The sequence below is a fragment of the Peromyscus leucopus genome, chromosome 12, assembly GCF_004664715.2.
Source record: "Peromyscus leucopus breed LL Stock chromosome 12, UCI_PerLeu_2.1, whole genome shotgun sequence".
Classification (NCBI taxonomy): Eukaryota; Metazoa; Chordata; class Mammalia; order Rodentia; family Cricetidae; genus Peromyscus; species Peromyscus leucopus.
The window spans coordinates 51,643,245-51,889,864 of record NC_051073.1 but is presented as its reverse complement, the minus strand read 5'-3'; the positions used below and the strand labels follow the sequence as shown (position 1 = coordinate 51,889,864).

Here is a 246,620-nt window from a genome sequence, read left to right as displayed (position 1 = left end):
GGTGGCGCACGCCTTTAATCCCAGCACTCGGGAGGCAGAGCCAGGCGGATCTCTGTGAGTTTGAGGCCAGACTGGTCTACAGAGCGAGACCCAGGACAGGCACCAAAACAACACAGAGAAACCCTGTCTCAAACAAACAACAAACAAACAAACAAACAAAAAAAGAATATTTATTTCAAATTAATTTAGGTGGTCTGTATACTAGAAAATGGAGTTGTAGATGACATATGATTCTGTACTATGATTAATCCGGAGTCTAGCCTTAATCTGCTGAGTCAGCTAGCTAATCATCATCTCAGAATCACAAGTTGTCATAAGGATAAGGGGAACGAATGCACTTAACTACCGCATATTTAAAAATTGAAAGGTTTATGCGCAAATATTATTCTGTGAATATTATTGTACGAGGGCCAGCTCAGTAGCTACAAAATGTATCCTAGCAGGCAGTTGTTTACAATTTTTATTTATTTACCTTTCTGTGTATGGGTGCTTTGCCTGCATATATGTCTGCGCACCATATGCTTTCCTGGTGCCTGATCCCCTGGGAGTGGAGTTCTAGACAGTTACGAGCTGCCAGGTGGGTGCTGGGACTCAAATCCAGGTCCTCTGGGACAGTAGTCCATGCTCTCAACTTCTGAGCCATCTCTCCAGCCCCATCACTTTTCCTATTACCAATGCCTCACGGTGAAGACGGAATACACAAACAGCCATGGGCAATGAAACCTGGCGAGCACCTGCTTTAGCAGTCAACTCGGGAAGCCAGCCTGTGCTCTGAACGGCCAACAGCCCAGGACGCCAAACCATAACCTTGGCAGCAAGTGGTGCAGACGCTAGGCACTGGTACAGTGAGTCAGTTGGCTTTTGTCCTGATTTCAACATAGGCTGGTCAGAGGAGGCCAGGTAAGCTCCCCAACATGCTGTACATTGGTGCTAGCCTGCTCTCGGTGTCTCTGTACTAGGATCCAATCAGAGACTATCCAAAGCCTTCCTTTATTTTCACCATAAAACTTTCTCACGTCCCTCCCTGCCTTTAAGCCCCTGCCTTCATTTTTAGTAGATGAATCCCTTGGTGTAGCAAGCTTGGATAAGTTCTGTTTTCATGTGTGGAAACAAATTTTATTTATTCCCATGCTTTTCTGAAGATCTCACAGAAATATGATTTGTACCATCCATCACCGGGGGCTCTAGTCATCTACCAGGAACAGTCTCGCCAAAGTCCCTCGGTACTGCTCACAACTCTCTGTGTCTGCACTGAGGTGTGCGAGGTCAGCGTTACTCCTGAGCTCTGCTGTATTCGTCTTTGAGTTATTTGGCTATCAGCGTACCTAGGCTTCGTTACCAGTTCCCATTGTTTAGTGTCTTTGTGAGAGCCATACCGATCGTTTCTTTTCCTCTTTTGTTCTTTGTTTGGCTTCTGTTCTGGGATGTGATGTCTGAAAGTGTTGTCGTGGCGTAGAGCGCAGAAGGGCTCCGCAAGCCCTTCGCTTGAGTGGCCTTCACAGATCGGCATGGTTCCCACCCCACCATAATCATTTGGACAAACCAGATAAAGTCACCCTTCCATCTGGAATTTGATTTCGAGCCACAGAGCATTCTCTCTGGTACTCTACCTGCATGGGAAGCACAGATTTCTGGGCTTCGTGAGGAAGCAGCCAAGCACCCAGTCAGGGCTAGAACACGCACAAATCACTTTTTAGAAAGGGTTATAGGACTTATCTTATGAGTGTTTTGACTGTGTGTATGTGTGTGTACCACATCTGTGTCTGGTGCCCATGGAGGTCAGAAGAAGGCACCAGATGCCCTGGAACTGGAGTTGGTTGGTTGTGAGTCACCAAGTGGTTGCTGGGAATGGAATCCAGGTCTCCATAAGATCAGCAGGTGATCTTAGCAGCCAAGCTATTCCTCCACCCCAAGCTTTCCTTTTGGCCACCTTCTGTCAGCTCTTATAAGACCATCCAAGTCTGGTTTTCCTCCTTCTTATGTGCACACTCAATACAATCCGAATCCTCGTGACTACCTTGCTAAATGGTACAAATTTATTAAGTACGATTTGGGTTTTCAGTGACCACCCTAGGGAATATTGTACTTCAACAAAATTGTTTGAGAGGCACCTTAGAAACTAAATGGAATATAATCTGTCAGACCCTGCGGGGAACATTTTTTGATTAGCATATATGTAAGGGTCATGTGAGAATCCAGCAGCTGCTCAAACCACAGTGCTTTGCTGTTGTTGGTTGTTTTTGCTCTTTTGCTCTTTTGGGGGGCCCGCCACTCTAGCTCCCAAAGAAATCACACACAGAAGTTTATTCTTACTTATAAATGCCTGGGCTTAGCTTGGCTTGTTTCTAGCCAGCTTCCCTTAACTTTAAATTATCCTGTCTACCTTTTGCCTCTGGGCTTTTCCCATTCTCTTACTTCTATAAATCTTACTCTTACTCTGTGGCTTGCTGTGTAGTTGGGTGGCTGGCCCCTGGAGTCCTCCTCCTTCTCTGGCTCCTTCCTCTCTCTTGCTCCTCCTTCTTCCAAATTTCTCCTTTTATTTATCCTCTCTGTCTGCCAGCCCTGCCTATTTCTCTCTCCTGCCTCACAGCTCTTTATTGGACCATCAGGTGTTTTAGACAGGCATAGGAACACAGCTTTGCTGTGGGATGGTCTGTATGTCAAATTGCTCTGATTGGTCAATAAATAAAACACCGATTGGCCAGTGGCCAGGCAGGAAGTAGGTGGGACAAGGAGAGAGGAGAATTCTGGGAAGCAGAAGGCTGAGGCAGAGAGACACTGCCAGCTGCCTCCATGACCAGCAGCATGTGAAGACGCTGGTAAGCCACCAGCCATGTGGCAAGGTATAGATTTATAGAAATGGATTAATTTAAGCTATAAGAACAGTTAGCAAGAAGCCTGCCACGGCCATACAGTTTGTAAGCAGTATAAGTCTCTGTGTTTACTTGGTTGGGTCTGAGCAGCTGTGGGACTGGTGGGTGACAAAGATTTGTCCTGACTGTGGGCAAGGCAGGAAAACTCTAGCTACACAGCTTCACAGCGTTAAACAAATGCAACATAAACAAAAGTAACACACTTTAAAATGCTGTTCTACAACACTGAAGTTGCTCTTCCTCTTTTGTAGGTACTAACAGGCACCTGCCAGGAAACTGTCCACAGCCCCCAGCTAACAGACTTCCAGAAGCCAGGGCCTCTTACCTGGAAAGTGTGTTTACATCAAAGCAGGGGTATAGGTCCCCACCGCCTTCCTGGTCTCCTTCTTTGGGAATCAGAGAACTTGGATACAGGTTTGTGTTGTGAAATACCCCCATCCTCAGCTAGATACAAGAAAAGATTCCCACTTCTGTCCCACGGGTCCTGCGTTCTGTTCTTCTTTTCAGAGTCCCCACCACACTGTCTCTGGTGCTCAGAGCCCCCAACATGCTGTTGAATTATCTATCTGTTCATGCTATTGAATACATCTGTGGTCTCAATGAACAATCTCTGTCTCAGTGTCCTCTGTCATATCTGAGACCATCCAACAGAGAGGCCTCCAGGTGAAAACCATATACACAAACTGCTTCACTAAAAGATTCTTTGGATAAATAGCCAATGATCAGCCTGACCAAATTAATGTTCAGTTGGAAGCTCTGCCTCAGCCCCACCCCACCCCCCATTCCAAACCCTCCCCTTTCAGAAAGCCCACCAAGCGGCATCTCCTCCCTCGGAGATGCTCAAGACTGCGCCTACAGGGTTTTCAAGCTCTCTTCTCTAGACCTACCATGTGATTTCTCCTCCTCCCTCCACCGCCTCACTTCTGGGGGGGCTTGAGAGTCATTCAGGGGCGCTTTTGATCTTTAAACCTGGTCTTCTTGATCCAGCTTGATCTGGCTTACGTATTGTGTCTGCAGAGAAACCTATTACCAGGGATCCACAAATGCTTACCAGTTAACACCGAAGCAGAGCCATGGCACAGTCAATTCCACCCCTCTTGTTCTCCACTTGACTCCACATCCATGTCTTCCTTCCTCCCTTTATCTTCTTGGTTATGTTCTTCCCTCCTTCATTTCTTTTCTCCCCCGTCTCCAGACTTCTTGCCTTTCCCGACAACTCTCTTAAGATGGTAAATGTCGTCTGCTTCGGAGAAGCCATCGCTTTCATAAGTCAGGCATGCTGGCACCTGTAGAATTTAAACCTCGGACCCAAGGCCAATTCAGAGTTGTAATTAAAGAGCCCCCAAAGCCCCCCAACAGACAAGCAAGTATGCCTAGAAAAACTTGAAATTCTTTGACCTGGGAGCATCTCTGTGTGATGGTTTGTGCTAATTGTTAACTCAAATTAGGGTCACCAAAGAGACTGGCCACGGGGCATGCCTGTGGGGAATTATCTTGATTACGTTAATTGACTGTGAGATCTTTAGGGTGTGCAAGACCGTTCTCTGAATGTGAGTTCTGAAATGTTTGAAGGAAAGAGAGTGCTGAGCACTAGCATGCATTCATCTTTGCCTGTTTACTGATTGTGAATGTGGTGTGACCAGCTGCTTCAAGCACCTGCTGCCTTGACTGCCCTGATGGACTGCGCCTTTGAACTGTGAGCCAGAATAAGCCCTTTCTCCCTTAAGTTGCTTTCGTCTGAGTGTTTTATGACAGTAACGGAAAGAAACTAAGACGCTGACCTTTATCAACTTGTACATGTGTTGCTTAGAACCCCAGATACTAATTCTGGGTGGCAAGAGTTCATTGGACTGATCCAGAGAGGAATCTACAGGATTTTTCATTCCATGGTTCAACCAAAATTAAGTCAAATAAAACATACAAAAACAAAAATTGGCTAAAGTCTGAGCAAAGACATGCTGTACACATTTCCACTAAGAATTATTTGGATTTGGGGTTAAGAGACAGTTCAGTGGTTGAGAGCACTTGCTGCTCTTGCAGAGGATACTGGTTCTGTCCCCAGCATCCACGTGGTGGGTGGCCCACACCCATCCGTAACTCTAGTCCCAGGGGATTTGATGCTCTCTTCTGACCTCTGTGGGCACCGGGCACACATACTGTACAAACACATACACAGAAGCAAAAACACATACACACATAAAATAAAGATTAAAAAAAACTGGGGCTGGAGAGATGCCTTAGCAGTTAAAGGCACTCACACTGGCTGTTCTTCAGAGGACTCAGGTTCAATTCCCAATACTGACGTGGCATCTTAACAATGTCTATAACTCCAATTCCAGGGGATCTGACACTCTCTTCTGGCTGCTTCAGGCACCAGGCATGCACCTGGTACAGAGACATCCATCCAGGCAAAACACATATGCATAAAATTAACAAATAAAGCAAAAACTCTAAAAAATAATTTAAAGAATTATTTGAGCAAAGACTCAAACCAACGAACTAGATAGAATTAAAATACATTTATATTCTTGGAGTATTTTATAAAGAGCCTCTAACAGCCCTACTCTTTCTACATTAAACCTTCCCATGCTCATTCTGCTTTTTCCTTGGGCTAGTTAGAGCCCAAAGGGGATAACTGCTTCAAATAACCACAAATCTTTATTATATCTCAGCTTGAAAACTTTGCGCTCTTTGCTGGAAAGCATTCCCAATGGCTCTGTAATCTCATGTCTGTAAATTTTACACACAGAGAGTTAGGCTTTGCAGATGGAATTCCAGTATTACACATACACCAGGGGCCCCTTTGTAAAGGTTTCAGAGCATTCTTTCTATAACAGTTTTTCTTCTGCACTCTGTGCATACTTGCTTCACACACACACACACACACACACACACACACACTCAGTTGTATTATTTTATGTGTATAGATATTTTGTCTGAATGTGTGTCTGTGCACCACATATGTGCCTGGTGCCATTGGGGGCCAGAGAGTATCAGATTCCCTAGGACTGGAGTTACAGATAGCTGTGGGCCACCGTGTGGGTGTTGGAAATCAAACCCAGATCCTCAGCCAGTGCTCTTAACTCTGCACCATGTCTCCAGCCCCATTCTACCCATATTTGACGCATACTCTAGATAAAGATCTTGACACTGCCTGACTCTCTAGAGGCTAAAAATTACACTGATATGGGAAAAACTGGAGTACATGGGAAACCGGACCAGCATAAGATTTTCTCTAAGGCCCTAATGAAAGGACAAAGGGAACTTTAGATCTGTGTCCTTGTGCAGGAGTTGACTTGGCAAGGCCTGTCTAGGGTCTAGGGCCAGTGCCTCAAAGGAGTCAAGGTGGCAGTTTCTGAGGACCTGAATCTCCCCCCAGGCAGTGGTTATCAGCCCTTAGGCAGCTGTGTTTGAAGTACCCTGTGATCTCTTTGCCAACATTATCTGATGTCGCTCTCTGCTAATGTTGGCCATTTCCCTCGCCTTGCAAATACTATATAAGATGCTGTATTTCTTAGTAAACTTGCTTGGCATAAGTCATCAGCTTATGCAAGACCTCCTGGTCCCAGCTATTGCTTTTGTCTTCTTTATTTTTTATTCCTGGTCCTTCTATTTAGCCACCTTGCTGTTCCAGATCCTTGTCCCTGCAGGTTTGAGTCAGGAGCAGAATCTATGAAAGTTCAGATAGATCCTATCAAACTGTTACCCAAACTTCCTTGATATCTCTCAAAGCTAAGATCAAAGTAAAGCCCCAGACTTGTAGTTGGCTGTGCTTTATATACAACAATGTGATGTGATGTTTTGTTTGGGGATATGTAAAACATGCCCCTTTGCCCCGGACAGAGAGGGCAAGACCAACAGACCAAGAAACGATTCAGTCCGAGCCCAGCTTGCTGAACTGAGTTTGGTGGGGTTACTTACAGCATGGGTGACTGAAAGGCAGCTCTATCATCAGGAAGACTCTCAAGTAATAGACCTGTTAATAGCCACACCACTAAATAATCCTGTAATGTGGATAAAGCATGAGAAATCGTAGCATTGGAAATACCCCTGGGTGAGGATAGGCAGCTACACTACATTCCAGTCAAGTGTTTGCCTCCTATATAGCCTTGAAGAAGGGAAGGACCTTGTGAGTATCCTTTGAAAGCTTCCAACAGAAGGGGAACCACATGAATGTTTTTGCTTCATAGAGAACCTTAATTCAGGTTTCTTACTAACTTCCATTGAGAATCCTTTTATCACTTGCTGATGAATCATACTTCACAGTTGAAATTGGAGATAGATGAGCTATCAAAAATGCTGTCACTCCATGAGCTTTTGTTAAAATATATTCCTCTAAATGAGGCAAAATCCAGCTCAGATTGCAGAATTTATCACATTTTTAAAGTCCCCACCCTCCACCCGTGAAGACCAGGGAATTAATACATAGCAGATAGCAGGTTTACTTCTGGTATAGTAGGGAAAGAAAAGTTTTTCTCCTCTCTGCTAGGACTCCCACCAGAAATAAGCAAGAAAGTGGGTGTGATGACTCACACCTGTAATCCAAGCACTGTGAAGACTGAGTCATGAGAACCAAAAACTTGAGGGCAGCCTGGGCTACATAACAAGATTATGTCACAAACCAGCCAGCTACAAATACAGATAAATGAACACACTGAGAATTTTTTTCATTAAAATTTTTATTTTTCATTACAGGTATGCTTATGTGTGTGGAGGGGTATGATCTCATGACTGTGGGTGCCCGTGGAGGCCAGAAGAGGGCATCAGATCCCCTGGAGTTGGATTACAGGGATTTGTGAGCTTTCTGGACACGGTGCTGGTGGACAACATTAAAAAAGATTATTTTGGGGGCATGACTTACTTGTGAATACAATAATCCTAGAAAACTTGTAAAAATGAAGCATGTTCAAGAACTAAATTCTTGTGGAATCCTTTACCTCCTTTGGATTGGATTTACCTATTTTTAGGAAGGGTATGTTGAATGATTGAAGGCTGAAACTCTCCCTCTGCTTGAATTTGTGCCTCTAATCTGGGGTGTATATTGTTGTATGAGTGATTCAGGGGCATAATTTACTAGGACTGCTATGGAAGAACTTTGTAAGGTGTTACTCCTTTCTGATAAGTGCAAACATCCAAAGGCTGGTTCTTATGGCTGTATGGTCCATCTCCTTGACAGTACTCTGGCTATCCTTATATGACTTGGTATGTCTGTGCATTTAGCCATTTCTCCCCTAATATTAGACTCTGCTGCACACAGATTAGGTAACTTCATAATTAACAGAGATATCAGATAAAAAAAACTCCTCTTGTCAGGAGAGCTGACCCTGCCACCCCCTCATATGGTATTCCCTCTGCAGCAATCAGGAAAGAGGGCCCTGCACCTTGTCTGGGCAAAACAGTAGAGCTGGCCCTGGTGATGTGAGTGAGGAGGACCTGGATCTGAGGTCCTGAGAGTGGGAGAACTGGCCCTGCTCCTTGCTGTAAGCTGCACACGGTGAGCCAGCTGAGGCAGTGCTGGAGAGCTCACCCTGGTAGTGATGATGGGGGGAAGCTAGAGAGCTGACCACCCCAGCTACCACCCAGGCCCGGAACCAGAGATATGAGTAAATCCACCCCAACGTCCACAGAATCTATGAACTGTTGGAGCATGTGAAGGGGACGAACTACAGATCCAAAACAGCAGGATCTCCATGACACAAGACAACAACAGGACATCCAAGAGGAGCCCCAGTGAGGGACCACTACTGGTGGTATAGCAGAAACCAGAGGCCTCGAGCCAGACCAATGAGTCAAGGCACTGAAAACTTGCAAGTAAAGATGAAAGGACTCCATGGCCCACATTACAACCTCCACGACCAGATTCTTCTTTTTTAAATTTTATTTTTGTTTTTGTTTGGTTTGGTTTTGGTTTTTCTCTTAAATTTGATTTTGATTTGGGCAGGGGGAGGTTGCAAGGGCAGAGGGCAAATGTAAGGACATGGGGAGATAAATGGGATCAGAATGCATGATGAGAAATCTACAAAGAATCAATAAAAGTTAAAAAGAAAAAGAAAATTGGTAAGCTATGCCCTGTAGCTAGAGTTTTCTCTTCAGGTTCCGCCAAGCCCCGGCAGTCCCTTAGCCCACTTATAAAATAAACATACAGACACTTATATTATTTAAACTGCTTGGCCATTAGCTCAGGCCTATCATTGTCTAGCTCTTACATTCAGCCCATTTCTATTAATCTATACTTTGCCACGTGGCTAGTGGCTTAATGGTATCTTACATCTTCCTTGTCTTGGCGGCGTCCCATAACAATACCCAGTTTAAAACAACAAAGCAAATGAACAAACAAAACACAACATCCCAAACTGCTCTTGTGCCTCATTGGAAGGACTCTTACTAGGTACAATCATCAAGAAATGTAGCAGTGAAACTCCAGAAAGCCATCGTTCACTTTATGTTTCACAACTGCAATTAGCTTTTTCTTTAATGAAATACCTGTGGTAACGTACACATATTGGTTTTTGCTCATGGTTTTAGAGGCTCCAGTTCAAGATCTGGCAGATTCATTGTTTTGGGGCTTTGGTGGCCATAGTGGATGGTTATACCTGCAGCAAAGAGAACAGCATACCTTGTGACCAGGAAGAAAAAAAGATGTTAAACATCACAATACCCTCAAGTGTGTGTTCTTAGTGACCCTAGAACTTCTTTTTTGCTCTTTTTTTGAGAGAGGGTCTCACTTTGTAGCTCTGGCTGTCCACAAACTCACTATGTAGACCAGGTTGGCCTTGAACTCACAGAGATCTGCTCTGTCTCCCAAGTGCTGGGGTTAAAATTGTGCACAAGCATGCCCAGCTACTAAAGGTTCTACCACCCTGAAGATCAATCAACTGTTAAACACGTGGACGTTTGGGTGACACTCAGATTTAGCCTACACAACCACTAAGGGAAAGAAATCTGAAATTCCACACTACTGGAGAGTTGCTTCAAGAGAAGACTTCACCATGAAAATTCTCTCAAGTAGCAGCCTATTATTGAAAATAGGCTAAGATCCTTCAAACAAGCAGCTATCTTGATGGACAGTTTCTATTCAAGATGGTGGACAAAGACAGGGTCTACTACCTGCTTTGTTTGTAGCCAGCTCAATGAGGACCATTATTATCATTTATTACAAGCCATTGGTTATTGTAATTGGCACTCTCCTTTCACCTACTATAACTGTCAAATTAAAATGTACTGTTCTATCTCGGTTATCAATATTATCCCAAACAGGAAGGTCACTACCATCAATCTTACTATCTGTAGGCTATGTAATCTATTCCTGGACCCCCAGGATAAAAGCCAGTGGATTATTCCAGTTCTATTAATGAGATCATAGGGACTTACAGACAAGGTCAGTTACATGTGTTTGTCTCTTTGCTAGTTCCCATTCTCCTAAGAAAATTATTAGAACTCAAGTAAGTCTAAAATTGAATTCAACACCACTCAAGAGTTGATGGGCCAAATATTTGCCATCTGCAGAAGACTAATAGGGATCTTCTTTTTTCAGACTGTTTGTTGCTGTAATATACCCGAGAGAAACAGTTAAAATGAAGAAAAGATTTACTTGGCTCACTTTTAAGAGGTTGCAGTCCAAACCAGGTCTTTCCATATTTTCATAAAAATTTCATAATCAGTTTGTTATTTTTCTAAAGAAGATGTATTTTTTCTTTAATATGTATAAAATACATAAACAAGAAAAAAAATATATAAAATAGTAAAACTAAGGCAGAAATAAATGGAACAACATATATGTTGTTGTCCTGTCTAGTTTTGTTTCTAAAAAGAAATTATTTTAATTTTTGTTCTTGTGCACGTCTAATTTTTAGATTTTTTTCTGTATCAACGCTTTTGATCAATTTGATTATTATGAACTTTGTAGTTTTCTTGTGTGGGGTGTGTGTGTGTGTGTGTGTGTGTGTGTGTGTGTGTGCTTATGTTTCATCGAGCTTCCGAAGCTGAAGGAAAAGATGACGTCTGTAGGTAAATATGTCGATCAGAGGACTGAAGCCGTGATGGAAGCTGATAGAGGTTTTCTTAAAATGAGTTCAGTGTTATCAATGAAATAACAAGTAAGGCCATAGGCTGGCATGAGGTTAGATAAGGAGCTAAATAAGAAAGTATACCACTGTCACCTAGGGGATTGAGAGAATCAATGGAGCAGGGACCAGTAACAAAACATCCAATCACCTGTAGGGGCCTACCTAAGATTACTGGGCGCGAATTTAAAGTAAGCATGGGCGTTTGTCTTACATGTGCAGCTGCAACACTTAGGAAAGTCAGTGCTGGAAACTTGCCAGATGACTAACACATCCGCATCAAATCAGTGGAGACTCCCAGAAGGCAGTTCCTTGCACCTAGATGACTCTGAATATATATCTGTTGATCCATGTGTAGCTCTTTCTTTACAGTAGAAGGCCAGGGCCTACAAAGGAGGTTATCAAGAATAAGAAGTTCACTGTTATGTCCTTAACATGATCAGCGAAGTTATGCACACCTTGGCTCCAATCCAAGCACAACCACCAAATTTCTCTCAACTTCTACTCATCCACTGCCATTTGACATACATCCTTGCGCAGGCAATTCCCTCTGTAGAAATGCTTTTGATGGTCTGCCCCTCCTTGAATTTCAGCTTTCCCGAGAAATTAAAACATTCCTGTAACGGCACTCTCAAGTTTGTACGATTCTTTCTAAGATCTGCCACTATTTTCACCGTGCCCGTTTCTGTCACCCACAGCTTTCTGCTACGGTGCTGTAAACTTCTTGAGGGCAGGGTCTGTTTTTAGTTCCTAGTGAACCTAGCGTGTTTGACACACAGGTAGGTGGTAAGAAATATTTTTAAGTAAGTGAAAAAAAGTGAAGGCAAATAAGTGCGATATGCGGAGCCTGGCGTGCAGAGAAACGTTTCTTTTGGAGACTTCTCGAGGCTTATGACGAGCGCGCCCTTCAGCCCTCTGCAGTGCGCTCTCTGGATGGAAACAGAACAAGAGAAAACACGGCCCCAGCCATCCACTGGGCGCGGGTTCTGGGACGCGGCCGAGGGGCTCGCCGGATGTACGCAAAGGCGTGGGGGCGGGGCTCTGGTAACCCTGGCAACATCCCGGAAGTCACTTTCCGCGTTCCCCGGTGGCGGGCTCTGCGGTTCTGGAGGCTGAAGTTTTAGTCGGGGTGGAGGCGGCAGTCGGCCAGCGGCAAGGCAGGTTGGGTGTAGCGGGGGCGGCAGGTCTGACGCCCGCGCATTAGGGGGAGAGATGCGGCCGGCGCCTCCATCTTCCGGGCATCCCGGGCGGGCGACCCCTCCGCTCGGGGCCGCACGGCTGCTCTCCTCGCTGAGCCCGGAGTGCGTTTCCGGGTAGTGCCTGCGGCTCCCACTGCGGGAAGCCCGACCGTGCGCATGCGCCACTCGTCCAGTCGCCCGGCTGGCGGTAGAAACCCCTAGGCTGCCCGGTGTTCCGGGTGTTTATTGTCCAGCAAAGGCGTGGCAAAGTACTCGGGGTGTTGGGACAGGGCGTGTCCTTGAAGTTGAGCGCGGTTAGGACGGAGTCTCTTAGAAAGGGCCTCTTGAGAGTTTCAGGCAGGCTTGGGATTGGGAGTCAAAAGTATGAAGTTGTTCCAAACGGTGCTGGGGCATTGCATGAGAAAGGTCGGGAGGGAAAACTGGAAAGAAAAGTCAGTCGGGCCACACGAATGAAGGCCTTAAGGTTGAATTCTTCTCTATTGAAATCTTAGGAGGAAGGAAAATGAGACCTGGATCCCTGTAGCTGGGTAAGATTGATGGCAGGACAGGGTTCTTGTAGCCCTTCAGTTTGTGTTCATACTAGTTAAAATAAATCTGGTAGAATTCCCCCCTTAAAAGCTTGCAAGGGCTTCTTGTGGTCTTGATTAGCGCTCACATTGCTGTGGCCCTCAGCTTTCTTCCTCGACTCTTTCAAGTCGTTGCTATTCAGACTGAACACAAGTTCTGCAAATGCGCTCTTTCCCTTGCACAGAGCATTTTCTTTGCGCTCCTCTTTTATTCATGCTTAATCTTCAGCCACAACTTTGCGGAGGGAATTGAGGAGAGGAGGTAGCTTTCCTTCATGTGTATTGTAGGTTAGTTACTTCCTTGACATAAAGAATCGACTTTCCGGGCCTGCCTCTTCGATTTTTTAAACGGTCCTTTGAGAAACCCACCTCTGTGAGGGCATAGGCTGTTTCTCTCTTTTGTTTTATTTGGTGCCTGGCTCTTAGCAGGCACTTTCAGAGTTATTCGATGAGTGGAGTGGATGGATGAGTGAAGAAGAAACCTTGCAGGAAGATTAATAACAAAATCGTTCTTGGTAGAGATGGAGGAAGAGTAGGCAGTTTGAGCTTAGGAATAAATGTAATATTTTAAATATAATTTGAAATAAAAGTTCCCTCCCGTTTAGAGAGTCGCATGTTCTGAACCAAGCAGAGTTAATCTATTTTTAGTTATTTCCCAGATCTCTGCTCTCTTCATTATTATTTACGTTACTTTAAGCAATGTGATTACATTCTCTAAGCCTTAGTTAGCTCATTTGAGAAAATTAATAATTGTCACTGATGTCATCAACAGTTCGATGAGACTTAGTATGTGTCAGGCAGGGGGTTCCAAGCAGCTCACAGTTTCATTTTAGAGTCAGTGGTAAAGCTGAAGGGTGAATCCATACAGTCTGATTCCAGGCTGTACTCTCAGCCACTGTACCGTGTTGTCTTTCAAGATAATGTTATATCTCATGGAGTTGTGGGATTAGTGGTGGAGGCTCTTTATTAATGGTGCATATGGATTAACATCAGTGAGGCCATGCATGCACTTCTGTATATCACCTTTTCACATTGAACTTTTTTGGCAAATGTGTATGGCATATATGGAAGTGTATATATGTGTGTGGAGGTCAGAGGTTGATATCGGTTGATGTCTTTGTCCATTTTTCTTTGCCTTATATAATGAAGTAGTTTCTTTCCCTTGAATCTAGAATTTGCTGATTTGGTAATGTAGCTAGCCAGTTTGGGGATTGCCTATGTATTCCTCCTGTGCCCTGAGACAGGTGGCCATGCCTTCTGGTGTTTATGTGGGTACTGTGGGTTTGAACTCAGGATCTGTGCTTTTAAGGCAAGAACTTCACCTACCGACCCATCTTCTCAGCCCTACACTTAACTTTTTTTCCCCCCGTTATGGAATTTTCTTAAAATAATTTTTAGGGATGTATAATTTGTCCACAGATTTCCTCCACTTTGTGTTTCTGCATAGTATATGGAAGATCTGTGAGTGGTTAAAATATACCAGACTTCCTTCCTTTGAACAGTATTGTATTTTCTATATTTTAAAATACAACGGCTTTGAGATATAATTCATGTGCCATAAAATCCATCCTTTAGATAAGCTCATTCACAGTTGTAGAGCCATCCATCATCTGCTAATTCCAGAACATTTTCATCTCCCCCACCCCCACCCCAGAAGAGAAACAAGCTCTACTCCTCTCTTCTCCCAGGAACACTAGCATACATATTTCTGTGTATATGTCTATTGTGGACTTAGATGAAATGGTATCATGTGATACGTGGCTTCTGTGCTTATTTTTCTCATAGTTAATATACTCAAACTTTACCCACACTGTAGCATACATCAGTACTTCATTCCTTATTGCCAAATACTATCCCATTGTATAGCTACATCACATATATTTATACACTCATCAGTTAGTGGGCATTTTGAGATGTTTCCACTTCTTTCTACTAAATATAATATTGTTATGGACATTCACTTACAAAGTTTTTCTGTAGACTAATGTTCTTAATCTCTTGAGTGTTTATGTAGGATAATTGCTAGGTCATGTGGTAATGGTGTTTTTTTGAGTAACTTCTCACTGGTTTTCCAGAGTGTTTATATAAATTACATTCTGATCAACAAGTACATGAAGATTCCAGTTTCTCCATAGTTTTGTCAATACTGGTCTGTTCCTTTTTTATTTTTATTTTTTTTAAATCACCCTAGAGTGATTTTTGTGTCGTATTTCATTATATTGATCTTTTTTCCTTTTAAAGGTCTCTTGTATTTTATGTGTGAATGTCTTGCCTGCATGTCTGTATGTGCACCACATGCTGCCTAGTGCCTTTGGAGGTTAGGAGATGGAGTTAGATGCCCTGGAACTGGAATTATAGGTGGTTGTGAGCTGTCATGTAGGTGGTGGGAATTGAACTACTATTCTCTGGAAGAGCGACAAGGATTCTTAACCACTGAGCCATCTCACCAGCCCCTATCTGGATGATCTTCCTATGTGCTTATTGACCACCTGCAGTATCTTACAGATGTCTATTCAAGACTGTGCTCATTTTTAAACTGGATTGTTTGAATAGTCCAGTTTTGAAGTTTCTGTATATAGTCTAGATACAAGGTAAATAATTTGCAAGTACCTCTTGCCACTTCATTAGTTATCTTCTCATTTTATTGATTGTGCCTTTGAGTACAGTGTTTAAAACTTTTGACGAGCCACACCATCCTCCCCACATCTTGGTTTCTTGTGCTTTTGGCTTTATATGCCAGCAACTGTTGCTTGATCTGAGGTTCACAGTATTTATACTCATGTTTTATTCTAAGAGGTCTATAATGTTAGCTCTAACATTTTAATATGTGACTAATTTTAAGCTAATTTTTATACCCTGCATGATGTAGGAGTCTGACTTTTTCATAGGAGTATTGAAAATGATAATCTTTGAGTTGAATTGTTTTGACTCCCTGTTGGAAAATAACTGTCTGTAATTGCAGTGGTTCATTTAGACTTTTGCCTTTTCCATGTTGGGTTAAATGCTGGTTATGTCTACTACAATGAATGTCACAGTTGGTTAACTCTTTGCCCCTTAGTTTTCTCATCTATAAAATGAGTCAAAGAATTAATCACTTTCTGGAATTCTTGGGGTTTTTGTTTTGTTTTGTTTCTTTGTTGTTGTTTTGAGACAGGCTATCCTGGAACTAGTTCTGTAGACCAGACTGGCTTCGAACTCACAGAGAGCTACCTACCTGCCTCTGCCTCTTGAGTGCTGGGATTAAAGGTGTGCGCCACCACTGTCTGGCTGAGCCTCTTGTATTAAAGAAACTAAGACCTACAAAAAGAGCTTAGAGCAGTTGCTAGCATATAGCAAGTGGCTGTCTTAACTGATGATCTCATTACCTCCTCTACAGTTGTTATTGCCATCACCATCATAAAACTTAATTGTTGGTGACAGATGGTGCTGAGAAGATTGTGTTCATAAGTAGAAGACTGAAACCATATCCCTTTTTTCATTTTGTAAAACTTCAATTCAAAATTGATCAGAGACCTTAATGAAAGGCATGAACCTCCTAGGGGAAACACAAGATACAGGCACAGGCAGACTTTCTGTATAAGACTGTTGATAAATGTGGGCTGATGAGATGGCTCAGCAGGTTAGAGCCAGACTTAACACCTGAGTATCTCCGAGGCCCATATAATGGAAGGAGGAAGCCAACGCCTGCAAGTTGTTCTCTGGCCCTCATCCAGGTACTGGGGCATGTGCTCCTTCCTCTCCCCCAGGGATCAACAAATAAATGCAGTAAAAGAATTGACAAATGGTGTTCCGCCCTACTAAAAAGTTGCACAGTTGGAACTGAGAGAGGGAAGAAACAGCCTGCACTATGGGTAGAAGCCTTTTTCCCTAGTGTATTTCAGTTCTTTGACAGGGCATTTATATCCAGAACATAGAACTTGAAAAATCCAAACACCCAAAGAAGACATTGACTAACCCTTGGTCAAATGAACTGAACAGTTTTCAAAACAAGTACAAATGACCAGTAAATATATGAGAAAAATGTCCAGGAGCTGGAGAGATGGCTCAGTCATTGAGAGTGTGTACTGTTCTTCTAGAGGACTGAGTTCGGGTCCCAGCACCATGTGGGGTGGTTCATGATCACCCATAACTCCAGCTTTAGGGACCTCTACACACACACTCACACACACACACACACACTCACACACACACACACACACACACACACACACACACACACACACACACTCACACACACTCACAACTCTTTAAAAAAAGGTTAAACATCTCCAGCCATCAGTGAAATGCAAATCAAAACAACCTTGAGATTCTATCTCACCAGAATGGCTATTGTTATCAAGAAAATAAGAACAAATAATAATGTGGATATTAGGAGCTGGAGAGGAGCTCATTTATGTTGTTGTTGGGAATGTAATTAGTATAGCCAGTGTGGAAATTCTTCAGAATTAAAAAACAGGAAGAGCCACCTTGCGTTCCAGTTGTACCACTCCTGGGCATCCACCGAAGGGACCCACGGATACCACAGCATAGCTGTGCATCCATGTTCATTGTGCCACTCTTCTCAGTAGTCAAGTTATGGATCCAGCCTAGATGCCCATCAACAGATAACTGGATAAAGATATATGCAAGGGAGTATTATTCAGCCACAAAAAAGAATGGGATCAAATCATATGTGCAGGAAAATAGAACTAGAAATTATGTTAAGTGGAAATAAGCCGGACCCAGAAAGGTAAATGTTGCATGTTTTTCTCTGGATATAAAGAAAAAGATGTGAAAGTAGACAGGAGGTTGTGTGTAAAGAGGCCTGGGACCAGTTGGAGGGGGAGAAGAGAGCGCAGTTGGGAAGTGGGAGAATCAAATACATTGTGTACATGAATGAAACCATTACAAAACTCTTATTGTAAATATATTTGTGTTAATAAAACTCGAAATAGAAATAGGTAAATACAAAGGGCCTAGTCATGGGAAGACAAGTGCTAATTGTTGGACTGGGGATAGAGCTCAGTGTAAGGGAACTTGCCTGGCATATGGTGCGCCTGGACATCCTTCTGAGCTCAGCACCACAGGAAAGGACAAAATAGCGTGCTGTTTTCTAACGGTTTGTGAGTCACCTCCTTTGCTGGATTGTAAGCTCTGAAATTAGACAACGTGTTTAACGAGTAAACTGTAAGAAAGACAGACAATACAGAGAGCAAGGGAGATTGTTTTAGAGACACACTGGAGTTTAGCTGTCTTTATTACAGTAGATTGTGTGAGTAAAAGTACTTAATGAGAGGGGAAGTTTGCGTAGCTTAAGGGTAGAACACTTACCTAGCGTGTGCAAGGCCCTGTGTTTAATCTCCATTGTGGGGTGGGGCGGGGGAGGATAAACACTGAAGGCTGGTTGGAAATACGAGGATCAGCCCCAAAGTTCTGTCATTATTTTGGTAGGTTGTGTGGATTACATGCATTTTTGATGGACTTCGAATCACCAATAATGAATTCATAATCATATTAGGGATAGAAAGCATTTCTCCTTGGGATCATTTAACAAAGAGCAAGTCTAAATTTGAATTCTCTACTCATGCTCCCTAGGTCTTCTGTCCTCTGCTAGTTATATGAGTCTGAATTTGTGCCTGCTGAAGGCTGTCTTGTAAATCTGTCCTTGTGTTTGCGTGTGTGTCTTGTGTCCTTGCTTGTGTCTCTGTGTCTATAACAAAAGGCATTTACTGAGCAGCACGGAAAACATCAAATGTGGCAAGAATAGGACACTTTATAGAAATCTTTAACAGATTTTTACAAGGGATTATGTCACTGGCTCCAAATGATCTTAACTGACCTAGGCAACAAACCACTACAAACACTATTGTTTATCAGCCAGTATCCCTAAATAGATGCTCATTTTATTTATTTTATTTTTTTAAGATTTATTTATTTATTATGTATACTGTGTTCTGCCTGCACATATCCCTGCAGGCAGAAGAGGGCACCAGATCTCATTACAGATGGTTGTGAGCCACCATGTGGTTGCTGGGAATTGAACTTTGGAAGAACAAGCAGTGCTCTTAACCTCTGAGCCATCTCTCCAGCCCTAGATGCTCATTTTAGAAGGTTGCTTTCAACCTCTGATTTGTTGCTTTCAGCAAAGGGTACACATGCATTGTTCTGGTTCAGGGGCGTGGAAGAGTACGTAGTTTAAGATCATAGCTATGCTATTAGCTTAGGTTGCAAAAGTTGATTACATGGGAAATCCCAGGCAAGTAAGGTTGATTGTTCCATTGTTCTCTTAAAGACAGTTTAAACAATCAGGGTAAGTACACCCTAAGATAGCAATCTTTTAAGTGACTTTCACTTTGACTGTGAGTGAAAGTTCCAGTCTCTTAGAATGTAAGAGATTTTCATAATGCATTGCCATGGTGGGTAAAGAGGCTGTGAAATAGAAGTCATGCATATTTTTGTTTTTTCAGTCATATGTATTGATTGTAAAAACCTTGGTTTTCAAGGACTGTGCACTGTGAGTTTTTCCCTAACTTTTCATAATGTTTAGTCCTACATGGTGATTTTGATTGCCAGGCTAGTGCTGGTAATTTACAAAATGGCCTCCATTCAGTGCTGTGTGAAGATTTGTTAGAGGTGGAATCAGATGTTCTCTAAAATCTATACCCCTCTGAGATGAACACGTGTGCCTGGTAGGGATGAGTCTTAGCATGCTTAGAGCTGCACTTTGCTTCCTCATGTTACCTAGGTATTGGCATTTTCTCTATTAATTGTGAATTTTATATCTGATGACAGATGTAACATTGAAGTTTTCTATTTTAGGTCATAATTTCTATATTTCTAAAGTTCCTTATTAAGCAAAAAAAAATTTTGTTATTTAAAACCTTTTTATTGTGGTTATTGGTTTCACTTTACTATTAATTGTGAAATGAGGAAACCAAGTATTTAGATAGCCTTTTCCTTTAATCATGATTAACTTCCTCTGATATTTTGAGAGTGATTTTGTTTGTCCTACATGTCCCCTTCCCCATGATGCACAATTATTTCTTTGCCTGTATTTTAAAAAAATGTCATCATTCCTAGATGTCACTGATCAGAGTGAATCGCTTTGGTCCCCGGGGAGGTGGAAGAAAAACTCTGAAAGTGAAGAAGAAAGCCACAGTGAGGCAAGAATGGGATGTAAGTCTTGGGATAGTAAGTAACGTGTTCTGGGGAATGGACGTCCTGACTTTCATCATGTGGTGTGATGGAGCTCAGCTGTAATAGGGTCGGGTGGGTTTTTAGGCATGATCTTAGTCTTGGAAGGGAGAGCAGAATATTTGTGTCCCTCCACCTTAAGAGTATGTATATTAAGGGCAATAACTTCTAGTTCCTTCCAAGAATTAGAGTTTTAGTGAGATAGAAGCTATGTCCTCAAAAAAGGTTCCTTCTGCAGCTTGCTGTAGTCACACTTTCTTTGCTAAAAAACTTTACTTCAGTTAAGTTTACTTGTTTTGAATATATGCTACCCTGTTTTAAAATAGTAGAGTGCTTCATTTCCTGTATAACACTTCAAAATAGGCTATTTTCTAGAGAATATTTAAAAGTAATCTGTTTTAATGTTGTATTGACAATATTGGTTCCTAAAAAAAAGGATTCATAGTCTTAGGACTTTGAATCAATTTTCAGCTAGTAAAACTCAATAACTATTAATAATTTATAAGGAAACATTTTAAAAGCTCATTCTTTTTCTTTTTTTCTTTTTTTTAAAAGAATACTGTGAATGATCTAACCGTTCACCGGGCAACTCCTGAAGATCTGGTAAGTTTAACCCTGAAAGTTAAGTCCTGGACTCTATGTTTTAGTTGGTGTCTGGTTTCTAGCCTTCCAAACAGAGGCCACCATTCCTTCTGGAAGTTGTCTAGCTTTACTTAGTCTGTTCACATCTGTGTAAAAACTAAAAGTGTATCTTAAGAAATTTCTGATTTTACTGAGGCTTATTAGCTACTGTTAGAATTTTACTAAACATTTTTGGTTTACAGTCTTATCACTTACCTAGAATTGACCTACAGATCTCTGGTTGTCTTTTCTGTCTAAAAATATCTTCAGCATTTTATTATTATTGTCGTTGCTATTTTCAAGGCAGGTGTGTGCTGTGTAGCTCTGGCTAGCCTGTCCATGGCAGTGACTAATCTACTTTCTGTCTCTCTGAATTTGCCTTGCCTTGACTTCTCTTACGTATGGGATGCAGTATGTGGTCTCTTATGTGGAGCCTCTTTTTCTAGCATGTTTTAAAGATTCATCCATGTTATAGTATGTATCGCTACTTCTTTCCTTCCTTTTGTGAAATAATGTTCCTTTGAATGGAAATTTTAGATTTGATTTTTCTGTTAGTTGTACATCTGCTTTATGCTTCTTGTCTATTATGAGTAACACCATTGTGGACGTTTATGTACAAGTCTCTGTGAACACATGCATATGTAGGCAGTTGTGTATATCTGGAACAGAATGGCTAGGTATTGCATCTTTATACTGGACTTTATGAATACCTGTCAAACTGTTTTCCAAAGTGCTTACATGATTTAAATTCCACCAGAATGTGTGGAGCTTCTGGTTTATACACACTATTATTGTCACCTTTAAAAATTTTAATTCTTCTGGTGAGTATAAAGTACTGTGTCATTGTGATTCTGATTTGTATGTTCACAATTCTTGATTGCTAGTCTTTTTGGTAGTTTGCATGATTAAAACTTCCTTAGATGACCCAAGTTTTGTTCATATTTGCAATTCTGAGCACTAGAGTACTTGTAAAGGCAAATATCTACTTTTATTCCTCAGTCACCCCAGTGGACTCTTTCCTTCCAACCTTTTAGGAGCTCTGGCTCCTACCTCCTCTGCCTCAGGAACTCTCCTTTTCTGGATATCTACATCATCTGTGACCTTACTTCCACATGAAGCCGCTTCAGAGCTATACAAACAGTACATCATTGACTTGAAGTAATGCAGTGATCATGAAAGGGGTGTGCTTTGCCAAAGATGACTTTGGTGGATCTGGGACCCTTTACATCATGTGCAAAGTGTCAGTGTTGACCGCTAATTAATATCCTAGCATTCGTTGAATGAGTTTTAACCTGTGAATTGAAGAACAGGAGGGTTTTGGTAGTCTGTACAACTGAAGTAGAAGTTAATATTTTTGTGTGTCTTAGGCTAGACCTCCATGTTCTAGATACTTCTCTTTTAGATCATTTTTGAAAACGTAGATGTGACTATGAAAGTTTTCGCTATGAATGTACATACATGCCTGCACGCATGCACGCGTGCGAACCAGAAAGGAATAAGAAGTGGTGAGCTAGTACATAGGAGCAGGCAACTTTTTGTTACTGAAAACATTTCTTTACAGTTTCTCCTTCTGTATAGGTACGCCGTCATGAGATACACAAGTCAAAGAACAGAGCATTGGTGCACTGGGAACTTCAAGAAAAAGCTTTGAAGAGAAAATGGAAGAAGCAGAAACCAGAAACTTCCAGTCTTGAAAAAAGAAGATTATCTATCATGAAGGAGGTAGTGCAAAAATTCATTGTCTGTAGAGATCTTTTTCCCTTGGGTTGACTTCATTGGAGAGAGACTAGTACTTACTGCAAGTGCATGCAGTGAGCTACTTAGGGGCTTTGTAGAGAGCAGCAGGATGATGGGCGGAGTCTAGTGCAGAGAGCAGCAGGATGATGGGTGGAGTCTGGTGCAGAGAGCAGCAGGATGATGGGTGGAGTCTGGTACAGAGAGCAGCAGGATGGTGGGCGGAGTCTGGTGCAGAGAGCAGCAGGATGATGGGCGGAGTCTGGTGCAGAGAGCAGCAAGATGATGGGTGGAGTCTGGTGCAGAGAGCAGCAGGATGATGGGCGGAGTCTGGTGCAGAGAGAAGCAGGATGATGGGCGGAGTCTAGTACAGAGAGCAGCAGGATGATGGGCGGAGTCTGGTGCAGAGAGCAGCAGGGTGATGGGCGGAGTCTGGTACAGAGAGCAGCAGGATGGTGGGCGGAGTCTGGTGCAGAGAGCAGCAGGGTGATGGGCGGAGTCTGGTACAGAGAGCAGCAGGATGGTGGGCGGAGTCTGGTGCAGAGAGCAGCAGGATGGTGGGCGGAGTCTGGTGCAGAGAGCAGCAGGATGATGGGCGGAGTCTGGTGCAGAGAGCAGCAGGGTGGGCGGAGTCGTTTGCTGCTTTAAATGTTTTTTCCACAACTCATTTAGCTCCGTAGCCTTAGATTATAGTACCTCTTGGCCAGGAATTTTCTTTTTCCCCTTTTCTCTTTCTCCCTTTAAAAAACTAGTGTACAAAGCAGCATGTTCTTTCTGCCTTTGTCATACTTAGTGGTGGATGGTTGACGCCCACCCCATCTCCCCCACCCCCACCCTTCCTCCTGTCCCGCTGAACTTTCCACCTCCAGCATTCCCCATTTCATTTTCATATCACATATAATCTTCTCACCGTTCTTTCCAGTGTCATGGTCCTGGAAGAAAGTTTTCTGGCCTCCATACACTTATTCCCACGTAAATACACGTGCTTAACAATTAGAAGCTAGGACCCACACGTGAGAGGACAGGTAGATCTCGTCTATCCGGGTGTGGATCACCTAACTTAATAGAGTATTTCCCAGGCCTATTCATTTGTTTTTACAAATTTTGTGGTTTCATTTTCCTTGCATTCGCTTGATTTTTTTTTTTTTTTTTAAATCTTTAAAGTTCTCAGCTGTGTTGCTGGGCAGTGGTGGCCCAGGCCTTTAATCCCACACTTGGGAGGCAGAGGCAGGTGGATCTCTGTGACTTCAAGGCCAGCCTGGGCTACAGAGTGAGTTCCAGGACAGCCAAAACAGTTTCTCTGTTTTTACAGAGAAACCCTGTCTCAATAATCATCGTCGTCGTCGTCATCATCATCATATCATTACCATCATCATCATCTTGGCTTTGCTGTTATGAGATTTTTTTTTCATTTTTCTTTATTAAGAAATTTTCTACTCACTCCACATACTATCTACAACCCCCCCTCCTCCCACCCTGTTATGAGATTTTGTATGGCATAATACTTAAATTTTTTTGAAAAAATTTTATGTGTGTGATGTTTTGCCTTCATGTATGTCTGTGTACCATGTGCATGCCTGGTGCCTGTGGAGGCTGGAAGAAGGTGTCAGATCCCCTAGAACTGGAGTCACAGACAGTTGTGAGCTGCTATGTAGGCGCTGGAAACTGAACCCAAGTCCTCTGGAAGAGCATCCAGGGCTCTTAGCCACTGAGCCATCTTTCCAGGCCTGGCATGATGCTTTTAAAGAGATTACCACAGTCTTTGCCAAATGGTACTCTGTATCCATAAACTGCTGTAATTATGTCTCCGTTCAGCAGTATAGTAGGATTACCTAGCAAAAGTGGAATAACATCAAAGAATTTCGTGTGCCTGTTGATGTAGGTCATCAGCCGTTTACCTCTGACTTAGCCTTTCGCCTGCCCACATGTTTGAAGAAGTAATCAGATCTGTAGGGAGGACAGGCTGGGAAGTAAGAGAACTACAGCAGAGCAGTGTTTTTATTTGAGCTGAAGTCACAGGGAAGGAATGTGCTGTGTGGCTTTTTGACCAGGCCAAGCTTCCAGTGTGTGCTCTCTGCATGACCTTTCATGGTGGCTTTAAGTCACAGGCTGCCTTTGGAGACATTCCCTAGAGTTCTTAGAGCAGGGCTTCTCAACCCGTGGGACGCAAACCCCCTGGGTCAAATGACCCTTTCACAGAGGTCACTTAAGACCATCACAAAACACAGATATTTGTAATTTATAACAGCAGCAAAATTACAGTTATGAAGTAGCAATGAGAATAATTGTATGGTTGAGGTCATGACATGTTAAAGGACCGTAGATTTAGAAGGGTTGAGAACACTGGCTTTGAGAAATCTTATGCATCAGGAAGAACGGCATCTCCCAAATACATGTTTCCATGACTTGAACAATGATTCAGAGAATGCGACTTTACGCTTTGTCACCTTGGACCCGTCACATATTTGGTATGCGCCAGTTCTCACTGAAAGGCCCCAAACCACAGATCTGACCTGGAAACCAGCAACCTCTGGGGGGGGGGGTGTCCTGACTCGGGGCTTTGGTTTTCTTTCTCTAATTAATTAATTTAATTTCCTTTTCTTTTTTATTTTTTGAAGATTTATTTTTGTTTTTTCTATCTATGAGTGTGTGTGTGTCTGGTGCCAGTGGAGGTCAGAAGAGGGTCAGATCCCCCAGAACTGAGTCACAAAGAGTTATGGGTCACCATGTGAGTGCCGGGACTCCAGCCTGGTCTCTCGCCAAGAGCCATGAGCACTCTTAGTCCGTCTCTCCAGCCCTCCTGGCTGTTCATAGTAGAAGCAGGAGAGAGAAGAGTCAGGAGAGGACCGGTACAGGGCCTCTGAACTCTTTCTTCCTCCACCTGTAGTGTGGTGGTTCTCGGTCCTGACTGCACATGAGAATTCACTGTGGCTGACGTGCTCCTGAGGAGGGTGGGAGGCACTGTACCTCCACTCAGCTTAAATGTTCAGATTTAGTGAAGCTCGTTGTGGACAGGCTCCTCAGTTTCCCAGCCTTTTTTTCTGGTACTGCAGGGCTTCAGAACCATGGCTTTTGATGAGACTTAGAGGTTTCCTTTTGATAACAGAGCTCACTGAGTAAGGCTAGTACAGTGATCATTGGCCGCACGAACAAGCTGCTCCAAGAAGTGTGATAGAGAGTTAGCAGAAGAGGACAGAGCAGTGGCTTCCCTTGAGGTCGTAACTGATACCCGGTATCAACGTGATGAGTAGGATTATCCCTGTACGTTCTGCCTGTGCCAATGCCTGCTGTAGCCACGGCTGTGCTGGTCCATTATGTAGGGTAGCTAACATAAGTTCTACTTCCCAAGCTCTTAATTGTGTGGACTTGGAAGATAGTTCACCAAAGATGGAAATTTGGTTCATAAGATAATTTGTATCGTAATAACATTCCAAACACTGCTAGTGCATACAGGTTTTCAGTGTACACACGCTTTTCTGCCACCCCTGTAGGGTCGAGGAGGTGCCTAGATCTCTGTTGACGCACCAGTATATTTCAGAAGTCAATACGTAGAAATAAATTTACCTTTAAAAAAAAAATCTAGGCTGGGTATAGATTTGCCATAATTTATTGATTGATTGTTTTATGTGTGGACACTGATGTCTATTAGAGTGCAGTTTAAGCTTCTGGGAAGAACAGGACTCAAAATACAGTATTTTAAAACACAGATTTGTTCTGTGGGAGAGCTCAGCAGTAGAGGTCCTTACAGGTCTTCAGCACATGACTTAGTACAGGATGGCTGTTCCAGCATCCGCCAGCTGTGTTGCGAGCAAGTGGAAATAATGTCTACTACTCTTTTTACACCAGCCGGAGATTTTGGCAGTACGTCTTGTTCCCCAGAACATTATTGCATGGCCGTCCCCATATTCAAAGAGAGGTGGGCAATTAGCTGCATCCTTGACTAAAACTTAGGAGTTCTGCTATTAAAGGGCAATGTTGGGGGTAAATCGTGGTGTATGCCACTCACAATTTGCTTCTTACCTTGTCACTATAAATAATGCAGTGAATATTGAGTATGTTTTGGGGTGTAGGCTTGGTTGTTGATGAATTATTGAAAGAAGTGTTGAGTTGAGGCTGGGCTTTAGCTCAGTGTTAGAGCGCTTCCTTAGGATGTTTCGGGGTTTAATCCCAAACATTGGGGTCAGAAGAAAAGAAAAAGTAAGAGTCAGAGAATACATCCATCGTTGGTTTCAGTCACTAAGTTTTTCTGTGTTTATGGTGTCTGTATTTAAGGGTGTGGTAGGACCATAGGCATATGTATGATACAGTGGGACAGTATGGTTGTCACCATGCTAGAAAAGTCACGCAGCCCATTTCCTACTGGTAATTTGGAGAGTTTATGACTTTTTATTTTTAAGGCATTGTCCTCTGTCAGAAGAAAGACATGGAGCTGACAGAAAGTGGAGGGATGATCTTAGTAACAGCCACTGGAGCTGGAGAGATGGATGGCTCAGCCATTAAAGGCTAGACTCACAACCCAAAATAACCACGTTGATGCCCAGTGTTAATTATAATGAGATCTCAAATAAAAACCCATGCTGTACCATTGACACCGTAGGAAACTAAGTTTAAAGAGATTGGAGTTTGTTTTCTATTTCTGGTGTGGACTTGAAATCTAGTATCCTGCACCATGTGTGTTCTTGGCCTTACGAAGTTCTAAGGTTTGCTCTGGGAGGAGCAAATTCAGGACTTACTCTCAGTAACTGACCTAGCTGACCCACTTGGCCATAGCAGAAAGGATAACATAAGAATGTGACTCACTTTCCTCTTTGTATCTTAGAGTAGTAATTGATGTCATCGTTTCCATGTTATAGAGAAGTTCTAGGCAGAGTGTTTGTTATTAGATGCTTTATTGATTTGAGTCAGTGCTAGAAATGGAGTTGTCTTGATTTTAACATTCTTTTTGGTTTAAGACTGCCATCTGGTGGTGGTGGATAGAACTGACTCATCTTTAGCCTATGGCTTTGCTTATATGTATATTAAAATCCTTCAATAGAAAGTACATGATCAGAGGCACGCTGTAATGGTGCTTTTGTGTAACCACCTCTCCATGATAAAAACCCAACTTGTTTATAAATGCCTAAGCATAGCATTTTTTTGTTTAATCCTAAAACCTATACCTTGTTTTTTAAGTCGCAGACCATGCACAACCAGTTAGTGGATTATCAGAATACTTCAGTGATGGGAACACCTTTGAGTGTATGGCTCAAAGATCCTTATCGTTAATCTGTTTTTTAAAATGTATATTATTATTTACTAATGGGTTATGAAATCAAGTAAGTGGGCTACAGCCATCACTTAAAACTAGAATGGAATAAAAAATAGTCATTCTCATGTGGAAATCCTATGTAAAAGTCCTACTTTAAAAAGTGTGTGCATCTCGGGAGAGCAGGCCCTGCACCTCGCCTGGACAGCACAGTAGAGCCGACCCTGTTGGTGGAGGTGTGGGTGAGCCTCCCCCAAAGCTATGAGAGTGGGAGAGCCGTCCTTACTACTCATCTGTCACTCAGCGGTGTGGGAGAGATGCCCCCTCCCCTGCTGCCTGCAACAGACAAGGGAGCTGACCGTTCCCCCCTTCCAGCTGCAGCACTCAGGAAGGCAGGCCCTGCTCCTCACCTGGGCAGCACAGTAGAGCTGACCCTCTTGACCGGAGATCTGGCCCCATCCCTCATCTGCCGTAGGGTGGTGTGGATGGGGGAGAGATCCCCCTTCCTCTGCTGCCTACGGCAGGTGGGAAGACTGGCCCTGTGGTCATAAGAGTGGGAGAGCTGTCACTGCTTCTCACCGGCTGCAGCACTCGGGAGAGTGGCCCCTCACCTCACCTGGGCAGCACAGCAGAGCCGGCCCTGATGGTCCAGGTGTGGGAGAGCTGCCCCTGAGGTTGTGGAAGCAGGAGAACCGGCCCCTCCCCTTGCTGCAAGGGATGAACTAGCCAGGGCAATGCTGGAGAGCTCACCCTGGTGATAAGGATGGGGGAGAGCTAGCCAGCTGACCAGCTCTGCAACTACCCAGGCCCAGAACTAGGGTTATGAATGTTGACCCACCCAAATATCCACCCCATCTATGAAATGCTGGAGCACATGAAGGGATCGATCCTGCAGACCCAAAGCTGCAGGATCTGCATGAATGACACAGGGCAACAACAGGATGTCCAAGAGGAGTCCCAGTGAGGGCCCAGCATTGACAGGATAGCAGAAACTAGAGTCCTTACACCAGACCAACAACTCTGCAGTGAACACTTGCAAGTAAAGATATATGGATAAAAGGGTTTACTGTGTGACCTACTGTCACACTACAGATTCCATGACAAGATTTTCCCCTTAAATTTTATTTTATTTTTTTGGAGAGGTGTTTCAAGGGTAGAGGTCGGATACAAAGGGATGGGGAAATTGATAGGATTGAGATTCATGATGTGAAAGACACAAAGAATGAAAGAAAGTTAAAAGAGTGTGTTCTGTGTGACATGAGTGTGTGCATGTGAGTGTATATGTGTGTGTTTGTGTGCCATGTGTATACCAGATCACAATCAATACAATATATTTTCTTTGAAGCTACCGATTACTGTAATAGCCCTATTGACTGTTGTCTAAGGATATTACCATTGGAGGGTTTTAGGATGTCACGGCCATGGTTAAGAGCAAATCTAGCAACCACAACCAATAAAGGTTGCTATTTAAGCTTTGAAAACATGGTGTAAATGTATGTTTCTCTAAACAGTATTTTTTCTTAACGTGTGTAGATTCTTTCTGATCAGTACCAGATGCAGGATGTGCTGGAGAAGTCGGATAATTTGATGGCCGCAGCCAAAGGTCTGTTTGCTGATGTTCCTCGTAAGCGCACAGGTAAGTGTTCAGTTCACACAAAACCTGCTCTTCTTTCTTAAACCCACTGATTAGGGGGATCCAGTCTGTTTCAGGAATCGTGAAATCAGGTTTCTACTACGTGTTCTAGCTGGCTGGTATATGAAGATTATTAGGGCTAAGAGTCTAATTTGTTTGCTCTTTACTAGGAATATGAAGTATTACAAATTATTTACCTAAGGGAATATATATATCTACCAACATATGGTGTAAAGTACAGTATTTTATAACTATAAAATGTGGCTTAATTTTCAGTTTATTAAATCACCACATAATTAAACCATGTGCATTTGCATGTAGTTTGAATAAGCTTAACTTAAAATCTAAAGCAACTTCAGTTTCTTGCTAAAAGAAACTTTGCTTCTCTTTAGTTACGTAGGATTATCCCTGCCCCCAACCCCCAGGGTTCATGTAGCCAAGACTGGCCTTGAACTCCTGATTTTCCTGCCTCTTAACTCCTGAGTGCTGGCATTCTAGACATGTACCACCATTCTCGGCTTCAACGTTATTAATCATAATCTGCTTATAACTTGTTTAATCTTTCAGAAACGTGATTTATTTTTAGTAGGAAATTTGAATCCCAGGTCAGTCATTTATTAGAGTGACTCTGGGCTAGTTACTTAATTCTTCTAAGTTTCGGTTTACTGAGCTGTAAAATAATAGACTATATCTCATGGAGTTTTGTGAAGGTAAGAACGAGTTTAGATATGTTTGGTCCATATACATAACATGTAAGTGGAGCTGCCGTTGGAGATTTCCCTGAAGTGAAGGGAGCCTGTGGCAGTGTAGAACTTGGGAAGTCTGATAAGCAGATGAAAGAAATCATAGTGACTTGTGTTCCTTCGGCAGGGTTTCCAAATGTAACCATGGCTCCAGATTCCTCTCAGAGTCCCATTGGAGTGAATCAAGACCCTGGCACCCAGTCTGCCCTTAATGAATCTCTCATAGAGCCTCAGGTAATGCATTGTGCTCAGAACCAAGTGCCCATGCTAAAATGAAGTTCAGCTTTGATATAGGAATCATGGTAAACATTTTAAATGTCAACCATTGTCCTGTCAGCTATAAAGAGATAGTGGGGTGTGTGTGTGTGTGTGTGTGTGTGTGTGTGTGTGTGTGTGTGTGTGTATGTGTGTATGTGTGTGTATGTGTGTGTGCATGCATGTGGAAGTTTTAGGACAACTTTGGTGTCATCCTGAGGAATACTGTCCACCTCCATTGGTCTGGAATTCACCAACTATGCCTGGACTGGCTGGCAAGAAGCCCTGGGACCTCTCTGTCTGCCTTCACAGTGCTGAAATTAAAGCATGCGCTGCCATGTGTGTGTGTGTGGGGGGGTGTTGGATAAATTCCTCATGCACACACAATCCTTACCGACTGTGGAGGAAGGGAGCTTGTGATGTCATGAGTCAGTGAAGGAAAGGGAGAGACGGAATTGTCTGTTCAGCAATCAGCAAGCAGACACTGGCCTTGTAGAAAGCACTGGGGTGGAGCGGAGGGCAGAAGCCGAGTTGCAGAGCATCGATGTACAAAGTGGGAAATGATTCTTTAAAGAGTTTGGTGGGGCCAGTGTGGTTGCTCAAGCGTGCAGGACTAGCACTAGAAAGCTGAGACACAAGCAATTGTGATTTGCGGCCAGCCTCAGGTACGTAACAAATTGAGTTAGCCTGGGCTAAACAAAAACAAAAGATGAACAGGAGATAGTGTCTCAGGGTGGGCACAGGTTTAGTGTAAGGGGGAAAGGTTTCCTTACATTTAAATACTGACAGCTAAAGGGAGCAAGGGGGCTCTAAAGCTGTTAGAAGGACAGGAGAGGAAGAGGTGAGAAGTTTCGGTGTTGAGCACACATAGGAAGGGGCTAGCCTTAGGAGGAGAAATTTCTGTTAGGACAGGAAGAAAGGATGAGGGAGCATATAATCAGGTTGTGCTGCTGGTTTTATTTTGAGCTAGGCTCTTAATGAAGTAGATGGGGAAGGAGAAGAGAGCACGGTTCACAGCCAGTCAGAAGACAGCGAGAGTGAACTGCCCACCTCCCTCAGCTCGCAGTCTAACAGGAACACAGAGAGGTATGTGTCTGTGGCGAGAACCTGACATTTGACCGTCCCAGAGGAAGCTGACCATGCCATGAAAAATCACTCCAAGCATGCCAGGATGTATTATTGTTGTTGGTTTTTTGAGACAGGTTCTCTCTATGTAGTCCTAACTGTCCTGGAACCCACTCTGTAGTCCAGGCTGGCCTTGAACTCTCAGAGATCTGCCTACCTCTGCTTCCCAAGTACTGGGATTAAAAGTGTGCGCTACCACCGCCCGACTGTTCTACAATGTTTTACAAGTTATAGGAGTGTAAAAAGCTCTTTATTCCTCCTTTACTCTTTTCTATAAATACAAGCAGATATATAGATATATATCTCATTTCATCTTGTTTCACTGTTGCACAAATCCTAATTGGTCTTAATTAAAACCGGGAGCCAGATATCAGGGTGAGAGCTGAAAGATGGGAGAAGCAGAGCAAGCCACAGCCACCACCTCTTACCTCACCAACTCCTCAGCCTGAGAAAGCAAGTTCCTGTCTCTTTCCACCTTATATTCCTTTCTCTGCCCAGCCATATCATTTCCTGTTTCAGCCTTCCTAGCGCTGGGATTAAAGGTGTGTGCTACCACTGCCTGGCTCTGTTTCTTTATCAGACTAGATTAATCAAATGTAGCCCTGTGTGGCCTTGAACTCACAGAAATCCAGAGGATCTCTGCCTCTGCCTCCCAAGTGCTAGGATTAAAGGTTTGTGCCACCACTGCCTGACCTCTGTGGCTAACTCGATGGCTGGCCTGTCCTCTGATCTTTAGGCAAGCTTGCTTGCTTTCTTCCTTTCTTTCTTTCTTTCTTTCTTTCTTCCTTTCTTCCTTTCTTCCTTTCTTCCTTTCTTTCTTTTTTTGTCTAAAATAATAGAAGGTTATAACTAATATAAGAAAAACTAGCCAGGCAGTGATGGCGCACGCCTTTAATCCCAGCACTCGTGAGGCAGAGCCAGGTGGATCTCTGTGAGTTTGAGGCCAGCCTGGGCTACTAAATGAGTCCCAGGAAAGGCGCAAAGCTACACAGAGAAATCCTGTCTCGAAAAACCAAAAAAAAAAAAAAAAAAAAAAAAGAAAAGAAAAACTATATATAAGTACAATAACTATATACAATATATAGTCAAGAATTACATTAATAATGTCCAGTCCATTAACATTTGACAAATTCAGAGAAAATACTTCATTATTTATCCTGCTTTGGTGAGTCCAAAATGTTGTACCTAATTCACTTTCTATCCTAACTTGTCTTACCAGCCCAATACTATCTTTTGATATCTTTCAAACTTATACACTTTATATTTCTTTAGTGAGTTTCTTTTCTGAATTTGTTAACAAGGAAAACTATAACTATCCAGTCTCCAACTCCATCAGAGACCCAAGAAGGAAATAATATTACTTAAGTAAACAGGAAGTGCAGGCAAGCGACTTCCTAAAAATGTGAGAAATGACAGAAACAGCTGGCTGCCTGGACAGTCACCCAAGGTTCCTCTGCAACGTTGGGGCATCCATCTTTGGCCTTCAGGCCTAACATATCTGACAGACTTATCTGTGAAGCGGGGGTTTTCTGAAGGACTGTACCACCTTGTCTTGGCAAGGATCGGGGGTCACTTTTCCTTGTGTCTGCTTGTCCATTTGGACAGCATACTGTCAGCAGTTGAGGCAAGGGCACTTTCTTGCTTAGTGGCTAACTTGCCACAAAGAAAGTAAACTCCATGTGGAATTTCTTCAGTGCCCATCATCTTCTCTGAAGTAATCCCTGTCTGAAAAAACCAAAAAGAGAAAAAAAAATTAGGGTGTTCTCAATTATTTTAATTTATTTTTATATGAAAAATAGTATCAACTTATTTAACTTCATAAAACAAAGCTCACTGATATTTTGTGTTAGGACTGTGTTTCCCCTTTGTTAATAAGTATGGTTTGTTTGTTTGTTTGTTTGTTTTTTGAGGAATGTTTTAATTTTTCCTATGTAGGAAAATATTTCTTGCTGAGTTTATCCTTTTGTTTCTTTTAAGTAAAGTTTTTTTTCCTCCTATTACATCTTGTTTTTCCCTGTGTGGTTGGGAAATTGGGGACTTTGTGGGAGGTGGGTAACCACCCTTTCCTGTACCCTCCAGCCTTTATCATTCGTGAGTTCTGCTTCTTACCTCAGGGTCCAGCTGTGTCACTGACTCTTGGTTAAGTGAGGTTTGGAAGCAGTTCTCCAGCTTCTGGGTTTAACATGTCGTCTCCAAAGGACAGTTTTTCTTTCCTGTGTCTTATACCTTCTCCCTTCAGTAGATTACTTATAGGGCTGTGAAAAATAACAGTGAAGTAGTAGGCGCCTCTTGTGTCCTTTATCTTATAAAATATGCTTTGGTAGGGCATGTGGGCTCCTGCTCCAGATCCCCCCATCATTTCTTTTGGTTGTCCTCTCCTAAGATTGGTTAATAGTCCAGTTTCTTCACTTTTCAAAGGATTGGGCTCCTGGTTTATTAACCTGAGCTGATAGTTCTCTCTCTCCTGCCTCACTTTTTCCTTTACCTTTGTGCTTTCTTTGGTTGCTGCTTGACTTAGGATTGTAGTATATTTTTTTTCAGTTGACAAAAATAAATGGATTATTTAAGAAATGAGGCCATTTCAGTTTATTTTTCTGCCTTCCACTGAGACTTGCCTGTACATATATAATTAAAGATAAAACAAAGCAAAACTGCAGACTCCCCTTGTCATTTCTAGTTTAACCACACTGTGTGCAGGCTGTGGCCTGTCATCTCTCTCCTTGTGGAACCTGGTGATGCTTTCTTTATGAGCTGTCTATGATCACATGCCTGTGAGTATTCCATGTACGTGCTTGAGAAGTGCCTGTGATTCTATTGGAAGGTATAACGTTCTGTGTGTACATCATAACACCTACCTTGCTGACTATGTTGTATTTCTTGTGTCTCTTAGGTTAATTTTGCCATATTATATACCAAGAGTGATGTATTAAAGACTCCTAGTTTTAGTGTACTTCTGTTTTTCTTCATATTTCTTGTTTGAATATACTTAGTTGAAGTTTAATACATCCTTTTTTTGTGACGGTGACTGCTATACTTATAGAACATGTTTGTTTATCTATAAATGCTGTATCTTTATTTTGATCAATGGCTTTTAGCATCATTATCTCTATTGCCGTATTAAATGCCTTTTGGTCCAGTCTGTTTTGTCTGAGATCAGGATAAAACCTCTACTTCTTGTTTCTGAGTATCTGCAGTATCTTTGCTTTTTATATATAGTCTCTTATACTTAGCCTTTTGCAGTTACTTTATATTACTTGTGTTCCTCGTATTGCGTGGAGGGTGAGTATGGCAGTTCTAATTGGTGGAGTAGGCTTCAACACCGGTTGATACAGTTGGTGTGTTGGCTGTCGGATTTGCCGCATTCACTGATCGTACTGTGCCTTGCACTGTAGTTACCATTTTTCCTTTCTGTTGTTGATTTGGTCTCACTGAACCTCAGGCTGGCCTCAAACTGTCAGCTTCAGCCTAGCCTCCTGCGTGCTGGCTTGCAGGCTTGCACACTGTGTCTTTTTCTATATATTCAGTGTTGTCCTTTAAAAAGTCTAAGTGTTTAGGGAGATTGTAGTTCTGGTGTGATGGCTACCTTTGTGTATGGACCTTGTTATAGGGCTATTAGTCTTGTTCTTAATCTCTGCTGTTAGCCAGAGTTTTCTTGATTTTCCTTTGCACGTTGATGGTTCAACTGATGTGTTCTGCGTTTCTCCGATTATTGTAGTTGCGTCCTTAGTTTTGAACCGACAGAACATAAAGCATTTACACACTGTGCTTTCCTGTATACCATGATTTCTTTATCTTACAGCCATGAAATAATTATTAAATGCTCATCCAGTCCTTTCTTGTTTCCTTGATTGTTTTGTAGTTGAATCTTGCTTAGTTAAAGCCCATGCTATTGGGCCTGTGAATAGAATGTTCTTTGAATTCTTTAGACATTTTGTTTTTTCCCCCCTTTTATTGAAAATAGATATTTTTTCCCCTCATAGAATACATCCTGATTATGGATTCTTCTCCTCTGCTCCTCCCAGTTCCTCCCAACCTCCCTTCCCAACTGGATCCACTCTCTTTCTGTCTCTCATTAGAAAACAAACAGGCTTCTCTTATGTCTTCTAAGAGATAATAATAAAATTATTATAAATTATAGTATGCTATATTATATGTAATATCTTATATATAATTTAAATGTAGAATATATACTATATAAAATATAATAAGATTTTAAAAAGCTGGCACATCTGAATTGGACAAAGCAAACAGAAAGAAAAGAACCCAAGAGAAGGTACAAGAATCAGAGACCCACTTGTTCCCACACTCAAAAAATCCCATAAAAACACTGAACTGGGAGCCATGCTGTCTGTGCAGAGGCCCTGGAGCCGACCGTGCAGGCCCCGTGCCTGCTGCGCCGTCTGTGAGTTCATAGGAGCTGTGCTCGTGTGATCGAGAGGGTCGTGTTTCCTTGGTGCCCTCCGTCTCCTCTGACTCTTACACCCTCCCCACCTCCTCTTTTACAGGTCCCCTGGCCCCCCAGGGGAGGGATTTGGTGGAGACATCCTGTTTAGGTTTGAGTGTTCTAAGATCTCTCGTTCTCTGCATAATACGGAGACATTTCTCTGTAGCTTTTGCATGTGAAGTACTGCTGGGTTTTTGGCAGTGCTCTTCACTCGTGGGTAACCTTGCATGTTGCTTTTCTGAAGTCTGACGCTATAGTACTTTTCTTGCTTTTGTAGGAAATTTGGTGTTTTTGTCTAACGACTCGGTTACCTTCAACATTTATTTTTCTGGCTTTAGACTTAGGTGCTGCTGAGATGTGTCTCATGGTTGAGGGCCCAGGACAGTTTCCCCTTATCCTACACGCACACACACACACACACTCACACACAACCTTTTGCTATCGGAAGTGTTTTAAATTTTGTTTATTGTGCTGAAATTTGAACTCGGACTTGCGTATGTTCAAATGCTGTACTACTGAGCTCTGTCTCTAGCCCTTAGTTTTTGAGACACAGTTTTACCCTATAGCCCAGCTGGGTCTCTAGTCTATGATCCTTTTGTCTTAGCTTCCCAAGGGCTGGGATTACCAGCATGCACAGCTACCATGTCCTGCTTTTATGTTTTTTAACTTCTGCTGTGAAATAGGTATGTACAGTTCAGTGCGCGCGCGCGTGCGCGCGCGCGCGCGCACACACACACACACACATGCTTATGTCTGTTTATTTCCATCTTGTGTGTTGTTGCAGCTTTATTCTGACTTCCTCCTTGGTGTAATCAGAGCGGGTTCTTCATTAGCCAAAGCATTCAAATTTACATTTTGTTTGTCATGTCACTATTGTATGTATGGATTTTGTGGATATGGTTGAGCACTTCCTGTCTAAGAGCATACCTTTCTGTCAGCTCTAGTGAAGAAGTCCCTAATCCTATCATTAAATAAAGTGTGGAAAGACTCTGGATATGGTCCATGCTACCATGGAATTCTTTTTTCTATGTAGTTCTATGAAATTAGAAAACAAGTGATCTGCTTTCAGAATACAGTGATGGGACATGTCTGGCATAAGAGTTTTAGACATTCCCATTTTAAAAGAGGAAGAATAATGAAAAGAAGAATGTACTCAGTAGTTACAAGCAACAGTGAAATCCAGACAGACATATTCCATTAGGTTTCATGGCCTGGAAATAACCATGTTTGGCCTGAATTTTCATCCTCATGGTCCATAGCTCTGCCCAGTGGTTCTGAGTTTCCCCTTGGCCTCTGTGGATTTAATATGTATATCTGTAGCTCTGGTCTTGGGGTCATTCATCCTTTTGCCTGAAGGATAGACAGCTCATGTTTATAGTTGAGTAGCTTTAGCAGCTTTTTCCTCTCTGTAGAATTTTAGGGGTCTGGCACCAATTCTTTACTCCATCCTATCAATCCAAGCTGGGGGATATTTCTGCTGTTAAAACGTTCTCAAGAGCTCTTGTAGAGAGCCGTGTTTTTACCTGACAGACAAGAGGTCCTCATAGATCTTTGATGGATAATCTTTTTTCACCCTGGCTTCTGCTGGGATCCCTGAGGCAATCCAGAAGTTGTATCTTGCCCTTCAGAACTAGCTTGCTTTCTAAGCAGCCGTCCTGCTAATTTGAACATCTTTTGAGATCTGCAGGTCCAAGCACATCTCAGAATTTCAAGTTCTAATTCCTGATTCTTCTTTTCAGGGCTAGGGATTGAACTTGGAGCCTCAAGCATACTAGGCGAGCACTCTGTCACTGAGCTGAAGCTGAAGCCGGAGTCCTGTTTGCTGGACAGGCTGCCCTCAGCTTTTCTCTTCCTTACGTTGTATCCTTAGCACTTTGCTTTGCATGTCCTCAGTGAGACTCCTTGATTCATCACTTACAACGTTCTGCTTTGTATACAGCTGCACTAAGATTTCACCACCCCAAGCACTGGCTGGTCTCCAGTTACTAACAGCATATGTTTTATGTCCTTTGCAACTTTGGAAGGTCCACTGACAGTCATATGTCTGCCAACTTTCTATTTACAATGTAGGAATTCTCTAAGTCAGTCTGGGGTTTCTCTACAATGCACCTCACCTGTGTCTTCATTGGAGGAATTGCTAACATCCACATTTCTACCAGTAGTTCATTGAGACAATGTGGGCTACTTCTGTCATTCACCTAAAAATTCTTCTAGGCTTCCCCAAGCCACTGCTTCTAAGCTATGTCTACACTAGCACTCCACTTAGGTCCATAGTCTGTATTAGTTTTCTGATGATGCTGTAACAAATTAACAAACACTTGACAGCTTAAGACGATATAAATTCATTACGTCTGTAGGTTTGAAATCTGAAATCTATTTCGGTAGGCTGAAATCAGAGCCGGGCGGTGGTGGTGCATGCCTTTACTCCCAGCAATCGGGAGGCAGAGGCAGGCGGATCTCTAAATTCAAGGCCAGCCTGGTCTACAAAGTGAGTTGCAGGACATGCTTCAAAGCTACGCAGAGAAACCCTGTCTCAAAAAAACTAAAAAAAGAAAAGAAAAGAAAAGAAATCAGGTATGTTTGGGGCCATTCCACCCCTGGGAGAGCCCCAGTAGAGAATCTATTGCTTCCCCTTTTCCCCTTTGGTGGCTGTTGGCAGTCCCTGACTTGTGACTACATCACTCCAGTCTGCCTCTGTCTTCACCCTGTGGATCTGACTCTCTATGGATGCCCACGTTTTACAATGAGGGCACTCCTCAGTAATCTAGGAAATGTCCCTGTTTCATGATCTTTGACTTGACCACATCTGCAGAGTCCCCTTTTTTAGTGTGGTAAGATAGCACTCATAGACTCTAGGGATTGGGTTGTGGGTGTCTTTGGCAGGCCAGCTTTTAGCCTACCCTGATGATCCTGCTTTTTTTTTTTTTCTTTTGTGGTTACTATGTAGATTGACTCTTGGAAGCATGAACGTTAGAAATGGTAATGCAAGTGTGAGATTGTGGTGTTTATTTGTCCATGTTGAGCATTCTTCTTGAGATTTAGCCTAAAGGTTGAGCTTAAAGCTGGTGTCGTCTTACAGGGGGCTTTTTCTTGTCACTCGTCCCCTTTGTAAGGCTTACGTCATGGCTCTTTTTGCTAGATACACTTTTAGCAAATGGTGTTCTGATGTGCTACTTATAGTTTGCTTAAAATTGAGATTTATGGAATGGCTTAATTAGATTATTTACTTCCTCTTTAATTTTGTAAGAGTTGATTTATAGTTCATAGATGTATAACCTGTCCATTTATAATTGTTCAGGATTTTTTTTTAAATACATTAACAGCTATTTGGTCCTCACTGCAATCAATCTTAAGATATTTTTTATCACTTCAGAAAGAAAGCACATTTCCTCCCAACTCTTTCAGCACTGGATAACCACTGTTATATTTTCTGCTCTGTAGATTTGCCTGTTCACACATGTCACATACAGATCGTGCAATGTACCGTCTTTTGTGTCTGGTGTCTTTCATGTTGCGGTATAGAGCAATGTTTCATTCCTTTCTCTGGCTGAGTAGTATCCATTGAATGGCCCCACCACATTTTACACATTCATTCATTAGCCAGTAGATATTTGTTTCTGTTTTCTATCTTCCCACTTCTTACGTCTCAGTTCAAGTGAGAAATAAAATATCAGCATTGTCCGAGAATGTTTGTGGAAAGGGCTGAGGTCTGTCATGAAAGGGCTAAGTCCCTACGCTCCCCTTCTGACTCCTGCCCCATCTCTACAAAGCGTTTTCTTCAATATGAGCAGACTGTCTGCCGTGTAGACTGGCCCTTTTGAAGGGGAGAGAAACCGCATGGTGCAGAACCACGTATGCATAATTACTCTAGAGGAAGGAGGAAGGGCGAGACTATACGACAGAACTACAGAGCAAACACTCCTGTGTAAGGGACCAGGGGACATAGAAACCGGAAGGTAGATGGATGGATTTCTTTCCTTAGATGAGGGGCCTTTTGGCTTCCTTCCTGTCTGGGTTAGCTTTGTTCTGTTGCTATGATAAAATACCCAGACAAAAGCAGCCTAAGGAAGAAAGAATTTTGGCTCAAAGTTGCAGAGAAGATACAGTCTAGTTCGGCAGGAAGGCGTGGCGACGGGAGGGGGCAGCCTGTCCCATGGCACTGGCCGTCGGGAAGCGGAAAGTGAGAGGAAGGAGTGGGGCTGGCTATAAAAGCTTCACTAAGCCTCCCCCCCAGTGACAGACCTCCTCCAGCAAGGCTACCACTCCTGAAGGTTCCAGAACCTTCCCAAACAGCACCGCCGGGGCCAGAGTGTTTGAATGTGTAAGCCTGTGTGGGGTACATTTCTCATCAGTCACAAGATTGCCTTGTCGGCTAAAGTCAGTAAAATTGTTTCTTTCGTTGTGATTTGATAAAAACGTTCAAAGCGAGCACATAAAACAGCTGAACAGTTGAAATGATAGCACCTATTAATCCTAATTGTCCTATAACTTCCAGGTTTCTTCACCAACTAAAGGAAGAGAACTCTGAGTTAATCAATCAATTGTGGACTGATATTCAGCAGAAACTAGCTACCCAGTCACAGGGAACCCCTCTGGGAACCCCGTCCCTGGCGCTCTCAGCGGAGGAACAGAAAGGCTAGTTGCGCTTTTGTATTATTTCTAGTAGCAAACTTTCTTAGGTTTTGTTTGTTTGTTTGTTTTGAACACAGTAATTTTCAAATGCTGCTTAACTCTTGGAGTCTTTATGCATCACTAAATCCTGATGAACCATTAGTGGAAATGTTTTTAGAGAAAGCGTACTCCCTTGCAATGCATTCTGCTCTGTTCTTCCTTTGCAGATGCTCTGAATGCGACCGACGCCATCAAGAGACTCCAGGCTGGGCTTCAGCCCGAGGAGTCCACTGAGACTGCAGACTCCAGCTATGTGGTGGGACAAGTGCTGAACTCAAGGAAGCAGAAGCAGCTGCTAAATAAAGGTGCACATCGTCTGTCTCACTTCACAAAGATGATGTGTTAGCGCACATCTGTCATAGCTGTGTTAATCACAGTAATTGGTCCGTCCCCCGTCCCCCACCCAAGCCCATCCAGTTGGATATGTTTAAGTATGAGTTTGCTGAGGGAAAGCTGAGAAATCCTTTTTTTCCCACATCATGTGTGAGAGAGTTATAATATGTTAGTTATAGATAATGTAAGCTTTGTTTCAACGTTGTAGGTTTTTATTATAAAAACTATGGTAACTTCTAACTTTTGAATGGTGAACAATTAAACATTTTCTTGATAATTTAGTAGTTGTGGTTTTCCTGGTTTTGAAATAGAATGACTTTTGTCGTTCTCAGCGAAAAGCAAACCAGATATCCGTGCTCCTTCTAAGCAGAAGAAAAACATGTTATCCTCCAGCACAACCTCCACAGACTTACCAAGTAGCAACAACTCGAGCTTGGATATCCTCAAACACATGATCCACGAAGTGGAACATGAAATGGAAGAGTATGAGCGGTGGACGGGGCGTGAGGTCAAGGGGCTGCAGGGTGGCCAGGGACTCACAGGCTTCACTCTGTCGCTGGTGAGCTCCCTCTGCCGCCTGGTGCGGTACCTTAAAGAGGTAAGAGTACAAGGTTATGTGGATCTTCCCCTCAGGCATGAATATATGTGGATTGTTTTCTCCTTGCTTAATTTATTGCAACCTCCAAATAAGTACAGTGAAATTTGAATCGCTTTATTTTACTCAGTTTTAGTTTATTTGCAGTAAAATTTATGCTTGTAGTCCCCCTCTGTCATTTGACACACCTAAATAATTCTGATGTTACTGTAAGCCTTAGAAAAATGTGATTAGTAAGAAAAGTCTGCTATAAATAAAGTAATATCATATGCTAGTTGCAAGTGTTACTCTTAGGGTGTTTTGTTTAGATACCACTGTTAACTGTAGCTCTGTTATGTTGCTCAGACGTGGTACACTCTGATTTCTGTCACCCCATCCTCTCTTATCTCCCTCCCACTCCAGTTATCCTCCCAGCTCTCACCATTCCTCTCCCTTAAGCCTATAGTCCTGAAAAGTATGCCAGTGCTGAGAAAACAGTGCAGGGCTGTAACATGTGCCTTTTAGCTCTTCACTTCCTTTCACTTGTTTTCATTCCTAACTTGTATCTAACCTGTTTGTTTCCTTGTAGCCTACTATTATGACCAGAAACAATATGCCTTTTTAGAGATGGTCTGGGTATTCAAGCAGTATTTATGCACAGCCCTTCACTTTTTAAATGAAAAAATGTAGTTCTTTAATTCTATATACCATTTATAAAAAGCATTACATCTTTTTAAAGATGGGACAAGGACAAAAATGTGCATTTTTATTAATTAAATATAGCCTTCTAATGAAGTTTTAAGTCTCATCATTGTCATGGTTCATGCTTCTCTTTGTAGAAATGCAGTTTTCAGTATGTGATCCTCCTGGTGTGAGTTTATTTTTGTTTTTGTGTTTTGTAGAGTGAGATTCAACTGCGGAAAGAAGTAGAGACAAGGCAGCATCTGGAACAGATGTTAGGTGATCACCGAGAGCTCATCGATGCTCTGACCGCAGAAATTCTTCTCCTCAGAGAAGAAAATAGTACCACACAGGTATTCACATGCTCTCCCAATGATGCCATGTTTAGTAGTGGAGCTTGTCTGTATGTATGCAGGGTTCTTAGAGAACATAGGACCATGCAGGTATTCACATGCTCTCCCAAAGGCTCCATGTTCAGTAGTGGAGCATGTCTGTATGTATGCAGGGTTCTTAGAGAACATAGGACCATGCAGGTATTCACATGCTCTTTCAATGATGCCATGTTTAGTAGTGAAGCGATGTTGCTGGATCCTAATGGCTGCCTTGGGGGAGGGGGTGAGAAGGCACAGTGTCAACAACACAAACACCAGGAGTCAGTTGAAGGCAAACAGCAGACTGGGTGCTGGTTATTCCTCCCAGCACCCAGGCTGTGTCCCAATCTGGTGGCATTGTGTGGTCATCCCTCATTGGCTGGGCACAATCAGGAACTCTGACAGCGCCTGTTGCTAGGCCCTCAGGCAGACTCCAGGTTGGCTTATAAGGAAGTACGTTATGTGCGTGCCTTGGTAACTGGTTTGAGCCAATTTCCTGTGGGCTTGTCTTACTACAAAGCATGTCTTTATGTACATGCAGGGTTCTTGGAGGAGAACATAGTACCATGCAGGTATTCATGTGCTTTCCTAAAGGCTCCATGTGTAGTAATGGAGCATGTCTGTATGCATGCAGGTTTCTCCTGGAGCTGTGGATGGCTTAGCTGTGCTGATGTCATTACCTGTCAGGCTCAGCAGCAGGAGTGGGTGTTAATGACAGTGGGTGTTAATGACATTTGTTATGCCGGGATCCTGCATTCAAAACTTAAATTGCACATAATATATAGGATAAGTTTGCTGTTTCTAAGAAATATGCCATGGAGTAGAGATAACAGGATCTACATTTAAATAACTACCAACACTGTGGCCATTTATACAAAGTGTGAAGGAGCGTTCTGGTAGTCAGTTGTCATTTTAGAACAGAGGATAGCCTAGCCTTTCAGCCCTCCTGCGATGACATCAGATGCTACCATGACTGTTCTCAGCGACTTTGTATTTGACTTGCTGCTTGACTAATTGCTCCACAAAAAGGCATATAATATCTTTTCTAGAAAACTGACAGCTTACAAGCTTCTTTAAGGAGTGTGTGTGTGTGTGTGTGTGTGTGTGTGTGTGTGTGTATGTGTGTTATGTGATGATACGTTCATGTGTGTCTGCAAGTGTGTGTGGAGCACAGAGGTTGAGGTTGGGGCCATCCTCAGTCCCTCTTTACCTTGGCTTTTGAGGTAGGTTTCTCAGTGAAGATGGAGACGGGCCAGTGAGCTCCAAGAATCTCCCCACCTCTGTGCCCCAGCACTGAGGTTATAAGCATATGCTGCCATGCCTGGCATTTTACATTGGTTTTGGGGATTTGAACTCAGATCCTCATGTGTGTGTGGCAAGCACTTTACTGACTGAGCCATCTCCCTAGCCCCCTGAACAGTCCTCCTCTGCATACTTCTGAGCATTTGGACGTTGTCATTGAAGTTACTTGCTTATGTCATTTCTGTCAGTCATCATCACGGACTTCATGCTGCTTGAGAGCCCAGAATGTTTTGTTCATCCTTTTGTTGTTGTGGGTAACTAATACTTGTAGATTGCCAGAAGAGCAGTGTAGACAGGAAAAGTAAGAGCACAGGTCTTGAGGTGGAAGTGTAACTGGGGCTTCACAGTCCTCAAGGGTACAGTGTGGAGGAAGTGAAGTGGAAAGAGAGCAGTCAGAGATAGGATTGGTAAGTGCCTCGCATAGGGCTCCACATGCTGGTTAGGGAAGTAGGCAAATGAATGAGAAGAGTTGTGGTGAGGCTGAAGTCTTTGGAGGCTCCTCTGGGCTGGCTCCTGTGCTGCGTGCACCGTGCTAATGACCACGCCAGACTAAGACTCCACTCCCTGGGCTGGGTGTGACTACGGCAGGGAGTGCTGCCTTTGTTGGGTAACTGGTTGAGTGTCTCTTGACTCAGGTCTAACAACTGTTGGAATGATTTTACCTATAACATACTTAGTACTGATAAATACTTAATATATGGAGAGAAATAGAGTCATACATTTACTTTGTTCATCAATGACTACAATTATTTATCAGTGAGATATGTGTACCTTTCTGATACTGTACAACTATCATAAGCTTAGAGTTATATTGGACATCATTATCCTTATTTCTTATTCCACAGTGTGTTTCTACCCAGAACTTATATTTTTAACATAGCAGCTTCCAGAAACCCAGCCATGAGCAGATTTGATTATTTTTGGGTTGGCTTTCTTGTTAATATTTGAAAGTGGGTCTCACTATGTGGCGTAATGTGGCCCTGACCTTGTGATCCTCCTGTCTCAGCTTCTGATGTACTAGAATTGCAGGTGTGTGCCGCCATGCTTGGCTAAGCAGATTTGATATTATCAAAAATAATATAATGAAATCCCATTTTCAAACCCTGAGCTGCTGTCAGCTATGGTTGCATAGACTTGCTCTGCATAGATGGCGTCTTTACTGGTGTCTCCTGAGAGTTGAAGCTGTCCTCCGGTGCCCTGTGAAATCACTGTTGTCTCACACTGCAGGTGAGGGCAGAAGTAGGGAAGCCAGCAGGCTGATAAAACAGCATTGCATCTTGGAGTTGTTAGGTTGGTTCAGGTGGGGCATAGCGGCCTGCTCTAGAGTTGAAATGGGAAACGGTGAAGATTGAGCAAATTCACAGTGTATTTTGAAGGTCAGCCAGTCCCGTTGGAAATGGAGTGAAGGACAGGATGTGAGAGAAAAAGAGCCAGAGGTAACTGGGCAGTTTAGGATTAGGCTGGAAAAGATGAGCTGCTGTTTATGCTGTAGACAGCTTCAAGAGGAGTCCTAGATGGGGGTACTCCAAAGACCACTGAATATGTGAGTGTGAAATTTGGGGGGAACATGGCTGGTGACAGAAAGTTGTCTCGCGCTTTATTCATCCACACTCTTGCTAATATTTCTGCTGTCTGGACCTCACCCACTTTCATTAGTTGTCTGTGTTCCTAAGCACCCAGGACGTGCCACTAACGGTCACCCCTGGTTTCTCCTACTTTGTCTTTGTGACAAGGTCTCGGCACCCATACAACTCCTCCTCCTCCTTCCTTTCACCTGCCATCGCCTGTGCTTCGACGATCCAGATGCCAGTATTTACAAAACACCTGCTGCATTTTGTGGTTTGAATCAGCTTTATTGATTTCACGTGACCTATCTACATCTATTTACAGTATGGAAAAGAAAGAAAAAACAAATCCATTTAAACCTCTGGACAGTAAGCTGACTTTTAACGTAAGAATGGAATTCTAAACATGTCCAGCTATACGACAGAAAGTAAACCTTTGGTGTTATTTTATTTATTTAAAATTTTAAAATTACATAATATTAGTAGATATCTACACACATGTTGACAAATCTGAGTATACATAAAATATAGTTATTGCTCCCATAAAGATAAAATATAAAATTGTAATAATACTACATATAAAATGCTGTGCTTCTCTTTCGCCCATAACACTATTTCATCTATATAATGTATGTCTTTAGTTTATTCACTTAAATGCCCATGAATGTTCTATTGAGTTTCCCCTACCTAATGTATCACTCTTGTAGTTTGTCAGTAGAGGCAATCTATATGAAAAGATTTTGTTAAATTAAACGCTCTATAAAAAAAGATTAGTTTTATAACAGAGTACTTAGGAACTTGTAGTTTGTGATTTATTTAATCATTTCACCATCATGATACCTTTAGAGTATTTGTAACTATGAATAACATGGCTTTAGGGTGAGTATTTAAAATAATGATCTCTCTCTCTCTCTCTCTCTCTGTCTCTCTGTCTCTGTCTCTGTCTCTGTCTCTCTCTCTCTCTCTCTCTCTCTCTCACACACACACACACACACACACACACACACACACACACACCTCTGGATGGCTTACTCGTTAGATAATGGTTTGATGTCTCTTATACCAGTGATGTGTGCTTTTCTGTAGGCGAGACTTCAGCAGTACATGGTCTCTACAGACGAGCAGCTTATATCGCTCACACATATCATTAAGAACTGTCCTGTGATAAATAACTCCAGACAAGAAAGTCAAGCATCAGAAAGGGCAACTCTGGGTAGAAGACTTATGGATAATGTAGGTAGGTGGACTCTTATTATTCCCAGACTGTCATTAAATAACAAAGAAGCTAGAGCTGATGGATTTGAGGAAGTGGCAGACTAAAATATAGCTTATACATGGTCACTGTCTTCTTGTGGGCTTTGCTATTATTATTTCATTAATATAATGTTGGTGAGTTAAGTTTTGCTTCTGAGAAACCTTTAGTTACTGAATGGTGAGAAATTCAGGGGTTATGGTACCTTATAAGGTTCTTATGAAATCTCATCTTTGCCTGTGGGAAAGTCATAAACGCCATGTAGGTGAAACCTGGTTCACATCTTTCTATGTCTCAATCTTACAACTCTGTTAGAATAGCATAGAATGCACCACACTGTTAATGATGACCTACCAAGTTACCTGGTAACTTTCACACTACTTAAATGCATTTAAAAATAAATATCTGAGGGCTGGAGAGATGGCTTAGTGGTTAAGAGCACTTACTGCTTTTGCGGAAGACCCAGGTTCAGTTCCCAGCACCCCTGTGGTGGCTCACAACTGCCTGTAACTCCAATTCCAGAGGGATCTTCTGGCCTCTTTGAGCTCCTGAAAGCATATGGTGTACATTTGAATAGACACACACACACACACACACACACACACACACACACACACACACACACACACTCTTATATGTAAATAAAAAACAAATAGATAAAAATTTTAAAATAGACCAAATACCTAAAAGGTGTTCATAAAGCCTTTTTGTTCCTTTCAAATTAATGTCCTCTTACCTTTCTCAGAGGGTCCTGTTGTAAGCAGTAATGTCTCCATGCCATTGATGTTCAGAGGGGAAGAAGCCGTTGACTTCCCACAGGAAGAGCTGCCTGTTAAACTCTCTCAGGGGCCGACCCCCACAGAGAACTTGAATCTGGCCAGTAATTTCCCAGCACATATTTTCGAGCCAGCTGTGATGTTAACACCACCCCGGCAGAAGAGCAACTCGGAATTCTCTCCTCTGCAGGATGGTAAGCATGGCTCTTCTACATTTCCACGGAAGCTGTGAGTTTTAACCCTCATTCATATGATGTATTATATATGTGTGTGTGTGTGTGTGTATAATGTGTTGAATACACACACACACACACACACACACACACACACACACACACACTTGTATTTTAGGGTAGTGTCGTCTGTGTCATGTGTGTCCCTGTCCCCCTCCTTCCCCCCCATCACTGTGAAAATCACTGAATAACTTACTTTCATTCATGGGTTCAGTGGTCCATGGTCAGCCAGCTCTGTTCTTTCTGAGCAGCGGTAGAACAAGACACAGTGGAGGAAAACCCCTCACTTCATGATATCCCAGAGACAGAAGGAGAAGGAGATGGAAAAAATACACTCCTCAAAGGCATGCAGCTGGTGACCAACTATGTATGTGTATACACATGTGTACCCCGACACACAGAGGAAACGTGGTAGTGGAGCCTTGCCTTCCACCACGTGGGTCCTGCATATCACATTCCGGTCATCAGGCTTGGTGGCAAGTGCTTTTACCCACTGAGCTGTGCGTTACTGGTCCTTGAAAAAAACATTTTTAATTCTTTTTCTTTGTTTATTTTGTGTGTATTGGGTACTTCACTCACCCATGTGTGCCTGTGTGGAGGCCAACAGTCAACAACGTTAAGTATATTCCTTTATCACTCTCCACCTCCTTTGTAAATTTTATTAACTAATTTTTAGAGGGAGAGGAAGAGAGAGAGAGAGAAAGAGAGAATGTGTGTGTGTGTGTGTGTGTGTGTGTGTGTGTAGACCTGTGGATGCCATGGCTTGTATGTGGCGCTCAGAGGCCAGCCTTGGGGAGTTGTTATCTCCTGTGCAGTCTCAGAGTGGGACTGCAGCCTGTGTGCTGTGACCCTAACTGCTGAGACAGCTTCCCAGCTCCCTTTTGGGAGGAGCTGCTTTTCCATCCCTATTTTGCATGGGTTTTTATTTCTTTAAGAGTTACTACTATTTTCTCGCAGAGCAGTAGAACCTGACTTGGATTGTTGGGACTCAGAGTTTCACACATTGTCTGTACTTTGATGAGTTTTCGGTAAAGGAACTGAAGAGGGTCCAGAGGCTGAAGAACATGGCAAATCCTGGCGACTGGATTTGTGCCTTGCTGTTTGTGATAAAATAGGGTGTTGTCTAATGGAATCAGCGCTGGGCTGAGAGTCGGGTGCTGGTGGCTTGACCACCCCTTGTTGACTCGGGGGGAAGTTTGGGCTAAGATTCCTCTTCTGGACCCCAGCTTTCTTATTCTAGCATATGAGAATTTTTTTACTTTAATGCTAATTATGTAGTTTAATATTTCTTTCTCGGGGGCCTGAGGAGCTATTAATTATGTCTAGAATGAGGAAATATGCTTTGAGCTATGATTTCTGTTCAGATTAGATTTTTATTTCTTATAGTAATTATTTAATTTTTTTCCTCCCCCACTCCACCCAGTGTCTCACTGTGTAGTTCAGGCTGGCCTCTAACTCAAGATCATTCCTCCTCATTTGTGACTACAGGCATGCATCACTATTCCTGGATAGGAGTTATATGTGTCAAAGTGCATGGTCTCAGGAATGTGAAAGTTTCTGGACTTGATTATACATACTCCTTTATGAAAATAACTTAGGCACTCAGAAGCCAAACCTGTCTACTGAAGTATTTCCCTGACTACCATGACAGACTGACGTGCTGATTTTTAGTACAGTTTATGGAGAACAGGATGCTTATGACTGTCTTAAATTCTCGTCCGCAGTATTGAGGAGAACGGTTCAGACCCGCCCTGCTCCACGAATCCCCCCTACTGTGGAAGTCATAGAGAAAGGACAGAACTGGGAAAAGAAGACCTTGCCTGTTGATCCAGACATTCAGAACTCAAGTGAGGAAAATCGCCTCTTCACTCAGAGGTGGAGGGTTTCTCACATGGGGGAAGATGTGGAGAACAAAACTCAGGCACCGTTTGTTAGCCTGTCCCAGCCCCCTTGCGGTTCCCTTCCCACCACTCAGCAGTCGAGAAATCCTGCGTTCCCCGAAGAGCCCCCAGTGCTCGGAGACGGGCAGCAGCTTAGAACAAACGAGGCGCTGGCACAGAGGAAGGACATAATGGCACGGATTGCCGAGTTGACGCTGCAGAATTCAGCCATCAAGGCACACCTGAATAATATTACCCGGTCGGTGGGAGAGCAAGGGGATGGACTTCGGGAGCCGAGCAAACAGGGAAGTGCCGGTGACCTGCCTGCTGTAAGTACCAGCAAAGACTAAGGACACTGTTAGACCTCTCACTGCTGGGACAGATTAAGCAGAGGGATGAGGGACTGTTTTCGCTCATGGTTTCAGAGGGTTTACTCCAGGTGGCAGAATCTACTGCTCTGGACTTGAAGTTAGACAGAGTATCACGGTAGCAGGAACACATGGCAGAGGCTACTATCTCATGGTGGCCCAGAGGGTCAGAGGACAAGGCACATCTCTTTAAGATGTGTCCCAGGTGACCAAATTCTTCCAGCTAAGCCCTACCTTCTCCTTTTCATCACCTCCCATAATATTATGGATCCTTCAGGGGCTCAATCCATTCATTAAAGCCCACCAACTGGCAAGCAGGCCTCCGTGTGTGAGCTGGTGGTGCATTGCATATTCAGGCTGTAACAGGCATCCAAAGAGATTTCTTTCCAGAAGCGACTATAGCTTTGCCATGTCTTCCTCACAAGAGAGATAAAGCTTATCTGTTAGTTTGTGTTGCACTAAATAAGACAATGTGAAAGAAAAAGCATGTGACTGCAGCAAGTAGAATTAAGGTAGACTGTGTTAAGGTAGACTGTGTTAAGGTAGACTGTATTAAGGTAGACTGTGTAGGAGGCTAAGGACAAGCCAGAAATGAATGATACGGAATGCGGAGGACATAGAATGCTTGCTGCACAGCTAGATTGTAATTGAAAGTAACTTTACTCTTCATGTGGCCTATGAAAAAGTAGTTGGCCCTTACCTGATGAATAACTCTTTTCTAGGACACAGAATGGGTTTTCCTATAGAAATTATGTTTAAAGAATCAGTTAAACTTTAATGTGCATGTGAACCATCTGAGGAGCTTGCTGGAATGTGGTGCATGAGTAGGTCTGGGTGGGACCTGGTGCCTCTCTAGTAGTCCCTCAGTGATGCTAGGACTGCTGGTCTGGTCACATCCTGAGGAGCATTGTTCTTATTTACCGTAGAGCGGGATTTTTTTTTCCTGTGTAACTGTAGTGCCAAGCATGGGGTTCAACGCTTGTAATCCTCAAGAGACTGAGGCAGGGTTGCCATGGATTTGCAGACAGCCAGGGCTACTTTAGTGAATTCTGGGCTATAGTATGAGCTCTGTCTTAAGAACAACAACAAGAAAATCCAGCCAATACTGTCTAACTGTTCTTGGCAAGCTTCCCCCAGCTCCAATAACCACGAATCAATTCTCAGCTTCTATGAGATCAACTTTTGTAAATTCTCTACATGAGTAAGATCGTGTGGCTCTGTCTTCCTGTCAGTGGAGAAATTTTATAAGTAAAATAAACTCTGTAGACTAATCTGATAACTTAAACCTTTATTCATTGTTTGTGGAGAGAAAAGCGAATCTAAGTCCCAGGTGGGAGTGTCCATGGCACATCCTGGTTGTGGGCATATTTTATTTGATCCTTTCTGAGCAAAGGTGACTGCTCTGGATCTGACAGTGGGTGGTAACAGCTCGAGCAGTCTGAAGGAGTGGGCAGCCTGGGGACCAGGGGCTTCTGAGGTAGCTGAGTTCCTAAGGGCTCTGAGATCCCGATTGAAGGCTTTGGTGTGGACAGTGTTGGGGGCGGGAGGGGAGGAGCTGCCTCTGTTATCACTGGCTCAAGAGGGCAAGCCAGGAGCAAGTGTCCCCGGCAGGCGGCAGCATGCACAGTGCCTTAGATGTTTGTGGAGTTTTGAAGATCATTTGAAACAGACCACTGTTGCTTTTAAAAAGGTAACAACAGTTAAATGCTGAGTCTTTGCCCTTTCTAAATAGTACATATACTACCCTGGAAAGGGAAGTCTAATACTGCTGCCCTGACTAGCCCTTTTCTTTTTTAATTGGAAATACAAAATGGACTTTGATCCTCACTGGTTTACTTACTTTTTTCAAAACAAACAAACAAAAACTCCACAACCTAATAGGTATTAGTTTCAAATTAGTCATTTCTATCAGGGATTGGTTTTTTTCCCACAAAAGGATATATTTAGCTAAATGAAATTATTATGAATGATGAAAGTACATTTCTCTTGAGGCTTTCAAACTAAACTTACATTATATCCCTGGAGTAACCTTTTGCTTTGTTTTGTACTGTTTGATTTGACTCTCTGTATCTTAGGCTCCGTCTAATCACAGATCTTCTTACATCAGATCTCTGAGGCTAGAAGCAGCCTGGAGAGGCTGTCACGTGGGCAGGACTGGGAGGATTTTTAGAGTCTTTGCCAGATAATTTTGCCAAATTCATGAAGCATGTTTGAAGATTAAAATGATAAAAAACAAAAACATCCTTTTCAAATTCAGAGATATTCCTGGGTAGTCTGCCCGGCTCAGACCTGCCATCAGTAGGAGTGTGGCATTTGGCTCCCTGGCAGACATCTTTCCTTGTGTTATCTTTAATTTCTAGTTCAGCTGAGGCAGGTAGGAGGAGATGCAGGGAAGCCTTGTCCCCTTAGACTGTGCTCATACGGCAGTAGCAGTCGCAGAATGTGTGTGTGCCTTCATTTTGATTTATAAACTCTGTTACCCCATCGTTCGTCTGTGTTTACAGCAAGGCTATGAATATCGAATTTCTGGTACTTTGAATAAAATCAGAACTGGATTTTATTTTTTAATAATGAATTCATGTCCTTTTTCCCCTGAAGAATTTCCCAGTAGTTCAATCTCTAGTGCCAAGCAGCATGGAGGAGCGGATTGCGGAGTTGAACCGGCAGAGCATGGAGGCCCGCAGCAAACTGCTCCAGCTCATAGAGCAGCAGAAGCTCGTTGGTTTGAACCTTTCCTCGTCGCCCGCATCACCCATTCAGTCGCCTCTCAGAGCCTGGGCCGGTGGGTCACCGACTCCTGACTTCCAGATAGAAACACTTTCCCCTCTCAGAGCCTGGGCCGGTGGGTCACCGACTCCTGACTTCCAGATAGAAACGTTTTTCCCTCTCAATTTTGAGAGTTCATATCGACTCATACTATGTTCCAGTACCCCCAGCTTAGTACCAGAAGAAACAGCTTGGGTCGGGGAGACAGAAATAGTGGTAGAAAGCTGTCTCTTGTTCTGTAGCCAGTCTTTGGCATCCCGGGCGACACCATCCAGGTGAAATATGCATTACAGTGTGTCTCACTTAGGATATATGCTGCAAAAAATGTAAATGTCAAAATTAGACTACACATTTTATTAGCATCAGATTACAAATTATTGTTCTCTTAAAACCAGAAAAGCATTTCTCCCCAGTTTCTTTTTTCCATCATTTTGTTATGTTTAGGAGTATGAAAAACTAGAGGGGCCTCCTAAGTAACTTACCTGTGACTGAAAAGTGTGGTCTGTGGCAGTGCTGTTCAGAGAGTGCTGGTTAAACGAAGTGGCTCTGAGTTGACTTGAGCCAGAAATGAATTTGCGCCCTCAAGGATGGCGCTACCTCTGAGGTATTGATGGAGCCCCGTCTAAGGCCCGGATTGTGAGGGACCGAAGGGCTCTGTCAGTGGGGTCCCTGGGATGCTCGAGCCTTGGTGCTTACAGGGATCCTTGTGTCCTGTGCGGCGGGGTGAAGGCGGGTACCTGAAAGGCACCAGGAAGAGTTTTCACTTCTGCTGGAAATGATTTAGTTTTTGAAATTACAAACAAGAAAGCAGACTTGTCATTTTTGTTATCCCATCTAGTACTCAACACACCCAAAATAGAATTCTTGGTTTATAGGAACCCCTGTGGGGGATAATAAAAACAAGAATCAGTTATATGTCATGGATAAAAACTTGTGTTTTGTAGGATAACTGAGTAATTAAAAATTGGTCGGCTCTGTTCTTTGACAGTTTCATACACGTACATAATACATTCGGTTTGCCTCATCCTCCACTCTCTGTCACGTCCGTCAGCCCCTGCCTGCGGGTCCCTCTCCCTGTTTTTGTCACCCACTGATTTTAAGGGTAGTCTGAATGGCCATGGATGTGAAACTATCCTACAGGGCCTGGGAGAGTGTACGTAACTAAAGATAGTGAACCCCCAACCCCACCCCCAGAATCCAGCCTTAGCCAGTCGTTCAACAGAGAGGAGTATGGTTCCCCCAGCCCCTTCCCACTCCATGGCAGACTCTTGACCAGTCCACCCTTGTGCAGGCCCAGTACAGGCCGTGGGCCCCAGCTGCTGCGAGTTCATGATGTCAGAAGACAACCCTGCTCCCTGTCTTCCTGCTGTTAGAGTCCTTCTGCCCCCTTTTCATGTTTTTCCCTGAGCCTTAAAGGAGCAGCTAAGAGTCTGCATTCACCATCGCTCACTGCAGAGCCCAGCTGCTCTGAAGAAGGCGAGAGTAGCATCTCTCTGTGTGAGTACAGATATTTACAGGCAGCTTGACTTAACAGCTGAGCCAGACAACAGTAGAAAGTCTCTTCTACTCATTGCCTGTGACCTTCCCAGCCATGGGGCTTTGATCAGATTTATAGTACCAGGCATGGATTCTCATAGGGCCAGAGCAAAGTCTAATTATGTGAAATCTCAGGGTTTCATAAGTAGGCAAACAGTCGACAAACACTTAGTAGTGAAATACTTTATATCTGTCCTATTCATAGAGGATCCTGTAAATCCTCCTTAAAATTCAGATATTTCCTGGCTATAAGGGGAAATGAAATCCTACTTAATTTAATCAGATTGAAAAATCAAACTTTTGAGTAGCTTTTTTTTTAGTTTTTAAATTTAATGTTTTTTATTCTTTGATGGTTTCACAAATATATGCATCTTAATCATGTTCACCCCACTCATTCCTTCCCTCCACCCACCCTCCTGCTCCCCAGTATACCTTGGTCTCACCGTTTTTCACTTCTTGCTCTGTTGTTACTTGTCAGAAGATTCTGGCATTCTATGGACTGGAGTGCCGCCAAATGAACAGAAACAGCTGAAGTTTTCTTGTCTTAACAGTTCACTTTTAAAAATCATCTCTCAAGTGTTTCTGTGAACCATCGTGATATAAAAACACCTCAATTTGTAATGTATCATTTCCAATAATAGTGAAACTGAGCAAAGTTGTTGCTTTTAGTAGTGAAAAGTAACGACACTAACACTTACTTTTGTGTGTTTTAGAAGAAGGAAAGCGAACCATAGAGGTGTCTGTTCCAGGAGTGGAGGCTCCAGAGAGTTCGAAATGCAACACCGGGTCTCCTGTCAGTGTGATCAGTTCAAGAAGGTAGGGCTGCAGCATCGGCAGTGTCTGGGTGCCGCCCTCTCTGTGCCCAGCGTCTGTCTAACAGGTTCAGGCACACTCACTTACTCAGAGAAAGGAAGCAACTTAACCAAGTAGGGGCACCTGCTTAGAACAAAAGTGAGCTAATCTTTATGTATTCCTGGCTGCAAAATTAGGAGAAGCTGTGTCCCAGGGTAGACACACTGACTAGCAGCACTTTCACCAGCTGCAGTGAGTCAGCACTGTGGGAGTCCGACGCCCACCTTTTGAAGAGCTCTTAGGTGGAGGAGAGAGGAATTAAGGAATGATAGATAGAGAGACCTAGCTGATGAGAAGAAAAACAAAAACACGGGATAGCTTTGGTCAATACCCACCAGCCTCGTCCTTATTGAGAAGGGCTTTTTATAGCCAGGCGGTGGTGGCGCACGCCTTTAATCCCAGCACTCGGGAGGCAGAGCCAGGCCTGTGAGTTTGAGGCCAGCCTGGGCTACCAAGTGAGTTCCAGGAAAAGGCACAAAGCTACACAGAGAAACCCTGTCTCGAAAAACCAAAAAAAAGAAAGAAAGAAAAGGGCTTTTTATAACATACCAAGGGATGGGGCAAAAGACCTCCCCCTTGCAAGATCAAAGCACACTGTACAGCCAAGTGTAGAGCCTTCCAAACACCTGGTAACCACGCCAGTGGTCAAATCATCCCCTTAGGCAGCCCTGCTTGGTAAAGCAAGCCCAGATTCTCTGACCTTGAGTAATCTGGGCTCCCACAGAACACAAAACTGATTGGCCTAGATGAGCCACATGAGGTAAGTGGGTCGGGAAGGAGTCCCCGGGCTTTTCTGTCTCCACCCAGAATCCTCATGTTGTACCACACATGTAGCTGGAATTTTCTTTGGTCTGTCAACCAGCCAACCAGCTCCCTAATAAAGACACGGAGACTTACCATTAATTATGAATGCTCGGCCTTAGCTTTGGCTTGTCCCACGAGCTCTTTTAACTTAATTTAACCCGTTTCTATTCATCTATGTTTTGCCTTTTTTTTTTTTAACCTTTCTTTCGTTCTGTATGTCCTGCTTTCCTGCTTCTTCCATGTCTGTCTGTCTGGCCCCTGGCATCTCCCTGGTGTCTCTCTTTTTCTTCCCCACTCCCGAGCCTAAATTCCTCCTCCTCCTCCTCCTAACTCACTCTCCCTGCCTGGAAGTTCTGTCTTGCTTCCTTGCTGTTGCTGTTCAGCCTTTTATTAGACCAGTCAAGTGCCTTAGGCAGGCAAGGTAAACCAGCAAGACATCTTTACATAGTTAGAGAACTATTCCTCAACATAAACACATGCAGCACGTCTTTACATAGTTAAACAAAGGCAACACATGTATGCATAATTAAATGTTCCACATGTCCCCCTTCTTGTCTAAGTAAAAAGAAAGCTTTCGGTTTAACATAGTAAGACTATATACAATAAGTACAATTACCAAGTAAGAATTACATTTATAATACCCAGCCCATTTGTATTTGGCAAATTCAGAGAAAATACTCCATTATCAATATGTGAGGCTGGACCATCTCAACTAGCAGCTTTGAAGTTGTTCTGGATGTAGACTTTTGAGGAAACTGCAACAGAGGCATTCTGAGAGGCTGGGTCACCTGGGCTACTTGTCTTTATTGGTGTCTGGTCCTTTTCTTTTCTGAACATACATAAACTTTTAAAGGTAACATATATCTGCATTAACCCAAGTATGTAATGTGCAGTGTGCACAAGTCATTTAAAGATGTTAGTAATAGAAGAAACTGAGATGGAGGTGAGGTACACAAGAACGCTGTACTTCCACTCGTCTGTAAAGCTAAACTACTCTAAGTGGTAAACTACTAGTTATAAGTTTTAGGCCGATGGAGTTGCGAGTGCTTTACCTCATTTGGACCTGTCTCCAAACCTTTCTCCAATATTGAGAACTGTTCCCATAATTGTTGATGGCTAGTGGTAATACCTCACTCTCTGTTCATTTCTCATGGATAGATCTTCAGGGGCTACTAGTAATTCTTGTTCTCCGCTAAATGCCACCTCAGGAAGTGGGCGATTCACACCTGTTAATCCAAGAACAAAGGTACGTTATAAAATACGATCACTGTGTAGGGTCAAGAGTGTGAGGGTGGAGGTGACTAACTTCCACTCTTAGTTATTATTCCTGTTGTCTTTAACATGATAGAAAATTCCACGGAGAAAAGAAATACTATAATTTGTCTCTATTTAAAAAGCGATATATTCATTTTGTCTTCTAGGGTAATTAAGAAATAAGTTAAAATTTGATAGGATTCCAAGTGTCTTCCAAGACTAGGAATTATTGGTGTCAGGCCTGCCTCCCAAGTGCCATGGTCTTGAGGGGCTCATAGGTATGAGGTATTGGTCCTGCTGCTGTTGGTGTGACTGGGTGGAATTCGGGGTAGCCAGAGACCTGTGGCTGGTTCTTTATCCCAGTCTGCCATGTCTGAGGGTCTCTGTTAGACAGGTAACAACACAGGGTAAATGAATGCCTTGGACATTTTCATATGTTCTGGTTTGCTCCAGAACTGTCTGGAAGCTAAACATTTACAGTTTATTCAGATTTTTTCACAGAAGGCATTTTTATATGTGTTGATAATATAGAAGAATATAGTTTCTCTGTGTTTATCTTAGGAAATTATAAGAATATCTTTAGAATTGTAAAAGTTGTTTTTTTCCAGAGATAAGCCAGTAACAGATATGGGAAAATCATTAGATCACAGAGTGGAGGCACACAGCTCAAACGAACTAACTGCCTTAGTTAGCTACCCCAGCTGCCTAGAATGAAAAATTTGTCCTTTCTGATTCTTAAATTCTGAGAAGCTGGAAGTTATCTTTTGATATAGTTACAGTTCATGGAACTTAGTATCATTTAATTTACTAAGCTCCAATAACCTTCTTTTCATCATGTTTAAAATCGTACCTATGGTTTGAATAAATGTTGGATTTCTCCTTTTGAAAGGTAGGGCTCTTTTTAGGGCGCCCGCTGAGCAGGCAGCCAGCTGCTTGTTTATCTCCGTGGGGCAGAAGCTTTGCCAGGAGAGGTGACGCTCCAGTGCCACCCAAGGCACATGGTGACTTCGTTGAATGTGCTTGGTGGAAATGTCTGTGACTCCGTGGGCTTGAGTCTAACTCCTCTCCGTGTCTCTGTCCGACAGACGGAAAAACAACATGAAGAAGGCTGGTTCGCTCTCTCCGCCCACATGTCCTAGAGAAGATGAATTGGGGCATGCCTCAGTGACTCATCCCTCCTTCCCTTTCCTCTTCGGGGATCCTCTTTTCAAGTTGTGACATTTTCTTTAGATAAAACCTGCAGAGATATCCTGTATTAATGGAAACAAGGAAAAGAACAATTATTTTTTAATATTTTACCTTTTCAAATAGGTTTTTCACAAAGGATCTAACCTATGAATTTCCTGTGAATAAAACTTTGACTGTAAGAAAATTTAAGTTTTATATTTGATTGACCTTGTTAAACTTTTTAGTAATACATTGTTACCCTTGTCATTGCTGTTGAAGGTTTTGTTTTTGTTATTGTTCAGTACATCTTAAATGTGGATCATCTTCCCAGAAGAACTAAATTGCTTTATGTATAACTTATAATAAATTTTTTCTGGCTTTCAGAAAAATGTGATAAGTTCTTTTCTACTATCCATCATTCCAAATTGAATGTACAACTTTAAAAAAACAAAAGGCTGAGGCTGTGGGTATACCTATAATCCCAACATTCAGAAACTTGGGGCAGGAGGCTCTCTAGTATACAATGTGTTCCATGCCAGCCTGAGCTATGTAGAGAACCCTGTTTCAACAAAAGAACAGGAGGTGGGCATATGAATGTTTGTTTATTTCTCTTAAGGAACAGTGGCTGTGTGTTTAATGATATCGGCCATAATGTTCAAATATCTAAATGCAGTACATTGATTTAATGATAATGTTAGGAAAAGAAATATAAAAACTATTAGCAATTTTCCTTGCCCTAAATCACCCAAAATGGGTTTTCTGTCATGAACTGACTGGTTCTCGGTGTTGGCTTCTATTTCCGGTTTATTTCAGTGATGTCTGCCATACTGTGATGGGAATTTCCAACTTCAGTGAGATGGGAGGGGGAGAGCATCACACTGAGGCGACCCTGAGTCCCCAGACTTCCCCTTCCTCCCTCTGCAGTTGAGAACCATGTTCTAGGAATCTCCCTGTGTAGCTCTCTCCTGGGCTTCTCAGTTGCAGCCAAAAGTGAAATTATTTTCTTCTAGCACTGACGAATCTGTGTGAAGTCTGTATTTCTTCTGTTTTTCGCAGATTTTTTTTCTACTGGTTTTGTACCGTTTGCAACTTACTTAAATCCTGTCTTTGCCCGAGATAAGACCATTTTGGTGCTACCCCCCCCCCCCGAAAATTTAACTCACCTGCTTGCTTTGCAAAGGTGGACTTTTTTTTCATGTGGGTGTGGCATCTGTGTGGGGATGTTCCTGTCTGTGTGAGCTTGCATGCATGTGCACATGTTCATGTTCCTGTGAAAGCCCAGAGGTTGAAGTCGGACGTCTTTCTGGATTGCTCTTCACCATAGATACTGATGCCGAGCTTGGCACTCACCAGTTCGGCTAGTACAGCCAGTCATCTTAGAGAGCCAACATGTTACCTGGAAACTGTGTGGGGGCTGGGGATCTGAACTCTGCTCCTCATGCTTGCGTGGCAAAGGCTTCAGCCACTTAACAATCTCCCTAACCCCATGAATCATTATATATATACATATACATATATAATTGCTGTGGGATGTTAATGTATGTCCTGTGGGAACCCTTCTTGGGTTCTTTGTGGCGTTACCCAGCAGGTCCGTATAGAGGATGATTAGGACCATGGGCCTGAGTGCAGGTGTCTGAGATGGTCTGCACTTGGCTGTGCTGGGGGATGGTCTGTATGTCAAGTTGTTCTGATTGATCAATAAATAAAACCTGATCGGCTGTGGCTAGGCAGGAAGGATAGGCGGGACTAACAGAGAGGAGAAATAAAAGGACAGGAAAGCAGAAGGTTGGGCGGAGAGACACTGCAGCCGCCGCCATGACCAGCAGCATGTGAAGTCGCCGGTAGGCCACCAGCCACGTGGCAAGGAATAGATTTATGGAAATGGTTAATTTAAGATAAAAGGAAATGGTTAATTTAAGATAAAAGGAAATGGTTAATTTAAGATAAAAGAACAGTTAGCGGGAAGCCTGCCACAGCCATACAGTTTGCAAGCAAAATAAGTCTCTGTGTTTACTTGGTTGGGTCTGAGCGGCTGTGGGACTGGCGGGTGACAGAGATTTTTCCTAACTGTGGGCAAGGCAGAAAAACTCAAGCTACATATAATATATATTATATATATGTATATATATAATATATATATATATTCTTAGCAATTTTATCCATTTATACAATGTGTTTTGATCTTGTCCATCCATCACTATCTTCCTTCAGCTCTCCCTAGTGTCTTTTTCATCCTGTCTTTCTCCCTGCTTCATGTTTATTTTGTGTCGTCACTAACCCAAGCCAATTAATGCTGCCCAGATGCATGTGAGTGGGGGACATGGGCATGGGCAACTTACCACTGGCCGAGTTCCCCGAAGGAGAGTTAGTCTTTTCCTCAGGAGCAGCAACTGCCCACAGCTCCTCCACCAAGAGTGGAGCCTCAGGGCCTCTTCCTGGTCTGCTGGGATTTTGTCTGGCTTGATCTTGTAGCCACAGCTGCCGGGAACTGATGTGTGCATCAGCATGTAATGTCTAGAGGTGGACAGTTCACTGCTTTCCTCCCTACCCAGTACTCTTTCTGCCCCTCTTCTGTGATGCTCCCTGAGCCTTGGATGGAGAGGTGTGGTTGATACAGATGGTTCTACTGCAGCTGAGCACTCACACTTAAATACTAGTCTTCAGCAATGTGGTCTCGCCATCTAGTTAGGGTGTGCAAACAATGGCATAGAAATAGCCTGTTACCTCCCTGACCTGTCTTGTAGAGGTTATCCTGGGCTAGCACTGAGATTTGCATTTAATAACCTGTGCCTTCTGGGAACAGCGTTGTTCACCCATGAGTACATTCTTTGATACATATTTTTCTTTATGTTTTTCTAGTTTTAGTCCCCCCCCTTAAAAGCCATTATTCTCAATTTGAATACTTTAGATTTTTATTCCTCTTAATGTTGTGTGTGTGTGTGTGTGTGTGTGTGTGTGTGTGTAGGAAACAGTCATTAACAAATTAAACCATGAAAAAATAATTCTGTCAATATTTTCAACCTCTTTGTTTTCATCTAACTTTGAGCTGGAATTATACACAGGACTCGCCTTAGAGTTCATCCTGGAGTTACCCGCTCCCTGTTTGTACTTTCCTATATGCTTTGAGGACAATCTTTCTGGGTATCTAGGTCCCCCCTGGAAGCTTGCTATACTGTGGAATGCTCCTAACTAGCACTCTTATTCATTAGAACAAATATTCTGGAAACAAACTTTCCAAATAGGGTAGAGTGCCTTGTCTGTACTGTCAAGAGGACAGTACAGACAAGGACCGGCCACAGTTTGGGCTGACTGGGCTCATTGCCCCGTGGTTGCAGTCCAGCTCGTACAGTTCCAAAGGTCTCATCCACATTGGAAACAGTATTGTCAGCAGTGGCTATTTCCTTTTCATCACTGAAGAAAAACCTTCCTAGAAGTCTCTAGACTACAAGGAAGTTGGGTGTGGGGCGTGGGGGTGGGACTTAGTAAAACTGGAATCCTAGAAACAAAGGAGAGAATAGATTGGTGCCTCAATGAGCTAGATGATGACTGGTAACGACCTTGAGTCATGGATGGGAACCATTCCCTCATGGAAGCAAGTGAGGCATCCTGCACCGCCAAGAGTGGTGGGCTGTGAACTTGAAGGCGCGCTTCGGAGGGATGTGCATCCTCTGAGGTCAGACCTTGTCAACCGCTACATGTGGGATTGCCGCTGGCTGCCTGGCTTCACGTTCTGTGAACTTTACACATAATCGGAGACCCCTGTTCTGGGCCACTGGGGACACTGATCACTGAGTAAGGGTAGGGGCGAGATGTCTGACCTCAGAGCATTGTCTCTATGCCACAGGGGAGGATAATAGAGAATAATATTTGCTCTTAAGTAGAGGCCAAGCAATTAATACTTTATCAAAAGATGTCAAAAGAGTATATGTTGGAATACAAATTAAAATATTGCCCTGTTAGAATCCTGGCGCCCCTTTCTCATGGGTTAATAGTCCCTCTTCAATCTTAGGGCTCAAGTTAGCATTATCTATTTGAAAACTGTATCTGGCTTTTAAAATTACATGGGTCACTTCCAACCTTTAAACGCTGTAATTAACATACAGTTTACGTACAGTGGAATGTGTAGACGTTAATCAATCTTAGGATGTGTATGAAGGCACAGGACAGTTGTACCAATCCAGGTGCCCCTTTGTGACCCTCTCTGTTAGTTGTGCCCCCCCCTGTACACCAGTAGAAAACACTACAGGCGTGGCTCTTACCACCATATGTTATTTTAGAATTTCATATAAATGGAGTCATTCAGAACATACCTTTATTTTGGCTGCTCACATTCAGCGTGATTTTGAGATTGATCCATGCTGTGTGTGTGTCAACAGATAAACCTTGTATTGCCTGTTCGTGTTTGATTGTATGACCGTGTGGTAGTTTCTGCACTTGGTGTCCCCACACCAAATGCCTGACTTTGTTCCCAGCTTTAAGCTGTTACAAATAAGCCAACCATGCAGGAAGAGGAGCAAATATTTTATTTGTCTTGGACACAAAACTAGAAATGGAATTGCTGCTTTACATGATAGTGTGTTTGACTTGAAGAAACTTTCTGACATTCCATTTTTACACTTTCCCTAGCAACATGTGCGTGCTCTTGTTACTCCTAATCTTACTCAATATTTGACCAGCCTTTTTACCTTTTCCATGGCTGAGTTATGACATCTTAATTTGTGTTTTCATCCGTGATAGTGATGCCTCATTTACTCTGTTCATTGGTATTTGTAGACATTCTTTCATAAAGGAACTTCAAAAGTTTTTGTTGGGTTATTTGCCTTTTTATTAAAGGCGGGAGCTCTTTATTTATTTTATATACAACTCCTTTGTCTGATACATGCGTTGCAGATTTTGAAAAAAAAAAAAAAAAATCCCCGAGGGTTGAACCTCACAACACAAAACCTTATTTACTCTTTAAAAGCTGACAGAGATGTAGCTTTAGTTTATCTGTCTTCGATGTTGATGTAGCTGGCAAGCTGCCTTCCCTCACTAAGACCACCCCCACTTTAAAAGTTTTGTTTTTAGTTGGCAAGTAACTGGCTCGGGACCCTTTGGTCGCTTTGGAAAGCTGGGCAAGTACCTTTGAAAGTGCTCAGTCATTTGGATCATAAACTGTTAGAATGCTAGTCTTGTTTCCTAGAGAGAGGTAGGTCGCAATAGCATCCCCAGGGAAGACGGGACTCTGCCCCAACACCCCAGCTCAGTTTAGGAAAAGTCCTGGGGCATGCTGCGCATGCGCCCAATAGCTTGTTGGTCCCCTCCCCCCAGAGCACCAGCCAGACTGAGTGGCGTTGCTGTGGCAACCGCAGTAAACGGAGTCCTTGGGCAGGTGTGGCTAGAAACCAGCTGCGGTGGTGAACACCTCTGGTAAGTGAGCTCCAGCAGCTGGGCTGTCCACATGAGTCCCAGTTAAATCTGGTAGCGACCCAGAGAGTAGTGAACCCGGCTTGAACTTTTAGGTGGAACTAGTGTGGTCCAGTTTCCCTGGAGCACTTTCCTGGTCCTCCTACGGCAGGCAGTTCAACGCGAACATTTAAGGCAACCAGTGCATGCTAGACAAGGGCACAGCTCCTGCCTGCAAGGAGCTGGCAATGCGGGGCAAGAGGCAGCCAGGCAGCCGGAGAGGAGTTAGATCGCCACGGAGGGAGGAAGAGAGACTGCTGGGAATGTGCCCGGGGTCAACAAAGCCACCCCTACCCTCTCTTAGCTGTGAGTCTTGTCAAGGAGACCCATCTGCACTAGCTTCCTTATCACTAAAAAAATGGCGTGCTTACCTTCTGGGGTTCGTGTTAGGGGTGGAGGCCAAGGCTGGCCAAGTGCTTAGTATCTAGGGAGTGCTCCTAAATGCTGATAACAGGCAGAGGCGGTACGAAGCGAGTGTGCAGTGTATGTGTATGCGCTTAGCCATGGGTTGTCTTACTTGCCTACTTAGTAAGGCACTGGAGGAAGGGGCTGAAGAGGGAGTGGGAACAGAGGGGGTGAGACGGATGGTCTAGAATCCCACAGTGAAGGGCTTTTATGCCATGCTGAGTGTATGTACAAGAACTCAGAGTTCTTGCATTCTCTTGTGATGGAAACAGAATCCCTCGATGCTTTAAACAAGAGTGGCACACTGAGAGCTCTTTCAGGAATCCAAAGGGCAAGACAGAAAACAGATTAGAAGGCTAGCAAGAAGGCACTTGTCCCCAGGCCTGACCTGTGTCCCATCCCTGGCATCCTCACGGTAGAAGGAGAGAACCAACTTCCACAAAGTTGTCTTGTGACCGCCATACATGCACCACCCCCACACAAATAAAATATAAATAAATGTAACAAAAAGTTCAATTTAAAAGGTTTTATTTATTTTTATTTTATGGGTTAGAGTCTTTGAATGTATGTCTGTGTACCACCTGGGCTCATGGAGAGTATAAGAAGGTCTTGGATGCCCTGGGACTGGTGTACAGACAGTTGTGAGCTGCCATGTGGGTGCTGGGAATTGAACCCTGGCACTCTGGAATAACAGCCAGTGCTCTTAACTGCTGAGCCATCTCTCCATTCCAACCCCCATGAGAAAAAAAAATTAAAGATAAAATGGATTAGAAAACAAAGAAGCTTTTGAGGCCATCCATGGTGATGAGCAGTCAGCTAGAGCAGGCATGGGGTGAGGGGAGGGTGGATTCAAAAGTCTTCCGAGCTGGACAACTGGTAACAGGTCTTGGAAATGGATTGTGTGAGATGGGGAGCAGGAAGGCATTCAGTGACTAACTGCTCTTCTGTCTCACGTACACAACCATGATCATGGTATCTGCCTCATGTTTTAAAAACAGGTGAGAGAAAGTGTGTAGAAATTTTTAGAACTGTCCTTGGCATCAAATAAGCACCAAAGCAATAAGCAAGCAAGCAAACAAACAAACAAACAAAAAACCACCACAAACTATTATTATATTTCACAAGGTAAAGTCAAAATTGAGTTGGTTTTCTACATCCGTTACTGGTCATTTAATATGACCAGCTCCAGCACACTGCAGAGATAGTGTTTGAGATTGGGGATCTGACCCTCGGCTCTGGTGACTGAATCTGAGCAATGTTACCTTGTGGAGTCCTGTGTCTGGCTTCCAGCCAATCTTTTAGGAACACAGCACCATTGAGAACTGTTACTTTCCTTACATTTTCTTAGGGTTAACTCAAAACTCGACAGTCTAATTAATGAGTTGGTCAAAAGAATTGGCTATAGGCTGAATATAATAAAGGGAGACTTAACAATAATTCTGCAAATAGATTTCCAAGCCTAGTTAGTCTCTACTGGTTTATTAAGTAGGATGTGGTAGAGAACACACACATAAGGACTGGTCATTCTCATTGTTATATACTGGCTTAGATGAGTCAACATATGGTAATTCTGTCTGCCCCGCCAAAGATAAAACCTTAGGTTGTCTTAGAGGAATGATGTGAATGTCTCCAGCCAGGGAGGTGATGAGGTAAACTGATGACTTCTCACTTATGGCATGTGTCCAGAAGGGAAGATGGAAAAAAAATCTAGGAAGGTAAAAATTTTGAGGGAATATCTAAAACATTGGCAATGTATTTATCTAATTTTTTTCCAAGACAGGGTTTCTCTGTGTAACAACGCTCTGGCTATCTTGGAACTCACTCTGTAGATGAGGCTGGCCTCAAACTCACAAAGATCTGTCTGCCTCTGCTCCCTGAGTGCTGGGATTAAAGGCATGTGCCACCACCAGGCTATTTATTTAATTATTATAACTTTGAAAAAAGTTCAAATTATGTCATTGAGCAATAATTGAAAGATAATTCAGTTATTGAATAATTGAAAAATTGGGGTGCTTCCTCTGAGAAAGGGGAATATCTGATGGAAAGCTAGAGCAGCCTCTAATTTTAAGAAAGAACAAAGGTCAAACGGATCCACGCTGGAGAGAGAGATTTGAGCTTAATTTAAAGTGTACTAAGATCTAGAGCTGAACTCTTACAGAACAGGCCATAATCTTAGCTGAACTGTTGACTGGAAGATGATTGGCCATATCTTAAAATATCCCTTATCAGCCGGGCGGTGGTGGTGCACGCCTTTAATCCCAGCACTCGGGAGGCAGAGCCAGGCGGATCGCTGTGAGTTCAAGGCCAGCCTGGGCTACCAAGTGAGTTATAGGAAAGGCACAAAGCTATGCAGAGAAACCCTGTCTCGAAAAACAAAAACAAAACAAAACAAAAAAAATGTCCCTTATCTTCACTTATTTGAAATCATATTTATTATTAATAATCTCCTCCACTATTTACATACCCCATGGCCATGTGCCACTTACCATTCATTTTTATTCTTTCGGAGTTCATCAATACAAAATTCATAAAATGTATTTTGAGCATCTTCACCCCTCCCCCAACTCTTCCCAGATCCATCTCTACCTCCCTACCTCCCATCTCTTTGTTCTCTTCTTATTTTATTTTTAAACCCACTGGGTCCGAGTGGTGCTGCTCCTACACTCTTAGATGTGTGGCCTTCTGCTGGAGCCACACACGGTTCTCCAAGCTTAGCTGCTGGACTCACTACATGTACTCTACTGCCCTCAGGTCTGTGATGTAGGCACCACATTTTGAGAAGAGAATACTGAGTACAGAGATGCTGAATACTTAACATTTCCTGTTTAAACCCAGTTAGACTGAATCAGAAGCCAATATTCCCAGCCTGGCCAACACCGTAGACTGCTTTTCTAATATTGCTGGACCGGATGTGAATGTGTCCCCTTTACTGGATAAAATGCTGCACTAGGTAAAACTTCTTTCTGGACCAGTGAGATGGCTCAGCAGGTAAAAGCACTGGCCCCCAGATGGACAATGCAAGCCAGATGACCTGGGCTCCATCCCTGTAACCCAAAAAGGGTGAGAACTGACAATGCTAAGTTGTCCTTTGATCTTATTTAGAGACGGCTCTCACTGTGTTGCAGAGGCTGGCCTTGAATTCTTGGGCTCAGAAAATAGTCCTCCCTCAGGCTGTTGAATTGCTGGGACTATGGGGCATGGAAGCATGGCTACCTTCTGATCATAGTTACTGAGTTCCACCTGTGTTAAAGAAGCGCCATTAGTTCTTAGCATTAGTTCTTATACCTGGCTGCACAAAAGTTTGCCTGGCAAATGAGAGTCTGCTAATTCTATGTTTTTTCCAGGTTACTCTGCAGTGCAGTCAGAGTTGAGAACTATAGACATCATACGCCATATACACACACATACATATATATGGACAAATAGTAACTATAGACATTATACACTATATATACACACACATACATACATACATACATATATATGAACAAATACTAGCTATAGACATTATACACTATATACACACACACACACATACACACACATATGGACAAAGAGTAACTATAGATGTTATACATCTACATATACATGTACATACACAAGGACAAAAAGATTAAGGACCATGCTTGTTGCCCAAGCTGGGATGTGAACCCAATTCTCTTTGGCTTCAAAGAGGTGAAAGTGTAATCTCCCAATCTGTTTGTCCTAAAAAACACAAAGCAAAATAAACCCTAAATAACACTCTGCTCCACATCAGCAGTCGGGCTAATGGATTCCAGAAGTCTGTTATACCTGGTCTGTTTACAGGCTTCTTACAAACCCTCCATCATCCTATATTACTCAGGAAAGATAAGAATGGTTCTGGGGCTGGGCAGTGGTGGTGCACCCCTTTAATCCCAGCACTTGGGAGGCAGAGCCAGGCTGATCTCTGTGAGTTCGAGGCCAACCTAGTCTACAGAGCAAGATCCAGGACAGGGACCAAAACAACATAGAGAAACCCTGTCTGGATAAAAAAAAAGTGATCCTGGGTTGTTGTTTTTTTCCCCCTCTCACTATTGCTAGTTGAGATTACTGCGTGAAGTCCCTGGGTTCTAGAATTTTCTTCTATACTCTACACAACCTGACACTGACTGGATTTGTGATGCTAATCTTTATTTCGAGGTAGTGTTGGCCATGTGAGTTGTTGGCCATTGGAATACATTATTCATGACAGCACAGAACGCCATGTGATGCTTTTGTCCTTGTATCTGGTTACTTTTTCATTGTGGGTCCAATGAACTTACTCATAATTATTAGGTTTTTTTTTCTACCTAATAATTATGAGTAAGTTCATTAGGTCTATGGGCTATTTTTTTTTTAAAGAGTTATCTAGTTTATATTCAATTATAGCAGTGTTTCTCAACCTGTGGGTCGTGATCCCATTAGGTGTTGAATACCCCTCTCACAGGGGTCATCTATGACCATCAGAAAAAACACAGACACTTACATTATAATCCACAACAGTAGCAAAATCACAGTTATGAAGAAGCAACGAAAATAACTTTATGGTTGGGGGTCACCACCACACGAGGAACTGTGTGAAAGGGTCGCAGCATTAGGAAGGTTGAGAACCACTGAGTTATAGCATATTCAAAATTTATGTAGGCAAAGAAAGGCAGCAGGTAGAGAGTGACCTCATGAACCTTCCGGTTATTAGGGAGCAGAACAGAAAGCTATGCTTCAAGTCACTGGGAGGCACACGCGATGCCCAACTTCTGGAGTTCCAGAAAGCCTGGGGCCCTGGAATACAAGTGGCCCCTGGAAGCAAAGTATCTTGTTTCACCACTTAGAGATGACATCACGACAGCCTAGAGAATAGGTTCACTTTCCTTCCAACACCTTGAATGTTGATTTTTTTTTTTAAAAGAAATTATTACTGTCTCTTCCCAGTTAGAAAGACTGTTAGAAAAAAATCAAAACGAAAGAGCTGGCAAAGATATGGAGGAAGGGGGACTGCTTCTGTGTAGTGGATTGGAATGTGTATTCCTAGAGCCATCGGAGAGAACAGTATGGATATCCCTAGAGAGTGTCTGAAACTCCCATAAGTGACCCAGCAATCTGCCTCCCTGTCGTATGCATCCCCCTCTGGTGATGGTTAATCTTGACACTTGACAGCATTTAGAATCTGCAGGAAACAAACTTCTGGGCATGTCTGCGAGGGATTTTCTGTATCAGGCTTGCTGAGGTGGGAAGACCCACCCTCAGTGTGGATGGCACTATTCCAGGGGATGGGACCATAGACTACATAAAAAAAAAAAACTCAAGCCCTCTGCCTCAATGTGATCAGCTGTTCCGAGTTTCTGCTGCCATGACTTCCTGCCATGATGGACTGTACCCTTGAGCTGTGAGCCAGAATCAAGCCATCATTCCCTAACTTGCTTTTGCTAGGTATTTAGTCCCAGCAGTGCGTAAACTAATACATGACTCCTGCTCTTATCAGTGGGCCAGCTTCAGCCCTTCAGAGGTATTCTCTGCCTAACATGTTTTTATCCCCAGCCTGTGCCAAGTCAGAATCATCATTTCTGTCTCAAACCCCCCTTCCCTAAGCCTCACACATAGTTTAACTTTCTCATTACACATTTCCAGAGTACGCCAATCTTTCACTTTCACTTCTGGTAGCACCCACTGTATTTTCACTGCTTGCTTAAAACCTGTGTTCCTAAGCAATAAGCTCCCTGAATTTCAAGACTTACCCACATTTCCCCCCCGCCCTGCACCTAGGTAATTTAGTGCCTTGTTTAAGACTTAAGACATAGCAGGTGTGCTCGGAAACTATATTTGAAATGCAACTGATCAGTAATCCGAGAGGAATCGATAACAGGAAGAGGGAAAGGAGTTGAAGGACAGACCAAAAGAAGGGTGGCAGCGTGTTAGTTTTAGTGGGGATGGGTTTGGAGGAAAGGTGGGCTTGGGTGATAGTGTTTCACTATGGAAAACAAGAGTGCACCAGAATGCCAAGTGTGCCTGGAGAAAGGAAACCTGTGTCCCCATCTCCACTTGAAGGGGCCAGGAATGTAGAAATATAAAGCTGTAATCCTACAAAGTTAAAAGCTGACCGTCATCAGCTCTAAAGGTTAACTGCTAACAATGGCTCTCTGCTTGCAGCCAGCTCCTCTGTCAGCAGCCAGGGGTTACCTGGTAACCTCCTTGCCCCCTCCAGCCACAACTCGCCTGGACCAAAGTTAACTGTTAATAGTTGTTTCTACGTCACGTTAGCACGCACCCCATGCCTGATGCTTGCTTTTGCTATTAAAAAAAAGCTTGAAACCCACCCTCTTCGCCACAGCCTCAGAATCCTGAACCCTGGCTGTGGTCTTAGCTAGCTGATAGGCTTTTGTGCCCTGCAGTGATTTTCTTTTCTCCTTTCTTTCTTTCTTTCTTTCTTTCTTTCTTTCTTTCTTTCTTTCTTTCTTTCTTTCTTTCTTTCTTTCTTTCTTTCTTTCTTTCTTTCTTTCTTTCCTTCCTTCCTTCCTTCCTTCCTTCCTTCCTTCCTTCCTTCCTTCCTTCCTTCCTTCCTTCTCTCTCTCTCTCTCTCTCTCTCTCTCTCTCTCTCTCTCTCTTTCTGGAATAAAATCTACTTCTGGTTTAACAGACTTTGGTGGTCTGCCCTCCATTACTGTGTGAGCCTGGACCCAACACGCTCTCATCAAGGTGTCTGATGTTGGTCACAGACTCCCGCTGTATGGCATCTTGGGTGCAATGCACACATAAGAGTGCCAGCACACACACGGGCTTTGGTACTTGTGGCATTCACTTGGGGAAAGATCTGTTGACCTCTGTGTTCTGGCATTACGTCATTCTCTGATTTTGCACTTACAGAAGGCATGAAGGACCCGGATGACCAGGACACTGATGGGGGAAGATCAGGGTCAAGGAGTGAAGGCAGACGGTCTCTCAGATCCAATTCGAGACGTAAGTAGGGGTGCTCATATATGCTTTTTTGTTATCAAATTTAGGTAAGATCATTTTGAAAGAGTGTCATCTGGATTTATAGACAGAAATGGTTTGCCTGTTTAATTCCCTTACAAACTCAACTGTTCCTTCAAAGTAGTATCTATGCTTTAACTTTATTTATTTATTTATTTATTTATTTATTTATTTATTTATTTATTTATGTGTGTGTGTATGTATGTATGCACATATGTATGTATGTATTTTACCTCCAGCTCCTATCATGTCTCTCTGGATTTAGCTCAGTGGATAGAGGGCTGGCCTGGTATACCAGAGGCTTTGGGTTTGATTCTCACCACGGACTAAAATGGAAGAGCAATCCCATCCAGTCCAGCGGTGGGAGCTGGAGGATTGGGACTTCAGGCTCATTCTCAGCCTTAGCAGCTGCCACCCTGAGACCTGCTGGGCTACATTAGTGCCTGGCTCAGAACAGTGAAAGAAATGTCGACTGTCTACATTAATAGCAACCTGCCTGAACACCTGCTCTCAATTTCTTCCATGAGATCTGCGTCTTTAGTGGACTTTGGGGTACAGCATAGTGGAAAGAGAGTGGGAGTTCGATTTTAAGCCCTGAGTCCACTGCTTGAAGATGCTTGACATTGGAAAGAGAAAAAAAATTACACCTTTCAGAGCCTCCCTTTTCTAGCCCAATTATTTATTTATTTTTATTTTATGTGTGTGACTCTTTGCCTGCATGTATGTCTGCACCAAACATGTACAGTGCCTGTATAGGCCAGAAGAGGGTATTGAATCCCTTGGAACTAGAGTTGCAGACAGTTGTTAGCTACTATGTGGGCGCTGGGAATCAAACTCTGGTCCTCCAGAAGTGCAGCCAGTGTTCTCAACTGCGAAGCCATCTCTTTGTTCTTCTGGTCCATTTAAATGAGTTATTTGGGCATTAAATGGGGTGAGAAATGGAGGATTTCATAGGCTTCAGATGAGAGAGGTAAGGAAGTAGCCTTTGGTTGGCTTAGTCACAGGAAAGAGCTCAGATATGTATAGGGAGTAGCTCTCCAGAACCTCCATGAGTAGAGCTGAGTCTTTGGCCCGCTCAGGTACCTTCTTTCCATCCAAATGCATCCATCCTATGGAATTCTGTCTTGGGGCCCGGCCAGTTGACATAGCTCAGACTTTTGCTCTCTTTATCTCAGTTTTGGACCTTGTCTCTGGTCTTTCAGCTTCATCTCAGCTCTACTAGGTACTTTTGAGTACACTTGCTGTTTCTTCCATGTTCTTCTGAAAGTCCTTCAGTCCAGGCTTTCATGGGATCGACATTGTGGATTTTAAGCATGTCCATGTTTGGACTTGAACTGAATGTTGCCTTATACTTGAAGTCATTTCTATTCTTGATTCTCATTCTTCATTAGTTTACTCTGAAGCCAGTATTTTTGTTGTGCCAAAAACACCCCCAGAGAGAGAACATCAAAGACCAACGATGTCCAGAATGCAAAAGCAAGGTTTATTTCCATTACAAGTCCAGTGACAGAGAACTCATCTCAAGCACTCACTCGGCTTAGCGCTGTGAGGCAGGGAGGAGTTGCTTTTTCTTTGTGAGGCCGGCTTTTAAAGGAGAAAAACCACAGGTCCCTCCAGGTTGTGGGGGAGTTAGTACAGGTACAATTTTAATTGGCTAAATCTTCCCGGGCCTCTGTGTTATCTTATTTTAGTTTGTCCGTTTGTTCTGTTAGAACTTTTACAGCCCCTCTCCGGAGTTAAGAAGTGCCATCTCCAGCATTGGGACATCCTGTGGTTAATCAGTCACTGCCAAATGTCCTGGCTTTTGTCTGGCATTTGGGGCACTCTTTTGTTAATTAGTTGCTACCAGATGGTTGTACTTTTAAGTTCCTGGGGCTGACGCCATCATTTCTGGGAGCTTGAAACTGGCCTGGGTCTATCTATATTAAGATATCTTTGTCTAAGTTGTCTAAGTCTCCTTCTTCGTCTTAGAGAATAGAGTGAGGGTCTCACAATTTTAACTTACTCCTTTTTTTAACTTTTACCTCAGAGAGAAATTATCATACTCAGAGGTTACTCTTAAATAACATTATGGCTCCTCAACCTAGCAGATCCTCTATAAATGTTAGTTCGAGTCTTGATAGCAGGATGCTAACATTCATGGCTGGCTCACTGTTTAGCCTTTCTTGTTAGTATATCTTAAGAGAAATTGACTGGAAATAAAGTGAAAATGGAGATGACCTTACAGAAAAGGCCTTTTGGCTTTTAGTACAAGTTTAACACTGATCAAATAAAGTAATTCTAGAAAGTTTTGGATATAAAAACTCGTTACATTTAAAGGATAAACAAATAAGAGGTTTTAGTTACTTTGGAAATAAGAACATTTAATTAAAATTTTATGAAATTACTGAAACCAATTGTCTTTAATATGTACAAAAAAAGCTCCAGAGGACATCACGGATGACCTCTTTACCGATGAGGAAGAGTCATATTTTGATGATGACTTCGATTTGGAAGACATAGAAGAAGATTCAATTTCATCTCAAGATTTTTTTCAGAGTGGCCGAAGTGAGTGTGATTAGCCTTCTCTCAGTAGTTGTTGCTGTGTTAAGGCAAGTTGCTGCTACATATTAAACAGCTCTTTATATATGCAGAATATATATATATATATATATATATATATATATATATATATGTAATGGAAAATCTGCAGGATGTGGACATGTGTTACCAACAGAAAGAAAAGAAATAAACGTATCATGATAGGGTAGTTTAGCTACATTCTATTTTTTGTACCATGTTGGGCAGTCTTGTACTTGATATGGGAATAAAGTGACCAAGGGAGTTAGGAGTTCTCCAAAGCTCCCTGGAGAAAGCATGAGCAGAACTCAGCATCTCCCAGACATGCACAACCTGCTGGCTCTTCCTCCTAAGTTTGGTAGCATGAAACACTGTTCGGGTTGCTCTTACTGTTAGTACAGCTTGCACAATTCCTCTGACTTGGTGAAATACAATTTTAGGGTTCAACTTATACTCGTCTTAGATAAAGTATTTCATGTTTTAGTATCCCAGGATATTGCTACTGAAGTTGAGAAAGAGCCAGAAGAGGTCATAAAGAAGATATCAGAGAACTTCTTCTACAATTACTCAGAGCTTGTTTCCACACCCTACGTGACTCCAGAAGCAGATATCCCACTGGATTTTCTCACCCTTGAGTATCCACTCCAGCTATACATTTATAATGTGGGAAGGTTTTATTTCAAACTACAAACTATAGCCCCTGGAGCAAATATGGCCTCTGGCCTGTTTGTGTAAATAAGGTTTTATGGCAGCACAGACACACTCAATTACACCCTGTCTATGGCTGCTTAATTAGTTGAGATTAGGTACCAAGATATTTACTTCTTGCCTTACAAAGAAAAAGTTTACCAACCTTTGTCTTAGGAAACTGTAAAAAAATGGGGCAGCAGTGGTGGTGGTGGTGGTGGGAGGTGGGGGTTCAGGGGAATCCTAATTTAAACTAAATTTTTTGTTTGATGAGAGCCATGGGGAGAAATGATGTTTTGAGGAAGCTCTTTGCATAGATGGACCAGGCAGTTCATGAGATGTGGGCTGAAGGAGTCTGTGGAGCATCTCACTGCCATTTTCTTCTTGTCCCAGGCTGGCTAGCCTTTCTTTGCCAATGCCTGTCTAGTGACATGATTGCTTTCTTTTCTCCGAGTGTTGATGGGGCCATTGTTAAGGCTGATACTTTCCCATCATGCATCAGAAGAGTTATCGGAGTCAAGTCTGGACAGATGGGCCGTGACGGCACGTTTTGATTGATTTGTGAGGACAAATGAAAGGGGAGGGAACTGACAAGAATGTTTGTGTTTGCTGTCAGCAGGCTGGGTCTGTGAGGAGGTCATCAGAGGACCATCTCCATGATGACTTCAGCTTGCCTTCCCGTGAATAGTGGCTGCCACCACGTGACCCACATTGTGTCCAGCCTGTTTGGAGATGGGGTGCATGCTTTCTGAAAATACCTATGAACTCTGGTTCAATCCTAGATGTGACTAAGCTAATTTGTCCCAGTTACCTTTTAATCTGGAATTTCCTCTTTTTAGTTTTTCTTTTCTGTCTTTTGGACACGATAAATTTTCTTACAAATAAGTGGATCCTCTAAAAGAAATTTTTTTACCTCCAAGCAAGGTCTCAAGCAATGGATGTTCTTCCCCTGATCTTATCAATCAATGTCCAACAACAAGTTTTTTTATAAAGAATCTATCTGCTTAAGCGGTGCTGTGATACTAAAGGATTTCACAGATTGCGCTCATTTAGTTTCTTTGTTATTTTGTGTCTTTGTTCTTTTAATTTGAGTTTAAATGTACTAATAATGTAAATTAAAAGGTCTTATGTAACCTAGATTTTTAAACTTCTATTTTGAATTAACGCAATTTTACTTTATTCCATAAACACACACACACACACACACACACACACACACACACATATATATATATACATACATACATACATATATTTGCTTATACAGCAATGTAATAAAAAACCCTGGAAAATTTGTATATTTTTTATGTATCCTATATTAGTTGATTGAAATAATTGGTTTATATTAAGTTTTAATTAGAACTTAGTATAGTCAGTATGTTATCAAAATTTGTATTAGATTTCCACAAATGTAAGAATTTTTAAAAATTTGCTTTTTACATTCCTTATGTAAGTGAGTGTGTGTGTGAATGTGTGTGTCTGTGTTCCCCTGTATGTCGGGACATGTGCACAGATGTCAGAGGACAGCTTCCAGGAGTCTGTCCTTTCCTCCCACTGTCTTAGTTCTGGGGATGAGAATCAGGTCCTCCGTCTTGGCAGCACACACCTCTCCCTAATAAACCACCCAGCTGCTCCAACATGCAAGAATTTTAAATTCCTTTCAGAGACATCATTGAAGGGGCCTGTAAAATGTTTTTAGTGGATGGACCAGTGAGTAAATACACTTGCCTACACTTGCCACACAAGCCTGAGGACCTGAGTTCAGTTCCTGGAGCCCAAGGTGGAAGAAGAGAAAACACACAGCCATGTACACACACACACACACACACACACACCACATAAATAATAATAAAAGTAATGTTTACTATGAATTTCACAAACTTGACTGGCCGATACAAAGGTGAGGGTGTGGACTTGGTCCCACACTGATGGTGTGGTTCTGTTTTGGGGGTGCAGAGGAAAATGATACCTGTTTAGAAAGACTAATCTGCTTATCCCCAAACCTCAGGATTTCTTCCACAAAAAAAAAAAAAGAATAAATAAATAAAATAAAGTAGGGACTAAATCGTAGTACAAGCATTTTCACTTGCTTGAAAAATAAAAATTGTGTTTGTGACCCATCAAAAAAATTCCGAGTTTCAGGGTAAAGTTCAGCTACATCGATTTCAAATCTTTATTATTTAAATAGAATATTGATTTTAAAAATAGACTCTGTTGTTTTAATCACGCATTCTGTCCCTAGATGGCTATTTCGTTTCATTTATTTTCCTTAGCAGCCTAACCTCAGACATTCTTTTGGCTATGACTGCAAAAAACGAGCCAACCTGCAGCTTCTGGACAACACCACCGTGATGTACATCGCCGGGAACCAGCTGATCCTGCTGAATTTCAAAACCAAGGAGCAGACGTACCTGCACAGCTGCAGTGGTGAAGGGATTGGCGCCATCGGGGTGCGCTAGCATTCAGTCACCTGGGGGTGGGCGAGGAGCCCCCATTTCAGTTTTTCTGTGGACGCCGCAGTGGCGCCCAGGGTGTTCTGGGGATCACGTGAGACGCACCGCCATCTTTATTCTAAACCTTTTTCTTTTCTTTTCCTTTCCTTTTCCTTTTCTTCCCTTCCCTTCCCCTCCCTTCCTCCCTCCCTCCCTCCTTCCCTCCTCCCTTCCTTCCTTTTTTTTTTAAAGATTTATTTATTATGTATACAGTATTCTATCCACATATACACCTGCAGGCCAGAAGAGGGCACCAGATCTCATTACAGATGGTTGTGAGCCACCATGTGGTTGCTGGGAATTGAACTCAGGACCTCTGGAAGAGCAGTCAGTGCTCTTAACCTCTGAGCCATCTCTCCAGCTCCCCCCTTTCCTTCCTTTTTATGATAGGGTTTTGATATGTAGCCCAAGCTGGCCTTGAAGTCAATACAAAGCCCAGACTGGCTTTAAACTTGGCATCCTCCCACCTTAGCTTCTTGAAGAGAAAGTAAGAGGGTTTTTTGTTTGTTTGTTTGTTTGTTTGTTTGTTTGTTTGTTTTTCAGTAGCTGCATGTAAATAATCATGATGTTGAATTAAGAAAATAATTCCAAAACTTCCTCTTGGAGTATTTAGACCAAGAGCAAGCCCAAATCTGAATTCTCCACTTCTCTCCCTGTATCTTCCCTTCTCTGCAGCTTATGGTCGCTGGTCTCTCTGTAACCTTTTGTGTGAGTCTGAAGCTTTGTCTCTGTGCCTGCCTGATGTCTTCTTTGTCTGTCCCTAACAAAGGGCTTTGCTCTCTTACTGAACAGAACAGGAAGTATCACATGAGGTCGGAATGAGGGATACTTTACAGAAATCTTTAACAGAGTTTTACAAGGGATGAAACCTTACTGACCCTCAAATAACCCAGACGCTCTGCAGACGCCACTGCACAGAAACTGTATCTCTCTATTCATGCTGCTTTCAACATTTATGGTGGATATTTATTGTAATGAGGTCACTTTAGACTTGTTTGCTGTTTTCAGTAAATTATAACTATAACACACACACACACACACACACACCACCTCTGTATATAAATTAAGACTACAGCTGTGTATCTGTATAGGTAAAGTAGGAAATCCAAGGCAAGTAAGGTTGGTTGCTACACTGTTCTCTCTTTTTGTTTTTTGAGACAGGGTTTCTCTGTGTAGATTTGTGCCTTTACTGGAACTCACTCTCTAGCCTAGGCTAGGCTGGCCTCGAACTCACAGAGATCCGCCTGCCTCTGCCTCCTGAGTGCTGGGATTAAAGGCGTGCGCCACCACCGCCCGGCTGCTGCGCTGTTCTCTTAACGACAGGTTAAACAAATGGGCTGACCACACAGCGGAATGTCAGTCTTAGGTGACCTTAATCTGTATTATTAATTAGGCTGCGAGGTCCAGCAAGTGTTCCAATCTCTTAGAAAGTAAGAGATATTTCCATAAAGAGGCATCATCACCATAGCTTCAGCAGGAAGTCAGTCTGTCTATCATAGGTCTTCCAACCCCAGGAATGGAAGAAAGAAAGGGAGCCGAAGTGTTATCTGGGAAGCAGAAGTTCAAGCTCTACCTCCTAAACGCTGCAGTCAGGAGCTGAAAGCAGCACCTGGAGACAGGCATTCACTAGCACAGGGTTTTAAATAGTTTCTTCTGACCAGAGCCTACTTTTATTTTATCTTTATTTCTGCATGTTTGGCTTACTGATTAGCAAAAGTAACAAAGGAATATAAAATTCTAGCCAATTTCCATGGCTATCAATATATAAACACGGACACAAATACTTCATCCACAGCATACTTTCTTACAGTTTCTTCTGTGTCTGGCTTGGAAATCTCTTTCTTATTTCTGTTACATTGGCAGTCATATCTGGTGAGGTTGTTCAAGGTATAGTTTATTATCTATCTATCTATCTATCTATCTATCTATCTATCTATCTATCTATCTATCATCTATCTATCTATTTAATTTGGATGGATAGAATGCCCCCTGGGAACACAAATTCCACACTGCTGAGGTCTGAACATGCTTCCTCCCCCAAGTAAGCTTAAACCCAATGCAACAGTGTTGGGAGGTACGGCCTGATAAGTGTGATTAGGGCACAAGTGGACTCATCCTATTGAGGAAGTGGGTTAGCTAATGATGGAATTTTATGAGAGCAGATCCATTGCGCGCGCGCGCGCACACACACACACACACACACACACACACACACACACACACACACACACAGACCTTAGCTCTCATGCTCTCTTGCCCTTCCAGCTTCTACCATGGGATCATGCACACAAAGGCCCTTGATCTATACTGTCCCTGGGTTTGGGATTTCCAACTTTTCAGAACAGCTAGGCAAATAACTTCTGTCCATAATGAGTCAGCCCGTCTTTCAGGTGGTAAATGGACTGAATCCCACACTCTGTGAATGCTGCTGTATACAGTTCAGAGTGACTTATATAGGGGGTTGGCATCCACCCTGTTTAGCTCTTCTCACACAGCCCCCCAGGCCAGCAGTAGCATAGCACTTGTGAAATATATAAATGTGAATTCAGAAACACTGTGAGGGGGACTTGAGATCCGTGTTTTTGACGAACCTTTCAAGAGATTCTCACACACACTGAATACTGAAGCCATCATCTCACCATGAATTTAGTACTTGTAGCATTAAAAATGATTGACCTTAATGAAAGTCTTATTTTTTAAATTTTCTTTTAGTTTTCAGTTCAAATCATATCCATCAAGTATTTATCAGACATGAATTTTAAAAAAAATTTTAGACTGAAGCGCAGTCTAATTAGCCAATTACATGATAATAGCCACTAAGTACTGCACAGATAGGATTATCAATGTGAAAATTTCCTTTTTTTTTTTTTTTTTTTTTTTTTGGTTTTTCGAGACAGGGTTTCTCTGTGTAGCTTTGCGCCTTTCCTGGAACTCGCTTTGGAGACCAGGCTGGCCTTGAACTCACAGAGATCCGCCTGGCTCTGCCTCCCGAGTGCTGGGATTAAAGGCGTGCGCCACCACCGCCCGGCTGAAAATTTCCTTTTAATATTTTAGTGAGATTCTGTTTTTCTAGGTTCATCCGGAAAAAACTTACTTCACAGTTGCTGAGAAAGGAAGTTTCCCAAAGATTATCATCTATGACTATCCCTCTCTGAGGCCCTACAGAATCTTGCGAGGTGAGTCCAGGGGATCTTTAGAACAGTCCACGTAAACGTTAACAACACCCAGAAGATGACTGAGACCGCGGAGTTAGCCAAGGGTCAGCAGAGAAACAAAGGCAAGAGAGGTAGGAAGGAAATTTATTGGGTGAAATTGGCTTATAATTGTCGAGGTTAGTAAGTCTGAAAATTGTGAGTCAGCCCCACAGGCCGGAGATTTCTGGGAAGGAGTTCATGGGCAGTCTCCAGGCAGAATGTCGTCTTCTTCGAGACCTTCCAACGGATTGGATAGAGCTCACTTAGATCTTCAAGGACACAATCCATAAAGTCACCTGATCAGAAGTACCAGTCATGTTGGTGTTGTCTACACAACAACATCTACACTGCTGTTTAACTGGATAACTGGCTGTTACAAACTAGTGAAGATGATGACTTGTAACATTGACCATCTATTATCTAACGGCTGGTTCTGTTTTCCGCGTAATTAATTAATCACGCATAATTAATTTCCAGAGTCAGTTTTCACTCTGGGAGTTTTTTCAGTGACAAACTGTGGATTGAGTTCTGTCTGTAGCAAGTCTTTGTCTGTACTGCCTGCTTCCAAATAATGACATGGAGACTTATTATTAATTATGAAAGCTTGGCCTTAGCTTGGGCTTGTCCCATTAGCTTTTATGATTTAAATTTACTCATTTATTTTAACCTACATTTTGTTGTGTGACTTGTTACGCCATACTGCTCATGATGCTTCTCTGCATCTGGCTGGTGACTATGGCTTTCTTCTTCCCAGAGTCCTCACTGTCCCTGGAAGTCCCGCCTAACCTCTTCCTGCTTAGCTATTGGCCATTCATCTCTTTATTAAACCCTTCAGAAGGTGCCTTGGCAAAGACACATCTTCACGCAGTGTTCAAGTCTCCCATAACATTTCCCCCTTTTGGTCTAAATAAATAGGAAAGGTTTTAACTCTAAAACAGTAAAACTAATATAAAATAATAACAATTATCAAGTAAGAATTGCACTTTTAATTTCCAGTCCATTTTTTTTTTTTTTTTTGGTTTTTCGAGACAGGGTTTTCTCTGTGTAGCACTGGCTGTCCTGGTACTCGCTCTGTAGAACAGGTTGGCCTCGAACTCAGAGATCTGCCTGCCTCTGCCTCCTGAGTGCTGGATTAAAAGCGTGTGCCACTACCTCCTGGCTCAGTTCATTAGTTTCTAAGATTTATTTATTTTATGTATGAGTGCGCTGTTTTGCATGCTCACCTGCATGCTAAAAGAGGGCACCAGATCTCATTATAGATGGTCGTGAGCCACCATATGGTTGCTGGGAATTGAACTCAGGACCTCTGGAAGAATAGCCAGTGCCCTTAACCTCTGAGCCATCTCTACAGCCTTCCAGTCCATTTGTATTTGGCAAATTTGGAGAACTTACTTTATTATCTATCCTATCTTGGTGAGTCAAAAGTTTTGTACCTAATTTACTATTGTAGATTGAGTTCTGTCTGCTCTCTGTGCTTGGCTCTCTTTCTTCCACAAGATGAAATATATGCAACGCGTTTTTCTTTGGGAAAATACGATGATGATTTCTTCACCCTCCTTTTATAATCTTATAATCTATTCTAAAGCCCAATGTCTTAGTTAGGTTTCTATTGCTGTGAAGAGACACCATGACCACGGCAACTCTTATAAAGGAAAACATTTAACTGAGGTGGTGGCTTACAGTTTCAGAGGTTCAGTCCATTATGATCATGAAGGGGACCATGGCAATGTGCAGGCAGATGTGGTGGTGGAGCTGAGAGTGCTACATCTTACAGGCAACAGGAAGTCGACTGACTGTCACACTGAGTGAAGCTTGAGTGAAGCTTTGAAGAGACCTCAAGGCCCATCCCCACAGTGACACACTTCCTCCAACAAGGCCACATCTCCTAACAGTGCCACTCCCTTTGGGGGCCGTTTTCTTTCAAACCACCACACCAAGTGTGATGAAATTTTTTTCTTAAGATTTATTTATTTATTATATATACAGCATGTATGACTGCAGGCCAGAAGAGGGCACCAGATCTCATTACAGATGGTTGTGAGCCACCATGTGGTTGCTGTGAATTGAACTCAGGAAGAACAGTCAGTGCTCTTAACCTCTGAGTCATCTCTCCAGCCCAATGAAATATTTTAGAATTACTCTTTCAGGAGATTTGTGTGTATGTACATACACCCCCACCCACACAGTATGTGTGAGGGGTGCGCTTGGCTGTGCATGCATTTGTGGAGGTCAGGAGCTGATGTCAAGCATTTTCCTCTGTTGCTCTCTATCTTATTTTTGAAGTGGAAGCTTTCAGTGGGCCAATGACTTGCCATTTCTGCTAGGCTGGCTGGCCGGGAAGCCCTTGGGACCCCTGCCTCTACCCCTCCTTCACCTTGGAATACCACTGGAATGACACCTGAACCTGGGTGCTGGGATCTGGACTCGGGTGCCCATGCTTGCACACTGGGTACTTCACCTGTTGGACCATCTCCCCAGCACTCTTAGATCCTTGACACTTTTACATTAACACAGATCACACGGGCACCCTCCTCTCCCTCCCCCTCCCCCTCCGTGTTTGCTTTGGGACAGAAGATTTGCAGCACAGGATGGGCTTGATCTTGCTCTTTTCCAGCCATTGCCTTCCAGTGTTAGGATGACAGGGGTGTCCCCTCTGGGCTCAGCTTTCTCTCTTGTTTATCAGACTCCCATTCACCCTTTCAGACGGGACAGAGAAGGCCTATGCTTACGTGGACTTTAACAGTGATGGGAACTTGCTGGCCTCTGTCGGGAGTCACCCTGACTACACCATAACCATCTGGAACTGGATGCAAGAGCAGCCCACACTGAGGACAAAAGCCTTTTCTCAGGACGTTTTCAAGGTCACTTTCAATCCCGAAGATGATGAGCAGCTAACCACATCAGGATTGGGCCACATCAAGTAAGTCTGGTGCCCAAACAAAGGAACCAACGAATATTGTAAGAGCATTTTTCTGAGAGGATTGAAGGCTTGGAGATTTTTTTTTTTTTTTTTTTTTTTTTTTTTTTTTTTTTTTTTTTTGCTATAGCCGAGGCTACACAGAGAAACCCTATCTTGAAAAACAAACAAACAAACAAAACCCCCAAAGAATTGTTTTTAAAATTAGGAGACTTCACATTTATTTTAAAAAATATTTATTTTTATTTTATGTTGTCTTAGTTAGGGTTTTTATTGCTGCAACAAACATCATGACCAAAAACCAAGTTGACGAGGAAAGGGTTTATCTGGCTAACACATCCAGATCACAGTCCATCCTTGGAGGAAGTCAGAATGGGATCTCAAGCAGGGCTGGAACCTGGAGGCAGGAGCTTATGCAGAGACGATGGAGAGGTGCTGCTTACTGGCCTGCTTCTTATGGCTTGCTCAGCCTGCTTTCTTATAGAACCCAGGACCTCCAGCCCAGGGATGGCATCACCCACATGGGCTGGGCTCTCCCCTCATTGATCACTAATTAAGAAAATGCCTTCCAGCTCTGTTTCATGGAGGCATTTCCTCAACTGAAGCTTTTTCCTCTCTGATGACTCTCTTGGGTCAAGTTGACACACAAAACCAGCCAGTACATGCGTTTATGAATGTTTTACCTGTGTGTATGTATGTGTACCACAGGCGTGTAGCACCTGTGGATGCCAGAAGAGGACCTTGTGTCCCCTGGAACCGGGGTTACAGGTGGTTGTGAGCTGCCACGTGTATCCTGGGAACCAAACCCAGGTCCTCTGGAAGAGCAGGGAGTGCTTTTAACTGCTGTGCCATCTCTTCAGATCCACACGTGTTCTTTTTCAAATTAACCGGCAGTTCACCTTTCCTCTCTCTCCCCCTCTCCCCTTTTCTTTTAGTGTACCTTTTAAATTTTGATATAGGGTATTGGTCCCCAAAAACAGCATAAAAGAAGGGCTTTTAAATTCAGAGCATGTTATGGAATATTATTTTAAGGTGTGTTACTTTTGTTTATGTTGTATTTGTTTAACACTGTGAAGCTGTGTTACTTTGCCTGTCTAAAACACATGATGTTCTAATAAAGAGCCGAATGGCCAATAGCAAGGTAGGAGAAAGGCCAGGCAGGGCTGGCAGGCAGAGAGAATGAATAGAAGGAGAAATCTGGGTGGGGGAAGAAGGAGCAAGAGAAAGAGGAGGATCCAGGGGTCAGCCACCCAGCTACACAGCAAGCCATGGAGAAAGAAACAAAGAAAGATATACAGGAATAGAGAAAGATAAAAGCCCAGAGGCAAAAGATAAACAGGATAATTTAAGATAAGGAAAGCTGGCTAGAAACAAGCCAAGCTAAGGACGGGCATTTGTAATTACTAATAAGCCTCCATGTGTGATTTATTTGGGAGGTGGGTGGCGGGCCCCCAAAGAGCCAAAAGTGCTGCCTTCTCATAGGCCCCACCTAAAGCAGGGGTCTCCGTGACTCACGGTGTAGGCTTCTACAAACCTGTTCTGAACTCTCACACTCCTGGGAAGTCTCTCACGTGTAGCAGCACCGCGGTCTTCATGGTGGAACAAGAATTCTCAGAGCCATTCCTGCCAAGCAGTGTCTACTCCTGATCTCAAGTCTGTGGCTCCAGACCCCACGCCCCTGTGTTCTGCTTCCTGGATGGAATCATGCAGACCGTCTCTACCTACCCTCCTCTCATTTAGCATCAAGTACTTTCCACCCAGTCGAAATTTTTCCTCAGTGCCTAGTACCTGCTGCAGCCAACAGCACAACCCAAAATTCAGGTCTTGCAAAGGCAGGGAACTTCCTCCTCTCGCGATGCCTGTGTTTGGTTGCCGGACAGGGAGTGGACACTACATGTTAGTCGGGTGACGTCAGTGAAGTCACAGGTGCTGATGAAATGTGAGTTAGGGTCAGATGGAAATAAAAAGGAAATCACCCGATGGGTACATCTGACCGTGTCCTCTCTCGCCGGCAGGTTCTGGGAGATGGCCTTCACGTTCACCGGGCTCAAGCTGCAAGGGTCACTGGGGCGATTTGGCAAAACATCCACTAGTGACATAGAGGGTTACATTGAGCTTCCGGATGGGAAGGTGGGTGTGGCCCTGTTCCTCCCCGGTTAGACCGTTTATGAATGAAAGCACGCCCGCCCGGAACTCGACCGACCACATAGTCTAAGACTGTCAATGATCACAGATATTGTAATTACCAATGTGGTGAAAACCTCATTTTACTTTTTCCCACCAACTGAAATAAAAACTTTTTCCCTAAAATTTTTGTAATCCATGTACACTCACCATTTCCCGGTTTTGCTAAATATTCTATGCAGATAAAGTATGAAGCGTTTTCCCGTATTAACGTAGTGACATGCTCGCTACTTTTCTGATGTCATGGAATGATGATGATTTATATTATCTTTCCTTTTTTGGGTCATGATGTTCCAAGGGACTTACAGGCTCAAGGTTTTATTCAATCTCATGTCTTTTGTTTTGGTGTCAGAGTGTCCTTCAGGAAGATGAATTGTTTTCCAGAGATATGTGCAACATTGTAGAAATGTACAACAATTTGTCAGTTGATTTTCTGACATTATTAGTTCACTTTTCTCTTGCTCTTACAGATCTTATGGGCTGTTTTGCCTAAAATGATCCATTCCCCTTTAATATCTTATTGGGCCTCCTGTTTGAATGAGTTACGCTGTGTTCCTTGTGATCACTTCTCTTATAAGAACATGCCAGCACACAGATACTACTTGAAGACACCAAATGACCTGGTCATTTAAGTGATGGAACAGTGTCAATTGAAGTACAGTGAATAGGAGGGAATGAACAGCCCGGGGCCAGCCAGTCTAGCAGAATTAGTGAGCCTCAGGCTCAGTGGGGGACTCGGGCAGAATCACAATAACAATAAGGGTGGGAAGGGAGACACTGGTGTTGACCTCTGACCTCCACGTGTACTTTCATGTATACAGGCACCTACATATGTAGCTAGAGTTTTCCTGCCTGGCCCACAGTCAGGACAAATCTCTCTCACCCGCCAGTCCCACAGCCGCTCAGACCCAACCAAGTAAACACAGAGACTTGTATTGCTTACAAACTGTATGGCTGTGGCAGGCTTCTTGCTAACTGTTCTTATATCTTAAATTAATCCATTTCTATAAATCTATACCTTGTCCCGTGGCTCATGGCTTACCAGCATCTTCACATGCTGCTTGTCATGGTGGCGGCTGGCAGTGTCTCCCTCCGCCTTCCTGTTCTCTCAATTCTCCTCTCTGTTAGTCCCGCCTATACTTCCTGCCCAGCCACTGGCCAATCAGTGTTTTATTTATTGACCAATCAGAGCAATTTGACATACAGACCATCCCACAGCATACATATGCATACACCACTCACCTCCCTCCCCTGACAAAAAGCCTCAGGTGCTGGTTAAACTGTAGTCCCAAATCTATACAGCAATCTCAAATGAGTCTGTCATCAAACTCTGAATACTTGTTAAGATAAACATCAGTCTAACTTTCCTTCCTCCTCCCTCCCTCCCTCCCTCCCTCCCTCCCTCCCTCCCTCCCTCTCTCCCTTCCTTCTTTCCTTCCTTCCTTTCTTCATAGCTAGGAAAACAAAGCACTCACATACTCAACTGCATATGATGTTGCTAAGTATACCTAGTGCATGTGGCTTTGGGCATTAAATACCAATGTGAAGAAAGTATTCAAGCAATGCTTGACACAAAGCCCTTACACCACAAGTATTACTTATTATTCCATTCATAAAGCGTTCTGAGAACCTATGTTTGATGGCATGCTCTTCGGGAACTGTTGAATTAGACTGATTGATTTGGGACAGTCACAAATATTTTCCTTATTTGAAACTGAGTTGTAATCTGCTCAGCTCACAACTTAGCAGACAGCACTACACTTAGGAATTAAAATCTCATCTGTGAAAAACTTTAAATATCCTGTTTTGACACAGTCATTCAATGCCTGAATCTTATCCTTAAGAGGTGTATAAAGAAATCTACTACAAGCATTTGTGAAGAAATTGCCATTAATGTGCATCCTAGTCACAGGATGCTAGAAGGAAACACATCAAAATGTAATCAGAGGTTGAATCTGTGGTGCTGGATTTTTATTTCTTTGTTTTCTTTATTTCCATACTCAAGCTTTCTATTTTCTTTTTTTTTTTTTAAAGATTTATTTATTTATTATGCATACAATGTTCTGCCTGCATGTCTACAGGCCAGAGGAGGCTACCAGATCTCATTACAGACGGTTGTAAGCCACCATGTGGTTGCTGGGAATTGAACTCAGGACCCCTGGAAGAACAGTCAGTGCTCTTAACCTCTGAGCCATCCCTCCAGCCAAGCTTTCTATTTTCACAGTTAAAAAAACAAACCTAAAATCTAAAAGCAACTGTTGCCTGTTTGAGGTCTGCATGAAGGTATTTCATTTTTATGCATGTTTCTTTCTTCACGCCTGTCAGGTGCTCTCAGGATCAGAGTGGGGTAACCTGCTGCTGTGGGAAGGCAGCCTCATCAAGGTGGAGCTCTGTCGAACTGGCATGAAGTCTTGTCACCAAGGTCCCATTAACCAGATAATGCTGGATGAGGGGGAAGTCATTACCGCTGGGTCGGATGGCTGTGTCAGGGTAAGGCACCAGCACTCCACTTAAGACTTGCCGATCACCTAGGAGGTTTTTGTCTTATAGGCTGCTTCGTGAAGGGGGTCAATGGCCACTTATTCCTAAGACCAGCTCATTTTCAATAATGCTTCTCACATGGTAAATATTTGTACTTCTGTCAACATTAATTGGAACACTATGAAGGGATCTCTTGTTCTTGTGCTTCAGGTGTTGACATAGGAGCTTCAGAAAATGAAAGCTCATATTACCACCAGATAAACAATGGGCACACATACTTTCAAAATACCCACGATTGGCGGGCATTTTCTAAGGAACGAAAATGCTGAACTTTCTGTTTGAAACAGCGTCTCACTGTGTAGCCCTTACTATCCTGGAACTCACTATATAAAGCAGACTGGCCTTGAACTCTCAGAGATCTGTCTGCCTCTGCTTCCTGAGGGCTGGGATTAAAGATGTGCATCACCGTGCTGCTGGTGAGGATGCCAATTGGAATACAGTCTTAGAGATGTATGGTTGGGGGTTGCTGTGCACAGCCCTTTCCCAAGTCCTTGTGCTAGGGAATTCATTGAGTTCACTGTGAACGCTGTCCTACCTAAAGCCTGGAGGAAGCTGGAATATTGCTTCAGAAACTAAGTCTCCCGAGTTGCTGCTCTGTCCTATGTTTCCCATTCACCCTGTCTGGCACCTTCTGTGAACACCACTGTTCTTAATGAACCTGTACTCTTGTGATTTGCCCTGTAGTCCTTTTGGTACATGGTCTTCTGGAGCCTTCTAGCTCTTAAATTCCTCGAGACCAATTTGCACTGTCCACATGTTCTTGAATGTATGGGTTTCCACTGGAGAGTAGTCAACTTACCAGGGGCTGTACTCTTAGAGAAAACTGTCCCCCTCTCCCAGAAGCTAACAACCGCCGATAGCTCCATGGCTTGGGGTAGACTTGTGTGCCTAACACCCCTCTTCATGTTGGGATTTGGTCTGGCTAGGGCTCGCATGGCTTCTGTACATGTTGTCACAGCTGTTGTGAATTCCTATGTGCAGCTGTCCTTCTGCCCAGAAGATAATGTTTCCTTCTAGTCATCCACCACCCCAGGCTCTCACTCTCTTTCTGCCTCATCTTCTGAAACGATCCCTGAACCTTTTTGGGAGGCAGGGGGCATACGGGTATAATATGTTCCATTTAGGGATGAGCATTGTTCAGTCTCTTACTCTCTCTCCCTTTGCCAGTTGTAGGTCACTGTGGTAATCAAAATAGAAAATAAAAACTTCTCAGATCTATGGATATAAGAATAAGACATTGGGAGTTGGTTTAATACTATGTCTATTTAACTGTATAATAGTAGCAGATTTTTTCTCTTAGAGCCTGTAACTTGTCTAGCCATAGATTCTTAACCAGATAATGGTGTCAGGTATGGGTTGCAACTTGTGGAGTGGGGCTGAACTCCAATATGAAAGTTGGTTACTCCCATGATGTGTGACACTTCTGCCCCAATGGACATGTCTTCCCAGACCAGCCATTACTAGAGCTCTCCAGGTTCATAGTTGGCTATGATCGACGATTGCTTTTCTCCCCCAATAGCATGGATAGCACTTTCCAGCACTGTGAAAGCTAGCCAGTCTGTGCTATGAAGCTCCCAGGTCTGTACCAACTTGATTTTGCCATGTTATGACTCAAGCGTATGGCATCTTCAGCAACAGGGTCTCACTGTCAAATTTTGGAGGGTCATCAAGAGCATTGTCCATAGCCTGTAATGTTTGGTGGTCTATGGGACCTCACTGGCCAACAACTCCAGAAGTCACTCATACCTGACACCTTTTATTGGTTAACCTTTGGTGTTTAGTAGGGGCATTGTTGTAGTGTTATAAAATACTTTCTTATTGATTTTGTCAGATATGGGACTTTGAGACAATAGACACGGCTGACATTATAGATGATACTGGATTGTTGGAGATAGAGCCTATTAATGAACTTCAAGTAGACAAGAATGTCAACCTCTTCTCAATGATAAAGATGGATGAAATTGGAAATAATTTTTGGCTGGCTCAGGTATGTTACATTCTTCTGTTTGGGCTTTTTAACTATACCAGGACATAAACTTAAAATAGAAATAGAATTGATTGTTTGGGCTAGAATGCTCTATGTTACAGCATTATGTGATTGCTTTGCTTATTATATGTGTATAGTCTTAAATATATAGAAGATATTTTAATATATTTCAATCATACTCTATAATATATGTAAGCACTAGATGTTATTGTTGGCCCTCATTTTAATAAATCACAGGAATAATGATTTTAATTTGGTGAAAATTAAAAATGATAAAATCTTATTAGCTATTTAATTTTTTAGGACGCCAGTGGAGCCATATGGAAGCTTGACCTTAGCTTTTCCAATATTGTAAGTGCCTATTTTCCTTATTTTCTCCTAAATGCTACAGTAAAAATTGTTTGGTATCTTTAAAACTCTGCTTCATCTTTCTCCACATTAGATCATTGTTTCTACCAAACGAAAACAGGATTGTCATTATGCATTGCACATTTCCTAAACATGTGGAGTCTTCCTTTATATTACCTCATGTGATCCTCACAGCTGCTCTGCTGAGCAGGCAGGAAGACCTGGGAAGTGGCATTTGATGGGATCTGTGTAAAATCAGTCATTAACCTCAGAGCCAAGACTCCATCTGGTTTTCCTAATTCCGAAGTCCAGCGCTCTTTCTAATCTGTCATACTTTTAAAAATCCTCTCTCAGAGTAACACCACACATTATGTTACAGGTTCTGTTTACATTTCTTTAAAGTTGACTTTAATTCTATATTGCTCTGTTTTCGCTATCTGTTGCTCTTTGTCTGTTCTCAGACCCAGGACCCAGAATGCCTCTTCTCTTTCCATTCTGGAGCCATCGAAGCCTTGGCTGTTTCTCCTCTCACTTATCTCATGGCTACAACTGCCTTGGACTGTAAGTATAAACTATCCCCCAACCATGTGTGTGTGTGTGTGTGTGTGTGTGTGTGTTGTGCACACATGCATGTTCATGTATAAGTACATGTGTCCTGGTGTGTGTGTGTGTATGTGTGTGTGTGTGTATGTGTGTGTGTGTGTGTTGTGCACACATGCATGTTCATGTATAAGTACATGTGTCCTGGTGTGTGTGTGTGTATGTGTGTGTGTGTGTATGTGTGTGTGTGTGTGTTGTGCACACATGCATGTTCATGTATAAGTACATGTGTTCTGGTGTGTGCGTGTATGTGGTAGCCATAAGGTGACATCAGTTGACTCCCTCTATTGCTTTCCAACCTATGCTTTGAGACAGGGTCTCTCACTGAACCTTGAGTTCACTAGCTGTTAGACTAGCCAGCCAAGAAACTGCAGGTGTTCTCTTGTTCCTTCCCCCCACCTCCAGTTCTGGGGTTACCAGCATGGTCCACCATGCCTGGCTTTTTCATGGATGATGGGGATCCCAGGTTGATTCCTCATGTTCGTGCGAAGTGCACAGACTGCAGCAGACACAATTAGGCATTAGACTAAAGACATAACTATAAATTATTTATGAAAATGCTACTCCTTTTTCAGTAACCACAGGTACGCCCTTTCTGTTCTCATCACGTTCCTTTTCTCTTGACTTTGGATATTTATAATTTTGTAGACTGTGCAAAGGGCCACTTTTTGTTGGTCAATCACAACTTTTGCCTCTTATCAAACTATCAGAGGGTCCAATGAGATGGAGAAAAAGAGGCTGTAAGGGAAGAGATGGAGAGGATCACAGAACACATGTGATGTGGAAGAGAAAGGAAGAATACTGGGGATAGGGGATGGAGGTGGGGCAGATGATGTCTGTATGTGGGCAAAATCAACTAAAACTAAGTATGTATGAATATGCCACAAGGAAATATTTTACTATGTGTGTTCATTAAAAACAATTAAGAAGAAAAAAATCAATACAAATTTAAAAGGCCATTAGGCTATCAGTTGATCTGAGTTACTGTATTTAATCCTGTAATATTTACTACATGAAAAGTGAGCCGAGGTTGTTTAAAGAAATAATATATTTATGATTTGTTTCTTTTAAAACTTTTTTTCCCTGTAGGTTTTGTTCGTTTCTATGATTTTGCTAGCAAGACTCCTTTGATTCAAATGAAATTCAAACAGGGAGGTACTTCCCTCACTTGGGTACCCCGAACAGTAAGTCTGTTCTTTTAATCAACTTCTACCAAAAACACTAGAAAATATACTGTATCATAGATATTTTTGTAGAGATATAGTTATTTTATAGCTGAGAATTTTAGAAGTATAAATATTTCAAGTTGGTTTATTTTACCTAGAACATTGCAGAAATCATCTCATGTCTTCACTGTTAAGGGTTCATTTTGTTTTGATGAAAATCTTTTTTTTTTTGGTTTTTCGAGATAGGGTTTCTCTGTGTACCTTTGGAGCCTGTCCTGGAACTCACTCTGTAGACCAGGCTGGCCTCAAACTCACACAGATCTGCCTGCTTTTGCCTCTGGAGTGCTGGAATTAAAGGCATGCGCCACCACTGCCCGGCGAAAATCTATTTTTATGCCACTTGTGGCATAGGAATAGCTTTGTTTTGCAAAGTAACCATGCAACTGAACTTGAGGCATCTCCTGTTCATGCAACCACACTTTTAAAACACCATGGGACTCTTTGGGGAGTCTTCTGTCTATGCAACCACACTTTTAAAACACCATAGGACTATTTGGAGAATGATTAATTCTTATTTGGGGATGAAATCACAGAGAAAATGGTTCAAGCGTGCCTCAGATCTGGCTTTCCGTTACTGTTTGGATGAGACTACATTCAATGTATCATGTAAGATGTTCTGTGTCCTGGTGGCTTCTGGTTTCTACCTCCAGTTCTTATGGTAACATGGCTTCTTCACTCCAGTCTGCCCTTCTCATAAGGCTGAATTCTCCTTGAATTCTGCTTTCTCCTGACGCTGGATCTTTGCACAGGCTCTGTCTGCTCTCACGGGTTCTAGTTCCACCTTCTTGTATCTAGTTAGTTCTGGACCAAGCACCCTCCGGTCTCAGCTTTACCATCTCGGCCTTAGAGGAGTCCTCAGTCTAGGTTGGCTTGATTTGCTAAATGCTCTGAATGGCTGTGTTTCTTTCCTTTGGCGCCTGTGTTAGCTCAGATTTTATACTCATTTACGTGTTAATGGGGGACATTCAGTCCATTTGTGTTCAACCTGAACTGCTGGTGACAGGTACCTCCTACACAGGAGGCAGGCATGCTGTTAGTATTGCTCACTGGAAACTTGAATTGCCTTAGATGACCCTGCTTGTGATCAAAAAGAGATAAATACCCTGGAATTGATGGAGGTTGCCATAACATGGAACCAAGACTTGAACAGGGAGGCCAGTGCTAAGTTATCCAAATTTGTATGTGTGTACCGAGAATTTCTTAACTAAATTCTGATCCCCTGCATTTCATTGTTTCCAAGGTAAGCTACTCTGGTGCACAGATTGTCATAGGATTCCAAGATGGTGTTGTTCGGATTCTTGAACTTTATGATCCAAAAGGAATTACACTTTTTGCAGGACGGAAGAAAATCTTAGACGCCGAGTTACATATGAAATATGTCTTCAAACCCCATACTGCTGAAGTCACGGCTTTAGCTTATGAACGTGATGGGGAGATTCTAGCCACCGGGGTAAGTGTGAGATTCTCTCTCATTTCCTATTGGAATTCCATGCCTAGCTTCCCTTTTCAGTCCACCTATTTCATTGTGCCTTCATACCCCCTAAATGCAAACCACAACAAAAGCCTGCCTCAGATACAGAAAACAACTCGATAAACTACAGGAAGAAGTCAGCAGATGTACTGTAGAATTATTTTATATTCTATTTGTATTTATATTATATATGTGTGTGTATGTGTGTAAACATACGTGTGTGTGTGTATGTGTGTGTGTGTGTGTGGTAATCACATTTCTAGAGCTATGTAATGAAACACTTGGGAAAAAGAATCAAAACATTTGAAATCATATATCTATATATATCTATATATATACACACATATAATATTAATCTGGAATACATGACCATTGCGTCTATAAGTGTAAATTGAATAGACTATGTGATACTAAATCTTTGTGCTCTATGGGCTTGATGTCATAGTAATATATATTGGGTGTGCATGTCTCTTTTTTTAATTTTCTAGAGTAAAGATAATACTGTCTTCTTATTTGAAGTGGAAAAAGATTACAAGCCAATAGGTTATTTTAACACTCCTGGGCCCGTTTGCCAGTTGATGTGGTCTCCGTCCAGTCATGTAAGTCCTGAATTTTTGTCTTCAAGAGTAAATCTCAGTGTCTGTAGCGAGAGGTGCACCCCCTCCACACACACTTGGGGCTGCATTTCTTTTATTCCTATTTGGCAAAAACCCATCCCTGAGTTACCCCAACTAATTTGCCTAATTTGCTACCAGTGCCAGCCAGAGACTGCAGGAGATAATCCTATGTCAAGGAGGATTCTTAGCTCCTGCAGAAATCAGTGATTTAAATGAGTTCTCCACAGCCCTCAACACTTCACTCCTCCTCTCTTTCTCCCAGCATCACTTCCCAGAGAGGCCGGGCCTCCTCCGCAATACCCCACGGAGTCTGTCCGACCTCCGTCTCCCTGCCGCTTTCTACTTAGCAGCCATCCATTCCGCCCCCTGTCCATGGACGGCCTCATGCTTTTTTTTCTTCACGATTTGACACTATCTCTCTCTCACTTTTAGGACATAGGCATTTAGCCTTCCCTGCTGCTCACTGGGTAATTTTCAACGGCAATCTTTACCACTTACGGAAAAATAAATTCGCCGATCCTGTGTTCTGCAGCTATTGCCCCCCCTCCCCTCCCCCACCACCCATCTCATATCTCGTCAGCTCTCGGGAGGACTGACTGTCCCAGGGACCCCATTGTTTCTATACCACTCCATCCCTCCATCCTCCCTCCTCTCCTGCCTGCCCTCTAGTTCCCCGATTCCGTACCGGGCAGCTCTTCTGAAGGCACCACTAATACCCACCTGGTGTTTGATTGTTACCTTACTTGATATGGTAGCATCGCTTGATCCCGTTGACCTTCCCTTCCCTTTTGAAATATCTTCCTCCTCTAATGTTAGTGCTTTTCTGCTCCCAGCTCTTGCATCTGGCCAGGCCTTTCAGCCAGTCAGCCAGTGTTAAATCCCTTAACGCCTTGCCCTGGCTCTCTTTCCTCCTGTGATTTTGCTCTGGGTGATGCCTTCTGAGGCCACCATTTCCCTAAAGCTCCAATGTGCCCCCAGGACACTTGCCGAAATGTCTCCTCTTTACAGAACAGTGCTCACACCTCGACTCATTTTGTAAGTATATTTTGTTCATCTGCGCCTTCAAGCTAGATGCCACTTTCTCAGGAAATCATGCACAATCTGGACGTTCTTGTGGTCTCTTGGAAGGACTTTTGCAATTATAATTTATATTAATCTGTGTGAAATGGACAGGCTCCCCCTTTGGAGTCAAATTCCATAATGGGAGTGAGGACAGCAGCCTTTCTCACAATTCCGTCTCTAGCATGTAACAAAATGCAGAGTATGTGGTAGATAAACAATAATTTGTACCAAGATGGGGATTTCCCAGATGTGGTTTGGGGCAGAAAAAACTTCTGTGCTGGACCAATCCATCTGGGATCCATTTTATGTGAGTGGAAGTCAAGGCTGAAGCTTTCTTGAAGCACACCCATGGAGAGAGAAGAGAATTGGAAAGAAGACAAAGACCTGGAGAGCATCCACGTTTAAATTAACTTAGGAAGACAGAAGCTGGGTTGTCCAGGGTGACAGAGCTGAGAAGTTACCCACAATTCCTCAACATTTCTAATGAGAACATTCTGCCCTTTAGGCTAACAGGTTTCACAACTGTATGTTTGGCTAAGGAAATAAGTTATGGTATCTTTAAAGGAAACAAATATAAATCTAACTTTAGCAACTAGGTTAGGGATTAATAGTTGAATGATAATAACTAATATTAATAACTAACACTAATAATCATTAGTAGCTAGGATTGTTACTAATAACTGCAGTGGTATATTATCTTTTAAAATGATCACTATATTTTTTCCCTGCCTTGTTATCTTTTCAAACTTGTAGAAATTTGCCTATGTGTAAATGATATGCATGTTTCCTTTTTAGCCTGAAAGCACCTTGATGACCTTCTGTGAGAATGGCTATATTCTTGAATCTCTAACTCCAACTATTAAGGATGTCGATGATCATGATGTCGTCTCCTATGAAATCCAAGACATCGTTCTCAGATGTTTTCATTTCTCAAGTGTCAAATCTAAGATTCTGGTAGGAGATAGTCTCGAAACATCACCTGCCTTCTTTTTCTTTCATTTGAATATGCAGTACCCTGTAAGAGATTCTGGTAGGACAGGAATAAAATAAAGTAAGACAGATCCTGGCCTGAAGGAGTCTACACACTGGTAGGAAGGTGACTAACTGTGGTAGGAGGCAGCTAACTGCAGGAGAAGACAGTAGTAGATAGATAACTAAAATCCAAGTACAAGGAAAGGAACTCGAGAGTGTGCAGGAGTGATGTGGCTGATGGACGGATGGGGGCGTTAAAAAATGCCTACCTGGAAGTGACCATTAACACTCAGAGGATGGAAGACGTTTGAGAGAATGAGAGGAAGAGAGAGGTAACAATGCTGGGAGAACCCTAGAGAGCCCGCCATTTAGAGTTTACAGCATTTTCAGGAGGTGAAGAATGACTGTTGAAATGGCAGAGGTAACGGGATCCGAGTAAAGCTCCCTTTTGATGCCAAGCAAGCCACACTAGTTGGAGGCACTGTGAGGCCTTGGGAAAAGAGGACAGGTGGGAAGAAATCATACAAATTGGGAAGCTAGTTCGCATGGGGTAACTAGGAGATGGGGCTGCCAGTACTGGGGGACTCTGCATTGGACAGTTGGTGATATTGAATGCCTACATCACAGGGTTACAGGAGCTGGGAACAAGTTTCCTCATTGCCTACTTTAGTGCACATGGTTCTTGGGTTTACAGTAACAGGCTATGAGGAAAAAAAAACAGCACGTTCTTTCTCTTACAGAAAGGATGGCAAAATGATTTCAATAAAATGGGTATCAAGGAGATTCAGCAGAAATGATGTTTATCAAAAGATTTGAATCTTAATGATAAAAGTATATTCCCAGAGGGTAGTTATGTGTAAATGGGGTTGTTATATTCACGTTCTGGGAGTTTCTAGAAACAGTCTTCCTTCTACAGCTTTTGTCACACTCAGCCAAAGAGTAACATGTTTCTAAAATGCCTATTGTTTTTTTTATAAAGAGATTAAAGGAAATTGAAAGGAGAGAAAAAATAAAGGAGTTGAAGGAGAAGGAAAAGGAAGCCAAAAGGAGGAAGCTAGCGGAACTAAGAGAAGCATTTGGAGAAGAGGAATTGGTGGAGGTGGAGAGCGATGAGGAGGAAGAGGAGGAAGAGGAGCCGCTGCCTCCCATCTTCATCCCACCAATCCCCTCTCCCATCCTCTGTGGCTTTTACTCAGAGCCCGGGAAGTTCTGGGTGTCATTAGTAAGTAAAAATTCCAAGACTTCCCCTCAGCCCTTGGCCAGTCCAGTTGACGGTCACTGTTTTTCACCACATTCGTTCTCGTGTGTGCTGAGAATTTAATTTTTAACTGTTGATGTAGCTGTGAGTTTTAATATCAGTTACAGGGTAGTTGTTTTTTTATATATCATCTTGACATCTATTTTAAATATGTCTACCTTTTGTATCTGCTGACACTTCATTCCAAACTCCCATGTTCAGGAATACCAAAGTTGGGAAAATTCAAGAGTCCTGATCAAAGAGCAAAGCAGTCCTCTACCCTCATCCATTTTACTGTTGTTGTTGTTGTTTGGTTTGGTTTTGAGCTCGAATTTGAAAACACCAGCTCTCGTGGCAGGACTGTAGAGTGTCAGTCTGCTAACGTCTGTGCCGTGTGGCCTACGAGAGAGTAGGAGTCTGTGTGTTTTCAAGTGCTGCATTCCACTCCAGTCAAAAGAAGGAAGATTAATGGACATTACAAAGACTGATACACGAAAGTGTCACACTGTGTGTGGGGAAGGTTTTATGTCCTCCGTTTATATACCATATAGTTTTATCATGAAACATTTTCTCAATATATTGCAAAGAAAGATTTTTCTTCATTATAGATCTTACAGTTTTCACTTCTGAGTGTACAAACACACACACACACACACACACTCATGCCCCCCCCAATGTAATTTATAATTATGTGGGAGCATTATTACTAATTCATACTTGGTCCTAGTCTTTTGAAACCAAGGCACAGAGCCCTTAATGGACACGGCCAAAGTCAGTTAAGCAATGCAAAGTAGAACTAGGATCTCTGACAATCTGGGTTTATAGTCCATGCTCTTAGGCATTACACTCCATCATGAGGTAAAGCACAGATCACAGAGGTAGCGCTCACCTTGCTTGATCCAGTCATGTACTTACTCTCCCTGTAGTCAAGCAGATGCCATAGAAAAGCTGGCTTCATTTTGAAGTCATGACTCCAGTCCTTGAATCAGGACTCACACTGCTGGTCAGTTCTACTGCCCAGTCATGTTTACTTTACAAATTATTATTTCAATTTCTTCTCCCCACAAACATTTTGTAACTTGCCTGTCTCTCCAGACACTCATAATTCATAGAGAAAATAAAGGAAGTCAGATGGAATCTCCCGATTTTTTCCATCTCTAGCACCCTGCAGAGATCTCTCTTGTGTTCTGCTTTGTCTGTTACAATTGGTGGGTGTTGCTTAGCAACTTGCCCAGGGCAGTGTTCCAGAAGGCCTCTTGGGTCTTTTGCTTTTCCCCTCCTACTCCACATGATTTTGCTTCTGAAACAAACTACTTGACGTGTATCATCAGCTCCTGTCCTTTCAATTTCAATCCTTACCACCAGCACAGGAAGTTCCTGTAATTTCTGACCCCTCCTCCACTGCTCCTTTAGAGGAAACCTGAAAACACTGTCTGGAGCCATCAACTCCTCTTCACCTCTTAGCTGATCTTCAACCAATTCCTTGGCGTTTTATCTCCATCTCCTTGTTTCTCCAATGATTTCTACGTTACCAGGCTTAGTGGTGACTTCTCTGTGCGTTTGACCTGTTCACCTGTTGACTCTTCCTCCTCCGTAAAATACTTTGCTTTCTCTTCTTGGCTTCCAACACCAGATCATAGCCATCGCTGTTATTTTGTGGTGCCGGGTGTTGAACCCAGGGCCTCATGCATGCTAGGCATGCACTCTACCACCAAGCTGTGTTGCCACCTCTTCTTGGCTTCCAGGATGTCACACACACAGTGAAAGAGTGTCAGGGAGGCAGTGGTGAATGGATATGAACAGAATGTGTTATAGGAGTGCATGAAGTTTTAAAGAATAAACTTAAAATTTTAAAAAAGAAATCCTGGAACGTTGGGTTCTCGGTGTGTGAGCAAACTGGTCTCCTTGTGTACCTGCACACATGGGGCATGCATTCTTGTAGACACTCACACATATACATCTAAATGATATAAATCACAATAACAACTTCAGAAAGTAAAACGAATCAAAAATTCAATAGAATCATTTATCAGAAACTAAACACAATGAGAATTAAAAGCTAGTAGCAACTCCTCCTAAAACCATTTCAAACAGAGGGGAAAGACTTTAATAGATTATTCTCCAAAGAAAAAAAATACAAATGTCCAAGGACCACATGAAAAGGCATTCCACATCACCAAAGGCCATAATGAGATGCCTCCCACCTCATCTCCCTTCCAGTGCCATGTCCTTTTTAAACAAATATTGCTATTAATAAACCCCTAAATCCATCTAGGGCTGCCTATATCCACATGGATATGTATCAGCAGCCTTTGGGAGAGTCTGCTCCAAGACCACACCCAGGGTGTGCAAAAAATCCATGAGTATGGCGAGGGCTAGACTTTTTCTATCTGAGGGGTATTAGGAAGAACACTCACACGTTCTGATGGTAACTTTCTTTATTACTGCATATTGAAAAAATCCATCTCCACACAGTTGCATATCTCTCCACACTGTTACATCTGTCTTCTACACAGACACATGTCTCTACATACAGTTACATCTCTTTTCTACATAGCTCCATATCTCTTTTCTACACACATCTCTCTTCTACACATCTCTCTCCTACATATCTCTTCTTACACTCATCTTCACACAGCTACTGCTCCATCTCTCTACTCAGCTCTCTCTCCTACATAGCTACTCATCTTCTACACAGCTCTCTCTGCATGCACCACCTTCTACATACAGCTCTACACAGTTCTCTCTACATAGCTCTTTCTACTCGTACCTCCTTCAACAGCCAAACTGTGCACAGTTATGAGTACATTTTCAGGATCCAACCCACTCTAATAATGCATGATGAGTCACACAGTTTCTCTCAGGCTAGGGAGGTCGAGCTGACTAGGCATGGTGAGTAAAGTAAGCAGGTAGCTCTAAGTGGTCAGGGTTCCCAGACAGTGAGTGACATTGAAATTCAGGACTTAAGCAATAAATAGTTAGTTGGCTGAAACTTGAGTCTTGTAACATAAACTGAGGTTGGGATTATGTACAGAGAGTCAATTGCTGAGAGAATTATGTCTACTGTAGTTGCTTTGTGCCTGACTTTGGTTCAACAAACAGACACTTGGGAATTTGTCCTTGTACAATTTGTCTTCAGGGGCAACTAGTGTATTTTGGATTTCCTCTGAAGTCTAAAATCAGCTAAATGTGTAAAAAAATTGTCTTTGTAGCTGAGAATACTGTTATTTTCCTATGTCAGTCTGAGTTAAGAAAAATATCCTAGTATTATTTCTATTCATCCAACTTATACAGCTTAAGTACAAATCATCTTCCTGACCATCCACAGCTATATGTGTACCTAGTAGGTGGAATATATCCATGAGACAAACACACAAACAGTGGGGGAAATACCCATAGTTGTTTTTAGGGAAGAAATATAGTGGCACAAGAGAAAATTACAGGCAGAAGCAGCCAGTTTTCAGAGTCTATGGTCCTGCAAGCCTTGCTTAACAAGATTCCTCCATCAGAGAGTTATTCATTTGGTATGTTGACACCTGAATTATTAATTGCTACCCATTGTATATTCTTAATGGCCACTGGCAGGTATGGGCAACCTACCACCAACCAAGTCCACAAGGAGAGTCAGTCTCCTTTCCTTAGCAGCCAGAAATTCCCAGTATCTCCTCTGCCAAAGGTGAGGCCTTGGGGACCCACCCTCCATCCATGTTGGAATTTTGACTGGCTTGGTTTCATGCTAGTTGTATGTAGATAACCTAACCACAGTTGCTGTGAACTGATGTCACATCCAGAAGTCAGCATTTCACAGCTCTCCTTCCTATCTACCAGCTGTTACATTCTGTCCCCTCTTCCTCAATATTCCCTGAGCCCTGGATGGAGAGGAGGTTGATATAGTTGAGTGAGCTCAACACACTTAATTACTTGAGCACGTTGACTGCCCACTTCCCATTGCAAAAACAGGCTTCTCTGAGCAAAGTAGAAGGGAGTTCAAATCTCTGGGTATAAACAAATATCTACAAAGCAGTTTTGACAACTTGGCCATGTAGCAAATTAACTGCAGCCTCCCTCTCCCTGCTTCCCCTCCCCGACACCCCATCCCTATCATCTCCCTAGCAATGGCACTCTAGGATTTCAACAGAGTCCAGTGGAAAGTATAGTTATAATGTCCCCTTCTCTTTGGAATATGCCCAAGAAACTGTAGGTAGATCTGTTCAGGTTCTTTGCCTCTGATCTCCCACTTGAACTGCTTCAGGCAGAAAAACAGTACTGCATGCCTGGCTTACTCCTGATTCTCCCTGTGTTTGGCCTTGTAACTTGGGTGGCTCCCAAATGCTTTCAAACACAGGTTGTGTTACTTTTTTCTGGTTATCCCCAGTGGGTAAGGTTAGCCAAAACAATCCAGTCTGCCACTGGCCAGAGCGAAAACTTAGTTTCCTGATTTTTCAGGTGGTTAATTTTGTTATTTTTGTTGTTGTTGTTGTTATTTACTCATTTATTTTGTATGTAGATGTCCAGGGCAATTAAGGGTCCCATCCATATAGAGAAAGAAAGCAACTTAGAACTATGTGATTGCTACAAATTCTTACTAGTCTTCCTTTTGTGTAGTGAGATGTATTTTTCCCCTAACTTACCTTTCCTGGAAAACTAATAGTATTTAAAGTTACCCCCAAATTGAAAAGTAATTGTGAAAACAATGATCTACAAAGCCTATTGTTATTAAATACTTGTGTATGCAGAATACCACTTCAAGTCATAGAATACAGTTCATTTTATACTCAGAGGTGAGTCTCTCTTGAACTGACTTCTGAGTAGAAACTCATCATCTTCATAATTACTTAATTGCATATTAATGGGCAATGGAGACACAGAAATAATATCTACCTTTAACTATCGAAATCATGTAGCAGAGGATGTTTTAAAGCATTGTTTTGTGTTTTAAATTTGAAGTGATCTAAAACCCCTCAGGGAATCAGGTGTGTATTATGTTCACAAACCAGCTTCTGCACTTTCTCTCTTCCAGGGCAACTATGATTCTGGTTTTCTGTATCACTGTCAGTTCCCCCCCTTTTTCAGTGACAGTGATTTCCAAAACCAGGCAGATGAACCATTCGATTTCCGCTTTCTTGAGGATACAGAGGACAACCCCATCCAAACATTCGCTTTCAGGTGAAGAGAACTTAAAAAAAAAAAAAAAAGGATTTTAGTGTCTGTCTTTGTGTATTCTGGATGCCTTGGTTTCTTTTCCTGTTGCTGGAATAGAACACCCAAACAAAACATCTCAAGAGAGAAAGGGTTTATTGGAGCTCATATCCCGGGTCCAGTCCATCATGGTCGGGGCGGCAAGGCAGCAGGATCACATGATGTCTGAAGTCAGAAGGAGAGAGCCATGGATACAAACAACTGTTCAGCCTACTTTCTTCATTTTATACACTCCAGAAATCCCTGCTCTAGGAATGGTCCCACCCACAATTAAGCTGAGTTTTCCCCTTAGCCATGAAAATAATTGAGATAATCCCTTACAGGCATTCCCTGAAGGCCATCTTCCCGGAGATATTAGATCCTTTCAGGTGGACAACAGAAACCATTGTAAACGGAATTGTCACTTTTTGAAGATCTATTTACGTGAAGGGAAACACACATGGTACCTGGTTAAATTAATCAAATGGGCAAATAGAATTAAAGTTAGGCCTAGGCTTGAAATAGTTTTTTAAACCCTGTGGGTTTTGTGCTGGGTGTTGTATCCCAGTTTCTGTTTATCACACTGATCTCTTTTCATTTACGTAGAAAGACGTGACTGCATGGTAAACTAACAAAGGGCCAGGCTCCCAGTGATTCCGAAGCAACGGTGAATTGAACTGCTCTCCATTTAGTAACTGAGAACTGAGCACAAATGCCAGCCATTGTTCTGAGGCCTGGGGACTAGCTCCAGTGTTAAAGCAGCTCTCCCTTCCTAACTTTTTGTGTTAGTTCACTACAGCTGCTGTGACAAAAACACCCCGTAATGTGTGACTTAGACAGCGCAGACTTAGATTCTCACGGTCTGGAGAAGAGAGCTCCAAGTTGAAGGTGTCGACAAATGCGCTTTCAAGTCAGTCTGTGGCTTTCTCATCTCCGCCTTGTTGGTGTGCCTTTCCCGTGGCCTTTCCCGTGTGCAAGGCATCTCTAGTGTCACTCTGTGACATCGTTCCCAAGGACACCAGCCAGACTGGATTAGGATTTACCCTTATGCTCTCATTTTAGCTTAATTACCTCTTTAGAAGTCCTTAACTTGCAATATAGTTACACTTTGGAGCACTGGATCTAAGACTCGAGTGTGTGCATTTTGGTGGTACACAACTTAGCTCTTAACACCATTTGCTATTTAAATTTAAACATTATTTCACTGGGGGTATGGCTCAGTGGGTAAAGGTCCCAGCGGCCAAGCTTGATGACCAGAGTTCAATCCCCAGGACCCACCTTTGTAAAGAGAAAACCAACTCCCACTAGTTGACCTATGATCTTCACAAACCAACTAACTAAATATGCCATGTCCTGCCTGGCTTGGGTCTTAGAACCCCAGCAGGGGATGATGATGAGGGAATGAAGAAAGGACAGACACATAGATACACATACAGTGAGGACGGGATCGGTGGGATTCTCTAATGCTACCACTACCCAGCCAACTTGGGATGTCAGCATGTTTGCTAGGTGTAACACAGAAAGGGGGCTCAGATTACCTTGGTAGGAGGTCTCTCTTGGCCAGCAGTCTCCAGCTGTAAACACCTGGGGGAGGAAGCCACAGCACTAGCTTTTGTACACACTGATCAGCCTTTCATATATACTCCTCCTCACTCCCTAAGGAAAGCTTGGCCATCTACCTTGAGCCTGGCCGGTGTGGATAAGGGCTTTGCCACTTTCCCATGGGTCAATTGGCCTTGCAGTCCTCACCAGGATGATGGCCATGTCAAGATACTCATCCTCTCAGAATGCTCATTCAGGGTTTCCTCAGCTCCCTACATGAATAGGGGGGAAAAAAAAAGAAAGGTTATATTCCAGCTTCTGAGAATAATACTTGACTCTTTTTGTCTCGTAGTTCTAACCAGACTATGATGTTCTGTGGAATGAGAAATGGAGGAATTCGGGTGTACATCTTAAGTGAGAATGACCCCTCACTGACTAGTCTGAAGGACTACTGGCATTTCAATGTGCACGACAACAATTACGGATGTGTAAAAGGCGTCTCTGCTAGTTTTGACGACCAGTACTTGGTGACTGCTGGGGCAGATGGCAATATCTTTGTCTTCAACGTGACATCTATAGTTGTGGCTGAGAAAGAAGCCAAAGCCAAAGTGCCATCCCCCAGGGTATGTAACAATTAGCCAATCAATTAACTAATAATGATAGCTGACTTTAAAAGAAAGTCTTAAAGTATTGAGAGTAATTTAGACATGTTAACTTTATAATATAATCCATAATATTTGTAACCTATACCTTATAATCTAGTATTACTGCAGTGTTATAATTCTGACTTTCTGTATCAAATATTAGTGGCACTGAATTCTTACTATTTATTAAAGTTATACAGCTCCCCACTGCATCAGATTTTCTTTATCAATCACTGTCTTAGCCAACATTTCTTTCTTTTCTTTTTTCTCTCTTCAAAATGGGCAATATTTTTCAGGTCTGTATTTTCTTTTTCCGTTATTTACTTCTTAATATACTCTGATAGACTTCTAAAAATTTCAATAGTGCCTTCAACTTTCTTTAACATATTAATCAGATTTGATCTGAGGTATATTTTGAAAACTATTGATATCTCTTGTCATTCTGTTTTATTGGTCTGTCTTCACATTTTTTTTTTCAATTAAATCTTATTCTTCTGGCACACCTAGTTTTTTTTTTTTTAATTGAGCCCTAGACATTTATGTGAAAAACTCAGGAGTTACCTTGATTCTTGGCATGTTACTATTACCTCCTAAAGATTTAGCGTTGCTTCTAGAAAGCAGGTAGCAAGCCTACACCACTCTAGTCCAGTCAGTAGTGAGGTGTGATCTGCAATCAGGTTCTCCTTTCTGAGAAGGCCATTTTATTTCCACTTTACTCACATGCCTAGAACATTTCATTTCAGGATTTCTTTTTTAAAAATTTAAGTTATTCTTTGAAAACTTCATGCACCTCTATAATGTATTCTATTCATATCCGCTCACTACTACCTCCCTGAAACTCCTCCTTTGTCCTCCACCCCACCTCACTTCCAACGTCATGTCCCCTTTAAACAAAAATTGTTATTAATAAACCCCTAAATCCATCCAGTGCTGCCGATATTCACATAGATGTGGAATCATCCACCAGGGTAGGGGCAACCTACCACCAACCGAGTCCACAAAGGGGAGTCTGTCTCCCTCGGTCAGCAGCCAGACATGTCCAGTAGCTCCTCTGCCAAGGATGAGGCCTTGGGGGCCCTTCCTCCATCCATGATGACATTTTGACTGGCTTGGCCTTGTGCAGGTTTTGTGTAGGTGACCTAACCATAGATGTTGCAAATTGTCTTTCCTATTCCTACAGTTTGGGATTGAATCAGAGCCCATTCCAGAAGACATTGAAGATCCCAAAGCCTACAGGTATGAAACATTTTAATAACTATTGATCAGGCCCAGGATTTTACCAAACTGCCTGAGACAAATGCATTTCCAAGTTATACAATACAATTTGTCTCTTATGTCATTTCTGTTGAGAAATGATTATCATTTTATATTTCTGCTTTCAGTATTGAGAATGCCAGGAGGAAAAGAGAATATGACAAGCTAATGAAGGAAGTAGAAGAAATAAAAGCTGGGAAGAGAGAGCATATCAAAGCTTTGAGGAATCAATTTTGGAAACTGTTAGCAATGAATAAAGAACTACCAGCGCATATGCAGTTTCAACGGACAGTGAGTCTGAACGATTGGCTGTTATTTTAACATGTTCATCCTGGATTAGGATTACTATTTTGTCAGCAACAATGAATGCAGAGAAATCATTTTCCCAGTTAGCTCTCGTTGTCAGCTTAACACAGCCTAGAGTCATCTGAGGGAGTTTCAACCGAGCGATTTCCCAGATCAGATTGGCCTGTGCTACACCAGTGGGGGCATCGTCTTGATGTAGATTAGTGTAAGGACCCAGCCCACTGTGGGCACGAATCGCCATCCCTAAGCAGGTGTCTTAGGATACCTAAGAAAGCTGGCTGAGTGTGAGGCAGAGAGCCAGCAGTAATCAACATTCCTCTATCATTCCTGCTTTGCTTCCTGCTTGGGTTCCTGTCCTGACTTCTGCCATTAATCAACTGTGACCTGGAAGTGTAAGCCAAATAATTCTGTTCCTCCCCCAAGTTGCTTTTGGTTGTGGTGTTTTTCAAAGAGACAGAAAAGGAATTAGGACGTGGTTATTAAATCTTCTTTTACCTGGCCAGTCAATGTATTTGCACCACCTCATGGGCTGTACAAGTTGGGATGGAAGCCAGTGAACCTATGCAACACAAAGTTGACTGCTGGATTTGGCTACCTCTATGACATTCTTTTTCTGTATTCAGTAAGATGATAAAATAGAAACACAGTTTGGGATCTAGCTTATATGTTGGGAAGGTACATGTAAAGTTTGATTCTGCCATTTCACTTTTAATATTAGCTCTATGGGTTGAGTCACAAAACTTCTAAAAGACAACAGTATAGCTGTGGCTATGAGGGCAATCACAGAAGTGTTTAAGCCAATTTTATATTCTTTATTTCTTTTGTGACTTTACTCTAAAACTCAATATACCTGCTAATCATTGGGCTATATTTTTTTTTCATTCTTCAAAAGTTTTATGTGCATGTCTAATGTCCATGGAAGCCCAAAAGAGGGTTTCAGTTCCCTGGAACTAGAGTTAGAGATGGTTGTGAGTCAAGATGTGGATGCTGGGAACCAAACCCAGGTTCTTTGCAAGAGCAGCAAGTGCTCTTACCCACTGAGCAATCCCTGCAGCCTCTTTATTTCATTTTCAACTATATCCTAAACAGAGTTATAGTTCAGAGTCTAATCCAGGAGCTAAAGAGATAGATTAGCCAATATGAGAACTTGAATTCCATCCCCGCTATTCTCATAAACAGGCGTGGTGGAGGATGCTTATAATACCAGCCCTTGGTAGACCGAGACCGACATACTTGAGGCTTGCTGGCTGCTCAGCCTATCCTCACTGGCAAGCTCCGGGTCCCAGTGAGAGACTGTCTCAAGAAACAAAGAGGATGACTTTTGCGGAATCACACCTGGCTTCCACAGGCACACATAGGCGTGTATACACACACACACACACACACACACACACACACACACACACACAATGTAATTTAAAAACAAAATAAGAACCTTTTGATAAGCAAATCAACTTATCTACAGGATTTCAACATTGATGCCATAATTCATGCGGAAATCAATAAGAAAACAATTTTCAAAATTCAGCAAGTGGAAAAGGAGTTAGCTTGGGAAAAACAGAAATATGAACTCGGCCTGAAGAAGCTCCAGAGCAGGTACATCTTCCCTGCAAGTTAAGATGTTTGAAAGCACACTTTTGAGTTGTGTGTTGTGATGCCTGCACAGAGCGCAGGTGAACCATCTCAAGAAGCGCCCAGTGAGCAAGTCCACACCTCAAGCAGCCCTCCTGGGCTTGCTGGGTCGTCCTGTGCTGTCTGCTCACTCCTAGTTTATGTTGGGGATTTGGGTGACAATTACATTGTTAAAATTTATGTAAGGACTATTTAGCTTCTATTTTGACAAAGTATTTGTTTTATGCCAAATTAAAAGATGAACATGAAGGCATACATACTTTTAAAATAAAAAAAAATCAAACATGATTAGAAGACTTAGAGGGAAAGATAGCAATCTCCTGAGCAATCACCTCTGCGTGTCAGTTCAGCTTCCCAGAAGAAACAGATGTTTTTACTCCTTATTTAGTTTTGATTTATAGACAGCAAAGTGCATACATCTTAATCAAACAGCTTAATACTTTCTTTAACATACACTAGTACATATATCTATGATTCCCATTAAGGTAGAGAACATTTATCTCACTCCAGGTCCCTCATGGCTCCTTCCAGCTAATACCTTTTCTCTGATAAGGAATCTTTATTGCCACACATCAGTTTTATCTGTGAACTTCATATAAATGCAGTGCTAAGTCTGATTTTTTTGCATCTAGCTTCCCTCATGCGATTATGTCTAAGATTATCCATAATGTTCATGGAGCTGTCTTTCTTCTTCTTACAGATTTATTTATTTTTTCTTATTCTTATAGATTAAGTGTGTGTGCGTGTGTGTGTGTGTGTGTGTGTGTGTGTGTGTGTGTGCATGTGCGCATGGAGACCAGGTGAGGGCATTGGATCCCGTGCAGTTGGTGGTTATGAGAGTTTACGAGCTGCCTAATGTGGGTGCTGAGACCTCAGCTCCAGTTCTCTGCAAAGGTAGCAAGTATTTTTAGACACTGAGTCATCTTTCCAGCCTCAAAATTCAGCCATTCTTTTGGTAGGCATTTGAGAACTACCCTTATATTCAGCTCCCCAGAGTCTGCTTACTTCATAGCGACTACGTACAAACAAATCTCATTAGCACGTGTGTATGAGCATACACAACATAGAATTTAAGAAAACAAAGTGTATCTTAAATATCTCAATGAAGTAAAAATTTCACACATCTTTGGTAAATAAATGTTAGTGAATCCCTTACTAGCACACAGATATTTACATTTTTATACAATTTATATGTTCTTATTCAATTAATTCCTACACAGTGCATATACATTGTTATCTAGAATGCATAGGGCAGTAGATTATATATATTCAGTTTGTTAGGATCTGCTTTCCAAAACGCTGGAATCTACCTACAAAATTTTATTTACCACATTTTAGCAAAATTTTATGTTGTATTAGTAATGGAATGTTTAGTACTTTCACTAGAAGTATTTTTTTTAATTATTATTTTTTAATCAAGTCTAGCCCAACTTTCACAGCACCCTCATGGCATAGGTATGGGTAAATTTTGAGCTGTGCATAAACATATTGGTGTAATATGTGATCATTGCAAAATGATCAAAATGGTAACTATTGCAAATACCGGTTTTATTTTATTTTATTTATTTTTTTCAGATTTCATGATCCTCTGGAAAGTGATACTGTTGTAGTTTATGCCATCCAGAGTGAACACCAGATAGCATCCTACAGACTGGTGAAGCCCTCTAAGTATTCCAAATTAAAACGACCAAGTCAGTCGGAGAGAAGAATGAGCAAAATGGAGAGGTTTGAAAAGGAAGGACCCGGAAAGAAGGAGAGCATAAAAGAAACAGGTGAGCTGACAAGAGGCTTTACATCCATATTGCGAAGATTTCAAAAAAGACTTGACTTTTCACAGGAAGGGACTTTGACTTCAGTGACTGGAGCCGCGTCTGTCTTTACTCTTTCTTAATCTTCTCCCTTGGCATAGATAATATCGCAAGTCAAGCAGGGTTCTGCGGCACTGCTAAGACTAGATACAAGAGCTCTCCGCCCATGCGCAGTGCCTGTTTTCTTATTGGATGCACGCTGCTAAGGCAAACCACCCTCATACCATGATTAAGAATGTGGGAAGCCACTGCTTTCTTGCTTCACATATCCAAGAAGCCTCAAAATTCCAAGTAGATTTTCCCTCAGAGTCTGTTCCTTCCCCCTCCCCATATTCCTGGCTCCCACCCCCAAAAATGTAGAGCTAAAACATTGTATTTCAAACTTTTCCAAAAAATATAGTTTAAACAGAATGCAGGTGTGAAAATAGTACGGGCTCATCCCCCGTTTCCAGGGCTGACCATTTGACTGACTTTTCTCCAGAAGGCTAGCGGGTGTGTCAGGGAAGATGTTTATCTGTCTGAGACTGACTTAATTCACTTAACATAATTACCTCTTTTTTTTTCAAACAGCATAATTTCATTCTTCTTTATAGCTGAAAAAATTCACTTGTGTATTTATAGCACTTTTTGTTTTGATTTCAATTTTGTAGCTTGGGCTAGCCTCAAACTCACTCGTAGCCGAGGCTAGCCTTGGACACCTGTTCCTTCTGCCTCCCTCTCCCAAGGGATTATAGATGTGTGTCATCACACCTATTATTTTAATGTATATCTAAGTATGTATCTATATGTGTTTTGAACATGGAGAGTAATTCTTCATTAGACATTCATTCATTGATAAGCCAATTGTTTTAAAGTTATAGTTGTCATTTTAAGTGCTTTCTGACTAGTTTTTTAATTTTTTCCCTTTATTCTTGAGAATTTCATATGTGAGTATAATGAAATGTGATCCCTCACCCAATCATGTTTTAAAAAATAACCTACTAAATCCATTTAGTGGTGCCCATATGTATTTGGATGTGGGGCTCTCTACAAGAGCATGAGAATTCTATAGTGGCCATGTCCTCCCCTCAAAAAGAGAACTTTTGTTTGTTTTTTAATTAGCCATAGACCATTTCACTTAGTTATACTGTTTCACAGTATATGTCCAATTAAGACTCACATTATATGCCAATTAATCCCCTGTCCCTAATGCAACATTACAAACACCACTCTTCAGTTTTTTCAATCTGCCAGTGGTCCATCATTACTTTTACCATCCTATAAGTAGTTAATATTGGTTTTATTTTAACAGTTTTTTAATATTCAACTGTGAAATTTACTCAGTTGACATTCAATCTTTTTAAAAATTAAAATCAGAGAACATTTTGTTGTAATCGTATTTTTACATTTCTTTTATTTTTTGAGATTATAATTGCATCATTTCTCCCTTTTCTTTCCTCTCGCCAAAGCCTCCCACATATCCCTCCTTGTTCACTTTCAAACTCATGGCCTCTTTTTTTTCCCATTAATTGTAACATACATATATGTATGTGTGTACATATATGTGTATGTGTTCATAAGCTAACCTTCTCAGTCTGTATAATGTTACTTGTATGTATGTTTCCGGAGCTGACTATTTGGTATTGGATAACCAATTGGTGTGTTCTTCTGTGGATAAGACGATTTCTCCCACTCTCAATGTTTCTTAGTTGCCTGTAGTTCTTTATGTAGGCTTGAGGGCTTGTGGTTTTTCTCCATTCACTTAGTATGTCTATTGTTGTCCTTGTTCACCCTGTTTAGGCAGTCATGACGGTGAGACTTTATGGGTGGAGCTTCTGACATTCTTAGGAGAAACAGCCTCATAGCAAACTTTCTAATCCTCTGACTCTCACGGTCTTTCCACCCCCTCTTGGGAACTGTGCTGTTATTTGCCAACTTTTTGAATACAAATGCTTGAGAGCAATATTTGTGATTTAGATCTCTATTCTGATTTTTCATAGTAGAAATAGTAGGCAACTTAATGATTGTTCAGCTTACATTTTTCAACTCTGTAATGGTGTGAAAGTACAGCCACCCAGCCATTCTGTTTTTCACTGTCAGCACAAAAACAACATGAGATACTCAACATCTTACTGTAGAATAGGCATTGACTATTGTGTAAGCTGATGTAGGTATTCTATGGGCTAGGTATAATACATGTATTTTCAAATCAGTCCTTTTCAATTTACAGTGGTTTTATCAGGATCTGACCTGGATCAAAGGTCAAGGAGCATCTGTGCTTGGGGGGTTGAATTCATGATAAGTAGCTTCCGTATTTTCTCTTGATCTTTTTTTTTTTTTTTTTTTTTGTGTGTGTGTGTGTGTGTGTGTGTGTGTGTGTGTGTGTGTATGTGTGTGTGTATAAATGGAAAACAACCTTCGGAGTTATTTTTCTGTCTTGAAAGTATTGAAAAAGTGATTCTTTGTACAGGTGGAAGTGTTTCCCTACAAGAAGAATCAATAATAGAAAAAGGGAAGAAATTTCGGCCTAGAACCCTAAGTGAAATCATGGTAGGAAATCAAATCGAGAAAATAAAGAATGTTATACAAAAAGCTGAACGGGCCCAAAACAAGATTCTGCAGCGGAAAAAGGAGTGGGATGAACTGTGAGTCACGTTTAACCTATAATCTTACACTTCTAATATGTGGTCCACAAATGTAACTTTATAAATTTTACCTTTGTTGACACGGTCATTACTTAGCATGAAGAAGTGAAAAAATACAAATAGGATGTCTGAGATGTGAAGGAACATCGGCATCACTCTGAAGTGGTTTGTGCTTCACTGGCATTCCTATAATCTTTAGTTTCTGCTTCCAAAAACCTATTTTGCTAATATCCTCAGAATGGCTTTTAAGGGTTAATAAACTATTTTCTGTCACACTATCATAGAGAATGTGATGCCAGTTGTACCCAGATATAAGATTGGCGGGTCATATAATAGTTTGTAGTTTTCATTTTCTTGCGGGACTTTTCTTCTGTGTTCTCTAATGGTGGTACTATTCTGCTGTGGGACTGTCTTTCTGGATGCTGTGAATATATGTTGTTCCCATCAGTTAATTAATAAAACTGCTTTGGCCTATGGTAAGGCAGGATAAGAGCCAGGTGGGAAATCCAAGCAGAGAGACAAGGAGAAGGGCGGAGTCAGGGCAGACACCATCCAGCCGCCCAAGGAACAAGATGCCAGCAGACCGGTAATGCCACGGCTCTGTGGCAATGCATAGATTAATTGAAATGAGTTGATTTCAGATGAAAGAGCTAGCTAGCAATAAGCCTAAGCCATTAGACCCAATAGTTTGTGATTACTATTAAGCCTCTGAATGATTATTTTGTAAAAACAGCTGCTGCCCTGGCAGGACCAGGCAGGACTGAGAAACTTCTGTGTACACTATTCTTTTATTAAACTAATACTGCGTAAGAGCTCTCATTTCTCTGCATGTCTCCAATGCTTTGCTCTTTGGTACTTTGCTCATAGTCACCCTTAAGGCTGTGAAGTGAACATTTTGCTGTGGTTTGGATTTATATTTTGCCAGTGGCTAGTAATGTTGAACTTTGTTGTTGTTTTTTGAGACTCTCTCTACATAGCCCTGGTTGTCTTGGAACTCACTACGTAGACCAAGCTAGCCTCAAACTCACAGGGATCCACTTGCCTCTGCTTCCTGAGTGCTAGGATTAAAGGCATGAACCTCTACACCTGGTGACTTCTTTGCTTTTTTTAAACATGCCCGTTGGGCATTTGCGTGTCTTCCGAGGAGAAGCGTCTCTTCAACTTCTTGCCCATTTTTGAACCGGCTTATTTAATCGATTTTAATATCACACCAAGTTAAGTTCAACTGCATATGAAAACTCTATTTTTAGGTTGTACTTGTTTAAGTGTGTACGTCTCTGTGTGTGCATGTATGTTTGTAGTGCACATGCCCGTGTGCTTGTGGAGGCTGGAAGAGAGTGTTGGATCCCTTGGGGCTAGAGTCACGGGCATTTGTGGGACACCTGCCTGGTCACATGGGTGCTGGGATATGAATTCTTCTGCTTGTGATGTGCAGCAGGTACTCATAACCATCTCTCCAGCCACCTATGATTTACTCTTAAAATTCCCCCATAGTTTATATTACTATTGTCACCATTTAAATTTACTTAAATATTATGTATCTTTAACATTCTAAGTTACTGTTATTTTTGAGAGTCATCTTTAAGTTTTACTTACTCCCCATTATTAGAGTGATTAGAGTACTAGTGCATATACTAATACATACATTCTATAACACTAAAATTCATATATATATATATATATATATATATATATATATATATATATATATACCATTACAAATGCGTCCCATACTTCTTTGTACCATTATGTTTCTTTTCATTGTTCTTTCATTTCAAATTGAAATACTCCATTTGGCATTTCTTATACAATAGGTTGCTGTAGTGAGGAATTCCCTTGAGCTCTCTCTCTCCTCTCTTCTCTCTGTCTCTGTCTCTCTCCTCTTTTTCATTCTGAGATCCAAAGCTGGCAAGAGAGGTACCAATTATTTAGGAGGCTCTGGCCAACACAGCTCACTCCCCTCCCCCTCCAACCCCCAAGGAGATTGTGGGAACTGGAATTTTTTCGCCTCTTGAGTATGTGCTAGACAAAGGAAAGACTCCAAAGCCTGGGTCTCCATGCTCGCTCTTCTGGCAGCTCCGGTTGTACGGTCTAGCCGCATCGGTTCTTCATGGCTCCGGGAAAGCGGCTCTCTGTGGAGCCCCTTAGCAAAGTAAGCGCAGACTAACCCCTTCTCTACCCTGGAAAGGGCTGGAAGCTGGGCCTTCAGTCACGGTCCTGGAGACTGACTCTGGTGAGGAGTCCACTGTCACTTTCTTCTCTTCACTGACGCCAGTTTCGCATTTGCCTGCAGTCCAGGAGCCTTGGCTTATCTGCAGGGTTTCTCACCGAGGGAAACTGAAGTATTACTTACACAGTGTTACTGGGCCAAGAACTTTATATTCTGCCGCCTTGCTGACATCACTCTGCAATTTGATTCCGCCTTTGTAATGCTTTTGCTTTTTATTTCTTACTTTTGTTCACTTTATTGTCTGGAACATGTTATACTATGTTGCTTAAAAATATGGAAATAGACATTCTTATTTATTTCCAGTATTAGGGAGAAGCACTTCGTGATTTTAAATGCAAATTTTCATTAATTTGAATAAATTCTTTTTCATTCATTCATTTATTCTTTAGATGTTGTTTTACCATGTGACCCAGGCTGGTCTTAAATTCATACTACCCTTTTATCTTGGGGTTGGGATTACAGGTTAGGGCCAGAACATCTGGCTTATTCTTAGCTTTAAAAATTAAGATTGGGTATTGACTTTTATACAATGTCATTTTTACAAACACTCTTTTAACATTTATTTATTTACTGCATGGCGGACATGACACAGTGCACATGTAGCGATCAGAGGAGGTTGGGGATTTGTCATCTCCTACTGCCATGTGGGATCGGAGCCTGACTCAGGCTGTCAGCCGTGGTGACAAGCACCTTTACCCACTTAGCCATCCCTCTGGCTTAGTAAAAAATGCCCTTTTTTAAGGTAGGAAAACTTTTCTTGTGGGAAAATGAAAATACCATAATAATTCTAGTGTCATTCAAAATGATTTTAATATGTAATTTGAGATGACCATGTCCTTCTTTTATTTGTTGATATTTGGATTAAATTGAATTGATTGATTAATTTCTTTCTTTCTTTCTTTCTTCTCTTTTCTTTCTTTCTTTCTTTTTTTTTTTTGAGACAGGGCTTTTCTGTGTAGTTTTAGTGTCTGTCCTGGATCTCACTCTGGCCTTGAACTCACAGAAATCCGCCTGGCTCTGCCTACCGAGTGCTGGGATTAAAAGCGTGCTCCACCACCGCCCCGCTAATTTCTAATGTTAAATTAAAATAGAATTCTTGGCTAAAGCTTCTGATCCTAGTATATTATGACATAAAATATACACGGTTTGATTTGCTAGTATTTTTGAGAACTTTTATGTCTATATTATTGAAAGTTTTGTGTGTGTGTGTGTGTGTGTGTGTGTGTATGTGTGTGTGATGTGTTTCCTGGGTTGCTGTGAAAGGAATATGGATTTCACAAAAGCCATTGAAAGACGTTTGCTCCTTTTCTGCTTTCTAAAGATGTTTGGGTAGGCTTACCATTCTATGCATTTGTTAGAAATCATGAGTAAACCACCTGATTTTGTAGTGTTCCTGGAAGATGACTTCAAATAGAAATTCAAACTATGTATTGTGATAGTTCTTTTTGGATTTTAAAATTTCTTTTTGGGTCAGTTTTTGCAATCTATGTCTTTCAAGGAATTGATGTATTTTACCTAGATTGTTGCTATGGGGTGGCTTCTTTGGTATTTGTTTAAGTCACTTTAGTTGAAGGAAATTTAGTTTAGTTGCTAATTTATTTTTCTTGGCCTTTCTAAGTTATCATTTACTAATCTTATTAACATTTTCAAAAAACTAGCTTTTTCTCATAGGTTTTAAAATAATTGCCCATTTCTGCATTGCTGATCTTAAAATGATTTCCTTCCTCATTTTAGCATTGATTGGTTTTTTCTTTCTTCTTACAATGTAAACTGAGTGTGTTAGTAATGAAAACTTTTTGCGTGTCTGCCCCAAAGAGCTTTCTCCCTGAGTCCATGGAAGAAATGACAACCAGTGAGGAAATCTACTTATCTGAGGGTATAAGAATAAATTTATGCACACTGCACCCTTTCAGTCCATCACTTTATTGTTCTAAGTAACTTCCTCATTTCTCTGCTGCTCTTTGTTCTACGGCTTCTCTAAGTCTACAGCTTCTTTTCAGCTCTCATTATCAGCTCCTCTTTTGCCAGACTATCCATACATTTCTAACAGGAGACTCCTTGTGGTCCTGAGAAAAGTTTCAAAACCCTCAAGGATAGCACATTCCTAGAAGAGGTGATAAGGAGCAGAGCTGTTACCATGGTGATACAAGGTCCCAAGGTTTCAGGACCATAAGGAGGGGGCACAAGTGAAGAATTGGCAGGCTTTCCTTAAGGTATTTTATGTTGGTAGGTAACCTGTGACTCTGACCTTGTGACCTTTTGAACACTGGTTGTCACCTGCTGTATATTTCCGTGGCCTTTTGCTACCAGCAGCTCTCAATATGTTAGCTTTGATTTCATACCTTTCTCCTTTTCTAGCACAAGCCTGTAAAGTATAAATTTCCTTCTAAGCATGACCTTCACCGTGTTTCATAAGTTTGCATATATGCTCATTGTCATTCAATATCAAATGTAGCTATGATCCCTTGAGATTTTTTTTCCCATTACTTCTGCTTCACTTTGATATTTGCTGCTTGGTTTTCAAAGGTGTGGGCTTTAAAAAATAGATTTTGGATTAAATTTTTTATTTAACCTCTTGCTGTCAATAGAAAGTAGTTGTGTTCAATCTGTTGAAAATTCAGCTGTGGTGCTACATTCTGCCTGAAAGTTCAAGTGTGCTTAATAAGTAATGTGCTTTCCTTCACCGTTGGATACAGCGCTCTGTGAGGGTGAGTAATCATGTTGTTCAGGTCTTCTAGGACAAGAGTGCTGTTAGCCATGCTCCATATTCCATAAAGTCTTTCAGCTAGTAAACAAAGTTGTCCTTAGATATCCATAGACTGTCAGCAGTATTTGTCTGCACCTTTCTGGTAACCATATCTTTCCAATGATCTGTTCTTTGCCAAGCTCTGTCATACTTCACACGACACATGTATTGATTAGGACTCATCCACAAAATTGAAGAGAGCCACATAGATTTCAGAGAGTATTATTTCACATAGCTCTATATTCTTTCCACCAAGGACAGAGCTACTTTGGTTCCTCTGTCTCCTCCACTATAGTGAGCTCACTGGGTTTTGTTTGGGTCAGTCGGATCCTGATCCTGCTTCTTCTGTAATCTAGTGATTTCTTCCATGCTGAAAGTCAGGGGCTAAACATACTTCATCTTATTTCTCGGAGGAACCGGTTTCATAATTACCTATATTCTGTGTCTCTTGATGATGTTCATATGTCTGAATGGAGCTGTTTCATAATTTTTTTTTTTGGTTCAAATTTCTAGTTGCTTACATCATGAGGATGGTCATGGCCATGTTTTCTGTTCTCTGCCCCTCCTATTCTTTTTTCCCCCTGTGACTGTTCCTTGCTATAAAAACAACATTGCTTTTTTTGATATATATATATATATATATATATATATATATATATATATATGTATATATATATGGTTGTTAATGAATACATGGATTGAACAGGCTTCCTCTGCTAGTTTAAACCATGTGTTCCCAAAGGGCTTTTCTCTTCAAAGAAAGTGCTGGCTGCAGGCCAAGAATGCACACCTGTACCAGCTGGCACACTTCACTTTCAAGGATTGTGGGGGGGAATGTTGAAAATTCCCAATTAAAGACCTTGCAAGGGGTACCCAATGATACCTTAAAGCTTCCTAAGCCAGGAGTTCAGTTTCTTTCAAGAGAATTCTTCATTTCAGTCTTGGTATGAAAACTGCCACTGATTAGTTTCTGTGGAGATGGGAAATCTGAGATGCATCCATTAACAGCCCATTAATGAATTTTACCAAATAGGTCTAACATTCCATTTCACTCTTCACACCTGTTCCCTGGGGACTCGACCAAGAAAATAATGTCTTAAAATTTTTATAGACTCCTCCAGAGGAGCACACCCCCCAGAATGAGGCATTCTGGGCTATAGATTTTTCTAGTCTTCTTTCCCTGCATTCCCAAACTGTATCAATATAACTGGTTTGCTAATAGTTTTTCTTTCTATTTTTATCTTCTCTGATGATTTGGCATTGCTTTTTGCACCTCTCTACAGTTGTGTGCATGGAATTCTGGGAGGAGGCAGCAAGTGCACATTTAGAGTTCGTTGTTACATTTTTGTCTAAGTTATCTATTTCTCCCATAGTTACAAGAGCAAGCCCGATGATGACTATGAAGACCCCAAAGATGTTCAAGCCATCAGAGAAGCCCAGATGTTCATGGGGGATTTCAATCTGAAGACAGCCCCAGACTACAAGATACCTGAGCACATGAGGATAAATGCTGCCAAGAAGGAAGAGGAACTGGGGTCCCTTGACGCAATGGTACTTAACCTTCAGACTCCATGCCGATGAAAAGCACCCTGGTGTTAACTCGAGTCTGCTCAACCACCCATGTATCTCGTTGATCCACAAATATATATAAACATAGAAATTTAGACCTGAAAATGACTTTTAAAGGAGTCTAGATTATATCCTCTTTTTAGAAATGGCGAGACAGGGACCCAGAGAGGACAAGAGATCTGTCTATGAATGTATCGGCTCATATGGCAGAACCAGCCTTCCCATTAATTATGTAGCTCAATAGCATTTTTATGGGGAAAAGTACTGTACTGTCTCATGTACGTTGAACTTCTGAAATTTAGTGAGATCCTCAGCAGATTTGTTTTCTGTCTGTCACAGACTACTAGCCAGTTAGGAAGACTGTCATCATTTAATACTTTCTTTACAATACTTCCATCTTTTGTCAGAAACTAAATATCAACCAAGTAACACATTCCTCTCTGAGTTTTCTGAAGTGTGGCTTATCACACTAGCTTTGATCCTCATGTTTCTTATTAAATGTTTCTTCTTCCTTGTTCATTCCTTAATTTCTGAGGGATTCTAATTCCTCCAGCACCATTTCAACCAACAGATGGTGGATTCTTCGCACTTATAGGCTCAGAAAGTATCTATTACTTTTTTTATTTTAAAGGAGGATTAGCTACTTGGCCACCTACTGTGTTTGTACATGCTACACAGTTCAAGGTGTCTACTGACAAAAATGCCCGATCTACATCCCTTCCATAGCATGTTGAATGTTTTAGTTATTTCTGAGAAATAGAAGTAAAGTATACTGAAGAAGGTATGTCTTTTGCTTTTTCACAAAAGATGTTATTTATGCCAGTGGTATACATATCTTGGCATGCTAGTTAATATCCACAAATGAAAGACCACAGATCAAAGCTTTATCCTTCTGGTCACAATCAACATTTCAGACATCCTATTAGTGTCTATTTAGATTATTTTTCTAGCTATTTCTTCTGCCTAAGATAACTTAGTATTATTTATTATTTATAGACATATATTCTATGAGCACATTATTTATTTTATGTGTAAGGGTGTTTTACCTGCATGTATGTCTGTGTACCATGTGCATGCATGGTGCCTACAGAAGCCAGATGAGGACACTGGATTTTCTAAAATCAGAGTTACAGATGGCTGTGAGGTGCTGTGTGGGTGCCAGAAATCAAACCTGAATCCTCTGTAGGAGCAGCTCATGCTCTTAACTCCTGAGCCATCTCTCCAGCCCTGACCAAACATTTTTTTTAAAGAGACCTTTGTATCTTCTTTTAAAAAATTTATTTATTTTTATTTTCTATGTATGAGAGTTTTCCCTGAATGTATGTATGTGCACCTCATGCATGCCCAGGGCTTGTGGAAGCCAGAAGAGGATGTCAGATCCCCTGGAACTGGGGTTAGTGATGTTTGTGAGCTCTGTGTAGGTGCCGGGAACCAAACCTGGGCCCTTTGCAAGAGCAGCAAATGATGTTTGCTGCTGACCCATTTTTCTAGCCTTCTGACCCCAATACTTTTTGAGAGAGTTTCTCAGTGTAACAGTCCTGGCTGTCCTGGAACTCACTCTATAGACCAGGCTGGTCTTAAACTCACAGAGATGAGATCCACCTCCCTCTACCTCGCAAGTGCTGGGATAAAAGGCATGTGCCACCACCACCTGGCTACAATTTTTATTCTAAGTCCATCTGAGGTTGTTTAGCTATTGCCTGTATTTTCATATCTCATAATCTATATTTTATGCCACTGTAACTTATTAGTCATCCAAGCCAGACTTCATCTCTCTCCTTCCTTCTTCCTTCCCTTCCCTCTTTATTTTGTTTTTTATTTTTTGCAGTGCTGGGAATCAAATTCGGTGCCTTATGTATGTCAGGCAACAACTTTGGCCCAGGCCGCTTGACCTGAAATTCAGTCTCCATAGAGATAGGCCAGCTGTGGCATCCAGAATAAACTTAAGCTATATCATACTGAAATGCACTGATTTAAAACAGCCCCCATACAGCATCTCAGCACACTGTTCTGCACACCAGCAGGATGGAGACTATTTCTGCATTGCTGGTACTTACTAGCAGTGTGGATCTTGCTGTTCGTATAAATCTCCTAAGTCTGAATGATCTCATCTGTTAAGGGGTATTAATATCAAGTAATACAATATGATAATAACCTTATAGAGTTAATGGGATGTTCAGAATCAGTGAGTAATTGTTGTCATGGTCAATGTAAGATCACTACAGTATTAAATGTTTTTATCACATATCTTCCATCCCTTCATTTATGTAATTGCATTGATTTTCAAGCTGATGAGATCTGGAACCAGTAGGAGACAAGCTTCTAGGTACATATTTCGAGATTATTTAGATTAGGTTGGCCTTGGGCCCGTGCTGTGATCATCTTGATGAACTGAGGTAAGAAAACCCATTCTAATAGTGGGCGGCACTATTCCCTCGGTTTGGGTTCCAGATTGACTGATCTCAAGCTTTCATTGTTTCCCCTTTTCCCGACAGTGGATACAACACGACTAACTACCCTAAGTTCCTGCTACCAAGACTTCCCAGCTATGAAACAATGCAAACCTTGAAACAATACACACCTTTTTTTTTCTCTTAAATTGCTTTTGTCAGATTATTTTATCCCAGCAACAAGAACAGTCAGTTACTAGTACAGTTTCAATTTGTTATTTGTAGAACCGGAAACAAAGAGGGCTTGTCTTTCACTTCTGTTGCTATGGTGATGACCTGACAAAAAGCAACTTGGGTGGCAAAGGGATCATTTCAGCCCATGATTCCATGTTATAGTCCATCAGAGCAGGGAAGTCAAGGCAGTGGGGACTCAAAACAGCAATCACAGCATGTCATCAGTCGAGAGCAACCCACGCCTGCTCACAACTCAGCTCATCTGTTCCATGCCTTCGCATTTGAAGGCCACAAACCAAGAAATGGTGTCACCCATTGGGCTGGTTCTCCTCACATCAATGAACATAAGCAAGACAAGCTCCCACAGACATGCCCACAGGCCAATGTGATCTAGATAGTCCAACACTGAGACTCTTTCCAGATGCTTCTAGAGTGAGTCGAGTTGACAATTAAGACTATCACAGGGCTCCCCAAAGAAATGGGCTGTGTAGCCATTAGAGCGGTTATGTTTGTTCATGTATGTCTAATCCTCAGCCTTCTAGGAAGTACTTCAAAGGTGGTTCCACACATAGCTGATGCTGACTTTTCATTCTAAGTCTCAATTCTTTGTTAAAGACTTAATCTCAAGTAGATTAACATCTTGATCTTGTCTTAATAATATGTAGGTTCTTTAAAGTAAATATATAGGTATGTTTTATAAGATTACCTGACTAAGTGCTTTTGATCTTTTATTAAAAAAACACTGTATTTCATGCAAAGCAATCCTTAGTCTGGCTAGCAGCCTCAGGAGGTGCTGTGCTCTCAGGTGCTGGGAGGTACTTTTAGGACAGAGGTAGTAATGAACAAGCCATGGATGTACGTAGTACATGTGCAGGTATGCTTTAACTCAGATAAATGGAGAAAGAACCACAGAAGGATCTCATGGGATGTTGTGATACTGATGTCTAGGATCATGACCACAAAGGAATCACAGGAAAGCATGTGGCCAAAATACAGAATGAAAACAGGATGACTTATAGTTAGGTCCTCGGTGGGTAGCTGTGGTGAATAAAAAAGATCCAAATTTTCCTCTAGGAAAGGGAGTTAGTTAATGCCCTTTCTCTCCCATAACGGAGTGTCCAGCTAGGCACAAGGCTTCCTGAGAGACCTCCCTGAAGAGGTGAAAGACAGGGAAGTCAACCTTGCAAACCAGGGGGAGGGGACAAATGGAAGAAGTGGATTCCTGAGGTCACATCCAGACTGGCCTCCAGTGGGAGCGGGTGACGCTCAAAAGCTAGAGAAAAACCACAGTGGAGCACTGAGCAGAGATGTTCACCATTCCCAGGGCCCACCAGTCTGAAGATCTTCGAAGGGTACACGACACCCAGACTGCCCTTTGTGACACAGTTGTGATTTGTTTCCTTTCTCTCCCTCGTTTCAGGCCCATGGAAAGAAGAAGTACATGAACAAGTGCATCCTTTCCCTTCGAGATCTTAAGTTGGCTGTCATCGAGGAAATCCAGTGTCTGGTACAAGAACTGAAGAACCTTCAGATGTCCATCCCCACATCCAAGCACATTTCCATCCCTCAGATCCCGCAGTTGTATCCAGAAGAAGTCCCAGAAAGGAGATTCCAATATGACGAGGAAACACTCTTGAGATTTAAGAGAAAGCAACAGAAACGCCAGGATGAAAAGACAGATAGCAAACAGACAGGATCGGGTAGCACAGGTGGAGGAGGGTTAGGGTTCCTCAAAATGTCGCCCGGAAAGGAAGGAGATGTGACAACACGAGACTCCCTGTCTAGGTCATCCAAGGCATCAACGTTCATCATGGAGCTTCCAAAGTCATCAGAGTTTGAAAAGGCGGAGCCGAGTGACGTGGAGGTGGAGATTATGAAGAGGGATGAGGTCAAACATTTGTATATGCAACAGTATTTGTGCAACAGGGTAAGAGACAGAGATGTTCCTCTGCTTAAAACCAAAAGGGTGAATAGTGGGAAAATTCTATCTGGTTTATGATTGATTGACTTCAAATTTCTCTACATTTACCTTTCCCCAAATGCTGACCAGCTCATTATTCACTGGTGGCTTGGTTTTCTTCCATCATTAGGTGGAGTTTTTCTGTCCCAACTGCTTGTTCCCAAATAACTGACATAGAGGCTTAATATGCTTAATATTGCTTATAAATGATTGGTCAGTAGCTCAGGCTTGTTAGTAGCTAAATCTTGTACTTAAATTAACCCATATTTCTTATTTATGCTTTGCCACATGGCTCATGGCTTGTTACCTCATTTTCTACATGTCCTGCTTTCATGGTGTCTGGCTGGCATCTCCTCTGACTCTGCTCTCCCTCTTCCCAGAGTCCTCTGTGTCTGACCCTATACTGCCTGCCTGGCTACTGATCTGTCAGCTTTTTATTAACCAACGAGAGTAATACATATTCACAGTGTACAGAAGGATTATTCCACAGCATGCTCTCCATAGAACGTTGGAGTTTTGCATCTTTTTCCTACAACACATCAGAATACACTTGGAACTGAGTGAAATCATGGCAAAAAGAACTGAAGAACTAGACTTAAGAAGATTAATAGAATGCATTTAAAAGGGGAATCTTCTGCTTTTCACACCATCCTCTGTCTGCCTGCCTGCCTGCCTGTCTGTCTGTCTGTCTCTTCTCTCCACCCCCCTCACTATTCTCATTTTGTAGCTCAGGTTAGCCTAAAACTCACTATGTGGCCCCAAACTGGCCTCAAAGTTGTGGCTAGTCCTCCTGCCACAGCCTCTCAGGTGCCGGGATTACAGATGTGAGCCTAGGGTTACAGATGTGAGCCTAGGGTTACAGATGTGATCCTGTAGCTATCATTTTTGCTTTAATGCCTGCTGTGCTGGCATAGGTGAGAGTGTTTGTGGCAATGGCAGCGTTCAAAACTGTTCCAGAAATGACAAGTACTGTTTCCGGGAAAACCAGAACCAGGCTTGGACCGGAAGTGTGGGACACAGTTGAACTGCAGAAGGAAGAGAACCTTTCTTGGGTAGATAGCACCCTGCTAACAGACCTATAGAAGGAGCCCCTTCCTCGGTAATTTTCAGCCCCACCCTGCAGTAGCGCTGCCTGCAGCATCCCAGCCTTACTCTTCATCATCATTTCCACTCCACCCAGGCTGACTCTCCCACTATCCCTGCCTCCCAGGCTCTCCCTCCACCACTATTTCATATCAGGGCTTTCTCCTTCACCTCTTCCTTGTAATTGCAATGACTGCCTTCCGGAACCAGGCCATTGTTCAAAGCGCAGAGCAGTCTACACCCTCTCCAGCATCTTCTGCACACACCCTCTCCTTGTCTGTGAACTCAGGCACGCCTGCGCACAGCACTGTACGACTTACACTTGTCTTTCCTGATGCTTTAGGTTAGTGTTAGTATGTGTTAGTTTTGTCTTCCAAAGTAGATTAAACAGTTCTTCAGATAAGGGCCACATCTCCTCTTCTGTTTCCATCAGGATGCCTAGACACAAGGCATGCCAGACATACAGTAGTAGATGCTCATTCTCAAGCTTTGCTATCATCACACTAATTTATTGATTTTTAGCAATTATACAAATGTCTGTTGGGCATACCACGTACATAGTAGCCGGCTAGTGGGAACACAGCAATGCTCAAGAAAAACACTCTCTATTATCACAAAACGTGCAAGCTATCAGCTATGACAGCCAACAGAATAGGTATAACCCTTAAAGACTTGGAAACCCATGGGGTCTTTTTTAAAAAAGAAAATGCCCTCCTGCCTCCAGAGAAATTAGGAAGAATTCAACTTTATTGAATAAGCATAAAGGGAAGCCCAAATGTGTATTCTATAACCATACTTACTTAAAAGCTTGAGTTTTCTTTCTTTTCTTTGGGTTGATTTCTGTATTTTAGTACTCTAAAATTCTCTAGCAATTTCACTACCACAAACCTGCAGGCCTCTTCCTGTCCATTATTCTCTAGTAGGGACTTCATATATGTTAAAAGTTTCTGACAGTCTAGATTTTCGGTAAGGTACAACTTAACAAATAACATTCAGTGGTTTTCTTCTTCCCACTGTGTGGGTTTCTTCAGGGGCATCAACCCTCAGGGCTCCCTCTTCTGCCCTTCCCAAACTCTGAGTATATAGAGCTGTGCCCAATCGAAGCACACATGAGGACATACAGTCACCTTGACCACAGTAGAATAAGGTCCAGATCAGGAACTGGGAGTTAGCTCTCTATCCTACCTCTGTAATAAGATAGCCTTCATTACAAGGAAGTCACCTTTAACCTTCACTTGTAAAATGTGATAACTGAACAGATTTTTGTGACTCTATGATTATATTTACCTATGTAAAAATATTTTCCATTCCATGTTTTTTTTAACTTTTATTCTTCTCTCATACATTGCATCCTGACTGCAGTTTCCCCTCCCTCCACTCCTCCCAGTTTCTCCCCCCCACCTCTCTTTTTCCCCAGATCAACTCCTCCTCTGTTTCCCTTTAAAAAATAAATAAATAAATAAATAAAAAAGAACAGGCCTCCCAGGGATGTTCACCGAGCATGGCCTAAAAAGATAAAATATGACTGGGCACAAACCTCCACATTATGGCTGGATGTGGTAACCCAGCAGGAGGAAAAGGGTCTCAAGCACAGGCAAAAGAGTCAGAGACAGCCCCCACTCCCATTGTTAGGAGTCCTACAAGAAGACAATCATAAGGTATATGCAGAGGACCTAGCTCAGACCCATACAGGGTCTGTGTTTGTCCTGACCTCTGAGTTTCTGTGAGCCCCTCTGAGTCCTGCTTAGTTGATTCTGTGGACTGTGTTCTCGTAGTGTCCTCAACACCTCTGGCTCCTACAATCCTTCCTCCCCTTCTTCTCCAGGGTTCTCCTGGCTCTGCCTGGTGTTAGGCTGTGCGTCTCTCCCTCTGTTTCCATCAGTTTCTGGATGACACCCCTCTGATGACAATCGGCTTAGGCACTGATCCTCCATTCTATATTCTTTAATTTTTTTCAGCATATATTAAGAGTTAAGGGTAATGTTTATTTGGACTTACTGTGAGAAAGCATTCAAAGTGTGGTAGATAATGAGGGTACAGCCATAAAGGATGTCACTGAACAACCACTTAGTCAATGATGAAGGGGCTTAAAGGACTAGAGTTATAGAATCCCCACCACTAATCTATACAGATTTAATGCCACTTATAAGTGAGTTTGTAACGAGCACATAATTTTATCTGTAGTCAAAATAATTGTATAATGAAAAATATTATAGTCACATTAGTACTGTTGAATAGTTTGAAAAAGAACATTTGCATTTTAACTTATACATCCTCAAATCTCTTTTCTATCTCAGATCAAGGAACTGATTGTCACTTTTGATGCAGAACTCCATCTTCTGAGACACCGGAAACTGAAGCTAGATACTAAGATGAAACTATCCGACCTACACCACGTCACGTTATTTCAAGAAATGCTTCTCCTCAAGAATTTTGAAAAACAGGAAAATATTCTTCAAGAGCGTGTTAATTCCTTAGACAAAGAGGAGCAAGACTTGCAGGTAAGAACAAGCTGAACCCTAGCTGACTGCTCCCCTTAAGTTAGGGAGGACTAATAAAGTCTTTACTACACAGACCTGGGGACATAAATTTGATACCCAGAACCCATGTAAAAACCTAGGTACAGCAGCCCATGTCTGTAATCCAAATCTAGGGAGGTAGAGAAAGGAGAGCTTCTGGATCTTATTGGTCAGCCAATCTAGCTAGACTGGCAAGCTTCAGGTTCAGCGAGACATGCTGTCTCCAAAAAGTAAGATAGAGAAGGCTAACATGATAGTTTGGTGGGTAAAGGCACTTGCCAATAAGCCTGGTGACCTGAGTTCAAGTCCTTCAACCCATATGCTAGAAGGAGAGAACCAACTCTCAAAGTTGGTTTCTGACCACGCATGCACTGTGGTAAACACACACACACACACACCCCTGATTTTGTACCATGCTGTGTTGTTGCTGTTTCAGAGTTTTGTTTGTTTGTTTGAACTATGGCTCTATGGTAGAACTTGAAATATGTCATGGTGATTTCTCCATCAGAATTATTTTTGTTTAGGATTGCTGTGATTGTCAGTATATTTTGTACTTCCCACAATTTGAAGATTTATTTTCCACCTCTATGAAGAATGTCATTAGAACTTTGTTTCGGATTGCATTGAATCTGTAGATTGCTTTTGGGGATCAAGGGTAGGAGTACTCATTGTTATCTACCTTGAAAGGAAAAAAAAAATCACACTGGGTAAAATAACTGGGAGGGGAAAGCTGGGATACTTTTAGTGTCTACAGATTTCAGAGATTACTAAATCTATGGAGGGTTATAATTATGAAGGAAAGTGAGAAGGGGAAAAGGATGAGAGAGAGAAGAAAAGATATAAGGGCAAGAGGGAAAGTGTGTGAGCTATGGGTGAAAATTCCAGGAAAGGATGTCTCTAACAGACATCTGGACAGAGAAACACGCACAGCAATCCTCAAACCTTACCGAGCCACATGCAAACAGAATAGTAAACAGGGTGGGGACATAACAGGGACAAGGGGTGGGACATGAGAAGAGAGAGGTCAAAATATGCTGTGAGATCATCTGAGAGTCCCAAGTCTCTGGAAGTGAAACCCTGCCAACCAGACTAGCCTATGATATGGGAGATAATGGAAAAAGACAAAAGAGGAGGAAAGGAGGAGAGGGAATGTGAGATGACCCTAGGCACTCAATACAGGAATAAACATGAAGGAGAGAGATGGATGTGGCCATAGGGTCTAATCGCGGGCTACAGCTTCCCTTCCTTGACAGTCCTCCTGGGAATTCCAGATGCCTGTCAGAGCCCTGGATGTGGTCAGGTCTCCAGTGCTGGTTTTAGTGCCAGATTTAGTTTCAAATGCTGTCTTCACTCTTAGCGATCCTTCTTGGGGGGGCACATCTGGTCATAGACACTGGGTAGTCCTTCAAGGAATGAGTCCTGGTCAAACTTCTGGGATGGCCCTTCAGGAATCCAGCTGTGAATGCTGGCCCTTTGTCTGTGTTTTTTCTGTAGGCACCATCTTATCTGAATGTCAGTAAAAATTCCTGTTTGGCCGGGCAATGTTGGCACACACCTTTAATCCCAACAACAAAACAAAACAAAAAACCCAAAGCAAACAAAACAAAATTTTAATTTGTTTAATTTGGATTTTTTTTTTCTTTGTTTTTTGAGACAGGGTTTCTCTGTATACAGTCCTGGCTGTCCTGGAACTTGCTCTGTAAACCAGGCTGGCCTCCAACTCACAGAGATACACCTGCCTCTGCCTTCCAAGTGCTAGGCTTGAAGGCATGCACCACCACCGCCTGGCTTAATTTGAATTATTTAAATGAACATTCCACAGATGCTGAACTTGAATGATGTTTTTAAAGAATGTAAATTTAATCAAATAAACAGTTCTACAAACATAAGAAATATAAATTTCTATTAAGAAGCTTAAAAATGTCTGTAGACTAGTTTTACATTGGAAAGTGCATTGCCCTCCGAAGCCAGCCCATTAGAAACATTACATATCCTATGTTTGTTGGCTTTAAATAATAAGCGGTGCTGTTACCATTTGAGAAAGGTCATGAGGCATGACAAAACCCAGTATCAGAGCTTCATTAGGAGGAGGGGGGCGACAGAAGAGAGTGACCAGGCCTGTGAAAGATGTGTGCAGGGAGAGGGAGGGGGGAAGAAGAGAGAGGAGTCTGTGTCCAGCTTTTTAAGGATTTCCCTGCACATGCGCATGTGGGCTTACGGAGCTATGCCACGCATGCGCTGATTGCGTGACGGCTCTGCGCACATTTGCACAATCACACAGCGCACGGATGACGTAAGACTCCTTGCTTAGCTGCTGAACTGCGCATGTGCGGTCCTATAGCTGGAGTGGCAGAATCCCAACCATGTTCTTCCCTTTCTTCCCTTAGTGGAAAATAAATGAAACTCTGAAAGAGATGGAAGAGAAAAAGAATGAAATCACCAAGCTCCAGGAGCAGGAAAAGGCTCTCTATGCCGGGTTCCAGTCAGCCCTTGGAGAAAACAATAAATTTGCAAACTTCCTCATGAAAGTCCTGAAGAAGAAGATTAAGCGGGCGAAGAAAAAGGAAGTTGAAGGCGACGCTGGTTTGTGCTCCTTCCTCGCGTGCTAGTCCCTTTCTTATCCTCATTAACACTAAGAAGAGAAAGACCAGAGAAAACACTGGTCTTTCTGGCTGGGTGCCATTCACCCACTACCACACAGGCAAGGTAGCTGTGCTGTAGGGATCAAAGAGCAGATGCTATACGGTGTTACAGTGTGTTTGAACACTTGGAGTGTGAGTGCATTCGTGTGTGTGTGTGTGTGTGTGTGTGTGTGTGTGTGTGTGTGTGTGTGTTATGAATTAATACAGGATAGTTTGCTATCTTGGGTGAAATGCCTCTCCTCATCTTTTGTACATGTTTGAGTAAGATTGTCTTGCTATTGAGTTTTGAGAGTTCTCCATATTCTAGAGGCTACTCCTTTGACATATTGCTCACAGTTTTTCCCCTCACAGGTAACATTTGCATCTGCAGCATTTGCTAAGAAGGTTGTCTCCTTCCTTTGAATTGTTTTTGACCTTCAAACTGTGTGTTACAGTTGTCTGGACCAATGTGCATGGATCTCTGGGTTTTCTATATTGTTACAGTGACCTACACCCTTTGTTATTGTAACTGCATACTAAGTCTTGAAGTCGGGTAGACCAGTTCCTCCCACTCCAGTCTTATTTTTCAAAATGACATTAGCTGTTCTAAGCCTTTAATATTTCCATATTTTAGAATAATCTTGTCTATATCTACAAAGAAATCTTGTTAGAATTTTTTACCACAGTTGCCCCAAACCTATTTAACAATTTAGCTCTGCATGTCTCTGGGCAGACCTGGCATGTTTGCCTATTAATCAGTATGTTACGTTTCAACACACAACTCGTGCTCCTGTTTTGTTAGATTTACACCTGTATAGTTCCCTGTTTGGGAGCGATCATAAGTAAATTATATCTTTGCTCTTGGTGTTTTCATGCTTATTGCTAGTATACAGAAGTATGATTTTTGTTGTTGTTGTTTTCTTTTTTGTTTTTTTTCGAGACTGCATTCTCTTTATAGCTCTGGCTGTTCTGGAACTCACTCTATAGACCAGGCTGGCCTTGAACTCAGATCCACCTGGGTGCTAGGATTAAAAGCATGTGCCACCACCACCTGGCTGCAAATGATTGGTCCGTGTTTGCCTCATATTCCATGGACTTACTTATGAGTTCTAGGTTTGGGTAGATTCTTTGGGAATTTCTGGGTAGAAATAATTTCATGTGCAAACATGAACTGTTCTACTTCCGGTCTGTATCCATAGTTTCCTATTCTGCCCTTTGCATGGCTCAGACATCCAGAGTTACACTGAGATGGAGAGGCAGGCTGCGGCCTCTGCTTTGTTTTTAACTTCACGGGGAAAGCGGTCAGTCTTCTGCCATTGAGTATCTTGTCGCCTGCAGTAGGTTGAGGGGCTTCCTCAGTTTTGTGAATTCTCATCATGAATGGGTACTGGAGTCTGTCAGGTGTTTCTCTGTGGTGATTGATGACTATATGGCCTTTTCCCTTTTTTGCCAAATAACATGGATAATAACAATCAACAGATTGTTGATTATTGAACAAGACTTTTCCCTTGAAATAAATCATATTGGTAGAATATAAAATTATTTTGTGCCATGGACTGGCCCACCAGGGGTACCACGACCGTAGGGGGGCCAGAGCTTGGGTAGTCAGGAAGGCAAGGATTTGGCGAATGACAGACAGACAACACACTCAGAAGTGGTTTGAATCTGCTGCAATTTTACTTCTGTAAATCAGTAGTTTATATACAGAAAAGAAAACTATCAACTCATACAAGGAACAACAAGAGCTTGGCAATAATTCAATTACATCATCTTTAAAAAAACAACAAGCGCACAATTATTAATCGGCGCTAGACATATCCCTTCACCCACATGAACTTTATGACCCAAAGAGCAGTCTGTGTTTTTTAAATTTAGTGCAGTCCCTAGACTTGTGTAGACTTCTTGTGGTTGTAGCTGTGTGCCTTATCTTATCCCAGCAGTTTTCTAGTTTATTATACACTTTTACTTTTTTGGTTCTCATGACCCACTTAGCCAATTTGGATGCTGTAGACCCTCTCTAAATCTTTCTTCAGTTCTCCACCACATATCTCTTCTAATATAAAACCTTTTTACCTGCTGGAATATGGACTCTTGTACTTTTGCGCCTGTAAGGGGAAGGAGTTCTGCTCTAGTCCTTAAGTTTTCCATGCTGAACTTCCTCAACAGAGGGGCCCACCATCTGTCTCCTATGAGATAATGTTTTCTACCATAAATCACTTTAGTTGGGATTCTTAAAGGATTCCTAATGGGTGAGTGTTCATTCCCTAGAAGTGCCTGAACCTTTATACTTTCTTTATCTAGTGGCTTGGGGTCTTTAAGAAATAGCTCATTCTGCTATATCTGATTAAGATCCATGCCCAGCTTTCCCTTTTCTCCATGGTTCACAACCCAAGCATTTATTAATTTTGGCTGTGCTTCATAGATTAATTAGAACATTATCAGAAAAGCAGTTATATAGAACCCATAGCTCAGGGAGCTCATGATCTGTGAAGTACATCTTCTCTGAGAAGGAAGCATAACGCAGTCACTCTGCCAGGGACCTCCACAGAGCTTAGTCCCTTGGGACACGTATCTCCTGTCTGCTATTATAGACACAATTGTTCATGTCACATGGATGACACTGGAGTTGGTGTGGCAATTTTGTATGCTGTTAAATTTTTAAAAGAAGCCTTTTCCCCGTGTTTGTTGTAGTGTGCTGATGGTTTGTGTGGGTCCCTCATTTTGATGCTTGTTGGGACTCAGTGCAAGATGCTTAGGTGAGTGGGAGGGGGTGCTGCCTTTGCAAGGGATTAACATAGTTCTCGCCCCAGTTCATTCACAGGAGAAGGATTATATAGGCTGTATTAACATAACAAGACTAGCCCCTTCCTCAGGCTGTCTCTTGATTCAGTCATGTGATCCCTCTCCCATGGGCTTCCACCATGCCAACATCCACTGGAAGTCTTTCATAGCTTCTGAATCCATGAGCTAAATAGCAAACTCTTCTGTATGCATTGCTAAGCCTCAAGGATTTTGTTATAACAGTGGAAAATGTGCTAATATAATGTTCATGTGGGCCATTGGTCGGCAGACCTGGCCTCCTTCCCTTCTACCTCTCTTTCCCTCCCACCCTCCCGTTCACCCCCCCCTCCTTCATCCTTTTCTTCATTCCCTCTCCTCTCTTTATCTTTTCCTCCCCTCATCCTCTTTGTCTAATTTAAATATGAGGGTGATGCTAGTCCTATGTGACAGGGAAATCAGAATTCTGTCTCATTATTAAAAGAATTTAGAGACAAATTTGGAAGGGAATTTGTGGACAATTTTGTAAAGAGTTTGAGAGAAACAACCAGGCAAGCAATCTATAAATCTCAGCAGTTTCCAGAAGGGAGGGAGACAAGGAAAAGTCACATAGCCTGTCTTAGGTTAGCTGTGAAGAGACATCATGACCAAGGCAACTCTTACAAAAGAAAACATTTCATTGAGGCTGGCTTACAGTTTCAGAGGTTTGGTCCATTATCATGGCAGGACATGGCAGCATGCAGGCAGACATGGTGCTGGAGAAGGAGCTGAGAGTTCTACATCTTGATCCACAGGCAACAGGAAGTGAACTGTGTCACTGGGTATAGCTTGAGCATAGAAGACCTCAAAGCCCACCCCCACAGAGACGCACTTCCTCAAACAAGGCCGTACCTACTCCAACAAAGCCACACCTCCTAGTAATGCCACTCCCTTTGGGGACCATTTTCTTTCAAACTACCACATAGCCCATAAGGAAGCAGGAAAGTTCAGTGCTGGAGGTCTGTAAGCAGCTGCAAGACAGACAAACAACTGCACACAGAAAGAGAGGAGGTCTTCAGAAAAAAAAAAAAAAAAGAGTGAGAAGGCCTGGAGTGTCTAGGAAATCATGGCTGGGCTTTGACCAGTATCTGAAAGAAAACAAAAAGAGTTGAAGCAGGAAGGCCACAGTGCTACGTAGTGGGAGCCCTGCAAACAAGTGCACAGGGGCAGGGATTCTGGGGAGGAAGGTACATTACCTCATTTAAGGGATTATTATTTCTTCCATCTCCTTAGCATAGCCATAGGTAAATCAGCTTTCCAAGGTGGATGGTTTCTTGGCCAGGTGATTTACAGACCCAATAGTGCATAATGTTCTAATCTTTGGAGCAGATCAGAATGTCATATCTCTGCCCAGGATTAGAGGTAATCCACTGTTTTGACTAGAAGGAAATAGCTTTCTGTTAATGGACTGCAACAGAGTCTTTATGTCCATCCTCAGTGACCTCCAAGATTACTGTAACTTTTCCCTTTCAAGAGTGGAGACCGTAACATCATTTATGAGATAGACTGAAATTAGGGAGTGTAGTGACACATTTTTATGAAAATATCTCTTTACCTCCAAAAAAAATGATCTTTTGGCAGACCTTGCAGCAAAATTAATAATCCAGTGGGCTCACTTAAGACTGTATACTTGGCCTGCTGTCCTACTGTGTATTCAGCCTGCTTAACTTGCCTTTAAGAAAATATTTAACCAATCTTACTCAGATCCTCGGATTTCTCATGCAACCTCTTTTACTACCTAATGAACAACTTTGATTGAATTTAATGTACTCTTCATGCACCTGCCACAGAGTAATGCACGTTTGTACGTGTGTGTGGTAGCAATCATTTGCTGAAAGCAGCCAACAGGTTGGAAGCAACAAATACCTGCGAGAAATGTTGGAGGCAGCGTGTGGCTATAGCTTGATGATGTCTGTTCGCAGTGTTGTTTGTGTGTCTGAGTTAGCTGGAATTTCTTCCCTTGTATAAACTCTGTTAAATGATTCTGTAAAGAATCCCTCATCTCTTTCCCATACTGTGTTTTCTGTGCTGTTCAATACATACAGAGTAGGGGCTGGAGAGATGGCTCAGAGGTTAAGAACACTGGCTGTTCTTCCAGAGGTCCTGAGTTCAGTTCCCAGCACCCACATGGTGGCTCACAACCATCTGTAATGACATCTGGCTCCCTCTTCTGGCCTGCAGGGATAAATGCAAACAGAATACTGTATACACAATAAACAAATAAACATTAAAAATAAATAAATAAATGAATGAATAGAGTAAAGCCCATTTTTTAGAGATATAACTAATAGTTTCTCTCTCTCTCTCTCTCTCTCTCTCTCTCTCTCTCTCTCTCTCTCTCTCTCTCTCTCTCAAATTTGAGCTTTCTCTTAGTCAACCTCCTCTGAGAGGAAGTGTTCTGCTTTTGCTCCTTCATGAGACATGGGCACATCATGGTGTCTCTGAGGTTATCTCTCATGCCTTCACTGACACAGAGAGTAGATACAACCCATTTCCAACAAGAAAATCCAGAGATCCAATTCCACAAGTGTTCATCAAAACTGACTAGTGTCTGGGCTGGAATGGCATCATATCCTCAGATATGGCCTCCAGGCAGGGGCTTCATTTAGAGGAATGAAGATAACTAGGAACCAGACCAGGGTCCAGAATATTTTCTGGACATCACTGACCTGTGTCTAGGACTGAATCCCAGACATTTTGAGCTTCTGGCCAAGGATCTGAATCAAGTTCTCTAACCCTAAACCGCCTGGCCCTTTCTGTCTCCTGTTCTCATCAGTGCTGTGAATTAGGAAGTCTTCCTCATCTTTGATTTTCCATAAGATACTAATTCTTCTTTCAATACTTAGTGAAATTTGTCTGTGAAGCTATTTGAAACTGAAGAGGGTTTAAATTATGAAGTAAAATTTCTTAATAGCTCAGTGATAGTAAATCTCCTGTTTTGTAGTAGATGAGTTTGGGTAGTGAGCACAGATTTCTCAAGGAATCAGCCTGTTTTTCCAGGAAAGTTCGTTGAGTGTAAAGTTGTGTACTTACTATATTTCCTTGTTATCATTTGGTCACTGCAGGGCGTGGTAATACAACCCATCAAATCGTATAATGAATAACATATGCTAATGGTACAAAGTGATGTGATTCACTGTCATATCTCCTAAGTACCTAGACTGCACTGGTCCTCCTTACCTCTCATCTCATCTCTCGTTCCCTTCCTGGACTTTTCCCTCTCTTCTTTTACACTTCTCATCCATGACAGAAAACACGTGACACTTGCTTTTCTGTGTCTGGCTTATTTTGTGCAACATGTCCTCTTGCTACACTCATTTTTTTTTCGTTTTGCAAATGACAAGATTCCATTCTTTTTGACTGAGTAACAACACTCCATTGTATATAAATACCCCCTTTCCTTTATCTGTTTGTCTGTTGACAGGCTGAGTCTGTATCTTGGCAATAGTAACCAGTGACACAATAAACATGAGTCCACAGGCATTTTTGTAGGCTAACCTCATTTCCTTTGTATATATACCCAGGAGTGGGATGCTGGCTCACATGATGATTTGGTTTGTAGTTTTTGAGGAAGGTTCATACAGCCCCCTCACCAGAGTTTCTGTGCTAATGTATATCTCTGTGGCCAGTGTAAATGTATTTCTTTGTCTCTACATCTTCACTAGTTTTATATATAGTGTATATGTATATATATATATATATATATATATATATATATATGACATTCTATTGGAGTAAGATAGACTCTCATTGCACATGTAAAGTATCAGAGCATGTAGGGTTCACTCTATGTTATTCATGTACAGTGAGAACAGCTCCCCATCAGATAATGAGGATTTCCATGGATAGTGTTAACACTGCCTCTGGTATCAGTTTTTTTTTCATTACTGTGATATAACATCTGATAAAAACAACTTAAGGAATAAAGAGTTTATTTGGGGGACATAGTACATAATGGCAGGAAAGACACCACAGCAGGAATGCGAGGTAGGAATTCACATCGTGTCCACAGGGGAGAGAGAGAGAGAGAGAGAGAGAGAGAGAGAGAGAGAGAGAGAGAGAGAGAGAGAGAGAGAGAGCTGGTCCCTTTCTCTTGTTTTTTGTTCAGCCCGAGACCCCAGCCCATGGGATGGTGCTGCCCACATTCAGATGGGTCTTCCTCAGTTAAACCTCTCTGGAGACATACTCAGACACTCTCAGAGGTATAAGTCTTAGGCAAGTTCAAATTCAGTCAAGTTGATAATAGTGATTAACCATCACAACTCTGTAACTGAGACAGTGATGCTGGTGGCTCTGGTCATGGTGAAACATCTACCATTCTTGTCTTCTGATGGGGCACTGGTGGGTATCTAGATACTTCACAGGAGAGGCAGAGGCTAGAATCGCAGTGTCCCCTTTATCGAAATTTTCCCAGGGGCCTGCCCTGAGAAGACTTCTCCCAGAGTCCTGGGGAAGATGCTATGGCCAGCGTGGGGTTTTCTGAGGGGAAAGACTCTATGTACACCATGCTCTTTCATCTGTTTACTTTATTCCTCTGAGATTAGATCCTAGCTACACAGCTTTATTTCTATTCTAATATATTACTCTTTTCTGTCCCTCCACTTCCTGTCCTCTCACAGCCCTAACTAAGCTCTTCTGCGTCCTCCACCCATGCTTGTTCCTTCCTTTCCTACTCTCCTGACCTGACTCAAGACCTCCTACAATCTACAAAAATTTTTCTTGCTTTTTCTCCTTGAGTTCTAACCTGGAATCAGGAATTTTGTCCTGTCTTCATTCCACCTGGTTATGAAAAAAAAATTAGCTCTGAGTCAATAGCTCTGGGATGCCACTAGGTCTGTGAGAGAAAGGGATGGTCTGAGCTCCATTTGTACAAGAAATAAACCTATGTGTTTACACATCTGCCTGTCTCCTAGGCCTAGGAGACACATGTTGTCTCTGTAGGGGTGTTACCTAGTACAGATCAGCAGTAGATCTGAGAGGCTTATACTGTTGGCTGTTATGGACTAGGAGTTATATGTGCACAAGAAATTGATAATAGGAAACTGCTGATATATTAAAAGTCTAATAACATCAAATATTCCTTGATATTTGACTTCTTCTCTAGAAGGATTCCTTGATCTTTCAGGGTATAACTTTATCATGTACAGTTGAATTTCTATTTCATATTCTTGCAGCCTGCATCACCCCTTGGCAATAGTTAGTTTTAATTGTCAACTTGATTCAATCTAGAGTCACCTGGGAAGGGGTTCTCAGTAAAGGATTGTCTAGATTAGACTGGTCTACAGGCATGTCTCTGGGGGCTTATCCTGATTATGTTAATTGAGATGGAAAGACCTACCCATTGTGGGTGGCACCATTCCCTAGGAAGGGGACTCCATAACAGTGGGGAAAGTGAGCTGAACACACGTATAAATGCATTAATTCATTGCTATCTGCTCTTCACTATGGGTTTAGTAACTAATTCTTTCAAGCTATTACTCCTTTACTTCTCTGCCATGATAGGCTGCAACCTAGTATTATGAACCAAATAAGCCCTTTGTCCCTTAAATTATTTTTGCCAGGGCATTTTATCACAGCAACAGAAAAGAAACCAATACACTCTCTAGGAGACTCTTGCCAGTCCTTTGCAATCTGACCAAGTGCAGTTACCATCAACGTAGAAGACCTGCATAGGTATGGTGTTAGCGACCATCATGTTTTCCTCCCCACTGCTACTGTGGTGATGTCTTCTGATCGGTGGGTCCCCAGACTTCCCTGCTGTGCCTTCCATAAAATAGGTTGTCCCTGGGATCTTCTGTTGTCCCTATTACGAAAGTAGAAATATCTACCATTCAGTCTTCATTGTCACCAAATAAAAGTGGGACCTCCTTGTTACTGCTGTGTGTGGGAATGAGTTCTGTCACCACATGCAGTCTCTTATTGACAACATGGTGGAGATAGACTTGGTACCCATAACCAATAGTAAAAGCCCTGACTCTCATCTGGGGATCTCCTTGGTACTGCAAGATGGGAGAGGTGCAGGCTACCTATGTGATCTTTTGGGCTTTTTTTGTTTTGTTTCGTTTTGTTTTTGGTACAGAGTTTCTCTATGTAGCTCTGGCTGTTCTGGGACTCACAACTATGTAGACCAGGCTGGCCTTGAACTTGAACTCTGCCTGCCTCTGCCTCCCAAATGCTGGGATCGCAAGCATGAGCCACCACATCCAGCCAGAACCATGTGATCTTTGCAGCTGCCTTGGTGTTGGTGGCACTGAGAGAGTTGTTTATTAGCTAGCAGTGATGAACGCCCCAAATCCTCTACTCTGCCTTCATAGATGTTCCCATGGTATTTTAAGAGCAAAATGGGACATGCTAAAGGCGTCTATACTCACTTATCTTGGGGTTGATATGTTTTACTATTCAGACATGTATACTTTTTAATAAAGATACTATAAACAGCATAATAATGAAAAGTTATTCATGACCCTTGCTGAAGAGCAACCATACAGACTGTCCAGGTGGCTGCTGAAATGGGGTTTTGAGGTAGGAAAAATATAGAATTCAACTCTGGCTGCAAGGATAAATGATAATCTATACAGAGGATCAAGGGAACTGCCAGTAGATAGAAAATTACTAACGAGTAGGGTAATTCTTTGCTAAAATCTAACAGAATTTCCACTGGAGGCAGGCCAGAATGATAAGCTATTAGAAGAAGGGGAAATCTGAGGATTTTGTTGGCTGGCAAGGGTGAGGGTTCCCAAAGCTGGTGTACCAGCATTCTCGCTAGGATTCAGCTAGTTGAGGATAGAACTCGTGGTCCGCGTCTTTAATGGTGTTAAGCTCTTCACACGGTCTGTTCCCTAGTAATCGACTGTTGGGAACCCCTGCATTTGGTGCCGCAGGGTCTGCCCGGCTGATGAGATCCTCTTCTCTCCTTAGATGAAGACGAAGAGAGCGAGGAATCCAGCGAAGAAGAGTCCAGCCTGGAGAGTGATGAGGACGCATCGGGATCTGAAGACGATGTTTTTGACGACTCCATCTGCCCAACCAGTAAGTGAGGCAGAGTCCTGTGCTCGATGCATAGTGGGGTGTAGGCTATCAATACAAAGGTGGTCCCTTTCTAGTCATCTGCTCTCTCGTAATAAAATTTAAGAAAAGAATGGGTTCAGATGTACAAAGCAAAGCCTACAACCCTTTGGGAGGGCTCTCTGGGAGGAGTATTAGCTAATCCTCTGGACAGGTTTTTGTTAGTAACAAATTAATTTATGGTAACTGACTGATGGTTCAGAGATACTATGCATTATTAGCAAATTAATTGTATAGGTAAATGCCAGATTGTACTTTACACACACACACACACACACACACACACACACACACACACACATTTTCTTTTTTACAAACTCATTCAAATTTTTATTTCAAATTTGTAAGGACAGTCCAGACCAGCTTCCTGGAAATTTTTGGTAATTTCTTTTTTTGTTTTAATTAGTGAAACGTCCCAGAGCAGTTAGATCAACATGCTTACAATCTCAGCAATTCAGTGGAGAAAAATCAATATTATTTTGTTTGTAATTTGATTTTCCAGACATTTAAAACAAAGTTTTACTCAAAATTTAGAAGTTTCATTTCAAATAAAGCTTAAATCTTGTTTTAATTATGAAGACAAGAGTCTTTTTTCTTTCTTTCTTTCTCTCTTTCTTTCTTTCTTTCTTTCTTTCTTTCTTTCTTTCTTTCTTTCTTTCTTTCTTTCTTTCTTGCTTTTGGAGACAAAACTTGTAACTTTGGCTGTTTTGGAACTTGCTCTGTAGACCAGGATGGCCTCGAACTCACAGAAAACTTCCTGCCTCTGTCTCTGAAGTGCTGGGATTGAAGGCATGTACCACCACTACCCAGTTGACAAGAGCCTTATATAAAAATTCCGATATTTATGAATGGAATAAAAACCTTGTAAGTCACTTTGTTACAGTGCAGTAGGATTAAAGGAATTGAACACCACACAGCCAGTTTAGTTGCTGAGCTGGCCTGAAACTAGGGCTCCTAAATCCTGCTTGGCTATTCTGTTTTGTGGTTTGAGGTGTCAGCCTTAAGCTCTTATTCGTGCTAGGCTAGCACTCTGCCACCGAGCTACATTCCCAACTGTTAGGTTTTTGAGACTGAGTCTGATTATGTAGCTTAGCCTGGCCTTGAATTTACAGCCCTTGTTACTCTACCTCCCTATTGCTAGGATTACAGGCACGTGCCACCTACACACAGTTCTATTTCAGTATTCTAATTTCACATTGAAAGGGAACAGGATCAGCTCAGAACCCCCAAAGGGCCTGATACTGGCTCAGGACCCCCAAGACCAAGTTCTCAGCACAACAGAGATTTATTTGCCCCAGAAGGACAAAGAGCAGGGAATAATAGACAGAGAAAGAAATAGAGTATGAGGAAGAAGGGGAAGGGAACAAGGGAAAAGGGACAGGGGCAAGTGGCCAGGGGTATTTGTCCTGGAGTAGGACGAAGGACTGTCTGTAAATAGAGAGGAGACAGACGTGGCCCATAAGCAAACGGCAGTTTATAAAGGCACAAGGGGAAACCCCGTGTTAGGATGAGGTTTTTAATTTTAATTGGGCATGTTAATTAAGTGAGTCAAATAGTCAGCCTCAGGAGGAGCGAGTGGCCAAATAAGGGACTAGGCCTTAGTGATCAGCTTTAGGAAGGTAATCTAACGGTTCTCACCACGGCAGAGGGGATGGGGGAGAAGGGCAAGGCCTGCCAGAGCCAGTTTGCCATGAGTCCCTCCACACATGTCCATCCATCCTTCAGTGTGTCAGTGTGGGGTTAGAGTAATACAGCTCAAATAAAAGCATGCACTTGCTGCCCATTTCATCACCTGCGGATTACATCGAATCACTTCCCTTAGAATGCAGGTTTTCATCTACAAAATAGGGACAATTGGGGCTTCAGAGATGGCCCGGTGGGCAAAACGCTTGCCAAAGAAGTGCCAGGACCTGAGTTTGAATTCCCAGAACCCACATAAGCTGGATAGGGTAGCAGAAACATGAGAACCCCAGACACCCGCAGGTCAGTTAGGCTAGTGAATTTACAGGGAAACAAGAGACCTGTCCCAAACAAGGTAGGAGGCATTTCTGTGTGACAAAACTTTTCCTGGGGAGATGCAACACGCGTCTACTCACCCCGGAAGGGAAACCCAGGACAGGCCAAAGTGTGGATACCACTGCAGTCCAGTTTGGTGAACCGATGGGTTTTATTGGAGTTATGGGACTATGGGTGTCACCCAGTATGGGCAGCAGCTCACAAAAGCTGGGAACTTAGAGCACACCGCATAGCCCACGGGCAGATCAACACATTGGAGAGTGTCCCTTCCAAGTGACTTAGTTGGTCCAAACCTCTTCTAGGCAGCCCGGTTGGCTTCTGCTTCTTGCAGGCAGCTGGTCTGGTCTCAGTCTTCTTTGCAGCTTGGCTTGTCTGAGAGTCTTTTCTGCTTCTTTACTCTGGCGGGGAGGGGCCTAGTGAATCTGGTCAGTTTCAGGGACTTCCTGAAGCTGTTTTGAGTTGTTTCATCACTGCTTAAGGAACTTCCCTGAAGGGCAGGATGTTTCTATCTTGGAGGAAACTGTTCTTTAACCTCTACACACACACACACACACACACACACACACACACACTCTCTCTCTCTATCTTGAAGGAAACTGTTACACAGCAGACAATGACTCTGAGGCTGTTCTTTAACCTCTACACACACACACACACACACACACACACACACACACACACACACACTTTGTTTTTAAAAGAAGGAAAATAATTCCTCCCTTGCAGGGTCTAGTGCGGGTCTGTGAATAGCTGATATTGATTCTGAATCTCCAAGCTCCACGTGCCACAAGTTCCTATTGCCACCACACTCCCCATCCCACAGGGCTGCCTTCCTGTTTTCACTCTCTTTTCAGACTGTGATGTGAGTCTGTTTGAACTGGCCCTCCAACTTCGAGAGAAGAGGCTAGACATTGAGGAAGCCTTAGTGGAAGAAAAGAAAATTGTTGACAACCTGAAAAAAGAATATGATACATGCTCCAAAAAAGTATGGGCTCTACCTTCTTGTTTGTTTTCTAACATGCTCCCCATCTTCCTCTGTCATAGGCGTGACCTTGCCTTCTCAGAGGAGGAATGCATCAGATGTTATCTACAGATTTCCCTCTGCATCACATGTCTGTAGTATGGCAGGGCCATTGCTCTTTGGATGGTTGCTTTTTCTTTTTTCTTTTTTCTTTTTCTTTTGGTTTTTCCAGATAGGGTTTCTCTGTGTAGCTTTGGTGCCTGTCCTAGATCTTGCTCTGTAGACCAGGCTGCCCTCGAACTCACAGAGATCTGCCTGCCTCGGCCTCCCGAGTGCTGGGATTAAAGGCGTGCACCACCACCGCCTGGCTGCTTTTTCTTTATGTCACTCATTTGTCTCAACTTTTTTGATGACATAATTCTATAAGCAATACATATAGAACATATCCCATAATAAATGTATGTGGATTTATAAATAACACTCAAGGAATATTGGTTATGAAGCATTCTTAGAAATGAGATGAAGATAAATAAGAATAGAAACTCTGGTATTTTCTCTTTGGACTCAGTCTTTTGGGGCCAACACCTTGTGTGCTGGTCCCAAAGCTAAGCTTCTGGAACTTTATTACCCTCTCCTCTGTCTTCTGACTTTCTCTCTTAGTTACTCTTGTTTAGAACAGTGTCACTCGACTTGATTCATACAGATTTTTTAATGGATTTTTTTTTCTGTAAATGAAAATGTTCAGGAACACTGTTGGGTTTTTAGGAGATGACGAATATGCTTTGGGGATGCTGTCGCTTCTTGCTTTAAAGCACCTTCTTATTCAATTTCTTTGGGTCATTGTTACAACAGCAACAACAACAACAACAAGTCTTCTACCATTCTGACAAAGATATGCTTTTCATATGGAAAATAAGAGAGGGAGACTTTCTTTGACTCCTTGTTTATAAAGCTTTTACAGTTCTTGGACTCGGGAATGACTTGATAGGGAATTTGCATCCTAACCCGGCAGGAAGAAAATAACACACATTTCTGGGCTGCAGTGTAGACTCAGGTCTTGCCTGGGTCATGGTCCCCCAAAGCACATACCCTGTGTCCATTGTACCTTCATTTACCACCTTGGATATATATCCTGCCACTGAAGCGTGTCGATATGTCTCACGCCGCTTTGTTCAGGTCAAAGTTGTGGCGACAAATCTGAATGCAGCCGAGGAGGCCCTGGAGGCTTATCAGCGAGAGAAACAGCAGAGGCTGAACGAGCTGCTGGTCGTCATCCCTCTCAAGCTCCACCAGGTGACCCCCCAACCCCCCTCCCCCCCAAAGAAGTAGCACCGCACCTCAACTTTCCCAGAGAAAGATTCGTGCCTCAGCAGTGATGTCCCATGTCACTTGGTGGGAGGATTCTGCCTGCAGAATGACATCCCTAACTCTTCTTACCCATTCAGACTGCTAATTAATGAAAACCACCAAAACACGCATGCTTCCCTGGCCCACAGTTATTTCACCAGCCCAGTCATTTCAGGTCTGGAGAAATGATGTAAGAATGAAATGGCCGGAGGGTGAGATGTTGGGTCTTGTGCACACGTCCCGTTCCATCCATCTTTAGTCAGCTGTGAACCAGTGAGCGGAAGGAAGCCTTCTTCATGTCACCAATAAGGGAGGTCAGGACAAGACAGAAATATTCTCCTTTTTTCCAATCTCCATTGATTTCCACTGTTGACTTGAATTACAACTTATGTTAAACTGTGGAAATTCTTATCAATGAGAAAAGAAAGTCTTGCTGTAGACCCTTGCCATGTTAAGAGAAGAGGCTATTCTTAAGGGGCAAGAAATACTCAAAGAAATCAGTTTATTGGTATTTTGTGTGACTGGTTGAGCTCTTGGTAACAGTTTGTTATGTCATCCTTGAAATGTTTGCCCCATTGTTATGAAGTAGGTATCAGGCAAGACCCGTTCCGGAAACTTTGCTGTCCCCAGAGAGATCCAATGTGGCTTCTCTGAGGGCAACTTTCTGTTTACCAGATCGCTACCACTAGGGGTGAGAAAGAGGAGGCCCAGTGTGAGGGGTTTTAAGCAACAGGGCAGAGAAGAAAGGATTCCTATGCCTTGCCTTCAGTCCGGCCTTGGTCTGCTTTGGTTCTCATTTCCATTTGCTTTGTTCTGTATTTGTAGATAGAGTATGTGATATTTGGGGAGGTTCCTAACGACCTTTCTGGAACCTTGGTCTTCTCGAACCACTCCCTGGGGCGGCTGCAAGAGCGAATCATACAGCTCCAGGAGGAAAACGCCAAGCAGCAGAAACTCAACAGAGAATGCAGGGAGAGGCGGAAGGTACTCATCCGGGAGAAGAGAGAGATGGCAAAAACCATTCATAGTGAGTAGCTCGGCCCGCGGACCGCTAGGAACACTGGGACAAAAGGGAACTAGCAGCTGACTGGTTTCCAAGCTGGAAACCAGTCACCACAGACCCAGCATCCCTGAGAGGAAACCACATGCCCCTCACTTCCTGTTGGGAAGGGAAGCGATGTTGGCATGCACTCTCTTTCTCTCTGTGAATGAGAAAATGTAGAACAATGTGATCGTCTCCATTGTACCTACAACCTTGCTTCAGATAGAGCAAAGCCCCTCCTCTTTCCAGTACTATGTGCTGCTCCTCCAGGACTGACCACCTGGTACAGATGCATACATGCCATCGTATTCTCACACAGTATGGGAAACCGCCCGGCATGTTTCTGTGATGATACTCAGTGCCTATGGTGGACTTTTCAAGACCATGATTTTTTTATTCATATTGCTTCAGGTAATTTATTCTGTTTAGCTGACAGTGTAGTAGTCCATCGTATGAATATTAACATTTTGACTTCTCCATGCCCTGTTTGATGACCATTGGTTATTTCTAACTTTTCATTATCCGGGTAAGCCTTTTGAACATGATTCCTTGTGCATGTATAAAAGGTCTCTGGGTTCTAAGAGTGTTTGTGTATTTTTCAGTTCTCCGAAGTATTGTCAGAACTGCTGCCAGAGTGACTGAGCCCCGGTGTCCCCCACAAAGCAGTGTGTAAGAGCTGCCTGGTCTTTATTTGTTTCTTTCAGGTTCTAATTTTTTTTCCCACCGCCTCCATGTGACACATGGACACATTTGGATGTCCAAATATACTTCACTGTGTTTTTTAGTCGCATTTCTTTTGTGAGATTGAACATTTTGACACACACACACACACACACACACACTCATTTGCATTCTTTTTTTTTTTTTTTTTTGGTTTGGTTTGTTTTTTCAAGACAGGGTTTCTTTGTGTAGCCCTGGCTACACTGTAGACCAGGTTGACCTCAAACTCACAGAGATCTGCCTGCCTCTGCCTCCGAAGTAAGGTGCTGGGATTAAAAGCGTGCGCCACCCGCCCGGCAATTTGCCAATTGCCATTCTTATGCTCCTTTCTCTAATATCTGTTATGTCTTTTGCTCCTTTTTCATTTTTTTAAATTGATTTTAGGGAATTCTAAAGATTTTAGTCTACTATTTGTTCTCATTGGGTCAACTTTTTTTTTTAACTTTATATTAAAGTGAAAAAAGGCATTTTAAATCTTAAAATGGTAAATTTATCTATTTATGATGTACACTTAGCATGTGTCTTTTTAAGAAATCCTTTCTTAAAGATAAGTTTTGGCTGGGAGTAGTAATCCCAGCACTTGGGAGGCAGAGGTAGGTGGAGCTCTGTGAGTTTGAGGCCAGCCTGGTCTACAGAGTGACTTCCAGGACAGCCCAAGCTACATAGTGAGACCCTATTTTGAAATAATAAAATAAAATAAAATAAAAAAGCAAAAAAGGATAAGTTTTGATCCAGCAATTCCTGTATGGGATAAATATTTAAGAGAAACGAAATCAGTATGTCAACGAGCTGTCTGCATACCTGTGCTCAGTGTAACACTGTAAGGGCCAAGCTACAGAATAAACCCAAGAGTTCTATCAGCAGATGAGTGGACAGAGAAAATATGCTACTAATCATAACAAAATATCAGTAGCCTTAAAAAAAAGGCACTGCCATTTATAACAGTATAGATGAATCTAGAGGGCACCGTGCTAAGTAAAATAAGCCAGGCACTGAAAAATAAAACACCATATGATTTTACTAATAAGTGGTTTATAAAAAAAAATGTTGAACTTGTCAGGAGTGGTGGAACATACCTGCCACCTCAACTTTTAGAAAACTACCACAGATTTGTTGGCATCCTGGGCTACATAATGAGGCCCTGCCTCAAGAAACATCAGTAAAACTCAGGAGCATAGAATAGAGTTGGATGGTTAGTAGAGGCCTGTTGGATGGGATGGCGCATGGGAGAGATGTTGCTTACATGCTACAGAATTTCAGGGAAGCAAGAGAAATAGATTCAGAGGTGTTCTTTATCAGCCACATGGTGACTAGTTAACAACAATGGATTGTATTCCTTAAAATTGCTAAGAGAATAGGTTTTAGGGGTTATGGAGATGTCTCAGAGTTTAAAAAACACCTGACTATTCTTCCAGAGGATCTGGGTTCAATTCACAGCACCCACATGGCAGCTCATAACTGTCTGTAACTCCCATTCTAGGGAATCTGACACCCTCACAGACATGTATGTAGGCAAAACACAAACGCACGTAAAGTAAAAATAAATAAATCATAAAATGAGAATAGATTTTAAGTGCTCTAGACACACACACACACACACACACACACACACACACACACACGGTGGGGTGGGGGATGAACTTATGAAGTAATATATTTAATTACCTCAATCTGACCCTTCTACAAATCACATTTCAGAATGGCACGTTATACATAATAAATGTATATGCTTTTTGTCAGGGTTTTTTTTTAAACTTTTTTTTTTTTTAGTTTTCTCTATTATTAATGTTACTTACCTTGTGTTTGTAATCTACCTAAAATTAAGGTGGTGTGTAATGTAACATGCATAACAGGAAGGTAGGAAGATAATCTTTTTTTTTTTCTTCCAAGACAGGGTTTTTCTGTGTAACAGCCCTGGCTGTCCTTGAACTCGTAGCCCAGGCTGGCCTCGAACTCACAGAGATCGTCTTGTGTCTGCCTCCCAAGTGCTGGGATTAAAGGCATGTGTCACCATGCCTGAAAATAATCATCTTTTTAAAATAATGTTTGGTATATGGAATTTATATGTAAGTTGTCAAGTATCCAAACAAAATGAATACAATCAATGTACCTCCCAACCTAATGTAACAGTATTGTAGTACCTGCCTGTGAGAGATGCATCCTCTTGTTTCCCATACCCAGAAAGAGCCACTGTTACCAATTGTGTGCTCAGTGTTGCATTTCTTTAAAAGAAAAATAAGAAAACAATACACACATTTACGTGTATTCCTAGCTAGTACGTTAATTTGGAACCCTGTAAAACGACTGTATTTTATATAGCCTTTGGAAAAGACTCTTGACTATTATTTTCTGAGGTTAGATGTGGAGTGGAGCAAAGGAGAAGAGGTGTGGGAAACAGTGGGGCGTGGCCAAGGGGTGGGGCGGAGCAGACTAGGTGAGCCTTGAGCAGGACTTCAAGGACTTGCTGTGACGTGATGTTTGCTTGGAGTGTGATAGAACGTTCTACAAAGTGCCTGCTCCATCCCCCCACCCCCACCCCGAGACAGGGTTTATGTAGTTTTGGTGTCTGTCCTGGATCTCACTCCATAGACCAGGCTGGACTCAACTCACAGAGATCCACCTAGCTCTGCCTCCCGAGGTCTGGGATTAAAAGCATGCGCAATCACTGCCGGGCGCCTGCTCCATTCTTAATAGTAGATTCTGTAAAGGTCAGTTAGAACAATCAGATCACTTAACAATGCAGTTGGAGCCAGCCAGTAGTTACGGAGGGACAGAGATGCGAGTGCACAGCCCTCTCAGGGAAAAGGAGTCCATTTCACACCGCATTTTGAAAATGAAGAAGGCTGTCTGCAAAACAGCATTTTAAGTAAGAAAAGCAGCAAGCAAACATTTCCCCGGGGGAAAATCTCTTGGCCATAAAAAATCTTTCCGGTTTCGCAAAAGTGGTTCCTTGGCATTTTCTTGCAACTGCTCTGTTCATTTGCTAACGGTTGGAGACTGAGACAGTGATGGTCTTTCAGAAATGGAAGAAACAGTCCGAGATCTGATGATCAGCAAGTTCGGCCGAGTGATCGATCTGGAAGCCCTCCAGACACTCTCTGTGAACACAACACTCGAAGAACTGAAGATCAAAAAGCTTCGAAAGGAACTATCGAATGCCAAGGAACTAAGGATGTGGGAGGTGAGAAGGGCAGGGGCCGTCTTCGTTGGCTGCACTTCGGGGAATTAGAAAATCCTGGGGAGGCTTAAGTGGGTCCTGGGAACTGTCTAGGCAGCACCTAGGAGCCTGTATCTATTATTATTATTATTATTGTTATTGTTATTGTTATTATTTTGATAGCCCTGACTATCCTCGAACTGGCTCTGTAGACTAGGCTGGCCTCGAACTCACAGAGATCCTCCTGCCTCTGCCTCCTGAGTGCTGGGATTAAAGGGGTGCCCCACCACTGCCCAGCTCCTGTCTCACTTCTTTACTGGAGAGTCTTGTCTATCTGGAAGAGACAGCAGCAGAACCGGGTTTCAGAGTCTAAGTTGCATATACAATGTGTAATGCGTTCAAGTGGATATGCTCTCACGGTTTTGGACATAGCACGTTGTTCTCTGAGAATCCTGTTGCTCTACCAGATAGCTTTGGCCTGCCGCTCCGATTTGGAAATGAGAAACCATGTTTAGGGATTGGGGTTGTAGCTCAGCGACGACAGTACTTGCTTAGCCTGTGGGAGGTCCTGGATTCGACCCTCAGCACAGTTAAATAGATTGCGTGTCTATAGTTATTTGCATATGCATACACCGGCATCATAGTGCACCTGTGGAAGGCAGCTTGCAGAAGTGGGTTCTCACCTTCCACCAAGTGGGTCCTAGTGATGATTCAGGTCATCAGGCATGGCAGCGAGGTTTCACCGTTTTCCTTCTTTCCTTCCTTCCTTCCTTCCTTCCTTCCTTCCTTCGTTCCTTCCTTCCTTCCTTCTTTCTTTCTTCCTTTCTTTTTAATTTTTATTTTTTAAATTACACTCATGATATTCATTAATTACACTCATGATATTAATCACATTTGTGGTATTCATAGATTACATTCGCAGTATTCATTCAAATATATATATATTAAATGCCGAATGTCATTTATTGAAGGAGGGAGGTCTTAAATACAGGCTTACAGCACAATGGGAGAACCCCGGAGGGCAGAAGTTCACTACTGATGTTTTACAATCTTGCATCTAAGCTGTTAACACCCATTATTCAGGATACACAGACAAGGAACTTTCCTTAAGCATTCAGGAGGGTGGAACTTGGCAGGGAATTAGCATAGGGAGGATATCAAGGTCAAGGTCCGCAAGCAAGGCAACAGTTACCCAAAACAGGGGCCAGGGACCTACAGGTCCCCCTTTTGTTAAAAAATGAGCTTCTGACTTGGGTTGCGTGGGACGTCAGCAGGTCACCTTACCCGTCATGGAGATGCCTGCCCAGGCCACACAGGTGCTCTGTCTTAGGTTTCACCGTTTTCTTTAATCAAACCAGACTCAAAGCAGTGTTTCTGCTTACATTTTCACACTGGCTTCAGATTATGCTTTCATGTACACCTAGTGTTCCCTTTGCATGATTGGTTTTAAATTCACTTTTTTTCCCTAGTCTTAAGTATCGAACCCAGGGCCTGATACCTGCTTGGCCAACACTGTACTGTAGAGCTATGTCCCAGTGACGGCTTTGGTAGAACTGGACACTCGTTTTTCTTTCTTTCCTCTCCTAGTCACTTAGCCCGTGTCCCACCTTCCTTCCCTGGCAGGAAAAGATCGCCCAGGTGCGCTGGGAGCTGATGATGAAGACGAAAGAACACACCAAGAAGCTTCACCAGATGAATGATCTGTGCATCGAGAAGAAGAAACTTGACTCCAGGTTGAACACACTCCAGAACCAGCAGGTGTGGTACCTTCCGGGCCATCTATTCCTGGATACTGACTCAGTATTAGCCACGGGAGAGTGGTTTCCTGGGGGGACCAGCTTTGTCAAATGCCTCTTGCGTGCCATGAACTTATATGAGTACTCATCTATAGGTTTTACCTTGATCTTGGAGAGGGAAGGTTATTTAAGCATAACTAATCATACCAATGGGCTCCCTGAAATTGGCTGGTGTCAGGGTCCATTTTCAATATGCTCATTTGCCTTGATAGGAAGTAGGCATCTTGAACTGTGTAACCGTATGCGTTACCTCATGAAAGGCTTGCTATTTGTTTTGAGTGTTTCCACTTGTCGTTATGGAATCCATATTGAGCCTGAGGATGTGTTTACTACAGAGCCTTGTCCTCTAGTGGCCCAGCATCTTCAATAGCATCTGCAAAAATATTTTCTTTAAGCATCCTGGAGATAATTTAAACCAGGTGTTTTCAGATTATGATCCCCTGAGGAACCACAACAACATCAGCTGGGACCTCGTTCAGAATGTAAGATGAGATTACAGACAGAGAAAACCATAGGCCACGAGGGTTGCACAGGGGAGCTGATAAGTTTTTATTGTAAGCAAAGTTTATATAGTCTTATTTGTAAGATTACAGAAAATCGCACATTTTCAGCCAGGGAAGAAGAAAGGCCATGCCCTAAGGTCACGTGTGCTTCCACTTTATGCATAGTTCATTGCTATTTTAATTTTAATTTGCAATGTCTATAAAAAGAATGTTGCCTCTCCGCAGGCAACTTTCACAACAGATTTTAACTGTACTACAATTCTTGACTTTCAGCTGGTGAGAGTCAACTAGACTCCAGCGTGAAGGACTTCTCTCCCATCTCGGGTCCCTTTAATCTTTCTTTGTGTCTTGCCTTAGTTCCACTGATGAGCTCTCCAAGTTGTAAAGGACAGATAAGATAGTTTAAAGTACTTCTGAAGTAGGCTTGAATTTTAGAAGTTGTCCGAAGGCACACATTTTAAGAGTGAGATTTTAGTAGAGAAGTTAAAGTCTCCTGAAGAGGCAATCACTGTTTAAATGGACTGTAAGAAAGGTTTTTTTTTTTTTCCCCAAACAGGGAAATGCCTTCCAGGGCCCTCGGAAAGCAGATACACTGGCAAGACAGAGGGTCACCGAGCTGGTCCAAAGCCAGTCAGAAAAGATCTTGGCTTTAAAGGAGGAGATTGCCCTTCTTCGGAAGAAGGGGGGGCTCATCCTCCCGCCCATCACATCCACACAGGAGAACGAAATGAAGTCCATGGATGCTTAAACTTGCTGTCTTCTCATTTCCCACTCAAGAGCTGTGACAGAACTCACCAGGTCTACTTCCTATCACCCACGACAATCCTCTCATTTAAAGTGAACCATAGGGAGAGCATAAAAAAGCACCCTGCTATGTGAATTAACACTATTTTCCATGTTAGAAATAACTGTGACATTTGACATGTAATTATGACTGTGTGAAGACAGGATAGATGTCTCCAGCCCAAGTTGAGTAATGAAGAAGGTTAAATCTCATAATTTAAGAAAGCAGCTGTTATATATTGTGTTCTCAGAATCATCTGTTTTTCTGGTATTCTGAATATTTAGCCATTGGCAAGAAAAACTATTATTCAGCAATCAGTGAGAAAACTTCCTTTTCTTAGTCCTTGGATCTTTAGAAAATAAACTGTTTGTGTTAAATAGTCTGTGCAAGGACATAAAAGAAAAAAGGCTAACCATCTTGCCAATAATAACTTAGAATAAGAAATGCAAATGTGAACATTGTTATTGTTGACTTCATAAAGCAGCTATTTGAGGGCTCGGGATTGAGGAAATGGAGACAGACACAGTAAAAAAGCTCGCTTTGGGTTGGCAGAGGCAGCTTCCTGAATCACCCACTATTTCTGCAGACTCCTCAATTCTGAGGCTCACATTTTCCAAAATAAGTAAGGGACGCTTTTCTCTAGGCTCTTTGCAACTCCAGTGGAATTCTCCATAACCCCCCTCTAGCTTTCCTGTGCCCTGTGCCTTCTGCTGGGGTTCACTTGAGCCATTACTGGCTTGGATCTAGGTGAGGAAGGGATGAATTAGATTTTCATCTCCTTGAGGGACTAATTCTAGCAGCCAGTTTTGACTATGTGTGACATTTTAAACTCAAGAGTGTACTTTTTGCCTCACGAAAGGCTGATTGAAATTCATGGCTGTACCCCTTGCAGAATGGTCTCCCTGACACTTGATGTCCTTTTAGTAGTGACACTTTGGATTCCTCAGTGTATTGTTTGCCCCCATAGGATAAACCTCTGCTGGTAGAGGCTGTACGACAGAACCTTTCCCAGTTTTTATACTGCACATCTGTGAGCACAATGGCCAGCAATGTAGACAGACACACCTGCGCCTTTCCACAGTGTCAGAATGTATTGAGTCATAATAGATTCACAAGCTGCACAGTTCTATGGGCTGCAATTTACCAAGTCGTCTCGATTTTCCTCCCTAGCTGCCTGTTGACATTTGCAGACTTTGACGATACTCTTACTTACTAATGTTAGCTCTCAGATCACAGGTTACATTTCATACAGCAATGCCCACAGATAGCTCCAAAGAAGTTAGAGGCCGAGGAGCTCAGAGGGGCCTTACTACAGGCAGCAAGGGAGCTGACATGGATGTAGAGAGTCATTGCAAGTGGTCAGATGTAGAGGCCAGTTGGAAGCCAAGCCCAGATGAACCAAGTCACATGATCCAACCCAGTGAACTATCTGACAGTAACTCTGGGTTTTGACCCTAGTAAAGTGATTCTCAACCTGTGGGTTGTGACCCCTCTGGCAAAGCTCTATCTCCCAAAATATGTACATTACAGTTTGTAATAGTAGCAAAATTATAGTTATGAAGTAGCAATGAAAATAATTTTATGGGTGGGGTCACCACCATATGAGGAACTGCATTAAAGGGCCACAGCGTTAGGAAGGTTGAGAACCACTGACCTCACAGCAGAAATGCTGGACCTTTGATGCAGGACTCAGGACTGGGTCCAGATGGACCAATGTCAGTCATCTAGAATGGACTGCCCCTACAACGAAGCCTCTAGAATGCTTTGTATCTCAGTAACCCGTGGCACACTTTCTGGGGTCCCGATGACTGCTCAAAGCCTGCTGACATCACAGTGTCAGGTATCCTTCTTTATATGGTGCCCAGGTGAGGGTTGAGGTCTATCCAGTAAGCTCTCTCTGGCCCAGTTTTTCTGATATAATTTAAACACATCCATGGGTCTACCTATGTTCCCTGTCTTTGGTAAGCTGGTAGGCAATACCATTTTACTTGAAAGGATAAGTTAACTTACCAGTCCCTTCCCCGGGGTTCATGTTGGACACGATAGTGTCCACGTGTATGAACTAGACATGATGTCATTCTTCCTCTGGATTTCTACTGATGTAAAAGGGGGCAACTCGGGGGAAGGCCACCCAGAAGCCATTGCTTCACACAATATGGAGGAACATGAAGCAACCTGATCTCCACACCCAGCTGTGTGTGTCTTTTTTAATTAAAGCAAACAAATGCTAACCACAGCATTCATTGCTTTTTAATGTATAAAAAAAATTGCCTCAAACCTTAGCTTTAAAAATGTATTATCTCGCCGGGCGTTGGTGGCGCACGCCTTTAATCCCAGCACTCGGGAGGCAGAGCCAGGCGGATCTCTGTGAGTTCGAGGCCAGCCTGGGCTACCAAGTGAGCTCCAGGAAAGGCGCAAAGCTACACAGAGAAACCCTGTCTCGAAAAACCAAAAAAAAAAAAAATGTATTATCTCACCCAGAGAGGGTTTGTGGGGTTCAAGAATCTGGTCTCAGATCATCTGGGTGTCTCTGGTTAGGCTCTGGAAATTTGATAAACAGGATCCTAGAAAGGCTGGGGAACTCCTTCAGAGTCTGAAGGGATGCATACTGGAAGCAGGTTGTCTTATGTTGCTTTTAGTGGAGTTCACCAAAGCCCACTTTGACAATTAGTTTAGATCATGAATAAGTAAAAAGCAAAATAAAGTTTAAAAAAAAAATAGGCTTCCAACAGTCTGGTGGGTGAAGTACAGCTCAGATTAGAGCTGGATTAGCAAAGACTCTGAACATTATTAGTTCTGCCCACTACTCTCCTGCAGGGACCTGGAAGGCTTCTCTGCCAGTGTCTTAAGTCATGTTTCTTACTTCTTCTCTTCCTGGGTTACACCACTGCATTCCTATCATTTCTGTGTTCTTTACAGTCATCTCAATAAATACTTTGAAAGTACTGCCTTGCTGAAAACCATGCTGCATTTTAAGGAAGGTTCTTTTCAGATTCGAGCTGTTATGGAAAATGGATGTGAGTCTACAGAAGGGCAGGTGCAGTACTTCTTCTGGCCAGCAGATGGTGGACTCATCCCAAACAATCAGACTGAAGGAGTTTCCCCGGGCTTCTTAGGATCCTGTTATCAAATTCTTTGAGTAGAAGCTGAGTTTGATACAACTCTTAATACGATTAAAAGTGCCAGGCAGCATTTCAACTCTTCATTTTCCTGAGACGAACAATCCCTCCCCACACAATGAACACTTGAAATGTGTGAAGACTTGCATTGAAATTTTCAGTTTTCAATTATGTCCAGTTACACACACACACACACACACACACACACACACACACACACACACACACACACACACCCCTACTACTTATCTTTGGATGGTCTTTTGGTGAAACAACATTAAAAATATGTTGGTTTGAAATGAGTCAACTCCTCCAGCATGGTAACTCTAGAAAGAAGGGGAGGGAATCTATTGGGGTCCATATGTTCATGTGGAACATAGCACTAAACTAAATGGTGTTTTGGAGGCAATATTTGGTCTTTTACACACACACACACACACACACACACACACACACACACACACACACACACACATTCACACACCCCTACATAAGAAGGATTAGCTTCATTCCTACAATAGACAGACACTCACCTCCAGTCCAGCCAAAGAGCAGTAAACCTGCTTCACTTTGTCTGTATATTCCCTCTTGGAGTAAACAGTTACAAATGTCATTTTTACATGAGTCCAAACATAAGGTTCATTGTTTAAAAAGACAAAAATATGAAAAACATCTGCTACTGTTTCCAGATTTTATCACTTGATGGATTAGAAATCGTCACCAGCAGTAATTTTCTCCAGCTACTTACTCCAAGACAGGACTCCCAACGTCTAAAGAAAACGCTGACTCATACATGACTAAGTTGAAGGTTACAGAGAAGACTAAACATTTATTTAGAAGTTACAGTGTTTGTTTTTACAGAGATATGTTGCCACAGATTATTGACTCTGGATGGTCGTTAATGCTGAGAGTGCTGTACACATCTGGGTCTTTTCTCGTGGCATCTTGGAGACGTGTCCTGTGCCACCAAGTCTGAGTGGCTTCCGGGTGGCTCCAGTCTGCAGCAGCATGGCCTTTTCTGTTTTCCTCGTGCATGCCCTTCGTGAACAGTGTGCTTGGGGTCCTTCTGCCAACTTGCCTGAGGGCATTCGGAAGGTTCTGCGGGCCATCTGAAGCCTGCCAGACTGTGCTGCTATTCCTACTGGAATCTGCCTATCTTGCTACTTGTTTTCCCCCTTGTGCCATAAAGGGGAGGATTCCCTATCTCTCCAGAATTATAGAAACACATATACATTTATTTACAAGTGCATAAATAGATAAATATGGCTATAATAGAAAAATAAATACCAATTTTCTCTGTCTCTTTAAAAAAAAAAAACAAACCCATATATAGTCTTTCTGGGATATTGGCTTCGGCCTAAATTGTGGGAGGTGGTGTTTCAAAGGACACGTGAACTGATGGGCTGGGAGAGAGCCGCACCCCAAGTTCCTTTCCCGTGTAGGCCCCCGAAGGGTGCTGGGGACTCCAGTCTCCTCCACCCACTTGGCAGGAGTCAAAACTGTCTACTTCTTCAACTGGTACAAGGCCCAAACAGCACCGTGGCCCTGTGGGGAGGAAGAAAATGTAGGCGACATTAAAATCCAGACTGACAGAACAATATTGAGCTAATCTCTCTGTGTGGCTGGCTACACGGGTTGCACTGGTCACACTGGTCACACTGGACACAGTGGCCCACGAAGGAGAGGAACCAGAGACCGTAGACTCCACAACACTCAACTTGTGGCCATGGCTATCCATACGAGACACAAAGGGAGCCCCAGCTCTTTCCAGAATCAGGCTGTGGTTTACAATCCATTTCCCTTGGCCAGCCCTTATCTTATTTTTGTGATGATTTGGTCCGCCTCTGGGAGCTGAAGGTCCTTTAGAATTTAATGTCCTAGAGACGGTCCAGAATCGGCATGAAATGGGGCAGGCACGTCCTGGAAGCTAAGAGACACCAGCTAATTCTCTGAAGTACCAAGTGTCCCCAACCAAGTCCTAGCAGACCGGCTTGAAGTAGGGTACAGAGGGAGCCATGGGCGGGGAGGGCCCCTGGAGGAACACGTTCTGTGGAAGCCCACAGCTGGAAGGATGACGTGTGTGCGAACATGGTTCCCTGATGAGTGACGAGAATCACTCCCTAATTAAGACATGACCCAACAGAGCAGGGGATTAAAGAAGCCTCCATGTGATGAGGCTGAGTCTTCGAATGGCCCTGATTCTGAAATGGAGAGACCAAACAGGCTTCTGCCTTTGGAACACAGAATGCCTTTCTTCTCGGCCTTTGAGGACCTCAGTTACAGTAGAGTCAGACTGACCTGGTGAGGCCCCATGCCCACCCCCTGCCTCCTTCCCCGACCCCCTGTGGGGGCCTTCAGTAGCAAAGGGCAGTGGCCATCCACCCTGACTCCCAAATGCTTGAAGTCCTTGAAGCCGTGACTGGGTCATGGGAGACCCCATCGGACAGTGTCCCCCTGTTGCCCCTGGCTGACCTGAGTGATATGGAGGATCCCACGAAGCTTCCAGCCCGGGACCCTCAGGTGCCCTTCTCATTGCCGTCTGGCATGTGGTGACGGGTTGCTTCTGGCGGTGACAGCAATCTTGAGGTCGGAGCAGCTGGTGAGCTGAGTCATCGGGCAGCGTGTATAAGAAAGAGCCTTCCTCCGAGCTCGACTTGGGACCTCTGCATCGTACAAGACCGAACGGAATGGGTAAGGCAGGGCGGAACGGGCCTGGTGGATCTCATGCTCTGGCTCATGTCCTGATATCTGAAGGTACCAGAGCAGGTCAGGGCTGAGAGCACACACCGTTCCCCTGTGAACATCAGGAGGTGCCACGCTTCATTCAGCCAGTGACAGTTTAGTTTTATTGCCGCCGGTGGCGAACATGGTTCAGGGGCCTGCAGGTGAAATCGGTTACACCTCAAGGGTTTTGGTGAGCCGGTGAGCAACAGATGCCGAGAAACACGAAGCTCCCAAGCAGGAAGAGAGTAACTGTGCACACAGCACCTCACCATGGGGTAACTGAGCAGGAAGAGAGTAACTGTGCACACAGCACCTCACCATGGGGTAACTGAGCAGGAAGAGAGTAACTGTGCACACAGCACCTCACCATGGGGTAACTGAGCAGGAAAAGAGTAACTGTGCACACAGCACCTCACCATGGGGTAACTGAGCAGGAAGAGAATAACTGTGCACATAGCACCTTGCCCATGGGGTAACTGAGCAGGAAGGGAATCAATCATAATTGTGCACACAGCACCTCACCCATGGAATAACTGAGGAAGAGAGTAACTCTGTACACAGCACCTCACCATGGGGTAACTGAGCAGGAAGGGCATCATAACTATGCACACAGCACCTCACCATGGGGTAACTGAGCAGGAAGGACACCAGAACTGTGCACACAGCACCTGGCCCATGGGGTAACTGAGCAGGAAGGTCATTGTAACTGTGCACACAGCACTCTCCCAAGGGGTAACTCAGCAGGAAGGTCATTGTAACTGTGCACACAGCACTCGCCCATGGGGTAACAGCTGCATGGAGCACAGATGGAAAACTTGGGGACCCTTGCATGAAGCACTGCTCGGCTCTGGATGACAGACTTTGGACGTGAGGGACTAAAGAGAATGGGAGGCTCTGGGGCTTGGGACTGAACGCAGGGGTGGGAGGGGCCTGGTTACCTGGCAACCTGCTGGCTCTGGGGGTCATATCCATTGGCGACAACGGTCTGCCTCAGTAGGCTGTTGGCATCTCCCTGCTGCTTGAAGAAAAGAAGAAAGGTCAAGGAACTCCCCAGTGCTCACCACTGAGCAGCGTGAGCTGTGGTCGACTGTAGGGAGGCCAGCTCAGCAGCCCTGGATGAACAGGGAGAACGCCCCTCCCTCTGTTCCCCCCGGGGCCCACACCCACGAGCCCGTTACCTGTGCAAGCTCCCCCGGGCAGTGCTGCTGAGGTTTCCTGCCTGGGCAGCCCACCGCAGCAGCCACGGGGCATCCTCTGCTTCCGTGCAGGCGGCTGGCACAGGCCCGCCCGTTGATGGCACCGAGGTAGGGCTGCCCGTTGGCTTGGTGGCCTGGAAGTCCTCCCAACGGCACCATCGTGTACTGGCAGGAGGAAGACAAGAGGGCACTTCGAGGAAAGCCCAGATCTGTGGTGTGTTCTGGAAAGAGCAGGAGGCAGAGGTGTGCTTAGCCTCCTCCAGCTGGCAAAAGCCCCCGCGCTCCCTAGTGTCAGAGGATATAGGCGGCGAGTATCCTAGAGCCTGAGAATGCTTTTCCTAAGACTTCCCATCACCCATCTCTTCTTTTAAGTGAGAAAGATAGACAATGGAGCAATCGCTAAGGGAGTGAGGGTGAGTGGAAAGGGTCCTTGATTAGTGGGGGAGCCAGCTGAGGCTGATGCTATTTGAAGCAGAAATTAGTGGGCAAGGCAGGTTAGCCCACAGGAAAGGAAGGCTCCCGGCAGCCCCTGCTGGACAGAAGAGCTGAACATGGGAAGAGGCGGGGGCAGCTTGAATACGAACATTCAAGAAACAGCTTCACACATTAGAAAAACATGGGGCAGGTAACACACCAAGACCAGAGGCGTGCTGGATGGACTGCAGGAGAGAAGAGGCCTGCCTCAGATGGTCACTGTTTCTGTGGGACCTCTGGGGTCACCTGGTAGCTTGAGCTGTCAGGGAGAGATGGAGCTGGGCCGTCTGGCCCTGCCTGGGCACCTGCCTGCATGTTGGGCTGAGAGACCCTTCTCCCTCCCCTAGCTCCTTCCCGTCCGTCCGTGCTGAGGTGTGGGACTCACTCTGTTTAGACCAGGCCCTCCATAGGCAGAAGGGGATGAAGGTGACGATGATGAGGACGATAGAGCCCAGAACAACGCCCACAATCAGATAGGGCAGGTCACTGGCACGTGCCACCATCGCCCCGGTGCCCACCGGCCGCTCCATGGTTTCCGGGGGTGGAGGCTGTGGTGAGGCCAGAGTTAAGGGTGGGGGCCGACCAGGCTGACCAGAGATTTTCCGAGCTGCAATTGAAGACGAAACTCACATCAGTGTCTATTTCTCTGTCATTCTCTTTACAACAAAATAGGAACATGCAGCACCCCTCAGTCCCATAGATATAGGAAATGGGGCCAAGCTCCCAAGATGGGGGTCTCAGAATCCCTTATTTGGATCATGTCGGTAACTTTTCATGACACCGGTACCCGATGTGAAATACGTTGTTGGGGTGGCCTGAAACGTACTTTAACGTGCATGCTTGTGAGCCAAGCGCGGAGTCAGAGTGGACAGGGGTAACTGTGTTCTCCGGAAGAACAATTAATAGGCAAGAGAGAAGAGAAGGATCTCAGGCGAAGGACCCTTCCCACAGCTCTGCTGTTTCGAGGTCGACTAAGGGATGTGAAGTGCAGGGCATTAGCTTGGGTTGCAAGAAGGACATCTGGGGACATTGTGGGACAGATGATAATCGGTAAATTCGCATCAAAGTCGGACGCTAAACCCCATGTTCCCCATCGGGGCTTGCTGCAGCTGGTGAACCTGCATGACCTCTGCCATGTACCTGTCCGCTGGGAAGGAGAGCGAGAGTCACCATGGTGACACACATGTTGTTTGCTTAGCCTGGCTCACACAGTCAGACAGAGTTGACATCAGCTTTCTGATGTCGCAGCCCCATGGCCAAGCACCACACATCTTTTTTTCTGCCTGCTCCAATCCTGGGAAATGATGGTCCCAGCTCCTCTCCAGGGTCTGGGTAATCTCTGTTCCCATGATGCCTCCTATGTCCTAAGGACTCGGGAGGCAGGAGACCTGCTGCTTTTATCAGACCCTTTCGGCGTCCCCAAAGAACCAGCCACTTGGAAACCTTCCCAGCCCTTCTCTCCTTCCGTTCCCAGGTGGTCCGTTTCTCTTTCTGACCCCTCTGTTCCGATAGACGGCAGCCCCCTGAGTAGCACTTCAAAGAAAACCTCAAGCTTGCTCCTAAATGCTGTACTATCTCCCAACCCAGCATGCAATCGACCCGGGTCCTGCCCAAAAGCAATGACGAAAACCATTCTCTTCACCTTTATTTCAGAGCTCCAGTTCTTTCCCCTTAGCCCACCCCTGAACCTTATTACAAAGAAGCCCGACAAGGACCTCATCTACCTCATCGTCCTTGCCAATGGCACTAGCTCCTCCTCTGGCGTCCTTCAGTGACCTGCTGCTGGTGTCTCTGGCCTCTCCCCTGAGCTGCCCCTTCTCCTCCTCCTCCTCCCATCTGGAGTCACTTTTTTAGGCTTGGCATGTCCCCCAGGCCACTCCCTCCTCATTCCAGCCTAAAGAATCAGCCTGAAGACCTAAGAAGGCCTTATGAAGCTGCTTGCTCTCCCTGAGTACTCTATGTTCAAACTGATACAAGAGTTTGGGCTGTGTGCCCACGTGTCCCTCTCTTCCGTGGACATGGCACCGAGGCCATGTGCACACAGGTGGTGCTAAGGGGCGAAGTGACCGGGCAATGGAAAGTGGGGCAGAGAACACTGTGGCCTCAGCCCCAGGAGAGTGCTGTTTTCTCTGGATTCCTTTGTGATCTTCTGATCATGGCCTTGGCAATACACAGCTTTACCCATTTTGAGTATTTAAAAGCTGGACATAATGATACTTACTCACTGGAGCAATGCCCACATATTAACAAGTGCATGTACATATTTAATATGTTTTAGTGCAGAAAAGGAGCCTGGGCCTGTAGCTATATGGAACTGTCTGAGGCAGATTCTGCTCCATCCTGGCTATATACCTTTGGCCAAGATGCATATATAGTAAGTTTCCTGAGGTTCAGATCTCCTTTTCATCTCACCAGGCTGCAGCAGAATTAAATAAACCAACTAATATAAAGACTGAATATCAAAAACATATGTATAGAACATGTATAGAACATTTCCATCTTAAGACGGGTTCTATTCCTAATGAGTTCATGGATCTGTTGATTCTCAAGTCCTTGAAGCCATCATGAAGGTAACCTGCTCATGTTAACACAAAACACAAGCAAATAGGAAGGGAGGCAACTGATGAGGTCTGGGATCCTTGGAAAATCAGCGACTTCTTGGAAAGGGATACCCGGGTGGATGGAAGCGAGACTCTGCTCCACCTCACGAGAATCCCCAGGATGGGAGGGGACCCCAGGGAGAATCACCTTTGGTCTCGCAGATCATGACGTTGCTGAACTCGCTCTCTCCTCCTTCGTTAAAGCACTGCATCTTAATGTCGTAGGAGGTCTCGGGCTGCAGGTGGCTGATGGAGTGCCAGTACCTGTCCCCTGGGAAGGAGAGTGAGAGGCACCATGGTGACGCACGTGTTGTTTGCTTAGCCTTGCTCACACAGTCAGACAAAGCCGTTTGTCTAAGCTAGGGCCACTGACCAGCACAGGAGGCACTAGAGAATGATCTGGGGACCGACCACCCATGTATTTGCTTTGCTGTGGTCGTTAAGAAAGAAGCATGCTGACTGGTCTTTTGACTGGATGGCTCCAGGTGAGTCACAAAAGACTCAATGGCACTGAGTACAGACGAGGTTTTCCCAACACCCAGACCCCCTTGCCATCGAAGGAAGCAGTATCAACAACACATCTTCTCACCTTCCACCACGTCCTTCTTGTAGTCACTGTCATTGTCACTGTCTGTGGGTCGGTAGTAGATGTAAAAGCCGTGGATCGGGGTGTTGTTGTTGCTGGCTGGGATATACTACATGGGGGGGAGAACAGACATGTTCACAGTGTGTCAGAGAAATCACCACAGGAAAAAAAAAATCACAAGTTTGTGGAATCTTCTCCCCAGTCCAGGGTTTGAACTTTGTGGGGGCCCCAGCAAACATTCCTGAATCAGTCCCTCAGGCTCTCTGAGGAAGGCTACAGAGATCGGGCATGATTTTATTTTGCTGATGGGCCCTGGAGCTTTTAGAAACAAGAAACAAATTGTACTTCTTCGAAGACTTTCGTTCCTGCTGAGTCTCCCTGAAAACATGAAGGGACGCTGGACAAGGGTCGGGATTCCCTATGGTATCAGGTGGAAAGCAGGAAGGAGGGTGGGATACGGTAGACAGAGGGAGCTGGGTTACAAGAGACAGCTAACAGCAGCTCCAGGTTCCATCAGCCTCCCAGGTCCCCCAAGGGGGCCTTCAGGTGTATAACACCAGGGAGGCAAGCTTCCAGGCGAGTAGGAAGAACATTCCCACAGTGTTGGTGGCCAGGCCACTTACCATCCACTTGAGCATAATGGTGGTCTCATTGACTGCGTCAGTGAAGGTGATGTAAGGGCCTGCCACGGGCCTCTCGTACACACGGCCACTGTATCCTGACACCACGTAGGGCCGGGAAGGAGCACTGGGCTCACTCTCTCCTAGCATGTTCAGAGCACGGACTCGGAACTTGTAGGAAATGCCTGTGAAAGAGATCCTCCCTGAGCTCGGGAAATACCACTAATCTCCCCCCACTGCCCACCAAGGCCCAGCCCAGGGAGATCTGGTCAGCTCTTCTCTAAAAATGTCCACACAGGACCCATAAGAATGCTCATCTTCCTTAAGCCACACAGGAAGTGGCTCTGGACTCTGCTGTGGAGAGAGGGGGGAGGAAGGGCTGAGGCAGAGCCACAGATTCCGTACCCATGAGTACTATGTGGGGAGGAGGAAGGGAAGGACCGATTGAAGAAGACCCTTCATTGTTCCTCCTCCTCCTCCATGTGGTCCCAGGGCAGAGAGGACCAGGAAGAGAGAAGCCAGGTCCCTTACCTTTCTCCAGGCCCGTGATCTCCACAGAGAGCCTCGAGGGAGGGATGGTGCTGGTAGCCAGGATCCAATCTCCCACTTTTTTTAGCTTCTTGTACTCCACACGGAAGGACTGGATAGGGAAGCCTCCGTTGCCGCGGGGAATCCAGGTCACGTACACGGAGGTCTCTGAGGCCATGGAGATGGTGGGTCTGTCTGGAGCTTCGGGGGCTGGGATGGCCAGGCACAGAGAAAAGATGTAGAAGGACAGAGATGCCGTGAGATGATGCTGTGGACTGACTAGACCCAGCCTGACCCTGACGGGGCTTTTTCTTCCCACAGCCCTCTCTGCCTGCTGCCGTTTGTACTGTGTCCCTCTGTGTGGGGGAAGGCCCGGAGCTAAAACATCTAGTCTTCTGCAAAAACAGAGGATGGAGAACTCCTGCTCTCTGGACCTACAGACTCAGTAATGCTAGTTTTTTCTCCAAAATACTCCAACCTGTATTTTTTTTTTTCAGTGTGGTTACTAAGGAGATGCTAAAAATATGTCACTGGGACTTCTGGACTACGGAACCCTAAGCTCCTCATTCAACAGGCAGCAACAGGCCCTCTGTGAAAGTCTGTCCCCATGGCTCACGGCCTGTCCCTCACTACTGCTGGAGCTTACGGGAGAGGCGGCCGTGGTCAGGCTGGCTGCTGCTCTGGGGGCTGGTCCCAGGGTCGTCTCTCTGGATCTGCTGCTCCTTGCTGGCCACGATCTCGGGTTTGGGCCGCCGCCCTGGGTGAGAAGGGATTAAGAAGAGCAAGTGAGAGAGAGCACACGAGAGCCCTCCCTTATCAAGATCCCTTTTTGCCTAAGAATCTACCAAGGGCTATGACGAGGTGATATGAATATGATTTCAGGGTACTGAAAGTATGGTATAATTCCCAGCTTTGGCCAACACTACTATGGCGTTGCTATTGGCCCCTGTGCTTGGGAGGGATGGAGGGGTGCCCGAGAAGTGGTTCATCCATCTCGGGAAGAAAGGTAAGCATTTTAGCCCAGGCATCTAAGTCCACAGAGGCAGCCCCTGGAGGAGGATCCAGCTGTGGATGAAGAGTTGTGCAAAGTGAACAGAATTTTGCACCCGGGCCTCCTATAACTTGCTCAGCCTTTGGAACTCTGTGCGCTAGGCACAACGTTTGACCTTACCCGTTCGGAAGGTGACCATGGCCGTCTGGCCCTCGCCGGCACAGTTGTAGGCCGCCATCTCCACTTCATATAAGCTGCCGGGATCGAGACTGGTAAGGGTGAGGTGGTGCTGGTTGGCTGGGATGCCAGAGATGGTCCAGTCATCAGAGGCGTTTGTGACCTGCTGAAGAAGGTGACTGGGGTCAGGACCAGTCTCTCCTCTGGTGTCCGGGAGGGTTTCAGCCTGGGCCCACGTGGGCAGGAAGAGGATGGACCGTGGGCCAGGTTGGGGGCAGGTGGAACTGTGGGTCCCACCTCCTGGTGTCTCAGGCAATAATCCCAGGAGGGAAGCTCCAAAGGACAGCAAGAAAGCCAGGCTGAGACTGCTGGGAGCTGCCCCTGAGGCCACCCCTTCCCCTACCGCCTGCAACCTCCTCCTCGTCTAACCTTCTCTCTGTTTGCATACGGAGCCGAACACAGGTCCTTCCATCCATATTCTAATGAGAGCCACTGATAAGAATGATGACAGGCGCTGGAGCAACCGGAAGAGCGCCAGTGAGTTCTCGCTGTGACTGCACCACCTCACCTGTCCTCAAGTCCCAGCAACCAGTCTTCTTCCCGATCCCACATCTCAAGCCTAAACTGAGGGAGCTGAGGAATTTGTTCAAGGCTGCAGAGCTAGTGGGCACAGAACCCCTCACTGGAGTCCAAAGAGCACGTTTACGGTGTTACCCGCTCTGGAAAGAGGGGTCTGGGAGCAGAAAACTCCAAGTTCAAGTTCCGACTGTAAAATCCTGAGCAAACTCCCTCACTCTTGAGCCCTGAGCCATTCATTTCCAAAAATGAGGCAAATACAATGTCTTGGGGGTATTTTGAAGTCAAATTAGACGACGTGGCATGGGTGAGGTTCCCAGGCAACTCCTGGCTCCTCTCCTCTCTCTCTCTGTACACATCACCCTCCGAGATGTCTCTCACTTTAATTTCTGTTTCCACTCTCCATCCATGCTTTTGAAGCTTACACACAGGGTGCATGCTAAGGATTATAAATGAATTTTTAATAGTTAGCTCTCTAAAAAAAAATTATGAGATGGCTCCAGGGACCACAAAGGCTCTGGTGAGAGATTATTTCATACAACCCTCCATCTTTTAAGAAGGGCCAGCTCCGTGCCTCTCAGAAGCCTTCCAGAACGGAAAGCTGGGGCTGGATGAAGGAAGCTCACAGCTGGTGGAGAGAGCTCTTATCTCTAAGCAGAGAACTCCTGAGTAGAACAAAACCTCCCATTCAAGGCAAGGGCATGGTCTGAGCTCATTAACGTCGGGCTTCTAGGATTTGTTCCAAGGGGAAAGGTTTTCACAAACTGAGAATCCCCAGTGGTGCTGGAAACCCAAACACAGTAGCCCGGGGTCTACAGTGGACTAGGAGAGGAAACTCGCTTCCTGGATGTGGAAATCAGCTGACTAATTCCCAAAGTCCTGTAAAAGACAGGACATGAATAAAACACAACCCAGTGCTGACTTCTGATTCCAACGTTCTTTCTTGGGTGGTGACCATTAAGCTATATTGCTTCCACGAGCAAGAACGTCTTTCAAGACATACTTTCCCCCTTGGCCGAGTCTGCCTGAAAGCTCCAACTGTTCCACAGTGCTATGGCTAATGGAAGCCAGACTCGGCAGGGGCCCGGTCCTGACTGTCACTTCCCTGTACCCCCTCCTCCCTCTGCCCTCCCAGCACTGGCCTCGTACTTCCACTGGGACCCAGAAATGAAAATAAAAAATGCAAGGGTAATCAGTCACTGTCACACACACTGGGAGGGTGAATGCAGCATCGGCCTGGCATTTCCGGATTACCCCAGTGCGGTCTTTGCCTGCCTGCCTGCCTGCCCGTGGCGGGAGGTAGCTTCAGGGCCACCTATTGGCCTGAAAAATATTATTCTTACTCTCACACTGGTTTTTGTCCCTTGGGTACCATGTTTGGCCTTCCCTGATCTTAGCCTACGACTCACAGGGAGGGGGACCAGCCCTGCCCTGGAACACAGGCTGAACAAGGCTGCTTCTTTTCATAAAACTCTTCACACCTTTCGCTCTTCCTGGGGGTAGGGTGGAGGTGGGGATGGTGGTGTCTCATGTCTACACAGGAAACTGCATGGTGGTACAGGATGTTACTCTGTCTTAGGTACTTTTCTGACCACTGGAGGTCTCTAGGACCGTCTCTAGCTCTCAGGTCTCCTGGGAGGGCAAGCCAAAGAAAAGGACAGACTATGAAAGGTCAGAGTTTATTTTCAGGAGGGACCTGGTTTGTGCAGAGCCAGAAAACTCCACTGTGTAAGGGTAGTCTTGTTTTCCTGTTTGCTTTTGGAATAGGAAAATGAGGGAAAATCTTTTCAGTTTCATTTCATACTTTCTCCCAAGTACACAAAACATTGTTATAAGCACAAGATAAAATAAAATGAAATAATTAAAAAAGAAACTGAATGAATATAAACTCCCCATTTCGAGTAGGCTGCTGATAATAAAAATTTTAATCCATTTACAACCCAGTACTTTTCTACTATCTGGCATTAGAAAGAAACAGGGCAAATTTGTGGTGAGCAGAAATGTTGCTTCATGAGGAATTTCATCTCGCCTTCCTTGTTCAACTTGGAAGGAGAGTGGCAGCCTGAAAGCCTTGGTCTGCCTCGCCGAAGTGTCCAGGACTATGGGGCTGGTACAGCTGTCTCCGCACCCTGTCATAGTCTAGAAGGCTCTCCCCGACAGCTCCTACAGAAGCTCCTGGACAGACTCCCTTTGGTGAGGGGAAACCGCTAAGCTCTCAACATCACGATGTGTCAGGAGCCCTGATGCCTGCTGGGTAAACTGGAGTTACCACAGTATCCGCCTACGGGGAGAACACGTGTTTCCTAAGATTTGCCTTCCTGGCTGGACAGACCATTTGCCCTGCTTAAGTCCCCGCAGGTACGTTTGAAAAAGAGCTTGCTTTGGTTGGAAAAGAAGTGCAAAGATCATTACCAAAATATGATGGGGGTAAGCGGGGAGGCTGGTGATGGTAACGGGGGGGGGGGGGGGGGTGTGGGCTGGTGAGTTATCTTTGGACTTTGAGCTGGCATTAACTTCCAGGTAAACATACACCAAGCTTACACCAAGCCGGCAGAGGCCCTGTGTGGGCCTCCGAGACATCACCTGTCTGTATTGCCGCTAGCACTCCAGGAGGAGGTAGGGATCAGCATTCGAGGAGCTAGAAAGGCACGGCTGTGGTGCACACTGGGTCTTGGCTTCCAGTCGGGAGACAGAGGGACTCACTTCAGCCTCACTAAGAGGAGGCTTGCAGGGAGAGGGTGGCGCAAATGCCAGGGTCATACCTTACGATGTTTCACCACGTAGTACAGGATGGGTGCCTGGCTGCTGCCCTGGTGTCGAGGTCGCCAGATCAGCTCATAGGAATCAGTCTTGGAGGTCCGGGGTGAGCTGAGGATGATGGGGGCCTCTGCGGGGGCGGCTTGCTCCTCTCCCAGGCACTTCAGGGAAGTAGGTTGTCCTGATGTTGGAGGCTTAACAAGCCCTGGTTGCTCCCGCAGCGTCTGGTTAGGTCTGCTGGGTCTGGAGAGTGCCATGGGAGGTGTGGCAGCAATCGGCTTAGTATCTCTCCCGGGTCTCAGGGTCGTGTCTGAGGACCAAGCAGGAAAGAGAAGGGAAGGAGGAAGGTATTAGTGGCCCTGATCACCTGCCAGGGAGAAAACAGAAGAAAATCAGAGAAGACCTGAGACCACCATCAGCCCACCTGGGACACACAACCAGGCTCTGCAGATGAGAAGGCTGGTGCCCTCGTCCCACCAGAAGGAAAAGAAAGCCTGTCCACTTGGGCCAGGCCTCTGGCTGCTGTCTGGAGGCAGAAGACAGGCAGCGTCTGTGTGACCTGCTGCCTGCGTCTTCGGGGTGTGTATTGAGGGATGCTGAGGTTTATATTTAAATTTTTATTGCATTTTAGTGTGTGTGTGTGTGTGTGTGTGTGTGTGTGTGTGTGTGTGTGTGTGTGCACTATGTGAATGCAAAAGCCTGTGGCGGCCGGAAGAGGGAGTCACAGCCCCTGAACTAGAGTTGCAGGCAGTTGTGAGCTACTTGACGTTGGTTCTGGGCACTGAACTCGAGGTCTCCAATTGATAAAGGGTGGACTGGTGATGGTCAGTCTTGAGTGTCAGCGTGGCTTGGTTGAGGAGCACGGAGCAGGTTAGCAGAGCACACCTCTGGGTTTAGAGATTAAGGTGTTTCCTGAGAGGATTAACAAAAGGGAAAAGCCGGCCTCTAACATAGGCACTGCCATTTTATCGGCCAGGGGAATAAAATGGAGGAAAAGATAAAGGCAGTGGGTGTAGCAGGCATTCTCTTGGTGTCTCCTGACTGTGAGTGGCTCTGCCCCACCATACCCTCCTTGCTATGAGAGACTGAAGCCAGGAGCCAGAAACCCCTTTCCTCCTTTAGAGTTGATCCCCTAGGGTATCTGTCCCAGTGATGAACAGTGAACATACAAGAGTTATCTCAGTTTGCTCAGGAGGCCCCGGAACCTTGGTTCTCCTTTCTATGTTAGGCTGGGGAAATGTCCTTTTACCAGGAAACTTAAACACTAACGCACAATGACAGTCTTTTCCTTCTCCATTGAGGTGGCAGGAGACATGGAGTCAATTGGGAATGCTCTCTGAGAATCTAGAAGCCAGGAGCAGCGTGGTGACAATTCCGTCCACAGACTTTTCCAGCCTGAGTCTCAGTCCCACTTGCCCCCCCCAACCATAGGATGTGGGCACTTGATAATGATGATGCCACACTGTATCATCCACTGTAGTTTTCTCTCAGATTCTTTCCATGGTTTCATCTCCTTTATAGGGAGCTTTTTTAATGGGGGGGGGGGGTTCTTTCTCATGTTCTGCATTCTCTACCTCACCTGATCCGTGCCGAACATGATAGGTGCCCAGTCAGCACAAGGGACAATTGGAATGACTCAAACTAAAAAGAAAGGCCTTACTTTCCCTTCTTTTAAAGCCCTGATTGTTAAGCTTGATTCGGCATAATCATGGAACCCCACATACTTGGAAAATAAATTCATTTTTTTAAAAAAAAAATCCCACCAAATAGGTCATCTTCACTATTGAAAATTTACACACTTGATTTATGAGTGAGGGAGTGTGATTTTGAACTTGCAACTAAAAGTCACTGAGTTGGATTTTATTGGAGAAAAGGACTGCATGCCTGCTCAGCTGGCATTTCTGACCTCTGGGTTGCGTGCACTCACCTGGCCGGGCAGTTCTCAGTTGGACCACAGCGTGGGCACTCCCAACTTCATTCTCAGCCATGCACTGGTACACGCCTTCGTCCTCGGGCCCCACGCTGACCACACGCAGGGCTCTGCGAGACAGCCGGAGGCGCTGGCTGGAGGTCAGGGGCACGGCGTTCCTCAGCCACAGCACAGAGGGCGGGGGGTTCCCACGGACCTCACAGGTGAGCTTCGCGCTCTGGCCCCACGGGATGACCAGCTGGGACAGCTCCACGGTGACCTCGGGGGGTTCTGTGGAGAAAGCAGATCAGAATGAGCAGGGCTGCGTCTTCCTACCCCCTAAGACCTCATAGACCGGAATAAGACGTTGCCTTTGAGTGGCTTCCTCTTCCTTGGCTGTTGGACTCTTCCTATGAGAGGAGAGGGAGGTAGGGGGAGAGGAACTGTCTGGGTGACTAAAGAACACACCAGGATCCGGGGCCCTAGTCCTGAGACCTAAGAATCTCTGTCTCTCCAATGTGCTTCCCCACTTACCAGCTCTGCGGCCTTTCACAACATAACCCTCTCTGAGCTAGGTTACGCGCTTCTAGAACAGCCAGGAGAGTCAGAGAGAAGATTAAAGAGGGGGACGTCCACTGAGATGCTCACCAAAGACCTGGACGTTGTAGAGGATGACAGCTCCATCGGGTTCTCCAACCCCGTTGTTGGCCATACAGCGGTAGGTGCCTGAGTCCTCTTCGCTGGTAGCGTCGATGAGCAAGTTGGTCAACAGGAAGCGAGTCTTGTTGTAGCCGGCGACGCTGGACCCGTCCTTGGCCCACGTAACTTGAGGTGGGGGGATCCCACTGGCCACGCATTCCAGGATGAGGCTCTGGCCTTTGGTGACGATGACGGTCTGGGCTTCCAGCGGGTAAATGATGCGGGCAGCCTCGGCGGTGGACCCTGGGGAAGGGAGGAGGGACAGGACACACAGGGCAAGCCGTGAGCGTCCTTCAGCCTGTCTCTGAGGGCCTAGCCCCAGAAGAGAGCGTGGACGACCCCCCTGAGGCTCACAGCACAGCTAGTGCCGTGCCACCTGTCAGGGACAAGGTCTTCCTCCTACAGAGAACATAACTAAGCTTTTAACTACAGGTTCTTACGGAGAAACGAGAGAAATGAACTGAACGGCAAGGGCAGTATTTCCTGCTTGGCTTCAGGCTGTGCACCCTGAGTCTGAGGACAAAGTGAGAGGAGCCGGATCTGTTAGGCCCCACCTAGACTTCAGCATCCAAGTCGGGGTGTCCCTTACAGGATGAGCAACCCACTACGCTGAGTGGGAGCCGCGGTTTAAAAATCATACATTTCTTACGCTGCAAGGTCCCCAAACACAAAACGGTGACCTTGTCAGGTGCTTGCTAGAGAAAGCAGCCATCTCCCCCAATGCTGGGGAGAAAGAGCACAGAGCGGCTGAAAGGTAGTGTGCTGTTATCCTGGGAGGGGGGTGTTCCCTGCAGAGTCTGCCTCAGGACTTCATATCATGGGCCAGCCAGCAGCAGCTCTGGTTTTTATAACCCTTGAAACACAGTTTTGGAGACTCTTTTTCTTTTTCCTTCTTCCTTCCTTCCTTCCTTCCTTCCTTCCTTCCTTCCTTCCTTCCTTTCTTTCTCTCATTTTTTTTTGGTTTTTCGAGACAGGGTTTCTCTGGGTAGCTTTGCGCCTTTCCTGGAACTTGCTTTGGACACCAGGCTGGCCTCGAACTCACAGAGATCCGCCTGCCTCTGCCTCCCGAGTGCTGGGATTAAAGGCGTGCACCACCACTGCCCGGCACTCTTTTTCTCCATAGGAAGATAAAGGGGAAAAGGTTTCAGCTCCCATAGCTTTGGGAGAAAATCTCCTCTGGTGCTCTGCACTAGCTCAGCGAGTACTTGAGGAACCTTAAGAGGCTGCCCAGAGGAGGTGAGTTCACACATAAAAGGAGGAGCCCATGGGACCTCCTTGTATTGTCAATAGAGGGACACACTGGGCACAGTTTAGGAGCAGAAGGCAGGCCCAGAGGCCGTCCACAAGGGGGTCACTTGCATGAAGCCACTGTGCTCAACATTGCCACCCCGCAAACCCATCCCTTTTGCAAAGTAACAAGGTAAAGGAGCTGCCCTCTTCAGCAATGAACTGTGATTTCGAGCAAGGCTGGGGTGCTGCCACCCCTCTACATCTAGGCTTACTGACCCTGAACTTGGTCTGGGGTATCCCAAGGTCCCCCTCTCCCCTTCCAGGTTTGCTGTCCTTTATCCATAATACCCCATCATTGACAAGTGAGTCTGGTCCTTACGGCGCACACGCAGCCTGTCACTGGAGCCGGAAGTTTTCACTTCCTGCGTCACCGGGTTGTAAGCGGCACACTTGTACATGCCCTCATCCTCCTGGCTGGCATTGACGATTTGCAGATTCCCCGATGGCATGATCAGGTAGTTGTCTGTGGAGAGGTTAGGGAAGAAGGCAGATGAGGTGAGTTTGGGCCCAGGTTCTTACAGTCTGAAAGTCCCCTAAAGTTAAGGGGTCCCAGAGGGAATCAAACAAAACCTGAAATGCAGTTCCCCACATAAAACTTAGTGCATGAGGGCAGGGTGCCAGCGTAAGGAACTAACTAGCCTACAGGCTCCCGAACCGCTTAGCTGAATGCCCTTGAGTTAGTGCTGGTGTGTGAGGATCATCTTACACTCGATAGAATGGATGCAGGGCTCAGGACCAACCTGGGAGGCAGAGGCAGGTGGATCTCTCAGTTCAAAGCTAGCTTATTCTACAGAGTGAGTTCCAGGGCAGCCAGGGCTATGCAGAGAAACCTTGTCTTGAAAGGGAAAAAAAAGAAAAGCAGACTGTATGCTGCTAAAATGCTCTTAAGATTGTAGCTCATGTCATGGAAATGGAGAAAAGATGAGTTTATGGAATTGACGTTAGCAATTCTTACCCATCTGTGTCGCAGTTACCACTCTAAGCCACCTCACTATTGAATTTCTTCGACTGGAGGAAAATATTCTGACCCCTAGCCATTGCCCTCTCTGTGACAGCCACCGAAACCTCATCTTGTGATCCTGTGCGTCACTGGTCTAGGAGGCTGTGTCTGCTCCTGGTCTAAGAGTGTCGTGGGTGAGGCCTGAAGCACGTGTTCAGGTTTGCTAGGCAGGAGGCAGATTCACCACTTCTGGACAGCTCAGCGACAGGGGTGGCCTTCAGTTTCCTGGCAGGCAGAGCACTGGCCATCAGTCAGCTCTGAGCTTTGTCCTAATGGCCCCCCTTGGGAGTCAGGGTGTCACCAAGCTTGCTGCCTGCCTGCTGCTGGGCCACCCAGGTGTGAGCTGCTTAGGCAAATGCCAGATGGAGTGAGTCTTGCCCAGGACTTCTGCCAAGCCTCTGCCGGGGGGAACTGGGATTAGAACTCCTGTCGTCTCGCCTCTCTTCCCCGATATTTCTGAGTGGTTGGACCAGGGTGTTTACATTTCAAAAGCAGCATTCTGTCTTTTCTGAGTTTCTTTCCTTTTTTCTTCCTCCTAAGATTTCTATCACAAACATATATTCCTTTCATAAGCAAAGAAAGTCTAGAATATGAAAGGCATGCATTTTGAGTTACAAGGTCAGGCCAAGATAGGTCAACTTGGCCTTACATGTAAGTTTGTTGTCGGGGAGGCTGATTTCCTTTTAATGGACACACGTCTCCTTGTTGGCACTGTGGACCAAACTGTGGCCTCCCCTAGGCCAGCCATCACGTCCACCAACCATGGTCTGAGCAGAAAGCTGTGAGAGCCGAGATTACCACGGTACCCAGGAAATGGGGGCAGCTGTGAGATCCCACCAAAAGACCATGTAGGGGAAGATGCCCCCCCACCAGGGAATGCTGAGGCTCTGGGGACTCTGGGCTTGTCGGGTAGCTTTTCTCTACACGCCTGGTGGCAAGGCCTTGAACAGAGAGCATCTGGAGCCCGCCATGTGCTGAGTGCCTGATGAAATGGCAGCGGCCTGGCCACACCTTCCAGGGCTCCACAAGATGAGTTAAAGTCTGCAAGACAGGGCAGAGGAACTCCATCGTGGAAACTGCCCCCTTGGCATCTTTTAGAGCCAATTGTCAGAGTGGAGGACAGCTGGCTAGCCTGACTTTGGGGCTGTCACGTGATCCTGGGGACTGAGGGAGGTAGCAACAGCTGACAAATGAAAGCAGGCAGAAGCCAGCGCTCCTGGGCTCTGCCTTGGAGTTCCTGTCCTTTCCTTACCTCTAGAGGCCTCCAGCCACTCCTGTTTGACGCTGTACCGGACCTGGGCTTTTGGATGGCTCTCAGGCAGATGGCAGGCAATGACGGCTGTGTTCCCCTCGTCCACTTCAATCACATGCTGCACATCTAACTTAAAGTCCTGGAGATCTGTGGGGAGAAAGGACGGTTCCAATTAGACCCAGACGGAGAATGTCAGTGTGGCATCCCCGGGTGGATTGCTGCTGGAAATCACAATAAGCAGCTTCAGAACCCACTCTGGACCGTAAGTGAACGATGAGACATTTCTTGGCTTCTTGGTGGTACATAGAGTTTTATAAGAATGGAATGCACGGCCTCATCATTGTATGGAGTGAAACTTGGAACGTCTATAAATGTATGTTTGGGGAGGCACAGAGAATCCTGCTAGGAGGTGACCACAGCAGTTTCTTCTGTGACACTAAGAGTGAGATGGTCCTACTCTGCTGTCCTGGATACGGGTCATGCCCAGGGCACAAATGTCCGAGTACAACTGTCAGAAGGCTCTGAGAATGGAGAGTGAAGAGAAAAATGAGAAGAAATGTTGATGTTTTCCTCCAGGTCCATCAAGAACAGCCTCCCAGGTTCTTACACATTCAAAAAAGTGACTCCGTTACCAACCATGGTCATAGCTAAGATACTGCTGCCGAGAATCTACGGTCACTAATGACTAAGCCTCTCTGATACTCTTAGGTGACAAGGGATCTCCCAAGACACTAGGACACCCCAGGTGGCATCCCAATGTGGAATCTGAGATGAGCTAAAGGTCCTGACACAAGACTTCAGCGTCCTCTGGCATGCCGCAGCCATTTCTTCTGCGTAGGCTTTGTGGGAAGACTGGGTCTAAACTAGGAGAGAATGGAGACCCATCTGGAGCAAGAGCAGAGTGTTTCCCAAACAGTTCATGTGGCTAAAAAACACATTTCTTTGCATGGGCCAAATCACTGATGCCGTTGAAAAGCTGGACCATTTCTACAACAAAACCACATTCCGAACAGGAAGCTGGGTTTTCAGGGTTGTAGAAATAGAGGGAATCTATTTTAAGAGAAGGGATAAAGCTAACAGAACACAAAGAAAGGGCTAAAATACTTTACCCAGATACTCTTTTCAGTGTGGTACCAAAGAAGCCATGGAGGCCCACTCTCGGAGTGCAGATAATTCCCAAACTCTGCTCAGTCTCTAAGCCTTGGGCTTCCTGAAATTTCTTTGCAAGACTCTACCTGCTTGCAATGCATTCCCATGGACCACTCAGAAAAGGAAAGCTGAGTAGGTAGAAAGAAGATTTCTCACAAAACATGAGAAATAACTGCCACAAATAAACTATAGTCACCACAGGGAGACCTAGTGACCAAGTTATTGGCAAGGTCAAGGAGGCTGCCTATTTAGTAGAAGCTGTCAGTCAGGCCACGGTAGGGAAGAAAGCCCATTGTTTGTTTTTTGTTTGTTTGGTTGTGTTTTTCTTTTCTTTTCTTTTCTTTTTTTTTTTTGGTTGTTGTTTATGAAAAGATCATTATCCCTTTCATTTCAGTGTTAAACCACTCACTCTTTAAGGACAGGGGCCAAGATTTGTTCATATATGTCCTCTGAACCTAACTTGGGTCTTGACCCCCACTGACAGTCAATGGTCAATGAATTAATATCATGGAAACCAAGCTTCACTAGTTAGATGCCCATTTATATGGCCTATGAACCCAAATTCTCTCACAAAGCTTGGTTCACGTTGTGAGCTCAAGGACAAGGTAGGTCCTAACACAAATGTCCCTTGAGCATTTTAAGTGTGGTAAGGGTAGTTATTTTAGAAAAAGAATGCCTGGCACCTAGGAGGTCAGAAGAGGGCATCCAATCCCCTTGAATTAGAGTTACAGACAGTTGTGAGTTGCTCTGTAGGGACTGGGAATTGAACCCAGGTCCTCTGGAAGAGCAACCAGTGCTCTTAACTGCTAAATTATCTTCAATCCTTAACCCATGTGAATGAAGGATTTTCATTTTGCACTGGGGCCTGGCTGAGCCTCTCAGTTAAGATGATGAATGAGTTTGCATCTGAACACTGGTAATGGCACTCCTTTAAAAGCGTTTCACTGCAAACAGGCAAAAGGCCCTAATCCTCCTCCAGGGTAGAGAGTCTTGTACCTGCCAAGTCAGGAAGCTCCCCACAAAGTGAGCTGTGAGCAACTGCACTTCAGAGGCATTCGGAAAATTCCCTAGGCACTGAGAAGCACTCTCCTCCACGGTCTAATAAATCTAAAGCTACCCCACCAAGAGTTGTTTTTTTTTTACACCCCCCCCCTTTCTTTACATCATCCCAAGGAAAATCGCCCGCAGCAAGAATAGACTTAAACCGTGCAGATCATTTTGCAAGACAGATGTGCAACTGAAAGGAGCCTGGCATCCGAAAGCCATCTCCATGGTAATGGCCCCAGGCTCCTGCCTACTACAACTGAAGGCTCATCCAGGCACGGTTCTGCGCGCTCCACCAGGCACCCACCTCACCAACCCCATGCTAGAGCACTGGGGCCTCCTTAAGCCCCTCTTGGCTCCCCCTGCACCCTCTGACAGCTGCTAGAGTAGAAACAGAAGGCTGTGCATTCAGGGAGGCATGAAGCTGGGCACTGGTCAGCCAGGCAGCCCAACTTTCCCTTTGTTCTGATGCCAACATGTGCACAACAGGCCGTGCGGGCAGGGCCCTGGACACCCCATCTGGGTACCCCACTCCTCACAAGGGCTGACTGGCAGGCAAGGCTTCTTGGCTTCCAAACAAGTAAGCAACACTTCGGTCTTCGCGGCTGCCCCCTCCTTGGGCCTCCTAAGCTTAAGTCTTGAGCTGCGGCCTTCCGTCACCCCCAGTTCGGCTGCTTCAGACAAATTCGAGTTTCACTGAGGGATCAAAGGCAGCGTAACGAAGTGACGGATGATGTATAAAAATCAGGGCCCCCATTTCTTCTGGGCAGGAAGGAGGCCAGAGATGGAGGAGACTCCGTGATCAGTAACACACTAGTCAGCTATCAGTAGGCAGATGCAGAGGTATCCAGCTGGCTTCATATGAAGGGGAACAGCCTGTTCCCATGCCAGGGCTCTGCAAAGCAGTTTCCTGGCCCTCAACAATGCCTCGATGGGAATAAAGGGCAGGCCCTTCAGTTACAAATGGGGTTAACAGGCCTCTGTTGGCGGAAGGGTGGGTCAAGTTTCATGGGAAATGGCTTGAGAGGACACCTGTCCTTGCCTGTTGCCTGTGTGCTTGAGAAATGCATCACAGGAATGTTTTCTCAGCTTTAATATTTTACCTTCCCTCACACCTTCCTTCTGCACATTCTTCCAGCTACTTCATTGAACTGTCTAGCAGACCTACTCATTTCTCAGATCTCCACAGGTCAGAAGCTCTGGTCTTTGGGGCCACCTCTGAGGTTACTAACATGCCTTGTTGTCATTGTACTTGGTCTTTTCTGAGAAAGCTCACAGTATTTTGGGCTCTATACAGAGTCCTGCCCAGTTCCTCCCCCTGAAAAGCTCAGATTCCGAAGGGAAACTGAAAATTCCAACATGTAGGTTCTTCGAGACACCTCGATGCGCTGTCCACAGCGATTTCTCCAAATGCACACTGTGCGGTGTGTTCTACACTTCCTCTTTCCACTTAATGGGAATGTCCGGCCCAAATTCTGTTGGCCATGGGAAAAACAAGAAAGCATATGAAAAATATTTACAAGCATTTCCTTTTTGTTGAGGTGAATATGTGAAAAGCACATGTGGGCACATTTGGTCTTGAGTCCATTTGAACTACTTAACCACTTTCTAGCCTCCATCACTCTGCCCTTAATAAGAAGCTAGTAATAGTAAGTAGAACAAGCTGGATGGTGGTGGCTCACACCTTTAATCCCAGAACTTGAGAGGCAGAGGCAGGCAGATCTCTCTGAGTTAAGGGTCAGCCTGGTCTTCAGAGCTAGTTCCAGGACAACCAGGGTTGCACAGAGAAATGCTGTCTCAAAAAACCAAAAAAATAAAATAATAATAATAATAATAATTAGAACTATGAATTAAATTACAAAATTGGAGGAATATGTTTACACACGCTCAGTATAAACGGTCAAAATCTTAACTGAAGGCTTACTTCCTCATTTTCAGAGTGTTCCCAGAGTACCTGGGGTCTCAGCTCCATGTTCCTAATATAACCCAAACCCCAACTTTCCAAGAGGTTCTTCACTCGGTCTTCTCCCTGAACACCCTCCTCGTGGTGGTAAATCAAAGCTCTTTCTGTTCGGGCAGAAAAGATGGCGCCTTTGCTGGGTGCTGTACAAGTCACCAACACCCCCATCTTTTGTGCGCCAGGCCGAGGACTCAAAACAGTTTTGGTGCTCTGGCCATGTGGGTGTTTATCGCACATGGTCCTGTCCCATCGGACTCTCGTGTCCTCAGAGATCAGAGGACAAGCCCGAACTTATCTGCTGGGGTCTGGATGGGATCCACCAGATTGTGGGCACCGCATGGGGCTCACTTGGCAAAGCTGCTGGGATGCTTAGCAGCCTCAGGGCCATGGCCAAATTTCTGGGCTCACTGTTAGTTCTATTCCCCAACTCTCATGGCCTCCAAGCCTCAACTTGCCCCTGTGGCAGCTTATTGTGTCTATGGCTGAGGTTACGGAGCTTGGGCAGAGTCTAGGCCAATGGCGCCACGACTCGGTGAGAGGCTGACCCGGTGGTCTTTCCCGGCACCTCAGTCACTTTGGACAAGGAGGTAGAGGTACTGAGTGCTTTCTCTGGCTGAATCCCCCGGTTCACAGCTTCACAGAAAGACTTGGGTATGGCAGTGAAGAAGGCAGAGGGTTCGCGGCATTGCCTCAGGAAGCGGCCTCTGGCACTGTGGAGCTTGTCTGAGCCCCGAACTGCTCTATCGGTCGGTCCGGAGTCACACACCGCATTCACTCCTTCTCATCTAAGATCCCATTGCTTAGCTTCGCCCACGGATGAGCCTTGGAATACAGTACTTTGCGAGAGGAAAACCACACAAGCCACCCGCAAAGGATAGGGGACCAAGGAAAGCTGCAGTGGATGAGGTCAGGGAGCCGGGCATCTGGAGAGTGCCAGGGGCTATCGCGCCTTGGGCAGGCGTCTCAGAAGCTGAGCATTTGAGGAAATGACTAAGCGCGCTTACCAGTGGATAGCCAGGGCACACAGACCACTAAAGCCAAACAACGGTAACTCACAAGGCGGGCCCAAACCATGTTTTCTTTTCTTTTTTCTTTTTTTGAGCTGAGGATCGAACCTAGGGCCTTGTGCTTGCTAGGCAAGCGCTCTACCACTGAGCTAAATCCCCAACCCCCAAACCGTGTTTTCTATAACAGGCATTTAGTGCAGTGCCATCCATCCCTTCAAGCATTGCCGATGCCGCCACTCAGCCACGCTGGTAGTTAGAATTCTACCAGGCACCACAGAAAATGCAAAGGAGATAAGACAGGTCCTGGACGGTGGGGGAGATGAGATAGGTAAGATCAATGTAAGAGTGGTACCCCAGCCTCATCCTCTCCTCTTCCACCAACAGCCTACGCCAGGCTGCCACAAGCTGCATACAATTTAGGGAGGAAGTTGGAGAAGCTAGCTTTGTACCTCCCTTGGCAGGCCGGGACAGTGAATAAATATGTTTGCTCTCTTTGGGAATTTTTCCCCCTGCCAATCCAATTGTACAAATAATGTTGGCTCCAAACAAAACTCTTTCCCGACAGCCATGGAAACATGACATGAAATTTCTCAAACACAGTTTCTGATGAAAGCGAGGCATGCTAGGCTGTCTTTTATTTAAATAAAAAACAGTTTCTATGGGTGTGTGTGGGGGGGGGGGGGGTCGGAGTTTTGCATCTGCCAAACAGATTAGCTGTCAAATCTTGGTTTTGTTTTGTTTTTCCTCAGTTGAGGTGTGGCTCCCCACATTTGAAAGGTGGGAGGGCTGAGAGTGGAGGAGACATAAACGAGGTTGGGGAGTGGGGACCGAGGGCAGAAAAAAAAATAGTCAAGACAAGAAAACTGGGGGTGAGGAGAGAGAAGGCATAGAGCGGCAGGCGTGTGAGAAGGAGGAAAGAAGGAAAAAAACTGTTTTGCAATGTTATTAAATGATTTGCAATAAACGGCTCAAGGCTTTAGGATTTTTTTTTTTTTTTTTGGCTTGAACCAATTAAAAATATTTTTTAAAAGACATAAGGGAACATGAAATGTGATTAATCCTCAAAGACAAGTCAAAGATGGAGCCATGTCTCCACCGAGTCTGGCGGCCAGATGCACCGTGAGACGTCTGCAGCCACCCCCAATTTATCTGGCTTCAGTGCTTCTGTGAGGTGGAGCTGGCGCACGGAGCTGAAGTTTCTTTTGGACCCGATGAAACAGTTTGGAAAAAATACACTGAAGAAGAGAGAGAGGGGGTGAAAAAAAAAAAAAAAGATTTGCTTGCCAACAACCCACATCACACATGCTCCTCTGATCACCCAAATATAAATATAAACTTAGCAATGGGAAAATTCATGTGAATCCTGGTGGTCTGGACTCATCCGAGGCAGAGCTGGATCCCAGCACGGGCTTCGTCAGGGCTGGTGGCCAGCACAGGGAGAGACGAGAGTGAAGACAGGAGCCAGGCGGCTCCGAAGGGGGCGGGGCTCTCTAGCATGGTCCTTGTAAACAGAATTCCAGGTTGGAGAGACGGGACCACTGTCCTGGGGATGGGGGTGCTCATGTGCCCCTCCTTCCTTCCCAGACACCTGTGAGGGCTGTGGCTCTCACCAGCGCTGGCTTTCCCTTGAAGGTTCCGGTGACCATCTCCTTCTCTTCTCACATATTTATTTATTTATTCAGTGTGTGTGTGTGTGTGTGTGTGTGTGTGTGTGTGTGTGTACATGTGCCACAGTGACGACTCTCAGGAGTCAGTCCTCTTTACCAGCTTGTAGGATCTGGGGGTTGAATTCAAGTGCCAGGCCTGCATGCAAGTGAGGCTAACCACTGAACCATCTTGCCAGCCCTCCATTGCATTTAATATCCTCCTACACTTTTGACTTCCATTTTTGTTTTCTAAAAGCTCTTCTGTGGGGTGCCAGCTGCTCTTCCAGAGGACCAGGTCCCATTCCCAGCACCCACATGGCAGCTAACAGACATCTCTAATTTTCATTGGTAGTGAGGAGAGGGGGGTCAGGGTCTAGTGTCCTCTTCTGGCACTGTATGCATATGATGCACAAGACATACATACAGGCAAAACATTTACACATATAAACAAGTAAGAGTTAAAAATCTAAGTCTTGATATTTTGACGTGCCTACAGTAATTGCTTCATAATCTACTTTTCTATCTATCACGATCTTACTAGAATTAAGACCCAGGTCAGCAGAGAAATTCATACAGAGCAAATACTCTGCTCTGCTGACTCAGTATTTTATTTCTTACAATCTATTCAAACAAACAAAATAAACAAACAAAAACCATTTAGTTTCTCTTTTCTGTTGTTTTTGTTTGCTCAGGATTTCACCGTGTAGTCCTGGAACTCACTCTGTAGACCAGGCTGGCCTGGAACTCACAGAGATCCACCTGCCTCTGCCTCCTGAGTGCTGGGATTAAAGGTGTGTGCCACCACCTCTGGGCTTAGCACCATTTTCTTTATAGGAAAAATTGCTGTTTGCCTCAGCAGATTGTTGGGTTTTGTTTGTTTTTCTTCTATTTTCTGTCTCTGTTAAGTGATGGTTTCAGATGTATTTTCTAATTCTCAAACTGGTCATCAGATCCCAAAATGTTTGGAAGTCTAAAAGTAAGATCAAAGTAGACATCATTAAATGTTCCACATATACCTAAATGGAATGTGAAGGAACTCATCAACCCATTAGATTGTCTCCTTTTGTCTTAGGGAGCCATCTTGCATCTTTCCACCAAGCAGCCTAGTGGTTCCAAACCAAACTAGTCAATCTTCCTCCCATCTTCAGCACAATTGACTTCGGTTGGCCCTCCCTTTTTCTCTTGGCTTAGACAATGGACCTACAATTTTGTGTAAGTGTGTCAATACGTGGCTGAGTACACAAAGAATTGGGGGGTGGAGGTGTCATGAGTCTATTGTGGGATAATCTTCTTGTACATTGTGAAGATGTGTCTCTGCCAAGGTACCTTCTGATTGATTTCATAAAGAGCTGAATGCCCAATAGCTAGGCAGGAGAGGATAGGCGGGACTTCTGGGGAGAGAGGGGAACTGGAGAGGAATGAGAGGGGTGGGGATTCACCAGAGAGATGCAGAGTAAGTGGGATGTACAGTATGGAAGAGAGGTAACGAGCCACGTGGCAGAATGTAGATTAATAAATGTGTTAATTTAAGTTATAAGAGCTAGTTGGGAACAAGCCTAAGCTAAGGCCAAGCCTTCATACTTAATAAGTCTCCGTGTTATTGTAATTGGGAGCTGGTGGTCCAAAGAAAGTCCCATCTATGTGAGTTTTTAAACGTGTTCTTGGTAAAAGGCACCACAGACTTGAGCTTAGTTTGGTAAATAGTGACTACTGTAAAACTGGACTCTTGACTATCTCGGATATCCGCTGCTAAGTAAGATGCTCTGTGTGGGGTTTACAGCATAGGTCTGTTTAGATGCTTCTAACAAGCTGCTGACACCATTTGAAGATTCTACCAGAATATCAGCAAATTCTTATCAGATAAATTCATGCCTTGATTACCTGAAAACAGAAGAAATTAGTTATGACTTGGACCTAGAGCTGTTTTTTTTTTTTTTAAAAAAAACTAACATATTCAGCTCCTTGGCGCCTTCTGGGTCTGAAGAGCTTTGGGTGCTTTTCTTGCTCACGTGGCCAAGTCAAACACATCATTTACTACGAAAAGCACTAAATTTCAGACTAAGCCAGTTCTCCCTCTCCAAGTTTTGGCTGCCATGGAGCTGCCTGGTCTGGCTTCAGCTGCAGACTGCCTTCCCCTCCTGGGGCAGCTCAGGAGGCCACCTGTGTTTTCTTTTCTCCCCCAGTTCTTCTCTCCTCTGCCATCCCTTCATCCCAAAGCAAAGGGCGTGCACAGGATTCCACAAGTCAGCCAAGCTGCTCCACATTTTTTTTTTCTTATTTGGAGCAAATGGCCCCTTCTTGTTTTCTCTGGGAATCATGTACAGCCTGGGCCAGACTGGTGTGTGTTGGGGGTTAGGGATGCTACTGCAGGCAAAATCCTTAGGACTCCTTTCTGAGTTACAGAATGTACATTTGTCAAAGGTAAAGAGACAAAAACAAACAAACAAACAAAACAAAACAAAACAAAACCAGTGAGAAAAATCAAGTGGAGGATGGCATGGAATAACAAGAGACAGTTAAGTAATCCGACTAACTTGAGTTAGGTTAAGAATTTGGTCATACGGTTGGGGAGTTGGCAAAGGCTGGAGAGCTGGCTAAGTGGTTAAGAGCACTGGTTGATCTTCCAGAGGACCCAGGTTCAGTTCCCAGCACTCACACAAACATCTATAATTCTAGTTCCAGGGGATCCCAGGCCCTCATCTGGTCTCCTTGGGCAACGGGCATGCACATGGTATACACACATATGTGCAGGCCATACACAGAAAAATAAAAACTAAAAGATTTGGTAGTGTTCACTATGGAAGAGTCTGTGTCATTCCAGAAACTGTCCCTAGGTCTGTCCACCATGTGTTAAAGGCTTGAGGATGGAATATAAAGATTCAAAACATTCAAGATAAAAATAGACTCACACACATTCTTCAAGATTCAATTCCTAGGTCTTTCTCGGTAATCCTGCTCTGCAAATTTAAATATATCATGGCTAGCCTCTCAGTTCACATCTCTGTCAGACAACTTAGAGGGTTGCCATATGGAAGGTCATTTTCTCCACTAGATAGAGATGGCCTCAAAAACTGGGACCAGATCTTACTGAACACATCCCAGTTGTTAAGACGCCAGCCTCCATAACACCCAAATAGAGAAGTCAGCACTGGGAAGCCATACTTTGCACTTTCCCAAGATGCCCTCAGTGGCTCTGATTTTGCCTCACTGAAGCCCTTGAGGACAGCTTAGCAGATGTTAAGTAGAGAGTGATTGAGGAAGACGCTACATTCAAAGTGGCTAGATAATGAGTCAAGGCCACAGAAAACGCTCTCGTAAGAATGTCATAGTGATGGCGGGAAACGGAAGAAGTTCTTGGGATTGGTCAGTTAGCCTGCGTACTTCCTTTTCTTTTAGCCTCGCTACCTCTCTGTTCTAAAAAAGGGTTGAAAGAGGCTAGTAAATACAGCATAAGTGTAAAACAGAATTTGAAGTAAGAATCGAGATATGATATATACGTATATATTACGAATAAAATATCAGCAAATCAAACTTCATAAATAAAGGCGTTAATGAAATTGTCAAATGTGTCCAAAGCCTCTCCTGACAACATGCAGGTACCACGCCAAGAAGGCCGCATGAAGCTGGTGCCTTTATCCTCTGGGAGGGTGTGATGGCTATTCTCGATTGTCAACTTGACTAGATCTGGACTTAACAAAAACCCAAATGGCTGGGCACACCTGTGAGGAATTACCTCTCAATTAAATCATTTGAAGTGGGAAGAGCCACTTCTTATCCAGGTCTTTGAGGTGGGAAGATCCACCTTTAATCTGGGCCACACCTTTTGCTGGCAGCCTATATAAAGGCCATGGAAGAAGGAAGCTTGCTCTCTCTTTGCCTGCCTGCTCCCACTGGGTCTAGCAAGTCCCTTCACTGGTGCTAAAGCCTAATTCTTCAGGATTTGGGTGTATACCTGAAAACCAGCTGAGACATCCAGCCTCATGGACTGAACAACTACTGAATTCTTGGACCTTCTTTTGGTAGACAGCCATTGTAGGAATAGCTGGACCACAGCCTGTAAGCCATTCTAACAAATGCCCTTTCTATATATACACAGAGATTCATTCTACACATTCTGTTCCTCCAGAGAAACCTCACTAACACGGAGGGGCTGGAACAATAAAGTCCCCGAGTCCTTGTCTCCAGTGGACAGCTTCATCTGATTCTGAAATCCAGGACATTTTGAGAGCTCAACAGAGTTTATGGGCCCATAAAGATTGAGAACTAATTGAAGCTAGCTATGCTTTGCATTAAGATAAACATTCAAGCCAGGCCATGATGATGACGCACACCTTTAATCCCAGCACTCTGGAGTCAAAGCCAAGCAGATCTCTGAGTTTGAAGCCAACCTGGTCTACAAAGCGAGTTCCAGGACAGCCAGGATTATGTAGAGACCTTGTCTCAAAAAAAAAAAAAAAAAAAAAAAAAAAAAAAAAAAAAAAAAAAAAAAGAACCCAGAGAGGAAGAGAGAGAGAGAGAGAAAGATGGAATCATCAAGACAGCTGCCTAAGTAGATCCTTAGCTTTCCTGCTGGCTTTTAAAGACATAGATAGTAGATTCAGTGGTCTACTGGGACTTCACACTCCCAGGCTCTAGAGAAAGCAACAATTCCCAGTTATCTCAGCTTCGACTTAAGACCTCTTGTTCTCTTGAACACTAAGCCCCACCCGCCTCACTACACACTAACTGGCAGGTAGCTATGAGGTCGTCACATGTTCAATTCCTAACTACACTGTGGCTGTTGGCTGATGGAAGAACCGGAAGAACTGACTCTTAAAAAAGTAGTAGAGACAGAGAGTTTATGCGGATTCCTAGAGGTAGCGAACAGAGAGGGGCCTTCATGTCTCATGTCAGTTCCATGAAGCTACTGTGATTACCCAATAAGCCGTGTGCCCAGACAGAGGCGTACAGGTGGAACTGGGGGCCATGAAGAGGCCTGGAGTTCCCTAGCGGCTATCTGCTGCTGATTCTGGAGTGGGGGAGCTGCTGGTGCAGCCACATGGAGTTGTAGCCACCTAGTAAAAAGTTCCTTGGAAGGATTAAAGAAGGAAGGGGCTCAAAAGGCATTTCAAATATCGAGTCAGACCAGGGGGCCTGAAGTGAGGCATTAGAGGTGGGAGATTGTTACCAAAAAGCAAGGTTAGGTTAAGCAACACAGGAAATTCTCCACAGGGCACAGGGAGAGTGAATGATTTCCGCCCACACGGCAGGGCAGGTGGGGAAGACCTGGGTGAGACTCGTGGGGGTGATTCTCAACTTCTAGTTCCATTTTTAGCAAAATCCATAAGCTGATGCTACTTGGTCGGGAAGAAATCCACCTCCCAGCACCAACCCAGGAGTACCAGAGGCCTGGGCCAGGACAGTTCTCCAGGGGCCTCTCTATCTCTGAATCCTCAAGCCAGATCCTTGACTCTCTCATGAAAAACTCCCAGTGGTCTCCAGACCGAAGCCAGGAGGTGGCACGTTTCCAGGTAGGCCGAACAGCACTTTGCTTTGTGCGAAGATGAGCGTATGAAGGAAGGTCCCCAAACAGGCCTTCAATGCTGAGTGCGGTGTGTGCCCGTGTGTGCGCTGGCTCTGCCCTGCCCTGCTCTCGTCTGAATGCAGAGGGTGCCGTGGGTAATCCCATCACTAGAGAAGTCTCCTTGTACAGCGGCCAGTCAGCGAAACAGAGCCCCATTCTGCTCAGGAATGTGTTCTCAGAAACTAACTAATCTAACTGCTGAGTCCGGGCCAAACTTCCCCGTGGCATTAGCCCAAAGATAGCACCCCTTTCTCTGGCCGCCACCAGCCTTCCTGCCAGCCTAGTGATGCCCCCCCTCCAAGCCTGGGAGTCTGCAGCTCTCCTCCCCTGGCTACCTCCTCTGAAGGATACCCACCCTCACACCCTCCCTCACCCCGTTTCTCCAACTTCTTTTTTCTAGTCAGGCCCAAACATTTCACAAGCCAATAGCTCTTGGCTTCCAAATGAAACCATCCCCACTCTAGCACGTGCCTTTCTATTCCAACCACACATCCCTTCAAGCACCAAAGAAAGCAGCAGTCATGGTTTGTTTTGTTTTTTTGTTTTTGTTTTGCTTTAAATAAAGACCGTAAACTGAACCTCCTCACACAGATACACACTGAACCAAGCAGAGAGGTCCAAACTAAACCATCTCTTCTCCAACTCCCACTTCTCCCAACAATAAAAGGTTCAGGCTGGCTCCCCGTGAGGTTGGATAGACAATTATAGAGCGTATTGAGCTTCTACAGACACATGCCAATCATTGGCAGATAGAATCTCTCTCCTAGATGCCCCTTTAAGGCATAGATGTTGAAAGGTATGTCTTATTTGTAATAATGAGCAATTGGGAAATTGCTCAGCAACAGGAAATACTTCAGTCCCTTATGGAAGAATTCTACTGTAGGGAGGATGAGCTCGCTCGCTAAGGGCACAGCAGGACGTGTTAGAGCCATGGTTACATGGTATACACATATGCAGGAGCTCATTGGTTGTCCACTTAGGAGCCAGGCTCTTTGCACTCTATTGTATGCATTGTATACTCATCGAAGGAGAAAAGGTAAATTATTATATGGCCAAAGGAAAATGCTTATCATACAATGCCAAAGGGAAAGGTAAGAATAGAATATGCATTATTTAGTCATATTATAATAACATAAATATATGGGTATGAATAAAAACTGGAAGAGTATATACCAAAATGACAAACATGGTTGTGTGAAGAGGGTGGACTTTTTAAAAAATTTATACTAGTCATCCATTTTATTTTATTTTTAAATATATAGGTTGGTTTAATCCAGCAGTTTTCACATAATCCAATGTGTCTTAGCAGCCATCATTCCCTCATTAGCAATCAGAAAAATCTAAAGAAAATACAATAATATACAGAACCCAGACTCTCTGTATATTTCTCAGAAGATGACAGACTTAAGGATTACGTTGCTTTCTACATATTCCAAACTTCCTATCGGGCAATTCTAATTTTAAAATCGGTAACAGAGGAAGTCAGAAATATCTGATGCCAAGAAGTGTGGTTCTGATCTCAGCCACTCTTAACGGGATGAGATGATCCCCTATCTATCTCTACCCCTTCCTCTAAGCCTTCCTACATCCCCCTACCCACCCTGAAGCCCAGCCAGAGAAAAGTGCCTAGCTGCACTTTGCCCAGCGCTTAGCTTTCTCCCAGAGACCTGACACTCAAACTGAATGGCATGTCTAGGAGAGTAGGGTAGGGACAGAGATATATCTCAATGTCAACCTGGCCCCTCAGGGAGACACTCTTCCCATGCCCTGTAGGAAAAAGCAGAACTTCTTGATAGTTCCTAAGAAACGAGGAACACCACCAGCAGCCCTGTTCCACTATCCCACAGTGACGTCCTGTTGGGGATCTGGGACAAGAGGCAGGGAGGAGCCTTTCTTTCTTGTTCTTCTGTTTCCCTATTCCTTAACACACTCTTTCCAGGGCTCACATCTCACACACCTCCGTGACCTCATTTGACATCAATTGACCCACACTGCAGAAGTTTTCTCCTTTGGACCTATGATGTGGGACAGCTCACTTCTTAGAACCACATTACCCATGAGGCCAATGGTGATAGTGATACGGAAGCCCAAAAACAAGCTTGTCAGGGACGAAAAGACACTATTAAGTTATGAGACCACGAGTTCTAGAAATCTCAAAGTTTATAGCCAAATGCCTAAAGTCTTGACAAGTGTCCCTATTTCCTACCTTTCAGGGGGAAAGGGTCCTAGATGGAAGCGATTCTTTGTTCCCTGGCCATGAGCTAAGCATCCAAGAATGAGAACTGAGGAGAGCATTTGATGAGTAGTTGTCGTGAAGGGTTCGTGAACGAAGGACTGAAAGTCAGATAGCAAATGCCCTGTGCATAGGACATTGTACATCCAGTGGCAATCACATATCAAGGCAGTGTGTCACACTGCCCCCCCCCCCACCATATGGCCTAACAGAGTGAGCTGAGTAGGGTACACAGAGTGTCAGTTAGCATTACCTGTCCTGGATGAGGCTCCTCATCCAGCTATGAGCGTCAAGTCACTTGACCCTTACTCTGATTTACTGGATCCTCAAAATACACTCTCAAAGTCATTGTAAAAATTAGGTCTCACTCTCACAAGCATAAAAGAAATGTGAAATGTGAGCAGTCCTAAAGACCACGTGGCAGGAAGTACTGAGTCCACCAGAATCACTTCTTTGTGTGTGTGGAGTGGGTGAGTGGGAGGTTGGAGGCCACTTAGCCCTTGGCTTCCGTGTGTGTGTGTGTGTGTGTGTGTGTGTGTGTGTGTGTGTGTGTATTTTTTCTTTTGGACAGGGTTTCTTTGTCTTTTTCTTTTTCTTTCTGGCTGTCCTGGAACTCACTCTGTAGACCAGGCTGGCCTCAAACTCAGAGACCCTCCTGCCTCTGCCTCCTGAATGCTGGGATTAAAGGCATGCGCCACCCCTGCCTGGCTTGGCTTCCATATATCGACCTGAGAACATGCGTTCTTTTAACGTAATAATCACAGACAATAGAGGGGAGATAACACTAATTCAACATCATCACAAGCAGAATGCCTACTACAGACAGTGATTTCAGCCAACTACCTTACACTGAGAGCAGCAATATAAGATACGCAAACCCCTGAAAAGAAGGGAAAGAAAGAAAGAAAGAAAAAAAGAAAGAAAGAAAGGAAGGAATGAAGAAAGGAAGGAAGGAAGAGTGTGAGCTTTGAGTGGGTGTCGCCTCTTCCTTATTTCTCTTCTCTTTATTCAGTTATTAAGTAATTTCCTTTGCATTTCTTCGGGAATTTATATTTAGGGTCTGGTCAGATGGCTCAGTGGGTAAATGCACCATCCAGTGAGCCTGAGGACCTGTGCTCAGTCCTCCTAGGACCCTCATGGTGGACTAAAAGAACTGACCCCCACAAGTTATTCTCTGACCTCCACCTACACTCAGTGGCAATACACATCACCATCATCATCATCATAATAATAATAATAAATTTTAAATAATTTATATCCCAGGCATTAGGAATAGGCTGAGGCCAAGTTTGGAGTACACAGGCTCTCTCCATAGCCCTGAAAAAAAAAAAACCTGACTGAAACCTCTGTGACGAGGAGGTAAGAGGTAAAAAGTCGTGCTCAGACAGCAGCTGTCATATGCTACTAAAACAACTGACCAAATAGAGGAGGCACCAATTCTGGGCCCCCAGAAGAGTTCACTCCCTGCAGACGCTCTACACATCACCCTGCTCAGAGGGGAAAGTTCTCCAGGACACCACAGGCCCCAAGACTGTTGAGCAGGCACCACTTGGCTGTGCAAAGTTTCAGCAGTTGTGGTCCCTTGATTGCTATGATTATGGAAATTCGAGAAAAGAGAGAGACAGTAGAAGGAGGTGAGGCCACGCCGTACAGTGTGGCAAAGCAGCAGACTCACTGGCTAGTGTCACCGTGGCTGGCACGCTGGCCACAGCTCCTGCGGGAATCCGAGCCACACACTGGTACCGTCCCACAGTGTGGTTGTTGAGGGCAGCAATGACGAGGGTCCCCCGGGTGACGAGGACACCCAGAGCATCATCCGAGCCATTGATCTCCTTCCCGTTGAGGCGCCAAGTCACATTCACCCATGGTGGCTCTACCACACAGCCCAGGATCACAGTTCCTCCAAGCTTCTGGACAGTGGACACGGGCTGGACAGTGACCTGGGGAACTTCATCTGGAAAAAGAATAACAATAGAGCAATGAGCAGAGTTTCCCCAAGAAACCACTGCGGCCACCATCTTTTGAGAAGCCACCTAGGTAGGATTCGGCACCCAGGTGAGCTGCTCTTCTCTTGGAAAACTCAGCTCCCCTTGCCCATTCCCCACCCTACCTCTTACTAGAAAGTCCCCTTGCTACATAGCCAGGCAGTATAAAGGCAAAAGCTCAGGCTCTGGAGTTGGACAGACCTTGGCTGAATCCAGTGCCGCCGCTTGGAGTTGTGGAATTCTGGCCTTTCTGCCAACTGTGGCTAGTAATGCTTGACTCACAACATTGTCGAAAGGCTCGCTGATCATGCAAATGGCCTAGCCTGGGCTCATACAATAAAGACATATTACAGGCAGCTATTATTGGTATGCATCCTCTACTAGTAGTATAGAAAGTATTAAAACACAAAACTATAAGCAATATGGCATTGTCCTGATCACTTTTCATCTTGTGTTCTCAAGTGTGCCACAGCCAGGAGGTCAATAGAGATGTCGTAGCCTAAGGACACTAAGCTGCTTCAGGCTCCCATCTGACATCAAGGTAAAGTCCTCTTCCTGGAGGGGCAGGCTGGGAACAGAACGAAAGCACTCACCCAAATCAGCAAGGCAGCTGGCTGCAGCCAAGAGGAGCCAGACTGGCGTAACCATAGGCCACTTTCCTCTGCACGTTGTCATCTTCCCACAGAGTATGGTGTGTCACAGAGGGTTCTGAGCCAAAGTCCCATAAGCCACGCGTGAGCCTTGTAGAGATACTGCAGTCCTCTGTAACCCTGTTGTGAGAGAAGTTGGGAGCATGGCCATGGTGAGACTCTCTGGGGCTTGGCCCATCCCTCAACCCCACTCCATCAGACTTGCAGGCAGTGTTCAGAGGCTGTGCTATTGGAGGACCAAAGAGGTTCTTCATGACATTTCTTATCTGAAGGATGAGTCTTATCAGGATCCCTCCTGTGTCAGGAGGTAATTTCATCATGGAAACAGTGCTAGAACCTTGACCGTGACTGACAGTGAGGACAAGAGAGTCCAAGGTATGGAGGGACTGAGAACCATGGAAGGGCCAGGTAGGGGCAGTGAGTATCTATGTGGGTGAGTCCAGACACTGGAACAGACAAAAAGCATCCTTCTTGTTCACTATCAAAAGCTATGTATCCATGGCTACGTGACATGCCATGTCATAGTGCAGAATGCTGTTGGGCAATGCTGTTAGATGTGAACTGAGTTCCTCTTTGGGGGGATGGTCCTCATGTTCCCAGTGACTCCTGAAAGCTTCAAGTCTCCTCTACCCCCAACGTCTCACATAGGTCCTTAGGAACTCCTTTATTCCCAGAATAAACCTACCTCCTAAGTTTGTCAACAGCCTCTATTGCCCCAAACACAAAACAGACGAGGGTCACAGTGTCTGCCAGAACTCTGACTCCCTCAGTGCACAGAGCCTTATTTCAGCTTTGCCTTCCCGCTTCCAATTCTCTCTACCCCTAGAGCAGAATTCTGGGGCTTCCACCTTCATCATGCACAGGGTTGCAATCTCTGTCTGGGACGACAGTCCCCTGGGGATTCTGACCGCATTGCGTCTCCAGCTGCCTGATACACCATCAGCCACCCTTTATTACCTGCCTAACGCCTTCACCTCTCCTCTCCCACAGTTATTATTATCCCCAGAGCTATGGTTCTTCAAAAGACTCTTCAAAATCGCAAAGGCAACTGAATATCCCGATACATTCTTCTACTATTGCCCCAAACAAGGCATTGTTTCTATGCTTTCTGCTGGCGTATCTGTAGCATGACCAAATAAGGAAGATGGATCAACACCTTTATTAGACAGAGACATCGAAACGATTTCCAGAGCCGGGCGGTGGTGGCGTATGCCTTTAATCCCAGCACTTGGGAGGCAGAGCCAGGTGGATCTCTGTGAGTTCGAGGCCAGCCTGGGCTACAGAGCGAGATCCAGGACAGGCACCAAAACTACATGGAGAAACCATGTCTCAAAAAAGGGGGAAAAAAAGAGTTCCAGGAACAAGAAAACAATGTTCTGATGACCAGAGAGTAGCAGACTACCACCCCTCCAATCATGTGCATTTGCAGTATTTTTATATGAAGTAGAGTTGGAGTATTTATTTACTTACTATTTGTGTAAGGGCTTGGGGGTGCACGCACACAAGCATGTGGAGGCAGGAAGTCAACATCTTATGTCCTCAATTGCTCTCTAACTTATTTTTTACAGACAAGATCTCTCATTAAACTTAGAGCTCAGGGAGGCATGGTAGCACATGCCTTCAATTCCAGCACTTGGGAGGCAGAGGCTGGTGGATTTCTGAGTTCAAGGCTAGCCTGATCTACAGAGAGAATTCTAGGACAGCCAGGGCTACACAGAAAATTCCTGTCTCAAAAGAAAAAAACCAAACCAAACAAACAAAAAGCCCCAAATCAACAACAACAAAACCCTAGTGTCATGGAATATTAGTTTAAGATGTGTTACACTCATTTATGCTGTGGAAGATTTGTTTAATGATGCATAGATGTGTTACTTACGTTCTTTTATGTTGCATTTGTTTAACTCTGTGAAGCTGTGTTACTGTGCCTGCCTAAAACACTTGATTGGTCTAATAAAGAGCTGAACAACACAACCAATAGCTAGGCAGGAGAAAGGATGGGTGGGGCTGGCATGTGGAGAGAATAAATAAGAGGAGAAATCTAGAGAAGAGTGAGGAGGGAGAAAAGAAGGGGACACCAGGGGACAGCCACCCAGCCACCCAGCCACACAGCCAGCCACAGAGTTAGAAGGAAAGATATATAAAATAAAGAAAGGTAAAAAGCCAAGGGCAAAATGTAGTTAAAGAGAAATGGGAATATTTAAGTTAGAAAAGCTGGCTAGAAACAAACCAAACTAAGGCCAAGTATTCATAGGCAATAATAAGTCTTCATGTATTTATTGGGAGCTGGGTGGCAGGCTCACAAAGAGTAAAAAACTAAACAAAAAACAATACCCTAGAGCTCACCAATAGTGTAAACCAGCTGGCAGCAAGCCCTCGAGATGTCCCGTCTCTGCCTCCCCAGGACTGGGATTGTAGAGGGCACACACTACTGTGTCAGTTGTGTGTGTGGCTTCTGGGATCCAAATTTAAGTCTTTATGCTTGTGTAGCAGCAAGTATTTTACTGACTGGACACACCTGTCTCTGTTCCATTTCCTGTGGCTTACAAGAAAGGGTTTAATATAGATTTAAGCATGAACATTAGAATATTGCAGAAGAGATTAGTGCAAGGGGAAAGTGTTACACACTCAGGACATGAGTGTGGGCATCTCAAGAGAGGAGTGTTCAAGCATATTACCAACAGCCCTTTATATAAGTTCTGTGGTTTCTGACATTACACTGTTCAAAGAGTTCCTTCCTTCCTTCCTTCCTTCCTTCCTTCCTTCCTTCCTTCCTTCCTTCCTTCCTTCCTTCCTCCCTCCCTCCCTCTCTTTCTCTCTCCCTCCCTCCCTCCTTCGTGTGTGTGTGTGTGTGTGTGTGTGTGTGTGTGTGTGTGTGTGTGTGTTTACCAAGGCAGGATCTCTCCAGAGTTGGCCAACTTGGTAAATCTAGAGAACCTAGTTAGTCAGTTTGCTCTGGGGATCCCATCTCTACCTCCTGAGCACTGAGACTACAGACAGACCACCACTCCCACCTGCCTTTATTATGTGGATGTCAGGGTCTGAATTCTAGCCATCTCCCCAGCCAAGATAATATTTTGACTGTAAACAGAGTTCATAGTCTTATTTTTGAGATTCTCAAAAGGTTACAGGTTTACAGCCGTGAGAGGGATACGGTTAACCTCAAAAGTCATATAAGCTTAGGCCTTAAGCATGGTTCATTTTCAACATTCTTATACAAGAAATCTTTGTTTAAAAGGTTAAGCTGAGAATTTTGACACAACCAAAGAAAAAAAAATTCTTATGGTAAAGATCATTATGGCAATATAGTGATCTCAATATTTCTGAGACAGTGGCCTATGATCAAAATGTAATTCTACAACAATTGATCTAACGAGAGACTCTCAAATCTTAGTCACATTGGAAATGTGGAGGGAATGACTATGCTTCCTGATGGAGAGCTTTCCTGAGCTTCCAATCCACGCTTTCTGGCTGCCCACAGGTCTGCCTTATGTGGGCATTTCAGGCCTTCTGACCCAACCCTGCCACAGCCTCTTGCCCTGTGCTTGAGACTTGCCTAAATCCTTGGCTTTTCTTAGGCCTTTGGCTCCAGTCTTAGTCCAGCCTGGCTACTATGAGGGTGCAGAAGACCACATGGGCTCCACCCAATGAACAACCTCCGGCCCCAACCCACAATGAGGGAGGCTCATGGCGTGTTTCTTGCCCCTTGATGTTCATGCCCACCTTTTGCCAGGAACCTACAAGACCTCTCAACTGTCCTAGGAGCAGACAGGGATGTTTCCTGTTTGACAGAAAAATCTTAAGGAAGGTTTGAAAAGTCTATTTCTGACATACTCAATAATTTCCTGCAGTGTAGAAACTTTCTGTTCCTGTTTTAATAACCTAATAAATCAAAGTGCTGTTGCTTGTGAAGTGAAACTCATGGAGCGTGTGGAGCTCATGCTTAGGATGTGAGTGCTTCTGGGGACAGCAGGTGGGTGAGAGAATGCCTGCCTGCTACTGCTCCAGAGGCCAGCCAAGCTCTGCACAAGATGAGTCCTCTCATGGGCACACCAGCCCTGTGAAGTGGGACCATTATCTCTACTTCACAGGTGAAGAAACAGCGTACCAGAAACATAATTGTTCATGGTTGTGAAACTGTATGTCTTGGATGGAAGCCACATGGCTGCCTCCAGAGCCCTGTGTTTCCTGCTACTATGGAAGTCTTTCTCTACCTTTCCTATCAGGGCTGTGTACCCATTTTTCTTTCTTTCTTTCTTTCTTTCTTTCTTTCTTTCTTTCTTTCTTTCTTTCTTTCTTTCTTTCTTTCTTTCCTTCCTTCCTTCCTTCCTTCCTTCCTTCCTTCCTTCTTTCTTTCTTTCTTTCCTTCCTTCTCCTTCCTTCCTTCCTTCCTTCCTTCCTTCCTTCCTTCTCTCTCTCTCTCTCTCTCTCTCTTTCTTTCTTTCTTTCTTTCTTTCTTTCTTTCTTTCTTTCTTTCTTTCTTTCTTTCTTTCACAGAATTGGAAAGAAAGTACGGCCAGATGGTGATTTCTAGGGGAAACATCTTGCCAAAAAGCGTAACTTTCTGTGTCCTTTTCGTTTTCCAGATCATTCTTTTTCAATTCTCAATTGACGTTTTCCCAATGAGATGATGAATTAAAATAGAACCGTGCATGAGTTCCTAGTTACAGGATTTCTTTTGTAAGGGAACTAACTCATTCATGACATGCCCCAGTTTCCCCAACCCCTTAAGGAGACTGGCACCAACTTTCTTCCCAGCCTAGGAAAGACAGATGGGGACGGGGCAGAGAGAGGGAGAAGGGACAGGGCATATGAATGTGAAGCAATAGATAGATAGCCAAGTGGGAGCAAGCAAGGGACGACGTGGGCCAAGGGCTATTTCTCCCCTCGGCACAGGGCGCACGGAGGTGTTTGGGTTGTAAAATGGACAAAGGTTTCACAGAGGAAACTCAGCCCAAGTCTCCTGCTGCTTTAGGAGGACAGGACAAACACTTCCTGTTACTTCTGCACCCTTGGTAGTTTATACACTTCAAAATGGAAACAGCCCTCACTACCGCAGCCAGCCACCAGCCTGCTTTTTTTTTTAAGGGAAAAAGGAGAAGAGGAGGTAGTAGGGGAATTGAGAGAGGAGAGGGAAGCATGAATTAGCTGACCCCAAAGGGAATTCTGGGGTCTCATTTTGTAAAAGTAGAATTATGATGGGGTTGCGGGGAGGCGGGGGCAGCAACAACAGAAAAGACTGTGTAGCACTGAAGTTTCTCTCTGGCTGGCTAGGGAAACTGAATTCCAAGTTACTCTTTTCTGAGACAGGGTCTCACGCTGTAGCTCAAGCTGGCCTGGAGCTTACTAGTAGCGCAGGCTGGTCTTGAACTCAGAGTGGCTGCTCTCTCTTGACTTCTCAACACTTTACAGGGTTTTATAGGTGTGATCCAAAAACACGTCTGGCTTAGATTTATTTTTCTTTTTCTTTTTCTTTTTCTTTTTCATTTGTAGAGCTAGGTATTGAACCCAGGGTCTGACACATGACAGGCATGATCTCTACCATGGAAATATAGCCCCCCAAATTCTTTGCTTTTGTCTGTTTGGTTTGGGAAGTGCGGTGACAGAGCCCAGAACCTCACACCTCACATGTGTGTTATGGACACTTTACTGATGCTTCCTAGAGTAAGGTCCCTACTATACTTGATTGTGTAACAATTTCGAAGGTATGAGTATTAAAGAATCTTATTTAAAACACATATGCACATATCTATGTCTCTCTCTCATCTATCTATCTATCTATCTATCTATCTATCTATCTATCTATCTATCTATCTATATCTATCTATCTAACTATCTATCTATCATCTATATGATAGGAATATAAATATACATATATGTGTGTATATATATATGCAAAGTTTGAGACGGAGAACCTAACTGTGGTGTGACTTTGCCTCCTTGTGAAACAAGTGAGATGTTTTCAGAGTTGGAGGAAGACACCAGCAAGGCCTGTTATTTTTCTTGGCAATATAAAAATATGTCTGGACCCACCTTATTTTCTTACACATTTTCTCAGAAAAAGAAGAACTGTTTAAAATCTCTAAAGCAGGCAAATGGGAAAATGAATTCTTGCCATGATTTCTAGTCCCTGAGGACTAGTGACTCGCCATTTTAAAGGATGATCTGCACAAAAAAGTTTGTCTTGAGCAGCTTCGCTCCTGACACCCGTGTTTCCCACTGAAATAATCCCCTCCTCACAGCCGTTTCTGAAGCCGTCCAAAAGCAACAGCACAAAACATTTCTGGGGTTGAGACCAGGCATGAAAAATGGTGGCCTGAGAATATTTATTTATCTTTTTTTTTTTTTTTTTTTTTTTTTTTGAGAAAATAACAAACAACCGAAAGTCTATCATCAGGAGGCAGTCTGTTCCACCACTTCCCATGGGGCTGGCTGAGCACATGGAAGAGAGAGACCCTTCACACGGGCCATCTCTCTTTCTGCCTCGCCGGCTCAGACGCAGATCCTCTGCAGGGCCTGGGCCTGCACCAGTGACAGGAGAGGGTAATCAAGCAGACCACATAAGACTCCTCAGGAACAAGTGACTGGCAAGAATGAGACTTGACAGAGCCTTTTGTTCCGCTGGCTGAGAAAGGCTAGACAATTAAGTGTATCTGCCAAGGTGCGTGTTTTGACAGGCTTCCCATTTTATAGAGTAAGATTCCCCATTCCCAGTGGTCTGTGAAGGCAGAGTTAAGCATTTCTTATCCCCGGCTGGAGACAAGAAGTAAGTGGGTGCAAGTGTTGGTAACCCCAGGTCTCCAGAGAGTAGAATCCCTATACAAAAGATCACGCTGAAGGAGGTCCTAGGAAATCACAAACATTTATTTCTTGGAGAGATGAGTATGCTAATTTAGAGAGATTTAGGAAAAGGAATTTTAAAAACACTACCAAAACACCACGTATACACCCTTGAAAATATATAGTAAAAAAAAAAGTTTATTTTTACTTAAAATGGTGTGCTTTACCCACAGACCTAATTAAAAGGAAACATTTTTTAAATTGGAAGGACCTCAGGAAAAATGCAGTATGGCTTAGAATAACATCTAGTGTGTTTCCAGGCAACTGAATCTCCCAGTTAATTAAGCCAGGAGACTGGAGCTACAAGTCGTCTCAGAATCCCAATCCAGTGCTCATCTCAGTACCCAGCCCATCCCCTGCAGGGTTTCAGAACTGGTTATAACTGTTTCTGCATCTGGTTCCTTACACATAGAGATAATATTGCCTGTATTGCCATCTGTCACAGTGACGTGTGTGTGTGTGTGTGTGTGTGTGTGTGTGTGTGTGTGTGTGATGCCTGTATATTTGATGTATGTACTTCTTAGTGTGTGTGTGTTCAAGTGTGCAGTTAGAGACCTGAGACTAGCATCAGGTGTCTTTCTTGATTACTTATCGTCTCTTCTGTTTTTGAAACAGGGTCTCGAAATGAGCAAGACGCTCTTCAAATCCACTAGGCTGATTGGCCAATGAGCTTCGGATATCCACCCATCTCCTCCGTGCTAGAGAATCAGAAGTGTACCACCACCCCACCCACCTTTAACCCAGCTTTTGCACATGGGTTCTGGAGCTCTGGACTCAGGTCTTCATGTTTGTGTGGCAGGCCCGTTACAGACTGAGCTATCCCTCTAGAGAGGTAGTAACTCTCTGCATGGCAGTTTTCATCATTCTTGTCACAAGCATACTAAATCTAGAATAATCTCCTAAAGTTCATCATACAAACCCTCTATGACAAAAATTGTAAGACAAGGACAATGTGCGACCCCAAACAAGAGGTGACAAGTGACCACCTATCAAGTCGAGCAATCTTGCTAATATAACAACGAAACAAGATTTTAGGTTTGCTTTAAGTGATCATGTAGGGGTGGCGACTGCTGCATCTGTCAGCACAGTTCTAAAGACTGATATCTGAAACATCTACCTAGACCTCTCCGGCCCCTCCCTCGTCCCTACTTTCCCTCTCCCCCTCCCTTTATTTCCCTCTTGAGTGTCGGTGGGGTACATCTGTGTGTGGGTTTGCATGTGCATGTGTCTTTATACGTATGTACAGGCCAGAGAATAATCTTGGGTGTTGTTCTTCAGAAGTCATCCACATTTTTTTTTTGAGGCAGAGTCTCTCACTGTCCAGAAAACCTCTAAATAAGCTAGTCTGGCTAACGAGCAGCCCCAGACATTCAATTGTCCCCCACTCTCAATGTTGAGAGTACACCACTACTCTCAACTTTTTTTTTAAAATGTGATTTCTGGGGTTCAAGCCCAGGTCCTTCTGTGTTTTGCAAGTAGTTTACTAACTAAGATATCTTTCTAGCTCTTTTTCTTCTTTGTGTGTTGTGTGTTGTGTTGTGTGTGTGTGGGTTTGTGTGTGACAAGGTCTTGTTGTGTAGACCAGGCCAGCCTTGAACTTGAGATCCTCCTACTTCAGCTTCCCTAAGTACTGGGGTTACAAGCATATGACACCGTTCCCAGTTCCATTCTGTTGTCAAATAGGGTACAATTATAATGGTCAAGTGTTCTCAAATAATGCGCCATGCATTAGCCAGCTTCTGGGCATATTTCTCCTTTAGTCTTTATCCAGATTTTATGTGTGAGCCCATTCAAAATCTACATGTACTGTGGTTTACACTGGGGGGAATAAAGTGCTGTAATCTACCTCCTGTGGATAGTATAGAGACATTGTTAACTGTCACACAGCCAAATTTGGGATATAAATTTACTAGTACCCAGCAAATAGACTTGAGCTCTTCTTCATTTCCCAGACTCCTCTGTAGCTAATTGAAGGTCATGTGACTAGTGATGGCCAGTAAAATATGAATAGGTCCATATGTCATTTCTGGACCAGGCCAGTCATGAGCTACAGAGCCAGGTCTGTTTCTTCTGGTGTGGTGACCATAAGTGACACGTTTCAGAGCCCACAGCTATGTGACAGAAGAAAGCAGCTCAAGATGTGATATTAGAAGAAACAAACCTTTCCTTGCTCTTAACCATTCAAGTTCTGGAATTAGTCTCATGAGCCAATCCCAGCCTCCTTTATTCTAAAAACTTGGCTGGTAATGGAGTCAGTCACAAATGGAAGATGGGAAATGAGATCATTTTTAGGAAAAGCTTTCTGAATGTGGTGGTGCTTGGACTGAGTCTGTTGGGGGGGGGGGTTATCCATGTCAGGAAGAGGAGGATGTCTCCATTAGAAGGAAAAGCTGAGGTGGTGGTGGCACACACCTTTAATCCCAGCACTCGGGAGGCAGAGCCAGGAGGATCTCTGTGAGTTCGAGGCCAGCCTGGTCTTCAGAGCGAGATCCAGGACAGGTACCAAAACTACACAGAGCAACCCTGTCTCCAAAAAAAAAAAAAAAAAAAAAAAAAAAAAAAAAAAGGCAAAGCTGAGCAGTGGGAAAGCAGTGTTTGGTGTGGAGGCTGCCACATCACGAATCAGGTACTGAAAAGACTTTTCTGGAATAGTGGTCTCCCGCCATTTCCTAATTTATGATACCATATATGGACAACTGTCTCTAATACACACCTCTTTCATCAGTTAAATATATATATGGAAGGTCTAAAAAATTAAATAGGTAAGTCTAAACATATTTGAAGGACTCTGTAATCCTGACTGTTTTACAATCATTAGCTAATAACTTTTGACACAGGCTTGTTTGGGGGCAGGATCACTGCCATAATCTCTCTCAAACAGTCCGCTTGAATGCTAATTATTTTGTTGACTTCTCGTGAGTTGTGATTGCGTTCCCAAAGCTTTCCCCTCCGCCCGTGGCCACAGAAAGGTCAGCTCCACTGTTTTTCTTTCTGTGTTTGCATGCACTCAGATTATCAGCCTTCTCTTCAAGCCAGTTCCTGTGCAGCCATCTCTTTAAGCCACTTACCCTTTTGTGAGAGGTAATTTAATTAAAACTAAATAATATAATCTGAAAATCCACTTAAGAGAGAACAAGAAAGCTGAGGAGCAAATGAAGGAGTGGTTAGGGTCCCCACCGACAAGGCCTCTCCACCCAAGAGATATCTTGGATACTGTGCAGACTGGGGACACTGTTCTGTGGCCCAGAAGTGTCACTGCCAGCTCCTGGATTAAATCCTAGTGGCTGACTTATGCCCCACTTCTCCCGACAGAAATGAATGCCGAGGGAGTTGCTACTTTCAGGGCCACAATGGAATTGCTCGGAGTCACCTTTGGGAGCTTGTATCCCACTTTGGAGACCAAGAATAAAAAGTGACAGATGGGACACTGAGACAGAGTCATGCTGCGAAGATCAGGGTAAGAGAGTTGGACATTAACACAAAGACAGGGAATTCATATCCTGTGACATTTGGGGCAGAGCGGTGTGCCTGGGCTCCACGTTCTGAATCCACTATAACAAGCTGGTAACATAGGTCATTCCTCCCTCAGGCAGGTGGAAAACCCTTACCTTCTAAGGCAAAGGCACCTGGGGCCTGTCTGCAGAGAATTCCCAGAGAGAAGACCCTCTGCCATCCTAGCGAAGGACAAGGCTCTCCTTGGACTTGCCACTCTTGGTAAACTGCATCTAAATAGTTCCCACCTCCAGCAAAGAACGAAGACATTGCGAAGACAGCTCATTTCTTTGTGACTTCTACGCCTTCCTGAAAACGGCCGAGTTTCTATAGAGATTGTGTGTGTGTGTGTGTGTGTGTGTGTGTGTGTGTGTGTGTGTGTGTGTAGACGGACGGACAGACACGAGAAAAGGGAAATCGCCTCTTTTTCTTCCACACTCCCATCTCAATCCCCTCACCCTCATTCCATATAAATTCAATTTGACAACCCTGCTAATTGGATAAGAACTCCTGTGCTCCTAGGAGGCTGCGCCCTTTTCTTTGCTTCCACGTTTTCTTTCTCTCTTTTTGTTTTTGGAGGGCTCCAAACAGGGTGATTGTGCCGTTCTTTAACACGAATTCCATCTGCTTTATTTCTCTCTCTCTCCTTTCAGCGCGCCTCCTGAATATGTATGAAGCCTCCCCTCCAGCCTCACTCCGTACTGCCCCACCTCCACCTCCTACCTCTCTCCCCTCTCCCCACGGGGCTCCAGCCCCCGCCCCTTCTCTAGAGCTGGGACAAAACCCTTCCAAGGCAGCCCCCCACCCTCCTAGCTTTAGATAAACACAGGCAGTGTCAAGTGTGAGGAGGAGGGGGAGGAGGGAAGGGGTTTCAACTGCCAGTCAAGCCCCTGGCCTTCCATGCGGCCCGGGGGCCTCCCCTAATCTGCTGCATGCTTGCCATATGGGGGCTGTGTTGCCCCGGGAGACACTAACAGGCAGAACGGAGCTTAATAGAGTCCATATTCATTGTGATGCAGTGAGGTAGCTCAAGGCGCCGCTGCCCCTTCGCTGGTTTCATTCTCCTGTTCCTTACTTGCTTTCTGGTTTTCTTCTCTTTTCCTTCCTTTCAAAAGGGGCTGGTCCCCAGAGAGCTCTAATCTGGAGGGTCCTGGGCTGCTGGAAAGACTGGACCTAAGGAGGTTGGGGGTGAGGAAGAGGATGGTAGAGGGGAGGGCAGTTGAGAGGTACGCAAGGCATGGACACATCAGAGGAGCACATGTTGCGGAAGCCGGAGCCGGCACACATTAGGACCGGGTGGGTGGGTGAGTGGGCGGTGTTTAATATTTATTTATCTTGACACCAATGCCTATGTAATCCCATCATGCCCATCCCCTGCCTCCTGGTCACTTCAGTCCCAACAACATACCCTTATTAAAACCAATGGCACTACTGCTCCCGGGTGCCAGGTCTGTGACCCATTCCAAGCCCTCCATGGTTCCATTGAAAGGTTCTAGGTGTGGAAGGGTCAGAGGTCCCAGTTACTAATGTTGCTTAACAATATGTCCAAATTTCAACAAATGATGCTTGTTTGCACCGACAAGTGGCCACTGCATTGGATTGGATTGGTCCCTCGTCCCTGGTTCCTGGTTCTCTCTTTTCATCATCTTTTTTTTTTTTTTTCCCTAACATTTCATTATAAAGCCAAGGTTGGTTTCAACCAAGTGGTCCTCTTGCCTCAGCCTCCTGAGTGCTGAGATTACAAGCATCCACACTCTCTTGCCTTGTCTTCTCCTACCTTCCTTCTAGAATACCAAGCTGACCGGAACAGCCAAGCATAGTGGCACACTCCTTTAAGGCCAGCACTTGGGAGGCAGAGGCTGCTGGATCTCTGTTGAGTTTAAGGCTAGCCTGGTCTGTAGAGTGAGTTCTAAGACAGCCAGAGCTACATAGTGAGACCCTGTCTCAAAACAAAACAAAACGATATTACAGTAACAGGGCAGCTACTGTTGAAGTGTCTTGTAGCACTCAGAACTCGGTTGCTCTGACACTCCACAATGTCTTATGAGGTCGGTGTGATCAGCCTGCTGAGGATTTATGGATGGTGATTAAACACCTCGTCCGCCATCACACACAAGGTAAACCTCAGGGTCAGGATTTTCATTTTCCAAAGCTTCATGTAAGAAGTTTAGGCATAATAATTCAGATGATTCTGGCACGGATTTAGCAATTAATATCATAATTAAGAAGATCAAGTAGCCACATGAAGATAATTGTTTCTAAAAGGAGAAAATAACGCAGATCCCATTTAGTAAAAGTGAGCATCTGTGTGAGGCCATGGAAGGCGCATAGAAAATCATCAGGTGACGCAAAGATGAAGAATTATGAGTGATGCTTTAACCCTTTGAGTTCAGTTTCAAAAAGATTAAAAAGAAAAAAGAAAGAACGAAGGAAGGAAGGAAATGGGTGAACATACCCACTTTGATAGCTCCCCAACTAAGAATGATTAAATGAAGTTCAAAGGCGGCATACAGCCTTCCAGGTTCTTCACACTTGGCCTGAAGTCAACCTTTCCCATGACTTCCTCCCACTTTCTCTAATCCCAGCAAATTGCATTTTCACCCTCTGATCCTTGACCTGAACCACTGTTCCCTTTTCACTTCATCCCAGAGAAACAACTCACCCTCAAGCGCCTCCCCCTTCTCCTTCATGAAGCCTCCCACAACTGCCCCTCATTCTATCTTCTGAAGCACTTTGCACACCTGTTACACTCCATGGTGATTTCTAAGGTTTGATGAGTGTGTGTCTGTAGCCCTTGACATAGACTATCAACTCCCCAAGGCCAGGATGTGTCGAATGCATCCTCGTATTCCTTGACACGCCTCATGGCCATACTCATTGTTTGCTGAATGGAATGGTTTGGTCCAGTTAGAAGACTATGGTGGAGGAGGAACATTGAGAGGGATCTGGGGACTCGGGAGTTTGCTGAAGAACAAACATCAAAGGGTCTCAACCAGTGTCGCCAACCGCTGAGTGCTATGGAGGCTGTATGCTCCTTAAGGACAAGACTGCACCCAAGCAGATGCTCCTGTGGCCTGTGCCCATCAAGGAGCTTCTGTGGCCGCCATTTGCATTCCCTCCCTCCCCTTTGGAAGCTCCAGGCTTGCTGCAGGACTGGGTATAATCTGATCTCAGATGGTAACTGCCTGCGCTGCTGTAAGTGTGCCCTCAGCTTCAGGCTAAAAGAGGCTTGTAGAGAGGGCAGGGAGAGGGAGGAATACAAAAGCTGTTGAGTCAGAAAGAGAAGGACAGGTCCGGGCCTGAGGGGTTCAGGAAAAGAGCACAGGGAGGGGAAGAAAGATGAGAAGAGGGACGTGGGAAAGTCAGCTCAGTAAACCGAGCTCTTAGGATGTACTTAGCCCAGTCCTGGGTGCTTCATGACCACGATCACTTTCATCTCCACCACCCAGGAATGTTCCTGTCCCCAAGTGGATGCCTCGCCCAAACCCTTCATGACAGTTTATGGCATAAGGACGTTAGGGCTCATCTTAAATTTGTATTGTAGACAAAAAGCTCCTCCGCTTGTGACAATGTTGGGACTTAGGGTCAACACTAAAGAATGTTCCACCCGAGGTTCCGGCATGGGCATTACCCTTTCCACCCTCGAAGGGCCCTGTAAGATAACCTCAGGTTATTTAATCTCTTTGAGTCTTGGATTCCTCCCTGTGAAAATGAGACTGAGGACTTTGATGAGCTACTGAAAACCATGAATGAGATAATGTGTAAAAAGCAGCCTGGGCCCAGCAGTCACACAGCCAATTTGGAGAGCCGGGGTCGTGAACTTTCTGCCGAAATCAGTCCCTGGAGATCTGATTTCATGCAGTGGCATTGCCTCCTGGTGGGATTTGCAATTAATGTCATTTCAGACCAAAGACATGTCGCATTTTTTCACAACTCCGGGCCCATTAAATGTGCAGCTCCTGCTCTGTGCCTGTAACCCTCCCTATACAGTTATGCGATGGAAGATAGATATCATTGCTCTTCTTCACACATGCGCTGAAGGTCAAGGAATGAATGGTATGGAAACAGCAATGCATTCTGCATGATTTACAGAACCTCACAAAAACCGTATTTCATCTCGTGTGTGTGTGTGTGTGTGTGTGTGTGTGTGTGTGTGTGTGTGTGTGTGTGTGTGTAGGGAAGGAATCCCTGGACAAATTCTCATTAGTTTCTAATGCTTAGTCTTCACCCAGGCCTCATCAACATTTCCTATAACATAAGCTAGCAACCTTCCCCCCTCCTGCATATGTCCTTTCTGCACACTCTTGATGATGATAATAACATTAATGACCATAATTTCTCCACAGAGTGTCTCTACTTGTTCAGAGAGAACGGAGAAGATATCCCCATCCAACAGCAGGCCACTTGGCACCAGAAATTCTGAGGTGGTGTTTGCAGCGGGGAAAACATACGTGGAACTTCTCTGCAGTATTTATTCCCAGCTCCAGGAAGGATCTTGCTTCTGACCTCACGTAGCCAATGCACACGGCACAGGGAAAGGTACCCTGGCACAAAGAAAAACACCCACTCTTTCCCATCTACATGTTTCTAAATACTGAAGGTGGCCAGGACTATCCGCCACAGCACATCACTCAGTTAGTTCAAACACTGTAGTCCCTGGAAAGAAGTACGTGTACTTCAAAATCATCTGACACTTAGAGTGGACAAACAACAAAGGAAAAGCTATTATTTTTTAGCCTGGAGAGTCAAAAAAAAAAGGAAAGAAAGGTGAAAAGCAACCCTTCCCAGGACCTGCACTTAAAGCAGACCTTAAACGCTGCAAGTCCCACCGTTCAGGGCAAAAGGAGCGGTGTGTGAGCTAAACCCCTACTGTTACACATAGGCTCAGAGCAAGTCCAACACAGTTTCCACTGCAACCGCCTAATAAAAATGAGGCCCCCCAACCAGGGTGCTCTTATCCCAGGAAATTCTCCTAGGAGCACGCTAGCACTCAGCCATATGCAGGCCCTCAAGGAAGGTGTTTCCTCCAAACCACACGGAAGGACAACGGGACTTGGTTCCTAAGTGGAGTCAGAAAAGCAACGGCATCCTGTTCAATGACCACACAGAGACGCGGTGATCTATCCCATGCTGGCAAGCACAAGTTACTCCTGTTGAGAACGGTAGAGCCTTGGGGCAGGCACTGGGCATGACTAAGTACAGTCCAGCCAACCTGTCAGAAGCTGCAGGCACCGTACAGAGGGCTGAGGGGGACATGGAGAAAAACAAGGCAAGCCTCTGCCCTGACATATTTTGGTTATGCCCAAGTTAAAATGCAGCATTATGGCCTCCAGAAAGGTGAGTCACAAGATAAACTGGATCTCACTAATTGCTAAATGCGGGGACCAGCACCAGTAGCAAAGGCATCAGAAGAGTAGTAGAAATGTGAATACATGTCACTGCCTGTGCGTGTGTGCATATGTGCATATGTGTGTGCCACGGAGCTCTCAAATATGGCCTTTTTCATAAATCCCCAAAGAAGCCTTCCTTCTATCCTCCATGTTCATCCCTTACCCAGTTCCAGGAGAGTCAAAGTCTGACAGTCCCAGGATGAAAGCTGGGACCTATAACAGAAGTCAGTGTGGCAGGGTCTCCCGGGCCTCCCCTTTATCACATACACAACTTGCTTTCCTCCTTGGCACACAGTAAGCAGGTGCTCAGCCAATGTCTGCTAAGCTGTGCAAGCCTCATCTCCCAGGTTCTCCCAGGCAGTACAGCCTATGAAGTTCAGATCTGGAGAATTCCCAAGAGAGGGGCTTCTACTGCACAAGCAGAGCCTGAACAGGACAAGGGAAAGTCCTATGGCTATCTTCCCGCAGGGATTTGGTTCCCGAGCTCGAGCTCACTGTGGCCCTTTTCCAGTGGGGAAGCCAGGCAGGACCAGGCCTTCCCACTGTTCACTGCAAGCTTGGGGTGGGTGGAGTGGGTGGAGAGAGAGGATGTGGAGGAGGAGAACAAAGGGTAGTAGATGCTTGAGGACGCTTGGTTTCATTCGACAGGCATGTCAGGTATTCTGCAGCCGGTGGTTAGACTCTTCTTTCCTGTGGAACCCTTCACACAATCAGTTCTTTATGTTCCCCTGCCGGCTAGACCAATGACTCAACCGTGGTGATGCTCTTATCCACACCGGCATCTGTAGCCATAATCCGTCTCTAGGTATTTAGAAAACACCTGCTGAACCAGCCAATCATGACTTAGGTTATGGCTGGAGAGAGCTATAGTCATCCAAAACATGCGGGGGACTTTGGGAGATTGGAAAGATGTGAATTCACTGTTGGTCAAGCAACGGAATCATCACCCTGTCGCCTGAAGTCACTTCCTATGCTTTTTCCGCACAATGATTAGCTAACCCATGCATCAAGGCCCACACAGAAACCTTTCCCATGACTCAAAAAGCTCTCAGGTTCTGTGACCCAGACTGAGGGAAGACCATCAGTCCTATCTGGTGCTGGGGCCGATTCAGGCAAAGGCCAGGCAAAACCAGCCCCAACCCCCTCACTCCGCCGCCGATGCCGACAAGTCTCTGCATGCTTGGAGGACATCTGAAGGATTCAAGTGAAGAGCTACGCCTAAGGGCGAAATGGCCGAGCTGCGGAAGACACCAAGATAGATGGTGCTCCTCTCCCCCTGTCCCGAACTTGTAGAGGAACTGGTTTGGTAGGGAACCATAAGATCTATCCCATCCTGAGACAGTGAAGGAAATACAGATTGTGTTAGTAAAGCTTCTAAAACAAAGGAAGTGAGAAGCAGGGATGCAGAAATGGATGGTGAATTTTGCAATTTGATTATTTTTCAATAGGATCATTAATTCCCATCCTCAAAATTCTATTTGTGTACACTCTCTGCCCTAAAGACAGACAGGCAGGCAGGCAGGCAGGCACGTGCGCGCGCGCGCGCGCGCGCGCGCGCACGCACACACACACACACACGCACACCATACACACACACATACACATGTACACACACACACCACACACACACCATACACACACACATTACACACACACATACACATGCACACACACACACCATACACACACACACACCACACACACACACACACACACATGCACACCATACACACACACCACACACACACACACACACACACACGCACACATGCACACCATACACACACACCACACACACACACATGCACACCATACACACACACACACACACACACACGCACACACACATGCACACCTTACACAACACACACACACACACACACACACACACACACACACACACACACACACACACACTGGAGCTGCGGCTCTGGCTGGTAGCCATGCTTTAGAAGCATGGCAGTTTACTTTCCCATCTGACCTTCTTCAAACCCACTTTCTTCACCACATCCCTGACCCTCCACACCCCCCAGCCTCCCTCCCCTGCCCGCAGCATACACACACGGAGTCCCGTGTCCCACCTCCAATCTTTCCTTTCTCCATTACCAAGCTCCTTTAAACTGCCTACAATTTAAATAAATACCCGTGTGCAAATGGGAAGCAGGCCGCGGTCCATCTGCCAGTCAGTCAGTCCCTGCCTTCTGCTGGAGGACCCCGCCTCACCCCTGCCAGCTCTCCACAACTTATGAAGCTCTGAGCCCTCACTGCGAGGCTGGCACATGCAGGGAAAACAAACACGGGGAGGCTCGCAGCTGGACCAGGGGCCACTGTTTACGCAGGAGCAAGTGCGCAAGTGCGGGAGGAACTGCAGTAAGGTGTTGATGGGAAGAGCGAAGGGGGTGGGCTCTTTCCAGTCTCCAGCTCCTAGGCGCCTATCACCTTCCCTGCAGCCCGCCTGCCATTCCCAGGTACAGGGCAGAGCAGCCAGCCCCTGTGGGTGTGACTAATGGTCCCGAAACAGTGAAAGTCTCCGAGGCAGACACACTGCCATCTTGCCTGTTGTTAGACACCTGGTAGCAATCATAGTCCGTGGCTCGCGACGGGAACACAGTGGCTATTTGCTGATGACACAAACAGATGAGCGATTTTCTTCCCTCTACCACAGGTTACAGATGGGTGGGCAGTGGAGGACAGTGGTGGCGGGGAGGTTGGTGAGTACTGCCTAAGACAATCCGAAACCCTACCAAATGTTAAACAATGTTACAGACCCATACCAAAAATAATCTAGGGAAATGCTATGTATGAAAATCCAGTCAGAGTTCTTTACTGCAGGCATTTCAGAACCTTTAATTTGCTGTTACACAGCATGAATCACCAACATGGAGTACGCACTGAGTTTGTAACCACAAGCTTGGACTTACATGACCCACAGCTGGGGAATTATTTGAGAGTGCCATTTTTTTTCTTAGAGTACCATTGCTGATGAGGACCTCTGCCTAATACATTTTTGGACATGCTGACCAACCTAAGAGGTTCTTGGAGAGTTCATTTTGAAAACAAACAAACAAACAAACAAACAAACAAACAAACAAACAAATGAATGTGCGGCATGTAGCTGTTTGGGGTATCATAGGAAAATGTCAAGAGACAATTTTGATATAGATTATATTTGAAGATTAGGAGATTTGTACTTTTCACTTGAAACATCAGAAATAGTCAAAGCAGGTTTATATGATCAATTTCATCGTTAAAAAGACACATCTGGAAAGAAGCCTGTCCCCAAATATTACTGTGTCATCACTGGTTTTCAATTTCCCCTAGACCCGTTGGCCTTGTTTCCCAATAATCCCTTGGACCTCCAAATGTTATTTGTCTCACTGTCACATCATGGTCTGCTGTGCTGGGTTCCAACAGTGGGTCCTTATGATCTACTTATGAGCATCATCTTCGGTGGCTCAGGGTTCTGCTGCCCTCTCACAGCACAGACATAGACCCTGCCAAAGTGGACAGCAGGCTTCTTAGTATTCTCAACTGCCTTTAGAGAGCCTTTTTCTAAGAACCTTTCCTTTCCTTAGTAAGTCATGCAAAATATAGCATGTACACTTACTTTGCTGAAAGTGTCGTACTGAGCAAACTAACATTTAGAGATCAAGTTTGGGGCTGAGAATGTGGCCCGGTGGGTGAAGTACATGGCTGGCATTCCATGAAGCCCTGCGTTTGATCCACCATACTATCTGCATTCACGCGTGCAGCGGGGTATAGCTTAAGCAACACGCCCTCAAATAAAACCCTGCAATTTAATGCCTGATATTTTTAATACTAGCGATGCCTCAAAAATTACCCTTTGGTGTATACAATCTAAACCTGAACCCATATCACCTTTAGCCCACGTATTTGAGTAATTACACAAAGGAGTATATGACCCCTCTTAAAACTGTCACACACAATTTACCACCAGTAATAACTGGTTGTGTAATGTATCTGAGGTGCTTACATCATTGTGTGCATTCACATTTTATATACAATGGAAAGTATAATTTATATTTAGGCTTACTGATCATTAAAAGATAATATTTTGGGAAAGCGTGTTAGGTATATAGAATACACAGAGTAATTTAATAAACTGACTGGAGGCAGGCAGGTCATAAGAACAAGGTCATTTTCACCTCTCTGGGCTATGAGAAACCCTGTTTCCAAAACAAACAAACAAACAAACAAACTACTGCCTTTTTGTGTCAAATCACTGATTTCCTACTGATTTGTAATATGAGTGTCATTGAGATTTAGTAGATGTAATTAACTGGGTTTTCATGATAAGCAGTATGCGATTAAAGCACGTATTTAGGTTAAAAAGAAATTACCAATCTTAACATACAGCCAAGGCAATTATTTAACTGTTTGTTGAATTAAAAAAATGAAGCAACCACCTCAAACACACATGTGACCTTGTCTCACCTCTAAACAACTCCAGGAGGTGGACGGTCTTCCCAACCCATGTTACAGACTGGAGCTTGCTCAGGCAGAGGCCTCATGGCTACAGAAATGCCAGGCAGCCCCTTAGGCAGAGGATGGTGGGGGGGCGGGGACACATCCGTAACAGGCTTTTCAACTCTGCCCATTGCCTCATTCAGCCAGCTTTGAGAACCCTGTGTGGAGGTCTCTAGCACAGACATCCACATCATTTCGCAAAGAATGTCGTCAAGGAAAGCTCTGGCATGAGACAAAATGACCAGCAAGAGGGGTTTGGTACAAAGTCGTTACCGTAATGTTTGAAAGACGTTTTTTTTTTTTGTTTGTTTGTTTGTTTTTTTTTTTGTTTTTTTACGATTTTAAAACTAAGGTTAATTTTCCCATCTTAAAAGTTGATTTTAACCAAAAAAAAAAAAAAAAAAAAAGTCGGGCGGTGGTGGCGCACGCCTTTAATCCCAGCACTAGGGAGGCAGAGCCAGGCGGATCTCTGTGAGTTCGAGGCCAGTCTGGGCTACCAAGTGAGTCCCAGGAAAGGTGCAAAGCTACACAGAGAAACCCTGTCTCAAAAAACAAAAACAACAACAACAACAACAACAAGTTGATTTGTTTTATGTATTTTATTATGTGTATGTGTGTCTGTACACATGTGTGTGGGTGCCAGCAGAGGCCAGAAGAAGATGCGGGATACCCTGGAGCTGGAATTGCAGGAGGTTGGTTGTGAGCCACCTGTAAGTGTGTGGAGAAGAGGACCCTGGTTCTATGGAAGAGCAGGAGGTGCTCTTAACCATGGAGTCACCTATCTTTCCAGTCCCTGGCTGAATTTCTTTATGAGAGAGCATGTGTGCTTGGTCCATGTGTCCATGGGGAGACCAGAGGACAACCTCATGTCATCCTTAAAATGCCATCTCCTCCTACGACAGAGTCTTTCGTTGGCCTAGAGCTCAACAATTAGCCTCAACAGAATAGCCGGAAATCTTCCGGACTCTGCTTCGCAGGTGCTGGAGTTACAGGCACACACACACTACCAGGCCTGGTATTGTCACTTGGATTCTGGGTATCGAACCCAGGTCCTCAGGCTTACACTGAAGTTCTCAGAGGCTGCCAGGCACTTCCAGATTCCTGGTTACTTTCCATCACATAGAAATAAATATCCAAGAAGATGCCCGGCTGCAAAAGTCACCTATATTGGGACTCAAGATGGAGACCCTCGAGCTGGTCTCTGAACCTAACGGGGCCGTTTGCTTACTGCTGGGAGCATGGAGGCTCAGAACCAAGGGAGATGTTAGTAGGGAAGAGACTTTTCCAAAGCATTCGTAAATTTGAATGCTTGCCCTTCAAACCCAAGAAGCCAGAGAGATACCCCTAACAAAGGCAAAAAGGAGAAATCCAGGGGTTCACAGATCACTAAGAAGTGTATCTAAGGGTCCCATATCCTTTGGGCCCCGCTGGAACACCTGTTTGACAACCCAGAAGGTTAACAGCCTCCCATCAGCCCCAGGCCTTCCTGGTCCCCACGGGAGGAGGAGGAGACAACCTCCACCCCCGCAACAGAGTCCATCCCACTCCAGGAATGAAGCTGCCTGCTGCCCAACATATACCCAGACTGGTTTCATCTGCTTCCAAATCCATGTTGTGTCTTAACTTCTGCCAAGAACAAAAATTTAAACACACATGCGCATCATGCGTGCACGGGAGGAGAGAATCAGGCTGGGACTTTAAGCTGAAAAACACCCAACAGAGAGGGGAGGGGAGGGCCAGGCCGGCTGCTGAACCTCAGGACCTGAAGACTGCCCCAGGAGCCAGCACACCCGTCTCTGGTACCCTCACAGTCTCTGCCTGCTATGTGGATGTAGGGTCGGATGTGGTGGAAGAACTTTGAAGTGGGACCTCTCCTGTCTCTCCAACACCCTACCATATTCACTTTAATTGCCAACTCACTCAGCCCTGCCTCAGAGCAGCTCAGAGTGGCCTCACTGCCTTCAGGAAGCAAATCCTTGGGCCTAACACTGGGAGGAACTCTGCTCCTCGCTCATCCTCTCTTGGCAATTCCAGAATGAATCAAGCAGTCTTGGAATGGCACAGGACTCTCGGTGGGTACAGACAGCCCGCATGCTGCCTGTGGCTACCCCCCAAAAGAGGTCAGGGATAGAGCCTCCTTCTTAGGACCCTGCACTATCTCTTCCAGGGCCTGAAGCCAGATGCTTGAATCTGGGGACCAGAAAAACAGCTCTGCTCCAGAAACCAGAAGGATCTTTGAGGCTCCATCAGCCCTGCCCAATATGCCCTAGAGTTGGAATAATGGCCCACCCCACCTCGGTGTTACCATTATCTACACTTTCTCCAAAACATGGAGAGCTAAGGATTCACTCCGCTTATACCCACCCAGTGGAATCCCACTGTCTCCTGGAATTAACTTGCTTCACAAGTCACTCAACACAGAACGCCAGCTACATCCTGGGCCCTTCAAAGATGCCATTCAAGCTCTGAAGGAAGAGTTCAGCTTCTGGAGAAGGGATACCAACTGAAAGTACAGCAGCACAGGCCACCAGCAAATCCAACCTGAGTGCCACGCCACTGCAAACCCAACCTGAGTGCCACGCCACTGCAAATCCAACCTGAGTGCCACGCCACGGCAAATCCAACCTGAGTGCCCCGCCATGGCCAGGAGATGATAAGACAATCATAGCCTGCTTTGGAATAAGAAGCCTGGTAGCATCCACCTCTGCCCCACTCACACAGAGCATGGTAATGACAGTGGGGTAATACGACAAGAAAAGAAAAACTTCCGCCAGGCGGTAGTGGCTCACACCTTTAATCCCAGCACTTGAGAAGGAGGCAGAGGCAGACAGATCTCTGAGTCTGAGGCCAGCAAGTTCCAGGACAGCCAAGGCTACATAGAGAAACACCATCACAAAAAAACAAACAAATCAAAATGAAAAAAAAAAAAAGAAAGAAAAGAAAAACTTCTATCTTGATAATTGCTGAATCCTTGTGAAGAGGAGGAGAGAAAAAAATTTCCAACTCCAAACAGATGTCTTTGGCATATTTCAGGTTAGGTACCCAGAGAAACTACAGACCTCTACAGACACAGGAATGCCTCCCAAAAGCTGTCCTGGTTTTTATTTTTCTTTTGCTTTTGTTTTCCTCTATAGCCTAGGATGGCTTGGAACAGCTGACCATCCTACCTCGGCCTCTGGAGGGCTGGAATTACGGGTGTGCACAGCCATGCCAAGAGATGCCCTTCTGCAGAAAGGAAATGCTCACGTTTACATTAGTAACCAGATGCAAACAAGGCCTTTTTCTGCTTGGTGCCTCACCACAACAGGGCTGACTGGGGGACTTGCTGGGGGCGCTGGGTGGAGGAGTCTGATGGGTGATGTTGCTCTGTATGCTGTGAATGTGTTGCTGTGATTGGTTGATAAATAAAATGCTGATTGGCCAGTAGCCAGAGAGAAGTATAGGGGGGATAAGGAGAGAAGGAGAATTCTGGGAGAGGAAGGCTGAGTCGGGAGATGCCAGTCCGCCATCCAGGGAGCAGCATGTAATGGCACACAGGTAAAACCATGGAACATGTGGCGACACATAGATTAACAGAAATGGGCTGAGTTTAAGTGTAAGAGCTAGTCAGTCATAAGCCTGAGCTAACGGCTGAGCAGTTTAGCACAGGAAAACTTTCAGCTACAGGGCACTGGCTGGGGTGCTGGCTAGGGGACTGGCTGGCAGAGGCTGGTTGGGGGGGGGTGTCTGGCTGGGGCACTGGCATCTGCTCAGGCACAGATGAGCACAGGTGGCTGTGACCTGGGAGATTTTATCTGCATGAGATAGTCCCTGTCCAAATGCACATCCTTCACCTTTCCCCAGGTGGGCTATCTCCTTCCTCTGGAAGCCAACCCCCTCGCTTCTTTACTAAGTTCTACATGCGGTCAGCATCCATCTTGTCCTCAGTGAGCCTCATCTCCAGTACTTTTAGGCACATGATAAAATCTGTCTGCTCTTTTTTTTTCGTGTTTCTGTCTATTGCTTGCTAGTGTCTTAGATGATAGTTACCAAACTTGCAGAGAGAAAATAAACTTAAAATATCCCTCGAAGTCAGTGGTTCTTCCTAACGCTGTGACCCTTTAAGACAGTTCATGTTGTGGTGACCCCAACCATAAAATTATTTTTGCTGCTACTTCATAACTGTAATTTTGCTACTGTTATGAATTATAATGTAAATATCTGATACACAGGATATCTGATATTTGACCCTGTGAAAGGGTCTCAAGACCTCCATGTTGAGAACCGCTACACAGTGTTTGTGATACTATTTTTCTGCCTTTATCTTTGTTTGAGGTTTTAGATTAGAAAGCAATGGTTTTAAAATGCTTTATTAGCAATAGGATAACCATGGCAAGACACTCTCAAGCTTTCTCAAGCCTTCACCAACCCTGAGGAACTCCTACCCACTCAAAGTCCAGTCAGTTAAGACAAACATCTCCACCAAGCTGGTTTCGGCAGGTTTCTCAGGTCTGGATGGGAAAAGGTATGTAGCCTTGGAACCTTCTGGATCTCTTGGGCTAGGAGGCAGCCCAACCCTTCATTAGCTATTGCTGCAACTGATAGGGTTTTGGTCTTCATTACAGTTGCATAATACTGTCTTCTGTATGTGTTCCATATTTCTTTGTCCATTCATTTGTGAAGAGGCGCCTAGGCTGACCCCACATCTTAACTATTGTGGCCAGGGGAAGCTATCCTCTCCTATTTTGTCCGCTGTCTCTTCATTTTGTTGGTTGTTTCCTTTACTATGACATTTGTTTGATATTTCAGTTTGATGTAATTCCAACGGTCAGTTAACAAAACTCTCTAAATAGTCAAATGTTCCAAAATATGAGCTCTTGTAGATAATTTAAAGTCAGCAAATCAGGCGAGGCTCAGAGTATAAATGATACAATGATAAGGAGGAGGGAAATGATAACAGTGGCTATCTAAGTAACTGTTTAATTTTGCGTCCTACCCCCTCTCCATTGGTCCATAGGTTAAAGGTTTAATAATCAGTCCAGGGAGCTTCTAGGGTGATGAAACCTTATAAGATGGAGCCTCATAGAAGGACATTAGGTCATTAGACACATTCCCTTAAAGTGGCTATTGGGACCCTCATCTCTTTCCTTCTCTTTCTTATCTGGGGTATGACGTAAGCGGCATTCCTCCATGACAGACTCTCCACCATGATAGTGCCTCATCACAGGCCCAAAGTGATGGAGACATTTGATCACAATCTAAAAATCAAGAAACTGTCAACAAACAAACAAGGCAAGCAACAAATGATATCCCAACCTTTCCTTCTTTTAAAGTGATTACCTCTGCTCTTCTGTCAGTCATGAAAAACTAAGACAGAACGTGGTTGGAGTCAAGCAGTCTTCTGAAGAGAGATGCAGATGTCACGGGTTTGGTGTGAAATGAAGTCTTGTTTTGATTGGGAACTCTCTAGAACCTGAGATGTGAGTGTATTGTGGGAAGGAGACACTGGTCAAGCAAAAGACTAGGCTAATGGCAGCCATTGTGGTGACTGCTCGAAGAGGCATGTGCTGTGCTGTAGGACGTCTTCTGGGACACAAGGAAGGGTAAGTGGCCACAGCTCAGAGTGAAACCTCAAGTTTCTATGGAGTGAGGCTGCAGTGGGTGTCATGAGTTTTAGTGGGTGGCACTCCTCACACAGGGAAGCCAGGCCCAAGCCCCCCACCACAGGGACTTCCACAGGGGACACATGATTCTTCTTGACTGAAACACAGAGATCAAGGTCTCTCTGCCAGTCCCCCACGCCCATTCCAGGGACATTAGCACTGGTATTTTGGCTAATTTCAAGTGTGGGAAAGATTAGTTCTGCCTGCCTGAGATTCCGTTTCAATTGGCCACGCGTGTCCTTTTTACTTCCTGGCTTTCAAAGTGTACAGGACTTAATTATTAAGGAAACTCCCTGTTCCACTTGCCCTGGAGGCTCGATTTTTCTGGAGAGGGGCGAGAGGTAGGAGAGTAAAACAGGGAGCTTAGCCCCTGAATGCACTGCCTGTATGGATAATTATAATCGTCTCCAGGATCTACCTAAGAATGCCCAAATCAGTGGATGTTCAAGTCCTTCACATAAAGTAGTGTGCACAGTATTTGCATCTAATTTAATTCTCCCATATATATACAGATCATCTCTAGATCACTTATAATAATACACTGTAAATGCTCTGTAAACAGTTGACATATTGAGCTGTTTCAGGAAGAATAACAGGAAAAGGCAGCACATGTTTAGTACAGAGACAGTTAAAAATATTTTCCACCATTGTGCTGTAAGCCTGTATTTAAGACCTCCTCCCCCTTCAAGGAATGACATTTGGCATTTAAAATTAATATATATAAATAATAATATAAAATTAATATATATATATATTTGAATGAATACTGTGAATGTAATCTATGAATACCACAAATGTGATTAATATCATGAGTGTAATTAATGAATATCATGAGTGTAATTTAAAAAATAAATTAATTAATTAAAAAAAGAAAAGCCAAAAAAAAATTTTCCAATCTGATGTTGATTGAATTCATAGTTGTAGACCCTGTCACTACCAAGGGCTGACTATATTTCATTGTTAGAAACTCTCTCTCTCTCTCTCTGTCTCTGACAGGATTTCTCTGGGCGTCATGGATTTCTCTGTCTCTGGAACTCACTCTGTAGACCAGGCTGGCCTCCAGCTCAGAGATCTGCCTGCCTCTGCCTCCTGAGTGCTGAGATTAAAGGTGTGTGTCACCACTGCCGGGCTCATTGTTAGCAACTCTTAATTAGATGCCTTTTGAGGGGGGTCCTGCAGATGAGGTGGGGGTGGGGTGGGGAATACCAGACCCTTTCTAGACACAGAAGGGCTTTGATGAACAAAGTCTTCATCCCATGCTTCTCTCTAGTTGCAGAGAAGGAGATGATATCCAAGTGAGTAATTAAATATATGTCAGGAAGTGGTGGTGGTGAGGAAGTGATGGCCCTGAGGAAGTGACGGTAGTGAGGAAGTGACAACAGTGAGGAAGTAATGGCGGTGAGGAAGTGACAACAGTGAGGAAGTGATGGTGGTGAGGAAGTGACAACAGTGAGGAAGTGATGGTGGTGAGGAAGTGATGGCGGTGAGGAAGTGACAGGGATGGAGAAAGTGACAGCTGTGAGGAAGTGATAGTAGTGAGGAAGTGATGGCAGTGAGAAAGTGACAACAGTGAGGAAGTAATGGCAGTGAGGAAGTGACTGACAGTGGTGAGGAAGTGACTGACAGTGGTGAGGAAATGACTGACAGCGCTGAGGAAGTGACAACAGTGAGGAAGTGATGGCAGTGAGGAAGTGACAGCTGTGAGGAAGTGACTGACAGTGGTGAGGAAGTGACTGACAGTGCTGAGGAAGTGACTGACAGTGGTGAGGAAGTGACTGACAGTGGTGAGGAAGTGACTGACAGTGGTGAGGAAGTGACTGACAGTGCTGAGGAAGTGACTGACAGCGGTGAGTAAATGACTGACAGCGGTGAGTAAATGACTGACAGCGGTGAGTAAATGACTGACAGTGGTGAGGAAGTGACTGACAGCGGTGAGGAAGTGACTGACAGCGGTGAGGAAGTGACTGACAGCGGTGAGTAAATGACTGACAGCGGTGAGGAAGTGACTGACAGCGGTGAGTAAATGACTGACAGCGGTGAGTAAATGACTGACAGCAGTGAGGAAGTGACTGACAGTGGTGAGGAAGTGACTGACAGCGGTGAGGAAGTGACTGACAGTGGTGAGGAAGTGACTGACAGCGGTGAGGAAGTGACTGACAGTGGTGAGGAAGTGACTGACAGTGGTGAGTAAATGACTGACAGCAGTGAGGAAGTGACTGACAGTGGTGAGGAAGTGACTGACAGCGGTGAGGAAGTGACTGACAGTGGTGAGGAAGTGACTGACAGCGGTGAGTAAATGACTGACAGTGGTGAGGAAGTGACTGACAGTGGTGAGGAAGTGACTGACAGCGGTGAGGAAGTGACTGACAGTGGTGAGGAAGTGACTGACAGCGGTGAGGAAGTGACTGACAGTGGTGAGGAAGTGACTGACAGTGGTGAGGAAGTATGAACTAGTCTGAGAAGAGAGAGAATGATGGTGGACGTGCTGCTTGAATAAGGGTCCCAGGCTGAGGCAGGAGGGGAGCAAGCACTCTGAAGACATGAGGGAAGGACTTGGGGAAGAGCTTTCCAGACAGAGCCAAGGCAGGGCAGAGACCCTGAGCAGGAAGGCTGTCCCTTCTTTTCACAAAGAAAGACGCTGCCTAGATTTCTGTTGCAAAGGCTCTTTTCCAATCCAGCTCCTGTTCGACCCTAAGACCCTTCACTGCCTTTTCCCAGGGCGGAGGGACAGAGCGGTGGTCTGGAAGGATCCAAGAGAGATTCTGATAGGTTGATCGAACGGCCTTCCATTCAGAGTCTTGCACAGGAAAGCCAGCACACCCACAAAGGAAGATCCCTTGAGCCCAGCCCAACCTCTAGCTAAAGCCCTGGATTTTCTTATCTTTGAACTCAAGGTGGGTAAGCACAGATGTGACAGCTGGGGCTTTTCAGTTGCCAGTGGGCCGTTTTCAACCTGTCCCCTGGGCCAGGTCACCTGCAAACGTAAGTAGGGAGAAGAAGCAACTTGTGGTCTCAAACCCGCCATTCATCACCCCATCACACTGCTATATTGTAAACCCAGGCATCCATGCCTCTCCACAACCAGAATATCGTGGCTTCAGGCTTCCCCTGTTTGTTTAAGAAAAAAACGAGGAACATAAGCAACTACTGGCATTAGCAAGGTAGCTCATTAAGCAAACTGCTCACCACACAAGGATGAGGACCTGAATTGGGCTCACAGAAGCCCAGGTAAAGCTCAGTGCGGTAGCCTGGCCTGGTACCCAGCAGAGGACCACAAAAATAACCTGCTTTAAACAAGATAGAAGGGGAAGGCCAGGACCCAAAGTTCTCCTCTGCCCTTCCCATTTACACCATGACACACAAATATCCACCTCCACGCAAATACCCATCCACACATACTCATAGATCTCACACCCCCACCAAAAAAGAATGGGGGAAAAAAGGAGCAACTAACTACGCATTCTCTGCACCAGAACTTCCAGCGCAATCCTAAGCCTGTAGGGAGTGGGGTGTTAGCACTCCTGCAGGTAAGTGCCTGTCCAATCCTTTCTGCTGGCTGCCTTCTGAATATTTGCCTGCAAGGAACCATCTCCCGTCAGTTACCTGTCTGTCAAGGCTGCTGCTTCCTTCCCCGGGGTATTTTTCTATACAAGCTGCCACTCCTCCTGACCAGTCAGAGTGTCTGCTAGGCCAAACAGCTCTCTCCCCATCACCCGACTGAGGGGAATGGCAGACCTGCTTGATTAGACTTGCAAAGATCCTAGGTGCAAGGATCATCTGGTAGCTGCAGGGGAGCTGAGGTCCAGGCGATTCAGACAGTGTCCCAGGGGAGGGGAACGTCTCAAGAAACATGTTCTGAGATGAAATGCAATGTGCATGAGACTCTCACCATTGCCTACAAAATCCAACACTGGCTGTGCCACAGAGCCTGGCATCCCTAGCGCCGAGATACACGCTCCTCCAGCGGTGACTCTGGTTTTGTACCAATGGCATTTAAGGCAACTCTTGTAAAGGATCCCACCTGCCCCTTATTTGCAGTTAGTTACAAAAAAAAGTACTCCTAAGTCAAGGGGCTTTGCTTTGGGGGAAGAGCATGTTTGCTGCTTTACTTGTTTTAAAATGACAGTGTTGGGAGTTAGCGGACTGTAATGGAATCTTGGCTCTGCTGCTTATCCGCTAAGAGACCAAAACAAGTCAATGCACTCATCTAGGCTTCCCTTCCCTTATCCCCGCAAAGTACGAAGATGAGGTCCGTCTTCACAGGACTGCCGGAGGGTCGCATGGACAATGGAGTGCTGGGCCGAGGCCTGGCACACAGTAGGCACTCTGTAAACAACTGTAACTCTCCATCTCTGGAAAAGGCAAAGGCAGTCGCTGCTGCTGCCTCTTGGCACTGAGCAGGCTACTCCCCTGCCCCTTGTCCACGGCTGCCTCCCTGAAAGGTGGAGTAGGAAGCCGTGTGGGGTTTGCGTCTCTGAGGAGTGAGAAGGAAATCTTTGCCTTGTTTCGTGAAGGGTACCTGCTGCTCGTGTGGGCTCATGCCCTTGTACCTACACACAAGGCTGCATTTGTGGAAGCAGGGGAACGAAACGAACACCAGACAATACCACCTTCAGACAAGCCTCTCAATTGTTTTCTCCCACATTCAAGACCTGAGTGGTGTGTGTCTGTGACAAGGGGATTGGCCGCCCGTGTAAAGCCCACCTATAGAAGGCCACCTTGTTGTTCCCCTCTGGGGAGGAGGGCTAAGCTCCCCCAACCCCCCTTCTTTTATTGTCAAGGACCACCCACTGGAACCAGCTGGCAAGTTGCCACAGTCCAGCAGGGTGAGAGCCAGCCTGCTGTCCCAGCCTCTGTGTCTGCAACAGAAGCCTATAGAAGAAAAATCACCTGACTGGGTTGTCACCTGGCCTGACGGGGGGCCTTACAGATGGCAGGCCACCAGGAGTCTCAAGGTCTGAAGGACGGGTTGCAGACCTGCCTAGGTGGTGGCGGTACCCGGGAATGTGACTCCCAGCTGCAGGACAGCAAATGAGTGTACAAGAATCCTTGCCCGCTTACAAAACATCCTTTTCATAATGACAGAGGTGAACAGCCGTGAACAGCCATGACTTTATGTGGTTGCATTTGCGAAAGGGGGCGCTGTGCTCACTGACATGTTAACACAGCGCCCTCCCTTGAGTGGACCAGGGAAGCTGCTCCTGTAACTGCTGGAAGATGGCAGCCACTTCAGAAAGCGCCTCACGTGGGAGAGGTGATTTGTGAGATAATTAAGGGCAGCCTCTGCTTTCATGGAAAACCAATAAACCCAGAACCCCCCAATTTTCCTCTCCAATTAACTGTGACCCATACCTAATAAACCTGCTGGGATTAAAATGTTAGGTAAGCACAGACTAGTAAAGGCCCTTGGCTTAGACTAATCTGGAAAAATATTGGCAGAGCCAGGGAAAGCGGTGGGGGGGGCTTTCTTCAGGACTCCGTGTCTAGCCTTTTCTGGGTGGGGTCTTCCAGAGGCCAGCCATTTTCATCTATCTTTACCTCCCACCCTGTGTGATGTCCATCTCTTGGGAGCCCAGGAGGTTTGGGGGCAACTGTGAAGCTCAGTGACTTGGTTGCCCCTACAATACATCTCCCCTTACCTGCTACTCTGAGACAGACTTCAGAGTCATCTAAACCTACTACAGACGTTTATATATCCAGAGATATGGAAGAGAGCAAATGCAACCATTGAGCGAAATGCTAAATTCAAGCATGTTTTCTGATCTCTCTCTCTCTCTCTCTCTCTCTCTCTCTCTCTCTCTCTCTCTCTCTCTCTCTCTCTCTCCAGGGTGTCTCTATGTAGCCCAGGCTGGCCTCAAACTCACAGCAATCCTCCTGTCTCTGCTTCCCTAGTGCTGGGATTAAAGGTGTGCGCCACCATATCAGACGTTTCTCTAATTCTCAAGAGAACTCTGATGGAGTTAAGAGAAGAACAAAATCATCTACTCATCCCTTTCCCCCTGAAAAATATTCAGTGACTGATCTTAGAAACATGTCCGAGAACCAGACTCAAGAGATTCTGCTTTCAATTCAGAAACTCTTAAAAGAAAATGCAAAGAGAAATACTTTGATTTTAGTATCTCACATCTCAAGCATGCTTAATCACCCACAGAGGGAAAAAAATGAATTTTCAGAAAGAAACTAGGGAACAGCTCACACAGGCAGATGCAAAAGAACATTCTGGACTGCTGCACTGCTGGCTCAGTCTTTGGCTTTGACTCAGTCTGAGCTTTTGTCTCCCCTGGTTCAGGAAGTACTTCTTAGCTGATGCATTAACATTGGGATTGCTCTGCATTTCCCTTCCTGCCAGCCACGGACTGCCGGATGCTCTGGACTCTCCCAGCAAACATTAGAGACGGACTCATGAAGAAAGCTGGCAAAGCTCATGCCATGATGCCAGGGGCAGAGCATGTGTGCAGGAAAAGGCAATGAAAGGATGGAGGCTCCAGCCTGGCCACGCTTCCTCACCCTCCTCTTGCCTAACGTCGTTCAAACTCATTTGAGAAGAAGAATGTTCTTTTGCCACATTTCTCAGCGCTTGGCTTCTTTGGGGTTACTTTTCGTCAGGACTGCTTACCCTGCACTCTCTGTTGCTTTCTCAACATGTTCTCTGGCAACTGGAATGAATTCACTGTGCATTTTTACTGCTATGATTTCTGCTTTCTGCCCAATAATCCTGTCCCAAACATCAAAGGCCTCCTTTGAAGATAAGGCCAAATTCGTCATTAGGAAAAGAGAAGTTATTCCCTAGCTATATTTTAGAAGACAGTAAGAAGCAGAATCCCTCCAGTTTTTGTGAGATAAACAATGCCTGGTACATCAGACCACAAGGCATTCACAGTGATACCACTGACAGAGACATAAACACTTGGCATTCCTCACCCAAACCTACGCAGGACTTCTCCACAGCAAGCTCAGACTCTAAATCTCTTGGTTAATGATCTGTCTCCAACATATCTGACAAGGTTTGCCTTGGGAGAGGGGGTTCACATGGCCACCACAAGCTTTGCCTACAAGAGTGTATGAGCTGCTAGGAACAACCTGAATTCTACCTTCCATCTGAAGCTGGACTCTTCCAGAACGAATGGATGAGAAACCCTGCCATCTCAGTGGTAACAGAACATGAAGAAACAGCTGACTCAGCAGGCTAGAGAGAGAAGACAATGAGCAGCAAACCTCACCTATGTCTTCTGCGTCTTCCCTGCTACCCTCAGGTGGATGCTGACAAGACTTCATGGGCCATGGAGTCCACGAAGCCTGTTTCCAGACAGAAGCCAAAGAGAGCTGTTTCACCCTGCGAACAATGGGAATAGAGAGTGTTCTGAAGTCCTTGCTGTTTCTAAGTGCCATGCTATACACCACAGCACTCCCTTATTAATCCATTTTATGGATAAGAAAAGAGAAGAAAAAATTTTTTTCCTAAGATCACAGGCCTCTTTCATTTCCCAATTACCTACCTCCTTGCTAGAATTCATGAACAATAAAGAACAATGATTATATTTTATAAAACCATTATCTTTGCATCCAGCAGTACTCATTCATTAACATTCATAAAGTACTTCTTAAAAATATATAAGCAGGCCTCATACTTAATAAGAACGGGGCCCTGGGTGGCAGGGTAGGAGACAAAGAATAAACTCATCAGAAATTAATGGTCAGCAATATGTGGTCAACCCAGAGCAGAAGGTATTAGTATCACAAAGTGGGATGGAGCACATATAAAAAGGCTGAGAGATTTGAATTTTTTTTATCATTTATTTTATGTGCATTGGTATGAAAGTGTCAGATTCCCTGGAACTGGAGTTACAGACAGTTGTGAGCTGCCATGTGGGTGCTGGAAACTGAATTTGGGTCCTCTGGAAGACCAGTCAGTGTTCTTAGTCATGGAGCCATTTTAAAGCTGAGTGGCAAACTGGGTAAGGGACTGTTCCACGGGATGAATAATATGGTGGGTCGTGGTGAGGGGGGTGACAGGTGAGCAGTGGGGATTGTCAAGTATGGTCGTAATGGGACCGAAGAGGGGATGTCAACATAAACAAAAGAAAGAGCAAGGGAGATGGGACCAGAGTGAAGAAGGAGGCTAACGGTGAGGATGCAGGGCAGATGAGGGCAGCAGCTGGAGGCAGGGTACCTGGAATCTCAGGGCCGGTGCTGGAAATGCCTGAGACATCCTTAGAGCTTCTGCCTGGATCCCACCTCCCCACCCTAACCAACCCTGAGGGATCCAAAGAGCCAAAATTCTTCCCTGGGAAAGCTTTTGTAAGCACGGATTTCGAGATTCAAACCAAACACGCTCTACCAGCTCACCTACTCCAAATATTTGATTCAAGCTCACCAATTATAAAAATATTACATGTTAGGGCCCCATAGGAGAGCATAGTTAGGATGTAATTTATTCCATCAACACTTGTTCATTTGTCTGTGTATTCCTTCAACAGCAGTGTGATGGGATAGATGTACTTTCTGTGAGTCTTTGGTCAAATTATAAAGACACTTCAGAGATGTCTGGTGACAATACTCAACACTTATATCACAGCTGCAAAAAGTACATATGGACAAATGAAAATCGAGAAGTTGGTTATAGGATGGGATTATGGGTAATTATCAAAACATTTTTTTTGTGATGAGTAGTAGTAGTAGCTGTTTATATAATCAATAAAAAACCAAGGGGAATTACTCTTGGATGAAGAAAACTGACTTTCCTGGGAGAAGGAAGTTCCTATCCTGGTGTCTGAAGCATCATAAATATTTGGTGAATGCAGAAGTGACACGGAATTACATGTGTTAAAGTCAATGTGTTTTTCAAAATGGAAGCCTATCACTCTTTCCTCTCCCTCTTCCATTTCCATTCCCCTCCCCCAAAACAAGGGAGCTTAGAGTATGGAGGAAAGAAAGCCAACTCCCAATGTATAATGACATCTTTTGAAGCCCGGTTAACTCTTTCTTATTCGGAGACCAGAAAATACTAGACAGTAATTACCTAGTGCAGTTGGGTCTTCAGCTGTTGTTGGAAAGACCCAGACAAAACCCCAGTCATTAAGCCTATCAGTGACTGCTGAAATTTGAACCCAGACCCCCCAGGGCCCTTGGAATACTATGATCCTCGGGCTCACTTCTTGCCCTCTTTTCTTAAACCCCAGGAGCCCGTGAGGAAGTCAACAGAATTACTTCATGAATAATCTCCTATTCATGTCAGGCCATGGAAACCACAGAGAGGCCTCTGAAGAGAGCAGGGATCTCATGCCACTGGGGGAAAAAAAAAACACTTCAAAGACAGTAAAATCTCTGGACCATTTGGAGGATGGAAAGGGACATAAATTACACCCTTTATCTTGAATTGGCCAACCAGCTAGCAGCTAAGCAGGTTCCTCTCATGGTTTTCCCCTGGACTCTTCCTCCCCAGCTGTGGTCCAAGAACTTGCCCATCCTGGACTCTGTCAACATCCACTTCCAACTGCCCATGATTTGGCCTCTTCCCCTGAGTGAAAGTCTCTTGCAATGCTGTGCTTCTGAGATATCATAAAAGTGGGTCAAAGGGGCAGTGTCTGAGATCTCAGTCCTTGGATTTCACAGGTAGAGACAGCCTCTAACCAATTCCTGAAGGGACAAATCCTCAGTCTCCACAAGGGCTGGCAGTGTCAGCCAGAGGCACAGGGAGAGAACTATAAGTTCCTCCGCCCCCCCCCCCCCCCCCCCCGTCTTTGCATAAACTCACTCCAAAAACTCATCCAGCTGGGAAATCATAACCCCAGTGCTATTTCCACCCCAACTCTGTCCTGCTGACCCCAGAGTGCTTCCAGATTACCATGGGAACCTTCTGGGTCTCAATTATGAGACCATTAAAAAGGGCCAATTATAAGACCTCAGAGTGCTCCTGGGAAACCTGTTACACACCTCAAAATGGCCAACCCCTCGCCTCAGAGTCTCTTTAAAGCTCAAGAAACAGGCCATCCAGATAGATGGGCATCCAAGCCCCTCACGTTGGTCCAACGGGATGTTTTTAATGTTTTCCACACTATTCTTTAAAAAAAAAAAAAAAAAAAGTGGGGACAGACTTATTGGCCAAACCAAAGATATGCAAAATAGAAGGAAAGAAAAGAAAATCCTCGCCGACTCTGGGCTACTTGCTTAGAATTAGCACCCAGTGGTAGAATAAATCAGAAGTGTTTACATATTCAAGAATTTTAAAGCTACATTCATTAAAGGTCCGTGCTTACAAAATTCTGTACAACAAAGAGCAAGGTGATAAAAATGTGCTCGCAACACGGGCCAGAAACAACATTCTTGTCACTTCATCCAGTAAGAGGTAACTCCAGTTCAGAAGCTTATGGGAAGGGAGCTGCCAGGGAAGGGCTAGGAGAGCCCAGAACACCTCGCCACACCCAGAAAGTGCCTGTTTGGGATTGCTGTTATGTGATTTGCGTATTCTTAGACGTAAGTGCCACATCTCTAGAGGAGCACCACGCTTGTTTCAAGGGCCCTGGCCTGGGTCATCGCCACATGTCAACAAAACCACCTCCAAGGCTCCTTTAAACCCCCCAGGTCTGCCTGCCTCCCACCACAGACAGGCCCTTCCAAACCCAGCAGTCAACACCCCCCCCCACCTTCTCATAGTTAACAGAAACAAAATCCCCAGACCACAAGCCCAGTGGGATACTACATACATACATACACACACACACACACACACACACACACACACGCACACACACACACACTCACTCACTCACACCCATCTTGCTGATCCTTCAGCCCCACAAACACCTCTGGGTGCCAATTCAGTATCTCCCATCCACCGTCCAGCCCAGGGGATTCTTTGGGGGGGGGGCAGTTTAGCTTTTGGTCTCCTTCGGTCCCTTATTTAGGATTTTTCCTTTCAAAACGCCGGTGGTAACTTTTTCCCAAAGAGGCAAATGGGTGTTGAGTGTGGACTTGTTCCCACCGCCTGGCTGGGCAGCCAGGGCACAGTGTCAGCGCGAATTCGGGGTAAGTTTGGGAAGATGTCTGCGCCCTCCTACCACCGGAGCAGCTTCCGGGAACCGCGGGAGCAAAACCACCCAGACCCGGTGAGAGAAGGAGGCGCGGCGGCCCTGAGCCGGGCAGCGGAGCACGAGCAGTGGCGGCCCCGGGAACTTCGTGCAGCGTCAGGCCCTGACACTAGCCGGAGCCAGTTGAGCGCTCGGAGCCCCAAAGCCCGAGCCCAGCTCAGCGATCGGAGCTCAAACCGGAGCCCAGCTCAGCGCTCGAGCCCCAGCCCCGGCATCCAAACCCCATCTGAGCCCTAGCAGAACACTCCGAGTCCCAACTGAACCCCAAGCCCGAATCCCAGTCAGACTCTAGGAGCCCAAATCCGGGCCCTAGCCCAGCGCTCGGAGCCCCAGTGGGAGGCGCAGCCCAGCGCTTGGAGCCCGCGCCGGGCAGCACCACTCGCAGGAGCTGTCGGCATCGTGGGGCGGGCGGCCGTCTCCCACACGCCTCCTATCCCCAAACCAACAAATAAACACAACTTTTTATGAAAAGAAAACAAACTTCCGTGACATGACTCACCTCTCCTGCAGCCGGAGCCTGGGAAGAGGGGGCCGGGGCTCCGGGTCCCGCGTGGTGGCGCGGAGAGGGCCACACGGCCCCCCGCGCAGCACCGACACACTTGCACAGCGCGGTGACACACGGGGACACACACCACGGGAGAGTGGCCGCAGCCGGAGCAACAAAGGAGCCCGAGACCCAGAAGTTGCGGGGCCGAGAAGGAAGGGCTTGGGTGGCCACGGCAAGTACGAGGTGCGAGAGTGTGTGAGCGCGGCCGGAGCTGACACCAGCGAAACCCAGCTCAGGGTCCCCGCTGCAGGAAGCGGGAGCCTTGGTGGCAGCAGCCGCAGCAAGAGGACAAGGCAGGAGACGCCGCGCCCAGCGCACCCAATCCCTCCATATGGAAGACGCTTTTTTGGATGACTGAACTTGCAAACAATTCCTTCTTTTGCTTCTCCTGCCTAGGAGCCTCCCATTACCGCTCGAGGAGGGGAGGGGAGCCGAGGAGGCGGGGAGGAGGGGGAGGAGCGAAAGGGAGCAAAGAAAAAGTCTTGGAAAGGAAACTGGGGGAAAACACACACACACAGTCCCCCCAAACTCCAGGACAATTTTCCCCTTAACGCCTACTTTCTTTGCTCCCCGTTAGACTCAGTCCTTTCAACTTCGTTCCCTTGCCCACACCAGAAGTGCTTTCTCCCACTCGCGGGGCGCCCTCCACTCTGCTTAGCTTCACCTTGGACCCTTCCTCTTGTCCCCACTACCCTTCCTATGACCAATCTATCCTCCCCCAGAACTTTTCTGGCACCCATCTCTCAATGTCTCTTTCATTCTGAAAAACAAAAACAAAAACTACCAGATAAATCAGTAAAAACAAAATCACAATTAATAAAAGTAGGGTAACCTCCCCCCGCCGCCCCCCCCCAAAGTGGGGCGGGACAATTAGGAAAAAAAAAAACGATACGAAAACTCATCTCGGCAAAGCCATAGGCAGCCTTCTCGGACTCACTGGGTTGGCTGGGAAGGGTTTACTAGGTCCTTGGCTTGACCTCCATTCATCATCCTAGGAAATGGGGGGGGGGGGGGCGGTTCACAGAGTGAGCTCGTTACCTCTGTGTTTGTTGGACAGAAAACATCCACAACAGTAATTTTCAAACCCTAGGTAGCCGAGCCTCTTAGGACAAATTGTTACAAACCAGACAGGGATAGGCTCCACCTCCAGTTTCTGATTCAGTAGGTCTGTGCTAGGTAAGAATCACTCCGATTTTCAGGCCATATCCATCCCGAACACTGCTGGTTCCATCCTCGGGTCCACATTTTAAAAATCTCCTTTTGCACAAGTCCAATGCTGAGCTGAGTTGGCAACACCGAATTAAGAGTCCTTTTCTAAGGATAAGAGTTTCTTAGACTCCATGCTTCTGGAGTTAGGCCATTTGTCAAAGCCACGTTCCAAGGTGGAGAGGAGGCGGCCCTTGGAGAGGGTCTGTTAGGGAAGAGTGGGGTGAATATAGGTGCGGTCTTCCTTGAACGGCAGAACAGTGGCTTTGGGACTCAGTCACTGCGTGACAGAAAAAAGTCACTTAAATTTTTTAGGCCATGATTTTGTTTTCTGTTGTTTTTGGTTCTCATCGGTTAAAAATAAATAAATAATAAACTTTCTGCTCAGCACATGATTCTAATTGGATCAGGAGGAGGGAGGAAAAGAGTCCACAATTTACACCCCTCTTTCCTCCTGTGTTTGTTAATTAAAGGAGAAGCCAGTTTCTGCATTGATTTATCTGGCACTTCTGGCTTAATCAACATGCCTAGATTGTTGGGCATATTCCCTGTGGCAAAATGGATCAAGTGGATGAAATGTTTTTAATAAGACAATGAAAAGGCTCTGAAATCCTTCTTTGAGCCTCCCACCTGCATCCCCTCCCACACACACACATACATGCACACTCTTTTAATTTTCATCACTATTGGAGAACAGTCTCCAAGACCTGTTTCTTCCCCTGTTCAAAGATGATGTTAGCCTCTGCCTTTTCACTGTCCTTCTGTGGTACAGTGAGGCCAGCAATGCCTGAGAACCACCCTGGGAACAGAATTCGGTAATTCCCAAAGGAAATGAAAGGATCAATTCTACATTGTGCAAACACCACCTTTCCCTCGGGTAATTGTCTGCTTTATTTATTTTTTTAAGGTTTTTAATTTAATTTTCCTATGTGTTTGGGTGTTTTTGCCTGTATGTGTATCTGTATACCACATGCACACCTGGTATCTGTGGAGGCCAGAAGAGGGCGTTGAATCTCCATAGACAGTTGTAAATTGTCCTGCGGGTGCTGGGAATTGAACCTGAATCCTCTGGAAGAGGAGCTAGTGCTCTTAACCACTTAGCTATTTCTCCAGCCCCAGATTTCGGCTTTTCAAAGATAATTTCCAGATACCACTCCCATTAGCAATGGTGAGATCCAGTAAGAACAAGGCACTTGAAGTTCTCAGATTTCCATATCCCTATGGAATGGATATATGATCCATCATGGCTTAGCATCTCAAAGACATCTCCTACCCCTTCCACTTATTCTTCTCTTAGGATTCTCCCTTCTTTCCACCTTAGCCTTTAGGTCTACACAGTCTTTGCATTCTGAGTCAAAGCATTCATTCATTCTTGCCAACACTGTTTAGCCAGGAGAGGGACCCATGGCTTTGCGCCTCCTGCGGGCAGGCTCATCACCATGCCTGATTGCCTGCACTGTAATTCAGGCAGAACACATATCAGAGCTCAATGAAGAGGATTTAGTTTTGACGGCAGCACCAGGCCACGGCTGGCACTTCAGATGTGTTTATTGTTTTCGTGGATCTCAGTATTAATGTGACTGTGCTTATTTTTACTGTGTTTTTGAGCAAACTGTATCTCCTCATTCCCCTTGCCTGGAGTATATTGCTTATCCTCCCTTCCTCTGTTAGTCTCTCTCTCTCTCTCTCTCTCTCTCTCTCTCTCTCTCTCTCTCTCTCTCTCTCTCTCTCTCTCTCTCGTGTGTGTGTGTGTGTGTGTGTGTGTGTGTGTGTGTGTGTGTGTGTGTGTCTGACTGTCTCTCTCTCTCTCTCTCTCTCTCTCTCTCTCTCTGTCTCTCTCTCCCTCATTGTTGTTGGTTTTTTGTTTTTGTTTTTGTTTTGTTTTGGGGCAAGGTTTTTCTGTGTAGCCTTGGCTGTCCTGGAACTCACTCTGTGGACCAGGCTGGTCTCAAACTCAGAGATCCGCCTGCCTCTGCCTCCTGAGTGCTGAAGATAAAGGCGTGCGCCACCATACCTGGCTTTGTTAATTTCTAAACCCACCTGGTTCCCCCTTTGCACACCAGCCATCGTAACCGTTAGATGAACAGTGAGCTGAATGAGGCTCTCGGTTATACATTCTGCTAATGGCAATTTACCTCTGGCATCCTGCTTTGGAGGGGCTCTATGGGCACCAAGGAAACATTTAGTACTATTTAATACTAAATTATTAATTTATTCTGCTGGGAAGTGGAAGGATAGGCAAGGACTGTAGGGTACAATGGTCACTGGCATTAAGCTGTGCAGCATAAACCACAAGTCCAGTGAATAATGCTGCTTCGCTTTTGGTGGTCCGCAGACACTCCCCCATGTCAAATAAACTGAAGACTCCTTAGTGATACAGAGTTCCTTCTAGGGGATTGTTCTGAGAGAACATCTACAGTATAGACAAGAAGAGGCCGTTTACTAGTGACTCCCTTTGTTTTCATGTTTTTCTTGGTTACAGTTGCTTTTGTCCTTGACTTCATTGTTTTCTTGGGTACAAGGTATGTGCCCTGAAGAAGATTCAGACTACAGAAGAACCCAGCAGGGGTATCATCACAGTAAACCTCTTATCCAAGGACACCATTGCTAACATCTAGAGTGCTTTGGGTTTTAGTCATTGTTTTTCTCACTTGTTTTGTTTCTCATCAACATGCATTTCACACTGGGTATGTGATTTTCACTGAATCAAAAATCAGAATATCTTTAAAGGGCAATATAAGTCAGAGACATTCATTCCAAATTTGTAATCAAAAATTACCCTTTTTCTTATGCACTTGATAATTCAGGCAGAAGTCAGATTTTTCACTGAGTTGTCTATAGTTGAATATCTTCCCGAATTGAGTTGCTATTGCTTTTTTTTTGTTTTGTTTTGTTTGTTTGTTTTCATATCCCCATGGAATGGATATTTGATCCATCATGGCTTAACATCTCAAAGACATCTCCTACCCCTTCCACTTAATCTTCTCTTAGGATTCTCCCTTCTTTCCCCCTTGGCCCTTAGGTCTTTGTTTGTTTGTTTGTTTCAAGACAGGGTTTCTCTGTGTAGCCCTGGCTGTCCTAGAACTCACTCTGTAGACCAGGTTGTCCTTGAACTCACAGAGATCCACCTGCCTCTGCCTCCCAAGTGCTGGGATTCAAGGCATGTGCCACCACTGCCTGGCTGAGTTTGCTGCTTTTTAAGTCTAACAATATAATATGATTATTTCCCCCAGGTTTTGAATTATCTTCAAAGTTTGATTTCAACAGCTGATATACGATTGCATCAAAAGATTATTTTTTCAATCATTCTATTTTTATACATCTCAGGTTTCATTTACATTGTTCTCCGATATTACCATTGACTAAACATCTTACCACAAATCTTTATGGTTATTTTCTGAACATGAGTGTCTAGAAGAAGAATTTTGCATCAGTTGATAGGAAACAGCTTCTAAAGGCTACTGTCTCTTTTGTCAGTATTCTGACATTGAACTCCACGAGGCCAGTATCCATTTCCAACTCTCTGGTTATTTCCATCAAAAAGAACAATGACATCATTAAACACAAGGCCCCAAGTGGAGACTTGACTGAGTTACCCAGTATGGAGGATTGCACTCACCAGATAAGGAAAGCAACTGCCGCATGCACAGCAAAGACAACACTCAAGTGTGAGAGTTGAATGATGTCATGGGACCTGGTCATATTTATTATCTTATTTAATCTCTCTCTCTCTCTCTCTCTCTCTCTCTCTCTCTCTCTCTCTCTCTCTCTCTCTCTCTCTGAGACAAGATTTTTCTGTGTAGCTTTGGAGCCTGTCCTATAGACCGCTCTGTAGGCCGCTCTGTAGACCAGGTTGGCCTCGAACTCACAGAGATCTGCCTGCCTCTGCCTCCCAAGTGCTGGGATTAAAGGCGTGTGCTACCACCGCCCGACTTTTGTTTAACCTTTTCAACATCCTTCTAAGAAATAAGCTAATAGCCCCTGGGCACTTTCATCTCCCAGTCTCTGGGATGGATTTTGTGTAGAACTCCCATAACAGTCTTTTTGTGTAGAACTGATCTTCTCCATTTTGCAGATAAGGAAAAATTACATCATTTGCCTATGATGTCCAACAACAAAGTGTGGTATTCATCCCAAACTGTGCAACACGGCATTTTCTCACTGTTCTTTCATGAGTCATGGGTTGCTGCTTCTTGAAATAAAAATGGTACATTTGGGGCTGGAGAGATGGCTTCTCTTCCAGAGGACCCAGGTTCGATTTTCAGTACCCACATGACAGCTCAAAACCTATCTATGTGGCAGCTCACAGCCATCTGTAACTCCAGTTCCAGGAGATTTGATACCCTGCCATACAACCTGATCTCCATGGCAACCGAGCACACAGGCCGTCAACAGACATACATGCAAGCAAAACACTTACACAAAATAACAATAGATAAATCTCATAAATATTTTTAAAAGACTGATACATTTAAGATGGATGTGGTAGTTTATACCTATAATTCCAGCACTCTGGAGGCTGAGTCAGGGGGATTAAGAATTCTAAACCCAAAATGGCCTACCTGGTGAGACCATGTCCAAAAAGAAAAGCACATTTAACAAAGCCTGAAATTTGGCAAACCACTAAGGAATCTTTATTGGGTTTTCCAAGGAGATGCATCATAGTACATTCAAATAATCAAAGTAACTTACTAAGTTTAAATAACTTAGGAGTCTAAGGGTTTGGGTTGGAGAGATGGCTCATCAGTTAAGAGCACTGGCTGCTCTTCCAGAGGGACCTGGGTTCAATTCCCAGCACCGACATGGCAGCTCACAGCTGTCTGTAACTCCAGTTCGAGCGGATCTGACACCCTTACACATACATGCAGTCAAAGCACCAATGCACATAAAATAAAAATAAATGAATCATTTAAAAAATAAAAGAAACACCAGTGGTGGTGGTGCTGGTGGCGGTGGCAGCGGTGATGGCCCAGCCCTGAGTAGGCAGAGGTGGATCTCTGTGAGTTGCAGGACAGCTAGGACTATTACACAGAGAAACCCTATCTTGAAAAACCAAAATAAATATATAATAAAGGAAACAAAAACAAACAAACAACAACCAAGAGTCTAGGAGTTGTACGCCATAAGAGACTAAGTTCCGATGTTTGATCTAAGATTAGAAACTAGGTACCAAAATTCATTTCTGACAAGTAGCATGTAGTACGTTGTAAGTAGCAAGCTGGTTGTGTGTCCTTTCATATTCTCAAAGTTAACTTTGGAATAAAAAGGCTTTGCCTTGGTAGGAGGGGTTAGAAATGAACTGCTCCTGAATTCAACTGTTAAATTGAATTAACAGTTTTCTAGTTAAATTAACAAAATTCTAGTTAAATTGTGGCTGCTGAACATGCCTTTATTTGCTTATTGCTTTATTTCTTTTATCTGTTCAGGCACCACCTAAATACATTTCAAAATAAATGCATCACTTGGTCCAATCAACTTAGACTTAAAAATTCAGCTTTTACTTGCTCATTAGCAGGTCCTGCACCTACTATCTGAGTCGGCCTCCTCTCCACACTGGGTAAAACAGGGGCCGCTGGACAAGCTATGTGCTGCTTGTCTGGCAAAATAAAGAATGATGAATGAATGTGTAAGGTTGACCTATGCAACAATTAGCAACCAGTGCACAACAGCATGTAATTAGAGCCTAAATTGCATGGTTCGGGCAAAATTACAGGTGAGCCTGGCGTAGTGCCATTGATTCCTCATACAAGTTGAACTGAGTAGGGATGGCTTCTCTAGCCCGAGGCTGTCAACTCAGGGATCCTACGGCCACGTGTTTTGTTGACTTTAAGGGGCTGGTCACCAGATTCCCCTAATACTGGGTATGGACAAGTGTATCCTAGGGAAGGGTGACATACAGTACAGACTGAAAATAAATTGAGATTTGAATTTCATCTTCAATAAGACTTGTGAGCGAAGACAAATTGACTCTTTTAAGCCCCCCCCCCATATCGTCATCCGTGAAAGTTAGAAATAATTTATATGGAGTATCTCTCTCAGGATATAACTCTAAGTGGGTCATCTGTTATAGCTATACCAGCTATTTATGGCTAATGCTTATTCTGACTATTGAGTTCTTAATGTGACACCCATTCTAACACTTTATTTAATCAAAACTTTCGGTAGCCCATTAATAAAGAGCTGTTACATTATTGAAAATTTGAGTCGGAGCCAGGCAAATGGAAAAGAGGGTCGTTAGTGAAAGCCATTTCTGCGATCCATCCCTGCACGCTTGATTTTGCACACATCTTAAGCCCCCACACAAACAAAATCTGTCTGTTAACCCGGAGTTCCACTTTTCCAAGATACCGGACTCTCTGAAGCAAGCACGGCCCCCACTGAGTCCGCCCGAAACCCCCCCACCTTCCACAACTGCCTCCATCTGTTCTCCCCCGCCCCCACCCTCACGTGTGAGGCTGAGAAACTTGGATTCGGGAGCTGCCCAGACTCCGTTTGATATTGTGTGGCAGCAGCAGCAGAGAGCGCAGAGGCGAGAGATTCCAGATGAAAGCGAAACTCAAAGAGAACCAGACCTCGGAGCATTGAGACCAAACTCAGTGGGTAACAACCTCCGTTAAATTTGTTCAGTCAGCCATTCACCAGGGAAGCAGTTTCTCACACACCCCTGAAGGGTTTGTCCTCGTGAGGGGATGCTTCCACGCAGAGAATCAGTGTTCCTGAGACTGAGCAGTTGCAGAATCGAATGCCAAAGCTACTGTTGCAAACTTGGAGACAGGTAGCGGCTATGCTTGTTTCGCTTCACGCATATTAATTTCTTTCTCCTTTATAAAACACTGGGGAGCCATTGGAACATTGGGCCACAGCAACAGAAAAACCAGCCATGCACAATAGCACCCCACCCCGTCCCACTTTTCCACCCCTGCACCCACAGGCAGAATTGAAGGGATATCGAGCCCTGCCACCTGCTCTTGCTGGCCTAACCAAAGCTGACCAGTCTCTTTGGGCAGTGGTTAGAAGGTCTCTAATCCCTGGCAGAGCCGCGAGGAAGAGAGGGAAACACATCTCTCCCTCAGAATGAAACATCATTCCTTCTTCCTTACCTTATGGTAGTTGGATTTGCCAACTAGGAAAGGAAGTTGCTTGAGGCGTGATGGCCCCAATTTAAGAGATGTGTTGCTCTCTTCTCGGGATAAGGAAGGACTGAAAATGAATCTCAGAATCCAACAATAGCAATTGTTCTTCTTTTCAAGTATTTTTTAAAAAGTCTCTAGTTCTTAAGAACTCTTTAACCTTGTTCCCATGATTGATCTAAGAGAGATAACGATGAACTCAGTCATGTTCCTGCCCTTCTTTGACTTTTCTCCAGGTTTCCTGGAACTTCGGGTCCCAAACTCACAGTCAGTCGCCTGCCTCTGCCTCCCAAGTGCCAGGATTAAAGGCTTTCGCCACCATGACCCCCCTCTCCAGGTTTTCTGATACAGTGGGCAAGCATGAAGCTGGTTCAGCTCAGCTCTCCAAGCTGACTCCCCACGGGTCCACCCGCCTGTACCTTGTCCTCCTGTATCTCCTTGAACTTCCTCTAAGCACCAAGCTGTCTTTTCTTCCTAGATGGCCCACCTTCTGCCTAGACTTAAACCTCTTTGCCTTCTCTTCTCTATCATCTAAGTTACTTTCAAGACTTCCTTACGGTGATGTCTCCTCTAGGGAGCCTCACCCAGGCCTCCATTCCCAACTCCCCTACTCCAGCTCTCCTAGTGTGGGTGGAATCCTTAGTGCCTTTGTCTGGAATCTGCTATGAGCGTGGTGATAGCAATGGCCACTGTGGGAGGGGGAGGGGACTACCTGTCTTTTTCTGGGCTAGAATCCCGTCAAGCCCCAAACCAATCCCTATTTTTCGTATTTGTGCCTCCAACGTTCAGCACCACATCTGAACAATGTACGGCAAATCAAACAGATGAATGGATGAAGAATGAGTAAAACCACGTACCCTGCCCCAGCTGTTGAAGCCCCGTGGACCTGTGTGGGCTGGAATGTTGAAAGGGTTCCAATACCCTGGGCCTCAGGTGAATCATAACTTGAAAAGCAAAATATAATCTCTTACCTAAAGCAAGCTGAGACTCGTTTATCTTAGATGTAAAGTTGCATGACCATCATATTTCGTTTTAGATATGAATGGTATGTTTGAAATGACTTCTAGCTGTATGGCCTTTGAAAGAACTTCTTGAAATAATTGTAAATCACATAAATTATAGAAATAACAATACACAAGTATCCCATATGCCTTTCGCCCACTCCCAACTACAGCAAAATCACCACTCAAGCTATAGTGCAGTATCTTAATAAATTGACATGAAATCACAATCAACTGTATTCAGATTTTGCCAGCTTACATACTTAATTTAGTGAGTAGTTGCATGCTTTAAAAAATATTTGGGGCTCAAAAAAAATCTACAGGTTTAATGTATTCCACATCAAAATCCCAACAGAGATAGAGAAAACTATTCTAAAAGCCATATAAACTCCAAGAGACCCTGACTAGCCCAAATTATCTTGACCAAGAACAAAGCTTCGGGTTGCACTCTCTGATTTCAAAGCGTTCTACAAAGCAATAGTAATTAAGGCGTTATTAGAGTCGTATAGTGATGAATAGACAAATCAGTGTGTGGAGAGCCCCAAAACAAATCCTTGCACATATGGCCCCATGATCCTTGTCAAGAGTGTCAACATGAAAGAGCAGAGAAATAGTAATTTCACTCATCAACTGCCACTTAATAAATGGCAATGAGAAAACTGGTTATCTACCAGAATATAAAAATTAGCTTGAAATGGTTAAACACCTGAAGACAAAAGCTATGAAGCTTCTAGTCGAAACCACGGAAGGGAGGCTCCAGTATATGAGTTTGGCAATTTCCTGGTTAGGACACAGACAACACAAGAAGCCACAGACAAGTGGGACCGACAACGACGACGACGACGACGACGACGACGACATCAAACTTTCAAACTTGTGTTTAGAAGCTGGTCACGGCCATGTGCATCTGCATTCCCCAGCACCGGGGGGGGGGGGGGGGAGGGGGGGAGTGGTACAGAGGAAAGAGGATTCCTAGTACTGTCAGCTTAGCCGGAAAAATAGTGAGCTCCAGGTTCAGTGAGAATCTCTGTCTCAAAAAAATAGGTGTGTGTGTGTGTGTGTGTGTGTGTGTGTGTGTGTGTGTGTGTGTGTGTGTGTATGGGGTGGTGGTGCAACCATCCTCTGGCATCCTCATACAGACACATACATGTATACATGCACGCACGCACGCGCGTGCACACACACACACTTTTTAAAGAAGTCGTTTTAACCTCACAGCTGCCTAGCTGAGAGCGAAACTGAACCTGCCAGCTCCCCTTTTCTTCAACATTCTTACCAGGTGGTCAGTAACTCCTATGGTGCCACATTCTAAATCCTGGCACCTCCCTTCTACAATCAACCTAATGCAGACCTTTATCACTTTTTACTTGAGACATTACAAAAGCTTCTGGAATAATCTCCTCACCTCCCATCTGCCTCCAACGCAGCTTTACTTTTCGTAAAGCTAGCTATTCCTGCTAGAGACACCTTTGAAAGGGTAAATCTCAATCCCCAATACCATGAAGACAAGAAGGAGGAGGAGGGGAGAGAATAGGAAAGGAGGAAGGAAGAAGATAAACAAACAGATAAGTGGCAAATGCAGCTGTTTCCTATACCCCCTGCACATCTGCTTTTAGGATGAAATCAAACTCCTTAACCAAGGACACTAAATCCTTTACACTGGGCCCAATAAACCACCAATGTGATCCCCAGTCATCCCCCATCCATCTCTGTTGACCATCAACTTCTGCAAAATGTTCCAGGATCTTTTATGTATCCAATGTTTTGGGGCATATGGTGCTCTGTTTGATATACCTTTACTGACTTCACCAAACTCAGACCTGTCGTGCAAAATCTAGCTTAATATGTAGTCCCACTGGCCCTCCTTGCCCACCACACATATTCAGGATATGGCAGATGATTATTACTTGAGGCGACCTCTCGCCTGTTATATATTCTTTTCAAATCCCCCCATCATTGCAGGCCACCACGTTTCACAGATGGAAGTTACATGGTCCGTCTGCCTTTTCTGTAGTTGGTCTGGAACCCGTGATGCTCAGGCCTGGTGAACATCGTTGTTGTCCTAAAACCTTGGGTCGTTTTTGGAACAAGATAGGTAATGTCCAGATGTTTGCTAAAGGAAGGAAAGAAAGGAACTGACCAGCTGCCAGCTTGTAATAATTCTTCCCCTTCCAGCTGTGGACTAACACATCCTCCCCATCAGCTGCTCAGTCTTACACGTCCGTGTGGGTTGTCAGAAGAGCCGGTCTAACTGACAATGGAGGCACCGTTGTTTAGGTGATGGAAAAAATGATTTGATCGAATTCATGTGGTAGCCTCGTATAGACACAGCCAGCCCCTCAGCTTGGGGTCGAGGACACGAAACAAGAAGACCCTGACACTTTACTCCTGTGGGGAGAATCAGTTCATAACATTATTGTAAGGCACTGTGTAAATAAACAGAAATGGCTAAAGACATACAACAAGAAAAAAAAAAGTCAAGTTTCATGGACATAGAAAAACAACTTCAAGTTACATAATGTGCGTTTCTCAGAATCTATAAGAAAGGAGCTGGGTATGGAAGCAGGCACAGGACCGACGATTGTGAGTTCAAGACAACCCTGGGCTACATAGTGAAACACTAGCTCAAGATAAAGAAATCCATAAAACTCTACTCTACAAAAGGAGACTCCAGATGAATATCAAAAGTAAAAAATAAATCAACCAGGATAATGAGAGAACTCAAAATGGTATTAAAACTGTAAAATTAGCTCTAACTGTATTTCAAATGAGTAGCATAGCCATAATAGAGGGGTAGCAAAGAGAAGAACTCATCTAAACATGTTGGAGAACTATCTCAAGGATACTGAGATGCAAAGTAAGAAGTGTACACAAATATTGTGCTGTAATTAGTAGATCTAGTTCTCATGTGGCTGTTTATATGCATGCTAGGGTTAGACAAGAAAGTTAAATTCTGATATTGCATTATAGTCCCGGATATCCCTGGGAATTCGTGGCATAAAAATATACATACAAAGCATCCAGCAAATATTTGGTAAATAATGGGTATTGAGTAAGTGCTAAAAGATTTTTATGTTACATATTTCTGCTACTAAAGAATACACACACGAGGCTGGGTGGTGGTGGTGCATGCCTTTAATCCCAGCACTTGTGAGGCAGAGGCAGGCAGATCTCAGTGAGTTCAAGACCAGCCTGGTCTACAAAGCGAGTACCAGGACAGCCAGGACTATTATATACAGAAAGCCTGTCTCGAAAAACCAAAAATTAATTAATTGATTATTTAATCAATTAATTAATTAAAAATAAAATAAATAAAAAATACACGTGTGTGTGTGTGTGTGTGTGTGTGTGTGTGTGTGTGCGCGTACATGTGTATATACCTACAGTGCTTGTGTATGTGAACCCAGGGTACGTCTAACATTCACAGAAATCTCCCGAGAGGAAATGGATGAGACGACATTTGAGTACCAGTGAGAACACTCTGAATCCAAATCTTGGTTTCTACACATCTGTATTGCAGTAGAAAGAATTATAGATTGTCAAGTGTTTATTGCACAATGACCTAGGAGTATTTTATGTGCTCCAAAAAGAATGGCGAGAAAAGCTGAAAAGGCAAAGGAGCATCCCATAATTGAAGATGAAACAAACTAACAAACAAAAAAACAAATGTATTTGTAGCAGGAATCTTAAAAGTTCTTATTAATAAAATCAAACCCGAGACGAGTTATTGGGGTCCATGCTGGTAGATCAGAGAGACAGAACAAGCCACAACTATCTCACCTCGCCGGATCCTCAGCTGGTCTTGTCTCCTCAGACTGGAGGCCTCTGAGTCCTCATCCGGAATGGGTCTCAGCTGAATTACTGCTCAAAAGCCTGAAGCTTAACCAGCCAAAATCTTAACCAGCCAAATGCATCTAGTTTCTGGTCCTCACGCCTTATATATCTTTCTGCTTTCTATCACCACTCTCTGGGATTAAAGGCTGGCTTTCTGGGATTAAAGGCGTGTGTCACCATGCTTGGCTTTTTCCAATGTGGCCTTGAACTCACAGAGATCCAGAGGGATTTCTGTCTCTGGAATGCTAGGATTAAAGGTGTGAGTGCCACCATTTTCTAGCCTTTGTATTTAGTGGCTGTCTGTTCTCTGACCCCAGATAAATTTATTAGAGTACACAATATTTTGGGGAACACAATACCACCACATTTCCTCTCTTTTTGTCTAAAATTAAAAAAGCTTATGACTAATACAAGAAAAACTATCTTCAATAAGTATATGCAATATACAGTCAAGAATTACATTAATGATGTCTAGTCCATTAACATTTGACAGATTCAGATAAAAACTCCATTATATATATTAACAATGTCCAGTCCAGTAACGTCTGATAAACTCAGACCAAAAAATTTTCATTACTTATCTTACTTAAAACAAGTAGTTCCTTTTTAAAAGTAGATTCCATAATCTCCCTTTTTATCTTATCATGTATTAGGTTAGAACCCCCACCCCCAAGACACAGTTTCTCTGGGTAGCCCTACCTGCTCTAGAACTTGCTCTGTAGACCAGGCTGGCCTCGAACTCACAGAGATATGCTTGCTTCTGTCTCCTGAGTGCTGGGATTAAAGGTGTGAACCACCATCTATGCCTTAGGGTTATAACTCTTAAAACACAATGGATGTCCACAAGTCCCTCTGATATAAATGAATGATCGAATTAATGAATGAGGTTAAGTCAAACAACAAATGTAGAAGCAGTTAGAGAAATAGAAATAGTTATTAGAATACCATAGCAGTGAAATTTTAGATCAAGATCAGGGCTAGAGTGCTTGCCTAGCATGCACAAGGCCCTAGGTTCCAGTAAAACACACACACAATGGGAGAAAAATGCAGAAATTTCAGGTCCAGATCCAATGACAAATGTTAAAATTCATGTGGATGTCTGAGGACAGTCAGGAAATCAGATATTTAAATAGTCTCAAAACATCATCTCCCCTAGACATTTTTTCAAAAGATTTATATTTTTAATTTTATTTTTCATTTTGTGGGTGGGTGGGGGGTGTACATGAGTGCAGATGCCAGAAGAGATCAAAGGCATCAAATCCCCTAGAACTGGAGTTACAGGAGGTTGTGAGGGTGCTGGGAGTGGAAATCTAGTGTTCTATAGAAATAGTGTATACTTTTAACCTCTAAACCATCTCCCTAGCTCCCTCCACAAAGTAGTGTGCTGGTTCTAAGATTTTCTTATTTTTATCTATGATACTGAGGAACAAACCCAGAGCCTTACACGTGGCAGATGAGTCCTATGCTGCTAAGATACACCCCTGGCCACACACCATTTTTTTTTTCTTAATTACCTTTCAGGTGCTAAAACCCAATGGAAATCACTTAACCAAGTGATCAGTGTTAAAACATCACTAGTAAAAGGACATCTAGGTATTAGGTAGCCTCACTTAACCAAGTGATCAATGTTAAAACATCACCAGTAAAAGGACATCTAGGTATTAGGTAGCCTCAGTGTGATATATTGGGAACGTCATTTCTATGGTAGTCAGGTTTCCCAATAGAAAACATCACACAGTCAACACTGAATGAGTTGACAGGATGACTGACCAATGGTATACAAATGGGTGGAATCAAGGAAAGGAACTGTTATGGACTAAAAAGAGCAAGGAAAAATGATGACCGAATGCAATGTAGCACCATGGATCGAATCTTAAGATGCAAAGAAACTAGTTAAAAAGTTGGTGAAACCCAACTGGGCAGTGGTGGCACATAACTTTAATCCCAGCACTCAGGATGCAGAGCCAGGAGGATCTCTGTGAGTTCGAGGCCAGCCTGGTCTACAAAGCAAAACTACACTGAGAAACCCTGTCTCGAAAAACCTAAATAAATAAATAAATAAATAAATAAATAAATAAATAAAAGTTCGTGAAACCCAAAAAAAAGTTGCTACCATACCTAATGATCATGTAATGCTGGTAATTTGTGGGTGTTTATAGTTCATATGTGTGCATGTGTTGTATGGGAATGAACATACATGTGTGTTCAGGCCAGAGGTTGACATCAGGTGTTCATCTTATCTTTGGAGACTAGATCTCTCACTGGGCACAAAGTTTGCCAACTGGCTAGACCAGGCAGCTAGAGAACTCAAGGGTCCACCTGTCTCTGCCCTGTACTCCACCATGGCTAAGGTCACAGATGTGTTTGGTCACACACATGTGGGTGTGGCAGTATCTGTACTCAGCTCTTTGTACCTGTACAGCAAGCACATTGCCAACTGAGTCGTCTCCTTAGCTCCTAATATTTATTGTTGTAGTGTCGATTGTTGGACTTGATTGCTAAGGGTGATGCAAACAGGTGGAGAATATGTCAGAATCCCATGTACTATATTTGCAAAATGTCTGTAAGTTTGAAATTGAGAAATCATAGTTGAAAAAAAAATAGGGTCATGTGGATAAAAGAGGGGACAGAGGCAAGAAAGAAGAAAAAAAGCATGTTTGAAATTGTCTGAAGGAGAACAAAGCATACTGTGAGAACATCCACCAGCATTAACATAGTTGAATTCTCAAGAGTAATATTGTATTATTTCTAAGTTTTTGAAAGATACTCTAAGTTCAAAGTGTTGATCTGACATCTCTAACAAGACAGAGGTGCCATCACTAACGGCAATCTAGCCGGATTCTGTTGTGGTGTGCTGGCCTCACCCTGGACTCTTTATCGGTAAAGTACAATTGACGGGAACAAGACGTTAAGACAGCCAGCTCTGGAGCTGTATTCAGCATCCTGTTGAGTGTGCAGGTGTTAACTGACATCTCCACATTCCCATCGGGGACCTGAGATTCCCAAGTCTCCATCTTGGGAGGAGCCAGAAGGAAAAGCCAAATTGTGTAGCTTTGAACAGGACACCAAGATTACAGTGTGTTTTCTGATACAAAGTGTTCCTTAAAGAGCAAAACACATTATGGATGATGTTAATTTTAATTTCCCTGTCTTAGTACAATTAAACATATGGCATTTTTAATGTTTAAAAAAAAAAAAACCAACAACCAAAACTCACAAAGCAGGAATTTCCAGAAACAATTTCAGTAAAGCAATCCTCCATCTTTTTTTTTATTTTAACCTAAACCATATTTTTCAGCATTTAACTATGCAGTCAGATGTTTGACGTGTGTCTCTTCTCTATAGTGTCCTTAGTTAACAATGCGAGCCCAGACTGTGCCATAAAAAACAGAAGGTCGTTGATCATTAGTCTGTGTAAAACACAACACTTGGGCATCTCGCTTGGAATTTGTTTTTCAGCTGGTTTCAAGAGGTGGCGCTTAGGACTGAAGAGAGCATTGTGTGCCTGAATGAGTGCACCAAAACACCAGGACAGACCCGGGTGTGGGCACCCACTTATATGTGCAACTGCCTTTTTACCTAATTAATCCTCTCCTTGCAAGCCTGGACGCAGCCTGTGAACCATGCATTCTGCTGGAAACTGGAACACTGGGGTGCTACAGAACCTGTGGGCTTTCGTGGAATGTTACTTGTTCAGGGCCCTTGAAGCAATAATATCTAATGGGGCAGAAGCAAAGAGAAAATGACCTGAGCTTCAGAGAGAACAGTTGCTTTCCATCACATCTCTAGCCTTGTCACGACCCTGCTTGGAAACCTTGCAGGGGCCCCTGCCTGGAAAGACTCCAAAGTCTTCCCAGCCAACTCAGATTGGTTTCCACAGACTCCCTTCACAGGACTCTCCACCCCCCAACCCCCTGCCCCCCTTCCAGGTCTCTAGGCCTGCCTGCCTGTGTTTCCACAAGTGCAGTCTGTAGGCTGGCTACCTGCAGCAAAATAGATTGGCAGTGCTATACAAAAATGCAGATACCACCCCCTCCCCACTTTCAGCCCAGCCTCCGGACCTAGAGTCAGCATGTAAAGACCCCAGGAAATTATATCGAAGAGGGGCGCTGACCTCACCACCCTAAACAAATCTCTCTTCCTTGAAGGTAGTGTGTGCTTTATTTCTCAGTCTCTCGGTTTTTTTTTCCTCTCCATAAATTCACTGAGCTTCCTCTATTGAGTACAGCTCTTACTTGCGGAATTTTCTCATGCCTTTTCTAACCCTTCTTGATCAACGAAATTGAGTGAGCATCTAGGAAGTATCAGGAGCAGCATGCAGAGGGACCACAGACAAGGGACTGGATGCCATCTTTGTCCCCAAGATGCTCACAAGAAACTCTGCCTCTGTGCTCTCAAATGGCAGACTTCAAGAGCCGCAGCGCTGGTGGGGACATGGATGGATGTTACCAGTGGAGACTGTCCATGACCCGGAAGATATAAAGGCACCTTTAGAACTGGAATCTGTTAGGTCCAGGAGAGTAGGATTGTCTTTCCCATGCAGGGACATGCAATGCTTTCCCACTGGGCTCCATGTGGACACATGGTTTGTAAGGAACTGTTGTGTCTGAAGAGCCCTGCCGTGACCTAGATTGTCTTAAAGGAAACTGAGGACAGTCCTGGGCCCATGACCTTTTCCAGTGGGTTATAGCAAGGGACCAGCTCATGAGAGGCC

The 246,620-nt window shown here is 44.2% G+C and overlaps 4 protein-coding genes across 8 annotated transcripts; 2 read left to right on the top strand and 2 right to left on the bottom strand.

Annotated features, from left to right (window-relative positions):
• Positions 1–9,435: 9,435 nt before the first annotated feature.
• LOC114694969 (H/ACA ribonucleoprotein complex non-core subunit NAF1-like) lies at positions 9,436–18,045 on the bottom strand. The gene is made up of 4 exons (XM_037209987.1): positions 18,012–18,045; positions 17,799–17,865; positions 11,151–12,316; positions 9,436–9,466 (listed from the first exon to the last, which is right to left on the bottom strand). The coding sequence occupies exons 1-3, from the start codon at positions 18,043–18,045 to the stop codon at positions 11,680–11,682; spliced, it is 738 nt and encodes a 245-aa protein (XP_037065882.1). The 3' UTR covers positions 9,436–9,466; positions 11,151–11,679.
• Positions 12,010–58,448, top strand: Spice1 (spindle and centriole associated protein 1). Of its 3 annotated transcripts, none has more exons than XM_028872085.2 (18): positions 12,010–12,093; positions 19,761–19,856; positions 20,430–20,477; positions 22,074–22,217; positions 29,008–29,110; positions 29,978–30,084; positions 31,076–31,191; positions 40,170–40,309; positions 40,513–40,650; positions 41,011–41,276; positions 42,155–42,286; positions 46,258–46,408; positions 47,169–47,393; positions 49,157–49,641; positions 52,279–52,462; positions 54,696–54,798; positions 56,797–56,884; positions 57,978–58,448. In XM_028872085.2, exons 2-18 carry the CDS (start codon positions 19,761–19,763, stop codon positions 58,029–58,031), a joined length of 2,580 nt encoding a protein of 859 aa, XP_028727918.1. In that variant the 5' UTR covers positions 12,010–12,093; the 3' UTR covers positions 58,032–58,448. The 3 variants fall into 3 exon arrangements, with proteins under 3 accessions (XP_028727918.1, XP_028727916.2, XP_037065639.1); XM_028872083.2 differs by having other exon boundaries at positions 52,279–52,522; XM_037209744.1 differs by lacking the exon at positions 12,010–12,093 and adding an exon at positions 12,307–12,662 and having other exon boundaries at positions 52,279–52,522.
• Positions 58,449–63,377: 4,929 nt separating this feature from the next.
• Positions 63,378–151,973, top strand: Cfap44 (cilia and flagella associated protein 44). The gene is made up of 35 exons (XM_028872078.2): positions 63,378–63,468; positions 70,768–70,860; positions 73,297–73,422; positions 73,919–74,069; positions 76,409–76,571; positions 79,687–79,789; positions 82,511–82,727; positions 84,740–84,854; positions 87,234–87,398; positions 89,281–89,436; positions 89,740–89,787; positions 90,246–90,345; positions 91,474–91,568; positions 92,851–93,060; positions 93,570–93,680; positions 95,556–95,714; positions 96,712–96,954; positions 101,990–102,135; positions 104,042–104,312; positions 105,514–105,569; positions 105,716–105,878; positions 107,359–107,489; positions 109,101–109,297; positions 111,783–111,957; positions 118,307–118,484; positions 122,547–123,053; positions 126,467–126,670; positions 129,076–129,271; positions 139,045–139,155; positions 142,062–142,192; positions 143,345–143,461; positions 144,341–144,542; positions 148,298–148,458; positions 150,058–150,192; positions 151,290–151,973. The coding sequence occupies exons 2-35, from the start codon at positions 70,773–70,775 to the stop codon at positions 151,479–151,481; spliced, it is 5,523 nt and encodes a 1,840-aa protein (XP_028727911.1). The 5' UTR covers positions 63,378–63,468; positions 70,768–70,772; the 3' UTR covers positions 151,482–151,973.
• A 3,461-nt stretch (positions 151,974–155,434) lies between these two features.
• On the bottom strand, positions 155,435–228,774 carry Boc (BOC cell adhesion associated, oncogene regulated). Of its 3 annotated transcripts, none has more exons than XM_028872080.2 (20): positions 228,688–228,774; positions 224,322–224,434; positions 191,196–191,372; positions 190,293–190,571; positions 174,016–174,162; positions 172,083–172,226; positions 170,423–170,716; positions 169,793–170,065; positions 167,871–168,175; positions 164,536–164,698; positions 164,011–164,121; positions 163,368–163,574; positions 162,840–163,021; positions 162,220–162,325; positions 161,779–161,901; positions 159,416–159,637; positions 158,539–158,777; positions 158,299–158,375; positions 157,109–157,299; positions 155,435–156,181 (listed from the first exon to the last, which is right to left on the bottom strand). In XM_028872080.2, exons 3-20 carry the CDS (start codon positions 191,275–191,277, stop codon positions 155,994–155,996), a joined length of 3,333 nt encoding a protein of 1,110 aa, XP_028727913.1. In that variant the 5' UTR covers positions 191,278–191,372; positions 224,322–224,434; positions 228,688–228,774; the 3' UTR covers positions 155,435–155,993. The 3 variants fall into 3 exon arrangements, with proteins under 3 accessions (XP_028727913.1, XP_028727915.1, XP_028727914.1); XM_028872082.2 differs by having other exon boundaries at positions 164,536–164,695; XM_028872081.2 differs by lacking the exon at positions 224,322–224,434 and having other exon boundaries at positions 228,688–228,771.
• Between the last annotated feature and the right edge of the window lie 17,846 nt (positions 228,775–246,620).

Bases quoted from the DNA above. Each gene is read 5' to 3' on its own strand.
- LOC114694969 (XM_037209987.1), bottom strand. From the start codon at position 18,045: ATGGAGATTAAACACAGGGCCTTGCACACGCTAG. The intron at 17,866-18,011 runs GTAAGTGTTCTA...TCTTTCTTACAG, and splicing joins CAGGGCCTTGCACACGCTAG to TTTACTCGTTAAACACGTTG. The intron at 12,317-17,798 runs GTTAGAAAACAG...TTCTACCGCCAG, and splicing joins AAGGAGGTGACTCACAAACC to CCGGGCGACTGGACGAGTGG.
- Spice1 (XM_028872083.2), top strand. From the start codon at position 19,761: ATGTCACTGATCAGAGTGAATCGCTTTGGTCCCCGGGGAGGTGGAAGA. The intron at 31,192-40,169 runs GTATGTGTCTGT...TATAACTTCCAG, and splicing joins TCTAACAGGAACACAGAGAG to GTTTCTTCACCAACTAAAGG. The intron at 41,277-42,154 runs GTAAGAGTACAA...TGTGTTTTGTAG, and splicing joins TGGTGCGGTACCTTAAAGAG to AGTGAGATTCAACTGCGGAA.
- Cfap44 (XM_028872078.2), top strand. From the start codon at position 70,773: ATGAAGGACCCGGATGACCAGGACACTGATGGGGGAAGATCAGGGTCA. The intron at 111,958-118,306 runs GTGAGTCACGTT...TTTCTCCCATAG, and splicing joins AAAAAGGAGTGGGATGAACT to TTACAAGAGCAAGCCCGATG. The intron at 126,671-129,075 runs GTAAGAACAAGC...TTCTTCCCTTAG, and splicing joins AAGAGGAGCAAGACTTGCAG to TGGAAAATAAATGAAACTCT.
- Boc (XM_028872080.2), bottom strand. From the start codon at position 191,277: ATGACAACGTGCAGAGGAAAGTGGCCTATGGTTACGCCAGTCTGGCTC. The intron at 158,376-158,538 runs GTAACGGGCTCG...TTCTTCAAGCAG, and splicing joins GCCCGGGGGAGCTTGCACAG to CAGGGAGATGCCAACAGCCT. The intron at 157,300-158,298 runs GTAACCAGGCCC...TGTACGATGCAG, and splicing joins CAGAGCCAGCAGGTTGCCAG to AGGTCCCAAGTCGAGCTCGG.